At 37.4% G+C, this 288,358-nt stretch overlaps 2 protein-coding genes and 1 pseudogene across 7 annotated transcripts; 2 read left to right on the top strand and 1 right to left on the bottom strand.

Moving 5' to 3' along the window:
- Positions 1 to 49,436: 49,436 nt before the first annotated feature.
- Positions 49,437 to 144,054, top strand: VPS54 (VPS54 subunit of GARP complex). Of its 3 annotated transcripts, none has more exons than XM_059943224.1 (23): positions 49,437 to 49,861; positions 73,540 to 73,695; positions 74,953 to 75,194; positions 83,736 to 83,814; positions 86,201 to 86,235; positions 88,297 to 88,428; positions 91,616 to 92,001; positions 99,227 to 99,353; positions 100,332 to 100,439; positions 102,775 to 102,830; positions 106,210 to 106,306; positions 112,673 to 113,013; positions 118,550 to 118,679; positions 119,297 to 119,478; positions 120,066 to 120,178; positions 122,681 to 122,744; positions 125,241 to 125,346; positions 126,245 to 126,332; positions 126,915 to 127,036; positions 127,148 to 127,228; positions 136,573 to 136,680; positions 138,613 to 138,707; positions 142,644 to 144,054. In XM_059943224.1, the coding sequence occupies exons 2-23, from the start codon at positions 73,560 to 73,562 to the stop codon at positions 142,747 to 142,749; spliced, it is 2,934 nt and encodes a 977-aa protein (XP_059799207.1). In that variant the 5' UTR covers positions 49,437 to 49,861; positions 73,540 to 73,559; the 3' UTR covers positions 142,750 to 144,054. The 3 variants fall into 3 exon arrangements, 2 of the variants coding, with proteins under 2 accessions (XP_059799207.1, XP_059799208.1); XM_059943225.1 differs by having other exon boundaries at positions 74,989 to 75,194; XR_009506544.1 differs by lacking the exons at positions 126,915 to 127,036; positions 127,148 to 127,228; positions 136,573 to 136,680; positions 138,613 to 138,707; positions 142,644 to 144,054 and adding an exon at positions 125,605 to 125,705 and having other exon boundaries at positions 126,245 to 126,324.
- A 607-nt stretch (positions 144,055 to 144,661) lies between these two features.
- Positions 144,662 to 201,570, bottom strand: UGP2 (UDP-glucose pyrophosphorylase 2). 4 transcript variants are annotated; one of them, XM_059943229.1, is made up of 10 exons: positions 201,481 to 201,570; positions 185,218 to 185,345; positions 184,263 to 184,370; positions 153,917 to 154,102; positions 152,469 to 152,602; positions 151,454 to 151,751; positions 150,117 to 150,314; positions 149,324 to 149,566; positions 146,273 to 146,377; positions 144,662 to 145,114 (listed from the first exon to the last, which is right to left on the bottom strand). In XM_059943229.1, the coding sequence occupies exons 2-10, from the start codon at positions 185,329 to 185,331 to the stop codon at positions 145,007 to 145,009; spliced, it is 1,494 nt and encodes a 497-aa protein (XP_059799212.1). In that variant the 5' UTR covers positions 185,332 to 185,345; positions 201,481 to 201,570; the 3' UTR covers positions 144,662 to 145,006. The 4 variants fall into 4 exon arrangements, with proteins under 4 accessions (XP_059799212.1, XP_059799211.1, XP_059799210.1 ...); XM_059943228.1 differs by having other exon boundaries at positions 201,467 to 201,545; XM_059943227.1 differs by lacking the exon at positions 201,481 to 201,570 and adding an exon at positions 201,335 to 201,460.
- Positions 201,571 to 253,545: 51,975 nt separating this feature from the next.
- On the top strand, positions 253,546 to 253,921 carry LOC132377037 (14 kDa phosphohistidine phosphatase-like; annotated as a pseudogene).
- The last annotated feature ends 34,437 nt before the right edge of the window (positions 253,922 to 288,358 follow it).

Genomic DNA, 288,358 nt, shown 5'->3' on the forward strand with positions numbered 1-288,358 from the left:
TCTCCAGCTCCTCGCCAATACCTTGTCATCTTTTGTTTTTGATAATAGCAACCTGACAGGTGTGAAGTGATATCTTTTTGCGGTTTTGATTTGCATTTCCCTGATGATTAGTGGCATTGAGCATTTTTTCCTATACTTGTTGGCCATCTGTATGTCGTCTTTAGAGAAATGGCTATTCAAGTGCTTAGTCCGTTTTTTAATCAGGTTATTAGTTTATTTTACTATTGAGTTGCAAGAGTTTCTTATATACATGGTTTGCAAATATTTTCTCCTATTCCATAGGTTGCTTTTTCATTCTTTTGTTTCCTTTGCTGTGTAGAAGCTTCTTAGTGTGTCCCACTTGTGTATTTTTGTTTTTGTTGCCTGTGCTTTTGGTGTCATATCTGCTGCTTCCCCATTTTAATGATGGAACACATTGAAAGAATTCTTCCCCAGGTTGATAAAGGGCTGTCGTGGTGCCTGGCACATGTAGATGCTCAAAAACTATTTGTTATATAATTATAGAAAACTGTTAGAACTCTGAACCGTTAAGCTATCCAAACAGTCTGAGTAGAAGCATTAACAAAAACAGTCAAAAGAATGAAGGTTACAGAAGCTGTTTATTTAATCAGAAAATGTGTTTTCATTGGTCGAAAAGACAAAAATGGAAAAGGTGGAGGTATGGCAAAAGTGACAATTACTAGAAGGTTGACAGGGCAACAAGGAGAAAACCCATGGGTGGTGTCAGAAGAGAACAAAAAGGATTATCCTGGAGAAGAGAGAAGAAATATCAATTATAGCCCAAAAGTATGTCATCCAGAAATTCAAGTTTTTGAGCCTTTTATTGGTTGAGGAAGACACAGAAGACAGCCAAGATTGAAAGGGAAAGTTAAGATCTACCCACCTTAGAATTTCCTAAAGTTTTACTATATCATATTACTGTATAACTATTAATAAAAATATAGAATATAAACTAGAAGGGATCTTGGCAATTAAGCTACAGGTGAGAAACCAAGGCCTTGTTAGGTAGTAGCTACCGATTGATAAATCCGGTACTAGAACCTCGGTCCCCTGTGTCCCCTAACACTCTTGATTATCATGAACTTGAGTCACCAAGATTCAGTTCAATGGCCATGTTTTGTTTGTTGAAGCAGAGATAAGTACATGCACTTTAATCGTTTTTATTTTTAAATTCAAAGTGTCAGCAGAGTTAAAACATCAACTCTCATTGTCATATAAACAATGGCTCCCAAACGTAGGGGATGGTCTGTTTCAGAATTCTTTTCATTAAAAGGTTATCTAGTTTGGAAATGAAAGATAAGAGTAAAAGAAAATCAAGAGTTGTTCAGTAGTGTCACTTACAGCCATTTGGCCTCTACGTGAATCATTCAGCCAACAAGAGCGCTCACTCACTGACAGGGCACTTATTTTACTTTTCTATTTATTGTGAAGTTAGCACAGTTGTTTTGCATACCGCACCTCTGCAGGAATGCAACACATTCAGGTACCCTTCACTTTCAGTTGGCGTCTTTTTCAGTTGACCTTTGGAAAATAAGTTATTTGAAGTGGTGATTGTAATGTCTCATTAAAATGTTAAAATTACTGTATTGTCAAGCAACTCAGAATTTTTCTTGGTCCACAATGTAATTGAATAATAATAGCAACCTAAACCCTAAGTACCCATAAAGTTGTCTAAATCTTGAATCTTGAGGGGCAGATCTTTAGGTGGAGAGAGAGGAGTTAAATTGGGCTAGGTGTACAGACACAAGAAAAAGAACTTCCACAAGAAAGGCTGTCAGAGACCTGTAGGTGGTAGGAGCTCCCAAAGAAGGGATGGGCTCTGGTGACAGCTGAGAGGGGTAATGGGAGGAATTCCCCACTGTGGGTCTTGGTAACATGTTAGGATCCCTAAGGCAGTTACTTCCAAAGTTGAGTTTGCACAGGGATTGGGGGCGGGAAGTTAGAGAACTTGTGGCCCCCAACAGAGAAAGCATAGTAATTATCCTAATGTCCAGGTGTGGAAATTATGGGCAGGAATCATTACATCCAGAGACAGGCAGTTTCTTGGATTCCCCCTTCACCACCACTGCCTCTCTCTCAAGCAATTTCTCTCTCTCTTTCCCTCTCTCCTTCCTCTCCCTCCCCACACCCCAAACACCTGCTCCCAATTTTGGAATAAGTATAGCTCCTCATGATGACTTTTTGAAAGAAATAGTGTTCACTTGAGTGTGTAAATTCTGACAAGTTTGTTAGTGTAATTTCTATATTAGTCACACTGAATGAATGCAAATGTTAGTTGTATTTTTGATTGATTTTTTTCAGAGCACTCAACGGTGGCAAGAAGCCCTGAGTCAGGTGTACTATGCACAGTTGGTATTTAGTTGTAGAGGTAACATAATATAACTATGACGTGATACTTGTGAGGTGATGAAATGAAAGTCAAAGATACTACTCTTGGGATGTGGCCTTTCGCAGAGAAGCACTAAAAGAACGTTTACTGCTTTGGTACGTGTTACAGGATTTTTAAAGTTTGAAAGTTAACAATCAAGAGTTTGTTTGAAGATGCTTTTATGGTTTCATTATTGCTACTGACTTCAAATATGGCCATATTTATTTACCGAAGTGTTTTAATTCCTTTTTAAATACAAAAGAGCCATTGAAAATATCTGGGTGGAATTTCACAAAAACAAGGAATTCTTCAGACAAGGCACGAGTCCAAGCCTTAATCCAGTCTGGCCTCGGATACCAGTCCTCAGATGTTCCATTATCAGAGTCGGTAACAAAGGGCAGTTATTCATTGTGAATAAACTAGAGCCTAAGTGAGTGAGGAGAGTGAGAAAATATTAAGCTATACAGTCCCTTTGGAGAGGATCTAATTATACTAAAGCCAGCATTTCCTGTAATTTTGTAACATACTTTTATGTTTAACTCCTTGGCTCTATCTGTGGTCATGAATCTTATTACCTGATATCTATCTGTGGTCATGAATCTTGTTACCTGATATCCTATGGGAAGAGAAAATCCAACCCTTTGACATCAGTTAATTAATACTCGTTCTACCTCATCTTAGTTCCTAAGGACTTTGGTGCTGGTCCTATGTGTGGAACTAGACTTGTAAGAGCAGATGGTCCCAGACTAATAAATTTATGGTCTCTTCAGTTGGGGAGCTCAGTAGCTTCTTTGATATACAACAAAGTCAGAAAGAATTTTAAATGAATTATAAAGCTATCTTCAGTCTAAGGACCTTCTTAATCATTTAGTGGCTAAAGGAAAGGATATTCCAAATTATTCATAGCCAAAACATCCCTGAAAGGGTATAGTTTGGGGGACAGTTCAGAGCAGTGACCCAACATGTCAAATTCCCTAACAACAAATTCCAAGGAACTTGTCTCTATGAGCCTGTGTTGGAATTTAATTATATGTTGACCTGTGACACCAGTTTGAACATCTTTTTGATCTGCGAATATGCTTGGTTGTAATGGGAATTCAAATAGAAAGTCGATCTTAACCTTTTGATGCTTTCCTTCATTATGAATTACACCTGCTTACCAGTGACATATTCTACAAAATGGGAGAGACGTGAGTGAAAGAATTGATATAACATGTAGTAGTTTAAATTTTTAGCCTGAGACTATTACATTAATTTAACTTTTGTCATGTTCATTGCTCGTTATGGCTGACACTTTGAGCTACCAACTAACCTTCTGGGTTCCCAAATACCCCTGGTCTGATTTGTAAGTACACTTATAACCATAAGACCCAGCATTCACTAGAGAAGATTTACACACAACAGGAAGCTCACATCTCATTGAGTTGAGAACATTTCCAGAAAATCTGTTTTGTGGCTTTCTTTTTTTTTTAAGTTTCTCTTTTATGTGGAAAGGTGATAGAAGTCTTTATTTATTTGGAGAACTTGGTTTAAGTAAACAAAATGGAATCTTATGCAGTGACAACTTCATCTTCCTGATTGGCAAGAACGCACTGACTTTAAGACCCTCTTTCATTTGCTTCCATTTGCTTCCATTTTCATGGTTCATTTCCAGCCAACACAGCATTTCTGAAATGCCAGCATTTGCTTTGTGTTTTCTGGCATTGTATCTAAGCAAACTAAACTTAGATGGGTGCCAACAAGGTAATGCCATGCTTTTGTGAAATTCCAGAAGATCAGTTCTTTAAGTGAAATTGGAGATAGTGGAGTTGGTTTGCTGTTTGATCCAAAATTTGATCTCCTTTCTGGACCAATTGTTTTCTCATGGAGAAAAACTATTCTATGACCAGCAAACAGGTACCAGGGGCTAATATATACTGGAATGAATGGATAAGAAAGAGTAAGTAGTGCAATGCATCATGATCAATGTGATTAGAAAAGTAGCTCAGAGCAAAATTCTTTTTGGTGTCTTAAATGAGTGATGTGATTTGGACCTGTATGGCTGGGACAGAAACTATTTATCTGATTTCATTCTGCTGCTTTTTTTTTTTTTTTTAATTTATTTTTGGCTGTGTTGGGTCTTCGTTTCTATGCGAGGGCTTTCTCTAGTTGCGGCGAGCGGGGGCCACTCTTCATCGCAGTGCGCGGGCCTCTCACTGTCACGGCCTCTCTTGTTGCGGAGCACAAGCTCCAGACGCTCAGGCTCAGTAGCTGTGGCTCACGGGCCTAGTTGCTCCGCGGCATGTGGGATCCTCCCAGACCAGGGCTCGAACCTGTGTCCCCTGCATTGGCAGGCAGATTCTCAACCACTGCGCCACCAGGGAAGCCCTCATTCTGCTTCTTAAAAGCTACAGGGCTTTTGGCAATAGAGTACAGGCTGCCCTCTTGAAGGGAAGTCTGTGCAAGAGAATAAAATACTTGTAGGAGACAAAGTTCGATCCTTCATAAAACTTGAAGAGAGTGTGAAAAATAAGAGGATGTCTTGTATAGAGTCAGCCTTCAGTTAAATATTCATTGAATATTTGAGCAGAACTGGACCCTTCATCCTTCATGAAGGATGAAGAGTTATTTTTAATTTTCTAGCAACCTTGAGATCACAAGATAGGAGAGAAGAACTTCATTCTTGAGTGGAGAGGAAAGTAATGAGAATCTTTGCTGACAGTTGTGATATACCTTTCTCTCCTTGTTCTGTGGGAGTCATGGGGAAACCTCAAAGAAGAAAGCCTGTTGACAACTTAAATTGGAAAGCAAGAGCTGATTTTAATTGGTCTTTTTCTCCACATGAACATCACAATTTACAGTGCTCTATTAAATTCAGTGGGTTTTTGTTTTTCAACATTAAATAAGATGTCTAGAGAGGGATTCTTTCATTTCCCCCACCCTGAGAGCAGTTGTTTCATTGAATACCTTCTAATTACCTGACTAGTCAGACGTGTTTATCCACTGGGAAGGGAAGCATGTATTGAATACCTACTTTGGGTTCATTTAGTCAACAAAAATATATTGAGCATCTAGTAAGTGAGAGGCACTGAATAAAGAATAAAACAGACATGGTCCCTACCCTCACAATGCTGAAAATCTAGTCAAAGGGAACGAGTAAGTAAGCAATTACAATATGTGTAAGTGCTATGACAGAAATAAAGATCGTTTAAGGGCACATAGGAGGGGCACTGAACCAGACTTGGGAGGTCAGAGAAGCCTGACTTGAAGGAAGAGGACGGGGGAAGGTGGCAGTGGAGGCAGTGGGAAGAGGATTCCTAGCGAGGGATGAGCTTGTGCAGAGGCTCAGCACCAGTAGAGAGCAGTGCATATTTGAGGAACTGAAACTGAATGTGGCTAAGTGGAAAGTACAAAAAAGGGGAGGAAAAGATACAGGAGGGAGACACATCAGACAGGGCTTTTGTAAGAAAAGCCAAGGTGTCCTTGAGCTCTATCCTGATAGCCATAGGGAGACGGGGAATGACGAGATCAGATCTGCACTTTTGAAAGATCACTCTCTCTCACTGCTGTGGAGAACAGGTATGCAAGACTGGATGCAGAGAGACAAAAAGTTGCAGAATAGCCCAAGTGAGAGATGATTGGGAACTGCATACAGGAAGTAGTGGTGGGAATGGAGAGAGGCAGATGGATCTTAAACATTTAATGTATTTAAAAGTAGACTTGGCAGGACTTTATGACTGACCAGATGAAAGAGGAGCCGTGACTCTGGCTTGGGCAACTTGATAGATGGTAGTTCATTCCCTGTATGGTATAACAGAAGAGCAGGTTTATAGGGAAGGGAGGAGGATGAATGTAGTTTGAGATCACTATAAACTATCCATGATGCTGTTCTGTTGGCAGTTGAATGTATGATTCTGAAACCCAAAATAAGATCCACCTTGGAGATACGGATTTGGAGAGTATCAGCCTGAGGTCCTATGAGTAAGACCTCCCAGGAAGCTGTGACCCAACCAGATGGAACATTAACATTAAGGGGTAGGGTGGAAGAAGAGAAACCCATAGCAAAGACTGAGAAAGAGATGTCAGAGGGAAAAAGACAGAAAACCAGAAGAGATCGATGACGTGGAAGTCAAGAGAAGAGAACCCATTAAGGAGGGCTGGTCTACAGTGTCAAATTACTGAGGAGCAAAGTAAGTCAAGGGTTGAGCAATATTCTTTGGATTTAGCTACAAGGAAGGTGTCTGTGACCTTGACAACTGCATTTTCAAGGAGTGAGAAAAGTAGAAGCCAAGCTTCAGAGGTTTGAGGATGATGAAGTGGAGACCTGGAAAAGTCAAATAGTTTGATTATGGAGGGGAGGAGATGGAGAGGGAGAAGCAAAGGAGAGAAGGGAGGGAAGGGAGTAAATAGGGAATAGAGGAGAGGCAAGAAGGAGAGAGGAGGAGAAGGGAGAAAACTGGACAGAGATGCAAGGTTGAAGGAAAGATTTTTGTGTGTTTGCAGATTAGAGCTACTTAAGGATGTTTAAAGGCTGAAAGGAAGGAGCCTTTGGAGGAGGGGAGGAAGATAATGGATAGAGCATAGGATGGAGGAGATTGGATCCATAACACATGGGAAGAATTAGCCTGAGACAAGCTAATTTCATTGTAACTGGAGGAAAGGGAAAAAAACAACTGTGTGGATATAAGCAATGTTGGAGGTGGGCAACTGAGGGGGGAAGTTCTTATCTAATGGTTTCTTGTATCTTCCCTCTGAAATAAGCAGAGAGGGAAATAGGAGAAGAAAGAATGAAAATTTGAGGAGCATGAAGGAGGTTTGAAGTGGCTACGGGAGAGAATTGGAGACACTGCTGGGCAGCACTGAGGACCCAGGTGATGGTGGAGAATATACCAGATATTGGCAGTGATCTGCTTAGTCATGTGATTTGACTGACCATCAGCATTTGAACCCCCAGTGTTGATGTGGGGAGGCAGTTAGATTGGTCCAATATTGTTACATAGTTATGTTTGGTTGCAAGTGACAGAAAAAAAAAAAAAAAACATGAAAGAAGTCGATTGCCCTCTTACATAAAAATCCAGGCAGACTAATAAGGCTAGAATAGAGCACCAGTGTGTCAGGAATCAAAATTCTTTGAGTGCCTTACTTTGCCATCAGGGTTTGGCTTCCATGTCATGGTCTAACATGGTTACTCCAGCTCCATCCATTTTGTTTGCATTTTGGTCAGCAGGAAGAAGGCAGGACCAGCAGAAGGGCATATGCCACTTCTACCTAAATCCATTGACCATAGCTTGGTCCTTTGACATATCTAGCTGCAAGGAGGCTGAAAATTTTAGTCTTTATTATGGATGGCCATGTGACCAGTTACATTTTAAATTTAAAAATTTGAGCCCAGACCTTGGGAGATACTAAGAATCACTGCCACAAGAGGGTTTACCTGGGTAGGTACAACAGAATGGGGCTAGGAAATAAATGATATTGTCAAGAGGGATTTAAGTAGACAGAAGGGAGCCAATAAAGGTGAAGAAGGAGCTGAGTGATCTGGTCATTTTTGTTCAGGTATCTCTTCACCCTAGTGTGGCTTATGTATTGTCACACTTCAGAGGAAAGTAAACCCTCAACTTCAGGGTGATGTGCCCTGATTGTCTCAGCCAGTATGTCTTGGTGGGGCACTATTGGCATTTGAGGCAGGCCAATTCTTCCTTGTACAGGACTGTCCTGTACATTGCAAGACATTCGAAGCTCCTAGCTCCCACCCAGTAAATGCCAGTGATACCCCCAGTCATAACAACATGTTTCAATAATCTGAGGGAGGTGTTACTGCTCACAGTTGAGAACCATTGGTCTAAATTAATCATGGTAATCCCCTCTCCCTTGCCACGGTGATTGGCTCAAGGGTGGACAATTCAGACCTTAGTGAAGTAGCACATGGCTGTCTCCTAGTCACCATGATTGGTTCATGCTATTCCAACTAATGGAAGGTTAAGATTTTTGTTTGATGCTTATAGACTCACTCCCTCTCAGTCCCTCTGTACATAATGAGGAAGTATGTGGGCCCAATTGCTGCTGACATCCAGCCTATAAACACTAGGGGAGTCAGTCCCAGAATAAAGCAATGCTGAGGGTTGGTGGAGTGGAGAGACAGAAAGAAACAGAGACCATAGTAATTCTGAACTGCAGCCAACCCAAGGCCCTTGCCACTGCTGAATTTTCAGCCCCTTGAGTCAATAAATGCCCTTAATGTTCAAACCAGTTAGACTTGAGCTGCCTGGTACTTGCAAATGAAAATACATGTAATGAAAGAAGGAAGTAGAGGAAGATTGGGTCAAGGGAGTAAAAGTATAGGGAAGGATGTAAATGAGAGTAAAGGATGTGATAGATGAATGGAGGGGCTTAGGCCTTGGGTAGAAACCAAGGAAAACAGGGAGAAGAGGTACGCTGAGTTTGGCTGGATGTAAGATTTTATCAAAATTAATCTCTCTTCTCTTGGACTGGGGATTGAGGGTAATCAGAACAGTTCTAGCATTGTGCTAGGTTGACCCAATGAGGCTTATATTAACTCTAATGTATAGAAGAAGAAACTCAAGACTCACCCGAGGACCTAAAGCTAGTAGCCAGCAGAGGCAAGTCCTAGTGAGTTTGACCCCAGTACTCAAGTCCTTTCCGCTAATTCCCCACTGCTACTTGATGCCAAAGAGGTGGAAACAACCAGATCTACCCCTCATTAATCCTTTCCACACCTCAATCCAGGACGACAGGTAAGACTGACTGGGTCAATAGGACTGTTTTCCCCTGGATAATGGACGGTCTACCCACAGGATGTACTGTGTTTGGGGTACAAAGCACAGATGGGTCATGGGCAAGCTGGAGTGGCAAGAGAGCTTACAAAACCAACACCAGCACAAATGAAAGGAATAAACCCAGGGTGCGCCAAGAAGGAGAAATGGCTCAGAGGTTCCTGGTGAGATGAAAAGTATTGAATGTTAATTGTCAAGCATCGAATATGAGATTCTGTGCATCTGCATTTTTTTTCATTTCAGAAACTTTTATTTTTTTCCCATTTTACTTTATTTTTTGAATAGTTAATGCTTACACATGGTACAAATACAAAAGTTACAAAAGGTATACTGTGAAAAATAAGTCTTTCTCTCTCCTCTGTCCTCGAGCTGCCGTCCCTGGGGACGCAACCAGTGTTGACAGAATCAAGCCCTGCCCTCTCCCTCGCCCCTCCCCCACTCCATCATAGGCTGAGGTACATAAGCTGAGTTCTCTTCATTCAGTAAAGATACAGACCTTCCTCATGTAGCAGCCTTGAAATGGACACACTAAATAAATCAGATTTACAAAAATATATATGGTAACTTTATTGTCTATAACAACTTCTTGCTAAAAAGCCCCCATTGCTGATGTAGGTGGAAAACACTTGATCTTGCAAATAAAAGATATCTCCTTTAGGTTTAAACCAGTCTCCCTCGGAAAATCACTCAGTCTTTCGGGGTTTCTCCCTCATCACAGGGTTCTTCTCTCCCTGTTCCCTCTCCAAAAATATTGCCCAGGTGAAAGGCACGCTACAGGGGAGGTGCAGGGGAAGTCTGCCAACCGCCAGGACTTCCTGACCGTGAGGCCATGGTGAGGAAATTGTTTTCTCTGGCCTTTGGGCTACACTGATACCAGCCACTGACAGCCACGGTCCCCACCACGGCCCTCAGTGGTAAAGGCCGCACACCTTGTACCTTCTTGGCCCAAGGCCAGGCCTCCTGCAGCCCGTTCATCCTGTCAGCCTTCGTCATTCTCCCACGGGCTCTGCTGCAGACCACGCACAGGCCCGGGAACTGGGAGCATTTCTCAAGGCCCCTCATTGCCCAACCCTAGCATTTCCACTTGTCTGTAGTTGGCCTAGTTCCAAAGGGAAAAGCAGGGTACACACCCCTCCTGCCGTAGGGCCCCTGCACCCCTCATCTGGGGCAACCCTGTGCTCACACCCTCTGACTCTCACAACTTCCTGCCTGCTGCTTCAACGTTTATCTTCCTTTCCAGCCATGGGAAAACGGCTCTGACATCACATCCTGTGTTCTTCCTGGCACTGTCTGTGACCTGCTCAGGGGCAGCCCTCCAAGCTCTGCCTCATCCGTGTATACAAATACATTTTTTTTTCTTTCAACAAAGTCTGGCTTTTACGAATCAAAGGCAGTTCATTTCAAACTATTGTCTTGCTATGAATTTTTTTTCAATCCTATTTTGAAACTCAAAGTATATGATGACTTACCCATTCTTGGCTGGGTTTTTTCCTCCCCATGACTCAAAGCATGTCATTGACTCATTGGGTGGAGGATCCATGGAGACAGGGTTTACCGGGAAGGCAAACACGCTGGTTGAATATCTCACAATGTTATCTCCATGACATCAGCATAAGGTTTCCAGTGCTGCGGGGAAGCCAGTGTCAGTGTGGTAAATGTTACTAAGTTTTCAGTTGTGACTTGGGTAAACCCACCTGATGCAAAAACTTCATGGTCCTCAAAGTGAACATAAAACTGATTCTACCATTATCCACCCAATTAGGCAGTGCAAGCCTGAGTCATTCTGGATTCCTCTCTTTTCTTCACACTCCATATATAACCCATCTGCTATTCAGAACCACCAAAGGGAATGGGAGACTTTTTCTAATTGTCACAAAAGCGCTGTGTGGGCCAGCCGTGGCCTTGCTACTGAAACCCTCAGCCTGGCTGCCAGCATCTGTCATTGGACTTCTGCCATTGTCTCCTCCGTGGTCTCCCGCTTCTATGTCCGACCTCCTACAGTCTATTCTCCACAAAGCGGCCAGACTTTTCTTTTTAAAATATAAATTAGATCCTATCACTTCCCAGCTTCCCTGCTTTAAATCCTCCAATAGCTTCCTATCACTCTGACCTGACTCCGCCTCCCTCTTCAGCCTCATCTTCCCAGCCTTCCCTCTTACTCTACTAGAGCCACACTGACCACCTTTCTGCTCTCAAATACACCAGGCTCATTTTGACCCCAGGTCCTTTGCACTTACTGTTTCTTTGCTAGCAGAGCTCTTCCCTAGATTGTCACACTACTGCCTCCTTCTCAGCCTTCAGATCTCAACTCAGATGTCACCACGCAGCCACATTCCACCCCAGGTACCGTCGACCATATTACCCTATTTTGTCTTCTTCATAGCCCTTAGTTCCTGAAATTATATTATTTGTTTGTTTAAATGTTTGTTACCTATCTCCCCCTCACCTTGGACAGGGACTTGGTTTGCCTTCTTCAGCACTGTATTTTTGCATTAAACAGTGCCTGGCTCATAATAAACAGTAAATACGTGTGGACCAAAACCAACTAAGTTCATTCAGAGGGGAAAAGGAGAAAGACAATATTTTTAAACTTGACAAGCACTCATGGATACCTTTTTATTAGTTTACAATTTAGAAGAAATCATTTCTACTAGTTTCTTTGTAAGGGAATCATAAGATTAATGTGGCTTTCTAGAGAGAAACTTGGCTGCAAGACAGAACTAGCATCTACATTTATGCCACAGAAAAGCAGCTTTTTCAAATAATCAAGTCAGATCAAGGTCTAAATTGTTAGCCTAATTTTGCCAGGTACAAAATTTGAATGATTGCATGTGTGTTGCTGTGTGCTTAACCTGCTACAGATCACCTGCAATTTTAAGGTTCCCTGATTGCTAAAAGTTGTTTACTTGATTTCTTTCATTTAAGTGTAGCTGAAGCGGCAGGGCTGATCAGAGGCAAGACGTAAAAAGAGAGGCAACGTTAGTGATTTTTCAGGCACACTATAAAACAATTACCCTCAATCTTTAGGTATTTCTTGTACTTTCAAAACTAAACGCTAAGCTCTCCTTGACTTGGGCTAAATTTTTTTTGAATAACTGATACCCTGGAAAGTCCTGAACAGTTGCACAAACACTGAATCAGGGACTTTAAAACTCAGCCCTGTGTGACATGTTTAAGATGTAGGAAAATTGGGCCTCATCTTGCTCAGAATAGATGAGGTCAAACATACTTCCCCATTCCTGGTGTCTCAGAGTCTGAAATTTCTGTCATTAGAGCTTCATTTTTTATCCTGGAGTTCTCTTTTAAAATGCATATTTTCCTGGAAATATATTAGACTAATTCATGAAGATATTGAAACTAATTAGGTCCATTTTTCCTTTCGGTGGGAGAGATTACCAGCAAGAGAGCCCTGAACAAGAAGGAAAGAGATGAATTGGGAGAGACTAGAAGCCCCAGCTCTGGCTTTTCTGAACCTAGACTTGGCCCAGTACAGTACAGTAGTTGTTGAAGTACTTTGGATAATAACATTGTGGGGCAAATGATTTTAAGAGTGAGTATTGTGATGTGTTACTTAATCTAAGAAAATGGATTTTTTAAACTTCAAGTGTTGCTATGCAATACGAATTTTGATGATTTTTTTCCAGATAGGGTCCCAACAGGAAACAGATGGTACACTTAAATTAGGATAAGTTGAGAAGAGCTTCTTTTCAAAGAGACTATTTGTAAGGAGGTTGTTGGGGGTGTAATGAAAACCCAAGGGACAGTCTGGGAACTAGGGGTTAAAAGAAACAGAGTGGTTGACACCCTGGGACCCTAAGGGAGTGATTATCAGCATCTGGAAAGGGAGTGTTATTTGGAGCAGACCACAGTAAGAGGAGCAGTGACCTTGACCCAAGCCAACCAAAGGCCGTCTCACTAGGAAAAAGCCAAGGGATGAATACCTTGACCTTCTCTGGTCTTCTGCAAGGGCTCCCCATTGGCCAAAGCCAACTGGCAGCCAAAGAGAAAGAGAACACATTCATACAGGGTCAGCCTCCTGGGCAGAGAGAAAGGTAGAAAACGGCAGAGAGTGGATCTCAGGAACATTGTAATGATATTTCCATTCACTTGACAAGAAGGCTTGAGGAAGAGCCATCCAATATCCCTCCCCCTTCCCACTGCAAGCTTTCAGAGTGAAGATGTCTTGGGCTTGCGGAGAGGAAAAGGTGTGTTCTTAACATCAGCTTTGGAGCTTTGATTAGTATCTTACACTTATCTAATTTCTGTATCAAGACTGTTTATAACTGAAGTTGAAAGTCTATGATGCCAGAGTGGCCAGAAAATTTAAGGGCCTGCCACAATTTTCAGCCTAGAGCAGAGAAAGATGACCTCTCTTCCCCCTCACCATCTGACTTTATATATATGTAATGGAACAGTGGGGGCAAAAATAAATATATAAGGTTGCTTTTCGATTAGGTCAGAGAATTGTGCTTATTCAACATACCACTTATGTAATCTTTACTAACTTTCCCACATTACAAGTAATGAAACTAAATTCCAGAGAGCTTGATTCACATGCCCTGTTTTAGGAAGCCATTTCACACCCAAATCTAAACTAGAAGTATGAATTGAGACATCTATATGATATGCAGCTATAGGCTTACACAAGCAATTAGCACTGGGGCAAATTTCAAACAAGGCCAAAGACATTGACTAGCTATCTTTGCTCTGTCCCTTGGCTGCACACATTACCTTTAGGTAGCTCAGTATATGGTGAGTGGGGAAGTCTCACTGGACAACCTAGGCTTCCGTGGTACAATGATTTGTACATCTGCTCTGCTCTACATCAAAGGTTTAGACCTTTGATTTGTGATTTAGAAACTCAATTTCATCTGTTCACCCAAGAATAATCAGGTCCTGATGAACTGATATATTTACCAGCCTCACAACAGATTTTCTGGTAAAACAAAATGTCCATTGAATTACCCTGAGAAATGTTACTATCAAAAAGACAAGATTGGTGTCAGCTGGTCAACAGTCTATGGCTGAATTGTTTAGAGAAAGAATACAGACAAATCAGACATTCACATTCATTCTCAAGAAAATAACTCCAAGTATAAATCTCACTGACAGTGGGCCAAAGACATAAACATCACATGTAAATGACAACACATAACATTAATAAATTGCTTTACTGATGATATGCCCTGCATTTTTGCAAATTCCTAGATGTTGTTGATGTGTATGTACCACAGTGTGGTGAGTTGGCATTGTAAAGCTTTGACTAGCCAGAACTTAATTAGAACCTTAAATTTAAAAGAATTTCTTTTGATGCATGTTCCAGTTACCAGTTTATTTCTTCTCAGCTCAAATCCACCCTTTACTACCCTGCTTTGTGATGCTGGAGTTGGACCCTGTAAATATTTCTCCTTTGCAGCTGGCATGATGCCTTGTCAGTAAAGAGCACTGGAGGACCACTGCAGGAGGAAAGTGCTTCTCTTCTTTGTTCTGATGTGGTTTTCCTTCTCCTGCAGTGCGTGGCAGCCAGTGGGTACCAGAATCCCAACCACGCTCAACCACCCAGCATGTCTCACAGGTGCTCCGCGAGGTGATTTCTTCCCCATCCTGACTTGCAGCACCTCAGTGAATTTCTCTGCCACCCAATGGGTGACAGCTACAGCCTCTTTGGTGAGATCAGAATCTCAGCCTTGAGGGGAGAAAGGGCTCTTCCAAATTTGTCCCTTCCTTGGGTGCTTGGCCTTAGTCCTATGGCAAGCATTCTCAGTGGGGGTAAAAACTGGTTCTTGGGGTGGTGTGTGTGAAATAATCTTAAGTATTACAATGGTTTATGGCCCTGCAAAAGGCCACAGCACATAAACAGATACACAATATATCTGCAGTGTTAAAATTCCATGGAGGGGAGCATTAAGGGGGGAAAATGTCTAAAAAATCTCCTTAGGGAAGCAATAATGAAAAAAGAAGTTCAGTAACACTGCCTTAGAAAGTACTGCTCCCCATATAGACTATTCCTGTATTCTTTAGAGTTCTGTTTACTCCTTAGTAGTTAATCCCACTTTTAGTTAATATACTTTATATTAAACTTCCCCTGTTCAGATTACTGTGTGGTATAGGGACCACTGCAATGGAATTATACAGTAAGGGAGATAGACTGGGCTCAACTCCAAATAGAGCATGGGTAAGTGAGCGGGGGTGGAGGGGTCAGTGAATGGAAAATTATTAAGAGGAAAATCAGCAGTAAGGGGCATTCTGGCTAAATCAAACTAACAAGATTTTTGCTGAAGATAGACCTGGGTGATCAGACATCACCTGGGGGATGGTAGAGGATGAGGAACCTGATCAGATATCAAGGGTGATCAGATATCGAGGGTGGAGGGTTCTGGTTAAACTGACTTAGTGGGGTTCTTGCTAAAGCTGGATTTCACAAGGAAGTGCAGAGAAGAGACGAGCCTAGGAGAAGGTTCAGGAGCCTGACTAAAGTTTGGTGAAGTAAAGAATCTTTGTTAAAACATTGACAAATGAACTATGTATGAAAGAGAAACAGACTCACAGACATAGAGAACAGACTTGTGGTTGCCAAGGGGGAGGGGAGATGGGGGAGGGAAGGATTGGGAGTTTGGGATTAGTAGATGCAAACTATTATATATAGACTAGATAAACAACAAGGTCCTAGTGTATAGCACAGGGAACTATGTTTAATATCCTGTGATAAACCATAATGGAAAAGAATATGAAAAAGAATACGTATATGAATAACTGAGTCACTTTGCTATACAGCAGAAATTAATACAACATTATAAATCAACTATACTTCAATAAAATAAAAAAGATCTGGACTGAGTTAAAAAAAAAAAAAAAAAACATTGACAAAGAGTAAGAATAGCCATTTCTCACAAGTGGAAACCCAAATGGCTAAGAAGGGTTGAAGAGAAGTTCAATGTCACCAGTAAACACAGAAATGCATATTAAGACTTTTAAAGATACCACCTACACACAGATTTGTAAAAATTAGAAAGCTGGACAATGATTTGGCAGTCTTGGCAAAGATGTGAGAAAACAAGGACCCTCGTGTGCTGCTGATGGGATGGTAAATAGATACAGGTATTCTAGAGAGCACTTTGGCAGTATTTAATTGTGTGTGTGTGTGTGTGTGCTTGCACACATTCACATGCACACATGCAACCTATGACTCGGGAATTCCTCTCCACACAGGTTCATAAGGAGAAGTGTATAAAGATGTTTATCACAGGGTTGTTTGCAGTACAAGGGAGTTAGAGGCAGTCCAGGTGTCCTATCACTAGGGGGATGGACATATTAAAGGTATCTGACACATGCTATGGAACTTTATGTAGCAGTTCAAAGAAATTAGCTACATGTGCATAAAGGAACATGGAAAGAACTTAAAAACAGCACTGCATTAAAAAAAAATCAATAAACAGAAATGAGCCATTGAACAATACAGAATTAAAACACGTACATTCATAAAACAATATTATATTAAAAACTTGGGGGTCCGTGCATATCCAAGCACATATTAAATATATCAGAGTGCCTGCCGATGCTGGAGATGAAAGGGCAAAATAATAAAATAGAAAAAGAAGATGATAAAATGAAACAAGAAAAGACCTTGCATGGATGATCATGTACCATCATGAACTGAGGAGGGTGATTAACTCAAGTCTTTGCACTTGAAGTCCAAAAGAAAAAAAAAAAAGGAAAGATGTAAACCCTATCTTGCTTGAAGTTTTTTCATTCCACAAATGAGATGTGATGCCTGCCTTTTGAGATAATCCATGTGAAGCGCTGTGTGAGTAGCTCATCCATTTAACCACACTTGAGCAAAGCACACAGCAGTGGAAAGCCAGAGGATGGGAATAAAATAGAGTGGAGGATACACCTGTAAACTGAACTCTGTAAACCAAAGCCTAAATGCAGCCTTCCTTATGAAACCAGAAGTGCGGTGTGGAACCAAGAATGAACATATCGTTCTGTGGTATCAGATCAGTGACCCTAGCCTTGTTACTTCCACAAGCAAAAAGAAAAATTATTTGAAATAATATCTTACTATGAAAATCAGAATAGAGGAGACAAACAGGTAGCTCCAAGACATCTGCAAAGACAATTTAGTTGGCAGAGGTGGATTGTTTGGCATCCATCAGGCAGTATAAAATGCATGGTATTCGTATGTGTATGTACATAATTTTTTTAAGTGAATTGATCTCAGGATTCTGTTTTTTTCAAAATGCCTTCAAACAGGAAACACAAAAGAGCCTGGTCTAATTCCAGGACTCTTCCTTTTTAAGGCTGCCAGGTCTATCCTCTTGCAGGGAATGAGAGCGGACAAGGCTGAATATTTCTCTGTGTTTCTGAAAAGGGCTTGGCTCACCGAGTCCTTGCAGCTGCGTACACCACCTGTGGAATGAATCTGTTGCCCTTTTTCAGTTCATTCTTTCTTATCTCCAACTGCCTGCTTAGGCAGATGATTGCTGGGAATTCACATGTCTTTTGTTTTTCCTTAGCTTTAAACCTATAGCCACCTAACTTAAATTACACTCTAAAGTTAGCAGTAATGCTTTTAAATGGAAGCCTCAGAGGTGGGGAAGTGAGGGAATAAGGAGTGAATTCTTGATTCTCTGCTGCTACATTATCACTTGATCCTCTAAATTATCTTTTATACTTAAAAATTTTTTTATTAGGCCATTAAAGTGAATGATTCTATAAACTGTATTCAATCAGAATTCTTAGATATTTGAAAACGTTTTTGGCTACCATTTCATTTGGCTATTATTTCACAGTAGACTCACACTACAGGTTTAAAAGTACGTAAAGATATCCTTTAGCAGCATACCAAATTTCATTAAAGAAAATTAAAATGCATACACACTTAAAAGAATACCACTTTTTTTTTGACATCTTTATTGGAGTATAATTGCTTTACAATGATGTGTTAGTTAAAAGTAGGTAAAGACATGCTTTTAAAGTAAAACTATCACAAAGTCTGAATTTTATAGGAGAAAAGAACCGTAGCACTTACGGGCCAGTTCTCAACCTCTTTTTTCCCCTTTGCCTTCCCTGCAGTTATAGCACTCCTACATAATGAGCCTCACCTGGGAAGGACAGACATCTATGCTGTAGTTTGAAAAGATCCCTTTTTTCTTTCCTCACACCACGTTTATTAGTTTTCAAAGACCATATGGTGCTAATTGATGAAAGAAGTAACAGCGTGAATCACAGACTGTTTTATGGACCAGTCCCTACTTCATCTTGAACGGGATGACATAAAGCAGGCATCCATGGGGCCAGTGACATAAAACAACCCCGAGTCCCCATCTGCAGAGAGGCAGTGAGTACCCAAACACTGTTTATTGCCGTTTTTAACCTTATAATTAAATTCCATGCTTCCTCGGCTATTGGTTAAAGTATTATTTAGCATTCAATTTAAAGTTTTTTATTGGCTAGTATTAAAGTGTTTGCTGTATTATCAAAAGCTTAAAATATTGTTAACCAGTTAACCAGTTTCATGATGTAGTATCTGGATTTGATTTTGTTAAACGTTACTACACATATTCATGTAGAAAAGTTACAAAATAGAGCCAACATTTTGAAGAAAAAGGAGAAAAGGGCAAAAAGAGGAAATATTTTTCATAATTGTACCAACCTAGAGAAAACAGCATTTTCCCATATATACTTCCAGCCTTAAATAAGAATATTTTTGTCTTAAACAAGAATATCTTACTTCAAAATTTTCACCCAAATAGACTTGATTTCTACAAAGGTGAGCTGCTGAGAAACCAACTTCCTTTGTGCAAACAGCCGATTCTGCTTTGGCGGGGGGAGGAAATGGCTCACATCCTGACAAACAGGGCATCATTGTTACTCTATCAGAGCTGGCACAAAGCCTTCTTCAGCCAGAAAGACAAGTATGTGACAGAGAATCCAAGAGTTGGCCCAGTTTAAGGGGAAAGTGGCTTAAAAGCAGATTTTATTCACATACAGAGTGTGCTAGGCATTTCCCACGTCTTCTCCCTAATTATTACAACCCAGAAAAACATGGGTTTGAGTTCCAGCTGTTCCTTACAAGCCAGGTAACCACAGATAAGTTAGAAGTCACCAGTTTTTTGCAAAGACCAATGAGTTATTACAACAGAGCCCTTAGTGCCTGGCCGGCAGTAAGGTTTCCACAGATGTAGGCTGCAGTGTTGTTATGGTCGTGGATTGCCTTCAGAATTATATGAAATACTCTATTTGAAACTCCTGCCGCACTGAGGAATTATGATTACGATACTTAGTATTACAAGGAGGGCTTGTTCTTAACCTCATGCTTTTCACTTGGCAGCACTCCCCAGTTTTTTCCTCTAGTCCAGCGCTGACCAGTAGGACTTTCTGTGACCATGGAAGTGGTCAATAATCTGTGCTATCCAATATGGTAGCCATTAGCTAGAGATGGCTATTGAGCTCTTGAAATGTGGTTAGTGCAGCTGAGGAATTGAATTTTTGCTTTAATTTTAATTAATTTAAATAGTCACAGCTAGTTCCTTGATGTCTGAGCGTTCCTACCCCCATCTCATCACAGTAATTACCTTTAGTCACGAAGCTAACCCATTTGTAAGTGCTTTAGTAAATGTCTCCTCATTCACACTGTTTTGAATAACATCATTTTACATAAAACCTTTTCAAATTGAAATATAGTTGACATAGTTCCTTCCTGATAAATGATAAAATACAATCATACCATTAAGAAAGTAGAAACGAACTGGATATATATCCAGCATCAAGCCTCTCAGCCAAGTCGGCTATCCATTAAGCACTTTGCAAACTTGAAGGAGAAGAACTTAATAACCATTTCAAAAAAACATTTGGCGGTTTAGATGTTTCTTTACAGATCTGGAATGAAAAGGGGATACTTCTGTTATCAAACGCCCTTCCTCACCGTATAGAGCAGAGTCTTCTTGATCTGCTCTGATTCTACGCTTTTAGGTCAGTTCTTTACCTCCCTGTGGCCTCTTGCTCAGAGCCCCTTTCTGAGCCTCAGGCTGATGCCTTCACCCACACCTGTTGTTGTGGAGTCTGAACTTGACCAGGCTCCCCAAGGGCAGCCACTGAGTAACTCAGAGTCAGTGACTAAGCGGCCGGGTCCCGGAAGTGAGCCCACATCCCTTTTTCTGGGTTCCAGGGTTCCTGCTCCTCTTCCCTCTGTTATAAAGCCAATCTTAACTTCAGGCCCTAGATAAATCACCTTACACTTATATCAAAGAAAAGCTATAAAACCAAAAACAATTTTGCCTTAGGTAAGACTAACTCTTCCTTCTCTCCCAGGGAAAGGCTGCCACCTGCTGTAATACATTAGCACTGGGCTTTTCCAAGGTCACTGAACAACCACTTGCACGTACAAAATAATGCAAAACCCCACCTGCCTTCACCTCTGTGTGTCAGGAGTGTAAATAGGAGGACAAACCAGGAGGCATTCCTCTTAATTCCTTGACATAGGGCAAAGAAGCAAACCTATTCGTATGAATGGTGCCCAGAAGGAATTGGCATCACTCTAACTCTGAATATGAGAGCATCCTTTCTTCACCATTCAGCAACACTTTTTCAAATTAGCTCATAGTAACCTTCATAAAATCTCTGCTGTTAAGAGGCTTATCACTTACTCAGTCCTTCCAGTTCTGTGTATGTTTATTCTTCACAGCCCTGGCAAGTCTTTGGTAGGTGAAAGGATGAGAGAAGAGTAAAAATTGATAGTTTGCAGGACTGCATCCCTGAGCCTTGCACTCTCTCTGCAAAAAAAATCCCCAAACTCCCTTTCCCCCACTCCCACCCCAACGCCATTCATCACCCACTAGCTGTGGTAGTCTACCTAAACACACACACACACACACACACACACCCCTCCCACTCCCCTCCCTAAATTATGCCTTTGTACCTGAGAACTTACCAAACTTAGAGAATTACATAGGGATTCCAACACTGAGTAAACTCAAATATAAACAAGATGATATTTACAACTAAAAACCCAATATCCATAAAGTTTGCAATATGAGAAAAATAGAACCCCAAACCAATAACTTTTAAGTAAAAATAGCTGAAAGAAGAATACCTTTATGCCTGGGTTTAGCTTTGTAGAATCCATGTCATTGATAACACTGATACAGATGTAAAATGTCTGCATAACATTTGCCAGCCTCTTCAGGAAACTTGTTATTTTGCTCACTGTAAATCAGGAGAGCTCTAGATTACCTCCTCGACATCTCCTGCCTGCATTTACAGACAGGAAGAAGCAGGCTATGGAGGCAGGAAAGGACAGAAATGTTTTTGTTGGTGTAAGAGAAGGCTTTTTAAAAGTTGCATCGATAGTCAAAGAAATGAACCTTTATAGTATCTGATGCTGCTACAAGTGTGTGTGTGTGTGTGTGTGTGTGTGTGTGTGTGTGTGTGTGTCAGTGTGTGTGTGGTTTTTTAATAAGTTTTTTATGGCAACATTTTATTTACGGTAATATTATAACAATACACCTCCCTAGCTTTTATTTCAGTTTTTTGCTTCTACAGTTTTTTAATCCTCTTTTAAATTCCTTTTACACACAATTTTGTAATCTACACAGCATTTTTAATGTCTTGAACTATTCCTTTGAGTTGTTATATCAAAATGTACATAATTATTCCCCAGTTGTTGAAGATTTAGTTTCCAAGTTTTTCGTTTTAGTTAATACTGAAATAAATATCTTTGCAGAAAGTGCTTTTTTCCTTCTTTTAAGTTAATTCACCATCTATTACAGGGAGGGGCATATAGTAAATGCTCAGCAAATATTTGTTGTATAAGTAAATTATTTGTAATATGTTATCAGGAATGAGAATATGAGATCAAATATCAAAACAATGCTGGTGTAAACAAACTTAATGTCTCTTGGTATAGATTAAGTAGATTTCCAAAAGAATTTTTACTTAGTTTCAGTGTCATCAGATAAGTTGATCAGCACATCATTTTCATCAATCCATCTTTTAAAATCTTGTTAATTAACAAGAGGTCAAGGCATGACAATAATACTGCTGAAATCAAAGGATATGGAGAGTCTGAATCAATATGGAGCGTGTGAGTAACGTTTTTAATTGTTTTTAAAGTCTATGCTTAATATAGTTTAATTCTTTAAGTCCTCATTCTAACTTGCAAAGCAGAGCATGTAATGGGATCAGTTAACCTACCAGATTTTAACATCTTAGGCAGTTTGGGTTTATTGGCTTTAACCCAAAGGACCAAAGTGGAACAGAATTTGTTATAAGGTAAAGTATGAGCTACAGGGGAAGGACAAGAGGCCATGGATCTTGGCTACTCAGACTGTGGTTCCCAGACTAGCTGCATCAGTATCACCTGGGATGTTAGAAATGCAGAAGATGTTAGTAATGCATCACTTGTTAGAAATGCAGAAGCCCAGACCTACTGAATCCAAGTCAGCATTTTAACAAGAGCTCCAGGTGATTGTTACGCACGTGAAGTGGAGAAGCAGTACTCTTTTTTTTTTTTTTAACATCTTTATTGGGGTATAATTGCTTTACAATGGTGTGTTAGTTTCTGCTTTATAACAAAGTGCATCAGCTATACATATACATATACCCCCATATCTCCTCCCTCTTGCGTTTCCCTCCCACCCTCCCTATCCCACCCCTCTAGGTGGTCACAAAGCACCGAGCTGATCTCCTTTGGCTATGATCTCCCTGGGCTATGCGGCTGCTTCCCACTAGCTATCTATTTTACATTTGGTAGTATATATAAGTCCATGCCACTCTCTCACTTCTTCCCAGCTTACCCTTCCCATTCCCCGTGTCCTCAAGTCCATTCTCTATGTCTGTGTCTTTATTCCTGTCCTGCCCCTAGGTTCTTCATAACCTTTTTTTTTTTTAGATTCCATGTATGTGTTAGCATACGGTATTTGTATTTCTCTTTCTGACTTACTTCACTCTGTATGACAGACTCTAGGTCCACCCACCTCACTACAAATAACTCAATTTCGTTTCTTTTTATGGCTGAGTAATATTCCATTGTATACATGTGCCACATCTTCTTTATCCATTCATCTGTCGATGGACACTTAGGTTGCTTTCATGTCCTGGCTATTGTAAATAGAGCTGCAATGAACATTGTGGTGCATGTCTCTTTTTGAATTATGGTTTTCTCAGGGCATATGCCCAGTAGTGGGATTACTGGGTCGTATGGTAGTTCTATTTTTAGTTTTTTAAGGAACCTCCATACTGTTCTTCATAGTGGCTGTATCAGTTTACATTCCCACCACCAGTGCAAGAGGGTTCCCTTTTCCCCACACCCTCTCCAGCATTTATTGTTTGTAGATTTTTTGATGATGGCCTTTCTGACCGGTGTGAGGTGATACCTCATTGTAGTTTTGATTTGCATTTCTCTAATGATTAGTGAGGTTGAGCATTCTTTCATGTGTTTGTTGGCAATCTGTATATCTTCTTTGGAGAAATGTCTGTTTAGGTCCTCTGCCCATTTTTGGATTGGGTTGTTTGTTTTTTTGATATTGAGCTGCATGAGCTGCTTGTAAATCTTGGAGATTAATCCTTTGTCAGTTGCTTCATTTGCAAATATTTTCTCCCATTCTGAGGGTTGTCTTTTGGTCTTGTTTATGGTTTCCTTTGCTGTGCAAATGCTTTTAAGTTTCATTAGGTCCCATTTGTTTATTTTTGTTTTTATTTCCATTTCTCTAGGAGGTGGGTCAAAAAGGATCTTGCTGTGATTTATGTCATAGAGTGTTCTGCCTTTGTTTTCCTCTAAGAGTTTTATAGTGTCTGGTCTTACATTTAGGTCTTTAATCCATCTGGAGTTTATTTTTGTGTATGGCGTCAGGTAGTGTTCTAATTTCATCCTTTTACATGTAGCTGTCCAGTTTTCCCAGCACCACTTATTGAAGATGCTGTCTTGGAGAAGCAGTACTCTTGACAGTGAAAATTGCTGCTGCCAGTTGTCTCTGGGCTTTAGCAGAAAGGAGACCCACCATGAATATTAAGAACATGAACCTAAAGACAGCAAAGAGCCGCTGTAATTTTAGGTTGGGTGCTCCTTTTGAAAACGTTCTCAATAGTATAGCCTGGCTTTTAAAAAAGTCAAATGTATTATGGAGAGCTTGAAATATAAGCTTATTTAGTATCTCACAGTAATTCAGACCCATTTATTTTTCAAGTACAGATTTATTTGTCATACTAGCAGAAAAGGAATTATCTGATTTCTAAAATCCTGTAGAGATGATTTTCAACACTCTTTGCTAAAATTCCTCCTGCCACCAATTAAAATAACTTGCTCTCTATGAGATTTGAGTTCCTTGTAAGCAAGAAACTTGGTTTACTTATATCAGAGATTGTCAGAGTTAGCTCTTTGGTTGACTTGTATCCACCCATCTCTTGGGTGACTTAAAAAATCCAAAGATTTGGGCCTTAATTCAGTCCTCTGAATCAGAATCTGTGGGTTTGGAGCTTAAGAATCTGCATCTACAAGTTGATTCTAATGCACAACAAAGTTGGAGAAACACTATCTTTCAAGTTTTAGCAGAAAGCTGAACACCTGAGCAGTGGTTCTTAACTTTAGATGAACAATGGAACCACCTGGAAAACCTTAAAGAGACACTGATGTCTGGGTCCCACTCCCAGAGATTTTTATTTAATTGGCCTGAGGTATATAGCCTGGGCATGGAGAACCACTGACAAGGTGCTTTTATAAACACTTATCTCACTGTAATCATCATCTACTTTGTGTGGAAAGAGAAGCGGCCTGGAGGTTAGAATATACATAGAGTCATGATCAGTGACAAAGCGTTGGCCAACTGGTCAGGGCCTGGAAGAAGAAAGATTGGGAGATCAGGGAGGAAGAAGTCTGGGGTGGGATGGCCATATAGGAGTGGGGATAAAGTGGATATGAAGATTGCATGTGAACACCCACCAAGAACATCTACCACAGAAGAGGCACTAAACACCAGGAGACAAAATGACTCAGCTGGCTGATTCACTCAGCCTCCATCATCAGCTCCTATGCTGATCTAATAGACATATAAACAGAGCAGCCATGGTGGCAGGGCGGGGACTATTGTAATGGCCCCAAAACTTGGCTCTCTGTGGGGTGAGTTGAGTCACTGGTTGAAACTGCATCACAGTCCAACTCCTCCCTCTGTCCAGTCCTGCTGACTCCCTTTCCCTTCTGTAGGTGTTGATCCCAATAAACTCCTTGTTTGATCATCTCCTTCTCAGAGTCTACTTCCCAGGGAACTCAGCTTGTAACGACTGACAATGCCAAGTGTTGATGACCACGTGGAACAGTTGTAATTCTCATACACTGCTTGTGGGACTGTAACTTGGTACAAACATTTTAGAAAACTGAAAGTATCTACTAAAACTGAACATAAGCATACCCTATCATCCAATGATGGTACTCTGAGGTATACACACAAGAGAAATGCAGACATATGTGCAGCAAGACTTGTATAAGAATGATCATAGGGGCTTCCCTGGTGGCGCAGTGGTTGAGAATCTGCCTGCCAGTGCAGGGGACACGGGTTCGAGCCCTGGTCTGGGAAGATCCCACATGCCGCGGAGCAACTAGGCCCATGAGCCACAATTACTGAGCCTGCACGTCTGGCGCCTGTGCTCCGCAACAAGAGAGGCCGCGATAATGAGAGGCCCCCGCAGCGCGATGAAGAGTGGCCCCCACTTGCCGCAACTAGAGAAAGCCCTCGCACAGAAAAGAAGACCCAACACAGCCAAAAATAAATAAATAAATAAAAATTTAAAAAAAAATGATCGTAGCAGCACTTTTTGCAATAGCCAATAATTGGAAATACCCCAAATATCCATTAATATAATGAATGGTTAAAAACCTATGAAATTTTCACACAATGAAATACTATTTTAAACTGAATGAGTTGAAAAAACAGCAGAGCGAGAAGGTCTCTCCGACCTTCCCCTACTCACCCCCCTTCCTACCCTTCTCCTCTGAAACAGGTCATAAAACTCTCATGTGAGAGGTGCCCTCACTATAGCTGGAGTAAAGGTGCATCCTAATTTTGGAAGACAAAGGAACACCAAGAAGCATCCTAACAAACAGGCCTTGTGAATTTCCCCGAGTTTACTACATTATCTCATACTCCTTAACCTAGCCTCTTCCTCCATCACTCTCCACTCTTCATCAAACCTAGTGTAAAATACACAGCTCTGTTTCTTTGTGTCTTCACTTCCATATAAAGGCTCCTATGTCAAGTAAAATTTATATTAAATTCGTATGCTCTTCTCCTGTTAACCTGTCTCTGTCAGTTTAATTGTCAGACCCATCCAGGGACCCTAAGAGGGTCAAAGAAAACATTTTTCTTCCCTACAGTAATAACCTGGAGAAGACAGAAAGGGGGCTTCTGGAGTATTGGTAGTGTTCTCTTTCTTGATATGAGGTATAGTTACATGAGTGTTTTCATTTTATGAAAGTTAATTGAGCCATACATTTTAATGTCTATATGTTATACATCAGTTAAAACTCCTTACCTGTTAGGGAAACCTACTAAATTATTCATGAGTGAAATAATACAGTATCCGAGATTTTATTTTAGAAGACTTCAGAAAAGTAATTAGGCATAGGATAAGTGAAACAAAATATAGAATGTTAATAATTTTTAAGCTGTGTGATAGATACCAGAAAGTTCGTTATTCTGTTCTCTCTACTTTTGTGTATTTCAATGGTTTTATAATAAAAAGTTATAAAAAATGAGCAAAATTTTAATCTTAGGGTAGAGAAGGACATAAAACCCAAAAGTCATATATGAGAAAAATGACGATGGCTTCAACATCCATTCCAGCCCCCTTCCTCCCTGCCTTGCACTGTAAAGGCTGTATAGTGAAATGCTGGCATTGTGAGCCCCCTGCCTCTGAACCTGTCTATGTGACCTAATGTTGGTTACTGAGATGTAGGCAGAAATTATACATTTTAGCTACATACATAAGCAGTACAAATCAAAATAACAATGAGGTATCATCTATTTTTCACCTATTAGATTGATAAAGATCAAAAAGTTTGGTACCAAGTGTTGACAGTTCAAGGACAAAGTTGTTCTCCTACACTACTGGTGGAAATATAAGTTCATATAAAATCTTGGAAATATCTATCAAAATTCTTCTGAAAGCAAAAGCAACATTTGAGTGGTAAGAGGGGATAAAAAGGAAACAAGTATAAGAGTCTACGTAGAGTCAAAGTTGATTCATTAGTTGACTGACTAAGTATGGAGGAAAGGGTCCAAAATTACCAGGGTCTTAAATAGAAGTAGGAAAGTCAGGAAGAGGTACTTGCTTGGGAAAGCAGATCGGTAATTCCGTTTGAGATATGTTTTCTGTTACTTCACAGTTAAGGCAATTTTTGCAGTCTGTCTAGCTCTAGGTCTAGATGTTAAGACATATACTCATATAGAAGATTAGCAATTTCATCAAGTCGCAATCCAGGAATTTAACAGGAAGCAAACTGACAGAATGCCACTTAGCCTCAACTGTAAGTAGGACCCATTAAAGAAAATGTATTTCAAATAATGGTTAGAAACTTTTTCCCCCCCTATCCAACTGGCAAAGATTTGAAAAAAAATAATATAGATTGGCAAAGAGGTAGGGAAATGGATACTAGTTATACATGCTGGTGGCGATAAAACTGATAACTTCTAGAAGACAATTTTACAGTATATAGCAAAAACCTAAAAAGTGTAAGGCCTTTTGAAACATCAACTCCAATTCTATATGAAGAGTGTATGCAAATATTTTTACTTAATTTTTGTGTTTTTTTCATCAAAATAATATGTGCACATGGTTCTAAAAAAATAAATTATTCTAGAAGACTTACGTGGGGATACAGTTGGACCTCTGCTCCATCTCTTATCCATACTGCTCTTGAGAGGCTGCCACTTTCAATTTCTAACTGTTTTATCTATTATTTACCTCTTTGTGTTTAAGTACTTTGCTCATTCAGCTATTTCTCGATTTATCAATTTAAGACATTGTCTATTGACATCCTGTTATGGTGGTTGAGGATTTAGCCCTTTAACTCCACCTCCACCTCCACTTCCCTTCCCCACCTCCTCCCACTATGGATTTATCATAATCTTTAAATGTCACATGGCAAGACTTTTTGGCAAAAATGTCACAAGGCAAAAATGTTTTAAGCCAGTAGTCAGAACTTACTTAATTACAACTATATATAAAGATTTTCACGTCTCAAAAGGCTAGAAATATTTTTTTTCCAAGCCTCCAAACACAGAACCATCAATCTATCAATTCCACATTTTTTCTCAAAAAAAAAAAAACTCTGTCTTCTTGATCTAATCAGGACTGAATGAGCCCTAGGTTTTGAGGCATGGTTGTCATTCTAGCATTCTAGGACTTCTCTCACCATCCTCTGGGTTAGCTCTCCCGTTTCCTGGGCACCTTGTCATCTTTCTTGGTTGACTCTCTTATATTTCTGAAACAGTAATTTCCCTAGAAAGGATACATAAGACATAAATTTTTGAGATCTTGAATCTCTGAAAATGTCTTTATTCTACCCTCACACTGTCTTGGTTGGATATAAAATTCTTAGCTAAACATAATTTCACTTCAGAATGTTGAAGATAATATTCCATTGTCTTCTAGAATTGAGTGATACTATTGAGAAGGCTGAAGTTATTGTTTCTTCTTCCTTTTGATACAATCATCTTTCCCCTCTTTAGAAGGTCTTATGATCTTTATGCTCAGTGTACTAATATTTTATCATCATATCCTTGTTACAGGACTTTTTTCAATCATTGGGCTGGGTATTTCACCTGGCGATTATGTTCTTTACATCAGATACAGTTTCTAGGATTTCGTTTATAATTTTTTCTTCTTCATTTTTGTCCTGTGCTCTCTGGAACTCTAACTAGCTAAACAATGGGATTTCTGTTTGATTTTTAAAGTCTCTTATATTTTTCCCCTACTTTCTGTCTCCTCGTCTTCTTTGTCTTCAATATTCTCCTCTTGATCTTCTTTGGGACTTTTTATTTCAGTGATCATATTTTTAGTTTTCAAATACTTTTTTTTGGCTGTGCTGCACGGCTCGTGGGATCTTAGTTCCCTGACCAGGGATTGAACCCAGGTCCTTGGCAGTGAAAGCACAGAGTCCCAACCAGTGGACCACCAGGGAATTCCCTCAAGTACTTTTTTTTAAAAAAGGTGTTTTTTGTTTTTTGGGTTTTTTTCTGCATCCTGCATCATCTTTGTTTCCTCCAAGTTCCTTTTTTCTTTGTTACCTCTGATGTTGTGGACTTGTTTTTAAATTTTTATTTTATATTGGAGTATAGTTGATTTACAATGTTGTGTTAGCTTCAGGTGTACAGCAAAGTGATTTAGTTATACATATACATATTTTTATTCTTTTTCAGATTCTTTTCCTGTATAGGTTATTACAGAATATTGAGTAGAGTTCCCTGTGCTATACAGTAGGTCCTTGTTGATTATCTGTTTTATGTATAGTAGTGTGTATATGTTAATCCCAGCCTCCCCCCACCTTTCCCCTTTGGTAACCATAAGTTTGTTTTCCAAGTCTGGGTCAGTTTCTGTTTTGTAAATAAGTTCATTTGTATCATTTTTTAGATTCTACATATAAGTGATACCATATAATATTTGTCTTTCTCTGTCTGACTTACTTAGTATGATAATCTCTAGGTCCATCCATGTTGCTGCAAATGGCATTATTTCATTCTTTTTTATGGCTGAGTAATATTCCAAGGCTTTTCTTAATTGTCGGATGACTCTTAGGTCTCTGTTCTTTTTCGAAGTGACAGAAATCAACTAAAAAAGTAAATTGAAAGCACTTGCTGGGGTGACGGGAACAGTTCAAATGATGGGCTTCTCTTAGGGTGATCAGTTGATACAACAGCCTTCTTATTGGCCAGTTACCTAAAGCCAGTATGTGAAAATATCTTTTTCTCTAAGTCTATTTAGTTTCTCCATTGAAGAATCCTCCATTCTTCTATCTTAAGCATTTTGTGAACAAGGCATAGAAAGGACCTGAGTTACATTTGACTTACTACTACTTGCTGACCTTGTTTATATATTTAGGCTGGTGCAACCAAGGAAATTCAGGGTAAACCCACATTAAAAAAATAGATGGGAAGTACATATACCAATATTTAAAAATAGTTATCACCTATTGTGGATTCATGGATGATTTTAATTTTCTTCTTTTTCTACAAAATTATGTGATTTTAAAAAATTATTTAAGTAAAGGCAAGCCATATGAAATAAACAACCCAATTTTTTAATGGAAAAAGAAGATTTCAACAGATATTTAACTAAAGAGGATGGATAGCAAGTAAGTACATGAAAAGATGCACAACACCTTTGGTTATTAGTGAAATACAAATTAAAACTACAATGAGATACCACTACACACTCATTAGAATGGTTTCTAAAAACAAAACTTATAATACCAAGTGCTGGTTAGGGTGCAGAGCAATTCTCATATATTGTTGATGGGGATGCAAAATTCTGCAGAAACTTTGGAAAACAGTTTGGCAGTTTTCATGAAGTTACACACTTACCACGTGACCAAATAATCCCACTCCTAGGTGTCTACCCAAGAGAAAAGTATATAGTTCACACAAAGACTTGTGTATGAATATTTATAATAGATGTATTCATAATAGCCAAAACCTGGAAATAACCCAAATATCCTTCAACTGTAATACCTCTGTACCATGGAATACAACTCAGCAATTAAAAGAATTAAATTATTGATATGCCAACAATATGGATGAATCTCAATTGCATTATGCTAAGTGAGAGATGCCAGACTCAAGAGGCTATATATTATCTGATTCCATTTATATGACATTCTGGAAAAGGCAAAACTTTAGGGACAGAGAACAGGTCAGTGGTTGTCAAGGGTTTGTGGTGAGGGGATGGACTAACAAGGGGACAGCATCAGGGAACTTTTTGAGTGATGGCACTGTCCTGTGTCTTAATTATGTGACTATGCGTTTGTCAAAACTTATAATGCTATGCATCAAAAAAGTGACTTTTATTGTACATAAATATTTTTTTAAATAAAAAACTATCTCCATGTGTTAAAATTACAGCAGAATACTTAGGAGGAGCTAAGTATTTCAAAAGGATCCTATACATGGTTCCCCTAAATAGCAAAACCCCTCTGGCATTAAAATATAATTAAATTTATAAAGTTAATTCACATAAAGATTCTAAAACACATGTACCATATGTTGTCTTAATGCTGATAATCCTTAGCCCATGAAGTCATAAGAACTGCATCTTTAGCCTTTGAAAAGATGAGACATTGGTCAAAGAGAATCTGGATAAGACAGTTACATCAGTGCAACTCCATCTCTACTATTCCATTCACTAAACACAAATTTATAATTATTTACAGATATTTGTTGGTTGCTTTCTATACATAAGAAAGAAGTGATAATGTAGAGAATACAGAGATAAATCATGAATCTTATGCTTAAGGTCTAGTGTAGGAAACAAGCCCCATTATATGTATCCATATTATAAGGCAGAAAATGACTAGTGCCTCACAAGAGATGTGGAGGAGGGATAAAGAGAAGAGGCTTGCTTTTTCTTAGTAGTGAGCTCAGAAATCACTTTCTGGAATAAACTGCATTTTTAAAAGTTTATTCGAAGAAGAGGTAGAATTTGGATATGCAGAGTTGGGGGTGGAGCAGGTAGGAAGAGGTGCAAGGAAAGTAATCCAAGAAATGGAGAAAAACAAAACAAAAAGAAACTCAAAGAAATTTTTTTTTCAAATAATGGGGAAGTAGCTGTGAACACGCCAGTTCTCCTCCTCCTCCTCAGCATCACCATCATCTGAAGATCTGATGTATTGGCCACTTGGCTCACCATGCTAATTTGCCTCCAACCTTACAATGGCTATTGTTGTGTTCTTCCAGCAGCATCTTCAGGGTTAGCCCACCAAGTTCTTGGGTTCTAATCACCTGAAATTTGACATTGTTGACTTTGTCATCAAATGCTAATATGTGTCATTACTCAGCTAAAAATATATCATATTTCAGCCTTTTTCTCCATGCCCCCCTTTGCCATTATAAATACTACGCCTTTAAAAATGTCTCCAGAAATCTTAGTTGCTTCTCTAGTATTTCCATTAATATTAAACTTTATTTTAATTGTTCTTGTCCATGTATTGTTCAACCAGATTTAAAGGAGGAACAAATCAAGTTTCATGTGCCCTCTTTAATTGCAATTTTCAGTACCTCAATCCTGTTCCTTTACACTCTTTTCTCTTTTGCAGGCTAAGTAATCACTTTGAGTCAGTTGCTGCAGTAAAACTTGAAACCTGATCATTGGAGCCTGCAATTTAGCAGAAAACAAGGCACTCCAGAATCTTCTGCTCCAGCTGTACGTTGAGGATTCTGGTTTCTTTTTGAAAATGGCTTCCATTTCTAGTTAGTTTAGTTGCTGTAATTCTTCCCTTCAACAACTTTGAAAAGCTGTTGTTTTTTAAGGAATTACACTTGCCCACAACTCCTAGGCAGCTCACTGTAGTCTTAAGATATAACACTGCTTAACCACAATTTGTGGGAAATGACATGTGCTGGTTAAATGAATTTTCTGGTAAACGCTTCTATCTTTTTTTTTTAATAAGTTTATTTTTTTATTTTTGGCTGCGTTGGGTCTTTGTTGCTGCACATGGGCTTTTCTCTAGTTGTGGCGAGCGGTGGCTACTCTTCGCTGTGGTGTGCGGGCTTCTCATTGGGTGGCTTCTTGTTGCAGAACACGGGCTCCAGGCGCACAGGCTTCAGTAGTTGTGGCACTTGGGCTCAGTAGTTGTGGCTCACGGGCTTAGTTGCTCCACGGCATGTGGGATCTTCCCGGACCAGGGCTCAAACCTGTGTCCCCTGCATTGGCAGGCGGATTCTTAACCATTGTGCCACCAGGGAAGCCCCAACCCTTCTATCTTTCTATCACGTTGCATGATTCAGAAGTTTGAGTTGCTTCACTTCTGGAAATGATGTTGTTATTGAGAGGAGGGCACATGCTGCTAGTGGTTGTTTTGAGTGCACCTGATAATATTGTGCTGTTCTTGTCATTTGTTTCTTTCTCCTAAGGGCAAATCCTCTCTCTTTCTCTCTCCCTCTTCCACGCGTGTGTGTGTGTGTGTGTGTGTGTGTGTCATTGGAGGTGCCAATTACTGCTAGTTAATTGGGTTCTGGTTAACTTCAGGTTTTACTGTTAACAGACCAAATTACCTCAGCTCTAGAAACACCTAGAATAAACTCCCTTATTTTTTCCTCTCATGGTCACTAGGCCTTCTAAACTAAAAAAAAAAAGAAAAGATGTATTATTCACAAAGCCATGTCACCAAACTATTTGTGAAACCACGTTGTTGACAGCTAAAAAAACCCCTTCTATACTTCAATTTGCCAACTTAAGAGCTGGTGGTTCTGAATGCAGAAGATCCCTCTGAGTCCCAAGAGAGCACAGACTATGGAATATGAGGAGGATATGAGATATGAGGCAGATTTAACAATGATTTGCACAGTCATAAGCCCTAGACAGGGAGGGAGATGGGTGGCATACCCAAAAGTCACCATTGCCACCATTTATTCATCCAGCATTTTTAAAGTCTACCATGTGCAAGTCACTGTACGAGGGGCCATAGAGGGACAGGCCATGGAGCAATAGTCTAATATGGAAACTAAGAGGTCTGCTAATAGCTTGAACAGGACACTAGTGTGTCATAAATGCCATGTCCATGGCTCAGGAAATAAAGGATATGACAATTGAGAAGAGGAGGATGTCACTTCTGGCTAAATGATAAGGGAACATTTCATCAAAGAGATGACATCTGAGCTGATCCTTGAAGAAGGGATAAGATTAGTAGGCAGAGTTGGCAGAGCCTAGCAAAAACAGAGGCAGGAAAACCCAAGTCTGTTCAGGGGCTGTGAGGAAAGATACGTGAAGGTGAATGACAGAAAGGCTTAGAAAGGCAGATAGGATGCAATTATGGACAACTTTTACAAGCTAGAGTTTGAATCTTATTCCAAATAAATGAACATTTTTGACCAAGACAGTAGCCAAGAGCCCAGACTTCGGCATCAGATAGATCCAAGCCCAAATCCTGACTCCACTTACCTGTGTGTGATTTTGGGCAAGTCACCTACCTTACCTCTCCAAGCCTCAGGCTAATAATCTCTATCTCACAGGCTGTTACCAGAATTAAATGCAAGTGGGATATGAAGCACTCATTCATTCGGAAAATATTTATTGACCCTCCATCGTGTATGTCCCAGACAGTGAGCTTTGTACTGGTGATACAGCGATATAGGCCAAAGCCTGTCCTCAAGGAAAACATGAGGCAGTGGGTAAGACAGATAAGAAAACAGGAAATTACAGTACAGTGTAAGCAAGCAGTCAGAGGGGCTGAGTAACTCAGATCAGGGAAGGAGATGGTAAAGAAAGCTTACCAGAGAAGGTATCCCCTGAGGCACCTGAAAGGAGCCTCTGAAGGTGAGTGGAAATAGAACTTATTTCCCAAGGTCTGATTATTTTTTATTAACCATTGTAGTTTCTAGCAGACACAGATATTTAAAACTCTAAACTGATTTTTGTTGTTAATTTTTGTTTGGTTGATTGTTTTCGGCTTGTCTCAAAGCCATAGAAACAGGGAGTACCTTACTTCTCAGCTAATGAAAGGGAAGAAAAGAGTCTATTTGCAATCATGTTAGTAGTGGAAGAAGCAAGCAAAACAAATCCCTGAAACATGTGTGGTAAATGAAAGAGATTAAAGGGAAGTTGACCTAATATGAATTGGCAAATCTGGTTTTTCACTTGCAGGAGACCCGTGGTACACGTTTCCTGGGTTTTCAGCCCACATTTATTTCCTTTTCTGAAATGGGGCCCCAGTTTTGTTTTTTGTTTTGTTTTGTTTCGTTTTTCTTTATTTGGAGAACCACATCTTTCCTCATTCTTATTTTATGTGTTCTGGTGAAGTGGACTCTATTTCACTCTGGTTTTAGGGTTGGCTGTGATTCAGGCCTCCCAGTTAAGAACCTCACACTGGCCTCAGTGACTGGGATCAGAGCATCACTCAATCAGGGCCAGAGAGAGGCAACCTGGAACTTTGCTGAGCCTGTAAGACTCAGCAGAGAAGCCTACCTTGGCTTCTGGTTTGAACATGGGAAGTTGTAGACAAGGAGCTGCTGGGAGCTATCTTCCTACCTCTTCCCACCACTTGAAGCCTGAGATCGAAGCCACCAACACAGAGGAGAGCAGGGATCCTCACAGAAGAATATAAAGTCCATGAGAGCAGGAAGCTTGGCACTGTTTTAAAATCTTTTTATTGATACATCATTCACATACAGAAAAAAAACACACAAAACTAATTTGAGTAAAAAATTATTACAAAGTGAATACACATATTTAACTACCACCCAGATCAAGAAATAGAACATTACCCGCCTCATACTCCTCCCAGTCACTACCCCCTCTCTCCTCTTGACTATTAACACCATAGTTTTGAGTTTTCCAACTTTGTGTAAATAGAAGTATAGTATTCATTCTCATATAGTATTCAGAAGCCAGTGTGTCTGGCTTCTGTCACTCAACATTATTATAAATGCCTTTGATGAACATATACATGCATTTTTATCAGATATATTCCTAAGAATAGAATTGCTAGATCATAGAGTGTACATGAGTGTACATATGTTCAACTTTAGAAGATGTTGATTACAAATTACATTCCAAAATGATCGTACTATAAAAAAGTTTTTTAAATTAAAAGAACTAAGTGATCGCATGAAATCACCCTGTTATGTACCTGTTCCTCCACATCCTCGGCAACATTTGGTATTTTCAGTCTTTTAAGCGTGGATGTGTAGTATAGTATATCATATTACATTTTCCTCATGACTAATGAGTTTAAATACATTTTCATGTGGCCATTTGGATATCCTTTTCCGTGAAGTGCCTGTTCAACTGCCTGGCCCATTTTTCTATTGAGTTACCTGTCTTTTATTTTTTGATTTGTAAGAGGTTTAAGAATTTTTTATCTTTAGTTGCTACCGTAATACCATGCCGTATTACATTGTGGTTTTATAGTAAACCTTGGTAACTGGTAGAGTATGTCCTCCTATCTTGCTCCTCTTGTAAAGAGTGTTTTGGCTATTCTTGGCCCTTTGCATTTCCATATACATTTTAGAGTCAGGTTGCTATTTTCCACAAAGACATCTGTTAGGATTTTCATTGGGATTGCATTGAATCTATAAATTAATTTGGAGAGATTGACATATTTACAACATTGAAATTCGAATCCATGAACAATGCACATATTTCCATTTATTTAGGTTATCTTCAATTTCCCTCCATAAGTTCTACAGTTTTCTGTGTAGGTAAGTCTTGCATTCTTTAATTAGATTTATTCCTAGGTATTTGATACTTCCGTGCAATTATAAATGGTAACAATTTAATTTTTTTTTCTGTTTGTTGCTGGTATATAGAAAAATAATTGAATTTTGCATGTTGACCTTCTATATTGGTTTTCCATAGTTGCATAACAAATTATCACAAACCTAGCATCTTAAAAAATAAAGTTATTCTCTCACTGTTTTCATGAGTCAGTAGTCTGGATATGAGTTAGCTAGGTCATCTGCTCAAAGTCTCACTAGGCTGAAATCAAGGTGTCAGCCATGCCTACGATCTCACCTCAGGCTGAGAGTCCTCTTCCAAGCTCACTGATTATTGCTGAAATTCAGTTCCTTGCGGTTGTAGGACTGAGGTTCCTCTTTTATGCTGGCTGTCATTTAGCAGCCACTCTTAGTTCCTAGAGGCCACTGCAGTTTCCTGTCATGTAGTCCTCTCTGGAGTATGGCATTCTATTTCTTCAAGGCCTGCAGGATACCATTTCTCTTGTTTCAAATATGTCTGATTTCTGACATCTTTGACGTCTAAACTCTTTTAAAAGGGCTCACCTGATTAGGTAGGGCCACTCGGATGATCTTCCTTTTGATTACCTCAAGTTCAACTGGTCTTAATTACATCTTCAAAATTTCTTCACCTTTGCCATACACGATAAACTAATCATGTGAGTGAAATCTCATTCACGGGTCCACCCACACTTTAGGGGAGGGAATGTCATAGGGTATGTACACCAGGGGACCAGAATCTTGAGGGACAACTTAGAATTCTACCTCCCACACCTGTGTCCAGCAACCTTACTGGCTAATTAATTCAAGTAATATATCTGTAGATTCATTGAGATTTCCTAAATACACAGTTACATTACCTAAATATAATAACAGTTTTATTTATTCCCAATTGTTATACTGTTAAAACTTCTTTTTCTTAACTTATTGCACTGGCTAGAACCTCCAGTAAAATGCTGAAAAGAAGTAGTGAAAGTGGGTTTGTTTTTTGTATCATTGTATCTCCAGTGTTTAAAATAGACATAGTAGCTTTTCTTTTTTTAAAAATTTATTTATTTATTTATTTGGCTGCACCAGGTCTTAGTTGCAGCAGGCAGGATCTTTAGTTGTGGCATGCGGGATCTAGTTCCCTGACCAGGGATCGAACCCAGGCCCCCTGCATTGGGAGCATGGAGTCTTAGCCACTGGACCACCAGGGAAGTCCAACATAGTAGCTTTTCAATGAATATTTTCAAATGAATAAATGAATGACAGTAAAGCTGAGAGATGGGGAAAATTTGTTCCTGCTTGATCATTTGAGCATCTAAATATCACCATGTCCTAAGTCATCCCCAACCATGGACTTTTTAATTACATAAGGTGATAAATTATCCCCTCCCCACCCCACCCCCACCCCAATTTTTAGCTTAAGCCAAGATTTTTTTTGTCAAGTTCAATCAAAAGTTTTAAGTGATATTAGATCTCCTGACCCACAGAATAACATGAGTGAAAAATATTTGGGAGAAACTTAATTATTATGCCCAATGGACTTACTTTTTTTTTTGAAGAGAACTTCTGAGAATTCAAACATGTTCAAATATGTACCATATTAAGAAAATCCTCCCTTACATTCACCTACCACTCCATCGGTCCCTCCCCCTACCCCACTTTTTTTTTTTTATAACTAAGCTTTTAGAAACAGTTTACTCATTCTTTGTTCTTTTCATATCATGGTCCTCAACTCATGATAATCTGCTTCTAATTCTACCAACTCCCAAACTTTTCTTGGTAGGATCAGTAGTGACCTTCAGGCTGCTAAATCTAATGGACAACACATCTTATTTGCCATAGTTGACCACTCCCATCTTCTTCCAAAAAAATTACTTCCTTGTCTTCTGTGACCCCATGGTCTCCTGGCTTTTCTATTATTTCTCTGGTTCCTCTTTCTAGTCTCCCCCGGTTGCTTTTCCTCCTCTTGGGACCTAGTCCATTAACCAGAGGGATATACTAAACCACCTGGAATCAAAGCAGTACTCACTAACCCACATCAACGAGCCAGTTTAATCATAAAGACAAAGCCATTTATATAAATGTTTTGTTTGTTCATTGATTTGATATATGTTGATGTATGCTTGTTGTATGGATCTGTGGCCAGTCGTAGGCCCTCTTCCCTTCTTTTCTCTTCCCTTCCTTTCCCTCCTCTTCTCTTCTAATCTCTCTCTACTCTCTCAGGAATCTCATACACATCCATCCTTTCAATTATTTAATGCATGTTGACAACTTCTGAATTTATATCTTCATTCAGGTCTCTCTTAGTTCCAGACCCATATATCCAACTGCCTCCTTAGTATTTCCAGATAGCTAGTACATAGATATCCAAAATTGGACATGTCTATTACTGAACTTATGGTGCCAAATCTTTTCCTCCTCCAGTGTTTCCTACCTCATTAAATAGTCCCACCATCCTCCTAGTTGCTCTTGTCAGGAACCTAGGAATCATCAACCTAGGAATCATCCTTTACATCTACCTATTTCTTAGTCCCTTTGTCCAACCAGTCACCAAGTACTGTCAATTCTGTCTGCAAGGATACTTCTCAATCTGTCTACTGCTCTTTGTCTTTACCACTACCACCTTAGCCCAGCACCTGGACCACTCAGACACTGTGTTAGTTAGCTCCAGCTGCTATAACAAAATACCATAGACTGGGTCGCTTAAACAACAGACAAATATTTCTAGCAGTTATGAGATCTGGGAAGTCCAAGATCAAGGTGCTGGCAGATTCAGTTCCTGGTGAGAGCCCTCTTCCTGGCTTGCAGATAGCCACCTTCTCACTGTCTCACTGTCACAGCGATATCTCTCACTCTTCCTCTTCTAATAAGGACACTAATCCCATCATAGGGGCTTCACTCTCATGACCTCATTCAAACCTAATTACCCCCCAAAGTTCCCACCTCCAAATACCATCACCTTGGGGATGAAGGCTTCAACATATGAATTTGGGTGTGGGGGGCACAAACATTCAGTCCATAACAGACACCTTTCTAGCTGCTAGTGCCATACATTTTCTTGGTTATCTCCACTAACTTATTCTCCACAGAGTGGTCAAACTGATCTTTTAAAAACATGCTTCTGTCATCTCTTTCCCCAAAGCCCTGTAAAAACTTATAATAAAGTCCAAACTTTACCATGACCTATAACTCCCTGAATGGTCTGGCTTAGGCCTTCTTCAGCCTTTTCTCTCTTCCCTCTGCTTACCTAGCTCCTTCATGTCTCAGAGTTTCTTTCTGCTGGCTGTTTGCACTGCCTGGGACTCTTCACCACCACTATTCCCCTTCCCTGGCCAATTCCTATTCATTTCTCAGTTTAAATGCTGCTTCCATGGGCAAGGATTCCCTGTTCACCTGCATTAAGTTACACTCACCTTTACAAGCTCTGATAGCTTCTTTTACTTTTCCATGACACGTATCCCAACTGTTGTTGAACATTTCCTATAATATTTGTTGAATGTCTCTTTTCTGTACTCCCTCTCCAAACCACCCCCAGATTGTGAGTGCTATGAGAGCATGAGCTGAATCAATCTTGCTTACTGCTAGCATCTAGGACCCAGAAACATCTTTGATAAATATCCACTGAGTGTGAATGGATGTTTGGATGTCTACTGGAGAATGAGGATGACGGCAGGGGGTTAGGGAATGCTGGTGTAGGAACACTTTCCCTACCTCTTCATTCTAATAAGAGATTTAGAATCAGAATATTTCTTCCACCATTAAGAGGAGTCATGATTTTGACAAAAAATTAACCTCATTCTGGGGACAAGTAGTGAGTAACTGAGGTAGCCTCTAACATACTGGGGCAAAAGGCAGGCAGCTCAGGCAGGCAGTAAAGAATCAGACAGCCAGAGAGGAGAGCCATTTCCCTCTGGATGCCATTAACTAGAGGGATATGCTGACCACCTGGAATCAAAGCAGCACTCCCTGGCACGCATCAGTGAGCCAGTTTAATCATAAAGACAAAGCCATTTATACAGGCTTTTTGTTTGCTCACTGGTTTGATATACGCTTGTTGTAGGGATCTGTGGAAAAAAAACTGTCACTAGTCTGACCTTCAATTTGTAATAGACACAAAAATACTTAACATTTTGTAAATGTGTCCTGTATGCTTTCTTTACCATTTCTTTTGCTGGGCATATTGAGCTGTAAAATAAAGTTAGGGTAAACTTAGAAGAATGGAAATAGGCTTTTGCATATTTATAAAGGAGGAACACACGAAAATAAGCTATACATTTTCTAAAATACTGCATTCTTGCAACCAAATATGGGAACTGTCTCTTGGATTTGTGAACTGGTAAAGAATACCTGAAATAATAAATTAATCTAATTGATTATTTACTAAGTTATTAAATACTTATTACCAAGCAAAATCTTCCCTACAAGATTTTTTTTTCTTACGAGTATTGAGAACCTTCAAATTCCATACTTTTTGAGAAAGCCTTAACTTTTCTTTGGAGAAGAAGGGGAATCTGATATTTTTTTGATTCAAATAATAAGTAATTCCACTTAACATAATTCTCTTTTTCAGTAATTTTTTGGTGTAGCATTCCCACAATATAGTGTGGGACAAACAGCATGGGGCCGGAAACCCTTAAACCTGGCTTCTGATTAGAAATCGGCTGCCACCGCTAAAATGTTATCTGTCTCAGCCCTTTGGACCTCCATTTCCTCATGTGCAAATGAAAAGCCTCTTCCATTCTTAAAGTCTTTGATTTCAAAGATGTTTTCTTTCTTTTGAGTTTTTCATTATTTTTATTTTATATAGATCCTTAAAAGTTAATAAATAAAAGTATGAAAGGGGAAAATACTGTTTTAAATCTAAGGCTAGATTTTCGGAAATAAGACTTCTAGATTGAAATCAAATTCTGACTGAGAACTTGTTTTTATTAATGCTCAGGAATTCACAGAAGTAAAGAGAATAAGGCAAGAAAACACAGATATTTTACTTCCTGGTAGAATCGGAATCAAAATGACCAGACAGTGGCATGAGAATTAAATGGCCTTTCTAATGCATTTTGGTATCCAACGAAAGTCCATTATATAATTGCAATCCATTGTTATACTAATCTTTTACTCTGGATTATGTTGTGAAATTGTCCTGTTTTCATGATACCACTGTTTTTGTTGTTGTTGTCTCTGTTTATTTTGTTTCTAAAATATTTCCTGTTTGATTTTTTTCTCTATTTAAAAATATTACATAGCGGTATAAGAATTTATATTCCTGCTGCTTAGGGGGTTCTTTCTGTGTGATGGCTGGTGTTGAGTCACATACGCAGTTGATGTAGAGGGTGGTTCTTGAGGAAAATCCCTTGAGAGGCCAACCATGGCTTCTGTTTCTCTGAAAATGTATGGTTTCTAAATTGCCCATAATTTTCCTAGAAAAGTTTAAATGAAATTTCTCCTTAACCTAGAGAAGTTTTAAATGAAAAAAAAATTTTTTCTAATAGACGTTTAACCATTGTCTTGTCATTATAGAATTGCATACTTAAAAAATAATTCCATATAGTTATTACTTAAAATACTCCAATTGTAAAATAAGCCAAGACTATCATTATGTAATAAATTAATAGTGACTTGCAAACATCTTGAGCCCTATAACATATCAGTGGCAAGTCTTGAAAAAACATTAGACTAATTGGTTACTCATTCTGCTTAATGTGTAGAAGAAAGTTGTTTATAAGCACTAGTTTGTCTTTGTCTTTCATTCATTATTTCAACAAGTATTTACTGAGCTCTCAGCTCACACCAGGCATTGTTCCAGGTACTGGCTGGGTAAAGTGGTAAACAAAACAGACAAAACTCTCTGTCCTCATGGAGCTTACATTCCTGTGGGGGAAAGACAGATAATAAGTAAAACATATGGGGGCTTAGATGATAATAAAGTCTACAGAGAAAAATAAAGTGGAAAAACACATAGGACATGGTGTTGCAATGAGAAATACGGGTGTCATGGAATGTCTCACTGAGAAGGTAAGATCTGAATAAGACCTGAAGAAGGTGAAGGAGTTAGCCATTAGGATATGTGGGGGAAAAGCATTCCAGGCAGAGGGAAGAGCAAGTGTAAATACTCTGAGGCAGGAGCATGCCTTGGATTTAGGAACAGTGAGGAGCCCAATATGACTAGAGCAGTGAGAAATGGGGGGACTAGGAGGAGATAAAGATAGAGAGGTAAGAGTGCGATGAGATCAACTAGGGCCTTGCCAGGACTTTATCTTTTACTGTGAATGAGATAGAGCCACTGGAGTGTTCTAACCAGAGGAATGACATGACATGACCTGACTTAAGTTTCATCAAGATCAAGCTGATTATTGTGTTGAGAATAAGCTGGTGGGGGACAAAGGCTAGGAGACTTTGGCAGTAATCCAGGCAAGTAGGATCATTGCACTATACAACTCCAAGAAGCATCATTCACCCTGCAGTGTCTGAGAATGGTGCTTCCCGTAATGAGCAGTGTATAGCCCAACAGCTGTACTTAGCAGCCCTGTAGGCAAGATGGCTTGGACCAGGGTGGATGAAATGTGAGTGGTGAGAAGTGTTTAGTCAAGATATACTTTGAAGGTAGAACTAATAGGATTTTCTGACATGGTAGATGTGGAATATGAAAGAGTCAAGTATGATTTCAAGGTCATCAATTAATTTCATGAATTATTACTATTCATTATACCAAATACCGTTTACTAAGCGGGAGTAATTCATATTTATTTTTTAATTCAACAAGCATTTATTGAAAGTCTACTATGTAGTACATTGTTCCAGATTCTGTAGGATATTTTAAAAAGTACAATAGCAGCAACAACAGAAAATCCTGTCCTGGAAATACTTATAACTTAGTTTGTTAGACAAAGCCTCCATAGATAAAAGAACCAATACTGTAAAAAGTGACATAAGAAAAAATATGATAATGGGACCGATTAAATGGTATAACTACTTCTCTAGGGAAATGGTCCAATTTGAAAATAATTTTACATTTGTCAGGATATGCCCGTACTTCTGATTGCTGTACTCTCCTAATCTATTCAACAATTTACTCACTATTTTCCAATAGTAACAGGACTCACGTGTTTCCTGTTCCAAATGCAACTAGAAATGCTATATGGTTGACTCCTGCGCCAGGAGGAACTATATAAAAGACTTCATGTCTGAGGTAGGAATTACCTGTTTCATGTGCCCTTCTCTTGCTGATGTCTTAGGTTGCATTACTCATAGTTTGGTTGAGAATTCACAATTTTACCTTGGCCCCTAGTTCCTACTTGTCCAACTTCTGACTTGCAAATTTTCATACTTCTGACCATTTATCTTACTTGCAGCCCTTTGGTTTACGAGAACTTTTGAGATTTTGTGACTTCTCATGCCTCACTTCACCCACCTGATTCATAGCCATGTCTTGCTGCTTCCTGTTCTATGGTTTTCATTAACACACCTTTCCTAATAATAATGAGATAGTAAAGATTATAGTAATGAGTATGATATCTAACATTTTAAAGTAGTGACTATGAGCTAGGCACTAAGTGATGCTATTTAAGTATACTTTAAATGTAATCCTTATAGAAGGTCTGTGAAGTGGGTGCTATCATTATTCCTATAAGGAACTGAGCTTTAGAGAGCTGAACATGCCTGAGGTTACTCAGCTAGTAAGTGGCAGGTCTAGGATGCAAACCCAGAGTCCATGAAGACTACTATGCAATAACATGTCTTTTGTACCATATGCATATTAAACATGATTCTGAGGGAGGAAAAAAAGTCAATCCCAACAAACTTCTCTAAACTCTCAGAGCCTCTATGTTTAATAATTATCCTTCTAATGTTATGGGTTTATCAGTTTTTAATTTTCCTAGTTGAAGTTAGAGATAACATTTGCAATACAGTCCTATTTTTAAAGGTATTGATATTAGAGTTGGGTTTGCGTGGCCCTAGACACAGGTACACACACATGCGTACTCTGCACGCAGGCTACCAAAGTAGCCATTGAAAGTAGAAATGACAGTGGGGACTTCTAGGAGACCAAGATCAAAATAAAAAAGAGAGGAGGGAAAAGGAAGAAAACTAACAAATGTTTATTGAGCCTTTCATGTTATAAGTTACTTTGCTAAAATGCTCATTTAATCCTTACAACAACTTTATTATTACCGTCACTTTACATTGGAGAAAAATAAACTGTGAAGAGGATATTACTCCTATTTGGCAGATGAAGAAACAAAGGATTAGAAATTGAGATCAAAATCACATAGTTAAAGTGTCAAAGCAGGTTGAAAAACCCAAAATTAGCTGAATTCCAAAACCTGTGGAATTAATCATTGCAGGTGGTAGACAGACTCTAGGGTAGCCCCCATGATTCCTACTTCCTGGTGTTCAAAACTTTGTATAACTCCTTCTTCTTAAGTGTGAGCAAAATTTGTGACGTGCTTCTAAACCATAGAACATGGTGAAGATAGAATATCATTCTATATTGCTAGGTGACTCACTTTAGAGTTTAGAGACACGCCTTGCTGGTTTGATGAAGTAAGCAGCCATAGTGAGAAAACCTATATGGCAAGGAACTGCAGGAGGCCTCTAGGAGCTGAGGGCAGCCCCCAGACAGCAAGAAGCTAGGGTTCTCAGTCCTACAATCACAGAAAAGGAATTCTGCTAACAACATGAATGACCTTGGAAGCAAATTCTTCCCCAGTCAAGCCTCCAAATGAGAACACAGCATGACTGATGTTTTTTTTTTTTTTTTAAATTATTTATTTATTTATTTATGGCTGTGTTGGGTCTTCGTTTCTGTGCGAGGGCTTTGTCTAGTTGCGGCAAGCGGAGGCCACTCTTCATCGCCGTGCGCGGGCCTCTCACTATCGCGGCCTCTCTTGTTGCGTAGCACAGACTCCAAACGCGCAGGCTCAGTAGTTGTGGCGCGCGGGCCTAGTTGCTCCGCGGCATGTGGGATCTTCCCAGACCAGGGCTCGAACCCTTGTCCCCTGCATTGGCAGGCGGATTCTCAACCACTGTGCCACCAGGGAAGCCCATGACTGATGTTTTGATTGCAGCCTTATGAGATCCTGAGCAGAACACCAAGCTAAACTGTGCCCAGACTCCTGACTCACAGAACTATAACATCATAAATATGTGTTATTTTAAACTACTAAGTTTTGATAATTTGTACACAGCAATAGAAAACTAATACACCCTGCTACCTTGGTTTTCCCTATCTTGGAGCACAGTAAATTATTAGTAAATGGTAGTTGCTATTATGGTAATCAAATGAAAATGTGGAATATCAGTGTCAAAGAGAAATGTAACAGGGCAATTTAACAGAGTTAAATAATTGTTTCCAAAGTAATCAAGCAGCTGATTTAGAAGATGCAAACAGTGATGGATGGGGGGTGGGGAGGTGGTGGTAGTGGGATGAATTGGGAGATTGGGATTGACATATATACACTAATATGTATAAAATAGATAACTAATAAGAACCTGCTGTATAAAAAATAAATAAAGTTAAAAAAACAATGATGGGGCTTCCCTGGTGGTGCAGCGGTTGAGAATCTGCCTGCCAATGCAGGGGACACGGGTTCGAGCCCTGGTCTGGGAAGATCCCACATGCCGCGGAGCAAGTAGGCCCGTGAGCCACAACTACTGAGCCTGCGCGTCTGGAGCTTGTGCTCCGCAACAAGAGAGGCCGCGACAGTGAGAGGCCCGCGCACCGCGATGAAGAGTGGCCCCCGCTTGCCACAAATAGAGAAAGCCCTCGCACAGAAACACAGCCAAAAAAAAAAAAAAAAAACAATGATGGAATATTGAAAACTTATATATTACTCCCAACAATTACTGAGTGTATTATTATCACGTGAAATATTATAACATTTCTAGTGTTGTTTATCCACACATTTAGTTTTAATGTCTTACACCATATGCAGAGTAAATTGGAAAGTTTTCCAATGGTCCCACATTAGATATGAAGAAATATTAAAACATAGTTTCAGGTTTTATCATATTGTTATAAATTGTGATTTTAAAACGCTGTAACGTCTTACAATAGCTTAAATATGATGGATTAAGTAATTCAGGGCATTGGATCAAAAAACCAAACCCTGATGAAACTACTACCAGCTTAATACTTTCAGTGCATGAGTACATGTGGACTTTGCTTACCAATGGTAATTCATAGAAAGCACACAATGTAACTATACATATGTAGCTATAGAGTAGGTTAGAGAACTTGACTGGGTTTCCATCTGATAGATTTAAGCTTTGCTACTGTGGAAAAAAGAGGGGCTAGTGCTCATGTCCAACTAAACTGCAAAATGATTTTTCTGATTGTTCCTTTGACCAGTGTCCCCTTTCCCTTCTGTACTTATATTGGCATGTGAATGTATAGTTTCTGTCAAACAAGTCATTAAAAATGGTGTTCACTGATTGATAAACACGTTAACCTCACGACTGCCCCATACACAAATATGTGCTGAACATACAGCAAACATAACGTAGGCCTTTCATAGGTGTTGCAGCATTAGAAAATTTGCCCATTGTCCATCTAGTGAGAATATATTACCCTGATGACTATCACCATTCATAATTCTCAACAGGTTTAATAAAGATTATGCTAGATACACCGTTAGTAATAGGGTAGCTAAATATTGTCTTCATATTTGCTTTTTTTTGAGGGCAATGATTATTTCTATCCATTTTTTCCTTAATTTTCTGTGATCTGTGCTTCCTGGAAATTAACACTAATAATATATCTCTGCATATTTATTTTCGGTTTGTCGTTTTTTTTTAAATTTTTTAATTTAATTTTATTTATTTTTTTATACAGCAGGTTCTTATTAGTCATCAGTTTTATACACATCAGTGTATACATGTCAATCCCAATCACCCAATTCATCACACCACCATTGGCTTTTCTTTTTAATACTGAAATGATTCAAGGGATAACAAGTGAACATATTAATTAATTTGAAATTTATCTACTTCTAAATTAAATTACTTGTCCAGTTAAGTTTTTTGTTTTGTTTTATTTTTGGCAAACCTGATCATTAGCATTTACTTTTACATTTAGATTCATGATTATGAACTGTTCTGTGGAAAAGTAAAAATCAAATCATGCTGGATCCCTGAAAGAACTAAGTGCAATACTCAGTGTGTACTTTCTTCCTATGGTATGTTATCTACAGATGGATAATGAGGAAAGCAAACCAGTCTGTCTTCTTCTAGTGTCTGGGAGATACTTCATGGCTATTGTCTAACCCAAGTGCCAACTACAGCAACTTGGAATCTCTTTGAAACAAGGTGGGGTATAAATGCAAATATTTTTTAAAAGGCCAAACTGCCAGGTTTAAGGCAGCTTTTGAACTATTGTTGATTTCCTGATGTGGTTCCAAAATATAGGAACCTGCTGTATTTCTTAGTATAATCTGTGAACTGATTCTAGATTTAAAGTGAATTATTTTCCTTTCTGGCCTTTGATGAAATTTGGTGAGTCTTTCCTTGATATGTTCATAATGTAAACTCATCTGGTTTTATATGAGATTGGGGATTTAGGAGGATTTCTAATTTTCAAGTTAAATTTAGTTCATATTGGAGATTGATAGTCTCATTCTCCTTATTACAAAACTGTAGAGAATTGAATTTGAAAAACATACTGTAAGAATTTCCTCTCAGCTATTTTTGTTGCTTCCTTCTCTTTTGTCCTTCCCTTCCCCCAACTTGAGCTCCTTAGTGTGTGAATTATTATTTCACAAAGAGTTATGTTTGCAGTTTTCGAAGTGACTTCTTAGAAGTGAAATTTGGAACATTTTTTTTTTCAATCCCTAAAGGTAAGACTTATATTTTCACTTTTGATTTGTTAAAACACACCAAGTGACTTATAAATGCCTGAAACTTTGATATTTTTAGGCAAAGAAATAATTTCAAAATTGAAAGAAATCTTCCTAAAATTAAGACATAAGCACTCAAATGGCCCTTTCCTCTCTTTTAAAAAATATCCTAAGACATTCCCTTTCTTGTGGATTGTATTTTATTGGATTAAGATCACCAGCCCCCTGAAACCCGGCTAAATTGGATTACTGTTGAGAATCACAGGGAGGAGGTATTAATAATATACACACACTTCAAGCATCTCAGTCAAATAGCAGGAATAACTGATTTCAGTGCCAGAGAAGTTTGATAGGTGCCTGGGAGGAAGACCTGGAACTAGGGGAAAAATTAGGAGAAGAACTTGGTGAGGGAAGGCCTCGAGAGAGAGACAATGCACTGTTTCCAGCGTCCAGGGGATTGTTGGGGAGGGGGTGACCTTAAACCTTTCAAAGGACACTTAACTGGGAAATTCTGAGCAGCCTTCACTTTGGAGGGGGTGAAAGGAGAGGTGGAATGTTGTGGAGGTATCTCCTTTAATAGGCGCTGGGTGGTTGAGGGATGTTTGGAGTCAGTTGGTCTGGAGGGTGGGCGAAGGCCACCCTGAGGGGTCGCGGACCGTCCCTGGGAAGGCGGCAGGCGGCACCTGGCTGCCGCCGAGAGCGCCTCGGGGTGGGGGAAGGGTCGTGGGGAAAAGTCGAGTTCAGCGTGGGTTTCTCTCTTTGCCTGGAGGACTATTAGAAGAGATTAGAGGAGGCGCCAAGCCGCCGCGCGGGGTATTCCCCGCTCCGGGGGAACGCCGGCGGCGCCAGCGCCGGCCCCGGCCCTCTCCTGAGGCGGCGAGAGCTACTCCCGGTCCGGGCCGCGGCCTCCCGCCCCGGCGGAGCCGCGCGGTGGATTGTGGGCTGGGGGCTGCGGCGGCCTCACTGCGGCCTCGGACACTGTCTCCCCGGACCTAGCCGGGCCGAGGCAGGCGGGCAGGCGGGCAGGCGGGCGGGCAGGCGGGCGGGCGGGGTGAGGGGAAGCAGTGGAGCAGGGAGCAGAAGCGCTAGGGTAGTGGTCGCGGCGCGGCGGCGGCGGCGGCGGCTCCTCTGGAGGCCGGGGATGTGGGAGAGGCGGTGGCAGGAGCGGCGGAGGCGGCGCTGCGGACCCGGGGGAAACTGCTGGCTGACAGGACACCCGGGAGAGACGTGAGGGAGCCGCCGCTGCCGCCTCTCACCCCCGAGCGGAGCTGGGCTCGAGAGGGCGGCCCTGTGCTCCCCCAGCCGACTAGCCAGCCGGCGCGGGGCGGGGGCGGGAAGCCGGGCTCGGGCCCAGCCAGGCTCCGGGCGGCGGCGGCCGCGGAGCAGCAGCCTCGGCGCGACGTGGAGGGTTGGAGGCGGCGGCGATGCACTAGGCCTCGCTCTGGGGCTGCTGCCCGGGACCCGCAGGTAGGTGTCGGGCCGGCCGCACGCGGCCCCCAGCGCTTCGCGGCCCACCCTCACCCCGACCTCCTGTAGAGGGAGGACCGAGACCCCACCCCCTCTGTCTCCTCCCCTGCCGGAGCCGGCGGAGTTTCGGTCACAACTGACCAGCGCCGAAGCTTCCATTCTTCCCGGCCACCACCACCTCCTCTTCCTTCTTACTCTCCCTCCGGGATCGGGGCCGGCAGCTGTGCTCTTCGCCTCCAGCCCGCGGCCGCGACGCCGCTCTCACCCCTCTCTCCCCTCTCGGGGATCCGGGCTGTGGAACCTCCACCACCCGCCTTAGACGCTGCCCCCAAACTTTCCCTTTCTTTTTCTAGCCGGGCCCTTACCCCTTTTTGATCCTACTGGAATAATTTAAATTAAAAAACTCATTTTCTCCTCCTGGCGAAAGCCAGCCCAGAAAATAATTCGATGTTTTGCAGTTTGGCAATTTAGGTCGCAATCATTTGTTCAATTAATTAATTTTTCTTCAGTTATGTGTCTTTCCATCTCTGCACTGGTACAAAGGCAGGCCTTCCCTGCCCTCCTGTCGTTGACAAGGGAACTTTTGCCTGCCCATTATAATTAACCACTTGGTCTGTCCGTGTACTGAGTTCGGGATGGTATTTTTAGAATTTTGGTTGACCCGGGATGCAATATTTTTTAAAGTTCCCCTTTCACCAGCTTTATTTTGGTCTTTATTGGGGCTCTCCTTACTTTCGAAGAATTATATTGGAATGTTTTTGTGTTTTGCTTTTAATTGGTTCTATATCTGATTTGTCAAACCCCAGGGCAATCTTAAGAGTAAATGCTTACAAGGCAAGTGATGTCATGATAGTATACTGAGATATGTGTTATTGTGGTAACTTAAACTGCAGATTTTGATGGACAGTCAGGTTGACTTTTATATCTGATGAAGTGTTCTAGTTGGAAAAGTACCTTCAGAGCCTTAATGACTTCTAAGCAGTTATGATAGAACAGATGGAATGATGGGATTTGTTTGTTTGACTGTATTTGTATTGCAGAGTCTGATTTCCTAGAAATAGGTATTACTTGATTGTTCATAGTGGTCATCATTGCTTATGATAGGTTTTGGTAAAAATGATCAATGTGTGCAAATTTTGGGCGATTGATAGTTGTGGTTTGAGGGATTAGATGTTTGCGATTTTATTGTGATTTGGCTGTTTTAAAATTATGCTCTGTTAATTTCAGAATTATTGCACTATCAGGACAGACATTACAATCTGAGGATCACTTTTAAAAGAAATAAATGTTTTATGGTTTTCTTTATAAAGAATGCATTACAAAACTATAAAGACTTCACATTTTCTTGTTGATGATATTAATATATTTTGGTCTTGGAGAGGTATTGTTACTCTAACACTGGGCTTTCTGAAGTGTTTTCCGTTGCTTTTAAATTATCCAAAGTTTACTAAGAAAAGATGATTAAATTTGCATATGTTTGTTTTCTGGAAAAGTTAAAGTTTATTTTTGAATAGGTATTAAGTTTTTATGTCAGAATTAAAATCAAATCTTACATAACTCTTGAAATGGCAAACTGCAGAATTTGCTCTTAATCACATTCCTTTCCTATCAGTAAAAGTTGATTAAAATTATTTTCCTGCTTTTAGCTTTTTACATACTTTATTGAGTAAAAGTACACTTATTTAAAGTGCTAAATTCCTCCATTTTTACTATATTTACATAGTTGTGTAACCATCACCATAATCTAGTTTTAGAATATTTTCATCACCCCAAAAAGAAACTCCCCACCCCAGCCCCAGACCGAGGCAACCACTAATATACTTTCCCTCTCAATGAGTGAATGGTGGTTCACTCATAAATAGTATCAGCTCCCTGAAAAGTTTTTCTTTTAAGATTAATTTCCGTGTTTAAAATAGTTTTAGACAGGAAATAATCAACTGATCACTGGTATTAATAAGTGATGTTTTAAACAGTTGATATACTGTTTGGTTGTATTCTTCATGGATTACTATAGAGTGGAGAAAGAAAAAAGTTAGGATGAATGACTTAAGTGATCTCAGGAGGCGGTTTAGTCAGCTGGGAGTCAGTAAGTAAAAGTTGAAGGAGTATTTTTGCCATTGGATATTAGGGCTGGAAAAGATCTAAAAGGTCATCAGCTTACTTCCTGATTGCTTCGCAAATAGATGGCAGGAACCAGATGAGGAAATCTGAAGAGTGGAAGGTTGAATCTCTAGAATGCATGGCTCAAGAACCACAATGTGACAGTGTAAGGCAAGAAATGGAGATTTGCAAGTTAGAACTGTTTAGATCCTATGTATATATAAGTATGTGTGTATATATGTATGTAAGTATTTGACATTTTACTAGCAGAGTAGGGAGAGAACTGGACATTCCCCAACTTTGGGATGGAGGGGAAGAGGTGACAGTAGATGCGATTCATGTTACAAAATCCTCTAAAATGCTTTAACCTAAAGGAGGATGGCATATATATTATTTAGCTATTTTCTTGTACTATTACCATCTTATTTTTAAAACTCCAAATTTTAAAAACAAAATTAATTTTTAAAAATTATACAGGGCTGGTTGGAGGCCTCCTTTTTCAAAGACCCAGGACCCTAACATCTAAACCAGTGGTACTCAAATAGGGGCAGTTTTGCCCTCTAAGGAACGTTTGGCAGTGTCTGAAGACATTTTTCATTGTCACAACTGAGGGTAGGGTGCTATTGCTAAATATCCTAGGATGCACAGGACATGTCCTACTCCACCCTACCCCACACACACAACAAAGAATTATCTGACCCTACATATCAGTAATGTTCTAATCCTGTGGTTTGTGTGATTCTGGTAAGGGCCTGAGCAAATGTTCTTGACTCCCACCAGATTGGAAAATATTTTCAGTGGGCATTGTTTGGTGGGTTAGATTAAACTTTAGGTCCTCTAGCAATTCTCTCTCTTTGCAGGGGGAGGCGGTTGAGGGAAAATTAAAAGGAAATCTGTGACATAATGCAGATATTCTTTAGTCTGTTTAGTTGTCTTCAAATCTGAAGTAAAAAAATTTTTTCCTGAAAATGACAGCCTTACTTTACTGCAGATTTGAACTATTATGTTTTGAATTGTTCGTTACTGGTGCATAGGTTTTTGAAATTGGAAATAGATAAATAGTATTTTCTCTATCTAGATTTCTTTTCCTGGTAGCTTCAACTGCGAAGAAAGGAGAGAAGTAAGCTGAAGTGTTTTAATTAATTAATAGTGTATGTTGTGATGCAGAAAAATTCAAAGCTTGTACATGAATCTCATCTTTTTTTTTTTCTTATGGGCCCCTTTTGACTCTAATTTCTTTATAACAAGCTTAATGTGGTGATGAAAGAAGAAAAGATTGAAAAGTTGGAATCACTTTTGCTATTTACCAGCCTTATGACTTTAGATAAATTACTCAATCTTTCTGAGCCTCAGTTTTCTCATCTATAAAGTAGGAATAGTGATAATTCCTGTATTATAAAGTTATTGTGAGAATTAAATGAGGTAATGTGTGTTAAGATGCTATGTCAACTGTAAAATACTATATGAGTTAGTTAATGTACCTGAAACTAATATAATGTTATATGTCAATTATACCTCAATTAATAAAAAAAGAGTTACTTGCTTCAGAAGAATCAAATTAGATGGTGCCAAAGCAGGAATATAGAAAGCTAGGCAGAGAATAGTAACTGCTGACAGCCTCTCTAGGGAGAAGAGAGAAGTTCTAAGAATATATTGCTAACAAACTAGTAAAAGAACTAGTATTATCACCAAAATCTGGAGCTCTTCCAACTAGGGGCAGACTGACTTCCTTCAGTAGCACCTGAGGGTATCATTATTACAACACAGTATAAAACTGATTATTAAAATGGTGAAATTAAGTTATAAAGAAAAGGTTACCTTGTTTTCAAAATATGCTGTTTGAAAAGTCATAAAAATGTATAATTTAAGAATTAAAAATTTCATAAGTGCCTTATACAAAAAGTTTTAGCCTTATCAAGAGTAAGCTATAGTTATGTGGATCAGTTACCTTGCTGGGACTAATTCCTTCTGTCTTCATTTACTATTCATGCCTTTCTTCATATTTTAAGGGTTGTATATGAATATTGTGGTAATTCATCATATTTTATGATGTTTTTCTCATGAGGAGTGAATAAAGTAAAATTTTGAAATCATAATAGTTATGTCAAGAAAGTTTGTGCCCTTGTTTGTTTTGTTTTGTTTTTATTTTGTTTTGTTTTTCAATTTGGCTAAATAAAATCCTAAACTATAGCAGTGTCAGTTGGAATGGAGAGCAAGGGATGGATTTGTGATGAATTTTAAAGGTAGAATCCATAGGACAGTTCAAGTTGGTATAGACATTGAAGAATGTGGAGAGGTCAGAGAGTTAAGTTGGCTCTAGTGTTTCTAGCTTGGTAAACTACATAGATGGTGTTGTTAACTGAGCTAGAGAAGGAATACGTTTTTGGCAGGTAGGGGAGGGTGGATAAAGATGGTAGATAATGAATTTAAGTTTTGGATATATTGAATTTTAGGTATCTCTGAGACTTGTAGGTGAAGATGCCCAGTAGGCAGTTACAAATTTGGGTATGGAATACTGAAAAGAGGTTAGAAGTGGAGAAAGACCTTGAATCTATCCAGTTTTCTCCGTCTCCTCTACCATTATCTGAGTTCAGGCTACTGTCATCTCTCACCTACATTATTACAAGTTTCCTATTTGGTCTCTTCTAGTATTAGTCTTCTCCAATCCGTTCTCAGTGCTATAATCAGTGATTTTTCTTAAGGGCAAATTTGATTATATCATTCCTCAGCTTCAATTATTTCTGTGACTTTCCTCATGATGAAACCCACATTTCTTATTCCTTTAACAGATTTATAAATTCATTTAAGTTCTTTTCCCAACTTATCTCTCTAGCCTAGTGACTCTCCACAACTCCCTGTTCCCCTAAAATAGACAGATTGAATTATTTGTGGTTTCTGGCAATAGGCTCTCTCTTCCCTCCAAGCCTTTGCACTACTGTTCACTATTCCTGAAAGGTTCTCCTTATCACACCCTTTCTCCCCTTCATCTATCTGACTCATTTCTACTTATGTTCAGTTCTTAGTAAGCCTTCATTGGTTCATTATTATTATTATTGAAAAATTTTAAACCCACAGAAAAGTCAAAAGAATAGTAGAACGAACACACACACACACACACACACACACCATACACACACGCAGACACCACACACACACCCCTTTGCCAAACCTGAAAACAGGATGTAGATTTTTTTTTTTTTGGATGTAGATATTATGATGCTTCATTCCTAATACTTAAGCATGCATCTCCCAGTTACAGGGACATTCTCTCACGTAACCACAATACCATTATGATACCTAAGAATGTCAACAATTACTCGATAACATTATTCAACATATAGTCCATACTTAAATTTTCCCATTTGTCCCAAAATTATAGCTTTTTTTCTCCCTTTAATGCAAGATTCAGTCAAGATTCATGCATTGCATTTGGCTTGTATGTCTCTTATTCTCCCCCAATCTGGACTAGTCCCACTGTCTCCCTTTCTTCTTGGGTTTATCTTTTGAAAAGTAGAGGCATTTGTCCTCAGGTATCTTCCATATTCTGAATTAGTCTGTTTCTTTATGATTCGATTCTGGTAGAATATTTCTGGCAAGAATACCACACAGATGATATATATACCTACCACTTTATCACATCAGGAGACAGATAATGTCAGGCTGTCCCCTGTTGGTGATCCCATCTTGATCACTTGGTAAAGGTGAGAACTGACAGATCTCTACTATTTAATACATAATTGATAGTGTGATACTTCATTGCCATGTAAATATCCTGTTCCTAACAGTCTTTTAAACTAATGGTTTTAGCATCCATTAATGATCCTTGCTTGAATCAGTCATTGCATTGGAAGGTTACAAAGGGTGATTTTTCTAATTCTTTCATTCCATCTACATTTATTACCTTCATTGATTTTTGAGAGCATTGAGGTCAGGTTAGATGAAGACTGAATATAAGCAATTGAATTTAGAAATCAGATCATTCCTCACCTTTTCCAGAGCCAAGTGAGTGGTGAAGATGGAAGATGGATTACTAAGGTGGTAGACCAGAGAGAAAATAGAGGTTTGCCAGTGAAGGGGAGGCAAGAAGAAGTAGCTTGAATAGATAGAGTTGAAGGAAAGAACTTTAATTTAGTACTTGAACATTTTTTTGATGGATTGATGAGATTGGCAATAGGAGAGTCAGAGAATAATTAATAGAACAAGGTCTCAGATGAAGTGCAGAAAGATGAGATCAAGAACAGCAGGTTGACTTTTGACAACGCTCGATCAGTCACAGCCCCTTCTCCATACACTGCACAAATCTTTTTTTGCATTTCAATTGCATTTTTGTGTTTCTTGAAATAATAAAGCATAACATGCTGGAAAAAAAAAAAAAAAAAGAACAGCAGGTTGGGGGATTAACTCTGGAAAAGAGTAGACACCTATACTGTACCTCAGAAAGTTAGGAGTTGTGTATAGGTGAGAATTAGGTACATTTGGATATGGATGGAAGAAGTCATATCTGAGGACTTTTATTGCTATGTAGTAGACATTTACTTTTTGAGCATGAAATTGATGGAGGTAAGCTAGGGGACATGAGAGTAATGAAAATTTGTTATGAATACTGTGGGGATTGGGAAATAGAAGTGCTTGAGGATAAATAAGTGAAAGGACTGCTGAGCAGAGCCTCATCTGAGATTGGAACTCATAAATGTATAATCTGCATGTTTTACATAAATTTTCTCTGGCAGTGTTCTGCAGCCAGGAACAAAGCAAAGGCAGATTGTATTGAAGATGGATGAGGGAGGAGAGAATTGAACATGCAAGGGAGACTGTTGAAGTAATTGACCATGAGATCCAAGCTAAGTGGAGAAGCTTGTGAGGCAGAACTGGTCTAAGAGACCCAAACAGTGGGGAGAGGAGGTATAGAGGTAATATCAAGCAGTAATTAATTAAAATGCTAATTTATTGTTGGTTTGGGTTTATAGTACTAATAAACTTTATAGTTATTTACTTTATACCTCAGACTAACATTTAATATTTTCATTCTTGAACCGCTTAGTGACTCACTGCAGGTGAGTTTCTAGCTATTTTGCTTTATTTTCTCTAAAAAGAAAATTTCTTGAAAGCATCATCTTTATTATTACTTAACATTTATAGAGTACATACTTGTTTAGATTATTTGAAGACCCTTCCCTTCAAGGATCTAGATACAAAATGTATTTTATTTACAAAGATAGACTTAACACTAGATTGTTTTTACTGTAGAAAGAAGCAAGGCAGGGATAACCCAAAACAGTGGATAAATCCTAGTGTCATTTTTGTCCTTCTTAGGAAAACATTAATATATAATTTTCTCTTAGCAACTATTTTCAAGGTAGGGTCGATTATACAGTTTTTCTTTTTTTTTTTTTTTTTAATTAATTAATTAATTAATTTATTTTTATGGCTGTGTTGGGTCTTCGTTTCTGCGCAAGGGCCTTCTCTAGTTTTGGTAAGGGGGGGCCACTCTTCATCGCGGTGCGTGGGCCTCTCACTATCGCGGCCTCTCTTGTTGCGGAACACAGGCTCCAGACGCGCAGGCTCAGTAATTGTGGCTCACGGGCCCAGCTGCTCCGCGGCATGTGAGATCCTCCCAGACCAGGGCTCGAACCCGTGTCCCCTGCATTGGCAGGCAGACTCTCAACCACTGCACCACCAGGGGAGCCCCCAGATTTTCTTTTAAGTTTACTCTTTTTGTAGACATGTTAATAAGTATCTACTGGTTTACATATTTAAGACTTTTGTATCCTCCAGTAACTTTGAATGAGTGATTTTAGGATTTATTTGTTAATCTTTGGTCAAGACACCAAGAACAGAATACCAGTATTCTCATCTGATTCACTTTGACAAAAATTTCACTAGTAATACAGTAATATCAGTGCCCTAAATGAGTATAATAAAGCATCCAAGTTATATTTTGACTTCATTCAATTTTTTACATGCTAGAGACAGATTTTTTTCACAGTACAGTTTTATCATTCAGTTCCAGGCCTGTGAACACTTCATTAATTTCAGCGGCTGCTATAGTATGTTATTTTAGTGTATTAAGTCTCTGATGAGTGCTGGGGAAAAAAGACATTGTTTTTATTTTTAATAACATCTAGATTTTTAAAATATATTTATGTTGTTTTTTGAGGATATTTCTGATTTTATTCCTGATAAGAATGTCACCCGTGAAATAGTACTTATAGCCATTTAAAAATATGTAAATTTAATATTACAAATATTTATACTTTTTATCCTTCTGGCCAAATTTCTCTCTTACTGTTCCTTCTTGTCACTAAATCAAAAGTAAATAAGGAACTTCAGGAAACACCTGTATTCAGAGTTTCCTACAAGGCCCAGGGTCTCATACATGTCAAATGGGAATGTAAGGAAAAAGCAAATTAGATTCGCACAACTTTGTTCTTATTTTCTGTGTTCCTTTAGCTTCAACTTGATTTCCCCCAATTTAGAAATACTGATATATGCAAGAAAAAAAAAACCACACTGTAATGTCCAACCAAAGATCGATGTGATGGAAGTTAGTAGAGATTATTTTTTAATCATAGTAATTTAAAATATCTCAAATATGTCATATTTTAAGAAGCACTTGCTTGACATAAATCATAGCCAGATCTTTTTTGATCCACCTCCTAGAGTAATGGAAATAAAAACAAAAATAAACAAATGGGACCTAATGAAACTTCAAAGCTTTTGCACAGCAAAGGAAACCATAAACAAGACGAAAAGACAACCCTCAGAATGGGAGAAAATATTTCCAAACGAATCAATGGACAAAGGATTAATCTCCAAAATATATAAACAGCTCATGCAGCTCAATATTAAAAAAACAAACAACCCAATCCAAAAATGGGCAGAAGACCTAAATAGACATTTCTCCAAAGAAGACATACAGACGGCCACGAAGCACATGAAAAGCTGCTCAACATCACTAATTATTAGAGAAATGCAAATCAAAACTACAATGAGGTATCACCTCACACCAGTTAGAATGGGCATCATCAGAAAATCTACAAACAACAAATGCTGGAGAGGGTGTGGAGAAAAGAGAATCCTCTTGCACTGTTGGTGGGAATGTAAATTGATACAGCCACTATGGAGAACAGTATGGAGGGTCCTTAAAAAACTAAAAATAGAATTACCATATGATCCAACAATCCCACTACTGGGCATATACCCAGAGAAAACCGTAATTCAAAAAGACACATGCACCCCAATGTTCATTGCAGCACTATTTACAATAGCCAGGTCATGGAAGCAACCTAAATGCCCATTGACAGATGAATGGATAAAGAAGTTGTGGTATATATATACAATGGAATATTACTCAGCCATAAAAAGGAACGAAATTGGGTCATTTGTTGAGACTGGATGGATCTAGAGACTGTCATACAGAGTGAAGTAAGTCAGAAAGGAAAAACAAATATCGTATATTAACGCATATATGTGGAACCTAGAAAAATGGTACAGATGAACCGGTTTGCAGGACAGAAATTGAGACAGATGTAGAGAACAAATGTATGGACACCAAGTGGGGAAAGCGGTGGGGGGTGGGGGGGGGTGGTGTGATGAATTGGGAGGTTGAGATTGACATGTATACACTGATGTGTATAAAATGATAACTAATAAGAACCTGCTGTATAAAAAAAAAAAATTATTCAAGTCATCCAGTGATGGAATGACCCAGTTGATTGTATGACTGACTTGACCAATAACAGAGTGATGTGAGTAACAAAGAGATCTGTAAGTCATTTTATTTATAGGAAATTTTTAAATTCTAAGAACTATTCTGAAGACTGATCATGAAGTTATCTTGCTTACTTGGTGAATTTAGATCTATTTTTAACAAATCACAAACCTGTATAGTGTTAGTACACATTCTGAGGGCTTTAAAAAGATCTTTCTTATGTGATTATTGAGGTGATTTTTCCCTTTACTTATTGAATGTTTGTATGTGCATCTGTATGTTGTATGTGCATCTGTATGTGAGCATGCACATGTGTTGGGAAATATAAGTAAAAAAAAAAAAAAGCACTTGCCACATTTTTGGAATTTTAAGAGCCAATTTCTGGTAAATGGTATAGTTAAGCTTCTTTCATACAGCTAAGACACAAATAATAAACTTCTCCACTATATAAGATTTATCATCTGACAGAATCTAGTTTAATCGTAATTTTTAAAGTACTTAAAATGTTAAAAAATTGTATATCATATACATTATTGCTTCCAATTATCTTAATACTGAAGCTAAAATTTAAACCTAAAGATTTGGGCTTTCAAGAAATACTAACAAATTAATGCTATCATATAAATAAGTACTTGTCTTCTCATCTTGATGGCCCATAGTAGCGTATTTATCCCTCATTGCAGTTCAGGAATTATCCTTTTGTTAACAAAAATAGTAAATTATACTGATGAAAAGTGTCTTTTTCCTTGAGTAATAATTTTCTAGCAGTCCCAGTCTTATAAAATTATTTGAACCTAAAACTGCCCTAAAAAATAGTCTTTAAGAAATGATCACAATCAGATGTTAATTATTGCTATCATTTATTTTTATTTTTTTATTATAATCTTATTTATTTATTTTTATATTTATTTTTGGCTGTGTTGGGTCTTCGTTTCTGTGCGAGGGCTTTCTCTAGTTGCCGCAAGCGGGGGCCACTCTTCATCGCGGTGCGCGGGCCTCTTCACTATCGCGGCCTCTCTTGTTGCGGAGCACAGGCTCCAGATGCGCAGGCTCAGTAGTTGTGGCTCACGGGCCTAGTTGCTCCGCGGCATGTGGGATCTTCCCAGACCAGGGCTCGAACCCGTGTCCCCTGCATTAGCAGGCAGATTCTCAACCACTGCGCCACCAGGGAAGCCCAGCTATCATTTATTTTTAATACAAGATGGACATAGGGGACTTCCCTGGCGGTTCAGTGATTAAGACTTCATCTTTCAACACAGGGGGTGCAGGTTTGATCCCTGGTTGGGGAGCTAAGATCCCACATGCCTCACGGCCAAAAAACCAAAACATAAAACGGAAGCAATATTGTAACAAATTCAATAAAGGCTTTAAAAGAAATGGTCCACATCAAAAAAAATCTTAAAAAAAACCCCAACAAGATGGACTTGTTCTTCTAAATAATTGTCATTGGATCAGTAATTGATCTGATAAGGAGAAAAAGAAGACAGAAAAGTAGAGCACTGGGTGCCTGAAATGGATGGGAGGCAGTAATGAAAAACATAGGTTTTTGGGGTTTTTTTTCTCTCTTCGGAGAGGCAGTGTGGTTTGGTGACAGAAGCATGGAATTTTGAATCAGAAGATCTGAATGCAAGTCGCATCTTCACAACTAAGTAGCTAAATGGTTTGAAGCCAAGTTACTCTTGAACCTATTTCTCTATCCACATTGTAGGGATCAATGATTCATTCATTCACAGATTCACTCAGAAATGTTTTTCTTGCTAGGTTGTCAGGAAGACCAACAAAATAATCTGAATAAAGCAAGCAATTATGAACCGTGTAGCGTTTAGTCAAATATTAGTAATGATGTAATTCATCTTATTATTGTCTTTCTGTTGCTTCCCTCTCCTCTGCCATCCTTCCTTATTTCATAGATAACGTATTTTCATTGCACTCTTGATCTTAGGACTTCAGAGAATTTTCAGAACTAGTGGTAGGAGTGAGGCAATCCAGGTTCACCTAAGTCCCAGCTGATCTGCCTGCCCATCATGGATAAGGGCATTAGGCAGAAGAGTAGGATGGAAGGCAACGTTTCTGGATCAGCTTGTTCATTTTCTTACTGCTGCCTGACAAAGTCCTGTTTTTCTCAAGGTGGGGCATAGCCCAATGTGCCTCATAGTCTCTGGGTATGATTCTGTATCTTTTTTTCTGCTTCCTCCTCTCCACCCCATCCCATTCCCATGAGTTTCTAACTCTTCTTTCTCTCTCATCTCCTTTCTCCACCACTTTTTCTTGTTTCTTTTAATCTCACCCTTCAGTTGATTTCTTGCTGTTTGCCTATAAATGTGCTCCAGTCTCCCATGGCCTAAATAATTCTTGCTCAACTCTAATCGCTTTTCTTTCATCACCAAAAATATGTTGATATTGTTACATTTGTTACTTCATCACTTACTTAACCTCTTGTGGTATGGCTTCTGCCCCAAACACTGTCCTAAGACTGTTCTAATCCAGTATCCTTTCTGAAGTTAATAACCTTCTTGACCTCTCTGTCTGCAGAATGTTGACACTACTTTTCACACTTTCTTCCTGGACACTTCTCCTTTGGCTTCTGTAGGATGGTTTTTCTGATTGCTTTCTTCCTTACCTCTTACATGTATTTGCCCCACCCCTTGCTCTGAGCTCTCATTGGCCCTCTTTTTCTGCACTTTCTTCCTTTGTAATATTACTTTCCTGCGACTAGAATTATTTACCCTATTATTTCTGTAATGTAATTGAACTAGGAACGGTGATGCAAAATTCAGGGAAGCAGGATTCTGTTTACTACAAGAGAGAATTTTTTTCCTAAAACAATTATAGTTGTTTTGTAGTAATAATCTGCTTTTGAAGTAGTCAGTTCTCTATTACTGAATGTTTTCAAGTGGAGGCAGAAAGACCCCTTGTAGAAGGGATTCATATATTAGGTAGAAAGTTGAGCCAGATGATCTCTGAAAGTCCCATCCAACTCAGAGATTGTAATTTTTATCTCATCCACTCTACTCCCATGGATTGAATTTTGACCTTTATTCAAATGTCTTCCAAAGCATTATTTCTAGCTTCTCTGCCTCATCATCCCTCTTCTCTCTCACAAACACAGTTTTTATCAAAAATTGCTTCTGTTTTAGGCTACTATTTATTCTAGCTTCATCATCATTTTCCACTACTCTTTTTTCTTTCCTTTTACTGGCATGGCTTTGAGGACCACTGTTCTATGCTTTGACTACTTTTCTGACAGTAAATTATATATGCCCATATTGGTTTGCTTCCCCCCACCCAACCCAAACTAGGGGCACTCAAGCAAGGGACACCAATAGAGGAGGCTTGGAAGCCTAAAGTTTAAATTTATTTTAAAACTTTGTACGGCACAGTCCAAATGTTAAGGCTTAAGATGTTTATAATGATAAATAGTAGTAGTTGCAATTATTTATTGAATGTCTACTATGTGCCAAGTACATAGATTATGTAAATTATATTTCATTTAAATGTTACTACATTCCTATGAGGAAGACACTGTTGCTGTCCCATTTTATAAACAAGGAAACTGAGAGGAATGTAAGAAAGTTGTCAGAGGTCACACAACTAATAAATGACAGAGATCTAACTCACTTTATGGCCAGTTTTCTTAACCAATATATTATACTGTGTTACAGGAAAGGTAGAAATCTAGAATCAAATATTAGAAAGTTAGGTAATGTTATACAAACAAGGTAGCATATTTTCGACTTAGGTTTTTAGATTGTTTTGAATACACATGAACTTACATGAGACATTGTTAGTGGCTTGTGTGTGCTTACCTCTTTTTCCATGAGAGTCATTCATTCATTCATCCAACATTCATCTGTGCTGGGTGTGGTATAGGAAGATGAATGAAACAAATATAATTTTATGATGTAGAGAGAGAGACAGGAAATAAGCAGGTAAATAAATAGTTATAATTTGAGAAAGTACTATGAAGTACACAAACCATAATGCTACTAGTAGAGAATAACAGGGATATGTGTGTTGGATGGGGTATAGAGTAAGGGGAGGATGTGCTTAGATACTGTGGTCAGGAAAAGCCTATTATATAACCACCGTTAACATTTTGTCGTATACCTTTTCATATATTATATATAGCTATATAAAGTTTTTATATCAAAATGAGATTGTACTATATATTCTGTTTTGTAATCTCATAATTGAGTCTCTTGAAACAATAGCCATTGTGTGTTAATTTCCTTACCTATTTCACTCTAACCTCTGCATTCTGCTTCCACCCCCTGTATTGGACTTGATATTGCTTCCCAATGTGATGTGGTCACTTCCTAATTTCCAAATCTAAAGGAGGTTTTTTCCTTAGTGTTTTATTTGCCAATTCTGAGCTCATTTTTCTTCCCTGGTTTTTCTCCCACCTTCTTGGATGTTCCTTCTCGTCTTTATCACAAGCTTTTCTTTATATCTTTCTTTCATTTCTTTCTTCAGAAATGTTGGAGTCCTCCTAGGTTCTATACTTGGCCCTCCTCACTAATACTCTCCTAGAGTGATCTATTCAACACTCATGTCTTAAGTCTATAATGACTCACTACAGTCTTGTGGATTAAGTCTAAACTCCCTTGTAAGATTCCACCCAGCTTAAGGAATATTCATTTTTTATCTAAAGAAAAAAGAAATGAACCTTTACTAATATTTATTATGAGGATTGATACCAGCATCTTCAATCAGTCTGTATGTTTATTTATCAGATAGTCAAATTACAGATAAATGAGTAAGCTCAAGGGCTTAAGAGTGGTATCCTTCACTTAGTTCATCCTTGTGATGTAATAGCCTTACATGAATAGTTAATTGGGTTTACAAATTATGCTATCTAGTTTTAACTAAACCAACTCTTATAAAATGTTTAATTAACCTAAAATGATTCCTGAAGAGAAATCACATCTTGGATGAATACTAACAATGGAACCACAAATAAACAAAGCACAGAGTTGGATTCTCCTACTCTTAGTACAAGCTCTTCCATACATAAAAGTACTCAAAATAGCCGTCAAACTTAAGACTATGTTATGTATGTTTTGTGTTTTTTTTAATAAGAAAAAGCATTCCAAATTTGCTGATCTTTTCAGAAATGGCATGTGACTGACAGTAATATTTAACCAGATAGTGAAACACACAGACACAAAACACAAAACACAGAGAGACAGACAGACAGACGCACACATTAAATCTGTTTCCACAGGGTGTTTTTGTTTGTTTTTATTTTAAAATAATGAATAAAAAAATGTATAATAGTAGTTGATCTTCTAGAAACACTCAAGCTATGGTAAATCTGTTTTGAAAACAGATGTTTAGAAATATTCTATCATTATGTTATTTTGTTAAATGATGAACTCTTTAAAAACCCAGACTGGAGTTTTCTACCCTGTTTTAAAAATCTCAAAATAGAGAGTTTAGGAAGTGTGATTAGTGATTTCTTCCATTTGTTTCTACATACATTTGTGAGTATCTTTTTAAATTTTCTATAACAGGCATTAAAAGCCAGGTATAAAAATAAATTGAACTTAGAGCCAAACCTTTGAATCACCATTTCATAAAGTTTAAATCAAGATTTTTAATAATAATGAGGTATAGTGAAATCACATCGCTATCGATTAAACATAGAGTAAAAAGATACTTTTTGCCATTAATTAATAAACTAGATTATTTTTAAAAGCCTTTTCTCTCTATCTTTAAAAAAGTTCCATTTAGCACAATTTTATATTACCTGCATTAATACAGTTGTACCCTATATAATTTGTAAATGATGATTGCTTAAAATTTTTTTAACTGTTGGGATACAGGATCAAAAAAGTTTGTAAATTGCTGATATAGATCGTAAGTATTCCAACTTCAAAGGAAAGCTAGTTTTCTGAGGATTATAGTCATTAGAAAGATTCATAGTGGAGGTAGGTATAAGGCTGAAACTGAACTTTTGCAGTTTAATAATAGCATCGTTCCTGATTAATAAAGTGTCATAGTTAATCTTATGTGTCAACTTGGCTAGACTAAGGGATGCCCACTATTGATGGTAAAACATTATTTCTAAGTGTGTCTTTGAGGGTGTTTCTGGATGAAATTAGCATTTAATTCAGTAGACTGAGTAAAGAGATGTGCCCTTGCCAGTGTGAGCAGGCATCATCATCATCTAATCCTTTGAAGACCTGAATAAAACAAAAAAAGCAAAGGAAGGGTGAATTTGTTCTCTCCTCTTGAGCTGGGACATTCGAATTATCTGGCCCTCATACATCAGAGCTCTTGGTTCTAGGCATTTGGACTCCGGGTCTTAATACCAGCAGCCGCCTGTAGTTCAGGCCTTTGGCCTCGAACTGAATTATACCATTGGCTTTCCTGGTTCTCCAGCTTGCAGAAGGCAGATTGTGGGACTTCTTGGCCTCCACAACTGGGTGGTGAGCCAATTCCTTGAATAACTCTCTTATAAATATCCTATTGGGTCTGTTTCTCTGGAGAACCCTGACTAATACATATAAAGTAATAAGTTTTCATAGGAAAACATTTGGAAAGTTCCAAAAAAGCACAAACAAATAAAAATTTCTTATAATTTTGTCATTTGGCGGTAACCATTGTTAATATTGTGGTATATGTCCGTGCAATATTTTTTTTGGAAATATGTATGCTTATTTTAAATTAGAAAATTGGGATCATACGGACATACTACTTTGAAAACTGTTTCCACTTAACAATAGATGTTAAACATTTTTGTGTTATTAAATATTTTGCAATCGTATTTCAAAAAATTTTTAATTGTGGTAAAAAATATGTATAAGATAATATTTATCATCTTAACCATTTTTAAGTATAATCCATTCAACAACTCCCTGTTTTCCCTCCCCTGGCCCCTGACAACCACATTCTACTTTCGGTCTCAGTGAATTTCACTGCTTATGTTCCTCATGTAAGTGGAATCATACAGTATTTGTCTTTTTGTGATTGGCTTATTTCACTTAGCATAACGTTGTCAAGGTTCATCCATGCTATAGCAAATGTCAGAATTTTCTTCTTTTTTTAAGGCTGAATATAATACTCCATTGTGCATATATACCACATTTGTTTATCCATTCATCCGTTAGTGAACACTTGGGTTGCTTCTACCTCTTGGCTATTATGAATAATGTTGCTATTACATGGATGTACAAATGACTCCTCAAGACCCTGCTTTCGGTTCTTTTGGGTATATACACAGAAGTGGAATGGCTGCATCATATGGTAGTTCTAGTTTTACTTTTTTGAGGAATTGCCATGCTGTTTTCTGAAATGGCTGCACCATTTTACTTCCCACCAACAGTGCATAAGGCTTCTAGTACCTCCACATCCTTGCCAACACTTGTTGTTGTTGTTGATGATGTTTGGTTGGTTGGTTTTGTTTTTTGTTTTTTTGGATAGTAACCATCCTAGTGGATGTGAAGTCTGCAATCCTATTTTTAATGACAGTGTAATCCATTTGCTATACTATAGCTTATTAAATAACCAATTCCTTCTTATTTAGGAGTTTGCTTCAGCTTTTTCACTCTTAAAAATAATGCTGAGGTTATTTTTGTTCATATTTTGGAGTGTTTGTATATTTGTTTTCTTAATATATGTAATCTAGAAATGAAATTTGAAATGACCTTTGAAGGAAGAAGGGGCATTGGATAGGTAGAAGGATGGTATGAATATTCTAGGAAGGACACAGCCTTAACAAAGCCAAGGAAGCCTTGATAGTGTGATGGATTAGAGGGACAATTAGACCACCCTATCCAGAATAGAGATTATCCATGGGTAATAGGAAATCAGGCTAGAAAGGAAGGTAAACATCAGATTGTGGAAATCCTTGAGTACCAGCTTGTAAAACTTGGCACTTGTTTGGAAAGTAATGAATAACTTTCCAAATGAAAGCAAAGGTTTTTGAGCTGAAGTATGACAGAATGAAAACATTCTATAAGGTTAATCCTAAAGCAATGTGCAGAATGGTCTAAACTGAAAGCAGAGAGACCAGTTAGAGGACCACATTATGATAGAAGGTCGATAGAGGGCAGGCAAGTTTAGGTTTTATAAAGTAGGGTATCACTTGTGAAGAATAGAAGGGAAGTAAAATGATTATTTAGTATATCTGTGTTAACCACTTTGGTAGAGGGTGAAAAAATAGACTTTTGCTATTACTTTACCTGTAATAGGCAATTTCATAGGTAGTTCAGAGTTGGCTGTAAATGATTTTGTAATATCATTGTTCTCTGTAAGCAGCTAACATTATGGTGTAGAAGAAAGGGAAGAGATTTCTACACAGTATCTGGGTAATGCCTGTGGTAAATGTCCATCTCAGCTGCCTTCTCATTCAGCTTCTGAGGAATTAGTTTCTATATATGGTATTCTTCTGCAGCATTAAAACTTGATTGAAATTTATTGATTTTCTTTCCTCCATATTTGAAGTTGTACAAGAATGCCATCTTCAGGCAGATTAACAGTTACAAATTTAATATTTTTCCGTCTCTCTGATATTTATATTTTGCATTATTTATCTATTTAATGTTTGAAAAATATAGTTTCTTTCCCCCAACTTTTTATTGTGAAGACTACAAAACATACAGAAAAGTGAAAGAATAGAACATGTTAGAGTCATATGTACTTGACTTAGATAAACCATTTTTAACATTTTGCTGTATTTGTTTATCTGTGTGTATTTTTTGCCGAATCATTTGAAAGTAAGTTGTAGGTGGCATCATGTTTCATTCCTGAATACTTTATTGTTCATGTCCTGAGTATAAGGACATTTTCCCATAATCTCAATACCATCAATCCACTTAAGAAAATTAATAATAATTCCAAAATCTCATATAACATCCAATCCATATTCAAAATTTCCCAATTGTTCCAAGAGTGTATTAGAGGTATTTTTTTCTTTTTTAACCAGCATCCTGTCAAGGCTTGCGTATTGCCTTTAGTTGTTGTCTCTTTATTTATTTTAATATAGAATACTTCCCCAGCTTTTAAAAATGACATTCATCTAAGTTCCAGGCCAGTTTTCTTGTAGAGTGTCTCATTCTCAGTTTGTTTGTTTCCCCATGTTGTGGTTTAAATCTCACTATCCTATTCCCCTCTGTTTTCTTAGACTGGAAGGTAGGTCTAGAGCAAAGGTACTTAACCTTCAGTTCACATACTCTATAGGGTCTGTGAATAGAATACAGGGAGTCTGCACTTTGGATGGGGAAAAAATTACATCTTTATTTTAATTCAGTGGTTCTCAACTGAGGTGATTTTTGTCCTCTCTCCTCTCTTCCCCCACATAGGGACATTTGGCTTTGTCTGAAGACATTTTTGGTTATCACAGCTGGGTGCGAGGCTGCTATTGGCATCAAGTGGATAGAGGCTAAGGATGCATCTAAGGGTCCTACAATGTACAGGGGGAGAATTATCTAGATCAGAATGTCAATGTCAGTGGTGCCATGGTTGAGCAGCCATACCTTAACTGAATTTTAGCATTTCCTTTAATTGTGAATGTAAGAAACCTTTCACAGTGGTATTAGCACTACCTATAACTTTGTCACCAAGAGAAATTTCAGATGTTTTCATATCATATTAAATTTATCTCAAAATATTTATGCTCATTTATTGCTTAGAAATTAGGATAAATTTGCATAATCAAGAAGCAAAAATATTACTGTATTAAAATTTAAGAAGATAGTTTGACAGCTATATTTCATATAATTGTCCATTGTAATCTTATGTATTTTATGCATTATAAACATTATTCTGGCAAAGGTTCTGTCGACTTTACCAGACTGCCAAAGGAATCCACAGGACAAAAGGCTTAACCCTTGGTCTAGAGGCTTGATTAGATTGGGTTAAACATTTTTGGTGAGAGTGCTTCATAGGCGATGATGTTTATTTCATACTGTTATTTCATGAATCACATAATATCAAGTTGTCTTATTATTCTGAATGATGCCAAGTTTGATGACTTAGTTAATTAAGGTGGTGACAGCCAGATCTTTCCATTTTAGAGATACCTTTTCCCCTTTGCTTTGCAAAGTAGTCTGTGAGGTAATACTTTGGCACTAGGTGAATTTTCTGTTTCTGAACAGCCTTTCACCTAATAGCTTTAGCATACATTGATGATTTTTTCCTAAATTGATTTTTACATTGGGGGTTACAAAATGGTGATTTTCTATATCAGTCTTTTCTTCACATTTACTGGCATTCTTCTATAAATAAGAGATTTCCTTTCCTCTCTCCCACTCCACCCCCTTTTCCTCATCCCCCTCCCCCCAAGTAACACTATAGATTCATTATTTTGTATTTGTTCAATATGTTACACTCAGGGTTTTTTTTTTTTTTTTTTTTTTTGAGCACTCAACTTGTCCTAAATGTGGTCAGTGGGAGCCCCTTTAACTTGGTTCTCGGCCCTTTTGATAGATCCTACTGGTCTTAGGGCATTTCCTTGCTTTCTGACACTAGTGTTCTCATGATCAAATTGTTCTTTCTGTGCTTCAGGTTTGGAGTCAACTATTTCTTTAAAGAACCATTGTTTCTTTGTGGGGAATGGTGTTTAGAAACCAGGGTCTGAGCACTTGGTATGCTCATTGCTTCTGGAGTGACAGTGCTTCTAGGCCTTTTAAATAGAAGCTCTTAACTAAACTTTTAGCATAAAAAGATATTTTGAGCTACAAGAAAGAAAATCAAATGTTTCTGATTTACACATCCTTGCAGTTTTTTTCTTTTGGAACGAATTAGTCTGTTTATTCCTTTCTTCATCAGCCCAGACCCATGCTTCTATCTACTCACTCAAGGATTATTGGTAGTTGTCTAACTAATGTTTCTCTCTTCTGATCTGTTCTACATACTACCCATTTCATTCATCTATAGAATATTTATAATATATTTTCTGTGTGCCAGGAACTGTGTTAGGCATGTAGAATACACAGGAAAATGGAAACATCAAGAAGTTCACAGTCTAATAGGAAAGACCTATATGAAAACCAAAATTTCAGTATGATTGGTGCAAAAATAGAAATAAACAGCGACTAAGTGTAAGAAACCAAAGAAGACTTCAAGAGAAAATATTTGAGTATGGTAATGATATAATTATGAGACGATTACCATGTGAAGAAGGGTGGATCTATTTATAGATTCTCATTATTGGTGACCACTGGTCAAATGCCCAGTTTGTATCTAGATGGTAGTTACAAGTGGAAGTGTTAAAAATCAGGGGTTGCCTACATTTAGTGCTGAGAGCTTTCCTTTTTCCTGTATTCTGTTTTTGTTTTTTGTTTTTCTCTGGGTAGACAAACTATTCTTCACTTACACTAAAACTTTCTTATGAAAGATTATTTCTTTGCTGAAATTGTTTGGTTTAGAGGCCATGTAGATTTGCTTATTTGTTTGTACATCCATGCTTTGTGAATAAATCTGCCATGTTTTATTACCAATGATTGCACTTACCAAGTATCTGCATCATACGTGTTATGTGGTTATTAATACAACGTTTGGTTCTTACTGTGGGGAGATCATCTTAATAAACACAGGATGGTGAGAGGATTTGAGAGTCAGATGGATAGAAATTGGGGCTCACCCGTGTAGGCAGTACCCTAATTGTACATAATCCCTTTATAGCTAGAGATTGTCCCTCTTTTCATAAGAATTAGGAGGGGTGTAGGAAAAAAAACAGAAAACTTGTGCATCTTTCCCAATTCAGAATCTTTAAGGAGTAAATAAGCCATTTTAATTTCCCCACCCAGATATAGAAGTAACTTATAGGAGTCTAGAAATGTTTTTCCACAAGTCCCCATCTCCCCAAGTATTTCTAGATTCCTAAGATGTCAATTAGGCTTTCTTTTTGCTGGTAAAACAACATGATGGTAAATAGAATACATTGAAATTGTAGTGTGCTATTGTCGGAATCAATGTTTAATTTACCTGATATCAAGCAGTGGGTGTTCGACATGAACACATTTTCCATATATTTGTAGCCTACTTCTTTAAGTGTCAAAATGTGTTTATTTTAGCCATTTTATTTGATGAAATTAACAAAAAAGTTAAACAGACTTAATGTCACATGTAGAATTGTCTTTACCAGGCACTGAATGTACAGGCTTCTGTGTTATCAATGTTTCCTATTCTTAGGAAACATTCTTAAATGTTTCTTCTTAAATATGCAAATGCTTTTATACAGAAACAACTGTACACTTAATATATATGGATATAAATGCAATGGGCCGGTGATGGCTTTCAAACCAATACCCTGATTAATTTTCCTGGATATTTTCATCATAGTACTCTTTTCCCCCAAACCTCTACTGGCTCCTGTAGTTCGACCATACTGTCTTTGTGTGTGTGTGTGTGTGTGTGTGTGTGTGTGTGTAAATATGATTTATTTGTCAGTACTTTTGTCAGCAAACATTTCACTCCAGCCAAGTCAGTTTTCGCATAGTCTTATGATTATTCCATGTCCCTTAACCTTTGTTCATGCTGTTTTTTGCTTTCTGTTCCGGAACTTTGAGGAAGTTATTTATCTTTGTTCTTTACTTAGCAGCTTGTTTCTTATGGTCTCAGTGAATGGTGTAATTGGATGTGTTTCCTTTGTGTTAGAAGGACTGAGACAGGTATACAAGAAGTCTGGGAAATGTAATTTTTAGCTTTCCATCAAACTATAGAGGAGTTAGAGGGGATGACTTTTTTGTCACCGGTCCTAGCCTTATATCTCTCCTTTTATTTCTTACTCTTACTTTTCTGTTCACCAGGTTTCCTAAATTGGCTTTTTAAAAAACTTGTTAAACCACATGTATCTTTGTAAACCACCTAATCCTTTTGGGCCTTGTTATACTTATCTCTAGTATCAGGGAACTTAGACTAGGTGATCTCTAAGTTCCTTTTCAGCTATAAGCTTCTGTCTATGTTCATTTATTTATTCCTTCATTAAAAAGTATTTATTGAATGTCTGCTGTTTGGTTGATATGATCAGCAATATGAGTTTCTACCCTCCGATAGTAAAATAATACATGTTCTTCATTATCCAGGTTATGTACTGCTTCATTTGTAAAGTGCTACCTGACATTGTAGCCTTTATTATGTTGTCTTGGCCCCACAAATTCTTTTCTTACTTGTTAAAAAGTGTAGACATAGATTAACTTGTGTTTTGTTTAGGGTTTTGATTTTTTTGATTACCTAATGTAATTGCAAGTACCTTGAAGAATGATACTTCTTTTATAAACATTTAATATAGTGACAGTCACATAGTAATTGTAAACATAATGATAACTAGTGTTCATTTATGAACACTAACTTTGAGGCAGGCATTGTTTTAAATGCTTTACATACATCCATTCCTTTAATTCTTACAAAATGTTTGTGAGATGGGATCTTTTTTCATCTCCATTTTTACACATGAAGTAAAACACACAAAGATTAAGTAAATTTCCTCAAGGTTATATTGCTGGTAAATGAAGCTGGGGTATGAGCCCAGACAGTCAGATTTCAAAAACCCATGCACTTAACCCATTTTGCTATAATGTGTAATTATTATATACTTGCTGAATGAATAGAATGTTTTCATTTTTAATATATATTGGTTACAGTTTTGGTATCTATTTTCACTTTGGATAAAAGACTAAATAAGGATATTTCACTTTGAGGAGAATACTTTTTAAACAAGGACAAATAACTTTCTTAGCAAACTAAATATAGTGAATGACTCCCACAATTAATAGTGAGTATTCAAATTATGTACTTACACCTTGAGGGATTTTAAATAATGTGTCTGTTTTTGAAAGAAAATTTGTGACATGCATAGTACTTACAGATGAGTTTTGATTTGTGTTAAGTGTCTTGATGATTATTTGTTGCTCATTTTCAGTTGAGTGGTGATTTTATGCAATGGCTTCAAGCCACAGTTCTTCACCAGTGCCTCAAGGAAGCAGCAGTGATGTTTTCTTTAAAAAAGAGGTAGACCCGGCAAAACACATTCGACCTGTGCAGTCACTGCCAGATGTGTGTCCCAAGGAGCCCACAGGTAATGCCTTTTTTTTTTTTTTTTGAGGAATTTTATTGAGGATTTGTTTTATCTTTAAATTAAGTCAGATATCATATACTTAACTCAAAAGAGTAAATTTTACGATGTGAAAACTAAAGACATAATTTGGAAATAAGTTGATTAAGAAATTGGAATATAGTTCTTTTCATACATTTCCATAAATGAAGTCACTTATATAAACTGAAAAAAAAAGTTTTGAAAATGAGGGTACAGATTGAAAGCTCTTCAGTTAAACATAGTACAGTCAGTCCTCATTATTTGCCGATTCTATATTTGCAAATTTGCTTAATTCCTAAAATTTAGTTGTAACCCCTAAATCAATACTTGTGGCACATATGTTAGCTTTCATGCTGTAAACACATGTCCCTTTTGTGGTCTATTTAGTGCCACATTTTTTTTGTATTTTTGTTGATGATTTTGCTGTTCAAAATGGTTTCCAAATGTTGTAATGAAGTGCTTTAAGCACAGGAAGGCTATTGTGTCTTATGAGGAAAATACATATGTTGCATAAACTTCATTCAGGTGTGAGTTATAGTGGTGTTAGCCATGAGTTCAATGTTAATGAATGAACAATATATGTTAAATAATATGTTAAATAAGATATCTTTAAACAGAAACACACACAAAACAAGATTATATATTGATTGGATGATGAAAGTTCCAGAGATTTGCAGGAACATAACCCTGTATTTCCCATAGGAGCAAAGGTTCAGTATTTGCTTATTAAATGTTCCAGTGACTTTATAGAACAAAACTGTGAATAACGAGAACCGACTGTATATTTTTCTCTCCTCTATGGTTAATGTCACAGCAGCATTTTGGTTATCTAATTATAAGCTGAAAAAAAGGATATTGGAACCAGGTGTGTCTGCCATAAAACAATAGAAAAAAGGCCTACCTGTGGAAAAAACCTGGAGTATTAAAGGATAGAAGACATACAATAGAAGGTAGAAGAGTTTTGATGTTGAAAAAAGATAAATTGTACATTAAGGAAAGAAATTAATGAAAGATTTTTTCCCCCTACCCTTCAACTACAGCCCTCAAATTCTGCATATCCTTTATCTTGTACATGTTTTTCCTCCCCTTGGCAGTTGATGCTGAAAGCTGAAGGTTAAGGCATTTGCTATAGAAGGGAGAGTTTAGTTGCTTTGTATAATCTAAGCATTTTTATTTTTCTAGAATGTGCTTTCAAACATAAAACTTACTTTACAGAGTTCTCTTGTTTACTTTTTGCAGGTGATTCAAATAGTTTATGTGTTGCCCCATCTCTAGTTACAGATCAACATAGATGGACTATATATCATTCCAAAGTAAATCTCCCAGCAGCATTAAATGATCCTAGATTAGCAAAAAGAGAATCTGACTTCTTCACAAAAACATGGGGATTGGACTTTGTGGACACTGAAGTCATACCTTCATTCTACCTCCCACAGATCAGCAAGGAACATTTTACAGTATATCAACAGGAAATCTCTCAGGTAATATCTGATCTTGAAATTAGTTATAGTCAGGTCAAAAGTAAAAGAAATACTTCTAGTTTGATTTATTATAGATTTCTGACCAATAATCTTTGATGAGCCTATGGTATTCTTTTCTTTTCATATACGTTCTATTGTCCTGGGTTGTATTTAATTCTTCGCTTAGATATATGTAAATATATTTCTCTTACAGTAGTGATTTTTCAGAATTATACATTCCTAATAGTTCTAAGAATCAATGTGAAACTCACCAATAAGAAACAAACAACCCAATTAAAAATTGGGCACAGGACTTGCATAGACATTTCTCTGAAGAAGATATACAAATGACCAATAAGCACGTGAAAAGATGGTCAACGTTACTAATGTTTCATTTTTTATTTTGTAATTACAAAAAAAGTTAAGTAGTTAATGTACAATAGTATGTTAGTTTCAGGTGTACTATATAATGATTTGACATTTGCATATGTTATGAAATGATCACCACAGTAAGTCAAGTAACTGTCTGTCCCCGTACAAAATTATTACAATATTATTGACAATATTCCTTATGCTGTATATTACATCCCCATGACTTATTTATATTATAACTGGAGGCTTGTGCCTCTTAATCCCCTTCACCTATTTTGTCAACCCCCCAACTCCCCTTCTCTCTGACAACCATTTGTTTATTCTCTGTATCTGTGAGTCTGTTTTCCTTTTGCTTTGTTTGTTTGTTTGTTTTGTTTTATAGATTCCACATGTAAGTTGGAGCATACAGTATTTGTCTTTGTCTGACTTATTTCACTTAGCATAATATCTTCTAGATCCATCGATGTTGCAGATAGCAAGATTTCATTTCTTTTTTATGGCTGAGTCATATTCCATTGTGTATATATACCACATCTTATTTAGCCATTCATCTATTGATGGACACTTAGGTTGCTTCCTTACCTTGGCTGTTGTAAATAATGCTGCAGTGAATATTGGTGTGCATATATCTTTTAGAATTAGTGTTTTTCTTCAGGTAAATACCTAGAAGTGGAATTGCTGGATTCTATGGCAGTTCTATTTTTACTTTTTTGACGAACCTCCATACTGCTTTCCATAGTGGCTGTACCAATTTATCTCAGCAACAGTTCACCAGGGTTCCCTTTTCTCCACATCCTGACCAAGACTTTTAATTTGCTATTTGTTGTCTTTTTAGTAGCAGCCATTCTGACAGGTGTGAGGTGGTATCTCAACTGTGATTTTAATTTGCATTTCCCTGATAATTAGTGATCATCTTTCCATGTGTCTGTTGACCATCTGTATGTCTTCTTTGGAAAAATGTCTATTCAGGTCCTCTGCCCATTTTTGAATTGAGTTGTTTGTTTTTTTGATGTTGAGTTGTATGAGTTCTTTGTGTATTTTGGATATTAACCCTTTATTGGTTATATTATCTGCAAATATCTTCTCCTGTTTAGTAGGCTGACTTTTGGTTTTATTGATAGTTTCTTTGCTGTGCAAAAGCTTTCTAGTTTGATGTAATCCCATTTGTTTATTTTTGCTTTTGTTTCCCTTGCCTGAGGAGACAGATCCAAAAAAAAAAAAATTTGCTAAGATCGATGTCAAAGAGGTTACTGCCTATATTTCTTCTAGGAGTTTTATGGCCTCAGGTCTTACATTTAAGTCTCCAATCCATTTTGAGTTTATTTTTGTATATGGTATGAGAAAATAGTCCAGTCAGATTCTTTTGCATGTAGTTGTCCATTTTTCCCAGCACCACTTATTGAAGGGGCCCCTTTCCCTGTTGTATATTTTTGCCTCCGTTGTCATAGATTATTTGACCATGTAAGCATGGGTTTATTTCTGGGCTCTCTATTCTGTTTCATTCATCTATGTGTCTGTTTTTGTGCCGGTACCATTTCTGTTTTGATTACTATAGTTTTATAGTATAGTTTGAAATCAGGGAGCATGATACTTCCAGCTTTTTCTTTCTCAAGATTGTTTTGGCTATTTGGGGTCTTCTGTGTTTCCATACAAATTTTAGAATTATTTGCTCTAGTTCTGTGAAAAATGCCATTGGTATTTTGATAGGGATGGCACTGAATCTGTAGATCACCTTGGGTAGTATGGTCACTTTAACTATTAATTCTCCCAATCCATGAGTACAGTATATCTTTCCATTTGTTTGTGTCATCTTCAGTTTCTTTCATCAGTGCCTTATAGTTGCCCAAGTACAAGGCTTTTACCTCCTTGGTTAGATTGATTCCTAGGTATTTTATTCTTTTTGATGCAGTTGTAAATGGGATTGTTTTCTTCATTTCTCTTTCTGATGGTTCATTGTTAGTGTACAGAAACACAATAGACTTCTGTTTATTAATTTTGTATCCTGTAATTTTACTGAAGTCATTTACTAGTTCTGATAGTTTCTTGGTAGCTTCTTTAGGATTTTCTATATATAGTATCATGTATTCTGCCAATAGTGACAGTTTTACTTTTTCTTTTCCAGTTTGGATTTCTTTTATTTCTATTACTTGTCTGATTGCTGTGGCTAGGACTTCCAATATTATGTGGAATAAAAGTGGCAAGAATGGACATCCTTGTCTTGTTCCTGATCTTAAGGAAATGCTTTCAGCTTTTCACTGTTGAGTATGATGTTGGCTGTAGATTTGTCATATATGGCTTTATTATGTTGAGGTATTTTCCCATTATATCAGCTTTGTTGGTAGTTTTTCTCATAAATGTATGTTGAATTTTTTCAAAGCTTTTTCTGCATCTATTGAGATGATCATATGATTTTTATTCTTCAGTTTGTTAATGTGGTCTATCATATTGATTGATTTGCGGATATTGATCCATCCTTGCACCCTTGGGTTAAATCCCACTTGATCATATTTTATGATCCTTTTAATGTATTATTGAATTAGGTTTGTTAATATTTTGTTGAGGATTCATGCATCTATGTTCATCAGGAGTACTGGCCTGTAATTTTCTTTTTTGTCGTGTCTTTGATTTTGATATCAAGGTAATGCTGGCTTTGTAGAATGAGTTTGGTAGCATCCCTTTTGGAGTAGTTTGAGAAGGATAGGTGTTAACTCTTCTTTAGATGTTTGACAGAATTCACCTGTGAAGCCATCTGGTCCTGGACTTCTGTATGTTGGGAGTTTTTTTTTTTTTTTTAATTATTTGATTTCATTACTGGTAATCAGTCTTTTCATATTTTCTGTTTCCTCCTGTTTCAGTTTTGAGAGATTGTATGTTTCTAGAAATTTATCCATTTCTTCTGGGTTGTCCATTTTATTGGTGTATAATTGTTCGTAGTAATCTTTTATCCTTTGTATCTGTGGTGTCAGTTGAAACTTCTCTTTCATCTCCGATTTTATTTATTTGGGTCCTCTTTTTCTTGATGAGTCTGGCTACAGGTTTATCAATTTTATTTATCTTTTGAAATAACCAGCTCTTAGTTTCATTGATCTTTTCAATTGCTTTTTAAGTCTCTGTTTTATTTATTTCCACTCTGATCTTTATTATTTCTTGCCTTCTACTAAGTTTGGGTTTTGCTTTTTCTTCTTTTTCTAGTTACTTTAGGTAGAAGTTTAGATTATTTATTTGTGATTTTTCTGTTTACTGAGGTAGGCTTGTATTGCTATAAACTTCCCTCTTAGAATTGCTTTTACTGCATCTCATAGATCTTGGATTGTTATGTTTATGTTTTTATTTGTTTCTAGGTATTTCTTAAATTTCCTCTTTCATTTCTTCAGTGACCCATTGGTTGTTTAGTAGCATGTTGTTTGGACTCCACATGTTTGTGTTTTTGAATTTTTTCTTCTTGGAGTTGATTTCTAGTCACATAGCCTTGTGGTTGGAAAAGATGCTTGATATGATTTCAATCTTCTTAAATTTATTGAGACTTTTTTAAAATAAATTTATCTATTTAATTATTTTTGGCTGCATTGGGTCTTTGTTGCTGCGTGTGGGCTTTGTCTGGTTGTGATGAGTGGAGGCTACGCTTTGTTGTGGTGCAGTGGCTTCTCCTTCTGCTGAGCATGGGTTCTAGGCACGCAGGCTTCAGTAGTTGTGGCATGTGAGCTCAGTATTTGTGGCTCATGGGCTCTAGAGCACAGGCTCAGTAGTTGTGGCACACGGGCTTAGTTGCTCCATGGCATGTGGGAATCTTCCTGAGCCAGGGCTTGAAGCCGTGTCCCCTGCATTGGCAGGCAGATTCTTAACCACTGCGCCACCAGGGAAGTCCCTTTTGAGACTTATTTTGTGGCCTAGCATATGATCTGTCCTGGAGAGTGTTCCATGTGCATTTAAAAGAATGCGTGTTTTGCTGCTTTTGGATGAAATGTTCTTTACATATCTGTTAGTTCCATCTGGTCTAATGTGACATTTAAGACCATTGATTGTCTATCTGAATGACCTATCCAACCATGTAAGTGGGGTGTTAAAGTCCCCTGCTTTTATTGTATAACTTTCAGTTTTTCTCATTAATATTTGCTTTATGTATTTAGGTGCTCCTATGTTGGGTGCATATGTATTTACAAATGTTATATCTTCTTCTTGGGCTGATCCCTTGATCATTATGTAATGTCCTTCTTTGTCTCTTGTTACAGTCTTTGTGTTAAAGTCACTTTGTCTGATATAAGCATTGCTACCCAGCTTTTTTTCCTTTTTTTTTTTTTTTTTTGGTTTCCATTTGCATGGAAAACCTTTTTCCATCCCTCACTTTCAGTCTGCGTGTGGCTAGGTCTGAAGTGAGTCTCTTGTAGGCAACATATATATGGGTTTTGTTTTTATATCCATTCAGCCACTCTATGTCTTTGGATTGGAGGATTTAGTCCATTTACTTTTAAAGTAATTATTGATAGGTATGTACTTATTGCCATTTTGTTAATCGTTTTCTGGTTGTTTTTGTAGTTTTTTTTTTTCCTCCTCTTCTTTTGCTCTCTTCCCTTTTGATTTGATGACTATCTTTAGTGTTATGTTTGTTTGGGTTTTTTTAGTTTTTTTTTTTGACATGGACCATTTTTTTTTAAAGTCTCTATTGAATTTGCCACAACACCGCCTCCATTCTGTGCCTTGGCCCTACAGGCATGTGGGATTCCAGCCCCCCGACCAGGGATTGAACCTGCATCCCCCCCACTTCTTTGGAAGGTGAAGTCCCAACCACTGGACCACCAGGGAAGTCCCTAGTGTTATGTTTGGATTCCTTTCTCTTTTTTGTATGTGTATGTATTGCAGGGTTTTGGTTATCTTTGATTAGTTAGTGTGTATGTATTTGTAGTTTTTGGTTACCATGAGTTTTAAATATCACACACACACACACACACACACACACACTGATTATTTTAAGTTGATCCTCTCTTAAGTTTGAACGTATTCTAACCACCCTACATTTTTACGCCCCACCCCCACGTTTAATGCTTTTGACGTCATATTTTACATATTATTGTTTTTGTGTAACTGTTAACTACTTATTGTGGATATAGATGATTTTACTACTGTTGTCTTTCAAGCTTCCTACTAGCTTTATAAGTGGTTGATCTACTACCTTTACTATATATTTGCCTTTACCATTGAGTTTTTTTAATACTTTTCTTTTTTTAATTTAAATTTTTAATTGAAGTATAGTTGATTTACAATATTATGTCAATTTCTGCTGTTCAGCAAGGCAGTTCAGTTATACATATGTGTGTGTGTGTGTGTGTACATATACATTCTTTTAAAAATATTCTTTTCCATTATGGTTTATCATAGGATATACTTTTCATATTTCTAGTTGTGGCCTTTTCTTTTCAACTTAGAGAAGTCCCTTTAACATTTCTTGTAAAGCCAGTTTAGTGGTGCAGGACTCTTAGCTTTTAGCTTTTGCTTGTCTGTTAAACTCTTTATCTCTCCTTCAGGTTTGTGATAACCTTGCTGGGTTGAGTATTCTTGGCTGTAGGTTATTTCCTTTCATTATTTTGAGTGTATCCTGCCAATCCCTTCCGGCATGTAAAATTTCTGCTGAAAAGTCAGCTGATAGTCTTATGGGAGTTCCCTCATACACACTTAGTTGCTTTTCTCTTGCTGCTTTTAAGATTCTGTATTTATAATCTTTTTTTTTTTTTTCCATTTTCATTTTAATGTGTCTTGATGTGGACCTCTTTGGGTCATCTTGCTTGGGACTCTCTGTGCTTCCTGGACGTGGATATATGTTTCTTTCCCCAGGTTAGGGAAGTTTCCAGCTATTATTTTTTCAAACAAGCTGTCTGCCATTTTTTTCTCTCTCTTCTCCTTCTGGGACCCCTATAATGTGAATGTTAGTATGCTTAATGTTGTCCCAGAGGTCTCAAACTACTTTTTTTTATTCTTTTTTCTTTTTTCTGTTCAGCTTCTGTGATTCCCACTACTTCCTCTTCGAGACTGCTGAAGAGATCTGTATCATCTAATCTACTGTTGATTCCTTCTAGTTTCAGTTATTGTATTCTTCAGCTCTGTTTGGTTCTTTATATTTTCTAACTCTTTGTTGAAATTTTCACAGTTTTCATTCATTCTCCTCCTGAGTTTGGTGAGTATCTTTATTATTACCTTGACTTTTTAGTGGAGGTGATTGCTTATCTCCACTTGGTTTAGTTCTTTTTTTGAGGTTGTGTCTTGTTCCTTTGTTTGGAACATATACCTCCGTCTCCTCATTTTGCCCAATTCTCTGTGTTTATTTCTGTGTGTTAGGTCAGTTACATTTCCTGATCGTGGAGAAGTGGTCTTAAGTAGGATATGTCCTGTGGGGCACAGCAACATGCTCCCCTATGGTTAACAGAGCTATATCCTATAGGGGTAACCCCTATGTGGGGCTGCATGTGCCCTTCTTTGTGGGGAGGCCAACTACTGTGGGCGCACTGGTAGGCATGGCTGGCCTCCGTCCTGATTGGCTTTGAGGCTGTGCCTCATGCAGTGGCCATGGGCCTTCTGGAGGGTGGGGCTGGGTCCCCATGTGGCTATCTGTTCAGCCTCGGATGGGTTCAGGGCTGGTGCTGGCCTGCTGGTGGGCAGGGCTGGGTTCCCAGTGCTAATAGACTAGAGGGAGGATTCCAAAATGGTGCTCACCAGCACTGGTGTTATTACAGTGCAACAAGCTCCCAAAATGGCTGCTCCCATCATCTCTATTCCCTGGAGAGGTCCCAGTTGCCTCCTGCCTCTTTCAGAGGCTCTCCAACATTGTCCAGTGGGTCTGCCCCAAGCTCCTTTCAAACAACTGCCTCTGGCTTGGACTCAGAGCATGTGAGATTTTGCATGCCCCCTTTCAGAGCAGAGACTCTGTTTCCTATAGCTCTCCAGCTCTCCTGAACATAAGATCCACTAGTTTGCAAAGTCACACATGCTGGAGGCTCATCTTCCCAACACAGGACCCTGGACTGGGGAGCCTGATGTGGGGCTCAGACCCCTTGCTCCTTGGGGAGGACCTCTATAATTGTGATATTTCTCCCATTTGTGGGTCCCTGACCCAGGCGAGTGGGTCATACCTCTACCCCTCCTACCTGTCTTGCTGTAGTTCCTTCTCTATGTCTTTAGTTGTGAAAAATCTTTTCTGCTATTCTTCAGGTTCTCATTGATAGTTGCTCTGTAAATAGTTATAATTTTGGTGTGTCTGTGGGAGGAGGTGAGTTCAAGGTCTTCCTACTCCACTATCTTGGCCACCTCCACTAATGGTAAATTTTATGTTGTGTATATTTCACCACAAAAAATGGACAAGGGATCTGAACAGGCATTTCACCAAAGAAGCGATACAGATGGCTAGTAAGCATATGAAAAATTGCCCGACATCATATGTCTATAGGGAATTGCAAATTAAAACGAGGTGCCACTACACATCCTTTAGAATGGTGAAAATCCAAAATGCTGTCAAGACCAAATGCTGGCAAGGATGTGGCTAATAGGAACTCGTATTCATTGTGCATAGGAATGCAGAATAGTACAGCCACTTTGGAAGACAGTCCTGTAGTTTCTGATAGAACTGCTATCAGAATTCTTCAGGGCTAATACTATTAGCCCAGGGTTTTTTCCTTACCACACTGCACTTTCCCATATGTCCTGTGTATGGTATCTGAAAAGATAACAGTGTTGTTAGTGGTCATCTAATCTGAACTCAGAGTGGGGTTTCTTTCTGTCTTTCCTTTTTTCTTTTTGGACTCAGAGGAAGTATTAACTACTAATCTGTCTTTCGATCTTGGGTATATAGGTTTAAAATTTTCTTGCTTATTTTAAAAAACTTATTTTCTTAATTGATTTCTGTTATAAAAATAAGGATTTTTTATTTGTTTTCCCACTTCATTCTAAGTTTATGGAGATTTTACTATAATTGTATAAAATGGGATGAGTATAAGTACATAGACATTCACACGTCTCAGTGGTATTTGGTTTATTAAGCATACTTGTTACTTGTATTTAAGTTCAAGAGGCTAGTGATTTCATATTAGAAAAATTTAGAACTTATTTGGTATACTCTGATATTCTGTTTTGTTAAATATTTTAATGCTTTGAATACTCATATTGCCACACAGCATTGATCACATTATTTATTTGTCTTTTTGTTAGAGAGAGAAGATTCATGAGAGATGCAAGAAAATTTGTCCTCCTAAAGATACCTTTGACAGGACTCTCTTACATACTCATGGTATGAATATGTGCTATTTGTAGCATAGCATAAATATTAATGAACAAAATCTTAATTTGGGGACCTTGTTGACTGTCATATCTAATTTTTATTTCTAGTGAGATGTCTATAGCCTGCAATCATAATCTTTTCTAAAAGCTTTAAAGAGAAAAATCATGGATCTGATGGTAGTGTTATCCTTCAATTCAACAAATACTTATTTAATATTCAGATGCTTTGTACTTTGCTTGTTGCCTAAAAATAAATGAATAAGAAATAGTCCCTGTCCTCAAGAAGCTGATGGTTTCCTGAGCAAGGTTAAACAAACCAACACTGTGTATCAGGCAGTAAGTTCAGCATGGTAATATTGTAAAGAGTTCCTAACTTAGCCTTATAAAAACTAGAGTTGATGAGGATTGTCTGTGTTTTAAACTAACTATCAAGAAATATTTATGTGCAAAAAGACATTCCAGGAAAGGGGACAGTTTATGCAAAGCTGTAGAGTCAAGAGAGAAATTAGCATGTTCTGGGACCTGCAAGAGTTTAGTATGCTGGCTCCACTGGGAGCAAGAAATGAGGCTGCAGAAGTAGGTAGGAGTCAGATCATGAAGAGCCTTGTATATCATGCTAAGACATTTTTCTTTTCTAAAAGCAGTATAGAGTTACAAAATATTTTAAACCAGACATGATCAGAGTTATGATTATATATTTCACTGTGAAAGCAGTTGTGGGTAGCAAGTTTATAGATGATGGTAAAACTGGAGGCAAGAATACAGTAGAAGCCTATTGCAGTAATACAAGCGAGAAATTATGTGTTCCTAATAGCAGTTATACTGAGGATGGAGAGGAAATTAGGTCTTTAAGAGATGCCTCAGAAATGGAGGCACAGGTTTTGGTGGTCAGTCATTTGTTAGTAATGGAGCAAGATGATTCAAGGATGATTCCCACATTTCTTGCTTGGGCAGCTGGCTAGGTGAGAGAGGTAGTATTGGAGAAGGAAGTTTGGAGGAGATAGAGGCTGGTTTAATTGAAGTTTTGCATAGAAGGAGAAGTCTGGTATGCAACCCAGAGCTCAGGAAAGAGATCTAGGCTGGAGATACAAGTATGATAGACATTATCATAGACAGTGTGCTAGACAACAGCATGGTAGTTGAATCCAAGGACACAGGTGGGATCGCCTGGGAGGATGTGAGTAGTAAGGAGAAAAGAACTGATGATGGAACACTAGGAGGCTGTCACATTTAAGAGGGAGTAGAAAATGTACCTGTGAAGGAGACTAAAAAGAAGTAGAGAGATAGGAGAGTCAACCAAGAGAGAGTTCCACCTTAGAGATGGAAGGTAGTTAGAATTTCAAAGAAGTGCGAATAATTAGTCTGCAGTGTCAGAATACTTCAGGGATAGATCAGGTTTGCACTCTGAGAAATCTCTGTGGATTTGGCAATTTGGGAGATCTTAGGGAGAACATTTAGACTGGAGTAGTAGTTACAGAAACTTCAATACTATGTATTAAGGAGTGAGTACAAGAGTAAGAAGTGGAGACTGCCAATATGGATGTGACTTGAAGATTTGAAATGTAAGGTATTGACTAGAGGGAACAGAATCCCTCTAGTCTGCTTCTATTAGCAGTTGTGCTAGAATGTTTTTGCATGGCCTGGATTAGATGAGGCAAGAGAGATATTTGCATAATCCTGAGAGTGAGTGCTTCCTTAAATTCTGCACCTGAGGTTCTCCCTTGCCTCAGCCTACTCTAGGCCCTGGGGTTTATCTTTCTTCTTCTTCTTCTTTAATGGAAGAGAACTGAGCGTGTTTGTATGCAGAGAGGAAAGAGCTATTAAAATGTTAAAGATATGGAGAGGCAGGGTAATTGATGCGATCTCAGAGAAGAGGCAGGGGAGGATGGAGTCCGAGTACAGAAAGCTTAGTTTTGGAAAGGAGGGTACCTTGTTTGAAATCTGATTGGTGAGACAAAGATAAAGGAGGTTCATTTGCAAGAAGTTTGTAGAGGATACAAACTAAGATGTCTAAGAAGAAAAATAATATGGCATTAAAAAATTTTTTGATCATAGGAAATACTGGATGGGATGGTAGATCTTTTGAACAATAAAAATAGCATTTCTATAAGATAACACCAAGCTTTCTGTGTCCATTTAAAAAAGACTTGAATACATTTAGTTGTTTTATCGCTACTATACAATTGATTAAAATTATTTGAAACATACGTTTTATTCACTGCTTTGCCTACTCCTAGGTATACAGAAGGTGTTTGATATTTGTTGAAGAAAGAAACTTAAATGGTTATTTAATTGTGACCTAGTATAGTATTGAATCTGTCAAAATATATTTTATGGAAATAAAATGAAAACAAGTTTTAAAAAATCATATTTTCCCTTTTCCTTTTTTAAAATAGATAAATCCAGGACAGATCTGGAGCAAGTACCTAAGGTAACAAAACCTGAAAAATGAGAATACAGCTTTTTAATATTTGATCTTTAATTTTGCCTTGTAAGAAGCTTTCACTGGGCTGTTTTCTGATGCTTTGACCGCTTTGCGTCTTCTGGGACTTTCTCACTTTTCTTCTCTCTCTTTTGCATGATCAGTCTCTTCTTTATCACCAAAACCTACAAATATGTTTAAATCTTTTCACTTTAAAATATAATTTTATTGATCTTATTACCCCTCCAAGTTATTAGGGATATTTTCTTTGTATGAAAAATTTTGTAGAGATGTGTAATAGATGAGTGTTTTTTTGTTTTTCTTTTTTTTCTGGGGAAGGAGTCCATTGCATTCATCATATTCTCAAAGAAGTCTGTGATGGTTGCTCTTTAGGGTGAGAAGAGACAGAAGGATGAAAGACAGAAACAAAAAGGAAAGGGCAGTCATTTTTAAAGTTCTTTGATTCCTACAAAATAAAATTCAAACTGTGTCATTTAAGGCCCTTAATTATTCACTTCCATCATAGGCACACTCTTAACTTTTGCCTACTAATCTTTACACATTCTTTACTTCAGCCAGACTTTTTCGCTGACTCCGTGCTTTACTTGCAGTGTTCCTTTAGCCTGGAAGACTTTTCTCTTATGTCCCCATATCTAATCCTTTACAGTCTTTTGCTTAAATGACAACTTTACATGAATACATTTCCTCCAAATGAAGATCATTGGCCCCTTTGCCAAACTGCCATAGCATTTTATCTAGACCCCTGCCTTCCCTTTTAAGGCATTTGTCACTCTTTCCCTTATAAAATATTTATGTATATATTTTATCACATCCCTTGGGCTAAAGATCCTTGAGATTAGGACCTCTGGAATAATTTAGCTTTGTTTCCACCTTAGTGCCTAGCATAAGAGTAAAATCATAGATAGTCAACATTTATTGAGTTAATCAATACTTTCAGTTATACTAGAGGGACTAGAAAATATACTCATGTCCCTAGTTAGATTTCCCTATCACATTCATACTAATTTTTGGATATGGGTCATATGAATCAGTGAATGTAATAAAATATAACATAGAAATTAATTGATTAAACCACATTTCAGGCCTTATGCTATGTGCTGGAATAGAAAGATTAATAATCTATAAATCCAGTCTTATAGGAACATATGGTCTGGGGGAGATATACATATTAAGTAAAAATATTTATGAAGTATGAGATAAATAAGTATACGTGGTATACTTGTGTTTAGAGATGGGGTTAAATAAATTTTGTGAAGTATGAGATAAATAAAACTCTTAATGCCATTCTAAGAGAGTTTGGTCTGTCAGTCATGGGAATTCATTGAGAGATTTAAAAAGAGAAGTTAATTCAGTTATAATTGCATTTTAAAGATACATAGAGGATAGATTAGGGAAGGACATCAGTAAGTAGCCATTTACTATAATCCAGAGATAATGAGGAGCTGTAGAAATACTGTGGAGATAGAGTAGAGAGGAGAGTCAAGTGATAATAAGGAAATATTAAGGGTAGTACTTGGTGCCCAGATGGATGTGGTATACAAGGGAAAGGAGCAGTCTCTTCATAAAATTGAATTGTTTTGGTTTTAAAATTCAGTGTATGTCTAATCTAAAAAAGTTTGAAAGAATTTTGAGCAAGAGAAAATAGAAATATAAGTATAGAGATACTGATATTTGACATTTTTAAAAAACCACTATCAGTGGGAAATAATACAGAAATTTTAGGGTAAGTATGATATCTCCCTTTCATATGTGCCCAGTGGGACTGCATTCGTGAGTTTGACCAAGTAGTGATGGAATGACCATCTCTATTGGTAAAGGCAAAAAAACATTTTTCTATCTTTCATGAGCATTTTTAGCTGGATGAAACATTATTTATATATTTTTCTTCTACAGATTTTTGTATAAATAACTCAACTTGTTATCACTTGCTTTTTCTGTATATGCCTGACATTCAAGTTAATTATTGTTTAATGGTCTTATGATGTTAGAAGGGATAATGGATGTAAAGAAAATGTTTATCTAATTGAGGGAAATGCATTTTTTTAATAGATTTTTATGAAACCAGATTTTGCCTTGGACGATTCCTTAACTTTTAATTCAGTTTTACCATGGTCTCATTTTAATACTGCTGGTGGAAAAGGAAATCGTGATGCAGCTTCCTCAAAGTTGCTACAAGAAAAGGTAGTTTCTTTTTTACTTTTCCCATGTAGAAAACTATTTTAATTAAGTGGTACTGTTGGTGTGAGTTCAGAGTTAGTTATTTAGTAGGCACTAATTCCTTTAATTTCATCTTTATTGTTACTGATAATTAGAACCCTTCAGATCTTAACTGATAAAGTAATAGCACTTTGTTTCAATGCAATACAAGTTGTGCTGTTGAAAAAGGAAAAGGTTATTGTTTGAGTGCTTCTTATCTGAAACAGCAGTTGATAGCAATCTCAATTGAAAGGATGTATTAGATAACACAATTAATTGTTTTACATTTATTCCAAACAGTATATTGGCTAATTTTATATTCTTTATGATTTAAAGCACAGAAAATTAACTTTTCCTGAGGTACTATTTTTCTTCGTTTATACATAGTAATGATGATTATTTTGAAGCAAAAATATCATAGTTAAAAAATGCAGTGTACCTTTAGCTTTGCAAAGCTTTGCAAAGCTTTGCAAAGCTTTGCAAAGCGTAGCCTTTTGCGTGTTATTAGTCAGCAGTTTTTCAAAATTTTACAATGTTCTATATTTCAGAAGTCAATATCTTGAAAGTCATTTAAAATGTAAAACTTTAAACATAACTCACAGATCAAGAATCTTTTAAAACTGAAACAGGAAGTAAAGACCTTTGATCTCTGTTCTTTCTTAGCACTCAGTTTAGAGCTTTTCTAAAACTGACTGTGGTTCCTAAACTGAGATGAAAGCATTTCATTTTAGTCTGGTGACAGCTCTTGGCAGTCTGAAAGCTTGCCTCAGGTAGACTATTCAATAAGTTGGGTCCAGTCCTTCTCAGCAACTGAAGAAGGGCTACTTAGGGTGGAGAGGAGAAGAAATGTCGGGAAAGAATTGTGAGTATTCCGTTTCTCACAGTTGAAAATGAAAATGAATTCACTTTTATTTTTTTTGGCAACATTTTCATCTATAAAGGTTTTCCTTGAGTAAGAATAAATTCACAAATCTTATGAAAACAATGGATATATAGACACAGGCTCACTCCCAGACTACTTTTTCACATTCCAAGTATATCCCCTGGTAGAATAATACCTTAAAAGAGAAAAACAACAAAAGCCAATAAAAATTTCATCAATCTATACAGATACTTTTAGGAATACTTTAAAAATTGTTCCCTTTATAGAATTTTAATAGGAAATGAATTATGAAAATATTATGCTTTTGAAAAGAATAGATCAAGGAGTATTGATAAATTGCAGAAATCTTTGAAATTCAAATGAAACAATTTTCTCATGCTAAATGTTTAAAGTGACTAAAGTAATGGAAATTTTTTTTTTTTTGGTAAGTTGCAGAATCAGCTTTATTACATTTACATTTTGTCTCCTCATTCTGCTCTGTTCTTAGAAAAGGAATGGAAGACAGGATTCCAAGACAGGATTCAAACTCACTGTATGATTGACAGCACCCGTTTTATCTTGCTAGCTTTAAAGAGGGGATGCTACAACCAGGATTAGAGAAATTTTTGTCCTATTGTAGTACTGCTACCCAAAGTGCTGGTCTGCGATGAGATAACGAGTTTGCTCTAGAACGTAAATCATTTCACTGCTTCCTTCATTAAGAAAGTCTTTCTATGAAAAAGCAATACCATGGGCTTAGTGATGTAGTTGATTTAATTTCCAGCAGAGTTCCTCATTTCATCATGGACCTGTTAAACAGTTCACAAACTGGCAGCAGCATATAAACTGCATTCTGAGTACCGCTGTCCTACAGGAGTTACTTTTTCTCCATTTTCTGAAGATTGAGTCTACTTTAGCTTGTGATGTACCTAAGTACCTTCACCCCCATATTGCTTTTTAGGTAAATAAATGAACAGCTGTTGAAGGTAAAAAGAACAACAGCAAAAGAGTATAAATGCAACAGATTTAAACTACAGAAGAATGTCTTGTTTGTAATCTATTATATATTATAATAGATTATTGAAGGAGACGTATTGAAGATATGCATGATCCTGCATGGTTTTAATGAGACAGGATTGGTGACCAAATAATCCTCTAATTTTATGAGTCCTAAATGTTGAAAGCCCATTAACCCTTTAACACTACAAATTCTCCTGAGATGTTCAGAGATAATTCTTAAAGTTTGAGCTATAGGTTGAAGAATCTAGAAGTAAAAAAGTGGGGGAGAAATGGAAAAATAATATAGCCAAAAAAGGCATATGCAGTTATGAAGGAAGAAAAGACAACTCAAGTTTTAGAAGTCCATATTTGAAATTAGAAAGCATTCTTAATACATGTTACTCCAGGAATTAATTTTGGTAGTATTACAAATAAGATATATATGAACTAATTGTTTCAGTCAACTGTTTAAGAGGAAACCACATTGGAAATAAACTGAGTTTTACAAATTGATAAAAGAATAATTATTGAAATGTGAAATTAACAGCCTAAAAAAAAAGATCCAGGTGAATTCTAGTATTCTCTGTAATTTGTGGCTGGATCACCAATCTGTCTTTCATGAATTCTCTAACGTTTTGAGGCAGCATGGTACAGTAGAAAGAACTTCAGTTTTTGAGTTAGACAAACCTGGGTTCAAATTTCAGTTTTCCTACTTACTAATCATATGACTTTATTCAAGTTATTTAATGTTTCTGAGCCTCATTGTCCTCATCTGTAAAATAAAATAATAATAATACCTGTATTCCAAGATTGTTAAAATTAGAAGATGGTGTATATAAAATACCAGTGCCTGGTACATAGAAAGTCAGTAAATGGTAACTATAATCGTCTTTCAGTCAGATAAATGATACATGATATTGGTGATGGCAATGATGTGTGGAGGTTAAGGAAATCAATCATTCTCTCTCAGATCTTGGAACTTCTAAAACTAGATTATAATCTGAGATGACTGTGGGCTACTTTTACTTTCTAGAAAGTAGTTGGTGTTTGGAGGGCAGTAATGGCAGGAGCAGAGGAAGAAGGTAAATCACCTTCTATGCTTTTGTCTTACATTTATTAACTTTGGGCTCTACCTTTCATCTCCCTTCTATTTTGTATGCCTAGTATCAAGCATCACATTATCAAACAGTTCACACAATGGGATTTAAAATACATGTAGAAATATTGTATCATTTTCAGAAAGTATTTGGATAGTTAAGGTATACTTATAATATGCTGTGATTTTTTTTTTTCTTTTCCTTTCCTCTTAAGCTGAGCCATTATCTGGATATTGTGGAAGTAAACATTGCTCACCAGATCTCTCTACGTTCAGAAGCATTTTTTCATGCAATGACCTCTCAACACGAATTGCAGGACTACCTCAAGAAAACTTCCCAGGCTGTAAAAATGCTTCGAGATAAAATTGCACAGATTGATAAAGTAATGTGTGAAGGATCACTACACATTTTAAGACTGGCACTTACCAGAAATAATTGTGTTAAAGTATACAATAAACTGAAATTAATGGCCACTGTACACCAGACTCAGCCTACAGTACAGGTGTTGTTATCTACTTCTGAATTTGTCGGAGCATTGGACTTAATAGCAACAACGCAAGAGGTTCTACAGCAGGAACTTCAGGGCATTCACAGCTTCCGGTATGTCCATTAAGTAAGCCATTAGAAATAATGTTAGAAATTTCTAAAGGATAAATTTTAGTGTGTAATATTAGCTGAAAATAAATGAATGTGTTTAGAGTTACAAGGGTATTTTTTTCTTCCAGATTGATCTGGTTAATAATGTTATCATTCTGATATTTTAGTCTTACTAAAACAAACAAAAATCATAAGGACCAATATTTACAGAGACATTTGGATAAAGAAGTAAAATTAAATTTTCTAGTAGATGAAATCAACGAAGGGCCAGTCATAGCTTTGAAAATTATATTTTGAAAATGTTGAAGTAGTTTTGTGTCAAGATAATAGATAAAGGTGGAAAAAGGAATACCAGTATAGCTGAAATTAAGTTCATTTTAAAAGCCATTGAATAAGTTTTAAATTAGGTAATTATTAAAATTCATTTCTCATTTGCAGTCTATCACATTGCAAAAAATTCCACACGATGATGGAAAAGACCCAATTTCTTCTAAGTTTTTATTTTGAAAATACCTTTAAGATTAGGGTTTTAGTTATTTTATGTGAGATCATGTCATATGTTTAATTTACAGATTACACCAATTGTAAGCCGTCAAAATTTCATTCAGTTAAGCAGGCTTTCAGTGTCCTTGTTGAAGTTCCTATCTGCTGGGAAACCTTATACTACTGAGTGACTACAAAGAAGTTTTATGGAAGACATGCTCTGTAACTTAATATATTCTGGAAAGGTTATCTTCAATATAAGTTTATTTTAATTGAATTATAAGTTCTTATTGACTAAGGATATGTAATTGGAATATTTATTTAGAAAGCACTTTTAAAAAGTTGGCCCAATTTTAATTATGCAAATGAATGATTGATTCATTTATTCAAGAAATGGTTATTGATTACATGACAGACACCAGGCAGAATACTGGGAATATAGCCATGAACAAAGCAGAGATGCTCTCTGCTCTGTTTCTACAATTTATTTGGTAGGAGGGAGACAAATTACTGCGTAGTTATTATACAGTACAGTACAGCATGATGATGAATGCACAGATTGCTGTGGAGCCTAACCTTACGGGAAGAACCTTATCCAGACTTAGATGCTTACAGAAAATGTTTGGATCACAAACCTCTTTGAGAATCTATTGAAAGCTGTGGATGGACCTTCTTTCCATAAAAATATACCTGTACATAAAATTTTGCAATCAGTTTTGGGTGGTTTGTAGTCCTTTGAAGCCTACTTTGGATTTCTCAGCGTGGGAACCCAGGGTGACTAAATGATTTTTAGTTTCCCCTTTACCTCTGAAATTTTAAATATTTCTCTTTTTTGAATGTGTGTATGGCATATATTTTTAAAATAATATTAATTTTGTCAGTATTTTAGCAAAATGGACTTCTGTAATGACAGAAGCTGTGTTTTTTCTTGTCACCACTATATAATACGAACTTGATGAATATTGAGAGCTGATTCTGCAAAGTAGAGTGCTTTATCCTCTGAATAGAGTAATAGAAACAAAGATTAAATGCTTGCCTGCTAAACACAAATTCTGAAACTGTTCTCATTTTTACTCCAAAAGTCATGCAGTTTATTTCATTTCATTTTCCTGACTCATAAGTTTATGCCCAATAATACTGATGAAAAGTTTAGTTCTCCAAAGCTATCTGGAAAATATTTAAGAACAGGGTTGGATATTTATTCCCAGTAGATTATGATTTATCAGAAGGCACAATGAAAATTTTATAATCTTGTAATTATCTTGAGCTCAAGAAAGAGTTTACCTTTATTTTCATCCTCACTTTTTTTGTTTGTACCTTAACTCAAAAGACAAAATATTTTTCATAAAAAAGTGTATATGGTTTTTTAAAAGACTTTCAAATATTCTGATTATCTATGTTTTACTCAAATATCTACTATTATTTTTTTAGAACCTGCACATTTGTAAAGAGTGTTTATTCTTCATATAAAATATAATATATATGAAAATATATTTGAACCTTGATACCTTGCAGGTTTCATATAGAAAAGATTCAGTTACCTTGAAATTCAGGGATATAATGTTGTTATTTGCTGTTTCTTACTGTAAAGGTTTATGTAGAAACTTCAGTTTTCACCACTGTTATTTTTTTTTCTTTATTACTTACTACCACCGTTACTCTACTACTACCACCACTACAAAACCTAAGAACATTTTTTGAATACTTTGGTATTCTGTACCAGTGCTAAGAATATTGCATATATTATTTGATCCCCCTCCCCACTCCAAAAAAACCCCTCTATGAGATAGATAGTTTTATCCCATTTTAATAGATAAGGAAACTGGAGCATTGAAAATCTTAGATAACTTGCTCCAAGTCATACAGGAAGTTATAAAACAGTAGAGTCAAGATTCAACCCAGATCTCATCGGACCCAAGAGTTATGTATACTTTTTAATATATTTGATTGAGGTTTTGTAGGACCTCAAATAGATCACTCTGAACGTCAGTACTAATTTTCTAGTGCAATAGATGTTAAACTGTGGGCAACTGAGTTAGAGGTTTGCTGAGCTAGGAATCTACCATAGTAATAGATTTTAGGTTAAAAATTAATGAAACTAGTTTTTCTAGTGGTACGCTTCCTTCTTCTTCTTTTTGAAAGAAAATGTGGAAAACATTCAGAGTTAATTATAGGTTCCAGCTTATTATGATTTCATTGATCAGAGGCCACCTTGGGATTCCACTTAAGGGATTTTTATTATTGGAAGTATTAAAAGGTATTTAACATCTTCTTTGCTCCTATATAATCTCCCATAATTTAGATCTTGAAAACATTATGATATGAAAACATCCACATTGTGTGCTCTGAGGTGAAGCCAAAACAACAGATTTTCTGCTATTTGATGAAACTAGTATTACTGTAGGGTTTATTGATATGTAAGTTTCTGTGATAAAAGCAACACAAAGGTCATTGTAGTGAACCCACAGCTTAGTAGAAGATCTGAATTCATGTACAAATTGAGGCATATTAAAGTAGAAAGTATTAGAATTGCTCCAATTTGTTTAGCTGGATATATGAGCCTATGTACTTTTTCAGAAAGTGATTTTTAGTTATTTGTCTGTCATTTCAGCAGATTTCTTTCACCACTGTAAAGTATTATATGTGATTATTAGGATACATACTTTTAAAATGAACTGTTAGCAGATTTATCTATTAAATATTTTTGGTAAGGTTAATAATAATATACAGGCCAGTATAATTGCATCTATTGTTAAAGTAGTCAAAAATATTTTAAAAACAGAGCAAGGATGAATAGGTAAATCCTATAAAACACTAATTCTAGAAATTTTATTTAGGGATTTGCTTAGACAAATCTTTTTATATATGTTATCATATACCTGTGAGTACATAATAAATACTATTTGATGTTAGTATTGAGATTCATATCTGCTCTTCTTTATTATATTTGTCACACTTTAAAATTACTTAAGATGCGTAAAAATGAAGCTACTCAGTTATTTTTGACAATATCTGAGGTTAAATAGAACCTCACATTTAAGTTATTAGGCTGAAATGATAGAGTTTTATTACTCTGATGCCCAAACATCAGTAGATACAGTCCTATGGACTTCCTACCATAATTCTTTGTTGGGATTTGCTGAAGACTATTTGTACCTGAAGGTAACACAGACTTGGGTATTAACCTCTAGTCTGCATTTAAAAGGAATTTTTGATCTTTATAAAAATCAATTAACTGAGAACAAAGCAATGTTAAACTTATGTGTGGATTCATATCCTACCCTATTACTGCTTTTTAAAACTTACTGAAAACTGAAACATACAAAAAAAATAGAGGAAATATTATGAAGAGAGTTATATGAAGTTGGATAAATTGCATATCACCTGTGAGTTATCAACTCATAGCCAACTTGGTTTTCTCTATATGCCTCCCCCTACTCCTGGATTATTTTGAAACAAATCCAAAACATCATTTCATTTCATCCATAAGTATTTCATTATGTATCTCTGAAAGATAAGGATCTTTAAAAACATAACTCGAATATCATTCATAGTTTCAAGTAGCTAGTCAGTGCTCAGATTTTCCTATTTCTCTCAAAATTCTTTTCACAGTGTATTTGTTGAAACAGGATCCAAATAACAACAACTGTATATTACAATTGGTTGATATATTTCAAATGTCTTTTGAGATATAGTTCTCCATTCTTCTCATTTTCTCCCTTTCAAAATATTCATTGAAGAAATTGAGTTGTCTTTGTAGTGCTTCTCACAGTCTGGATTTTGCCAACTGCATCCCCATGTTTAGTGTGTTTTCCTTTTGCTTGTATTTTTTATAAACTGGTAGTTAGATTTAAAGCCTTGATCAGAATTAAGTTTTTCTTCTTGGTAAGAGTACCTAATAGGTGTATTTCAGCCAAGAGGCATATATCTGGTTGTCTCTCTTTTCATGAAATTAGCAGCCATTTGGTGATCATTGCCTAGATTTATCATCTCATTATGGGTTGAAAATCATGATATTCTAATTCTAAACTTCCTTATTCATTTATTAATGGAATATTTCTATAAAGCCATATTTCTCCATAACAATTATTTGATAATTTTGAAGGACAGTTCTTACAAGGATAGGCAAGATAAAGTCTAGGTTCTTTTCCTTTATTTAGCAGTTTTTAAAATAATGAATTGAAAAATGTAGCATCTTCCAAATGTTTTATAAGCACATGGATTTATATATATTTGAAGTATTAAGTTTTTTTTTTAATCGATGTTCATATTGTCCTATCTTTTGTAGGAACCTCCTCAAGTCCTTTTGATTCTATGAGTAGTCATTAATGGTTTTCTTCATGTTATGACAGGATATTCATATTATACATTTTCTGCTCCATATTTGTAAACTGCCATTTCTCTAAGGAGCCCTAGTTTCTTTTAGTAGGAAATGGTATTTAGAAATTACAATCTAGGTTTCAGAGGTGTTCCTTGCTACTGATTGGTCATGATCTCTAGGCCTTTTTAGTGGGCAGAGCTAGAAAATAATTTTCCCTCTTTTTCTTAAGGTATATACCTTGTGGTATGAATGGATAAATTACTGTGTTTTAAAGTCACTTGAAATAATTCCTCTTTGTGTAGATTTGCCTGTACTTTGATACATAGTTAAGTTCATTTGTTTCATTTGCTTTTGATATTCAAGGATTGCTGTTTTTAAATGTAATATTGTTTTACAACTATGTTAAGTAGTTACATCGTTCCAAAGTCAAATCTATAAAACAAAAGATATTCAGAGAAATTTAACTTCTATCTTGGTTCTCTTCCTCTGTACCTACTCCTATAAGTCATTTAAAAAAGTTTTAGTTTATGTTTATTTATCCATCTGTCTGTCCCTCATCTTAGATAAGCATTAGCATACTGTACATACTTTTCTCCACCTTGCGGTTTTTACCTTACAGTATATACCCTGTAGATCATGCTACAGTATGCATTCTCAATGGGGGATATCACCCAACGGGGGGAAAAGTTTGTTCTTGAAGGGTGAAAAAAATTCTTGGATTTTACAATGGTTTGTGGCCCTCCAAAGGCCACGGTACAGTATATCTGTGATATTAAAACTTCATGGGGAGTGATTAGGAATAAAAATGTCTGAAAAGACTTTGTAGGGGAGTAGTAGTTGAGAAACTGCTCTGTAGCAGTATATAGTATATTAATTGGTATTCCTCGATTCTTTTAAAAGTGTATAGGGTCTGTTATGATATATTTAACTAGTCTTCTATTGGTCAGCATTTGGGTTGTTTCCATTCCTTTGCAATTACCAACAGTGCTGCAATGAATGTATGTTCTTTTGTCATTTACCAGTGTATCTTTGAGATGGATTCTGAGAAGTGAGATTCCTAGGTCAAAGGCTAATTGCCTATGTAATTTCGCAAGACACTGCCAAATTCCTTTTATGGCAGTGTTTCAGTTTGTAAGAGTGGATATGTTATAAATTAGTTTATTGTGAGATGTTGTCACCATTTATGAGAACCTTATTAGACTTCTAATTAGCTGTGAGAAATATAATTTTCATATTGCAAAAAGCAAATTTATGTTATTTCACTTATCAGATTTTTTCTAAAAGTATCACTGCACTACTTACCATATTGTTGTTGTTCATAAGGAAGAACAACGGATCTGTCTAAAAGGTCACATGCTTTAATTTTTTTCAATGTGCTATATCTGGTCATAGTAAAGACAGTTGCTAACATTAAGGGCTTGTTTTTCAAGTAAATGTAGCATAAACTTTTAAAATGTTTTTATAATTAATTATAAATGTTTACACTTAAGATAAATTTCACTTAATTTTTGAAATGCCTTGGACCAACTAGATTACCTAGGTTTCTTCAACCCATTGTTTTTATGAAACTATTAGATTGTGTGGCAAAAATCCCTTTGGATATGACGGTATTCATCCTTAGTGCCCTTCAGAGCAGGGATTAACTACCTGGGACCATTCTTGTCACTTGGACAGTACTTGCTTTTTCTAAGGAAAAGTTTCCAAATCTCTTTAGTAATACTTGCCCTCACCACCCCCACAACTCTGCCAAAGTTAGAGTCCTGCTCACTTTCACCCTAGCCAGGATCTGCAGGTGCTGAAGAGGTGGACTAAAAAGAAACATCATGCTTCATGAGAAGAAGTTCCATGGATAGATTATAGCTCAGATAGCTCAGTGACTTTAGATCTTCACTCGTGTGTTCTAATGACTTTAATGGCCTGAGGGATATTGCACAGTAACTCAAACTGATCCTGACAGAGGTTGAGCTGAGTCAGTCTCTGCTATAGTCCTTCAGATATTTATAGGTACCCAGAACAGGGCCTGGTGCATGCTAAGCGCTTGTATTTATTGCATACATGAATGGCTGGGGAGCTACTGACATTTATATTCAGTAAGTGGTTAATGAGGAAAGGACTTAGAATATCTGAATATTTTGTCTGTGAAAAGCAGACTAAAAAGCAGTCATGAAGTTTTCTAGAACCAAGTTTCCTATAGTATATTTAACTGTTTGGAGGTTAAAGATATACAGAGAAAAATAGAATTTGGGAGATGACGTGAAACTGTCACAGTTATTTTTGTTAAGTTAAAAGACTCCATTTTACTAAAACATCACCTTGTTGCACAAGTACTGTCAGCTAGAAAAGTTTTGCTGACGGGTTCCCTTGATCGTGGAGTAAATCTGGGTTTTTAATAAATGTAGGTAACATTTCCCTTTTCCTTTGTAGGCATTTGGGATCACAGCTTTGTGAATTAGAAAAACTGATAGATAAAATGATGATTGCAGAATTTTCTACTTATTCTCACAGTGACTTAAATAGACCATTGGAAGATGACTGTCAAATTTTAGAAGAGGTATGTCTTTTGAACTATAGAATGAAATTGATGTCATTGCTTAGTGTTATTTCCTAACAGCCTTAGTTTAGAACACATTCTCCTCAAGTTATAGTGAGCAAAATTATCTTCAATATCAAGCCTGTGATACCTATGAAATCTTTCACTAACTGTGTGACTCTAGGAAGCACATAATTGTTTATTATCCTGTGAAATTAGAGAATAAATAATTTTATAGCTTAATTAGAAATGGGAGTTAAAATGAAGTCTTTATATGGCTTACTACCCAAGTTCCAAATATAGATATAGGATGTAGATATAGGATGAATTAACTTATATCCATGTATATGCATGTATTGGAGTGTGTCTTTTATAAAAAGTGATCATTATTATATGGTAACTTATCAGTCAGTCAACATTCACTGAGCACCTATTATGAACATGTTTTATGCATATGCATATACAAATATATCATATTTGGTAACTTATCTTGTAACTTCTCAATGCTGATTATTGCCAAGAACTTGTAAAGAATCCAAAAAGCCCTGATAGCAGCCTAAGTAGTTAAAGAGATTTTTGTAAATGTTAGCAGTTAATGCTCCACATATAATCCAGGTCATCATTCCAGTCTTCTAGACCACTAATTAGAAAGCACCAGGCTCATAGAGTATTTATTGGTCATCAGGGTTTGAGAAGAATACTTTCTAGCTACTTACTGAAAGTAGACCAAAATATACTCATATTGTTTTGTCCCCAAACCAGCTTCATTTGATCCACTATAGTAGGTTAGGATTTACCTGTTTTAGAATAATGACTCCAAAAATCTGATGACAAGATTGCTATGGAAAGGGGTTTTTAAGGCTTTTAGAAAATACCATAAGGAGGATAGAGATTTGAGGGTCAAACAATAAAACCCTTGACGTTGATTATTTTTACCTCTAAGTGAGATTATTTTGTATTTGAATTTTGACATTGTATACCCTTCTTTTATTTTCACAGGAAAGACTAGTATCTCTTGTATTTGGACTTTTAAAACAAAGAAAACTTAACTTTTTAGAAATATATAGTGAAGAAATGATTATTACAGCAAAGAATATCATTAAACAGGTAATTATACTTTTTTATTTGGTACATTTTGGTCTAGAATCTTTGTGAAGTTTATTTTTACATGATCCTGTAATAATACATGCAGTATCATAGTAATATTTTCTCATTTATTAAAAAATTTTAAATATAGAAAAATAGAAGAAAGAAAAACATAGCCGTACCAGTCAAAAAGATTATCACTTTAAGAATATTTCTAAGCATAAGTTGTTACTGGTGTTTTTCATTGGTGCTCTCATACTGTATATATAATTTTGAATTGTATATATATTTCCGTTTGAATCATAACATAAGTATTTGCTCATAAGCCTTCAGAAATATCACTTTTAATGGTTGTATAAAATTCCATCAACATTATGTTAGTTAAACCTGTTTAACCTTTCCTCTGTGTTAAATATTTAGGTCATTTTCATTTCGGTACTATAAAGAGCACTGTGACAAACATCTTTGGTATGCTTTGGTATAAAGTCTTGTTTGTTTGGTTTCTCATATTTAAGACTATTTTTCTTATAACTGTTTCCTGAAGTGGAACCATTGGTCAGAGAGTGAAAAGTATTTTTAAATTGTTTGATACATAGAGCTGAATTGCTTTTTTTCTAAAAAGATTTTACCAATAGTATATACTTTCACCAGTGTTTCTTCTTACTCTGATCTCTAAGAAATTATAATTGTAAACTAAAATCTATTTTTTTTTTAGTCTTCCCTGATTTTTTTCCCAAGCTAATTGGTATTTATTACAAGACAATTGGCATAAAGTGATAAAGTGGAATTGTCAGACATTTTACATCTGCATTACTTTTAGAAATTAAAAGAAAAAGCTTACCACCTACAATGCTATCAAAGTTTCAGTGTTTGTCATCTACTCATTAGAAAGTAGATATATACATTTTAAGGTTATTTCAGTTTTAAAGATGTGAAATTCAAGTTGCTGCTATATTTCATGAGATACAATTTTTTTCCATAAGCAGTTTTTTTTTTTTTACATCTTTATTGGAGGACAATTGCTTTACAATGTTGTGTTAGTTTCCGCTGTACAACAAAGTAAATCAGCTATATGTATACACTTCCCTGATTTTTGTTTTGACTTTTTCTATTCAGATAAATCTCATTCTCTGAACTTTAGTTTTTCTGTATATGAAAAAGAACAATTTTGAATGAATTTCTTAGGCTTAATTGATCATCATCATTAGGTTGAATGTACATTTCATAGTTTTTAATGTTTAAATAAAACAAGCAAGAAAAAGGTTACAATCACCCCATCTTTTACCTCTTTCAAACACTGACTAAAACACCATATTTTAAAATTATCACTACCACTTCCAAAAATTGTTGATAACTAGCACTAAATATACATGTATATTATAGCTTAGCTATTCTACTTCTAGGTAGTTTACCCAACAGAAATTCATACCTAGGCTCACCAAAGACAGCACAAGCATTCCATGGCAGCATATTTGTAATAAAAAAACCGGAAAAACTGAAATTTTATCATCAGTAAAAAAGATAAATAGAATTATAGCATATTTACATCATTGAATACTATACAGCAATGAGAATGAATAAACTACATGGAACAACATGGATATTCACATACATAAGGTGGAGCCAAAGAAACCAGACACGGAAGAGTACACACTGTATGATTCCACTTACGTAAAATTCAAACACGGGCAAAATTAATCTGTGGTGTTAGAAATCAGGATAGTAATGTCTTTTGGGAGGAAGTAGTGACCAGGAGGGGAGCAGGAGGGGCTTACTGGTAATATTCAATTTCATAATCTGAGTTCTGGTTAAATAGGTGCACTCCATTTGTAAAAAAAATATTGAGCTATAAACATAATTTGTACAGTTTTCTGTATGTATATTATACTTTTAAACAGTTTTTAAAAACTGCTGTTTTAATTCCTAGACTTCTAAAGTCTGAGCATTTATTTTTTAAAACCTTAAACTGTTGCACGTGTTGCAAGGAAGTGTGACCTCCAAAATGAATTTCTTTTGGAATTTTAGTATGGGGCTTATACCATGTCCTAAGTATTATAGTTCTATGGGGGTTTTGCGTGTGTGTGTGTATGTGTTTGTGTGTGTTGTGTGTGTATTTGTGTGTGAACAGTTTTAAATAGTAGGAAATTGTGATTAATACAGTTCAAGCATACCCTGGAATAATTATTTAATAGGGTAAAGGTAATGCTGCAGTTTTTTAAACACCTTGAGGTGTAAGAGACAGGAGAAGTTTGGTCAAATAATTATAGTCATTGAGGCCCTTATTAATATACAAATTAACATGTAGTACTTACAGTTCTAAAGACGTTAATCAAATTTTTTTTCTTAAATTTTGCAGTGTGTGATTAATAAAGTTTCACAAATAGAAGACATAGACACAGATGTTGTTTTGAAGTAAGTATAAATATTAAGTTGGGGTTACCAGTCAGGGAAAAGATAACGCATTAGAATAATCTAAGGAGGATTTAGTTCAGGAATTATTTGCTAAAGTGTGGGCAGAGTGTAGGAAAATCACAAGTGATAGTGTAGTACCTTTAAGGGACAAAGAAAGGGAGCAGTTAATGGAATTCAGAAGGAGAAGAAGATGTAAGTAGCTGAAAAAAAAAAGTCTTGTAGTAGTTTGAAGTGGTCTTCAGTGGAGGGAGGCAGTCATCCTGAGGTAACCCCTCAGGGATGGAGACGGACTATTAACACCTTTCCTCCTTTCAGTCTTTTGTAAGGGCTCCTCACTGGCCAAGCCCAGCAGGTCAGCCTCCCAGGGCAGAGAGAGGGTGGAGAGGATACAACGTCATATGGAGGGTGGAAATTGAAGAGGAATAGCACTGTTAAATTTAAATTATTTAGCTATATAATTAAAACCCAGTTAGCTTTGAGAAGTTTGAGTACATGATTTTGAATTGTCCATGTCTGTAATTTTTTGTTTTCCCCTTGAAATAACTATTCTTATTTTAAGGAGAATAGTGATAAATATTTTATGACTATGAATTTCTTGTTCATATAGGTATCTAAACTTTATTAACTGGTCTAAGATACGAATAGTAATATGGACAACTGTAAAACTTCTCTGGGCCAAACTCATAGAATGAGGATTGTGGAGTTTTAATTTCCACACTATTACCTAGTGAAAGCTCAGTTTCAGAATTAGTTGAAGCAATCCTAATAAGGCAGGGATCACTAGTAGTTGGAAAAATTAAGTTACTGGACCTTTGCTAAAAGCCCTATATACATGGAGAGTCAGTTATTTTTAATATTTTTCTTCCCTAGGGAATTTTCTCAACTTAGAGAACATCCTATATCGCAAGTGTATAGGAGTATCTTTTGAGAATAAAGTCCTAGGTGTAGCAGCATTAATTAAAAATTTGGAGTAATAAGTCATTGTAGTACTCTAAAATATCTTTATGGAATTCTATTTTTTATTAATTTTTAATCTTAAAGTTGATTGATGTCAGTTATAAAAATATTGGCTGTACTATTATGTATTGTAATATTTAGTATATATATAATATATATGTAGCTAATATAATATTGGCTAATACTTACATAGCACTGTGCATTGTTCTGAGTACTTCGTATTAACTCAGTTTATATTTACAGCTACCATATAAGGTAGGTTCTACCCATTTAAAATGAGAAAATTAGATCATGGAGGAGTTAAGTCATTTGTCGAGAGTCACACAACTAGTAAGTGGCAGGGCTGGAACTTGAACCAAGGCATTGTGGCTTAAGAGCCCATGCTCTTAGCCACCATGCCACATGATCCTTCATATATGGAAGAGTACTTTTTAGTTTGTAGTTAGAACAGTAGGTTATTAAGTTTATTAGGGGAGATGTTATGTTTCTATTTTTATTTTTATTTTTTTTAACATTTTTATTGGAGTATAATTGCTTTATAATGGTGTGTTAGTTTCTGCTTTATAACAAAGTGAATCAGTTATACATATACATATATCCCCGTATCTCTTCCCTCTTGCATCTCCCTCCCTCCCACCCTCCCTCTCCCACCCTTCTAGCTGGTCACAAAGCACCGAGCTGATCTCCCTGTGCTATGCAACTGCTTCCCACTAGCTATCTATTTTACATTTGGTAGTGTATATATGTCCATGCCACTCTCTCACTTTGTCCCAGCTTACCCTTCCCCCTCCCCGTGTCCTCAAGTCCATTCTCTAGTAGGTCTGCGTCTTTATTCCTGTCTTGCCCCTTGGTTCTTCATGACCATTTTTTTTTTTTTTAGATTCCATATATATGTGTTAGCATACGGTATTTGTTTTTCTCTTTCTGACTTCACTCTGTATGACAGACTCTAGGTCCATTCACCTCACTACAAATAACTCAACTTCGTTTCTTTTTATGGCTAAGTAATATTCCATTGTATATATGTGCCACATCTTCTTTATCCATTCATCTGTCGATGGACACTTAGATTGCCTCCATGTCCTGGCTATTGTAAATAGAGCTGCAAGGAACATTGTGGTACATGACTCTTTTTGAATTATGGTTTTCTCAGGGTATATGCCCAGTAGTGGGATTGCTGGGTCATATGGTAGTTCTATTTTTAGATTTTTAAGGAACCTCCATACTGTTCTCCATAGTGGCTGTATCAATTTACATTCCCACCAACAGTGTATGAGGGTTCCCTTTTCTCCACACCCTGTCCAGCATTTATTGTTTGTAGATTTTTTCCTTCTTTTTTTTTTTCTTAATCAGTCATCAAATTTTATACACATCACTGTATACACGTCAATCCCAATCGCCCAATTCAGCACACCACCATCCCCACCCCACCGCAGTTTTCCCCCCTCGGTGTCCATACGTTTGTTTGTAGATTTTTTGATGATGGCCATTCTGACCGGTGTGAGATGGTATCACATTGTAGTTTTGATTTGCATTTCTCTAATTAATGAGGTTGAGCATTCTTTCATGTATTTGTTGGCAATCTGTATATCTTCTTTGGAGAAATGTCTCTTTAGGTCTTCTGCCCATTTTTGGATTGGGTTGTTTGTTTTTTTGATATTGAGCTGCATGAGCTGCTTGTAAATTTTGGAGATTAATCCTTTGTCAGTTGCTTCATTTGCCGATACTTTCTCCCATTCTGAGGGTTGTCTTTTCATCTTGTTTATGGTTTCCTTTGCTGTGCAAAAGCTTTTAAGTTTCATTAGGTCCCATTTGTTTATTTTTGTTTTTATTTCCATTTCTCTAGGAGGTGGGTCAAAAAGGATCTTGCTGTGATTTATGTCATAGAGTGTTCTTCCTATGTTTTCCTCTAAGAGTTTGATAGTGTCTGGCCTTACATTTAGGTCTTTAATCCATTTTGAGTTTATTTTTGTGTATGGTGTTAGGGAGTGTTCTAATTTCATTCTTTTACATGTAGCTGCCAGTTTTCCCAGCACCACTTATTGAAGAGGCTCGTTTATTAAGGGAGATGTTATGTTTCTATTTTTATTCCAGAATATATCTTTTCCATATTTAACCAAAATTAGTTTATTTTTCTATGCTTTTTCATCAAATGGTCACGAAGCATGTTCACATGGAATTACTACATGATAAGATTCATAAGTCAGTGTACTTGACTAGTCTTAGAGATGTTTAAACAAGGAGAGGTTGCTTAGTAATTGACATCTTCATCTCAATTTTACAGTTTTAGCTAGGTATCTAGATTAAATTGCGTTTTATTATTCTCTTGTTGCTAGTATTTAGTGTAGTTTCCTCCAATTTGTAGATAATACCATGTTGGCCTGAAGACAGTCATTATTTTTGTTTGAATTTTTTTTTCTAGGCTTGCAGATCAGATGAGAATGTTGAATTTTCTTCAGTGGTTTGATCTGCTAAAGGATATTTTCTCTAAGTTTACAATTTTCCTACAGAGAGTTAAGGTAAGCTTATGTGATTATCAGTTTGTCCAGAATATCCCTAAAGTTAAGTCATCTTTCTAGATATGAAAATTAGAATAAAACAAAATTTCTTTGTTTCTGAAATTTTTCTAAAGGGTTTTAAATTAGATTTGAAGTGATTCAGAGTATTTCGGTACCTTTTTATAATTTTGGACGATATGTTTTATTTTAAAAGAAATATGATGTTTACTTGGCATTAAATATTATACAATAATATTTCCTTTTGTGATTTTGTGATGCTTGAATCTCTGTAGATTATCTAGAATTACAATATTGTGAAACACTCAAAAATCTATCCCAAACCACTTAATTTTTCTAGGAATTTAATGTTGATATAATGGTATTTTTTAACATATGGTTCATATTTAAATTGCTCTACTAATGTTCTTTATTGCAGAGTTTTTTTTCATTTTTCAATCCAGAATCCATTCATGTATCATGCATTGCATTTAATTACTTTGTCCTTTTGGTCAAACAACTTAATTTTAATCCAGTCATTATAAGGAAAAGAACACATGCCACACAGCATTTTTCAGAAGAAAAAACGTCACAGACTCTAATACATGTTGGTTGGGATTACCAACATGTCATAACTGTGTTTTAATGAGACAGTCATTAGGAATTACTGTTATAACAGGCTGTTTGTGAAATGTGATATTCTTTGAATTATCAGGTGTCAATATTGTATTTCTGTCCTAGTTAACATCCCTGGCATCTCCTGAGTTTCATGTTAAAAATGATCTGGGAGACTTTGGTACTTATCTATGATATGACTTCCTTATTGACTTTGACATGCTCTAAGTCACATACATAAGCTTTCCAGTCAGAGTGAGAAAAGTTTTATAAAATGTGATTCACTATACTTAATTCAGACTCCTACCAAATGTTGATCCTATCCATTGATAGAGATAGATAGCAAACCTTTATCTGTGGATTGCACAGTAACGAGGCCTTGTTTTCACTTTTTCTTATTTTCCTACCATGACCTTATCACACACATTTCTGGATATATAGAACTCCTACATTGCATAGTTAGAACTGGCCAACTTTTTGCCAGTAATTTTTAAGTAGCTATCTTACTTTTAGGTTCTATATCAGTTAAACTAAGCCAAATTATTATTTGATGTATGTACAATATGGGAACAGTGATTTGTCCTAATTGTAGCTTCTTATTTTCACATTTAGGCCACTTAAACTAATACTGTTGTAAAACATCTTTGAAGATGATGTTTAATCTTTAAATATAGTACTTTTTTCTTTGAAAAAGTTTGTGGTTCCTTGAGGGCATGATTTCGCTGAAAAATAATGTTAATTACAGCTGTTCATTTTTAATGAAGAATTTTTAAATAACTACAAGTTGGAAAGAACCATGATGTCTAACAATAGAGGAATGGTAAAATAAGTTATGCCTGGTATATTCACTATCATGGAATATCATGCAGGCAAGGATTTTTAATGATTGCAGAAGATGCATACATTATAACATTAAGTTAAAAAGCAAGACAGAGACCTACTTAAATATATAGTCTGCTCTTAGCTGTGTTAGAAAGATTTTTTTAACCTCTTCATCTCCATAGACCAAAGAGACAGCTTGTCTTTTTAGTGGTTATCTTTAGGTGCTAGTATTATGTATAGTTTAAATTTGTGATTCATTCTTTTCTGTTTTTCTTAAGTTTTCTACAAAAAGAGGTATTACATTTTTTTAATTGAACTATAGTTGATTTATAATGTTGTGTTAGTTTCTGATATACAGCAAAGTGATTCAGTTATACATATATATATTCTTTTTCATATTCTTTTCCATTATAGTTTATTACAGGACATTGAATATAGTTCCCTGTGCTATACAGTAGGACCGCTGTTTATCTATTTTATATATAGTAGTTTGTATTTGCTAACCCCAAAATCCTAATTTATCCCCCCCCCCCCACCACTGCACCACCACCACCCCCTCAGCTCTTTCCCTTTTGGTAACCATAAGTTTGTTTTCTATGTCTGTGAGTCTATTTCTGTTTTGTAAATAAGTTCATTTGTATCAGTTTTTTTAGATTTCTATATATAAGTGATATCATGTGGTATGTGGTATTTGTCTTTCTCTTTCTGGCTTACTTCACTTAGTATGATAATCTCTAGGTCCCTCCATGTTGCTGCAAATGACATTATTTCATTCTTTCTTATGGCTGAGTAATATTCCATTGTATATGTGTACCACATCTTCTTTATCCATTCATCTGTCGATGGACATTTAGGTTGCTTTCATGTCTTGGCTATTGTAAATAGTACTCCTATGAACATTGGGTTGCATGTATCTCTTCGAATTAGAGTTTTCTCCGGATATATGCCCAGGAGTGAGACTGCTGGATTATATGGTAACTCTATTTTTAGTTTTTTAAGGAACTTCCATATTGTTCTCCATAGTGGCTGCACCAATTTACATTCCCACCAACAGTGTAGGAGGGTACCTTTTTCTCCACACTCTCTCCAGCATTTACTATTTGTAGACTTTTTGATGATGGCCATCCTGACTGGTGTAAAGTGATACCTCATTGTGGTTTTGGTTTGTATTTCTCTAATAATTAGTGATATTGAGCATTTTTTCTGGTGCCTGTTGGCCATCTGTATGTCTTCTTTGGAGAAACGTCTATTTAGATCTTCTGCCCATTTTTTAATTGGGTTGTTTGGGTTTTTTTGATATTGACCTGTGTGAGCTGTTTGTATATTTTGGAAATTAATCCCTTGTCAGTTGCATCATTTGTAAATATTTTCTCCCAGTCCATAGGTTGTCTTTTCATTTTGTTTATGGTTTCCTTTGCTGTGCAAAAACTTTTAAGTTTAATTAGGTCCCATTTGTTTAGTTTTGTTTTTATTTCCATTACTCTAGGAGACAGGTCCCCAAAAATATTGCTGTGATTTACAACATGTCAAAGACTGTTCTGCCTATGTTTTCCTCTAGGAGTTTTACAGTATCTGGTCTTACATTTAGTTCTTTAATCCATTTTGAGGTTTTTTTTAATATGGTGTTAGAGAGTGTTCTCATTTCATTCTTTTACATGTAGCTATCCAGTTTTCCCAGCACCACTTGTTGAAGAGACTGTCTTTACTCCATTGTATATTCTTGCTGTATTTTGCCCTTTGTTGTAGATTAATTGACCATTTGTGCATGGGTTTATTTCTGGGCATTAATTGTATTTTGTATTTTTATTAGAATTCTTGTTTATTGTTTATATCCCATAGTTTAAGATGATTTGTATAGCTAAAAAAGAAAATAATCCTTAAATGCAAGCTTACATTCTTTTTTTAAGAAATTTTTAACTCTTAAGTTTTCAATTTGTTACGTGGACAAATAATTCTGGACTATCATTTTAAAGACTTATCAATATGGTTACCAGATTATTTCATTCATTATTCTCAAGACTGAAAAAGTTTATTTTAGCGGTTCTGGTCTTTAAACATGAACTTGACTGTAACTGCTGCAATACGAAAGTTCAGAAAATAAATCACGTATCTACTGTTGAATCTACTATATATTGTAAAATCTTCTGGCATTCTTAAACAAGAATGGCTCTGGTCTTGGAAAAAAATAATCAGCAAACCTTTAAAACTGTAGGTATGGTGAAAACAGTGAAGAAGAACCCCTAAGAGAACACCTGATACACTGTATATGGAAAGTTTATTGTATTAGCTAAGATGTTGTCAGTTACAAGGGACAAAGTATTCAAATGAAGCTAATTTAAACAATAAAAGAAATGTATTGGCTTGGGGAATTTAAAATAGTCCAAAACGAGGATAGGCTTCAGTTATGACATGGTCATGGTTTTCTCGCTTAGTTTCTCTGTTTTAATTCACTTCTACCTCCTCTTTGTTGGCTTCACCTTCAAAGTAACCAACCTAATTATAGCAAAATGGCTATATATAACAGTTTTAGGTCCTCCACATTTGTATACTCTACTTCCTAGAACAAGATTTTTTCTTCTTCAATTATCAAAGTCCTTGGTTTTAATCCACTGGGCTGATTTAGGTTACTGTGGTCAGGACAGTGCTATGCACTGCTTGCTTTGGGTCTGGATTTTCTTCTCACTTCTGAACTAATCCTGTGGCAAGGAGGTTGGGAGTATACTGTGTGGGATACGCAGGACTAACACCTGAAGCTGGAAGGTGGACTGAGTTTTGCATAGCTGTATTCCTATGGGGGAGGTATAGAATAGTTGTTGGGGACAGAAAGACCATGTCCAAAGACCATGACCATTTTTTATTGAAAAAATTTTTAAGAAAGAAAATCATCAAGAGATAAGAAGAAAGTCAAAATGAAGATGGGGGAGATAGCACATCAAGATTAAGACGAGACAGTAGTGAGGATTAAAAGCAGCAATGGAGGAGTGTAACAAGGAGCAAGTTTGTGACAATAGAGGAGTTACTGATCAATGGAGAAAGAAAATATGCAGTATCCACAGACACTCGAAGGCTCAGAATCTCTCTCGTATACTGTATGGAATATTGTATCACTTAGAGTGCATTTAGTTCCAAATAACAGGAAATACAGAGTGTTTTAAACAATTAAGGGGTTTTATTAGTTCATATAACTGAAAAATATCCATAGGTAGGTCAGCCTTTAGGTGCTTGATAGAGAGGTTGATGATGTTATCAAGCCTTGGTTTTCTTTCTCTGTGTTTCTCTCAGTCTGTCTTCTGTGTATCTTCTTTAGCTTTAAGCTCAAGTGGTTCCATTAGCTGATTGGACTAGCTTAGACCCTTATCCTATATTTGGAGACTTAAAGTTGGAGTCTGCTTGCCTAGAACCATGTAGATCCTAAAAAAGAAATCAAGAGTTTTGAGAAAGGGGCAACAAATTACAAGAATGCAACCATGAATGTTAAAGAAGGAATGCAGCCCCTGTTTCTTAGTAGTCCATGAAGACACTGACTTACATAAATTTACTCTTAATTCATCTAGCTTTCAGTATTTATTAAGTACCTCCTATGTGCCCAGTACTTATATTCTAGGCAGTAGGATATAATATCTCATGGAGCTAACATTGTAGTGGAAAGAGACCTAGAATTAAAAAAATAAAAAGATAGTGGTAACTGTTATTTAAAGAAAACTGGTTAATGGGATAGGGTTGCTGGAAGGAGTCATAGGAGGCTTCTTTTTTTGTTGTTTTTGATTCAGTTTTATTTATTTATTTATTTATTTTATTTTTTTTGCCGTGCGGCATGAGGGATCTTAGTTTCCCTACCAGGGATCGAACCCGTGCCCCCTGCATCGGGAGCACGGAGTCTTAACCACTGGACCACCAGGGACGTCCCGGAGGCTTCTTGAGGAAGTAACAGTTGTGCAGGAACCTGAGCGGTGAGAAGGAAACATGTATGCAAACATCAAGGTGAAGAACATTCCAGGCAGAGGAAACAACAAAGGAACTGAGATGGGAACAGTGGAATTTAGAAGAATAGGAAGAGAACCAGAATGTCTGGAGAGCAGTGAATGAGTGAGAAAAAGGTGTAAGATGAGGAGAGAGAGATGGATTTAAGGGTAGGTACGGTAAGGAATACGGATTGTTTTTTCCTTTTAAGAAAGCACAGCAGGACTTCCCTGGTGGTGCAGTGGTTAAGAATCCGCCTGCCAGTGTAGGGGACATGGGTTTGATCCCTGGTCTGGGAAGATCCCACATGTTGCGGAGCAACTAACCCCGTGCTCCACAACTACTGAGCCTGCGCTCTAGAGCCCACGAGCCACAACTACTGAGCCCGCATGCCACAACTACTGAAGCCCGTGCACCTAGAGCCCGTGCTCCTCAACAAGAGAAGCCACTGCAGTGAGAAGCCCGTGCACCGCAACAAAGAGTAGCCCCCGCTCGCCGCAACTAGAGAAAGCCCGTGCACAGCAACGAAGACCCAACACAGCCAAATTAATTAATTAATTAAAAAAAAAAAACAGTGAATATTTGTTGAATGGATGATTGGATACTGGTTGCTCTGTTCCAAACACCCCCCTTTAAAAAAAACAAAAAAGAAAAGAAAGCACATCAATCAACGAACATGATCCTCTGACAGGCAAGTTATGTTTACTGTAACCTATTTAAGAAGTTAGAGAAATATGCAGTATATTTTAGGGAGATTTCCATTTACAAAATTAATTTGTAAATGGAGCCCTATGTCTAAGCTTTAGGGAACCCATCTCTCTTGAGCAATTCTTTTTCACAAGTCACCTTTACTGTGTAATAAAAGAAATTCTGATATGCATGACCTTGACTCATTTGTAAGATGTTCAAAAGTACATACACAGAGTTCACTTTTGGAACCTTTAGGTACAAAATATTTTAAATCCTTTAAAAATGTATCCTGTTTTCTTGTAGGCAACGTTAAATATCATTCACAGTGTTGTTCTCTCAGTTCTTGACAAAAACCAAAGGACTAGAGAATTGGAGGAGATTCCGCAGCAGAAGAATGCCGCAAAAGACAATTCACTGGACACGGAGGTGGCTTATTTAATCCATGAAGGCATGTTTATAAGCGATGCATTCAGTGAGAGTGAATTAACACCTATAGCAATTGACACTACCTCTCAAAGAAATGCATCTCCAAATAGTGAGCCCTGCAGCAGTGATTCGGTATCCGAACCAGAATGTGCTACTGATTCTTCATCCAGCAAAGAGCAGACATCATCATCTGTTACTCCAGGAGCTGTGGATATTATGTGAGTATGGTGACTGCTGCCAAGTTAACAAGATTTTGAGTCATCTTATTAATGGTTCCAATAAGATTGATTATTCAGTTTATTGAAAAACCGTGTACACTTTGGTCTTTTGGAATTTAATTTAACAACATTAAATTAATTTTCTGAAACATGTATCTTTTTGAAAATATATGCAAGGTAAGGAGGTGAGCATTGGAAGTAATTGAGAATTGTAGAATTTTAAGGCTGGGAAGGAACCATTTAATTAAATGCCCTCAATTTGGAGAGTTCAGATGACTTACTTAAAGTCATTAGTGGCAGGTCAGTATTTCCTTGGTTATGTTTCTTTCTTTTACTATGTCGCCTTTGTATTTTGTATATAGTGAAAATCTGTTTGATTTACAATTTTCAGTTTTTCAGACATGAATTTCCAAGTGGGTCGCACTATCTTTTTAAATATTACTTTTTTAAACTTATTTTGAAATAATTTCAAATTTACAGAAAAGTTGTCAGCATTGTACAAAAAACTCTCATATATCCTTCACCTTGCTTCCCCAGTTAATGGTTTACCACATTGCCCTCTTTCTCCCTTCCTCTCTCTTTCTCGCTCTCTTTTCGTCTCTCCTTTCTTTGTCTCTCATGTTAAAATTTTTTCTCAGTCATTTAACAATAGGTTGCAGACTTGATGTTCCAAATACTTCAGTGTATATTTCCTGAATACAATAACACTCTCTTAGATAACTACAGTATACCAATTAAAATCAAGAAAACATTGCTGCATTATTACCATCTAATGCACAGACCCCATTCAGAGTTCACCAGTTGTCCCAATAATGTTCTGAATAGGAAGAACAAAAATAAAACAGCCAATAAAATCTTTCTGGTCCAAGAGCATTGTTTGTATTCTGTTATTATTAAGAATAATAAGAACTCAGTACTTTTGTTCATTTTGATGTAAGTCAGCTTATAGCCCAGGAGGTTATAAAGGTTGCAGTTATAGTGTAAAGTCAGCTATAATACCTCCCCCTCCCCACCATAAGTCAATCAATCAAACCCTGAACTACATATTAATAAAATTTTTTCTTCTCTGTTCTGGCTTATATTTTCACATTTATTAGTTAGGGTTCAGTCTAAAACTGCTGTTAAAAGAGATGTAAAAACATCTGTAGCTTAAACAATATAGAATTTTGTTTCTCTCCTGTAACAATTCAGAGGCAGGAGGTCCAGAGCTGAGAAGGTAGCTCTACCATCTCATTGTGTAGCTTCCCTCTGTGCCTTAGGTTTTATCATCTCATTTCAATCTGTAGCAGCAGGAAGGAGAGAATAAAGGCTGGTACTCTCCTTACTTTTTTGTTTTGTTTTAATCTTTTAATTGGAATGTGATGCACATATAGGGAAATGGACCAGTTATAAGTGTTCAGCTCAATTTATTATAACAAAATGAACACCCTGGTGTAATCACCAAGGTTAAGAGATAGAACATTACCAGCTCTCTAGAAGCCCCCCCTTGCCACTATGCTTTCACTTTCCCCCCCAAAAAACCATTAAAACTATTGGTTTTTCCAGGTTTTAAACTTTATATAAATGGAACCATAAATGGAATCATGTTCTTTAGTCTCTGATTTCTTTCATTCCACATTATATTTGTGATATTTTTCTAAGTTGTTGCATGCAGCAGTAGTTTATTTGTGCATAAATATTCCACTTCTGACTACACCACAATGTATTTACATTCTGTTGTTGATGAAATTTGGATTATTTTCAGTTTGATTGTTGTGAACATTCTTGTAGATGTCTTCAGTGTACATGACATAAGTATTTCTGTCGACTATATACCTAGGAATGAATAAGTATTGTGAATAGTCAATTTAACTAATGCCAAACAATTTCCCAAAGGATTGTACTCCTTTACAATCCTATCAGCTGTGTGGAAGCGTTCCTATCACTCCACATCTTCATTCACTCTTGGTATTGTCAGTGTTTTACATGTTAGACATTTTGGTGGATATGTCCCAGGTATAGTAGTTTAAATTTTTATTTCCCTGATGATTGGTAAGAGGGCATTTTTCATATATTTATTGGCTGTTTGGATATCCTCTTCTGTGAAGGCCCTATTCAAATCCTTTGCCCACTTCTCTATTGGTTTGCCTTTTATTTCTTATTGATTTATGGGTGTTCTTTATGTAGTCCCAACACAGCCCTTTGTCAGTTGTCCATACTGCAGATATCTTTCTTCTCCCACTCTCTGGTTGACTTTTCACTCTCTTATTGGGGTCTTTGGTGAACAAAAGTTCTTAATTTTAATATCTTATGATTCAATCTTTCCTTTTATGGTTTGTGCTTTTTTGTGTGTCCTATTTAAGAAATCTTTCCCTACCCTAAGACTTTGATGATATTCTCTTATGTTTTTTTCTGGAAGCTTTGTTGCTGTCCCTTTCACATTTAGATCCACAGTCCATCTGGAATTGATTTTTGTGTATAGTGTGAGGTTGTTGTCTTTTTCCTCATGTGGATATCTTTTTGACTTCACACCATTTATTGAAAAGACTGTCTTACCCGTTGCTCTATAGTGCCACTCTTGTCTTAAATTATATATTCATATATGTATGAGTCTGTTTCTAGATTCTGTTTTGTTCACTTGTCTGCTTTGCACCAGTACCATTAAGTAAAATTGTATTAGTTATGATCGCTTTTTAATTAGTCTTAATATCTGGTAATTTCTCCTACCTTTTATTCTTCTTCCAATATGCCTTATTTATGTTGTAAATCCATATACATTTTAGATTTGTTAGTTCCCTGTTGCTTTCACGTAAATTTGTTCATGTTTTATCCTTTCTTTCTTTTAAAGAGTACAATTCAGAATTTGCAGTCCCACATCCTAGTGGCTAGAATATTATCGCATGTCTGTATCTAGCTGTAAGAGAGGCTTGAGAGATAGTCTATAGCTTGTTGGCTATTCGATAGCTAAAACTATTATGGCAGAAGTGAGAAACGATATTAAAAGATAGCTAGAAATCTGCTGTACTATTTGAGATTCCTTTAAATCAAATGCAGCCTCATAGTTTTCATCCCTCCCCTCCCACCTCCATTGTGGCTCACTATACACTTTGGAGCTTCTCTGGCTTTCCACAGTGGCATGCTCCCATAGCATGATAACAGAGGTTCTGTAGGTGGTTTCTTCTGTGTTTCATAGGCACATAAATGTCTGGGAACTACCCACCCCCAAGGGACAATGGATTGATTGAGTATATTTATACACGTGACCCTAACTAGTTCTTTCTTGTATCAAGTGTTTTTGCAGTATGTAATTGTGTCATGGATACAGTACATGCAGAAATGATGTCTGATTTTTTATCTATGTTGTAGATTTTCCATATTTTCTTACATTATCAAAATAATCTACAACTTTGTAAGTTTATTCCAGTGCAGACATGGGCACAAAAGAGTAAATAATTTCCCATGCAGGAAATGGGAAAGGAAAAATAATGGAAAGGATTAGAAAGTTTTGTAGGTTTTTAAATTTTTTTAATTTAAATTAAATTGTGGTTAAAATAAAAACATATAAAGTTTACCATCTTAGCCATTTCTAAGTGCACAGTCCAGTAGTGGTAAATATATTCACACTGTTGTACAACCAATCTCCAGATCTTTTTGTTCTTGCAAATCTGAAATCCTATGCACATTAAGCAACAACTCCCCATTTCCTTCCCTACCAATCCCCTGGCAACCACTCTTCTACTTTCTGTCTCCATGAGTTTAACTACTCTAGGTACTTCATATAAGTGGAATCATACAGTATTTGTCCTTTTGTTTAGCATATTGTCTTTAAGGTTCATCTATGTTGTAGCATGTGTCAGAAGTTCCTTCTTTTTTTAGACTCAGTAATATTCCATTGTATGTATATACCACATTTTATCCATTTATCTGTCAGTGGACTCTTGGATTGCTTCCATCTCTTGGCTGTTATGAATAGTGTTACTGTGAACACGGGTGTGCAAATATATCTCTTTGAGATCCTGCTTTCAGTTCTTTTGTGTACATAGCCAGAAGTAGAATTACTGGATCATGTTTGTGAGGTTTTGTTTTTTGTTTTTTGCTTTTCCCTATTAACGTGAAAGAGATCCATTAGACTTAAATTTTTAAAAATCTTTTTAAAAAGCAAAATTACAAACAAATAAATGATTTTTTTAGAAAACCAAACTTCCCAGCTTTTAGGATTGTCACCCTATTTTCTTAAAGACTTAAGTTGGGTTTTTTTTGCTATTTCCTGTTTATATCTTTGTGAATTGGTGGCATATTGGCAAGAGTTCCAAATTCTTAGTCATTCCCTTATGTAGGGGCAAATTTTAGAAATCCTTCAGAAAATCGAATTTACAATTGAAATAAAATTTTAACTTTGAAATTTAAGCAAACAGTTTTGTGGGTGCTGGTATTGAAATAGCACTTGGACTGTTTATATAGAAGGAAATGTTGCAGTAGAGGAAGTTTATCAGATTAGAAATAGAATTAGACTAATTCTGGGTTCTAGTCCCACCCTCTTAACCTTGTGACCTTGGGTAGATCACTTAAACTTTCAAGATTCAGTATCCTCATCTGTAAAGTAGAAATTTATCTATCTGCCTCAGAGTGTGAGAACCAAGCAAGATACTGTATCTGAGAGTATTTAAAAAATATTTATCCCTCCATTATTTTAAAGCACTAGTAAGTAAATTTAATGATATAATTTTAAAGGATAACAGGTAATAACTTTCTTTAATACCTTAACCCAGTGAGAGTAGTGGTTTGCCTCAAATTAATATACATCAGATCCTCTTTGAAATATCTTTGAAAGTTATTTTAATTCAACTGAAACGGAGAAAAATTATGCTAAGGTACTTCACTTGGTTCGTGATAACACTAAACTTACTTGTTGGCACAGAATCAGTGGTCTTTATACATGCCCTGGGGAAAAATGTATAAAAAACAGGAAGTCTTACATTTCTTCCTCAAAACTGGAATAAATGCATTACATATTATAAATACTCCTATTTAATTGTAAGTTTCTTGAGAACAGTATTCCCTCCAGTGCATAGTAGTTAATTTAAACACAGTAAATACTCAGGAAATATTAGTTCAGTTGATCTGACTATTAATAGTCATTCATAATTATAAGTAAAAAGAGGACCTGTTTGTTCCTTCTTTCCATTCCTTTCCTCTTCCTTCCACTATGTCATCCTAGGCACCTGTGCACAACCTGCCACAGCTACGCCCTTGTACCTAACGAGAATTTCTTTTGCTGTAGTTTTTGCAGAATTTCCAGTCAGAGTCTGAACTAAGTATTAAAAATACTACAGCAGAGAGAGAAAATTATTCTTATATAAGATTAGGGTAAAATATATTTGTGTTATCTGAGCTTCTTTATGTGATGCTCTACCACAAAAATAAAAGTATATGATACATCACAGAATTTTCCCTCAAATGTAAATTTTACAGCTTTTTGTTTTTTATTGGTATGTCATCTATGGCGAACAGTGTGTTCACAACTTTCCTTGACTTAATCTCTCTCTGTCATTTTCAGGGTCAATGAAGACATGAAATTAACTGACTTAGAGCTGGGAAAGCTGGCAAATAATGTCCAGGAGTTATTATATAGTGCCTCAGATATATGCCATGATCGAGCCGTCAAATTTCTCATGTCAAGAGCAAAGGTTAGTTGTTTTGATAAACTTTAGATATTTTATACATAGTAACATTATTTTAAAGATCTGGAATATATCCTCGCTTGTGTCCCTATTCCACATAATGCATATTTTTAACACTTAATAAGGTACTGGTGTGGTCTATTAAGGAGGTGTTGAAATGCAAAATAATCCAAATAAAAGAAATAGAAAAAGTTAAGCATGCTTTTCAAATAAATGATTAAAAGACTTATTTTGAAATATAATACCTTAATAATTAATTTGAAATTAATCTGCTGTTTTTATACATATATATGTGTATACCTAGCCAAACAATTTATTAAGAAAATTAGTTGTACTCCAATAGTATGAAAATTGTATAGTATGACCTGAATTTATTTGAGCTACTGTATTACAAAGGGATCAGAATAAAATTTAGACATCTTCAACTTTTTATGCTTGATTTCTGGGACTAAAGTATTGGGAAATTTCATTTAAAATTGTTTTAAAATAATTTTTAGGAATTAATACAACTATTATAAAAACAATTAATTAATATTAATATTTGTTTAAGTTGGTTTTATAGCTCATCCATATTTGGTGTTAGTACTAACTCTCATGATTTTTGTGTTATCTTTAAAATTTAGGATGGTTTTCTTGAGAAACTAAATTCCACAGAATTCATAACACTTTCCAGATTAATGGAAACGTTCATTTTAGAAACTGAACAGATCTGTGGAAGAAAAAGCATGTCATTACTTGGAGCACTTCAGAGCCAAGCTAATAAATTTGTAAACAGGTTTCATGAAGAGAGAAAAACCAAACTCAGGTATTATTACCATGTCCATTCTGTTCTTCATTTTTTTTCCCTTTTCTTTACAAAACACAATTATATTTAAAAGAGGAAACTTCATTAATTGGCCAGTTAAAACCCCTGACAGATTTTTTTCTTTTTAATTAAAGACAGATTGTGGAATTAAAATCACATTTCTTGGCTTTTGAAAGTGGAGTTAGAATGTTTAGTTCCATTAAAGTACTTACCAGGAAGATCCTAATAGATTGACTTTTCCTTTCCCACTCAAAGTGAAGTTAATTATGTTTTACCACTCTTCCTGACTAGGCTAAGAGACATAAAAAGAGAAATATTTTCTGAAACTATTCATACTGTTTATGAATGATTTCAGTTTATTAAGGTGTTCAGCACTTTTTAAAGTCTTACGTACTAACAACAGGTAATGGCCATGATTATTTAAAAACTCAATACCTTGTATTGCATGGGCTCTACTTGAATTTAACTAAGATATATGTAGTCTTAAATATATAACAAAAGTCTTATGTACTCACCCAGCTCTTCCTTTTCTTTTCACCCAAGGAGATTATTAAAGTTTATCTTCCTTTCTTTTTACTTTTGAATAGCCTCCTCTTAGACAATGAGCGCTGGAAACAAGCTGATGTTCCCGCAGAATTTCAGGATCTTGTTGATTCTATAGCAGATGGAAAGATTGCTTTACCTGAAAAAAAATCAGGGGGTATGTGTACTCTTTCACACACTCTCTTTCAATTTTATATTGTTTGTTCATTTTGTAGGAGTGCTTAATATTTCTTTAATTGATAGTGCCTCTTGGGAAGCTTAGAACTAATACTGCCAGCTTAGTAAGTAGTTGATTGGAAAAGTATGTGGTAATTTATAATAATAATTTCAGATATTTATTGAGTATTAACCATATCCAGACACTGGACCAAGTGCTTTACATGCATTACTCCAGTTTACCCTCACAACAACCTATAATAAAGATACTATTTATACCTTGTTTAATAGTGAGGAGGCATGAGGCTTCCAGGGATTAAGGAATTTGGTACAAATAAAGATCTGGGATTTGAAACCAACTTTATATAATTTCATAGCTATGTTCTTAACCACTGTACCATATTGTTTAGAGACATGTATTCTTTTATTGGACACTAGTATGCTTCTACTATGTGTCAGATGTTGAGACATAGGTAAGAGGTATAATTTTACTTTAAAAGGTCTAAGTCTGATGAAAAATATATTTATTATCAATCACAAGTAATGTAGTAGTGATATGATAGAGAAAACCAAAATATAAAGAACTGTAGAATAAGAAAACTATGAAGGAGACTACAAAGGAAGGGCAGAGAGGTAGGACAATCCAGAAAAACACAGAAGTTACAAAATGAGAGTTTCAAGAAGAAAATTGTCATTTGTATCAAATGTCAATTGGGTTTCTTATGAAAGACATGCAGTGGCTAGAGATATTTTTGTGTATCAGTTAAAGTGGAGTTATCATGTGTTAATAATATAAATTTATGTACAGCTCATCCTGTAATACCAGATTTGAAATTATGAAGTTCTTGAATAATTTTTAAAGTGTTTTTTTTGTTGTTGTTGTTTTTAATAAATTTTTATTTATTTATTTATTTATTTTTGGCTGTGTTGGGTCTTCGTTGCTGAGCACGGGCTTTCTCTAGTTGGGGCGAGCGGGCATTTCTCTTCGTTGCGGTGTGCAGGCATCTCATTGTGGTGGCTTCTCTTGTTGCAGAGCACGGGCTCTAGGCACGCGGGCTTCAGTAGTTGTGGCTCGTGGGCTCTATAGAGCAGGCTCAGTAGCTGTGGCGCACGGGCTTAGTTGCTCCGCGTCATGTGGGATCTTCCTGGACCAGTGCTCCAACCCGTGTCCCCTGCAATGGCAGGTGGATTCTTAACCAATGTACCATCAGGGTAGTCCATATACCCTGCTTCTGTCTTTTGTTTTCCTCTGAGAAAGAAGAAAGGATATGCTATTAGAAATCCATTAACATTTTACTAGTTCATGCAGAGTTAAGGATCCTTGGTTATTATTCATGCACCCATCATCTATTTATTGAGTTACTAGCTACTTAGCTAGGCATTGGGGAGATGAAGTTTAATGGATAGCAGTTAATATTAATTTGGTGCTTACCTGATGCTAGACAGTTTTTTCTAAGCACTTTACATTGTTATCTCATTTACAGATCCATGAGCTAGACAGTGTTAGTATTCCCATTTAACAAATATGGAAACTGAGGCACAAAGAGGTTAAGCAACATGCCTAAGGTTACCTGGCTTGGAAGTGGTACAGCTGGGATCCAACTGCAGGCAGACTGACTTTAGGGCCCTTCCTCTTAACTACTGTGCTAAGCCATTTCTCTGCAGTATTGAGAATTGGTTAAGACACAACCCCTGTCCTCAAAAAACTTAATCTGACATACAGAGTGAATTGTGATTAGAAATTATATCACACTGAATTTCTTTCCTTGAGAGAGATGAGGAAGTAGATATTTAATGTCTTAGAACAAAAGGATTTGAAGCTTAGGGAAGCATGATGACTTACTTGCGCATGGTAATCTGTTTAATTTGGCTGATTCAGGACAGTAATCCAGTCCACTGTTCTTTTCACCTCAGTATGCTGAATTTTGTTTTTTAATGATAAGAAATACCACATGCTGAAAATAAAGTAACTTTTGGATTAAAATCTTGAAAAGTAATACATAATCTCTCCATTGAATTTAGGAATTAAGTTGTACTCTAAGGGTTATAATAAAGAAAAGATAACCAGTTGAAATGCTAGTTCTGCCTTTCCCAACTAATAACATTCTTTTTCCTTTACTTCTTATCGATCATCTGCCATGTGCCAGACCTAGAGGATAGCCAGTTCGTAAGCATTATCTCTTTCAGTAACAACACTGAAAGGTAGATATTGTTGTCCATGTCTAATGGATACAGATACTGAGACTCAAAATAAGTAATTGGCCTAGTCTTGCATCCAGTAATTGGCAGTACTGGAATTCAAATCCAGATTTCTCTGATTCCAAATGCAGTATACTTTATTTACTTTGTGCTGAATTGTTTCCCAAGAAGTAGATTTATTTGCAGAAATGAGATAGTTTCAGGCCCTGAATAGGAACTTTTTCAGTTTTTTCCAGTTTAAATTTTTTATCCAATATTTTGTTTCATCTTATACCCATGTCTCTTTATTCGCTTTACTCTCTAGCTACAGAAGAAAGGAAACCAGCTGAAGTTCTCATTGTCGAGGGACAACAGTATGCTGTTGTTGGGTGAGTGACACGTTTTTCTTCATTAGTTGAATCAAGTATTTAAAACATAGGTCTTTTAGTTACCCCTTGATGTGAATTGGAAATTTTGGATTAACAATTGTAAATCTTACAAAGAATTTTGAAGAAATTTTATGGATTCCTTTTTATTTTTCTATATCTTGTAGTATTCTTTATCCATTAGGACTACACTGGCTTAACAAAAAAAGGGGTTGGTTGATTTTTCTCATGTAACAAGAACCTAGAGGTACATAATCCAAGGGTGCTATAGTGGCTCCATGATGTTATAAGTGTCTCAAGCTCTTTCTGTCTTTTTTTCTTGCAACTTTTTTAGTGTGTAGTATACAGCATAGTAGTTGAAATTGTGAGCTCTGGAGTCAGACTGCTTAGGTTTGAGTCCCAGCAGCTCTGTTACTTTGTGGCCTTGGGCAAGTTACTCTGTACGCCTCAGTTTCCTTATTTATAAAACAAAATGTGGATAATAGTACTATACTTAGAATTATTGTGAAATTAAACAGGTAATTCATGTAAAGAATCTAGTACAGTTCTAGTACCTAACAAGAAGTTGATAGTTGTTGGTAGTTATTTCCATTATCATCATTTGTCATTAGGTCTTTTACCAAAAACAGTATTTCAAATTCAAGTTAACTAAGAAAAATATAAATTCCAGTGTTGTTTGTCTAGTACTATATGCCTTTTATTAAATGGGTAGTTAAGATAATATCTTCACATACTTTAATTTTAATAACACTTCATAGTTTAGATATTTTCATATATATGATCTCATTTGATCTCTACAACCATGTTGAACAATAGACATTTCAGGGATTATTGTTCCCTTTCTACAGTTAAGAGAATTGGAGCTTAGAAGTTTAAGTAGTTAATATAAAATTACCCAAATGGAGCCAGAATTAGAATAAAAATCTAGCTCCCAATATCTACACCAGAATTCTTTTTCACTTTTCTTCTTTGTTTCTTGTCACTAAGTAAGTCTTTTCTGAAACAGCCATCCCTTCCAGGAAGAATGAATGATCCTCTCTGTAACTCTCTGTGCCTCTCTCATGGCACTTTCTGGTTAGTCTCTGAATTCCTCAAAGATGGGGATCATATCTTACCATTTTAATTTTTCTTAGCACCTAATAAGCACTCAAATAGTGTGTATAGAATTTATGCTTTTTCTCAACCTGTATATTATCCAAAACTCTGAAGTGCACCCATTGTAAGCTAAAGCTTCCATTCCTTTCTTCTCTGGAGTTCTTTTCCATTTCTGGTGGGACAGAGCTTTTTTCAACCTCCCTATAATCTTAGTCCTTCAATCTAATCATGATTTCTTTCCTTAATTACCCATTGCAGTTGGCCCTCTATATCCATGGGTTCCACATCCAACCAACCAGGATGCAGAACCCATGGACATAGAGGGAAAACGTTACTACGCCATTTTATATAAAGGACTTGAGCATGCATGGTTTTTGGTATCCACACGATGTCCTGGAACCAATCCCCTGTGGATACCGAGGAAGGACTGTGTCTTGTTACTCTTCCCTTGCTTGATGGAAATGGTCCCCTCTAGCTATCTGGCTTTCTTGCTCTTTAGGCAAAGAGGCTTCTGCCAAAAAACTGAACTCCCTGGCTAAAGGTGGAGTATTATATCTTCAGAGAGAAAATTACAAAAGATAAGCAATGGACTCCTGCCCAGTAAAGCAGATTCTAGGACTATGCATGGAGAGTAATATGTGGTCTGACAATTAAGCTGTTATAAAGGCTAGATACTCTCCTTCTTGAATCACTGCTCTCTTCAGACTTCATAAAACATTAGTTTACATGGATCACTCATTTCTGAGGATCTCATTGAATTTAGATGTGCTGTAATGAATGGCTCTTTCTCCCTTAGTTTCAACCTTATTTAACCTCTCAGTAGTGCCTCTTTTCAGCTTATGACATGTCCTGATAATGAGCTGATAACTTTCTCATCTTTGGAGAAGCTTTTGTGATTTACAAATAAACTTCTTAGAAGATATATTGTTCTTAGAAGCCACAGTTTCTCTTTCATCTCACTAAGAAAATCTAGACTAGGTTCTCTTCATTAATTCAACATTTATGAGGACCTACTACCTAATCAGAAACACTGGTTAAGCTTTTTTCAGTGTTTCTAAATTGGCCAAGGAATGGGATACCTGCCTTATGGAAGAGACTTACCTTAGTGTGAATGTCACACAGAGAGTGATGTGCTCACAACACAAAATTTAAGGAGGTACCCTTTCTCAGTGTCATGCAAGTGATTACCTTGCAATTGCACAACCCTGAAATTGAGTGCCTCCTTAATTTTACACTCTAGGGATTTTCTGTTGCCTTACCCTAGTGCCTACGCCTACTCTGTTGCACTTATAGGTAAAACACATAATTTAACAGTTGCCAAGATCAGTATTGATTTTTATATGCCAAATCAGTTTGATTTTTCTTGTTTTGAGTGTCTACTGGGTCATCTTTCTTTTTTTGTAGAACCGTATTGCTGTTGATAAGAATTATCCTTGAATATTGCCAGTGTGTGGATAATATCCCATCTGTTACTACTGACATGCTCACTCGTCTATCAGATTTATTGAAGGTGTGTATGATTTCACTCCTATGGAAAAAATAGTTGGAAGAGGTAATTCATTAGGGCGTGAGTAATCTTCCAACTCTAAGACATTTCAAGGTTAAGCTATCTTTAAGACATTAATTTTGTGACATTTGATTGTGGTTGAACACAACATGTTATTTGAAGGAGGCCACCTGCTTCCTTCTCACTCCACATTTGGTGATTCCTCATTACACCCATAGAGTTGTTAATGATATCGGAGACAGGAGATGATTTGTTCGTTAGGTGCTGAACATGACTGAGGCCACTTAGGTCAAAAAACCTGGACTGGTTTCAAATGTGCATGGAAGGAATTCACTGAACTTTACAAAATTCATCTCACTAAGGTTAGAGATTTTTCTTAAATCATTATTTCAGAACCATTGATGTAAAATGAAACTGTGGTGATAGTGTTATTCAGCCATTTCATATTAACAGATATTTTAAACTGCTAGCCTAGAGAAAAGGCTTTATTTTTTTCAAATACCTAATCTATCAATTAATTCTGTCCCAAAATTAAGTTGTCATATTTTAGTCCAGAAAGATTTTGTTACCCTTTCAAAAGTAGGACTATCCAATTAGAATGACTGAAACAACTAGTTTTGTGAATGCCAATTAAATATTAATTTCTGAACAACTGATTTTTAGAATTTCTCAACTTTTTCCCTACCAGACTGTAAATATTATCATTTGGGAACACCCCTTGCCTTTGTTTTGTTTTGTTTTGTCATTACATAAACAGATCCTAATTGCTCCTACTAGAAAAACTCATTTGGTCCTTAAATGAGAGGAAAGAGGAATGTATTTTTAGAATTAACACATTGCCAGCATATAAAGAATAGTTTTTAATAAATTGTTGGTTTGTTTTTTTTTCTTCCTTTGTTAGTACTTCAATTCAAGAAGTTGCCAGTTAGTTCTTGGAGCTGGTGCACTGCAAGTTGTTGGACTAAAAACAATAACTACAAAAAATTTGGGTATGGATTTTTGTATTTAATTCACATGCTGAGGCATTACAGTGATGTCACTATACTTATGTTTTATTATACCTGATGTTTTTATGCCTCTAACTAAAGCCTCTAAAAGTAGCAATGTCACTTTCTTATGTATTGCCATAACTGAAAAATAACTTCTGGGGAAATGTTATGAGGAATTTTCACTCCAATAAATATAAGTTACTAGAAAGTTGCACTATTGTAAAAAAAATGTTAAAATGTAATATGTATGAAGTACGTATGTATATATGGGGTGAAAGGTATCTGAATGTCAGAAGAGAATCGGTTGTCCCATTAGCTTCCTCATGCCAGTACTACTCACAACTTGAGTCCATTGGAAAAGCAGCATAATTCATTACATCATTCAGTACCAAATGATTTTCTTAAACAAAAAATATGAAATATGTTGCTTTCTGTTACTGTGTTCTTCATTTATGTAATAAACTGGGGTCTGTATAAAATTAATTGATATTTTTTACATAATTTGATAGGTAATTAAATACCTTAAATACCAGCTAATACCTTTTTTTTTCTCCACGATATGTCTACCTCCCGGATCTTCAGCTCTTTCTTCACGCTGTTTGCAGTTAATCGTGCACTACATTCCTGTGATCAGGGCTCATTTTGAAGCTCGACTGCAGCCTAAGCAGTATAGTATGCTTAGGCATTTTGATCATATCACTAAGGTACCTTTCCATGTATTTTCTACTGGAGTTTCATAAATTTAACTCCTTAATTGTTAAGTATTTTAGATGTGTCCGAGGGACTTTAAAATACAACGTTATTTCTCATTACAGGACTACCATGACCACATAGCTGAAATATCAGCTAAGCTTGTAGCGATAATGGATGGCTTATTTGACAAGCTGTTATCTAAGGTAATAATTTACGGAAATTATTAGGCTTTGTTTGAAAGCGTTGTGACTTTTCACAGTTGTCTAACAAATCAAAATTGTTCCGAGTTTAGGGAAAAACTCAAATGTTCAGATCACCCAAATAGTTGATATTCATTTCCTAAGGGACTTGGGGGTAGGGGTGGGGGAAGATGATTTCAACGATGATAGAAACCCTATGTAGAAGTAATTTTATATTAGCTGCATTGAAAATTATGTATCTTCAAAGCATATTTTAGTCTGAAAGCCTTCCAGAGACAGAATTGAGAAAATAAACATTAAATTATTTGTGGTAAAGTGTGTTATTTTATTTTCCAGGCTAAGAAGGTAGAGCCTGAGGTGCTCTCTTATTTCCGTCATAGATATTCAATTTCAGTACTTGTTTCTTATTTGCTTCCCATTCCACATAAGTCATTAAAAGGAGCACTGTTTTCCAAAAAATTCTTAATTGCACTCGGAGGGTATCTTCAGAAAAATGTCACTTAATCAGCCCTAGTCACTTTTGCCCTATCCCTCACTCTTTCCTTTCCCTCAATTATTCAGTACATGTCTTAGAGAGAAAGCAGAAATCTCATACCTTGAAAGTTTGAAGGTTTATTTAGTTTATACTTTTGCCCCAGAGTATTTTTAGAGTAATCTTATAAAGCAAGACCCTTTGATATGCTTTTCCTTCTACTTGGATCCTTCAGATTCTGAGATGGCAAGAGCAGTAGGCACATAAAAATTATAAAAAGGCAAGATAAAGTGGTGCCCATTCACACCCAAATCTTTGAAGTTGACAGTGAGAAGGAGTGATTGGAAAATAAGATTGCATTTGTTTAATGTTAAGTTCTCAAACATTTTGGTCATAGGACCCTCTTTACATTCTTAAAAATAATTGAGGACCCCAAAGAGATTTTTTTATGCAAATATACTTATCAGTAAGTACCATATTAGAAATTAAAACTAAAAAAAAATTTAAAACACAAGAATACATAAACACACGTTTGATTAGCCTTCAGAATGACATCACAGGTCATCTAAAAATCCCCACCATTCAATCATGAGAGACCGAAAGTGAATAATACTAATCTTAGTATTATTATGAAAATGGTTTTTACCTCACATATTCCCTGAAAGAGCCTCTGACTCCCAGGTGTCCCCAGACCACACTTTGAGAACCTCTGACGTAGTTAGTATATAGTATAGATGTTTTATGCTTCTCTTTTAAGAAGCTTAAGGAATTTATAGTTATGTGCAAACATACCTATGTTATGTTATGCCTTCTAAGTTTCTAGTTTTGTATGGAGAAAAATGATTGGTTAGAAATTCTCTGTTTTCTTCATGGTTGCCAAGTACAAGCTAAATGCAAAAGCAGTTCTATTCCACCAGTTTCCTTTTTGATACATGACATTCTTCTGTGTACCAGAAGTCAATGAATAATGCACTGTGACTACCCTCAAGAAGTTTATCATCTAACAAGGCAGAGGACTTAACACCTAATAATGTGTAGAGTAAGGTAAATGTTAAATAGTGAAGCTAGTAATAAGCTGGGGAATAGAATGAAGCAAAACCAAAAAAGTGCTGGTACTCTTAAAACCTTGACTTTTTTCTATCATGTTGGTCATCCAAAGTCTATGAACAAGAATTGGGACTATGGCTAGACTTTTTCCTGTGACAATTCATTGCATTCTTTTTTCTCTCTTTCTTTCTTTTTGGTAAAGAAAAATAAAGAAAATTATTTAGTGAGCTTCCCATATATTTATCACCTATATTTAACAGTCATTAACATTTTTCTTTTTTTGCTAAAATATTTTGTAGTTAATTTGAGGCACTATAATATTTCATCCCTAAATACTTGGGTATATATTTCTAAAAACTAGGGAGGGATACTTTTTAATATAATCACTACTATATCACACCTAACAAAATTACACATTGCATCTGGTTATTATATCTCTTAACTCTTTTATAAATTTCAAACACCTCCCTCCCCATTTTTTATGTCATTTTTTTAATGTCAAGAGTGTGCCTAGACATTTGCAACTTAGTGTTTTCTCTGCTACCTTCCTCACTGATGACTTCTCCTGTTACCCTGACATGTTACATTTTCCCTGTATTATCAAGTCTCTCTTTACCACTCCCTGCCCTACTTGCTTCCATGGGTTGCCCAGGAGTTTGGCTCACTGATGACTTCTCCTGTTACCCTGACATGTTACATTTTCCCTGTATTATCAAGTCTCTCTTTACCACTCCCTGCCCTACTTGCTTCCATGGGTTGCCCAGGAGTTTGGCCCTGTTTTTAATTCACACTAAAATAGCAGACAGTGTTTGATTTGAGTTAGTCTCTCAATTTTTAGCTTTTCACTTTCTTATCAGGAATTTTAATTTGGGGAAAGGAGAATAACACAGTAATAAAATATAGGCTGATTCTAAGAAGCTAATAAACAAGGGTACCTTTCCTTGGGTAGAATGAAACATTAACATCTAATTGTACTACTGGCTAGACTAATATCCCAGCCACCATTCATTCATTCATTGAGTTAAATCGTGTTAGGTTAACAGTGATACACAAGAGTGAAGAAGGCTTTGATCTTGTCCTCATATAGTAAAATATCTAGTAGGATAATTATATCAATAACTATAACAGGAGGTAGATTAAAGTATCGTAAGTAAGGAATTGATTCAGTGCTATTGGAGCTTTTAATGTTTTGAAAGAGATGGTTGTCAGCTGGGGAGGGAGATCTGGGAAAGCTTTATGGATGAGGCATGCATATAAGTTTTGCTTTTAAAGATAGATACAATTAGAGCAAATGAAGTTGAAGCGAAGAGATACTCTGAGGTAACAGCATGAACAGACATGTTGGTAGGAATCCTAAGAAGGAAGTTTAGTGTTGGGTTTTGGAGTCAGGTAGACCTAAGTTCAAATTCCATGTTTGTCACACATTAGTCACTGAAGAACCTTGGGCAAATTATTAATCTCCTTAAGCCTCAGTTCCTATCTCTAAATGAGGATAATAATAAAGCCTTGTAAACTTGTAGTGAAGATTTATGAGATAATATATGTGGAGCACTTTTCTTTTATCATGTATCTGACTATAGCCAGTTCCAATAAATGTTGACTGCTAATGCTTTTGCTGTTGTTATTAATAATAACAAAGGTAAGTAATTCCATTTAGCTAATGTATTAGGGTGGGTAAACCCAGGAGTGGGAGATATGTTGGAAAGATAGTGGAGAGCTTTGACTACCAATGGAAAGCTAAGCAATTTAAGTCAAGTTTATGGAGGTATAATTTACATTCAGTAAAATTCATCCTTTCTAAGTATATAATATGATGGATTTTAACATGTATATGTAGTAGAACTACCACAATCAAGATATAGAACAATTCTATCACTGTTGGCATTTTTGCAGTTAATCCTTTCCTGACATCCCCAAACCATGACAACCACTGATCTGATTTTCTTCCATATAGTTTTGCCTTTTCCAGAATGTCCTATAAATGGAATTATACAGAATGTAACCTCTTGTCCCAAGTTCCTTTCATTTAGCATAACGCTTTTGAAATTCATGGATGTTATAGCAGGTGTTAATGGCTTGTTCATTTTTATTATAGGGTGATATCGATTGTATGGATGTACTACTATTTGTTTATCCATTCATCAATTGATAGATGTTTGGGTTTTCTCCAGTTTCTGGCTGTTATGAATAATGCCACTATATACATTCAGGGCACATCTTTGTGTGGACATGTGTTTTCATTTCTTTTGTGTAAATACCTTGGAATATATTGATGGTGGCATAGAAATGTAAAACTTTATAAAAAACTGCCGAATTATTTTCCAAAGTGACTATACAATTTTATATTCTACTTGTGATGTACAAGAGTTCTAGGTACTCTTTATCTTCACCAGCACCTTCTATTGTCTCTCTGTTTTTTAATGTTAGTCTTCTAGTAGGTCTGTATTAAGTGATATCTCATTGTGGTTTTAATTTATATAATGACCAATAGGTTGAGTATCTTTTCATGTGTTAGTTTGCCATCCATACTTTTTCTCTGGCAAAATGTTCAAAATTTTTTTGCTCATTTTTAAAAATTGGGTTATCTTCTTATTGAGTTTTAAGAGTTCTTTATATATCCTAGATACAAGTCCTTTATCAAGTAAGTATTTTCTCCCAGTCTATGGCTTACCTTTTCATTTTCTTAAGTGTCTTAAAAAGAGCAGTTTTTAACTTTGGTGAACTCCAGTTTATCAGTTTTTTCTTTTATTATTCATGCTTCTTGTGTCTTATCCCAATAACTTTTTGTCACCCAAGTTACAAAGATAATTTCCAGTGTTTTCTTCTAGAAGCGCTATTGTTTTAGGTTTTATATGTAAGTCCATGATCCATTTTTAGTTGATTTTTTCATATAGTGTGAAGTATGAGTCAATGTTCATTTTTTTGGATAGTTCCAACACCTTTTGTTGAAAAGACTGTCCTTTCTCTATTGATACCTTTGTTGAAAAATCAGTCGACTATTTTTGTGTGGCTCTATTTTTGGACTCTCTATTCTGTTTTATTGATTTATATGTCTGTCTTTACACTAGTAACACACTGTCTTAACTACTGTAGCATTATTATAAGTCTTGAAATTAGGTAATGTGAGTCCTTGGAGGTGGAGCCTTCCTCAGTGTTTTCACTCCTCCTCCAATTGTACCCAGCCTCTGCTTTGATTGGTGTAGGATCCTGGGCTTAAGATGTTTTTCTCCCTTTCCTCAGAACCAGGCATGTTTTGTTTCTACCCCTCACACAGTGGCCTTGGGGACGAAAGAGTCCCTTCTCAGTGACTTAAGGCTTTTGCCCTGTATACAAGGAGGGTTTGGGGGAGTGGGTGGTATTTGTTCCTTTTCCCTGGTGGCAGCCAGTCACCTCCTGCTTGCCTGTGTTACTGAGAGTGACTCTCTATGGTCTCCTGCCCTGACCCCAGTGTTGCTTGTGAGCACCTGCTAGAGACCCATGGAGAGCTTGTGAGTGGAAACTTCCCTTGTAGCTAGGGTTCTCTCTTATTGTGAACATATGCTAGTCTATTTGGCCTTTGGGAAATTATTAAAATGTTAGTTGTTTTCTTATTTGCTTCTAGGGTGGTCACCTCTTCTTCCTATGCTTTGCTGAAAGTGATTCCTGTGTCCCGTCCCTCCTCAGGGGGCCTTGTTACTCTTTGGAATTTGTTCCCTTGGTTCCTGTAACCTCTATTCTCTGATAGGTTCAAGAAATGTTATGGTCTTATAAATTATTCCCATTTTTTTCTTGTGGTTAGGGTAGTAATGACATTCTCTTGCAGCTTTCTAAATTTTAAACAGAAACAGAACCCAAAAGTTTTTAAACTAATGAATCACTTGATTAGAATTGTATTGGGTTGACCAAAAAGTTCATTTGGGTTTTTCCGTAACATCATATGGGAAAACCCGAACGACCTTTTTGGCCAACCCAATACTTTAGAAGGGTTAATCAGATAGTATGTGGAATGGATTTGAGGTGTTGTGGCATGTCCTCTATTTGGAATACTTTCACTTAATTTTTTTCCTTTGAAGCCTCAGCAGCCTGAGTGTGCTCCTAGAAAGCCATCTCTGCTGTCACCTAAATGTTCTTCACCCCTGTTCCTGTAGAATGTAGTGTCCACTTTCTGGAACACCAACGAACTTTTCGACAGCCAGCTCCCCAAAGGGACTATCTCTGTTTCATCTTTGAACACTTCAGCTGACACGTTTGTTCAAGCACGCACATACACTCTTGCACATACACATATGTACATACCTATGTGCATTTACACACACATATGTACATACATACATATACACATCCAGGAAAATATTTATTCAGAGCTTACTATGTGCCAGGAAGTTTTATTAAGTGTTTGTTGAAGTAATATCTGGATTTGTTAAAATGCTGTATTTTTTCAGATGAGAAGTACTGAGGCCTCACCTAGGGTGGGGTTTCTCAACTAAGACAATTTTGTCCCCAGAGGACATTCAGAAATGTTGGGAACATTTTTGGTTGTCACAACTTAGAGTGGGATGATACTGGCAACTAGTGAGTAGAGACCAGGGATGCCGCTGAACATCCTACAATACACAGGACAACCCTCACAGCAAAAAATTATCTAGCCCAAAATGTCAGTAGTATAGAGGTTGAGAAATTCTGACCTAGAGTACTAACTAATGTGTAAAATAATATGAAAGTATATTTGATGGGACTTAGTCACTGATTCAATACAAGGAAACAAGGAAAAGAAGGAATAAAAACTGAGTTGGAGATTTCAGGGCTGTGTGATCAGGAGGATTATAATACCAGTAAAAGTAATTGAAACAGGTAAGAGGAGCAGGTTTGGGAAAGCTCATGGTAAATTCAGTTATGGATTGGAACATGTAACAAATGTGTGACTTAATAAAATGGTTCAGAACTAGAGATATATTAGAAGTTATGAGACTGAACGATGTTGATGAGAGAAAAATGAGGAAGATAAGGGGGTATTAATGTTAAAGTAGCTTTGCACTTAGGAGACAGGAGATAGAAGAAGGGGAAGGTTAGGAGGGGAGGAACCGGGAAAGCATTGTACTGCACCAGGATAGTGTTTCAAGTGTGAAATTCTGTGAAATACTGCAGAGCAGTGAGGAAGGGAAACTAGAAAAGTTACTAAATTTGGAAATTAGGACCTCCTTAGTGATTTTTCCAGAGAGAAGTTTCAGAAGATTGTTAATGGCAGAGGGAAGGTAGTTTGGGTGGTGGCAAGAACAAAACTTTAAGGGTTGAGAATAAAGAAGTACAGTATCAAGTTTAAGTGACTGAAGAAACGTGTGGTGAAGGTCAGATGGAAAGGATAGTATCTTGAGGGAAAGCAATGATGAAGGAAGGTTTTGGGGGTATGCTAGTTTCATGGGGCTGCCATAACAGATTCCCACAGACTGAGTGGCTTATAACACAAACATTTATTCTCTTGTAGTTCTGGAGGATAGAAGTGTCCCTAGACCATGCTCCCTCTGAAGGCTCTAATAAAGAATCCTTCCCTGCCTCTTTCTAGCTTCAGGTGCTTGCTATCAGTTGTTGGCATTCCTTGGCTTGTAGATGCATCACTTCAATCTCTGCCTCTGTCTTCACGTGGTCATCTTCCCTCTGTGTTTCTCTGTGTCTAAATTTCCCTCTTCTTTCTTTTATAAAAACACCAGTCAGTGGATTTAGGACCCACTCTAATCCACTATGACCTTATGAGGCTCTAAGTGAACATGAATTTGGGGAAGCAATTATTCAACCCAGGACAGGGGGATAGTTAAGATAAGGCGATATTACCACAGTGAGATATTACTTCATACCCACTAGGATGCTAAAATAAAAAAGACAATAACAAGTGTTGGTGAGGATATGGAGAAATTGGAACCCTTATATGCTGCTGGGTGGGATTGTAAAGTGGTACAGCCACTGTGGAAAACATTTTGGCATTTCCTCAAAAGGTTGAACATGGAGTTACCATATGATCCAGTAATTCCACTTCTGGGTATATACCCAAGAGAATTGATAACATTTGTCTACACAGAAATCTGTACATGAATGTTCATGGCATTATTATTCATAATAGCCCAAAAGTAGAAATAACCCAAATGTCCATTAATTGCTGATTGGATAAACTATGGTATATTCATGCAATGGAATATCATGCAGCCATAAAAAAGATGAGGTACTGATACATGCTGCAACATGGATGAACCTTGAAAGCATGCTAAGTGAAAGAAGCCAGTCACAAAAAGCCACAGATTGTATGATTCCATTTCTAGAGATTAGTAGTTGCCAGGTGCTGAGGGGAGGGGGGAACGGGGCATGCCTGCTAATGGGTATGGGGTTTCTTCTTGGGGTGATGAAAATGTTTGGAAATTAGTGGTGATGGTTGTATAACTAAGAGTTTACTAAAAAAAAGTTAATTGTACACTTTAAAGGGGTGAATTTTATGGTATGTGAATTATATCTTAAAACTTATTAATAAAAAAGATAAGGGGATGTTTGATATATCTCTAGGCTGAAGAGAGACAAACCCTTGAGTGGTCATGACTTTGCTTGGTCCAGTCACACGGTGACTTCCACATCGTTCTGCTGCAGCAGTATATTGGAACTCATCATTTTAATAAACTATATAAGATTAGTGCATCTAAAATATAATTATTTAGCCCAAATTTGTCTTATAAATGAAAATGATATATAATTTAAGCTGTGAATTCTAAAATGTGGGCCAAAAGATGATTATCTAAATCATATCAGTATACTGTTCCAGATGTAAGAATAGTAAGTGAATTTACCTAATTTTAAATTTTCAGTACAGATCATTGAAAAAGTCTTCTCTTTTTTATTATTATTATTTTAAATTTATTTTATTTATTATTTTTGGCTGCATTGGGTCTTCATTGCTACGCTCAGGCTTTCTCTAGTTGTGGCGAGCAGGGGCTACTCTTTGTTGCGGTGCACGGGCTTCTCATTGTGGTGGCTCCTCTTGTTGTGGAGCATGGGCTCTAGGCGTGCGGGCTTCAGTAGTTATGGTGCGGGCTTCAGTAGTTGTGGCTTGTGGGCTCTAGAGTGCAGGCTCAGTAGTTGTGGCGCACAGGCTTAGTTGCTCCACGGCATGTGGGATCTTCCTGGACCAGGGCTTGAACCTGTGTCCCCTGCATTGGCAGGCGGATTCTTAACCACTGTGCCACCAGGGAAGCCTGAAAAAGTCTTCTCTTAACCTTAGGGTAAATATGATTACTATATTGGCCCACCTGCAAAGAAAAAGAACATTTTAATTCTACCAGTTATATTGATTTCAGATATGATCATGTTGAACGCATTCTTAAAATCATGTTTAAAAAATAATCTGTTAATTTGGAGGGCCTACTTTAATGATTCATTATCGTATTTTGAGCCAGAATAGTAGCTAACATTTTTTGAGTATTTACTTGGTATCAAGCACTAGTTTGAGTTCTTATGAGCCATCTTTTAAAATCCTCACAGCACGCCCTTTGAGATATAGAGAAATATCTCACCCAATATAGAGAAGTAACTCACCCCATCTCACATAGCTAAGAATTTTAAGAGTTGGGATTTGAACCCAAGCAGTCCATCTTAAGAAGGGAAGCCGCCTATGTTCTTAGCCACTAAATTATGCTGGCTCTCTCAAAATAGATTAGGATTTTTAATGAAAAGTTTTTGAGATTTGCATGAGTAGCACAGATCACAGTTGAAGAGTTAGATGTATAGGGGTAGAAAATACATGTTTTAGGGAACAGTGGGGACAATATGCAATCCAGAGGACATGAATATAATTCTCATTATTTTTCCCTGCCAGTATGAAGTGAAAGCTCCCGTTCCTTCTGCCTGTTTCAGGAATATTTGTAAGCAAATGGCAAAAATGCATGAAGCTATATTTGATCTCCTTCCAGAAGAACAAACACAAGTGAGTAGTAATTCCTAAAACTATTATATATAACATAAAATGCATGCAGAATTGGAGTGTTTTTATTATGTACTTTTGGCACAGTTAAGCTTAGTTCGTATTCCAGTATGATTATTATTATTTTTTCCAGTTGTTATATTGACTTGATTTCAGAGTGCTCCTTGCCCTGACAGGCCAGAGCAATAGTAGCTTTGCTAGTGTAGTGTAGTCAGCCATTCTAAAAAGCAGATTTTCATTTGTCCATTGGGTCATCAGAGGTCCCAGATTCTACTGGCATCATTTATTACATTATTAGTTTGAAAATCAGGATTAGCATTTATCAATGAATAGTAGAATATGTTACTCACTGTGATTATAATCCAAATTGGATAGGGGAGGAATTAGTGATAGACTTAATAATGAGATGACATATAAAGTAACTCAATCAGTATGCCTTAACATTAATATTTGTTAGATCAGCATAAATGATGTGTAGTAGGCACAGATCAGGAAAAATAGCAAAATGGGTAGTCTTTGGCACCTCTTACTTTTGAAGTATCCACCCTCTGTCTCTACTGTCTTCCCTACACTATTATCAGAGTTCTCTTCACTTTTCGGTGACATTCCTACCCGTGACTTCCCTCAATTCCCTCGCCTAGTACTTTAAATGTTCCAGTACTTCTTTTTTTCCAGTCTTCTTTACCCACCTTAGTTTGTTCCCTTTATACCAGGTGATCTCATTCAAGTCTAATTGTAGAATGATATAATGTTCTAATTAGTGCAAGCCTAGTTGTTACATGACTAATGATCTTAGCTTTCACTGGGATTTCTGCTATTTAGACAAGTTTCTTATCAATATTTCAGTTTGTCCCTAATTGGTTGAGTGCTTGGAAATGGTATTTGGGAGCAGAGAGTAGCTTTTTCAGTGTCTCTTCCCTGCTCTTGCACCTGCTGGTCTCCTTTCCCATGCCACCTCAGACTTCCATCCTATAATAGCTATTACCATTTTTTCATGCTTCCCTAGGTTTTCATTAATCATACCATCTTTATGATTAAATATCATCCAGCGCCTTTGGGGCTGTCTGAGGACTGAGGAGGAGCCTTGAGATATGGAGCACCCACTAGGGTCTCTTCTTCCTTTCTCGGTCTTCCTAGCCAAGCCATCCTTTTCATTCCACATGTAAGATCCCCCACCTCTGACATTCTGACCTTCTGGACTTGCCATTTGAGTTCTAATTCTAGAACAAGGCTTAGGCAGGTCCAGAAGCTGGGTATGTAGGTATTTCATGTATTTTTATCTGCATCATCATTTAAAGGGAACTCTTGTCAAGCTGGGCACAAATTACAGATTTTATGTCATTATTGTCACTTGAGTACCAGTAATTCCATAAAACTTTTCCATAGATGACTTTATATATTTTTTCCCATGGGAAATATATTTCACAAAATTGTTTCCATAGATTAATTGTATATAATTTCAGGTCAGGCATTTTCCAAAGAAGTATTGCATTAAAAATCTGCATATGAAGCAATAAAATACTTCCAAGTAATTGGGAAGGATAACGGTAGCCTTGCCTTTACCATTGTGACTTTTTTCTCTATCAAGTTCCTAGTTAATATTGATACATTGCAGAATTCTCCATCTCTTTTTATTCTTTTTACCTGTATGGTTGATCCCATTTACACATGCCAGAGGATTTCTACTAAGGGGCAAAAGGCAGTGATAAGCCATATCACTAAAAGAAGTACTACTGAAAAGAGCAAAAAGAGCTTTTATCCAACTAAGGAGAAAAACTATACTGAAATAGCAATTAAATACTTTCAGAGGAGCATTTTAAAAGTATATGCCAAAGCAAAAGGTTTTTTAAGTTTTTCTGCAAATAATAGTGATTACTTACTTACGTCTTCTATGTCAATAGAGCTTTAAGAAACTGAGTTTTATTTCTTTTCCAGATGTTATTTTTAAGAATTAATGCAAGTTACAAACTCCACTTGAAAAAGCAATTATCTCACTTAAATGTGATAAATGATGGAGGACCTCAAAATGGGTATGTTTTCAACATGTTTTTACCCCATACTCCCATATTGAACTGTTTGATTGGTTTTTATTCATTATGCTGTCCTTTTCCACTATAATCTTGCCAGGGCCCCAGACTGTAAAATCAGCAAACTTTTGCCTTTTTTTCCCTCTGTGGAGGTGATGTATATCTATATCTATCTGTGATAAAGTGTTTTATAGATGGTGAATTAGCTAACTAACCTTATATGTCCATTTTGAGGCAGTGTACATTAGTAGCACCTCCTTAAGTCACCCAGTAGTCTTCACCTATCCAGACAGAACTCAAAGTCCTACTTTGTATGACCGTGAGAAAGTCACTTAACTTCTGTGCCTTATTTATAAAATGAGAACCATAAAATCTGCCTTAATTCCTTCACAGGTTTACAAAAAATAAGTGTATACATATTTTATTGTAAGCCATTGAACAAATTGTATGTATTATTGGCGAAATAGATTTAGAATCAGAAAACTTGGGTTAAGTTCTGCCACTTACTAGCTCTATAACTGGGCCAATCACTTACCCTGCGTCTTAATATTTTTAGATTTAAAAATAGGGATGATAAAAAGTTCTGTCACAGAATTTTTGTTAAGAGCAATGTAGATAAAGATATGGGTTTAAAGATTATACAAAGTGCAAAGCACTGACCATGTAGGTACACCTTTATATGGTTTCTGTAGTGTGTTACCTGTTCCATGGATTAAGAATAGAATATTTTGTTCCCTTTTAAAGGAGTTTCAGGCTTAAGTTTCAAACTTATAGGAACAAATGTAAAAAACATCTTTTGGAGTCAGAAGTTGGCCCTACCCTTAAAAAGAAAAGAAGTACAGCTGACCCTTGAGCAAGAGGGGGATGGGGTGGGGGTTGGAGGTGCCGACCCTCCAGCAGTTGACAATCTGAGTATAACTTAGGGAGCTGGCCCTCCATATACAGGGCTCCTCTGTATCAACAATTCCACATCCACAGATTCAACCAGCTGCAGATCATGTAATGCTCTAGTATTTACTGTTTTAAAAAATCTGCGTATAAGTGGACCCACGCAGTTCAAACCTGTGTTGTTGGAGAGTACAATGAATTGATTTTGCACAAAACTATTTGGAAGCTTCAAACTGCTGAATTTGTCAGCCAGGCTGAATTTAAGAGTTTTATGCAAAAATCTGATTCTCTCTTTTGATTATTACCTGGTTCTTCTTTTTTTTTAAAAAGAATTATTTATTTTCAAAAATTTCAAAGCCACAGAAAAGTTCAAAGACAGTATAGCAAATATCAAATATCTCTCAGAAACTATTCATACAAAGCTAATTAAAGGCCCATTCCACTCACACTTTTCTACTTTTATTCACATAACCAAATCTCGCCGGTTGGTTTTTCTCAGACCAGTAGTTCTGAAGCATCCAAGTTAATTCAGCACCTATTATTTTCTTTGTTAATAAAGCTATTTGGGGGTTGGTACCACCTTAGAGATCTTCGTTGCCACATACTTTTAAAGACACTAATACTGGGTAAGTCAAACTATGTCTTTGAGTGATCACTTGAAAGATATTTTCCCTGAAAATTTATAGAGTCTAGCCAAAGACATAATAAACTACCTGCTTAAAAGGAATTTTTGTTCCTGAAATGGCTCTAAAGTTTTACCTTTTTTTTTCGAGGTGAAATTCACATAACATAAAATTAACCATTTTATAGTTAACCATTCAGTGGTCCTTAGTGCCTTCGCAGCTGCCACCTGGGTGCAACTGCCAGCTCTGTCTAGTTCCAAACATTTTACTACCCAAGAGGAAATCCCAGACCCATTAAGCAGTTGCTCCCTATTCCTTCTTCTCCCCAGTCCTGCACTTTTTCTTTTTAATGTGATTTTCTTTTTTCTCTATTTTAAGACATTTTAAAAATACAGAGACATATGGAGAATAATATTTGTATTCCTGTTACTTAGAATTGATCATTTTTAACATGTGTCATTTTCACTTGAAAAAAAAATGTTCATCATTTTTTTAAAAAATGGCATTCCAAATGGAGCTTAAGTACCCCTTGACCCCATCTCCAGTCCTTTTCTCTTTCCCCCAACCCTTAGGCAATGTTTCTAGTAAATCTGGTCTATATCCTTTAAGTCCTTCTCATTTATTGTCTCTTTATCTAAAAAAAAAGATGTGGAGCTGTTTTATGAATTTACTTTACTTACATGGTATATTGTACATATGCTGCTTGCTTTTTTCTACTCGACATTGTTTATGTTGATATATATAAATTGTCCATTTTTGATTGCTTTATTGTATTCTCCCACATGAATCAACCATATTTAATGTTTCCATTTCACCTGGTGATCGATTTTAGGTCATTACAATCATGCCACAGTGAAGATCTTTCCTTATGCATGTGTAATGGTGTGATCATTTCTTTAGGGTATGTACATAGAAGTAGATCACATGTACATTTTCACTCTACTAGGTTTTGCCAGAATGTTCTCCAAAGTGGCTATACCAAGTTTATATTCCCACCTTTATTCCACATCTTGCCAACATTTGCTGTTAGATTTTTTTTAATTGTTGCCAGTCTAATGGGATACAGTGGTATTTTGTTTTGATTTGCATTTCCTAATGTTTGTCATCTTTTCACCTATTTGTCATTCAGGTGTTCTCATCTGTGACTTTTCCTCTTCATATTCTTCACCCATTTTTTATCTTGGGTATTATCTTTTTCTTGCTGATTTTAGATTTTTGCATATGCCCTCAAACTGATCCTTCATTGGTTATATATATTGCAAATATCTGCTTTTCTTTTACGTTCTTTTATCAAACAAATATTTTCAACTTTGATGTGAAACATATATTTTCTAGGTACTATCTTGTATAGACTGTAAATAGTTGTTTATTAAACATAACTTGATATTTTAAAATAGAGATTTCTGTTAATTTCATTTAATTTTTCATGTGGGAACCTTGCCTTAAGACTTTGTTCTTTTTTGAGCCATTGCTGTCAGTTTCAGTGTACTAACTTAGACTCTTTTTATGGATTTTAAAGCACCTTGACCCAGATGAGTTTCAAACAAAAATATGGTCCTTACTGAATTCTGCCATGTGACAAAAGTGAAACATTAAGTACATAAGTACGAGTGTATTTATAAATTAGACTCATACATATATTAAGGGTGCTTAAAATACCTTTGCCCCCTCGTAGTCCAGCAATCCAGAACTTACATGCTCTTTAAAGTATCAAAGCTGCATTTCCTCTTCTTTTACAAACTGCTAAATCAAGATCTCCTATTTGTTTCTCCATGGGCCACATCTGTCAACGTACACGTCTAATCAGACCAGTCCCTATTTTTTCTGTGTGGAGCTTTGATACTTGTTTATCTGAGCATTCTTTCCAGGAGTGTTTTTTCAAGGATAGGCATTAATGTGACAGCTAAATACTTAAAAGTATAATTCTTACTTTTTGTCAAGTATTGTTACATTGATTGTCAATAGCAAGTTTTGTATCCAGTAGTACTTAACACATGAGTCCCAGCCTCAGCCTTCATTTAACTTCTTAGGATGGCATTCAGGAAACTTTCTTTTCCTTGAGTTCACTAGTCATATACATGTATACTCTATTCTAGTGACAACTGATCAAAAAAAAAAAGTTTAACTTGTTATTTTTCTCTATTTCATACTGTTTTAAGATAAATTTATTTTATTGGGCAGAATTAATTATGAAACTGAGTCCAACCTGCATTGGTTTATTCCTTTCCAAAACACTGTTGAGAGAGAGAACATTAAATGATCTAACTATATGATAGTAGGAATCATGCTCAGAGAAATACATTGACATTTGGTCCAAATTTTAAATCATAGTCTAGCAGCTAGGATAGGACTCAGATTACTCTGTGAGCATTGCTACTTTATTATTTGAAAACATGAGATTAAAAATAATTTTCTTTCCAATGTTTAGGTTGGTCACAGCAGATGTAGCTTTTTACACTGGAAATCTTCAAGCCTTAAAAGGCCTTAAAGATTTGGACCTAAATATGGCCGAGATCTGGGAACAGAAAAGGTGATGACATACTGGAAAACTGGGTAGTTCATCTTACCATGGGATGTGTATGTTTGTGACGAAAATATGGATGCCTGTGATTCAAGAACTGAACCTGGAACCCAAAGTGAACTGGGGTTGGGGAAGGGGAAAAGGAAAGTATCAGTGTTGGGAAACTGGGATTCAGTGGGATCTACAAGGAATGCCATTTGTGTGCTTCCTTCGGTGAGGAGTAACTGATCAGGTGTCTATAATATTTTTCATTCTCTCTGGAAACAGACTCAGGTTTCTTTGGACCAAATCCAAAAGAACACATAGCTGTAACACAGCTGTAGTTGACTAGAATGCTCTGTATACTTTATATTAAAAAATGCTTTGCATTTCTTCCAGTGCAATGAAATTCATATGGTGTCCCACCTTATTTAATGATGGTACAATTTAAAATATTAAAATCTTACTCAACCTCTGTAGAAAGTTTTCTCTATGAAAGTAAAGCTGTTTGAAAAATTATTTTTTTACAGATCTTTCTATAAAAATAAACATCTTTTGATTGCTTGGATTTAGGAATTCAGTTTTTGTTTCAGTGACCAATGTCAAGTTTCAGGCTTTGTGTGTCACATATTTAATCTGTCATCACCACTGTATGTCAACTGCGTAAAGCCTTCCAGAATAGTCTAAATACTTGAAAGACTGATCGTAAGTAATAATTAAAGAGTAAGATTTTGGTGTTCATTTATGCAACTACTAATTTAAATACTTTTCAGATGTGGTGTATGAAAGCCTGCAGTTTAACAGCTGTATTTTTATAAAAGTATCTATGAAGGGTTGGGGTGGTTTTTTTTCCTTTTTATTTCTAGCAGAGGTAAGAATACATTTTCATATATTCTGCCTACTTATCTAAATGTTAAAGTGAGAACTCCTCATAACATTGAAGTATGTCCCCTGCCTTGGGTTCTTATTTGTAAGTAACTTTCAATGTATATATGAACAAAGACCAGGGAGAAATAGAACTGTTAAAATACAGGCTGCTGTGTTGGGGCCAGAAATATAAGGTGATGAGTAAGTTATTTAAAGACTTTTATAACACCTACTTTCAAAATTAGAATCAGCAGCACTCTATAAATGAAAGTGCCTGTGCCTCACTTCACACCAGGACTCTTGCCTAACCCTGTCAGAGTGCCTAACCTTGTGGTGATTATGTACAATGAAATAGTCTTATTTTGTGCTCTTCGGTTTCCTAAGAGGAATTCTTTCCTTTATCGTTATTACAGAGGTATGTCATTGGTTCTTAAACTGTCTGTCTAAAATAAAGCTGTAAAGAATTACCAGACTTTAAAAGACAACTTTTTTTTTTTTTTATAGTATACAGTAAACTTATTAAACAGGCAGCTTACTCAAAAACAAGTACGGAAGAATTGGAAAATGATTCTTAGAGAAAAGCTGAAATTCAAACTACCAGCAGACCTGATTTGGGTTATTCAAGAACATTTTTCAGTAACAACAAGCAAGCTTCAACAAATGAAGCTTCAAAGAAAGGGAACTTTTTATAAAGTTATACCCCACCCCGCTATACTAGAGAACAAGGATGTGAAAGAAATGCCCTACCTCTACCCACCCCACCCCCTTCAGCTGGGAAAAGAAACACCACTTTGTTTCAATAAATGGAGAGTCTATGGAGAGCACGGCAGGCATCCCAGCTTTAGAACTGGATGAAAGATATTAAATACCTTCAAGTTTAATTCCTGTGGAAATAATGATGTGGTTAAGATTCTTAGACATGCAAAAACTGGATTTGTTAGGTAACTGGCTAGTGAGTACTTCAATGTTCCAAGAGCAAGTCTTCCAACTGACAGAGTAACTGTTTAGCAAGAGTAAACCATTTTTCTTCACCATTTCATAAAGTTGTTAGCATTGAAAAGTATAAGTGTACACATGGATTGCTTCACAGCTTTATTTTTAAAACCACAAGCAGTTCAAAGTGACCATCATTGAGGCCTCTGTTAAAAGATTTTCCAGCAGAGCTACCCCAGTTTTAAGATTAAACAATATTGCACTTTAAGATGAATTTAACTTTCAGGATCTTCTTCAAAAAGAAAAGTATTGCTTCCACCTGTGCTTTTCACAGACTAAAAGCATACTGCAGAAAACTCAACTTAAAAATTAACACTGCAGGGTACAGTAACATAGTAAAGTACCTGCCTATTTTATAATCCTAGAGAACATTTCATTGTAAGAAACTGTTTAACCCATAATTAGTATAAAGTGTGCACAGTATTTTTCATTCAGTGGTCCAAGATACGAAGGTTCCCAGATACAATCTTGTTCTCTAATACTGCTCCAGGTGGGATGTCAATTCGGTCACCATGATTTGCGATGATGATAACCGTTCCCTAAGTGACAGGAAAAACAAAAAACAAGAGTATATACTTGCAAGTGCAGCTGAAAATGCAACTGATTTTCTTACAATTATCAAGTTTATGTAGAACTTCACTTACAATAGAGTAAGTGCATTTATAAACAATATTACACATGAAAAACAAATAACACTAAATTAAGGAAAACTGTAATGTGTCCTGTCACAATACTGGCGGTAGCTGTGGTACCATCTCTGATAAGGAGGCAAGGAATCTAGCAGTGGGAAGCAGGCCAGCGCCACAGAATAGCGGGCCCTTTCCAAGAACTACTTGGAAGGCCACCAGCATTATCTACCTTCGTAAACTGAAAGGTGCTTGGTTTATATTTACATACAGGTGTGGGTTTGTTGTTGTTTTTTTTTTTTAAGAACAGTTTAATGATTTATATTTCATGTCTTAAGTAAAATTGTTTAGATGAAGCAGTATCAGCAATAATTATATATATATTGTTTTGTTTTGTTTTTTTCCAAGATCTGTAAGTAGCTTTAATAGGAAGAACACATGAAATCTAGGTATGTATGGAATTTTTAAAAAATATTTGATTAGGAAAAAACTGTTGAATCTTTGGTTCTGAGCTTTAATACTCATACCCATAGTCCTTCCTATTTCTTATGCTAGGCTGGAATGATACTCATCAAAGTACCCAAGCACTACAGTAATGTGAATGAACATCTTCATACTGATAACAACAGATTACTTTAACAAGAATAGATTATAATCAGTATAAACAGTATAAATAAAGCTGTCATTTTTTCGACTTTCATTCAGATTCAAATAGTCATCTTTAGTTAACTAATGCTAATTTATCAGTGATTCTATTTTAAATATTGTCATATTTCAATAAAATAGTACCAATTCAATTATTTAATAGTGTTTGCTTTCCACTTGAATGCTATATTCCACAAAATGCCTACACACAACAATTATATTTTAACCATGTTGTATATTTATGGAAAACAGTATTAATACTAAATATTGTAATAAGCTATTTCATTTTTAAAATGCATATCTTATAAACAATCTGGTACAAACTAAGAAGTAAGTATTCCTTAAAATAAAGGTAAATTTAGGACTAGAAAATGAAACCTGTCTTGTAAAGCTTTAAGAACTGTAATTTTCATCATAATGACACACCTTTAATGAAACATTCTTGCCAAATGTTACATCTCCTGAAACTGTGAGGTGATCCAATTCAAGCATATCTGGTATACTTTCAAATCTCCTTAGATAATCCTGAACCTGAAGGAAAAATGTAAACATAAAAATTGTTTCAAAAATGGGTTAACAGAAAAACAGGGATTAAATTAACAAGACAGTTTGCTTGAACTGTAAAAACATTCTATTTATGGCCAAGCTCAGGCCTTCTATGGGAGGAACCCTGTTTATTAAGCACTCACTGTGTGTGCAGTGAGAATTTATATATCCTGTGCAGGAGAGACCAGGAGATATGATGAACATTGCCCCTACAATCAAGCAATTTACACTACAGCTGAGTAGATCAGACATTTAAAAAAACAGTAATAAGTAAAAAGATAACCAACCAACATGCTAAGAGCCAGATGAGTGGTTCACATAATCTGGAGTTAGTTGGAAAAAAGAGAGAGATCATCATGGTTCGAAGCAAGCTAGACTGGAGCTGGGTTTTATGCGAAGGGTAGGATTGAGAAGAAGGAATATAGTTCAGGAAGAGCAACAGCACAAATTATCATTATAAATGATCACTATCTTTGCCTCTTATTTCCTTAGATTTACTGGCACTAGAAATAGTCCTATATGGCCTTGTTTCCTATTTTGCTGAGAAAAACAGAAGCAACAGGAGAACTTCCACTGGCTTCTACCACCACCACCCACCTGCCCTCTAGCCCATTACTCTGTCCCTCCTAGTACTGGGGTTGGACCATTTCTATTCCAACTTAAGGCTAACTCTTCTTATGGCTACTGCCCGAGGATAGTGTCCAGCAATTCCTTCTCCCTCTTCAATGTTCCTTCCCTCTTGAGTGTATCAACCCCCATCAATGTATAAGACATGCTATAAATTCTCCCAACTTAAAAAAAAAAACCTCTAAAACCTTATATCCCTTTCTACCTATAGGTCCATTTTTGTTTTTCTTTAAAGCAAAACTCTTGAATAAGTTTTCTATACTCGTATCTCCAATTTCTCTTCTATTCTCTTAAATCCATTCCAGTCAGGCTCCAAAACCTCTCAACTGTTATATCTAACGGTAAGTTCTCATTCATCTTACTTGAATCGGCAGCAGCACTTGACTACAGATGATTAGTCCCTCTTTTCTTGAAACATTTTCTTCATTTGGCTTTCAGGCCACACACATTCATGGTTTTCTGCCCAGTTCTTCATCTGCAACACCTCAGTCATCTTTGCTGCTTCCTCCACCTCGTCCCCATCCTCTAAGCCTTACAGTTCCGCAAGGCTCAGTTCTTGGACTCCCCGCCCCCCTTTCACTCCCTAGGTGATCCTTATCTCATGGCTTTAATTACCAGCTATAAAGTGACAACCCTCAAATTTACCTCTTTTCTAGATGTCTCCTCCACACTCATACATTCAGCTTCTCCATTTGAAGGTCCAAGTACAGTATCTCCAAAATTTAACTCCCCATTCTGCTCCCCCTAAACCTACTCTACCCAAGCCTTCCTGTGTCTCAGTAAATGGCAATTCCACGTTTCCAGTTGCACAGGCCAAAAAACCTTAGAGCCATCCTTACCGTTCTCTCTCTCTCACCCTCCTACCTAGTCCAACAGCAAGTTGTAGGTACAACTTTCAAAATATAATGTCAACATTTTCCACTATTTGCCCTGCAACCACCCCTGGTCCAAGCCAGGATTCCAGCAACAGCCTATTCCCTGGTTTCCCTGATTCTACCCTTGCCCACCAGATTGGTCAACTTGACCCCTCAGCTCACACTCTCCAATGGCTTCTCATCCCCCAGAAGAAAAAAAAAAAAAAAGCCACGCTCCCAATATTCAATTACAAGGTTCTACACAATCTGGCCTGTTATCTCTCTGACCAACTATCTCCCACCCCCATCCCTCATTGCTCACTGTGCTCTAGTGTTCGTAAGACATGTTCTTCCTCAGAGCAAGTAGCCATTGCCCACTCAGCCCCTGTTCTCAAACTGAGGCAGCTAAAGTTCTTATCTCCTGCAGGGTATGGAAGAGGCTAGAAAGAGTGGGAAGGGAAGATGAGGTTAGGTGGAAAATGCAATCTTAACCTCAGGATGTGGGCAGATGGTGGGTCCTTGTAGCACCAGGATTTTCCCAGCCCAACCAGGCAGATGAGGGAGGCACGAAAGACCAGGGAGACTTCTAAAATGCCTGATGCTATCTTGGAAATTCTAGCCCAGCCATAGGACCCAGAATCATAGCCCCGAATATATAAGGGCAGTACACACATCCACACCAGGTGACACTAAACCACAACCAGGACTAGAATAGACTTGGATAGCATAGCAGGACTCTACACGCTAGCCACAAAAGCTCACCCTGTCACTTCATTAACCTCACAGCATTTTATGTGATTAAGTTTTTTGGATTCCACTTACCATGTTAGGATCGGTTTTACTATACTTGCTATTCCTCCTGCCTAGAATGCTTTTTGCCCCAGATACCTGCATGGTGTACTCAATTTCTCAGTGAGGCCCTATGGCCACCCAATGTAAAATGACACCACCACTGCCACACCCACACATTCCCTACTCCTGCTTTATTTAGCATTTTCCATCACTTGGCATACTATACATTTGACTTGCTTATTATCATCCTTCCCCACTAGAATATCCAGGAAGGCAAACACTTTAGTCTGTTTCATTTACTGCTAAATACCTGGCACCTAGAACACTGCCTTACACATGGTAGAGGCTCAATACATTTTGTTAAACTAGAATTAACATTCTCTCACTGATGAAAGCAGTAATGGTCTTAGACAAGACATAAGATAAAATGTCTTAAAATGTAAACATTCTTTTCTACTCAATAGCAGCCGGTTAAAAAATGAGTTACATTTTCACCTTCTATGATTGATTCCCTTTGAAAGACAATAGAGATGGAGGAATATAATAGATCAGCAGCAAAGACTGTAATTAGACTCCAATTCACATATGTATCATATCTTTATAATTACACATTTAAGAAATACAAATTTACATGTATATCATCTTTATAATTACGTACCTTTGTAAAAGAACTGCCTAATTTAACTAAGGGCACTGTAGGAAATTCCCGCTTTTCACTCATTGTCAGAGATCCTGCATTAAGGCTATAGAGGTTTGACATCACAAGCAAGAGATCTGATGTAGTTTTGACAGGCAGAAAACGGCTCCTAGGAACATTAATACCTAGAGAGTTCTCAAAACTTTTAATGGCAGCCCCTACTGCAGTTTCCAACTGAATGACATTCAGGCCTCCATCCAAAGTCTGTAAGAAAGGGAGCAGGAGAGAGAAACAGAGGTTTCAGCAACTTAGTTCCACATGGGCTAGTTAATACTTGGGGAGTTGGTTTCAGAGATCCATTGAAGGAAACAGAATTTTGAGAACTGACATTTCTCAAGCACCTACCGTATGCCAGGTGCTTATATATATGTGATCTTTTTCAGCTTCATAACTCTTCTCAGTAACATTTCCATTTTATGAGAAAGAACCAAAGGTTCAGAAAACCCACACAGATGCCTGTGACCAAAAGACCTATCAGTACCAGAGCAACAGGACTGAGGTGGGCCCTTTACTTTTGGGCCCAGTGCTCTTGCCACTACCACAGCCCAGGGTCAAGTAAGGGCACCATGGCTCGCCTGGCACACTAAAGGGATGGGTGTCGACTCTGAAAGACAGGGCCAGGAACTGAAGAAACTAACTAGGCGAAAAGCAGTGACCCATGGAATAGATGAGCCAGAGGGAGTGGGCAGTGGGTCTGTGTGTAGCAGGCTGTGATCGGAACCAGGGAGCCTGATGGCCTGCAACTTTGGCTTACCTTTGGATTTACAATGATTTCCATGTCAATAGCATTCTGCTCCTGCAGTCTTTTAACTGCTGCAAGAGAGATCCATAGGTTGTTTGTATTAAATATTTTGAATTTTGATACAGATTTGAACTCATCAACATGTGCTTTTGGCACTTGAGCAATTTCCACCAGTCTCAATTTGCCTTCATACTGAGTGAGTGTCCCACCCTAGAAAGGCAGAGAAGAGTGAGTGCCTCCACATCTCTCCCAATTACAGCCATACTACATTGTTTACAGTCTACGAACGATATAGAAAAGACACTCATGACAAAATCCCCCAGAAATAAAAAGCATTGGCAGTGATTCGATCTGTGATACAAAGCAACACATGTATTAAAGTAGAACCAAAGAAAATAATTCAGGTGGTCTGTCATCTTATACTGTATACACGCCCTCTTGTCAATAATAAAAGCCCTGGGAGTACATCAGAGTCTTCCTCACTTTCCAAAGATCTCCTACAAGAACAGACATTCCTCTTATTCTCAAACCACCGTCCATTACCAAACAACCAATCCTACCACCTCACAACCCTGCTCTGACTACCTCTAGGATAAGGGGAGTAAAGTCAAGACAGGCACAAGTGGAGGAGAAGGGACCTCTGAGTGGTCTTAGCCTAGAGGCCATGGCAGTGTGGGAAGAGGGAAGGGACGTCTACTCATGTGTGAGGGGGTCATTTGCAAGAGGCATAGAACCCAGCCCTGGGACCAACCATATTAGTATTCACACACTGCCCACTTTTCTTACTCCCTGAGGGTAAGGAGAAAACCTTGTGTACCATTCCATCAAAGGCCAAATGTCATCACCACTAAACATGCAAAGTGAAAAAAACAAATTTTTGCTTTGTATCAAACTGCTTTTTTTTAACAACAACAGATATTACAGTGATAAAAAATATACAGAGAGAAATACATACTGTAGAAATAGAAATAGTAAATTTTCATTAAAGGAATAATTAAATAAAAAACAAGTTTAAGCACCAAACTAGAAGAATATTAATGGTTTGAACAAAGTTACTCAAAGTGTTTTCACATATGTTTCAGATTATCCTGTAAATATATGTGGAATTGTTTTCAGTTAAAATTGCCCATACAGATTATTCACAAAATAAAGATGATTTTACTACTATTAAACCTGGATTTATATACACACAGTTATATCAGATGGAACTTAGGGTACTCCAGAGTACTATCCCACTCTAGCTTACAATGATGTTATCAAGTTTCTAAACACAGAAACTTTCCAATAAAAAGTTTGAACTATGAAATGTGAAGATGTGAATCCCCAAACTGCTTCCTCTCAGTATTTACCTTTACATCTGCACGTGTTTTATTTGTGACTTCCATGACAAATTCACAAGGTTTTCCATTGGGTGGGTTCATTAGATGATTAAGAATATAAAGATCCACTGTGGCACCCAGATTATCTATGTTGGACACAAAAATATACTCTTTGCCTTCTCCTATAAAGGTATCGAGCAAACCAGAGTTGTAGAAACTGGCGTAAATATCTCCATGACCCGGAGGGTACCAGGCTTCTGTATTTTCCCCTGAGAACGATACATTCTTTGCTACAGGTAGTAAAGATTCTTTATTAATCCTCGGGTACCTTAAAAAGAAAAAGTTCTTTTTCAGTATCAACTCTTTAGAGCATTCCAGACCTTCAAGTAAAATAATGCATTTAAAGTTAAATAAAACTTCCCTCCCTTTCAGTCTATCAGTAGTAATTTAATCATAAGTGAATCCATTTAAGAAAATCTCTCATTATCTGTGTTGACCAAAAAAATCAGCTTCCTAGATAGTAATATTAGCTGCAAAAAAAAAAGTATTCCATGGTCATGCAGATGGGAGGACACCCCATATTTTTAAGACATTAATATGTTTTATGACTTCTTAAGAGAGGAGAGACATATTAAGTAAATTTTCTCAAACTTATTTGGTGGTGGGATTGTTCTTTTCCCTGAAAACCTATTTGGGAAATGGTGTTCATTCTTACCAATAGATATATTCAGAAAATCAATAGCAGGTTAGTACTTTCCCAGAAAATCAACAGCAGGTTAGTGCTCAGGGATGTCTGCTTCCTACCACTGGTGAGAACCAGAATCTCAGGCAGATTCTCTTTTAAGAAGTCCAAGTTACATAACCACAGAGTGATTGCAACTATCACATATCTATTAACAAATGTTCAGCCTTTAAGGGCATTAAACACTTGCAGACAGTCTCTGGCACTTGTACATCTTGAGGCTGCTCTGTTTAAACAAAACAAAGAAGTCCTTCTTTCCCAGGAATAACATCCCCCCAGAGTTAATTTTTTTACTCCTTGTACCTGCTTTGATTAAAAGTGTAGATTTTCACACGACAGTGATTATACTTCTGTAGTATTTTTTTTGTATCTTCATCCGTGTTAAAAGAGTTCATTAGAACAAGAGGAACGTCTGTATTGTAGGTTTTGTTCAAATGCTAGGGAAGAAAACGACAATCAGACTACCCAGACTTACTTTTCTTTTGCTTCAAAGTGTAAAATTAACTCTCTGGTTAATCACAAGATGTCCAAAACATCATCTATAAGTAGTAAAATATACAGATTTGCAATAAAAATAACTATTTAGCATAAGACATTTTGCTAATCAATTCACCATGTACTTGCTCATTAAGTCACAACCCTATGAGACAGAAACTACTGTCTGCATTTTATGGATGGCTAAACTGAGGCCCAGAGAGGTGGCAGGTCAGTGGCAGAACAAGGACACCGCCCCCCTCAACCCCGCAGTCTGACTCTGCAGCTGTGTGCCCAGCCACAATGCCCTATGGCCTTGCTGGATGGGCAAACACAGACTAAGCATTTACTCTGTGTCCAAAGCACTGTGGAGATGAAAGTACAAATGTTACAAAGACAGGTCTCCCTATTCTCAGGATTCATGTTAAGAATTGTAATTTTACCCCAACTGAAATCTGTTCCATCTCTAGGAAGAGCTAAGAGGCAACAGAGTGAGAAGAAAATAGGATATTAGAAGTCAGACTGTCCTGTGTTCAGAGTTTGATTCTGCACTTACTAACTAGCTAGGGAACCTTGGGCAAGTAAATCAACCTCTCTGTGTCTTCGTTTCCTCATCTGTAAAATGGGGATGATAATAGTGCTTATCTCACAGAGTTGTGGAGAGGAACAAATGAGTCAATTCATGTAAAGAGCTCAGAATAACACTTGGTGTACGGTAAGTGCTGGATAAATGTTAGCCACTGCTACTGCTATTATTATTGTGGTTGATGGCACCGTATGAGACACTAGGGATAAAGAGATGGAAAAGATAGGGCCACTGCCCCTGCAGAGCTTATGGTCTATGATTAATGACTTTAGGGACTATGATCAAGAGAGAAGCCAACAACGGTCCTTAGCATCCACGGTGCCCAACCAGATACATGAAATTCTCCCCAGCCTCCCAAAAGGGGTTAATAAAGCCAGATCATCCCAGCTGTAATGAAGGCTACTAGACAGAAAGGGGGGAGAGAGGTGGGGAGATCAAAGGAGAATCCGAAGAGATCCAGAGACTTCAGCACCACAAATGCTATTTAAAGATCAAAAGCTTTTACATCACCCTAAGGCTTTGCTCTTAGAACACCAAACCTTTTTTATACACTAATAAAGAGACTAAAGATAGCAAGCTCCTTGACTAGTTCAAATCCACATCTGTTATTTTATAAGGTAACATTTACAATACCCTAAAAACTAAAAATGATTTTGTTAGCTCATGAGAAAGGCTAACAGCTACTACTCACTTCGATTTGCTGAACGGTCAGATCCAGAAAGGTATTCTCATTCCTCACACCAATCAGACTCTTAGGGCCTTTGCAGCCCATGCTGGTTCCCAAACCACCATTGAGTTTCACCACCACCAGCTTGTTCAGCACAGAAGATATGTTATCAGGTAAGCCCCTGGCCTTTATCTTCTCATAGGGTTGAATCTGAAATTTAAAAAAAATTATAGAATAATTCAAACAGCTTTATAAAAGGTTAAAACCAAATCAATACCAAGGTTATTTCCATGCTTCCCTAAAGAGGTCTGCTTTCTCTGTGGAAAGTTTCAACTACATTTCCTTTAATGTCTAGGGCCCTTCTGGTTCAAAATCAAGTTCTCATTGGCAACTTCCCTTGCACACAGAAGTAGTTCAGCGGTTCATTTACAGTACAATGGAGTACAAGAGGGGGAAAAGTTACAGTCTACAAATATCTGTCTGGCTGGTGAGAACACCCAAGTCTCTTGGACTACCTTCAAAAACTCAGAATTCTCAATTTGCATCAACATAGCAAATAGGGTGCACAAAACTCATCAAATCTGTGACTATTTCTGGTACACTATGAATCTACTTCAGTTCTGGAGAAGTATATATACGATCACACAGTTCTTAGTAATATATTCATGCTATTCCTGGAGACAGTGCCAAATACTCAAAACAAGCTAACAGTACCTGCTCTATTATGGTTCACAAGGGTGTGATTATTGCAATCTGAAAGTCTTTTTTTTTTTTTTTTTTTAACAAAAGCAAGTTTGCCTGAAAGAAAATGAGCTGTGTAAACAGTAAAACAAGTTCGAAATGAGCACAGAACCTTCATCTTCAATTTATCCCTCACAGGGAAGGAACAATGACACAGTGGAAGCTCAAATTCTTCTGTTTAAAGAAGGGGCACAAGCAAGTCTAAACATCTTATAACAAGAACGAAAGCTTTTAAAAAGATCACAGTATATTTTCTATCCATTTACAGAAGAACATTTGTTGTTATTTTTCTTTAATGAAATAGGTCATCAAATGTACTCTTTGGTTACATGATGGTGGAGGATAGATAACACTTGAGGGGACTGAAAAAATAAAACCCTATCATACACTTTGCTGTTTTCATGTCCTACTACATGTAGGTGTGTGTGATGGTGTGTGTGTATGATGAATAAAGTCTATGACTGGAAAAGGAGTTGATGGGCTCACATTTCAGTGATTAGGCCGTGAAGGCAAAAATCCCTGTATACTTGGTCAAAAATACATACATGTCAAATGTGGATTCCTGGCCATACACTTCAAGTATCTATTACTGAGAATTTCTTAGGCACATTATATCTACTCAAAAGAGTTATTAGCAAATGGGACCAAGCCAATTATTTTCCAATTATCTTTTTTTTTTTAATTTATTTATTTATATTTATTTTTGGCTGTGTTGGGTCTTCGTTTCTGTGCGAGGGCTTTCTCTAGTTGCGGCAAGCAGGGGCCACTCTTCATCGCGGTGCGCGGGCCTCTCACTGTCGCGGCCTCTCTTGCTGCGGAGCACAAGCTCCAGACGCGCAGGCTCAGTAGTTGTGGTGCACGGGCTTAGTTGCTCCGCGGCATGCGTGATCTTCCCAGACCAGGGCTCGAACCCGTGTCCCCTGCATTGGCAGGCAGATTCTCAACCACTGCGCCACCAGGGAAGCCCTCCGATTATCTTTTAAAAGCCAAGAATTTCCATTTCCATTTAGCAGTTACTTTTTTTTTTAAATTTTATTTATTTATTTATTGGCTGTGTTGGGTCTTCGTTGCTGCGTGTGGGCTTTCTCTAGTTGCGGCGAGTGGGGGCTACTCTTCGTTGCGGTGCACGGGCTTCTCATCGCGGTGGCTTCTCTTGTTGTGGAGCATGGGCTCTAGGCACACAGGCTTCAGTAGTTGCAGCACGTGGGCTCAGTAGTTGCGGTGCACGGGGCTCAGTAGCTGTGGCTCATGGACTCTAGAGCATAGGCTCAGTAGTTGTGGCGCACGGGCTTAGTTGCTCCGCTGCATGTGGGATCCTCCTGGACCAGGGTTCGAACCCGTGTGCCCTGCATTGGCAGGCGGCTTCTTAACCACTGCACCACCAGGCAAGTCCCTAGCAGTTGCTTCTGACTTCCCAGAAAAGAGTTTGATATTTACAGAAGCCTCACAAGGGTGTGAAAATCAATTTAACTGAAAACCCCTAGTACATGTATTCATTTTAGGTAAAACTGTTTTAGTACGGAAATATTTTTACCTATTTAATGTTTCTTTGAATACACTTTTAAAAAAAATAGAATACATAGAAGCAAATTATTTTTTCTACATATGGTGAGACAGGCCTGTTTTCCAATTTCACCTAAAAATACTTTCATTGTGAAATATCACACATACAAAAAGTTTATAAAATATACATATATGGTAGAAAGAATAACCTAAATTTAAAAAGAATACTGCCATAGCGTAAAAGCCTGCATGCATCTGTCCCTGATCATATTCCTCTTCCACCCCTAGTGGTAACAACCACCTTGATTTTGACTCCCTGTAGTTTTACCACCTATGTATGCATTCATAATGATAACAATATTTTACTTAATTTTGTCTCTAAACTTTTAAATAAGTTGAATCATACTATAAAGTATCCTCTTGTGACTTGCTTCTTTAATTCAATGTTATGTTTTAAGAATTATTCACATTAATGCATGCAGCTGTAATACATTCACTTTTCACTGCCATGTATTCAGTTTACGTAACCATTGAGAGACAAAATTGTCATTATTCACAGATGATATGATTTTACATGTAGAAAAATCCAAAGACCTCACAAAATAAATTGTTAGGATAATGTGAGCATAGCAACATTGAAGATACATGGTCAGTATTAAAAAAAAACAACAAATAACACTGCTTTTAGGGACTTCCCTGGTGGAGCAGTTGTTAAGAATCTGCCTGCCAATGCAGGGGACATGGGTTCGAGCCCTGGTCCAGGAAGATCCCACATGCCACGGAGCAACTAAGCCTGTGCGCCACAACTACTGAGCCTGAGCTCTAGAGCCAGTGAGCCACAACTGCTGAGCCCATGTGCCACAACTACTGAAGCCCGTGCGCCTAGAGCCTGTGCTCTGCAACAAGAGAAGCCACTGCAATGAGAAGCCCGCGCACTGCTACAAAGAGTAGCCCCCGGGGGCTTCCCTGGTGCCGCAGTGGTTGAGAATCTGCCTGCCAATGCAGGGGACACGGGTTCGAGCCCTGGTCTGGGAAGATCCCACATGCCGCGGAGCAACTGGGCCCGTGAGCCACAATTACTGAGCCTGCGCGTCTGGAGCCTGTGCTCCGCAACAAGATAGGCCGCGATAGTGAGAGGCCTGCGCACCGCGATGAGGAGTGGCCCCCGCTTGCCACAACCAGAGAAAGCCCTCGCACAGAAACGAAGACCCAACACAGCCATAAATAAATAAATAAATAAATATTTAAAAAAAAAAAAAAAGAGTAGCCCCCGCTCGCCGCAACTAAAGAAAGCCCGCGCACAGTAACAAAGATACAACGCAGCCAAAAATTTAAAAAAAAAAAGCCACTGGTTTTGGAGCCCTTGTGCACTGTTGGTGGGAATGTAAAATGGTGTACCTGTTAAGGAAAAAAATATGGTGGTTCCTAAGAAATTAAAAATAGAGTTATCATATGATCCAGCAATTCCACTTCTGGGTATATCGCCGAAGAATTGAAGGCAGACTCTCAAGAGATATTTGTATACTCACCTTCTTAGCAGCAGTAGTCACGATAGCCAAAAATGGAAGCAACTCAAATGTCCATCAACAGATGAATGGATTACAAAAAATGTGGTATATACACACATGGAATATTTTTCAGCCTTAAAAAGGAAGGAAGTTCTGATACATACTACAACATGGATGAACCTTGAAGACATTATATTAAGTGAAATAAGCCAGACACAAAAAGACAAATACTTGTATGATTCTACTTACATGAGGCACCTATAACAGTCAGATTCATAGAGACAGAAAGTAGCAGGGTGGTTACCAGGAAAGGGGAGTTGCTGTTTATTGGGTTGAGAGTTTTAGCTTTGCAAGATCAAAGAGTTAACGGAGGTTGGTTGCACAACAATATGAATGTACTTAACAATACTGAATTGTATGCTTTAAAATGTTTAAAGGTGGTAAAAAATTAACTGCTTCTATATGTAAAAAAATTAGAAAATAAAATTGATTTAAAAGGTATCTTTTATAATAAAACCATCAAAAATAGCAAATAGCAAATATCTAGCAGTAAATCTAACAAAAGATACGTAAGATTATTCACGGAACACATTTTTGAGAAAAAGTAAAAGACTTAACTAAATTCAGGGATTTATCATGTTCGTAATTAGAAGACTTGCTAATGTAAAGATGTTAATTCTCCCCAAACTGATCAATGCAATCCTAATAAAAATCTCAAGAGTTTTTTGTGTGGTAACTGACAAGCCAATTTAATGTATGTATGAAAACACAAAGGGCCAGGAAGAGCCAAGACACTCTCAAAGAAAACCTTAAGTCGGAGAACCAGCTTTATAACATTCTTTTTTTTAAAACTGTAGTAAATATGCACAGCATAAAATTTGCCATCTTAACCATTTTTAAGTGTACGGTTGAGTAGTATTGAGTACATTCACATTATTGTGCAGCCAATCTCCAGAACTCTTTCATCTTGCAAAACTGGAGCTATACTCATTAGAAAACAACTCCCCACTCCCTCCTGTCCCCAGCCCCTGGCGATCACCCTTCTACTTTCTGTCTCCATGAGTTTGACTACTCTGGGTGCCTCAGACAAGTAGAATCATACAATATTTGTCTTTTTGTGACTGACTTATTTCACTTAGCACAATGTCCTCAAGGTTTATTTAGCATTCTTTTTTTAAAGTGGCTTATATGTTTGAGGAGATTCCAAATTAATGCAGGTTTTTCCAGAAACATGTTTTTATTTAACAAAGTTGATGTGTGTGTATGCAACAGATCTGAGAGAAGGCAGGATTGATATGAAGAACTGGAATACAGGTACAGGTTGGCAAATTCTATGGCAAATTGAGCCTATATATATAACTTATTTATTCCATTTGCAGGTATTAAAACTGGAATAGAATACATGTTCTGAAGTCTTAGTTTAGTAAATCAGAAAATGGATTCTCTTTATTTGAATTTAATGAACATAACAATACTCTCTTAACTTTGAATTAAAAGAATGAAAAGAACATTACAGGTGTAACCACAGTTCTAAAAGTATAAATCTAAGAAAACGCTGATCTTTCGGATCCATGTGAAAACAGGACAGAATGGCAGGGCTTGGGGTTTCAGACACTGCTCAACACCCGAGTTGTGATTTTACTAGTATCTCTGAGGGATGGGCAGCCTGTCATTTCAAGGCAAAAACTTTACAAAAATGTAAACAATGTAAAAAGAAATTTAAGTATGTAGTCAAAAGATCAATAGGATGGCATTTTTTTCACTGTCATTCTCCAGACAGTGCTAAATGCAGCTGAGGAACTGAAGTTTTATTTAATATTAAATGTAAATCAACACACATGGCTAGTGGCATGTGCAGTTCTAGATGGTCTGTTAAAAAAAAAAAAAAATCAACTGAGGGATGAGAGTCATGTTTCAATTTGTTTTAATAAAACTCTGCCAAAATCCTTCTTTGTTCAATACAATCTTTTTTTTTTACTTTAATGACGCTGACATCACATCACAAGACATTCAACCAAACACATAAACACAACATTTGAGTATATTAGATATCTTTAGGAAGAATATAATTTCCTTTTTGAGCCAACAAATGTTTACACAAATTTAAATAATAATATCAGGCAGAATAATGTAAACTGGATTATATCTTAATTCTACTCTTTGAAGAACTGTTTGGTATACTAACACTCACAGCATTAAACAAAGTGAGATTTAGGAACCATTTTTAGAAAAAGTACTAATAGGGATTTTTCACCTCCTGTGCAGATGAATTAAAAACCAAATGTCAACCTTGTTGCCTTAAAGTTTCACCAGGAGAAAAAAACCCTCCAAAGTCATGTATGTTCATGATAAAACATCTTTGATCCACATACCATAAAGAATATAAAGTATTTAGAGAAAAAATATGTTTTGCTCTCACTAATCAATCTTCAAAGCATGCATTTTACTAGAATGCTTTTAAGAAGACAATTCCTGGACTTCCCTGGCGGTGCAGTGGTTGAGAGTCTGCCTGCCAATGCAGGGGACATGGGTTCGAGCCCTGGTCTGGGAAGATCCCACGTGCCGCGGAGCAGCTGGGCCCGTGAGCCACAATTACTGAGCCTGCGCGTCTGGAGCCTGTGCTCCGCAAAGGGAGAGGCCGCGATAGTGAGAGGCCCCCGCACCGCGATGAGGAGTGGTCCCCGCTTGCCACAACTAGAGAAAGCCCTCGCACAGAAACGAAGACCCAACACAGCCATAAATAAATAAATAAACAAATACTTAAAAAAAAAAAAAAAAAAAAGACAATTCCTTATGACTGAGTCTACGGAGGCTAAACAAATTTTTTCTTGTATCCCCAAAATTTATTCTATAATGGTGATAAATAAAAGATCTCAGCCTCATAATGATTTTAACACTAGGCCATTTGGCCTTCAGCCAAAAGGTATATTAAGGATACTTTTAGTTTTAATTCAAATCTTCCCAAGACTGGTATCTTAAGAACTTGAGTTTAAATTTAAAATGTACTTCTGAATTACTTTTCAAATATTTGGAGTGAAATAAAACAAGCTGATCCAAGCATAACACTAAATTCCAAAACCGAGCTAATGAAGACTTTTGGGTACAGGCCCAGGCAACTCACAAGTAGAAAGACTTGTTTACCATTCAGGTTAGGGCCCAGAATTCTCTGTGAAGTGCCATATTTAGAACTTTGTACCCCAAGTTAAGTGGGCAGGGAGTCACCCTACAAATGTCAAGGAACCATGGTTCTTTAGGTGGTGCTTTCAGTAACACCTACTTGTCTTGCTAATTCTTAAAAGCAGCTAATTAAATACCAGTACCACTGAGGAACTGACTGTTAACAAGAAAAGGACTATGGAGAGAAAGGGAAGAAGTCACAAGGTGTGAAGTAACAAGGTACAGCCAGGGGAAAGATGTCCAGAGTCATCAAGTTAGTGTTGCTGTTCGAAGCCTCCACTTTTACTTAGGTTTCGACTTATACCCACAACACTCCCATACGCAGGCACAGACACACAGAAAGGCACCGACTGTGTGAGTCCAGGAAGCCAGGACACTTTTGGTTTACAGCTTATTACAGGTTAAATTAGGTGGTAAGCTCAGCTTTCCATCACACAAATCACCCGACACGCCAACACAAGTTCTCTCTGTTGGTGATGCTACAGAGAACGCTACACACCCTCCACCAGGGACCTCACCAAGCGATCCCACAGAGCTCGGTTTATTTCCACAAGCCAAGGGGACCTGTGTTAGAAGGTTGCTTGGCAACAGCTGAAGTTATGCTGGACACACCTAGTCAACGAAACATTATGAGACTTGTGCTCCACTTTCTCCTTCTCAGCTCCCCCAGGAGAATGCACAAAGACATCCACTCAGGCAAAGACGGAAGGTGCTGGGAGACAACAGGGAGTACCATGCACTGCCGGATGTGGCCTTGATGTTACTCTGATTGAATCACTTTAGTCAGTCACTAGTGCTATCTTTGTGCTTTCAATCCTAATCACCCTGTTTCTCTTTCATGTCTCTATTCAGACATGAATAGAATTCAGTATTCTAAGAAGACCTCTGCTGCACGTAAATATACAGCAGGGCAACCCCTACAGGTGAGGTGGGGCAAACCGCGTGAGACTCCCTCAAAATGCGCAGCGGAGACGAGGCCACTCGTGTTCTCTTCTCACTGGGAGAAAAGAATGGGTCAAACACCCAACTTCCTCTGGGGAATGAACAAAAGAAAGTAGTTGGCAATCTATGAAAGAACATACTTTAAACAACATTCTTCCCTCTAGGATGTCAATCTAGTTTTTCTGTAGAAATCGAAAGATTTTTAAAAAGATTGTTTAAAAACTGTCTAACGTGATCTGTATCTTGCCAAGTCTGCTCACAACTTACTTTCCAGTTATCAGAAAAGCTGAATTCATCACACTGTCATGGAGACATGTTCCCATTAGCAACAGTCTAACCTGGTTCTTGGTAGCATATTCGTGCTATTCCTGGAGACGGTGCCAGACAAGCTAACAGTGCTGCCCTGTTATATGGTTCACAAGGGTGTGATTATTGCAATCCGAAATTTTTTTTTTCAACAGAAGCAAGTTTGCCTGAAAGAAAAGAGCTGTGTAACAGTAAAAAAGAGTTTGAAATGACGCTCCATATGTACAGGAAGTGTTCCAAGAACATCAGCTTATTCACCAAACCCTCACTGCACAGCCTTTGTGTACCAAGGCCTGTGCTAGGTACTTTCTCACATTGTCTCTTCACTTCACATTTCTAAATGTAATGACCAAAATCTGGGTCATTTGAAAGCTCCTAGCAATTAATTTAATGACAGAAAAATCATACCTAATCCAGAGATTTGTTTTCTCATTCAGGAAAAGCTGGCAAATCATGTACATTATCACACGCTCCACCAACACCCTTGCCAACAACCCCTCGGCCACCAAGATACGCTCAACTGCTATTCATAGAGCAACTAAAGCCATCCTCTATGGGAATGCCCTCGACCTTCTGACACCAGATCAGATCCTCGGGACCTCCCTGCATCTCCACCTTTGCTGCTTCCCCTTCCTTCTCGTCACAGGAAGACCTGTCCCCCACCCTAAGGCAATCTCTCTGCCAGTGCCCATCTCAAGATCCCCGTTTCATCAATCTCCCAGTCCCAGCATCAACCTCTCCCTCTCTATTCCTTTCCATCAGCATGAACAAATTCAAATATTTGACATCTAAAAAACAAAGAAAACAGCAATGCATACACTCACTCACCCCTTTCCATACTCACATCCCTTTTTTCTCCATCTTCTTAAAGGCAAAGCTTCTTGAAAAAGTTGCTGTACTCACCTCTACTTCCTCACCTCCCTTTCACTCGCTCACCTGCTGCAATCTGGTTTTCTCCATAGTTCAATGAACTGCTCTTACCAAGGTCATCAACATCCTTCTAATTGCTAAATCCTATCCATAACATCAGTACTTCTCTAACTGTGCTCTCAGCTGCATTTGACACAATTGACCACTCCCTAGATCTTGAAATGCTCTATTCTCCTTGACTTCTGAAACACCGCATTCTATTTTCCTCATCTTTCTTCCTGTTCCTTTTCAAGCCCCTTCTTAGTAGACCTCCTCTTTCCAGCAATCTGTTCCTGTCTCTATGGCACCAAGACACACCCAACTGCCAAGCCAAGAGCTTGCTCACATCTGATCAATGACCAAGTCCTGTCAGCCTCAGGAAACTGTCTCTGTTGTCACAGTCGGCATCCCACTCACCTCTCATCTATGTTACTGCAGTGGTCTCTATGGTCTCCTAACCTCCCTCCAATCCACCCTCTACCTTGCAGGTGGTGATCTTCTAGAAAATAAAATTTGAAGATGTTTCTCTCCTGATTACGTCATTCACAAAGCAAAGCAATGACATGGCATGGCAGAGATCATTAGCTGCCTAGCCCAATATCATTTTTTCCCTTCCATTTCAGAACCCTGTTTGTCAGCTGGGCACACCACCATCCCCCAAAAAAGACCACATTTCCAGCTTCCCTTGCAGGTATCTGTGCCAAAGTGCTGGTCACTGTGATTAACTGGAAGTGAGTTGAAAGATTTCCAGAAAGTCTCTGTGAAAGGGCAGGGGTTGTGCCCTTCTTCCCCCTTCCTGCTGTTTGGAACGAAGACACGATGACTAGAGTTCATTCAGGTGGCCACCGGGGACCATAAGGAGATATGCTGAGAATAGTAGAGTGGCAAAACGGAGAAGCGCAGGTTCCTGATAACCACCAGGTTGCCATACTAGCTCTGGATTGTGTCTCTCTACACTTACTCTATTATTTTGAGTTTCACTATTAAATGGAGCTGAATTGAATCCCAAACAGAAGACATGGTATACAAGGTCCGTAATGATTTGGCCCTTTTTTCCTTCTGCTCTCTGTTCTCCTACTCTCCCTACACACTGTTCTCCAGGGACATGCAGCGTTGGGCTCTCTCATGTGCCACATCTCTTGCTTGTAAGTCTCTGCACTTTCCCCCTCATGCAAACTCACTTCACCAAATGCCTTTTCTTCATCCTCCACATTTCAGTTCAGAGCAATGATTCTCAGGCTTTATGAGCTATCAGTCACTTGTGAAAATCAGACGTTAATGGACTCTCTTTCAGGAAAGTGCAATGCCATCCCCCCAAAAAACAAAACTTCACTACTGTGGAAATTTCATTCACAGAATATAAAAATAATCTTTATAAGAGACGCTGTTTATTTCCCAGTGAAAGTTAATATGCAAATAAAGCAAAAAATAAACTAACTCTCCAAACTGAATTTCAATAAGGCTTCTGTTTGGCTTGAATTAGAAGTTGACACTGTAGATGGACTTTGAGATGCCTGCCATCTTTAACTGCCATTCAATTTTGACTTTCCTATTTGATGATCCTGAGTACTAAAAACCTCAACTCCCTCCAAGGCAAGCTCTCACAGCTTGCTCTGTCAGTTGAATGCAGGCTTGTGCTAGGAACACCAGAATTCTCCAAAACTTCGAGAACTCAATGGCTCATACATTTTCTGTATCTTTAAAAGTCAGTAAGGTCATCTTCAGCGAAGTCTGCCTTACTTATGCAGGATTGCACCATCTTTGATGCAACGCTCACAGATGCAGAAGAGGATGAATTACAGTGTATGTGGTGCTTACTCTCCTCTGCAGTAGCAGGACCAGAAGTGCTGGCTGGCATCACAGATACTACTGTGCACACAGCACCAAGACTTTTCTTCCAGCACAAGTTTTGTTTGGCTTGGAAACTTTATCATTTTAAAAATATTTCCAGAAGAGGTTCATAAATAATAATTCCTCTTTGAGGGCACCAGCAGGCATATAATGGATGAAAACCAGTACTTTGGCTGTCCTGAGAAATGTCTGAAATTGCAAGGACATGCTAAAGGGAAATGATGTAGCTGCTGTTTCCTCCATAACCTGATTCAAATCATTTTAATAAACTACGTCAATTCCAGCATGAATTTTATCATTTGATAAAAAGATTGCTCCAGAACTGAAGGAGGCAGGATAGTAAAGTAGCTGAGAGCACAGGCTTTAAGCCAGGCTGCCTGGGTTTGGATCCTAGATTCCACTGCTTATTATGGCAAATTATTTTTCTGTTCAAAGTCTTTTTCATCTACTTCATTGATCTGTTATGAGGATAAATGAGACACTATGTGTGAAGTGCTAAGCAAAATGTGTGGCCCACAGTAAGAAGACAGGTGCTGGCTGTGCTATCACTACATCACTGATCCAGACACACTCTCCACCCCACCCCACACTTTAACATTTCTGAAACCAGGATGCATCATACAACCAACGGGATCTGAAAATTAATTGGTTGCACTTTTTTTTTCTTAGTTGTACATAAAAGGTACAACTTATAATAGATGGCACAAATTTGATAAAATACGGCAAAAAAATCTGATAAAACTGTATTTCTCTCTCTGCTCCAAGTCACAAACCAGCTCAGTGATCTCCCAGGTATGGGTTCCACCCCGTCTCTCTCCAGTTATGTGTAGCTTGAGGATAGTTGAAGACAGAGGTCAACAAACTATAGCCTGTGGGATAGTCAGATCTGCCACCTGTTTTCACAGAGTGTTACTGGAACACAGCCGCTCTCGTTAATTTACATATCATCTATGGCTGCTTTTATGCTACCACGGCTGAGGTTAGCGATCATGACAGAGACTACACAGCCTACAAAGCCTAAAATATTCATCATCTGACCCTTTACAGGAAAGGTCTGCCAAACCCTGGTTTAAGACGGTCTTCTGTGGTGAGAAAAACCCACGTTTTGATAATATCTCTGCCTTTCCAAACTTTGCTCGTCCTAACCTGGCTCCATGCTACCTGATGACTTCTCAGCATGGCCAGAGAGCAGGCGCTCCCTCAGGCCGTGTCAGCTTGTGGTTCCGCTGGCAACAATGCTGCCACAGAACAATCCCCCAGGCTTTTGTATCCCCGCATATTCATCCAAGAAAGCAAAACCAAGGATGTGTAGTTGGTAGCAGAACTCAGCAATTTTCAAAACAACAGAAGGAAAACCTAAGATTAAAAAGTCTTTTATCTACTCATATGAGGTACCTAGAGTAGTCAAATTCATAGCGACAGAAAGCAGAATGGTGGTTGCCACGAGCTTGGGGGAGAGGGAAATGGGAGTTGTTGTTTAATGGGTATAGAGTTTTGGTTTTGCAAGATGAAAAAGTTCTGGAGATTGGTTGCACAACAATGGGAATATATTTAACCCTACTGAAGTGTACACTTAAAAATGGTCAAGATGGTAGATTTTATGTTATGTGTATTTTACCACAATTAAAAGAATTTTTTAAAAAGTTAGTCTTTTGTGTGGGTGTATATGTGCAGGTACACATATACACCCTGTCAAGGTGTCAGAGAACCACAGAGCAAAATCGCTTTTTGTGACACTCATACGACCAGGAGGGAGTCTGACGAAGCCCCCACTTCTTGCTTCAGGTACTACCAGCTTCTATCAGTAATTATTACACTGTCTCCAAATTGTCTGTTCAGTGCTCCATATCTCCAGGAAGGCAGTAACTGCCATATGGTACTCCCCCTACCATATCTATCACCTTTAATTATGTGTCATGCTCATTAGCGGCACTCACATATTTGTTGAGTAAATAAGTGAATAAATGAATGGAACAAACAGCTGTTAATAAATGAAATCCATTCACTGGAACTTATTTCTTGTCTTATTAAATACTAAGTTTCAAACAAAAGTGGTGTCATCACTAATTAGAAACCTGATTACAAACACCATTATTTTAATTTTTAAAAAAAGTACTGAATTAGCAAACATTATATACAATTCTGATAAAGAAAACCTAAATCTAAGACTTTGCGCTGCATAAAAAATCATTTTTACAGGCCATATTAGTGTAGTAATTATAAAATGATCCCTCTGTGATAGGAAACAAACAGAACGATCACATACTAAACATTATAAGCTAAGCCTGGAAAAGTACATTTCCTAAGAAAGTTCTTTTGTCTTCTCTCACTTAAGAAATTATAAGAACACAAGACAAACTATCAAATCAAGTACATATTTTAATTTTGCCAGCTACTGATATTAACTCCCACATCTTTGTTTTTTTTTAAATTAATTTTAATTATTCTAAATTATATGTCAACTAGACCTTACAGACAGGAAAACAGGGTAAGTTTTCCAGTGGTAGAGGAAATCAACTGTCCTATTCATACACTGAGTCCACACATGTCCAAAAGCAAAAATTTGTAAGAGGGAGTAAGTAAACAGGTCCTTTCAAAGAAAAAGTCAGAAATCTTGGCAACAACACTGCTTTCTAAACAATTACACTCGTCAGCACCAACCCAATAACTCATGCACAATATCCTTCACTACAATCTGCTACCTCAGTTACTAAAGTCGACCTTAATAAAAATCTCAGAAAGAACTATTACCAGGAGCTAGAATCATAAAAATCACTTATTTTCATCTTAAGTCTCATATTGCCCTCTCAGGGCAGCCAAACTTGAATACTGTGCCTTTTTGTTACATAAAGGTAAGGATCATAGCAATTCAAAGTCCAACAACCAATTATTACAAATAAAAGGATGGTTCCATATTAAATTAATACAAACAACTAACATAACGCAAATAAGCCAAAGAAAAAATTCAACCTAATAATCAAATAAAAATTTTAAAATATTTTTCATCTCAACTGGCAAGTATTTTTTAAAACAATAATACTCAATGCTTTAATAAATGTAGCAAGACTACAATAAAATAGACTGTAGGTCTCTACTCAATGCTAATTCAGAGAGGCCTTTCCTTTCTCTGCCTACCCTCTCTAGAATATTACCTCTACTCCCTCATTCCCTATATCCTTACCTTTGTTTTCTTCATGTCACTTATCACTACTTGAAATTACATTACATATCTTTTATTGTCCATGCCTCCACTAGATTATAAACTAAAAACTAGATGAGGGTAAGGCTTTATCAGTATGGTTCTCTACTAATATACAGTTGGCACTCAAAATATAGCTGTTGATCCAATAAATTAATGTGAATAGGAGTGCAAACTGGTATACTTTCTGGAAAGCAATTTGAAATGTCTAATAAGAAACTTTAAAAACTTTATATCCTCCGAACACACCATTTCTGAATATTTCTTAGAAATAATTCTGAGATGCAAGGATTTATATATAAGTATATTCATTACAGGGTTTTCATAATAGGAAAAAAGTAAGAGTCAACCTACATGCCCAACTACAGGAGACTTTCCAGAAGTAACACACACTGATACACTTGTACAAACTCCCAACTCTCACACTTCTATCAACTGTTTTTATTACTATATTTCCTTCAAGTGATGAGTTAGATTCATTATCTTATTTCCTACCATCAAAAAATTAAGAAAAAACATCCCAACTTATGCCACGCCCAATGATAGATGATCAAAGAATCTTATAATGATCATTCACCAACCTTCCTACAATTTCACCTAAGCTTTAACAGTCCAATGCCAAGAACGCTCTGCAAAACTTCCCCTGCTCACTAAACCTTACACCCCACAATGAACACACAAATCCTTTAAATACCTAAATGTCCACACAAAATGAGAATGGGTGCCCAATTCTTTTAATAGCTATGATAGTCCTCTGAAACAAGGCCAAGCCTTCACATCTATCTTGAGTTTAGTAGATAAAAAATCTATAAACATGGACGGAGTTGCTGGTTAAAGACAATCTACATATACCACCCTGGGGCTTTCACTACATGGATCTTCAATAAAACTCATAAAACAGAATAGTACAGCTAATCATTTTCGTAACGGAGAACATTATGTTGTTTATCCCCACTGGCCTTACAGCTACTAAGGAGCACAGACTTCCTGTAATCCAGAAAGTTAAAGAATTTTCTAAAATTTATCTCTGCAATCAGGAAAAATCATTAGAGATAGATGAGCTGTATCTATTACAACAAAAATTGCAAACTACCAACACATTTGATACAAGGGAATTACAGGGATGTAAATTATGGCTCACCTACTTGATGGAATATTTTGCAAAAAATAAGACACATAGAAAGATTTAAAGTATTCATGATCATAAATGAAATAGATATCAAATTAAATATACTGATAACAAATACATATTCATAACCAAAGACAAGGAATATTTAAATAAGAAAAGTTACAGAACTTAAAAAAAAATACCATCTGTAACCTTAATACAATTCTGTTGTTTTTACTGTGTCCAGGATAGCACCTGACATCTAAGAGGTACTTAGTAAATATTTGTTGAATGTATAACAACAATAGTAAACATTTACTGAGTCTTTATCAGAGTGCCTGGCACATAGTAAGTGCTTTACATGCATTCTCAATAATACTCATTAAAATCTTACTTTTATTATGTCTACTTTTAATGAGTGAGGAGACTGGGCTTAAAGCAGTTAAATAACCTGCTGAATGTTACGTGGCTAAGAAGTAATGAAGCTGGGATTTAAAACTCTGGAGTCTGTATTCTTGACCTCACTGCTATTACAGGTAAACTGGAAAAAAAAAAAAAAACTGTTAAGAACACTGAAGGCAGAATGAATTCAGTATACATAGGGAGGTGGTTTTGTAATGGTGGAATATATTAATGATTGACACTGAGCATGCGGTAATTTCTCACATACCTGTTGAGTAAGTATATGATTAAGAATATTATAGCTCAATATCATGAGATTAGAGATTTTAAACTATAAAAAATTGCTCAATATACATCATTAACGTATAGAAGCTAAGCTGCAAGGAAGTCAGCTAGCCCTGATAAAGGGTGTTGAAAAAAGAAAAACAAAACAGGAAAAATTAAAAGTAGCCATTTCTTCAGTGGGAACCAAGAACTATAAGAAACCGGAATTTCCTATGTAATTCAGAGTGAGAGAGCCACTCCTCACTTACCTCCTAAAAACACATTCCAACCAGCCTGCTATATAAAGCCTGCTATATAACCTCTCATCTCCTATATTTTCCAGCATCTTCTTAGTTCAGCCAAATGGATCCCTCCAAATCGACAATGAACTGCAGACATGGTCCCTACTTACCTTGTCTAGACTCAGTTCTAATGTCACCTCTTCATCCCTAACTTGCTTAGAACTTTCCAACTCCCCAACTGCTCTTTCCCTGCTACACTTGCTACATGTACCAGAAACCCACTTATCTAAAACGTTCTAGATAGGTAGATAGTAGATTTAAAAAACAAGTTCAAACACAGAACAATGAAAGAGTTTTAGATACCTAAACTATTTCAACTTTTTACAAGTAATAGTACAATCGTTCACAGAGATCTTTTCCTTTGGTATGGTATGGATCTGCTGGCCAGAGCTCTGTCAACTTATGTAAACCACACCAATAAGATACCATCTGTGATTTCCAGTTTCGTTTCTTCAAAGTGGACCAAGATCTTAGTCAACTGTGAAACAATGCGCATGCAGAAGATTCATACTTATCTCGCCCTCACCTAATTTAACAATACCTTGTTTCTTTTTGGCTACTCATCTTTATCCAACTTTCTCAAAGCGTTCAACTCAATTTTCATGGAAATAAATTTTTTAAGCCCATTTCATTCATAAAATTTAATTTCATTATGTCATTACAAAACTATAACTAGTATGAACAGGTTTGGGAACAAACACTATTAAGTTTTGGTGAACAAACCACTCCACTTAGTAAGAGAAGAACTTAGGATGATTAAGAGTAGACCCAAGCATTCAAAGAAAACAGAGAACACCAGTTAATCGCTCTAGGAGGGAAGTGTGTTAGTGAACTGTTTCTGAAACTACCTTCATAGCTATTATCCCATTGTACTATAAATGTAACTTTGTGTAAACAGCTCCCCACTAAACCAAAAATTCAAAATTGGTTTGCTATTGCATGCCTGTGTTGTTGATTCCTTTAGCCCTCCAGGCAGCTACACAGACCCTGAGGCAGCCAAAGCCCTCCTCCCAGCTTTAAACAGCCTCCTGTATTTACCCCATTCATTTTCTGTGTATGTCATTACATGGGAAAGGTTGGGAAGCATTGCACTAAGTTGTAAGGTGTTTAAGAGAAGTGATTGTCTTTATTTTTGCATTCCCAATAATTAAAATAGTGGATATTTGATAAATTTGTAGAGTAAAAGTAATGAGTAAAGGAGATCCTTGTCTTCAGCCAAGGAGAGAGATGTGACTGCTGAGGTGAACCTGGGCCAGCACAGCAGCGATGGGAAATGAGTCTTTTAAAATAATCTTATTTCTTTACACATTTATGTTTTCTCTCTTCTACCGGAATGAAGCTCCACTGAGTGTTAGTCCCTTGTCTATCTTGTTCACTTGTATTCCGATGCCTAGATAAATGCTTACCCCACAGTACCCATTTAATAAATATTTGTTAAATGTGTTGCTGTTAGAACTTCAAAGTCAAGTGAGGATATCTGAAGCTCTAAGGGAAGGAGTGGAGCCTACTCAACAGTTCTACTCAAGGAAAGGTGGAGAAATGATGGAAAAGCCACGCTTTAAAGACTTTCAAGTTCCTTTCAAACATGGATGGCAACTGGTGATTGCTCTATAAGATACCAGAGTGGTTAAGGGCCTGGGCTCAGGCAGATCTGGGCCTAAATTCTGGTTCTGCCACTTACTTAATAGTTAAGTAAACCACTCAGTCTCAGAGCTTTCAATTGTGAAACAGAGATAACAGCGAGCTCCTAGAGTCATCTGAGGATCACGTAAGGAAATGCATGTGAAAAGCTGAGAACGTGCTTGGCACATCAGCGCAGAATAAATGTCTGCTGTTATTGCTCTTATTACTGTTGCTGATAAGCACATAAAGTAGGCCCCATTCTGTGCACCAGAGATGAAAATAGGGCTGTACTCCTTGAAGAGCTCCATTATTGTTACTAAAGGATATGAAAGAAACAGGTCTTTGGAGCCTGCCACCTGGTTCATACCAGGGCTCTTCCTTTTAGACGACTTACTAACTCTGAACTTCAGTTTCCTCTTTTTAAAATGAGCATAATAATAGCACCTATCTTCTAGGTCTGTTGTGAATACTAAATGAGGTCACAAAGGATTCAGTACATCTGACATAAGCACCCCAACATTGAAAATAAGCATTAACTACAGAATACAGAGCTGCGCATACACAGGTTTTTATGAAATTTTTAAATGAAAAATCTTTAATGCTTTGCTTCATTAAAAAACAAAAAATTTGGAATAGTGTTTGTTTCATGCTCTTTTGAAATAACAGAAAACTTTCCAATCTCCCAAGGGCTTTAGGACTATATACAATGAAGACACTTGTCTTTCACAAGCCTTTCTATAAAAAGAAATCTTTGTTTAATGGCTTACTTCTGCCTTTTTCCATATTTAGTCTAGTCATAGGTACCCCTCTGGCATTTCTATGTTTCTTCTCAGCTATCTTTTATTTATTTTTCTGAGCATGGAAAAAACATTCCATAAGCATTTTTAGCAATTATTTTGTGCTTCCTTTGACTCAGCAGGAAGTTTAAAAATGAATACGGGTAACAAAAATTAGTTTAGATAGCTTGATAATGTTTCTAGTTAAAAACACAGTGAATCTCTGCAACTTTTCTAAAAATCGAACTATTCTAAAATTTAAAGCTTATTTAAACACATGTCGTAACTTGTTAACTTATTCAATTCTCATGTGTTTACCTACCTATAGCATTTTGTTTCTTACCCTTAATATTTTTGCCTCTCAAAGTCCCATACTTACTGCCCTCCCATTGAAACTTGTAGTAACTTCCGGGACTTTCTGGGTGGTCCAGTGGTAAAGAATCTGCCTTCCAATGCAGGGGACGCGGGTTCGACCCCTGGTCAGGGAACTAAGATCCCACATGCCGTGGGGCAACTAAGCCCTTGCGCCACAACTACTGAGCTTGTGCGCCTCAAGGAGAGAGCCTGTGTGCCACAAACTACAGAGCCCACAAGCCCTGGAGCCCACGTGCCGCAACCTACAGAGCCCACGCGCTCTGGAGCCTGCACATCACAACTAGAGAGAGAAAACCGGCACGCCACAACTAGAGAGAAGCCTGCGCACCGCAACGAAGAGCCCGCATGCCTCAACAAAGATCCTGCAACTGAGACCAAATGCAGCCAAAAAAAAATAATAATAATAAAGAAAAAAATTGTAGCGACTTCCAAAATGCTGAAGAGATTTAAAATCATAATAGTCTTATTACAACTGTATACTTTAAACCTGATAAACTAGAGAAGAGATGACAGTAAGAGAACTGACAGAAAACCTAAATGACAAAAAGAAGAAACAGAGTGATTACAGATGGCAAATGATCCTACAAGGTAGGAGGTAACTGAAGAGAAGTGCCAACTGCTCCCTAACCCTTACTATAATTGAGATTTTTTTTTTATAGATACTCTAGGAAGTTCAAAGACTTTTAGATATTTTTTTAACTGTTAAAGTAATATATACAGATGGTAAAAAAAATTCAAATACTACAAACAGGTATATGTTCATCACCCTTTTATAGAAGTGAGCTAAAATCATAAAATTAGTCAACCTTGTGAGACATTTGGCCCATATCCTTATCAGCTAGGGTGGTAGTTTTCAAAGAACATTCCACTTCAGTGTGGATTAGAAAGGACAAAGGAAGATGACCAGAGAGTTGTAAAGGAATTCTAACAGAAGATATGGGAAGTCCAAAAGCCAATCTGCTTATGTGACTAGGACTAGCTCTTCACTAAAATAACCATACATTTCCCCTATAAGTCAACCCTCCTGTTAGTCTAACTGTGGACAAAAGATGCTTCAAAATAACTGTGACAATCCTAAATTTCCTAAAAAATAACACTGAAGCCTCTAACATCAAATCCTATTTATGCTGCATACTAGCTTTAAACTCTAAGGTACTAAATAGCAGTGTGATTAAAGTGATTAAAGCAGTGTACATTGTTAGTTTAATTATATAATTCACACTGTTGGAGCAGCCCTGGAGAAATGAAGGTGGGGCAGGGGGAAAGGCCAGAGGCTATTAAAAAAAAGTTTTACAGCAGATTAAAGAGCAGGTGGAGGAAAACAAAGGTTAAAAGAAAGGCCAGATATAAAACTGATATAAAACTGAGGAGGAGATATGGGGATATATGTATACATATAGCTGATTCACTTTATTATACAGCAGAAACTAACATAACATTGTAAAGCAATTATACTCCAATAAAGATGTTAAAAAAAAAAAACAAAACTGAGGGTGGAGGCTAGGCTGACCTCTTCTTTGGAGAACTCTGAATGAAGGAAAAGGCAATACTTTAGAAAGATACGTATTTGCTTAGCTTGTGTGTTTAAGGAAAGAAGTAAAGTGGGAATCAAGCCCTACAAGGGTTTAAGAGGAAGCACGTTTTAAAGCTGCACAAGGGAACTGTTGGGGATAATGGAAAAGTTCTATATCTTGATTATGATGGTAGTTACACGGCTGTATGCGTTTCTGAACTCAGAAAACTTACATTAAAAAGAATAAATTTTACTGTATGTAAATTATACCTTAATCAACCTAACATTAAAAAAAAAGCCATTAACAGCTAAAATGCTGATTAACCTTATAAAGTTTATCACAAGTGAAGAAACAAAAACGAGAATAAGCATCTTTTTTTACCTTGAACTTATTTTTTTTAATTGAAGTATAGTTGATTTACAATGTTGTGTTGGTTTCAGGTATACAGCAAAGTGACTCAATCGTGTATATATATATATACACACACACACACACACACACATATATATACACGCATGCACTTTTTCAGATTCTTTTCCATTAAAGGTTATTACAAGGTATTGAATATAGTTCCCTGCGATATTACAGCAGGACTTTGTTTTTACCTATTTTACATATAGTAGTGTGTATCTGTTAATCCCAAACTCCTAATTTATCCCTCCCTCCCATCTTTTCCCCTTTGGTAACCATGTTTGTTTTCTATGTCTGTGAATCTATTTCTGTTTCGTAAATAAGTGCCTTTGTATTTTTTTAAATCCCACATATAAGTGATATCATATGATATCTGCCTTTCTCTGACTTACTTCGCTTAGTATGATAATCTCTAGGTCCATTCATGTTGCTGCAAATGGCATTATTTAATTCTTTTTTATGGCTGAGTAATATTCCAGTGCGCACGTGCACATGTGTGTGTGTGTGTGTGTATAAACACCGCATCTTCTGTATCCATTCCTCTGTCGATGGACACTTAGGCTGTTTCCATGTCTTGGCTATTGTGAATAGTGCTGCTATGAACGTTGGGGTGCATGTTATTTTTTCAAATTATAGTTTTCTCTGGATATATGTCCAGGAATGGGACTGCTGGATCATATGGTAACTCTATTTTTAGTTTTTTAAGGAAACTCCATGCTGTTTTCCACAGCAGCTGCACCGAATTACATTCCCACCAACAGTGTAGGAGGGTTCCCTTTCTTTACACCCTCTCCAGCATTTATTATTTGTAGACTTTTTGATGATGGTCATTCTGACCAGAGTGAGGTTATACCTCAATGTAGTTTTGATTTACATTTCTCTAATAATTAGCAATGTTGAGCATCTTTTCATGTACCTGTTGGTTATCTGTATGTCTTCTTTGGAGAAATGTCTCTTTAGGTCTTCTGCTCATTTTTTGATTGGGTTGTTTTTTTGATATAGAGCCATTTGAGCTGTTTGTATATTTTGGAGATTAATCCCTTGTCAGTCACACTGTTTGCAACTATTTTCTCCCATTCTGTAGGTTGTCTTTTTGTTTTGTTGATGGTTTCCTTTGCTGTGCAAAAGCTCTTAAGTTTAACTAGGTCCCATTTGTTTATTTTTGCTTTTAAGAATAGCATCTTTTAACTATTTGGGTTGATGTTTTACACTGTTGAAAAATCTAAGCAAACTGTTTGAGGCATATAATGAAGCATGGTTTTTAAATTCTGTTCCCATCTTCCACCATTAGTGTCTCTCTTAAATGGAAACTGTAGTTTCTGACATTCCTCCCGTGTAACCCAGTGGCTGAGGTTTTCAGCCAGCAACAGGAGCTGCAATGTCAGGCAAAGAGACTCAGCATCTGGCTCTCTCAGGGCCTTTCTTCTGGCTCTAGACATGGAGAAGCAGACACATCTACCATACGTTCCACAACCAGAGAACAAGCTAAATGCTATAAACCTGTTTATTTCTAGACTCCTATTATGTTCAAAGCTTTTTTCTCTTTGATTTTCCTCCCTTCCTCAGAGAAGTCTTGTCTCAAGGTTACCCCAAGAGTCTATCTTAATGCCAGAAAGTCTTTCCTGAGCCCTCATGCCAGTTAGATGCTTCCACAGCATCCACCCTATGGATTGCTTCTCACACTATTTCATAGGTAGCTGTTTCTGGATCCATTTCCTCTAAAACTCAAGGCCAAAATGCTGAAGAAGGACCAAGACTTATTTTTTTGTAGTCCCAGCATGCACCTAGTTCCTGACAGAGAGGAAGCACCCAATAAACGTTTCTTGAATGATATTCTAAAACAGTACTTCTGTCCACTCTGAAAAAATGTACATTTATACAGTTTTACCTATAAATTCAAAAAATCTATCTAGGGCCTACAATCCCTGCAGAGACTTCCTGGGTTCAGATGCCTAGTGTAAACTTACTCCAGTTTCATCTTGGCTATACAATGGGATAAGCAGAGGGTCAGTTGTCCACATCTGATCTAGAATAAGGAAAAGGAATTAGTAAAATGTCCCCAAGGAATTACAGGGCAGAAAGGATTAGAGGTAGGTATGGGCCACCCATTCTTTTTTTAAAAAAAAATTCTCCCAGTACCAATCTTGCAGGTTCAGGGTTGTCCTGTATTAAATAAAAATAATGGAAATTCCCTCACAGTTGTACCACAGATGAAGATGTGGGATAGGAGAACTTCACAGATGTATTTTTCTCATCTGATTATAAGACACAAAATGCCTACATAAAATATACACTTGGAGAGTATAATAATAAATTGATCTATATTAGGCCTTGCAACACATGAGCCAAGGTCCAAAAAGGTTCTCTGTATGATGGGGGTTGGGGAGAGGGGAATGGTAATGTTCAGAGGAGTGGTACTACTACCTATATCCATGCTATAATTTTCCCAAGGAACTCGATTCTGTGGGATTGGACCATCCCCAACTCTAGACACAGGGGGAGTGGTTAGAGACCCTGGTCTAACACTATTACCTAGAGTCTCTCAGAGTCAACCATGGGATTGATGTTAAAGTGGCCACATATTTATTATTACTATTTCTAAAGTAAAATAATAAATAAGTAACCAGAACAGAAGTAAGACTCATAGGCCTGTGGTCAGCCCCCTTAGTCACATCCCCTTCCTGAAATAAGTTTTCTGTATATAAAGGCATGTGAAGGAACGTAGTCCTGGAGAAAATTAAAGACTGTTCAATTCATCATGGAATCAAAAGGTAGGGAATGAGTTTTAGCAATATTTGCTAAATTAGTATTAGTATTTTTGATTAGATTAGTAATTCTATATATTACCATTTTAAAATTTTACTTAGGGGCTTCCCTGGTGGCGCAGTGGTTAGGAATCCGCCTGCCAATGCAGGGTACACGGGTTCGTGCCCCGGTCCGGGAAGATCCCACATGCCACAGAGCGGCTAGGCCCGTGAGCCACAACTACTGAGCCTGCGTGTCTGGAGCCTGCGCTCCGCAACGGGAGAGGCCGCGACAGTGAAAGGCCCGTGCACCGCGATGAAGAGTGGCCCCCGCTCGCCGCAACTGGAGAAAGCCCTCGCACAGAAACGAGGACCCAACGCAGCCAAAAATAAATAATTTATTTAAAACAAAAAAAAAATTTTACTTCAAGGAAAAGATGAGGCTCTCTGGTATCCACCCATGTCCCCAGGACCATTTCCTTAAATGCTACTACCTATTTCCTTTTTGTGGAATACTTTTACATTCAGGATCTAATGTTATCTTTTTTTTTTTTTAATTTAATTTTATTTTTTATACAGCAGGTCCTTATTAGTTATCCATTTTATACATATTAGGGTATATATGTCAATCCCAATCTCCCAATTCATCCCACCACCACCATCACCCCCCACCCTGCTTCCCCCACGGGTGTCCATACATTTATTCTCTACATCTGTGTCTCTATTTCTGCCTTGCAAACCAGTTCATCTGTACCATTTTTCTAGATTCCACATTGTTTTTCTCTTTCTGACTTACTTCACTGTGTATGACAGTCTCTAGGTCCATCCATATCTCTACAAATGACCCAATTTCATTCCTTTTATGGCTGAGTAATATTCCATTGTATATATGTACCACATCTTCTTTACAGGATCTAATACTATCTCTACACACACGCAAAACAAGTCTCTAATGGCTTTGCCATTAGCTGCTGACTACAGTTGGGAAATCTTCACCATGCTCAAAGCAAACCATCCTGTGTCATATCACAGTAGATCCTTGGCCAAATTGTCTCCAGTAAGTCTTTCAAAAAAGATGTGCAAACATTAGCTGCACAATATATTATGATTCACCTTCCAAAAGACAAATTTTAAAAATCTGTATTTTCACTCTGTACACGTACACTGTAACTTTCTCAGAATGCTTTATTATTATATTTAAACACGTTTTAATGTTTTTGCACTGATAAGACTAAGAGTAAGAAAAGCTCTCAGTTATTTTGTGGAGCAAAACAAAAAAAATCTGTTGAAGCTAAATACCACATTGATGATATTTTTCATGCCAATTCTCTGTCTCAATCAAACAAACAAAAAGAGCTGACCCTATATAACTCCTCCCCATTCACAAATACACCCTCACCCTTTTGAGGACTTTAAAACAAGAACAATGACAATCATAAATCAACCAGGGACTTTGTGTTCCTATCTAAATGAAAAAGCCTTCTTTAGAGAATATTTTTCATATAAATGATAATGTACTTTATTGTCACCAGAGGTCATGGCCAGCCAGGTGATAACAGGTTTTAAGTTAGGGCTCAAAAGAACCCATCAGTCCCAGTACCTTCTTGAGTAGGCTCTGTATCTTCCCATCTCTTTTATCTATTTCCCATCCCTCTCCATCCTCAACACTTAAGCTCAAACATTAAGCTTGGTGAGGAACAAGACACTCTTACGGCCTCTCTAGAAAGCAACTAAATGGTCCAATGAAGCTGTACATGCTGACTGGTCCCTCCTTGCTAGTCGAAAACATTAACCTTAATACATTTTTTTAAAAACTTTCCTTAAGTAACTAAATATCAAGATAACTAAATGAATGTAATAATCAAGATTAACACTCACAAAATGGGGGCAGAGCATTATCTATGGCATAACTCCATAAATTGCGTTCTTCTTCTAAGCATAATTCAATAAAATATGGGCTCAATAGGCTTTTCAAAAAAAAAACATGTATGTCAGAGAACAGACTGGTGGTTGCCAAAGGGGAGGAGGAAGTGAAATGAGTGACAGGGATCCAGAAGCACAAACTTTCAGTTATAAAATAAGTAAGTCATGGGGATGTAAAGTAAAACATGGAGAGTACAGTCAATAACATTGTATTAACTCTGTATGGTGACAGATGGTAACTAGACTTACAGTGGTGATCATTTAGCAATGCATACAGATGTTAAATTAAATCACTATGTTATACATCTGAAAGTAATAAAATGTTGCATGTTAATTATACCTCAATAAAAAATATATATATATGTGCTCACTGACAGAGCTAAAATGAAGTATTCAACACAGTAGGCAAGAATGAGTAAGTAAAACTTGACAACATAAAATTTCAATGTCTCTCTATAAGTATATCCTCCAATCTAGTATTTACGAAAAAATAGTTTTACCTAAAATGTAATCATCTGAATTGAAAAAGGCATTTGAGGTCAGTTTTCTGGGGACCAAAGAAGTAAACTACTGAAGATCTTCTAAAAATAAATACACTAAAATGGGGTCAACAAGCTTTTTCCATAAAGGTCCAGAAAGGAAGTATTTTGGGTTTTGTAAGCCGTATGGTCTTCATCACAACTATTCAACTCTGTCATTGTAGTATCACAGCATTGTAACAGCTATAGACAATATGTAAATGAGTAAGTGTGGTTGTGTTCTGATAAAACTTTATTTACAAAACAATGTGGCCAACTCCTACACAAAAATATAGATCCTCTGTTATAACAACGTTTATATGCAAGGATGACATGAGAAATGTCACTCTAAATGGCTATTCTCCGACAATAATTTCTTTTTAGTTAAGAGGGTACAGTATCACCTGCATTTAGAAAATAAAAACCTGGGCTTCCCTGGTGGCGCAGTGGTTGAGAATCTGCCTGCCAATGCAGGGGACACGGGTTCGAGCCCTGGTCTGGGAAGATCCCACATGCCGCGGAGCAACTGGGCCTGTGAGCCACAACTACTGAGCCTGCGCGTCTGGAGCCTGTGCTCCACAACAAGAGAGGCCCGCGCACCGCGATGAAGAGTGGCCCCCCGCTTGCTGCAACTAGAGAAAGCCCTCGCACAGAAACAAAGACCCAACACAGCCAAAAAAAGAAAAAATCAATCAATAAATAAAAAATTAAAAAGGAGTATATTTACAAAAAAATAAAAAATAAAATAAAAAATAAAAACCTATGTCCAGGGCTTCCCTGGTGGCGCAGTGGTTGAGAATCTGCCTGCCAATGCAGGAGACACGGGTTCGAGCCCTGGTCTGGGAGGATCCCACATGCCGCGGAGCAACTAGGCCCGTGAGCCACAATTACTGAGCCTGCGCGTCTGGAGCCTGTGCTCCGCAACAAGAGAGGCCGCGATAGTGAGAGGCCCGTGCACCGCGATGAAGAGTGGCCCCCACTTGCCGCAACTGGAAAAAGCCCTCGCACAGAAACGAAGACCCAACACAGCAATCAATCAATCAATAAATGAATAAATAAATAAATAAGCTTTAAAAAAAAAAAAAAAAACCTATGTCCAGGCTTCCCTGGTGGCGCAGTGGTTAAGAATCCGCCTGCCAATGCAGGAGACACGGGTTCGAGCCCTGGTCTGGGAAGATCCCACATGCCGCAGAGCAACTAAGCCCATGTGCCACAACTACTGAGCCTGCGCTCTAGAGCCCTTGAGCCACAACTACTGAGCCGCATGCCACAACTACTGAAGCCTGCGCACCTAGAGCCCATGCTCCACAACAAGAGAAGCCACCGCAATGACAAACCCACGCACTGCAACGAAGAGTAGCCCCCAGTTGCCACAACTAGAGAAAGCCAGCACGCAGCAATGAAGACCCAACGCAGCCAAAATTAAATAAATAAATTTTAAAAAATGCTTAAAAAAACGAACAAAACCTATGTTCATTAAATAATGTTATGTTTTGAAAGGAAAACTGACCTCTATATAACCTCTATGACCAGAGAGTAAAAAGCCTGGGGGTCAGGGGGAGAGGGAGGGAGCCGGAGGAGTGTAGGCGAAGCAAGGTGAATGAATGTTAACCTATAATTTGTATGCTCAGAACTACTTGCCAAAGCTAATAGTTAACATAGAGTATATACGACACATTTGTGCCCTCAAGAAGCTCATAACATAGTTAAAAGAGCAAACTTATTTTTTCCCTCTGCATTTCAAAACCCTCAACATTAAGGGCACATCGGATTATAAGAACATTTTTTAAAAGATACTCACAACCTAGGCTTTAAAATAAAGACATAGGGCTTCCCTGGTGGCGCAGTGGTTGCGATGAAGAGTGGCCCCCACTTGCCGCAACTAGAGAAAGCCCTCGCAAAGAAACGAAGACCCAACACAGCCATAAATAAAAATAATAATAATAATAATAAAATAAAATAAAGACATATTTTTAATGGAGACTTACATTTTTATAAACAGAAAGAGAAAAGACTTCATAAAATCATATTACATCCAGAATTCTATATTCTATTTCTTTCTTTTTTTTTTTTCTATATCAATTCAGCATTCCTATCAGTAACTACAGCTCACTGCAGGGGCATAGCCTCCTGAAAGGACTTGTCAAGACCTTGTTTGGAATGGTGGCGCTGAAATGGAAAAATCCCTAGGTGGTTCTGATCCCTCTACTTGCTTCCTCCCCCCCACTCCAATCCCCACGCCAAGAAACCCTACTATGTATCATAATCTGCTCTCAAAATACACAAAGGCAGATTTCTCCATTGGCAAAGCAGAATCCTGAATCATAAAATATACTGAAAGTAATAAATTTTTGTGCCTTCCTTCAAGGTAGGCTCTATCATCAAAAGGTTAAGTTTGTGTAATGAGAAAAAAATTCCCAAGTCTGCAAGAATTAAGAAGAAAACCACACCTTTATCCCCAGGTCTGTCATTAATCAGAAAAGTAAAGTCATTTCAACTAGGAATAAATTCCTAGCAAAAATATTAAGTATTTAAAGTGGGAAAATACATAATGCATAAATTTATTATAATTTTAGGCCTACTCCCAAACATTCTTTTTTTAATCTGACTGAATTTACAACTAGTTCCTTTTTAAAATTATATACCTATCCAGAAGATTGCTCTAAATTAATTTTTCAGGAGAAAATCTGATTAATTCTACCACTTAAAAGCAGAAAAATAAATCACAGTACATCACTAGAGTGAAGGAAATCAAAGACTAAAATAGAAGACCCTAAAGAAAAAAAAAAAATATATATATATATGCACACTGTAATTGGCAATCACTACAGACAAGAGGAATTTTAAGTTCAACATCAAAAATGAGAGACTCCTCAAGGTGAATGCTTAGGTGGGATTTATTTTTTCTTTGTTGTTTTCTTTTTTTACCATGAGCATGTAATTTATAATTTTTAAAAGTTTTATAACTGAAAGACAATTTTCACATATAGGAAAAAAAGTACTCTTCACCAGGAACTACATTTAAGATTTTCTCATTAGAAGAAATACGAGGGACTCCATTAGCTTAAGCCACCAGATATGGTATACAAATGAATGCATGCAGTTATGTCCCAATAGAACTTTACAAACACAAGCAGTGGTGCAGCCCTCAGACAGTAGTTTGCCAAACTCCTGCTTAAAACAGCCCTGTTTTTAAACCAGTATTAGATTATTTAAGATTACAGATACATAAGAGATAAACTATCTACATACAATTATTCCACTCCATCAAGCCTTTTCTACCTTCAGTGAAAAATGCCACAAGCAGTAGTGGTCAAAACTGCTGACAGGAAAGGAAAGAAAGGTCACTGTGTTAACCAAACCTGTCCCTGAAACAATCACTTAACTTAGATCAATCATTCAACTCAGGATACGTGGTCTCCTGGCCTCAAAGACTAGTAAGAAGACAACACATGCATACAAACAACTGCTACTAATTAGGCTGGCTTACTACCACAGCATGATAGAAATAACCACGAACATCTGCAAAATGTTTCATGGTTTAACATGTTTCCATATGTTTCTTAAGAGAGTCTCATAACCCTGTGAAGTACAGAAAGCACTTGGTATCATTCTCATTTTACACAAAGCTCAAAAGCAGTAGAGCTAGGATTTGAACCTCCGATACTACCACATTACACCTCTTCAGTGCAGCTTTCTGCTAGGAGCTGACAACAGAGGTGGAGGCATTTAGACTGAGCCTCAAAGAATGAGCAGGATTTTGAGAGGTGAAGAGCCCGTAGCATTCCAAGGAAACAACATACACAGAAGTCTAGAAGCAGGGAAATACTATGCATGTGAAGGGAATGCTGGGTTGGTTCAAGAAAGGCAGGCAAGGGAAATACAGCTAGAAAGATGGGTTGAAAGCATAGGGAGAGCTTTAAGTAGCTGACAATGACTGTACATGACCCTATAGGCAATGAGAAATCAGATGGTTTGGAGATAGAAGGAAGAAAACATAATGAAGCTCTTACCATGTGTTTGAACAAAAGAACTGCCTCATATTCAAGGATGTTAAGTTATGAGGTAGTGTCATAGGGAGATTAGACTTTCATAAGTGCTCTGCAGGACTGGATAGATGGGTCCAAAAGAAAGGAAAGCAGTAGCAGGCTATCTCTGTAGTTTCAATGTCTGAATTGATGGTTCCTACAGGTACCCTATAGTATCCCACCCCCAAAAGTTAAACCAGTGTCTGAAATTACCTTAAATTTTCCTACATTTTATCCAGAACTTACCGAATCTTCTGGAGGTCTCTGGATTTTTCCCCAATCCACAGAAGGTCCCTTTTCTTGCAAAAATCTATGAAATAGCTTCCGAAATCCATCAAGGTCTTTTTTAGTGTGCTATGAGAATAGAAGTTGTTGTTATAACTAGCAGAATGCTTAATATTTAATAAAAACAGACATATATTGTACATTTAAAATACCTTTCAGTGAAATTCTTATACCTTTAAAACATGGAGTACAGCAGAGACTTTTTTTACACCCCAATTTAAAACTAAAGAGGAAAAAAAGCTAATAGGAACCACACTTAAAGGAATACAAGTAATCTCCCCATCTCCCACCCGTATCATGTAATCTGAACACCATTTGGCCTGTGGGAATTCCATCTGGTTCCCTACATTTACTCACCAATGTATTTCTCTACTTCTTTTAAGTGACAATTAATCTTCACCAAAAGAACAAGAAGGAGCAAAAAACAGCTAACCTCAAAACATTAAGTATAAATTGAAATTTGAAAATGAAAAGGATAATCTATTGATTTATAAGTAGAAAAGTAAACACCTGCCTATTCTGGGAAACCTCTATCATAGCTGTCAGAGTAGCACAGTTCTGTTAGAACTGGCTCTTTGGAAAAGGCATGCAGGATATAAGGTTGATCAATTAACTTCTCACAATTTTAACTGAACAATGGTATCCATTTTTCCATCCAATGATACCAAAACACAGATCACATAAATTGTAATTTTGTTCTGACTCTTTCAAACTTTAGAAACTTACCAGAATTTAAAAAATAAAAAAGACAATGGTTTTATAATGGGCAAATATTGAAAATCCTTAATTACTGAGCAATCCTAATTTTTTGAATATATCACTACATCTTGTGCTTATTTCAGGCTAGATGATCAGTAGCAGCAATAGCAACTCAGTATGTAGATGGATGAAAGCAAAAACAGTATAGGGTCCTTACTTCAAACTCATGTGGTGGTGCTGTGGTGAGTATCTTTTCTAGTTCCTTCTTCACAGATAATTCTAGTTCTTGTCGAATGACTTCTTGGAACTGAGAAGCGCCATCTTGAGACATTGCTTTGCTGAGATCTTAAAACAAAAATATAAAAACCACAGACTGAGAACTCAGACAACCATTCAAAACAGCTGGTAAACCACAACCAATTTATTTCTGGTGTGCCAGCAAATGAAAAGGGCTCAATCTTCTGGTCCCATCAACCTCCAGAAGGATTTTAGCATTGTCAACTAGTTATGACTCAATAATCATATGCACTCAAATTTGACTGTTTGGTACATCTATATGCTTTACAGGTGTATCTAAAATACTAAACACTTTTGGAGAGATGAAGCAGGTGGAAGTAAAAGGATTAATCTTCATTTGAGCATATAGTTCCATCTCCGCTGATGTTTCCGTCCTAGCTGTAAAAGCTGGAAAAAAATGAGAACACCTGGAATAACATTAATAAGGGCATATTTTATAGAACCTGTCCTTATGGAACTGCTGCCTCATAAGAGAACTGAAGGGTTTGGTAATTGAAGCCAAACTAACTCCTTCCTCCTCCAGGACAGATGAAAAATTTAAGGAATCCTTTCCATTTTAGAAGGGGAGCCACTCTAGTTCATATTCCTCCCTAAAGAAGAACCCCTTGAGAGATACTGGCTATTCCAAAGTGCCTCTACTTTCCTGGCATCAAAATTTTCATTTTAAAAGGAAAAGGGCACAGGGCTGCCTCCCTGTTTCTGGTTCCTAATTTCAGCCAAACTTTTCAATGCTCATGTGTGTTGGACAAGCCTATCAGGACTTCTGGCATAGCTGGGCACCTCTGTGACAGATGGATCTCACTAAAGGTGACAGAAATGCCCGTTAGATGAAAACAAACAAAGAAAAACGCAGAAAAAGAAAACATCCCAGGCCCAAGTACCTTAGGAGAAAAATGCCAACAAGGTTGTTTCATATACTTCATTATCTAGACAGAAATTATCCTGTCTACTTCTTATAAAATAAGGAACAATCGGATTATTGTTCACCCCTCCTTATCCTCAATACCTAACTCAATCTTATTTTATAAATGTATTTTTGAAGCTTATGTTCAAACATTTCTTTTGATAGCTAGTTAGTTCTACAAATGTTGGTTAATTTAGCAAAACCATATTTCAATATAGCTAAAAACACTCCCACATACCATAAATTCCTTCATTTATTATCTGGGCAGAAGGAAGCATATAGACAGAATTAAAGGCAACATAATCAATATTTTAAAGATAGTTTTGAGAGCAGAAATTAGTAAATTACTATTAAAAATTAGTAAATATGTAATTCCTGAGGTAATTTAATGTAGACAGCCTTTCCCAAACACCGAAAAATGTTAACAAATTAGATATTTATCATAGCTCTTCAAAACAAAAAAGTACATACACAATTTCCAACACATTAAAATAAAAAAAAATACAAGGGAATTTGGTGAAAGCACACAATCCAATCCTAAAATAGTGTTTTCTAACTGTGCTTTTCTTAAAGGCTTAAGTTTATGGACTCCAGTAAAACTACCAAAATGACCCACACTGTAGTTCATAAATAACTTCTTTGTGAGCTAAGAAACATCATAAGAAACACACACCTGTATGTTCCATAAACATAAAGATATGTTTCAACTAGTAAGTAGCAATTTGATTATAATATGTAAAAAATGATGATAATGGATGAACACGTTAGCATAACTTTTTTTTTTTTTTGCACATAAAGGGTTTACTTTAAATGTTTTAAGGATAGGAGTTACATAATTATAAAAATTACAGAATTAACAGACATATTGTTTATACTTATAAATGCAGAGAACAGGTAACTGTCTACACATTTTATGAAATAAAATTAAAATTAAAAATGAATTCAAGCTTGAAAGTTGAGGTCATTTACCTAATTTTAAAATGCAAACACGAAGACCTCTGAACTATATACATTCATTCAAACTGCACTAATGATGGAAAACACAAAAAGCACAGCATTCCCAAGGAACCACAGACATTTCGACCATAATTATTTTCTGTTATAATAATTGTTCCTATTTTGTCTTTGGAGAGCTTTTATTTTTTTTTTAAGACAATCACCTTAAGAATGTTTTTAGGCAGTACAATCTGTGACAATCAAAAAACAGTCTTCTAATGGGTCCACAGCATTCAGAGGTTCAAGCCCAATGCACTTCGGGGTTTGGCACTACTATCATTACTATGACAGGGAATTAAAAACTCCTACAGAACATTTTAAACTAGAGTTAATGTGACATCAACCATACATGTCATCCTTTGACTGACTTAGTTGTAATTTAAAGTTTGTCACACGTTAAGTCCCCCACCAACTCCCATATTAATGTTTAAGAATTGATTTGGAAGAAAAATCTACTAAATATAAAACCTCTAAAGAACACATATATCATTTGATTCTGTGTCACAGACTGATTAAAATAGATCAAAAGTAACTATACAACAATTTTAAAAGTAAGTTTTTTGTTAGACTCAAAAACATCTACAAGACTTGCTGTTTTGTTGTTGAAGTCAGATCCTGAAGGCCAGCATGCACAGTCACATTCCTACAAATAGTGATGGAAACATTTAACTTACTTTATATTCTGGGCAAATAACAAATGTGAGATAAAATTAAATGTAACTACAAAGTTTAAAAATAACTGCAGTAGCTGTTTGAGACATGAGAACAGCCCAGGGGAAAAAAAAAAACAACAACAAAACACCAAATTTTAGAGACTCCCTCTGCAGAACAACAACCTATCAATGTATGTGATTTAAGGTCAAAACACACAGAACCCATATTACTATTCTCCCTTCCAAGCCTAGCAAAGAAAGGTTAGTTGAAAGACTCACATTTAATACTACATGGTATCTTTGCCAGCTGCAGCAGGTCCAATCTTCAGACACAGATTCAAAAAAACTCAGACACAGATTCAAAAAACCCAGACACAGATTAAAACTCGAGTTGTGACAGGGACTTCCTTGGTGGTGCAGTGGTTAAGAATCCGCCTGCCAATGCAGGGGACTCGGGTTCCAGCCCTGGTCCGGGGAGATCCCACATGCCGCGGAGCAACTAAGCCCATGTGCCACAACTACTGAGCCTGTGCTCTAGAGCCCGCGAGCCACAACTACTGAGCCCTCACGCCTAGAGCCCGTGCTGCGCAACAAGAGAAGCCACCGCAATGAGAAGCCCGCTCACCTCAACAAAGAGTAGCTCCCTCTCGCAGCAACTAGAGAAAACCCGCGCAGCAACGAAGACCCAACGCAGCCAAAAATAAATAAATAAATTTAAAAAAAAAACAAAACTCGAGTTGTGACAAATATCCCTAACTTTGATTGGTTTGATGTAGCACCAAATGCAAATGAAGAACAATTTGTATTCCTTCTACCCCTTTACAAATCTGAACAGCTTTTACAACAAAGAACGTTATAAGCCTATTACCTCTTCCACCTCATTCCACTGCTGTTTCCTTCCCCTTCCCCTGGGCAAAGTGCTACTATGAAGTTCTGATTTTAAGTGATTAAAGAATAAGTAAGGGCTTTTAAGGAATAAAGAATTTTCAATCTTCAGCACCTGGCACAGACTAGGAAGCATGGAGCTAGAAACCATTTCCCTTTGCAGTGACCTCTTTTATCCATCCTGAATTTTTTAAGAAAGGTCTGGAATTTCTGGTAGGAAAAGAAGTATAGAACTCAGAAGCTTTCTTGGACTTAACATTCTCAGGTTACACTTCTGGCAATGGCAGCTGTGTTTCTAGTGGAAGGTCAATTAAAGAATCCACTGAATAATGCAAGCTTTCTAACCTCCTAAGATGTTTTGTACCACCTCACTTCCTAGCAATAGAGAATTGATCCCCCTCCACTTTAGACAGAGAGAGCGTTTTAGGAATCAAACATTTCATTACCTCAGTCATAAATCAAAACATTTTTAGACACGAGACAGAGCATTTAATCTACCCTCAACATTTTACAGATGAGGAAACTGAGGGTGAAAAGTTAAATGATCTACTCAAGGTCACAGAGCAGGCTAATGCTGGAAGCAAAGCCAATTTATTCTGAGCCCAATTCCACCACAGTGAGGTAGAAACATCCTGCTCATTTTTTCCCTCCTAGTCTGGCTCTCTTTAATCTTTGGCACAAAATCCCCAAATAACACTCTCCTCTGAAAGCATGTCTATCAGAATGTCTTCTTATGCCCAGTGAACAGACAGGAAACTCCCTACCACATGAAACTGGGTTTACTATAATTGTCTTAGTCGACTTAATGACAATTTAGTAAATTGGGGATAGAACAAGCAGTAGCTTTTTTAAAGCTTATTCCGTACCTCAATTTCCTAATTCTTTCCTGTTTACGAGAACTAAGATTTCAACATCATCAACTTTCCCCTCTCCAACTGGAGCCAAAAAAGGGGGGAGGGGAAGAGAAGAGGAGGCGGAAAGGAACAGAATTGAGAAGTAGGAGACATTCAATCTAGCAAGTGATTGTTTTCGTTTCTTAATTCAGGTATTTCATTTTATCCATTTCAGCAACTAAGAAGTATACATAATACCCTTCCCTGACATCCTGATACTGGCAAACAAAACAACTTCACATTCCAAGGCAGAAAGCTAGCTTCACAAGGAGCAGGCCAGAGATAACACCTACAGCAACTAAGAAGGTGAGGAGCCCTCTCTCCCAGGCCACCTCCCACCACTCGTTAGATCTGATTATTCCCAACCTTCCTTGGAAACCCACAATGAAAGGTACCCAAAGTCACAGAATTGGCACGCTCACTTAATCTTAAACCAGGAAATGACTTGTGAGCCAAATAAGTATGAAACTCTAAGAACGTAGTGGCAACTGGAAATAACCATGAATAAAGCCGAGGACATATGCTGACTAGACTTATGACTTATTAAAGCTAACCAGCCTCTCCCGGACTCTTACTGCAGTCCTTTAAACTCAGTTGTTTGCGAATATTCCTCTAGAAAAGCTCTTATTCTTTGGATTCAGCTACCCAGTATTATCCTACATCTTCTCCTACCTCTCTAACCATGCCTCAGTTTCCATAACTGGCTCCTTCTTTCTTCTCTTACTCCCTGGGTTTCCTAAGATTCTGTCCTCAGACCATTTTCCCCCTCAATTATTCCCTTATCGATCTCCTTACTGATAACTCCCAAATACATGCCTCTCATCCTGATCTTTTTTTCCTGAGCTCCAGGCTCACATTCCCTACTGCCTTCTAGACCTTTTGCACCTGGATACCCAGCTGGGTACCTCAAGCTCAACATGTCCAAAACAAAACTCATCATCTAAACTAAATTCATCTCCCTGCCTCCACCCCTCCCGCCCCGGCACCCCATGGCATTAACATTCTCCTAGTCACTCCGAGGTGACCTAGAAATCTCAGTCACAGTTGGCTCTTCCCTCCTTTCCCCTCACATTACATCCAATCCAATACCAAACTTCCTAACTGAATTGCCACCATTCCATTCATTGCTTTCCATTCCCACTACTGCTACTTTAATTTCACTCTCCTGGTCATGATGACAACAGCTTTCTAACTACTCTACCCATCTGTCACTCTAATCTGGTGGTACCAGGCAGAATGAATTCATTCCCTTAAACTGCAACTCTAATCATGTCACTTCTCCATTTGATGGGATTTTCATTTGATGGGAAAGAAATGCAAATTCCTTAGCCAGGCATACCTTAAAAGCCAAGCTGAAGTACTTTTCTGAGTAGCCAAAGCTAAAGAAAGTGCTTAAGCAGAGTGCCTAAAGGCTCCAAGTTCCTGTCTCAATAGTACTTCTAAAACTTTAATATGCATACAGATCACCTGGAGGGCTTGTTAAAACACAGGATTCCTGGGCAAGCTCCCAGAGATTCTGCCTCTGGGTCTGGAGTGAGGAGAATATGCATTTCAAATAAATGAGTGCAGCCAGTATTGCCTTGAGTAGCTCTGATATAGACTCTACTCCATTTATTTGAACATGTTTGTATCAGCCATGCACAGCAATCATCTTCCTACCCCATTGCTATTCTGGTCATCTATTCTCTGCCCCAAGGCCTACAGAAATGGCACCAGGCCCAGACTGGTCTAAAGCCTTCCCAGGGATTGGTTTAAATGTGAACCATAAAATGATTCTGGCCAGTAAGCAACAAAGATATAGTTTGCAAAGGACGTTGGATAAAGGCGTCCCTCACTGAAAAAAGAGACACCTGAGAAAACATAGTACCTTTTCCATCCCTGGCCACAATGAGTATGCGTCCACCCCTCACCTTCAGTTTCTTCTGCAATTTAGTGACTTTGAAGAAAGCTGACCCAAGAACGAGACAAATATACTTAAGAGAAGGAAGAAAAGACTGATGCAGTCTTTGCATGGAATCAACCAACCCTGGAACATCATACTTCAAGATTCATGTGATGTAAGTCCCTCATTTTTTAAGCCAACTGAGTTGGTATTTTTCTGCTCTATGAAATTAAAACCATCCTATTATAAGACTGTTCCAAAACACATATCTCAAGTGTAATTCAAAAATTTTAGAGAAGGGTAGGCAGAAATGAGGAGAGAAAAATAGAAATTAAAGGCCCAGTTGTGAATTCCAAAGTCATGAGAATCATCCCAACACCCGGGAAACTCCCTGATCCCTCAGCCCCCAAGAGCTCAAACTCTGTGACTTGAATAGCATCTGCTATTGGAGGTGGCATTCCTAGCGTTCTAGGTGGTGGCTTCTGAACGTTCAAAGAGGCCTTCCTTTCTACCACAACTCGGCTACGTGGAGGTTTTAATCTGCGCTGTATCAGACACATATCAAATACCCCCAAAACTTTAATTCTTTGCTGAGATGTCTGTCTGTATCACCTTAAGGGCACAAGCCATATAGTGTTATTCAACTTTTTTTCCTACACCTACCTCAACACCTGGCACAGTACAGGCACCTGATAATGTATACTGGAGATCAAGACTTAACTCCTCATATTAGTGGTTTGAACAGCCAGTAATATATTATTTGTGTGTTCAATTTAAATGTAATCTCTTCCTAGAAATCTTTCTAAACTAAGCACGGTTGCCCATTACATGCTCATATGGTAGATCCTTGAACCTCCCCTTTATGACATCATACTTTCTAAAATTTATTCAATGTATATCTTACCCAACAATATCCAAGAATATATTGTATCTATTTTGTTCACCACTGTATACCCAATGTATTCATAAAACAGAACTTGAAACATAGTAGATACTCAAGTAATGTTTATTAAATTAATGAGTAAGAGCCTATTATGATACTGCAATGTACTGGGTATAAAGAAGGTAGAGTCCTGTCCAGTGGAGGTAGTACCCGGTAAGGCCAAAGAGAAAGTGTTCAAGAGCTATGATTTCCAGTCATGGAGAAGCAGGGCTAAGAAAAGTATGGGCTGTGTATTGAGTACCTGAAGTACCTAAGGCTTCTCAAGCAGAGGCTGATTTAACAGTCAAGTATCAGGGATGTGGCCAAAGAAATTCCAAACTTGTAGGCAGTTTAGACAAAATGACCTCTAAATTTCCTTTCAATCTTTATTACTGTGTATAAATGTCACCATAATGTTTTCACTAACTTTAGTGATTAAACAAAATTGGGCAATTTATATATTCAAATTTAGCTTCATTTAGGAAAAACACAGAAAAATAAAGTCCGTGTCATTCAATCATAAAGAAAAATTGATTAGTTGGTCTTGTACAATTTTATATGATCTTTCAGTATTAAAGTTAATATTATTTTAGCTTATAAACTATAGTATGACTATTTACATTTACATAGATTTTTAAATGACTCAGCCATGTACATCCTAACACTTGCATGGGTCACAGCCATATGAATGTTTAATAAATGATTTTTGATTAACAAAAATTAAAAGGTACCAGGCTTTTGAGAACTGTTCCAGCACCGAACATGCGGAGCTACTTGATAATCAAGATTTTTGCTAATCATGCATTGCTTGCTTAAAAAATTTTTTTAACTGTTAGAATTTATACATAAACCAGACTTCTCATTAATAATTAAGATTAATCTTGCTCTCATACAACAGAGTAGCTCTTAAAACAAAAACAACAACAACAAAAACCCAAAAAACAGAAAATATCACTTCTGGAAAACAGAACATTCAGGAGAGATGTGCCAACTAGTTAAATAATATCACTCTGCAACAAGTTTAATGGATGGTAAGGGGCCTATCACACCCATTTCCCATTTGTTGAGAGGAGAGAAAAGGGATACAACATAAAATCACCATCAAGGACCAAAAAATGATTTGACAGGCCTGCTGTGTAATTTGATACATGTGCATTTAGATAAAATTTTTAACCTTGGAAAGGCTTTAAGGTCAGTGAGTCTAATTCCCTTATCTTGGAGATGAAACAGAGCCTAGAGATGCTGACTTGCCTAAGGTCACAGTGGCAGCCACGCAAGAATCCCAACCCTGCTGCATGGCGCCCTGCCTCTCCTTCCTGGAGGAAGTTCTCCCTTTCTCTGTTACAGTGCATTATGTGGTTTACCACCTCCAGGCTGTATGCCACCAAATCTGAATGAAAACTGCAAAAACCCTAATACGTCTGTCTATCAAGGGAAGTTACTGCGTGAAGTGAAAACTACATATCAGAATAAGCATTCTCTTGTGCGTTTCAACTTTTCCTTCTATATTGTTTATTTCCTGGGCAATGAAAAATCGAAGAAAGCTTTTATGTACTCTATAAATATTTTATTACCAGGCCTAAGCATTTTACCATCGGCGTTAATGAATCCGCAACAGTGCAGAACTGTGTTATTTGGTTTTCCTACACTCTTTAGAAGCTTTAAAATTTTAGGCAGGGTTATAACATAAATGAAAAATCACATCAGTCTTTGCCAGGGCAGCAACCAGAGAAAAACACAAACTTCAATTACCTTTGCAGCCAAAGAGCAAGTGGAACTACTGGTAAAGGGAGTGTCCCCTAGAATAGATATCAAATTATAAAAAAATACTAACAATTAAAAAGTAGACTAAGCATAACTTGACTATTTCATGTACATGAATATAACGAATAGTGGGGGTTTTTTAAAGATACAAGTAAAAATCAGAGAAACAGGGAACTTTCTTGATTTACATAAAAAAACTAACAAATATCTAGCAATGGTTTGGAAAACAAAACATTTTGTTGTTTATATAAGTTAACTAAGACAACATAGCCAATTTCTCCATGGCTCTCAAAAACAATTCTTAATTGTCAAAATGGTTTGGGGGCACAATGGATTTCATTTGGCGATGACTGAGAAAAGTAAACAATGGGACTGTTGGCAGAGGTAGAATTTGAATCCTAGACAATTACTTTGCAACGAACGGATGGAGATGCTTGCTTACCAGTTAAGAGAACTGGAAAACAGCTTTCAAATGGAGTACTATCCCCTTTCTCACACATAAACCCAACCAAAAAACACATAAAGTTTAATTTTCTTTCAATAACTTAGCAAGCCAACTTGCAAAGAATTTAGTAAGTTATTAATAGAACGATGCATGCCTGGTAGTAGAATTTTAGAGACCTAAGACATATGGTTTCAATTAATAGTCACTGTGCCTGGGACAATCCATCAAATTACTCAAGACCAAAATGTCCACAATTCAAACACTATTACACCAAGTTCAAAACATGATAGTTTAGAAAAGAAACTGTAGGCTGTGTAAAAAGGACATCAGTCTAGAAAACCAAGCTTCTAAAGAGATGCCAAGCAATCAAAAGGGTGGTAAGTGAATCATATTTCCACATTCACTAAATCCCAAACCTTCAGAGGATCTCCCCCACAATTTTATTCTAATATTGCTGGGATTTTCTCCACTGGCATAAATTCTGGATATCAGAATGAATCATATTACATAAAGTTAATACAGTCAACTCTTAATTATTCATTTTTACAGATAATCCAGTTAGTTTAACTTTTAAATATTTGTTTATATTAACTTTTCAGTAATGGATATATCTGACTTTTTGGGAACTCCTAATACCTGCACTTCCACAAAAAGTACCAAATTCAACATGGTGGAAACTGGAAAATTACAATATATTATTCTTTGACCCAGAGTATTTTCATTATTAGGCCCACTAATTTTCCTCACACAAATTAAGTATCCCATTCTTTTAACTAAAGTCACTACAATTCATAAAGTTACAATTTTCTATGAAGAAAAATAAATACACAGAGAATGTGAAGTGAATGTGAACTGATATTACAAGAAAACACCTACTGTCCAAAATTAACATCAATTTCCTTTTAATTTTTCAATTTATCTTAGAATATTAAAATGGCACTTCCAAGAAGTGTACCAATTAATATTTCTTATTTCTCTAATGTCTAATTTCTTTTTTCCCTGAGTGGGCTTTCACAAATGAAAATCATCCATTTTACTAGAAGAAAGACCCAGTTATCAAGAACAAAGACAATTTAACCAAAGAGATTACAAGATCCATGTTGGAAACAAAGTCTTCATCAGCTCAACTCTTTGAATTTCTTTTAATTTTCCATTTATAACTGTGACTCTGAATTTAACTAAATCCCTGTCTCTCTAGCAACATAGTGAATCCTAAGCTACATCTTTAAAAAATGAGAAGTGTGCCTTAGTCATTGCTTTGCCACCTCTAGTCCTGCCTCAAATCCATGCCACAAGCTTCCTGGGCTGAAAACATCCTAGTCATCTAAATAATCAGCAACAGGCTGAATTTAGTCTTAGGATTTGAGAAGAACCAGGCCTAGGCCTGACCTCTACAACCAGGCCCCAGAATGCTTCTCACCCCTGTATTCATCTGAGACCCCTCCCGTTACACTTAGTTCAGCTAATCTTCCCTGGCTACGTTCCACTGACCAAACAAGAATCACCAAAAAAAGTCACTAAAAGAGAATTCCAACAAATGGAAAATGTGAAGTACTTTTTAAGTGACACAGAGGTACTCAAACGGCTTCCCTTGAAATATAAGAAAGTACTTCAATTTAAGAATATTAAGGGACATTTTTATATAATTTAAGTAGACAAACAGTTTTTTAAAAAGTTCCTCCAGGGACTTTCCTGGCGGTCCAGTGGTTAAGGCTCCACGCTTCCACTGCAGGGGGGCGTGGGTTCGATCCCTGGTTGGGGAACTAAGATCCTGCATGCCATGTAGCCAAAAATAATTTTCTTAATAAATAAATAAATAAATAAAAATTTAAAGTTCTTCTAAATTACAGTATAAGTACATAACACTGCCTTAGCTGGCTAGATGACAGTAGGTCCAGTGCCATTTATAAGTTTCAAATCATGTAGGGAGATTGCCCCATAGCTCTCAGAACTTTTGAAAAGCCAAATTCCAAATGGCACTGACTAACATACCTGGCAAAAGTCACAGCTGTGATGACCCAGCAGGGTCACAGGAGGAGGTGTCACCTCCAACTGTGACAAGGGGCCCTTTCTCATTTAAGTAGTAGTCACATTTATTTAGAAAAACTGGGGGCCCTGCAACAACCCCTGGGATGGAGAAAACTAGCAAATGGAGATGTAATTTCACAGGCAGACAGAAGGTGACCTGAGGGCAGAATACACCAGCTAGGGAATTAAGCCAGAGATCCAGTAAAGAGTCCTCCTATGAGAAGGAATTCTAAGTGCCTGAGAAACACAGACTTGGGAGATGCCCAAAGCACGCTGAACCTTCTTTTGGCCAAGGAATACATACTGGGAATTCTCCTGCCTATTGACATTAAGTATTTTTATTAATTGAACGTTTCTACCTAATAACTTATAGTCAAAGTGCTTGAGAATGGACATGCCTAGCTTTCCTGTAAAGCAGGGGTCCCCAACCCTGTTAGGAACCGGGTGCACAGCAGGAGGTGAGCGGCAGGCTAGGGAGCAAAGCTTCATCTGCTGCTCCCCATTGCTCGCATTACCCCCTAACCATCACCCGCATTACCACCTGAACCTTCCCCACGCCCCCATCCGTGGAAAAACTGTTTTCCACAAAACCTGTCCCTGGTGCCAAAAAGGTTGGGGACCGCTGCTATAAAGCACATTGCCTAGACTGGAGGGAAGAGATTCAAGCCGAGAATAGCAACCCCAGGTTCCAGGACATTCAAACACGTGTACACAACACACAGGTATCATACCCAGATCTGAATTTCAAGTGCCAACCATAAGGGATACAGGAGAAATCCCAATACAGTACATTGCGTATTGTAAGAGCTCATAATTTCAGTTGTTGATTGGACTGAAACAAAAACTGTCCCCAATTATGTATTCACATCACTGTTGAAGCTTTCCCCTCCAACCCCATACTTTAAAAAAATATATATATCAACTCCCAAGTTGCTGGAGGCCTGAACACCAAACCTGGAATAGGAAAATAAAGAACTGCCATAGGTGCATTGTTTCTGTTTGTGACATGTGGTTATACTTATAGTGGCAATGCTATCCAAAAAGCTACCATCATTTTAAGAAAGGAAAGTAAAATTTACTGGCCATCTAAATGCATTCACGTAATTAATCTCATTTCAGCTTCTCAAAAACCCGTTGGCATAAGTACTAATACCCAATGTTTATATAAGTAGAAACGGAAGTTCAGAAAAGTTGTCTATGATCACCTGTTAGTAACAGGATTCAAACCTAGGTCCATCCCTTTTATCTTTCTCAACATTTACGTCAGAGGTGTTAATAAACTACAGCCAAAAATGTAGGCTAAACTACTAAAAAGTACATGGAAAGTCTGCATTTCTCATTTGTCATCCATGACAGATTCTTTCAGAGCACCCACCACTTGAAGACACTGTATTTCCCCCAGGGATATAATATTATCTTTGCCCACAGGGAACTGACAGTCTAGTTGGAGAAAGAAGCCATTGTTCCTGATAAGTTCTTTAACATAAGAGGCAATAAAAGGTACTGGAAAGGACAAGGGTTTAAGACACATTTATATATGAATTTCAGTGCTTACTAGCTGTGAACTTTGGATAAGATACTTAAATTTTCTCACCTGTAAGGTCACGATTAAAATCTACTACCTCTCAGGGCTCTTGTGAAGCTTAAATGAGACAACATATGAAAACAGTTTAGAAGCCTAATTTGTTCAATCTTTTCCTTATGAAGTGGCACAAGCTAAGTGTCAATGAGTGGAAATATCAATAAATGCTACAGCAAAGATCAAACAATTTGATCTTTGCTACCAAAAAAAATTCAAAAACAAAAATCCCAACGCTTACACTTAAAAACTGATCTGTGGAGACAGCAGAATCATTACCCAATAAAGTTTATCACTGATCAATGCAGTAAAGTTAATTAAACATACAGAGAGTTTACACTTGAAGTACAAATTTAAACAATGATAAACAGGAGCAAAATCATGTTAAAAAAATTTTTGGAAGGGAGAAGTGTCATCTTTTTGTGCAAAATTGCCAATTTAAAAAGAAAACTACCACTTAGAGCAAACTGGATGGCAATTAAATGCAATGTTGGATTGAATCATGGAAAAGTAGTCTAGGTCTGTAGTTTAGTTAATAGTAATGTACTTGTGATAATTTTTTAGTTTTGACATATGTGCAACTTTTCTATAAATCTCAAGATAAAAAGCTGATTTTTTTAAAAAAGTGGATGACAAGGGAAAGGAATAACAACATACACAGGTATTGCCACTTTATTTAGAATCTCCTGAAAACAATTAGCCATTAACAAACAGCAAAGGATGTGACATTAGTCAACACGCACCACCTCTGTAGGCTGCGCTAAAGCATAACAACGAGGAACACCTGGAGTTTAATAATATTCTTAACTTTTAAAGTGACTTGTCCACTTTTCTCTAGCATATTATTGCAATACTGGCTTGCTGGTAATTAAATATTGTTGTTGTTACAAAATCCAGCAAACTTCTGACAGTTACCTCTACTTTCTATTCTTGACTAAGACATTTATTCAACCTGAACAGAAGCATCTCTTACCACATACAAGGCATAGCATGAATTTAAAAGTCTAATGACAAGTGACATTTCTGAGCTTAGTGCTAAAGGCAGACATAAGTGTCCCATCTGTTTTCATAATAATGCAGGCAAATTCTCTTACTTGATTATACAAAACTCAAAGAAGAGTTAATAAAGTGATGTAAAACCTACTAGGGCATTTTTATGCGCAGGGCCAAACGATGGCCATTACTGACACAATTTTTTTAAGTACATTACATTTATTGAGAGCCACATTAAGTGGTTGTGAACTTTACTAGCTGTGTGTTCAGCAAGATGGCCGAAGCTTTCACACTCTGGGGTCTGCAAGAAAAGGGTTTACTTGCATACCAGAAGGCAAATCTTATGCTACAAATTGATGACATAGGTCTAAGGTAGCACCAATTTCAATGTGTACACGTTACACACACACATACACACAATGTTACTGCTTAACTCAGTTGAGAGGCATTCCCTAAACCTTTTTTAACACACATGTAGAATTTAGAGAACAATTTCCTAATTTGAAAGAAACCTTAATAATATTTACAGATTTCAAAGAAGGGAAAAAAATAAACACAGCAATGCAGCAAAGTCATTTCTCCTACTGAAATGACCTCCAGCTTCTACGAGCTATTCCCGGTTTCGCAATAAATGAATCTGAGACTCAGACCACGTACACACAGACGGAGAAGCTGAGAACGCTAAAGCTTCCCCAACAGTCCTGGCTAAACCCACCTGCCTTTCCTCAGCCCTCTCAGTTCCCCTTCCCGTCCGCACCCAGAGTTACCTTGACTTCGACCCGGAAAAGAGAACAGGGATTAATCAGCAGCCAAAATCCTGTTTTATCATCATTTACAGCCCCTATCCCAGGGAGCCAGAGTGCTACTAACCTGACTTCAGGGAGGCAGAACTAAATGCAGCAGAGTACAGGGGTATAAATTATACGTATCTGAAACGCCAACCCAGCAGCTCAAGACAGCTCAAATGTCAATTTAACGAAAAGGGTTTCGCAAATAGTACCTCAAATGAACATTTCCACTTCCAAACCACCCACCAACCTCTCGACTGCCAGTACCCAAATTCGGTACTGCTAAAGCAACCCGGGAGAAAAAAGAAGCGTGTCTTACCTTGTACAAATCTCGACATTTTAGGGATTTATTAAAATACTCTGGCCTATATATATATATATGTATATATATATATATATTCAAAAGCCTAGAGGAGTCACGCTATGGGCAGGTCTCTCTTCCACCCCCGCTTTAACAACCGACGAGTTCCTTCTCCTCTTCCTATGTTTTGCCACTTAAGGGAGTATTTATTCAAAGCGGCTAAAACTGCCTCAAAAAAAAAGAAAAAAAAACCACCCAGGAAAACCTTCCGCACTTTCAAAAGACAGAAACTTGGTGCGACCGAGTCTGCTCGGAACTCCAGGCTACACTGCACCCTTGACACAAATGAGGGCCAGCTGGAGGCTCCCGGAAAAGGTACTATCACACGAACTTTAATTTCATCAATGAAAGAGGCGGATCTAGAGCGGCTACTTCACTGCCCTCCGGAGCAGCACGGTCGCAGGCACAGGCGGGCCGCACCCCCGATTCCCCCTCCCCTCTCTGCCGTCCGGCCTCCGGACAGTTCCCCGGGAAACTCGGGCCAACGGCGGTCCCCGCCCTGCAGGGATCGGGACGCGGGGGAGGTAGGCAGAGGGGGGGGCGATTCAACCATTTCTACCCGCCCATCAACGTCCCGGGACTAAGAGGCGCTCGGCGCGCGGGCGGGCGGGGGCCTCCAGACCAACGCCTCCCTGCTGCGAGCGGCTGCAACCCTGCAGCGGCTTTTTCCCGGGAGGGGCCGAAGGCTACACGCCCCTCCCCCGCAGCGGACACTGGGAGGCCACCCGTGAGGGGAAAGCCGACTCCGAGGGACAGGAGGCCGGGAGGGCCCGCCCCAACCCTCACACATTCTAGTTCCTCCTGGCCGAACCCCAAGTTGGGCCTCCGGGGCCAAAGCTGGTCAGGCAGAGGGGCTCCACACGCCTCAGAGAGGGAAACACACTCGCCCAAGGGGTGGTGGGAAGCCCGCCCCGGCCCCTCCCCAAACCGCCACAGAGACCCACCTTCCTCCTCTTCCTTTAGCAGCTGGGAAATTGGGGGCGTTTATGGCGCGCCTGGAAGAAGGCTCGCAGGCTGAGAGAATGTCACCTCTGAGGCAACCTTCTCTCTCCCCCTCTCCCCTCACACATGCACACCTTGAACCCCTCACCAGTGGTCGCAGCCCAGCTTCTGACCTCCTTCGTCCACCGGGCTGCGGGCTCCCGCAACCCAAAGCCCCCACTTTCTCCCAAACACCTCCCCTCCCCCGCCATTTGGAGCAGCCCCCCTCACGGCGGAAATGTCCCCGCTGCGCAGACAGACAGGAGCAGCCGCCAGTCAGGAGCCGAGGCGGATTCAGGGCCTGGCCAATGAGACGCGCGGGGGTGGCAGGGGGCGGGGCGTATGCGGCCAGAGGCAGCCGGGCGGAGGTGGGCTCTGTGCCCGAGCACTAGCACGAGCTCGAGCCCGGATCCCGGGCGCGTTGGGGTTGCGCCTCCAGCGGCTGGGCCAGGGATGTTTCACCAGTAGAACTCACAGCCTTCCACAGATACTTCAGCAAGGGAGACAACCTGAAGCACGAGTGGTTATTTTTGTAGTGCTTAAAAATATTTCCGCTTACCAGAGACTGAAGCTAGATATCTATCGGGCGAGTAGAGCCGGAGCACCCCGCGCAACTACCCCGAGAGAGCCCAGGCCCTTCTCGGTAGACACAAACTCTACCCACACATCTGGTCTTGGAAGGGTGAAGATGGCGTTAAAGAGTAAGAGTAAGCAGTTGGATGTGTGGGACTTAACTAACAGGAGGAGGAATTTAGGGCATCGAAGAAAACGCCAAGCGAAGGCTCTCACACCAGAACCACCACCCCGGTTCCTATTCCTGTAGAGATTTCCGCAGTGTTAGGCGTTTACTTTTCTGATAAAAGGGGAAATGGCTTAAGTTACCCCTCAAGAGGTGCTTTCCTTTTAATAGATTTTTGAAGCCCTCAAAGAAAGAGGATGTTAAAAGAACGTTTGCAGTGAGTCGGGGACTACAAGAGGGCCAGCGCAGCGCCCGCTAAATCGCACCTGATGTTGCCAACCCCACCTACCTGTATGACCCAGTGCGCCTGTTATTGGGTGTATCTCAGACTTTACAATTCATGACTAAAGCCGCCTGCATCAGGACAAATGAATTGTCAGCGCTCTGTTTAGGTGTCTCCAGTAAACCATGTCATTCTAGAAGAGTTTGAGGCCTTGGACAACACTAATCAACCAAGGTAAAGTGACAATTTTTAAATGGCTCATTCTGTAAACAAATTATTTTTTTAGGGCTGCGTATTCGTATGGAAATGTTATTGAAGTAACACAGAAAAGGCCAGTGATTCATTTGTCCTGCTGGAGAATGATAACCCTTGGTACTATATTTCTTATGTGAAATCCAAAAAGATCACACCCAAAAACCGCTCAGCGATAAAACTGATTTCCCCAAAGAAGTGTGTAAAATCCAAATGTCTACATTTTAATAGCATTTGGAGACTGAAGATCTTGATCAGATTCTCCACATTCTTTGTGTACAGTAGAGAAATTGTTCCAGCACTGAATAAGCAGTATTTATCCATCCATCAGCGTTAACACCAAAATAAAATGCTACCAAAAGATTTGAGCCCCATAGGGTTGCTTAGCCTACAAATGATAAAGCTGAAGAGTAGTGAAGAGTCTTTATACAAGGTTTAAGAAGGATGATCAGTTATTTCCTACCTACACAAAAGATTAAGGGAGAGGAAGTAAGTTTTAATTGCAGCAAGAGTATTTGGTAAAACCTAAGAATGACATCTTGATTTATGAGCGATTATATATTGAGATATAGTACCAAAGGATGTGTACATTTGCTGCCTCAAGAAATCTCCAAAAAGTAACTACCTGTCTTCAGGGGTTAGGTCTATATCAATTCAGAGGCTGGCTCTTAGAGAAGTAGCACTCTAGAAGCTATATTCTCAAATATTATTTCAAGTAGTGCCCTGTAAAATGGAATTTCTTTACCCAGTGGTTTACATTTAAATCCTGAACCCCCAAACATTTTGTAAAAGAACCTCCCACTACCTCAGAGCCACTAGAAACAATCTCACTTGGCAGATCACGTGGGATTAAGGAGGAAAGATCATGGCCGTGGAGAAGTTTCAAGTGTGCTTAAAAGGCTGTTGTCTATTTCTGAAATATATTTATACATTTTAATATCTGAAAAATCACTTTGTGTGTGTGTGTGTGTGTGTGTGTGTGTGTGCGATCCCTTTTTTTCATAATACACTACTATGGAATTTTCCTTCAAGGTGCATGAAGTTGCTATCTGTAGCATTAGAAATTTGTAATGTGGATAGATAGATTTACAGATGAAATCTTTGCAGAAACTTGGGGGGCGGGTAGAATCTAAAGGAAGATGAAATGGGGGCCTTGGAAGGAATGTGTGTACAGTTATGAGTTGGAATGAGATGGATTGTAAACTAAAAAGAAGCCTGAAAGCCAGTTTTTCGCTGGTACTATATATTACCATCCAAGGATGATATACATTCTGCCTATAATTTTCTCATTCCTTCTTTATACTTCCCAATAGAAACATGAGAAAATTCAGTTTAATTTACCCAGTTCCATGTCCTGGGATGTATAACAACCTTGCCATATCTTTTTCTTTAGATGGGAACATTCTATCAACACAAGGAAACAATGGCTACTGCCCTATTTCTAAGCATCCTTTTTGGTGCCTTTTTAGATTTAATGCTTGGCACAGTGTCTGGTACATAGCAAGCACTCAATAAGTGTATTCTGAATGACCAGTTTAGTGCCACTAAATCTTTTTAACTTGCAGTGTTGTGTCCTGTTCGCTACTCTTTGAGAGCTGTAAATAAGATTAAATTTATAGTTTATATCTAGAGGTAAAGAATTTTTAAGTTTCAGTTATTTTCACCTAGAATGTGAACTTGGGCCAAGTATAAGAGTAATAGCAGTAAATGCAACGCCCTGATGACTTTACAGTAAGCTTTGCTGACTACCCACCATGAGCATTATCCAATACGGGGTGGTTTAGAAATTACTAAAGTATGAAATAAGTGTACAGATCAGCAATGTGTGTGGTCTTTTAATTTTTTTCTTGTCTATTGTACCCCCTTTTCCCCACACACAAGAAAATAAAGCAGTGCAGTTTTGGAGAACATGTCAGAGACATAAAAATTTCTGTCATGCACTAAGTGTTTAGCCGAGAGACCAGGCAACAACTATACACTAAACTGTTGCCCACGCTCAATATTGGCTCCCATCTGTATCCATCTAAATCCTAGACCACCCACTGAAAGAAGAAAAAGGGGCTACTATTAGTCAGAAGTTGCCAGTTACTGACTAGACCTAACAATAGGGCATTTTACTTGAGTCAAAAGGTAACCAAACAGGGTTAACTGGAAAAAGATATCAAGTAATATCTGTGAGACAGACTACTAAATGAATGAGTAGTCTAAAAAATGAATGATGTTTCCAAATACTTGAGAAAGACTTCATTCTTTCCTGTTGCCAACACCCTGTTAATGAATCAGGAAGTTTTCTGAAACAAGTTGTGAATTTCAATTATTTCAATTATATCCTTCCATTTATTCACAGTATGATTTTTTTTAATTACATTTGAAGGTTATTTAAGTTTATATCAAAACAGTAGCAATTATTTCAAATAAGATGTTTTAAAAAACAGGGTTGTCTCACATTACAGATAATTATCTAATGAGTTGATAAACCAATCTTCTGAGTAGTCTTAAAAGTCATTAGGCTCACAAAATTGCAGTTTAACCACATGTGTTATCTTGTTCATGCTTATCAATAATTTCCCTTTGGGTTCTCCTTTGAAAGTTGCATAGAAGGCAGGTCTTTACTATGTTGTCTCCTGTTACTCTTGTTCTGCACTTGCCCGGAGGAGAATGTTGTTGACAAATGGTGATGCCCATAAATTGTTGTGTGTCAGTCATGTGCCAAACTGCATCTACAGAGCCCCCCTTGATTACAGAGGCAGAGTGAGTAGGCCTAGGAATAACCATAAAGAAACAGTCTGTATTCCCTCAGAGTTTCTAATAAACATAGATCGTTATGTAATCATAGTTTGGAAAAACAAAAAACTCACTATGAAATAATACATCTCTTGCTAAACTCATAAGATAGAATAAATATTATACTGCTTTTCTAAGGTGACATATGCATAGATGATGAAGTTACTTATTCTTAGTGACTTTGAAATCCTCATAGAGAAGAGCTGTTAAATAGAAAAATATTCAGTTTAATCCTATTTTTTTCTTCCTCTTTCAACCATATTAAAGATTCCCTGTTGTGCATTCCATCAAACATCTTTTGATGGTTTTCCAAACATCTCTGCTTGGGTCTAGCTTATTAAATTTCCTGCCAGTGCCACCACTGAGAAGGAAGGAATAAAGAACTTCTGTTCCCTTAGTCTCAGGAAATTTATTTTAAGCATTTCACACCCACCACCCTAACTAAATATTAAAGAGAAGATCCTCAAGATTATTCTTTGGATGAAGCCTAAATAACTGGGTAATTATAACATTCTTGACTTCAGCCCAGAGAAATCCATTTGGACTTCCAGAACTGTAAGAGAATAAATATATGTTGTTATAAACCACCAGGTTTGTGGTAATTTGTTTCAGCAGCCATAGGAAACTAATAGAGTCACCATTCATGAGGAACATTGCACAAATAGGTGATAAAAATTATTTTAAACTATTTCTTTTGCAACCATTCAAAAATGTATAATGGTTGATATTCTATTCAAAGAATCTAACAGCTCTTTTTATTGACAAACAATGATGAAACATGACATGATAAGGCAAATGGATTTTGAATCCAGCTGAACTTTTTTCTACCAAGTATTTTAAAATAATGATGAAGCTTTAATTTGTAAAACACATGTGCATTGTTGGATCAATCAGACCAAAACTACGTTGGATGCCATTAAAAGAGCACATCAGCTGCAAACAATCAGAAGTATCTGATGTCTGTGAAGTCAGAGTTTCAGAACCATCAGAGCTGCACCATCCAGGAGCTCCATGCTGGCTGCGGTGTGCTGAGCACAGCCAAGGACGTATTCTACCATCTGGACATCTACTTCAGCAGCCAACTGCCGAGCATACTACTATGCTTGGATAAGAGGCCTGTGGAACTACTGGACATTATTCATCATCCATTCCACCTGTAGAGACTGTTCATCTTGGGCCATCCTCTGATAAAGCCTGCAAGAAGCTGGAGGCAACCAGCCCAGGGAGTCCCAACTGCCTGCCCCAGGCCTGAAAGGCTTAATATCATGCTTCACAGCTGTAAGCCATTCGAACCATAGAATTAGAAAATTCTGGTCTATATTACCGCCCCACCACTGCTGGGCAGCACACCAAGAAAATGAGAATTTGGAGCAGAGAGCAGTGCAGGGAGGAAGAGAGAGGCTATTCTCAATTATCAATGACTTTTGAAAAGAATTTTACAGAGAAAACGTTAGAGGTTGACAAACCTACTGAAGTTCTGGCTTTGCATGGATCTGTTCAGTAACAAATTAAAAACTAAGATTATTCAAATAATAGAAATAAATTTATTGAGGACTACTGTCTGAATTTTGAGCATCACAGACAGATTCAGAGACTTTAAGTTGTTTGATAATGTAAGCCTTTCTAACACAGACCAGCATGGGATGGAGACCAGATAAAGGCACAAATGGAGTAACAGGATAAGGAAAGAAAGAAGGATCCAGATAGACCAAAACTTTCCTTAAACTATGTTAACTTGAGGATTTTACCATTTTCCTAGTGAGAAGGAATAAAACAATACTAATTATTTGAAATTTTTGTATGTATGTGTGTGTGCATATATATGTATATGTACACCTATATACATATATATGTGGGTATACATTACATATGTCCATGTTTATTTATAATTTATATCCTTTCTTATTCCAAAAAGAATTTGAGGCCAAGACATGTATATTCTTGATTAAGTTCATTGCTTAGTAAATTGCATAATGTATAATTCATTCTTTAGTGGAAATTCAGTTTCGTCATTCTCATCTAATCCTTTTTGTTGTCTGTAGATAGTCATGTTAAAGAACCGCTTTAGGCATTATTTTTTATTTTTTTATTTTTTTTTAATTTTTAAATTTTTAAAATTCTTTACATCTTTATTGGAGTATAATTGCTTTACAATGGTGTGTTAGTTTCTGCTTTATAACAAAGTGCATCAGCTATACGTATACATATATCCCCACATCTCCTCCCTCTTGTGTCTCCCTCCCTACCCCACCCCTCTAGTTGGTCACAAAGCACCGAGCTGATCTCCCTGTGCTATGTGGCTGCTTCCCACTAGCTATCTATTTTACATTTGGTAGTGTATATCTGTCCATAGGCATTATTTTTTAAATGGCTTTTTCTCAATATAGTGAACCCAAATGATAACAGTCTAGATTCTAGGGTCCAGAGAGATTTAGGAAGTAAGCAGAATTCCTTGTTGTATAGGTAGGTATACTAGATTAGGTATGTTATACATTACAGTTGAGCCTTGAACAACATGGTGGTGGCAGGGGAAGGGGCGCTCACCCCACCTGCGCAGTGGAAAATCTGACTACTGCTATTTCTGCCCCAAAAACAAAGGAGTAGGAAGCTGAAACAATTTAGATAGAATCAGGACTGAAACCCTAGTTCTTAAGATTCTACCTATTGTGATCTCTAATTGAACACAAACTCTCCCCCACACTTAATTAATTTAAAGATCTGTAGAATGAAAATAAAGGTGCTATATTTATTGAAAAAAATCTCTGTACAAATGGGCCCCTCCAATTCAAACCCCTGTTCAAGGATCAACTGTACATCATCAGTCTCTAAAGCTGTAAATACTGAAGTCCCTTCAGAAGAATCACTACAAAATATGTACCATCATCCAAGGGTTTTTCTGTTTGTTTTAATTTATTGGTGTTTTTTTTTCTGTATCAGGTTCTCATAACAGTATTGGTTTCTAGGGAGGCAGAAAAGTATATTGGAAAAAGCAGACTTTAGAAAACAGCCTGTTTTTTTATTTTGAATTCTGCCACTTAGAACCTGAAAACCCTGGATAAATTACTTGGTTAACTTTATGAGCCTTAGTTTCCTCACTTAAAGATGAGAATAACAACTAATATCCTGTCTTGCCTCCTACAGAGTTATCATAAAGATCATCTCACTCAGTGTTGGCAGGGTATGAGTGATGATGATGATTTCAACTGATGGCTTCCTGTATTGCCTTGCCATAACATTAATCTCAGTGTTATTACTTGATTGTAATTACTTATTAAACATCTATTTTTGCTCCACCGACTGTAAGCTCTTTGAGGGCAAGGACCGTATCTATCTTGCATCCCCAGAGCATATCACAGTGTTTGGCACATAATAGGCAATCAAAAGAAACTAGTTGAATGAATTATCAAGTGAGATATTTATGAATGAACTTTAAAAGCTGTAGAGTGCTATATTGGTCTATATTAGAGTTTTCCCATTATTTCTTCAGGAAACATGTTTGGGCTGGCAAAGACTCGACTTATAAATTTACTTTTAGAACACTAAGGCATTTCAAAACAAGTTTGTTGTGATAGAGTGTTTGCAAAGATGGCCACAATTCTTCCCATCCCTGTGCCCTGATCCTTTGCAACGTCACTTTGTCACTCCTCCCATTAAGAGGTGAGTCTTTTCCCCCGACACCTTAAATCTGTGTTGGTCTGGTGACTTTCTTTGATCGATAGAATGAGGCAGAAGTGATGTTGTGTGATGTCCAAGCCTTAGCCTTAAGAAGCTTTTCAGCCTTTAGTCTCCCCTGTTGGAATGCTGCCTTGAGACCACCATATGAAGAAGCCCGTTCTAACTTACTAGAAAATGACAGCCCACCTGAAGTAGAAACGAATTTTTCCAGTTGAGATCCCCTAGACCACCAGCATTAACTGCCAGACATGCCTTGGAGCCCAATGAGTCAAACTGGCCATATGAGTGGCCCAGATAAAACCAGTAGAAGAATTGCCCCGCTAAGCTATATATCCAATACATGTATTGTTACACAGTACAATATAACTGATAGACCCATAAATGTAGTGTGAAGGAAAAATCAAACCATGCTCATTTACTCTTTGTTTAGCCTCAGAACTGCCCTTAATCTTTTCACACTGGGACTGTGTTTTTCAGCCCACTCATTTGTCACCTCTAAACTCTATTCTACAAATCCTGAGAAGAGATTTCCTTTGATCACTTTTCTTGTGAAATCAGTGTCCCTACGCTTAGAGATCTGCCTTACAGCTAGAGCTTTTGAGATTCTTTAAGTGGAAAAAGATAGGTTTGGGTTTTAAAATGTATTTTTAAACATAATTTTAAATATATTGCTTTGAAGATTCATAGTGTATACAAGGGTATTTCTTGCAGTGTCTTAATAGTAAAAATGAAGATACAACTCAAATGGAGTAGTTAAATTATAATAGATATGTTTAAAATCAATATAAAAGGATACTGTCAGTCATTAAAAGATGTGGTTGTACTGATATATATATTGATGTGAAAAAAATTCCTTTTATCTTAAGTGAGGGAAAAAATCCAATTTCATATCCCAATTAAATCTCATTTCCCCTGCACCCATTATTTTTGCTCAGTCTTTACTTGAGACTCCAGGAACCTGCAGTGGAGGGGGAAGCATGGTCTGCATTTTCATTCATCTTTCCTCTCCTTCTGGTGGTAGTTCCCCAGGAGTTGGGAGACTGGAGGAAAAATGGGGAAGAGTGATAAATATCTCTTTAGTTCACTGGGTTTGCAGTTATAGTTCTTTGTTGGTTTTTACTGCTTTACTTCTATATGGCAGAGATGCAAATGCCAGCTTTCTAATGTGGCATTTATATGATTTGTGGGGACAGGAGGGTGCTTGCAAAGCCTTCCAGCCATGCAGTTCCCCGACCTGGGAGATCTGGTGCAAACTTGACTTCTTTCACCCTACCTCAGCTCTTACAACTGGTAATACAACCCACAGACTCTTGCTACAAGGATCCCCTTACCCAAAGATTGCTCACTTAGATGCAACTTTAGCAAAATGACTTAAACCCTGCTACCTTCCAAGGAGTCTATTGGCTAATGAGAATATCCTACTTCCTTGCCACACCGAATAGTCTGATAACATACTTCTCCTCTGCTTCCTACTTTCCACCTTGCCATCTCTTTCGTTTCTCCTTTCTCCACTTAAAGTAGTACTGGGCAGATCAACAAGAAGGCTACCTAAAAAATATCCAACAGTTGAGGTTGATGTTGGTCTTCCCTTCTTATGAGAAGTGATTTTCGGTCTTCATACCTCACCTAGTTTGGGAGGTAGGAAACCCACTTCCCTGCTCCCCATGGAAAAGGTGCTGTACTCTGGCCTACAATGATGCTGACAATTTCTGTTTTCAGCATCCTTCCTCAATCTTCTAGTCATAGACACTGGGGATAGGTGGGGAAGGGCTGGGGTTGGAAGAGGCAAAGCTCCAATTATTGAAGCTTTCTCTTTAAAATGAAAGATACTTAACACCTCTTTGTGCTCAGCTTGACATATCACCAACTCCGGGGCAATGCCATAAATCCCACTCAAATCCTATAATGTTTGAAAAAAAGGTTTCAGGAAACAGAAAAATTCAAGGGGTGGAAATCATTAAATAGTAAAATAAAATGTGAAGGAAAATGAGTTTTCAGATGAAATGTGTTTATGAAAAACAGAACTGGATGACTTAAACCATTTTATTTTTCACATTCATATGAAATTTCAGAGCCCAGTTTCATTCATTTATTCATTCAACAAATATTCATTGAACACCTACATGAACCAGGCACTAGTAGGTCGTGGGTTTATGATAGTGAAGTTGATAGAGAAGTTCCTGACCTAAGTGGGGGTGACAGACTATAAACAAGTAAATAAAATAATAATTAGTTAATTTACTGCGGGTTGAATGAAAAGCTATGAAGGAAATAAACTGTGCTGTGATCCAGAATACGAGGGAGCATTAATATAGTAAGGTGGTCAAGAAATGCCCTCTGAGAGGTGGCATTTACACTGCTGCCTGTGGGGGCTCAAATCCAACCCACACGGCGCTCTCCAGAAGGGTACCTTTTCCTAATTCACTTAGAAGCCATGTGTGGGTTAACATGGAGGCTCTGAACATTTAAGCCAAAACCTGAAGGATAAAAAGGAGTCAGCCATATAAAGACCTGAGGAGAAATACACCAGATAGATAGAATAGCAATTATAGAGGCTCTGAGATAGAAAGAGCACTGTGTGTTCTAGGAGATGACAGGAAGCTGGAGGGAGGAAATAAGTGAGTGAAGAGTGGCAAGAGGCAAGAGATGAGTCTGTAGAATTAGGGAGGAATCAGACCTGCAGGGCTGGCTGTATAGGTTTTGGATTTTATCCTATCCTTCATTTAAAGCAGGGAACTGACATGATCTGATTTACATTTTTTATAGAGTATAGAGCTATATTTTGAAGGTAGAAATAACAGGAATTGGTGATGAACTGGATGAAGGGAGAATCGGATGAGGAGGGAGGAGGCATGAGGAGTGAATTAAAAAGGAAGAGTCAAGGGCGGCAGTTCATCATATCACCAGTCACTGAGATGGTCAAGGCTGAGGGAATCCAGATTTAGAGAGAAAATTCATTTTGGTCATGTTCAGCTTGAAATGCCTAGGAGACATACAAGAAGATGTCAAGCAGATGTTTAAAGATGTGAATCTGGAGCTCAAAAAGAAGTCTAGCCTACCAATATAAATTTAGGAATTGTCAGCAGATAGTTTTTAAAGCACGAGGACTGATATAGGGAGAAGGCATAGAGAATAGAAAAGAGGGTACAGGAACTCCAACATTTAGACGTCACATAGAAAAAGGAAAAACGTGTGAAGGAGAATGAGCAAGAGTAGCCAATTATTGAAGAAAACCAGCATAGTGTGCGGTATAGAGACCAGGGAGGAGAGTATCAGAAAAGGCCAGTTATGAGAGTTTAATTAAACTGAGCACAGAAGAGAGAGAGTCAGTCAAATAGAAGTTGTCAATTACCTTTACAGGAGTGATAGGGAGGTTGAAATAGATTGAAGTTTGCCATTTATCTTAGCAACACTGATTATAAGAAGGCAGTAGAACTTCAGAGTTCTGAGAGAAAATTAATTCTGAACCTAGAATTCTATAGACAAAGCATTCAAGGATGAGAGCAAATTAGGGAATTTTTCACTTTTTTTGACTTCTTATGTACCTTTTCAGGAAAAAAAAAAGCTTAAGTAAATGTTCTAGCAAAATGAAAAGAGAACTCAAGAAGGAAACATGGAAAGCCAGTAATAGAATCTGCTCTAGGAATGCAATAAAAAGATATTTCAGCACAAATATTTAGACCTTCAAGGTGATCAATAGTAATAATAACGGAAAGTTAGAAGGATATCAGAAGAACATCTTTAAGAAAAAAGTAGATTCATTTTTATGAAATAGCATGATTAAAAAACCTTAATAATCTTAATTATAGGGTGACATATGCTTCTCCTGTCATCAACCAAAAAAAGACAGTTAGAATCTTTAGTAAACACAAAAAAATTGTATAACCCGTGGTCCAAAGATGAAACAAATATGTGTCATTATTATGAGTAATCAATGGACATGTGAAAAAAGAGAATCCATTTGACATTGACACCTAGAACATATTCCTTCAAAAAGCATAGATTTAGTAACATGGTTTACATTTCTCTTTTACAAGTTCATTTATACTATTGATTCAGCAGTGAATAAGATTTACTAAATTGTAATACTGAAAAAAATCACTTTTCAAAATAAATTTAAAGACAAAATGCAAAAGTCAGTTATTCTAACAGTAAATATTGTAAGTATTGACTGTGTAAAAGTACTGGTACAGCTAATGAAGTTGGGAAATGGAGGGAAGTGAAAGGATGCAAATGTATTAACCTTACATAATGGAGGAGTCAAGAGACATTTTCTAAAGTGTGGATGGACACTTTCTAATGGTAGATCAAGAAATAGAGGTTTAAGTATATTTAAAGCAATTAAGTAACAAATAGAACTTAATGTATTATAATAAAAATTGCATAGAAGAGACTAGGGGAAGAAAAATGGAGGCTAATGTAATTAAGCCAAATTCTTATTGTTCTTTTTCAAAGTGTGGAGGCAATTTTAAAAATGTCAGGAATTGAACCAAAATGTGGAAGTATGTGTGTATTATTTTCAAGTGTGGAGGTAACTATCAGAAGTACTAAAAACAGTTTGATGTAGCTACCTTTAGGGCAGTGTTTTTCAAACTGTGAGAGTGAAATCAAGTTAGTGGGTTACAATCTACATTAGAAGGGAGAAGATGAAGAAAAAGTATGATTAAGTAAAATTGGTGAAACTTTTATCAGATGTGTGTGTGTGTGTGTGTGTGTGTATGTAAAATGTATTTCCTACTTGGGTCCTGGTCAAAAAAGTGCTCTAGGAAGTAGAACTAGGTTGTGAACAATAGTTGGGCTGCATTTTTCTCTTTTATTTTTCTACTCATCTGTTTGAATTTTTAACTTATGCATGTATTACTTTTATCATAATAATTTAAAATATGTATCTGTTTTTTAATACATTAAAAATACAAATTTATAAGCTTCCATACCATAATGTGGCATGTTTCCTAACAAAAGCAAATATTAGGCAATTTTCTTAAGAAACAAAATGACAAGCAATCTTACCATCACTTAGCAAGAAAGGAAAAATTAACAGTAAGTTTTAAAGGTTACTCAAGGCTCAAGAGAGGCAAGGCTGGGGCAGGGCCAAGAATTTAAGACTTTAGGAGTCCAGGCAATGGATTAAGTAAGAAGAAGATAAAGCAAGAGAAATCAAACAGTTTAAATATCACTGTCACAATGTAAACCAATGCTAAGAATATCTTGAATCAACAAATAATTTTACCTTATTGTCTCTGTGTGATGTTTCACCTATCAGTGAACACTATAATTGCTTACATTTCTATGGTGACTTTCAACTTTCCTCGGTTTGCCCTTACAGCAAATATGAGACAATTCTTGAGTACCTGCTTGCCCAGATCCTCCCTTTTCTAAAAGCTTCTACTCCATTGGAGTGAGACCTCTGTGGCCATGTGCACTTTGTGACCCACCACCTAGCCATACCTACTTTGACCAAGGAGAGACTACTGACCCAATTTGTACTGGTCAGACTTTCTCTCCTAGGAATTTAGAATTAGAACTCAGAAATGCTGGTCATTTTGTATTGGTCACTTGGGGAAAAAGGGTATCATTCTGGGGCAGCCATATTTGGCCCATAGATACACAGAAAAGAATTCATCTTCCTAAAAAGGAAAGAATAAGTCATAGAGGAAAGGCTATTAATTATTAAGTCAACAAATACTTATGAAGAACCTAGTGTTCTAGGTACTATTCTAGGTACTAGGGATATAGCAGTGAATAAAACCGAGTCTGTGCCCTTGTGGGTATATATTCTTGGGAGAGGGAGGCAGTTGATGAACAAATAAATATTTAAGAAAATGTCAAGTAGTATATAAAAGGTTCTATGAAGAAAAATAAAGGGTAAGGGAAGAAAGTTTGACATTGGGATCAGGGAAGGCCTCTCTGAGGAAGTAATTGAGCAGAGACTTGAACCAGTTGGAGAAGCAAGCCAAAAATATATCTGGAGGAATTGCTTTCCAAGCTGCAGTTCTAAGACATGCAAAAACTTTGAGTTGGGAACATTCTTGGGATGTTCAGGAGACATAGTGGCAACAAGACAGAAAAAAAAAAAAAAATCTACACCTAGATAAAGATAAAGAGGAGATCTTAAAAACATCCAGAGAGAAAAGATAGATTGCCCAATTATTAAATAAATAGGTTAAAGATGGCCTCTGTATATTGGTTCCTATGTTGTTTACTTGTTCACAGCAGGCTAGGACCATTAGATCAAAACCCACCAGCACCAAAGTCAAATTTTTGTACATCCAGTTGTTTTAAGCGTAGCCCAAATAAGCAGATTTCTAGGCCACTTAGATACTACATCTTTGACATATCCCACAAAACTGTACCCAAACTCTTCTAGCTATAGATAAGACTAACCTTGTAGCTATAAAAGACCCCAAACTGGGCTGCCCTTCAGAGATCTCTGACCCAGAGATTCACCACCTTACCACTGAGTGACATATCCTAGACATGTAGCCCCCTCTCTGATTCCCCTCTCCTTGGGAGTTCTATTGCCCTTTTTCTCTTCTGAGTGGTGGCCCCATGCTGCTGTCTCTGGAAGACTCTCTTGCTGTGAGTGACTTTTCCTTTCATGCAGTTCTGTCCAAGTGCCAGCTAATAAACATTATTATGCAATACTGCCATCTCATTGTTCTGTCTTTTCCTTGATCTCTAAAAATCCTTGAACTCACCACACCAATAGAATAAAATTAGATTGAAATTGACTTCTCAGTTGTAACAATATAAGTCAGAAGACAATGGCATAATATATTCCAAGTAACAAGAGCAAATAAATGTCAGCCTAAAATTTTATACCCAGCTAAACTATAACTTGAGAGACCAAAAATTGAGAATCCCTACTAAAGGATATACTTCATAATTAAATAAATCATATCATAAGGAAGGAATGAGAGACCCCTTCTCAAAAGAAAAGAATAGCAGTGGGCAATGGGAGCAGGTAAATATATGGGGAAGATCTAAACGGGTATTATTCATATAAAACAATGATAATAATAATGACTCATCAGGGAGTACAAAAATAAGATGAAGCTAAAATACTAATGGTAATAACATGAACAATGGGTAGAGTGAACACAGGAAAACTATTCTAGGCCCTTGTTTTATTCATGATCAAGGTAGATATATTTATCAATTCCAAACTCTAAATGTTTATATTAAGGATATAACTAAAGAATATATGTAGAATGTACTATTCCAAAATATAATAGAGAGTGAGGTAAATAAATTTTATTTAATGCAGTAGATAGCAGCAAGAGAAAAGAACAGATTTTTTTTTTATTCCACTTCTGCCACTAACTATAAGAGCTTTGGGCAAATCGTTCAAACTTACTAATATCAACTTTCTCTTTTTTTTTTTTTTTAATCAGTCATCAATTTTATACACATCAGTGTATACATGTCAATCCCAATCGCCCAATTCAGCACACCACCATCACCACCCCACCGTGGTTTTACCCCCTTGGTGTCCATACATTTGTTCTCTACATCTGTGTCTCAACTTCTGCCCTGCAAACCGGTTCATCTGTACCATTTTTCTAGGTTCCACATACATGCGTTAATATACAATATTTGTTTTTCTCTTTCTGACTTACTTCACTCTGTATGACAGTCTCTAGATCCATCCACGTCTCAACAAATGACTCAATTTCGTTCCTTTTTATGGCTGAGTAATATTCCATTGTATATATGTACCACAACTTCTTTATCCATTCGTCTGTTGATGGGCATTTAGGTTGCTTCCATGACCTGGCTATTGTAAATAGTGCTGCAATGAACATTGGGGTGCATGTGTCTTTTTGAATTACAGTTTTCTCTGGGTATATGCCCAGTAGTGGGATAGCTGGATCATATGGTAATTCTATTTTTAGTTTTTTAAGGAACCTCCATATTGTTCTCCATAGTGGCTGTATCAATTTACATTCCCGCCTACAGTGCAAGAGGGTTCTCTTTTCTCCACACCCTCTCCAGCATTTGTTGTTTGTAGATTTTCTGATGATGCCCATTCTAACTGGTGTGAGGTGATACCTCATTGTAGTTTTGATTTGCATTTCTCTAATAATTAGTGATGTTGAGCAGCTTTTCATGTGCTTCTTGGCCATCTGTATGTCTTCTTTGGAGAAATGTCTATTTAGGTCTTCTGCCCATTTTTGGATTGGGTTGTTTGTTTCTTTAATATTGAGCTGAATGAGCTGTTTATATATTTTGGAGATTAATCCTTTGTCCGTTGATTCGTTTGCAAATATTTTCCCCCATTCTGAGGGTTGTCTTTTCGTCTTGTTTATGGTTTCCTTTGCTGTGCAAAAGCTTTGAAGTTTCATTAGGTCCCACTTGTTTATTTTTGTTTTTATTTCCATTACTCTAGGAGGTGGATCAAAAAAGATCTTGCTGTGATTTATGTCAGAGAGTGTTCTTCCTATGTTTTCCTCTAAGAGTTTTATAGTGTCCGGTCTTACATTTAGGTCTCGAATCCATTTTGAGTTTATTTTTGTGTATGGTGTTAGGGAGTATTCTAATTTCATTCTTTTACATGTAGCTGTCCAGTTTTCCCAGCACCACTTATTGAAGAGACTGTCTTTTCTCCATTGTATATCTTTGCCTCCTTTGTCATAGATTAGTTGACCATAGGTGCGTGGGTTTATCTCTGGGCTTTCTATCTTGTTCCATTGATCTATGTTTCTGTTTTTGTGCCAGTACCATATTGTCTTGATTACTGTAGCTTTGTAGTATAGTCTGAAGTCAGGGAGTCTGATTCCTCCAGCTCCGTTTTTTTTCCCTCAAGACTTCTTTGGCTATTCAGGGGACTCTAAATGTTTATATTAAGGATATAACTAAAGAATATATGTAGAATGTACTACTCCAAAATACAATAGAGAGTGAGGTAAATAAATTTTATTTAATGCAGTAGATAGCAGCAAGAGAAAAGAACAGATTTTTTAAAGTAAAAAGATGTTTTTTAACTTTTAAAAAGTGTGAAATAAAATGATAAGAAATAAATCCAAATATAGCAGTAAATGGACACAACTCACCAATTGAAAAATAGACATTATCAGATAAGAAAAAAAAAACATACACAAATATACCTGAATTGAATTTACAGGAACTATAATATGAAGACATAGAAATACTTAAGTAAAAGAAGAAGTTCTGCAATAAGAGAAAAAAAGTTAAAGGATTGGAAGGAAATGAATAAAACCATCATTATTTGCAGATGATATGATTTCCTACATAGAAAAATCCAAGGGTCTGCTGACAAATCATTAGACTTAAAGAATTTGTCAAAATGTCTGATACAAGGTTTATATGCGAAATTTAAATGCATTTTATATGCAGTTAGGAAAATAATATTTTAAGAAATAATTTTTATGATAGCAAGAAAAAATTATACAATCCTTTGGATATTAGGCAAGGTCTTATAGAGAAAATTATAAAACTTTAATGAAAACATAAATATAGGGACTTCCCTGGCTGTCCAGTGGTTAAAACTTCACCTTCCAATGCAGGGGCTGCGGGTTCGACCCCTGGTCGGGGAGCTGGGATCCCAAATGCCTTGTGGCCAAAAAACCAAAATATAAAAATAGAAGCAATATTGTAACAAATTCAATAAAGACTTTAAAAATGGTCCACATCAAAAGAAAAAAATCTTAAAAAAAATAACATATATTGAGAAATATAATCACACTGTTGGCTAGAAAGACAATATTGTAAGGAAGACACATCTTTCAAAATTGATCTATCCAAATTAATTTTGATTGAAATCTTAGATGGATTTCTTTAACTTGCCAAGCTTGACAGAATTTATATGGAAAATCCAAGACTCAAAAATAGCCAAGATACTCCTCAAGAAGAACTGGGGAAGATTTGCTGTATCACATATCAAGACTTCATATAAATATAAAATAAAACATATCGACAATGGCCCAGCGATAAACAGTTGACCAGTGGAAGCAGAATAGAGTCAAAAAACTGATCCATACATATACAGTAACTTGATTTATGCCAGATGGGTATTATAGATGACCGAAAAAGGATGAACTTCAATAAATGGCACTAGCCTTTGAACTGCTTACCTTCAATTTTCTTGTTAAATGAGATCATAAATGTCTACATTGTTTAAACTACTGTTAGATTTTTCTGTTACTTGCAGCCCAAAGAATTCCTGATACAGACCCTAGTATCCCTTGGCCAAGGACATGTGAATAAAATGGTCCAATCAAAGTGGATCCTGGGACTTGTTAAGGAACAACAGGGAAGAGACAATGCCTCTTCTACTAAATTTGAATCTGAGTGAATATGTGCCTGAAGTTTCTGGGGACTACCACATGGAACCTGAGAGTGAAGACAACACAGGGGAAGACAGAGTGAAGGATGCAGAGTAACTAAATCTTGGTGACAGAGTTTGAACCTTTTAACTGAGACCCTCCTTCTCCTGTCTACACATGGACTTTTCAATTATGCAAGCCAATAAATTCCTTTTTATTTATTTAAGCCATTTTAAGTTGAATTGCCTGTTTTATGCAACTGAAATGATTTGACTAGAAATGGTAAACTCAGCTCACTTTCTCAAAGAGTTTATCATAGAAACCATGATCATTCTACTGAATTTTTAAAATGTTGCTGGCTAAAGATAGATGTGACTAATAAAGCCAATGTACAGCCAATATATAGATGAGACCACAAGAGCAGTAACTGGTTTGATTGAAACATTTGGGTCATGCTAATATTTATAGCTTTTGAAAATTCGAAGAAAAACAAAAAGACTCTTTCACCATGTTTTATTCAATAAAACCGAAGCTGAGGGGTTGAGAAGGAGCAATGATATAAGGTCAGGAGGGCTTAATTTTGTTAGCCAAGTAATAAGCATGCATGGGATTGTAGAAAATAAATTCTTGCCTCATTCTCTAGGTTTACGGAAAAAATTTTTTACAAATATGCAGTATAAACTGCTTTTAAAATTCTGGTATTTTGTTAACTAGGGAGTCTTGCTAGGATGGCTAACAAAGGAGAGATTGAAGAAAGTCTGAAAGTCATGAGACACAAGAGACCACATTTGCATTTTTAGAAGATTTTTCAAAATAAAAGAGATCTAAAAGTCAGTTAAATACCAAATGGATTCATGACAAAGAAAGTGATCTACAGAAGTAGTTCTCAAAATTAATTTTAGCATTGGAACTTTTTTCCAAATGAAATTTTACAGAGAATTTCAATATGTAAATTAGACAAATGTATTTGTTAGTATAGATTTGTTTTTTAATTTAACTATATAACATTTGCTTATTAAGGAGTAGAGGAAGGATACTACTTTGTTGAACACACTAAAATTTTAAAATCAAGAGTTATGGCATGCAGGATCTTTTTTTAGTTGCGGCATGTGGGATCTTTCTGCAACTAAAAGGTCCCAACTAAGACCCGGTGCAGCTAAATAAATAAATAAATAAATAAATAAATAAATAAATAAATTTAAAGAAGAGTTATGGATGACAGTTTCTGTCTTTTATTATCATTAGCATTTAATTTATTTCTCTATTTATTTTAGCTATGCAGGAGTAAGATAAATATTTGCAAATAGTAATTTCAGGGTACTTTTAAATTAAGCTGACTCAGAAGCCTGAGAAGGGAGTAGTAGATTTTCAAAAATTTTATTTCAAGGTTAAACCATTAAGCGTGTCTATTAGTAGAACTAATTATCTTAAATATAAAGGTTAGAGAAGAAGGAACTAAAAGTTACAAGGATTGCTTAAAATACTTACAATAGGATACAGTATTATGACACCACACTTAACTTACTTGTTAGTCTGTTGTTTTTGTTGTATAATTGGCTACAATATAATTTTGCCTCAACAGAGAATTTGCCAGACTAATGCATCTGAACATTTAACTGGTTTTTAACTGAGCATGATGCATGTGTGTTGTAGATTTGTGCTCATTTGTACAATTTTATGTCAGTAAATGTGCTGACATGTCTTTATTTTTAAAAATTAAAAAAAGAAAAAATGCAGGACCATAATTTTCAATTTAATCTTCATTTATGAGAAGTTTAAGTGAGCATGCAAACATGATGATGAAGAAATCACAAGGACTGTTCACAGATATTTCAGTTCTCTTCCTGGATATTGGTAGGATTGCTCTTCCTGGCCCACTTTGGAGTTGGTTGTGGCCATGTGCCTTGCTTTGGCCAGTGAAATGTGAGCACCAGTAATACATATCAGTTCTGGGCAGATGTTTTAAGTGCCCCTACACAGTTCTCCATGCTTCCTTCCCTCTGCCAACAGTTATCAAAGAAGCACACTAATGAGGAGTCTCCATCAGCCTGGATTCCTGAGTGATGATGAACAGAATCCCCTGCTAACCTGCACTGAATATGTGTAAAGTCACAAACTATGGATAAGCCGAAGCAGCCAGTTAGCAGAAAGGGGAGAGGGGACAGACTTCTAGAGAGTATCTGAGATACCATGAGAGAATGATGAGAGAGAGCAGCCAATCCGTAGAATTTCTTTGGTTCCAGGTGCTTTCCAGGTCCCATGGGTTCTAACACCAAACCCCACATTGTCCTATGGAGCTTGAACAGGACTCCTGATACTTGAACAACAACAAGCTAAATAAAACATGTATTTCCACTTAACAAGGTGTCCCCAAAATGCATATGCTAAATCAAAAGTTACAGGCATTTTAATATATAATGCCAAATGTCACGCACTAGCAAAGAAGAGCGTGCCCCTTTCATAATACAGTAGTCTTCACAATACTGGGTGTGCACTTTAAAAAACAAAACAAAGTGGGGGAAAAAGCTTTGCTAATAGGCAAAAAAAAGTTAAATCTATTAATCAGCATTTCTTTATTAGTGAGGCTGACTTTTTTTCAAATGTTTCTAAGTCATTCCTTTTGTAATTAAAAAAATTAATTTCTCTTGCCAATTCATTTATTAGAATCTTAAAGTTTTCTTATGGGTATATATGTGCTTTCCATACTGCAATACTTATCACAAATATTTGCCCAGTTTGGTTTAGCTTTCAGATTTTTATTATGTTGGTGGTTTATGTCAAGTTTTAACCTTTGTGTAGTCAAACATATATTTTCCTTTACCGAGTGACATATTGCGCAGTACTTTGTTAGCATCTCCTATGACTGTTTATTGTATAAAATTATTATTCTAGCCACTTCTGTGTGCTTTGTAGATTGACATCTTTTATACGTAACTATTAATATCATTTCCCATATTTTTCCTTTTAAAGATCAAACTGATTGATTCACAAACCCCAACTCTTTTTTCGACTTTCTTTAATAAAATATGTAATTGTTCCACTGCATATACCAGCAATCATACCTCCTTTGCCCTCACACAAAGATGGTTCAAATTTTAATCTTATGTTATTTATTAAGCTGCTGAAAATGATTTTACTGACCACCAAAGAAATACACCTATCTTTACCCCTGAACTTCATATCTAATGTGTGTGTGTGTGTGTGTGTGTGTGTGTGTGTTTCTGAAATCCTTTGATATCCTCGATTTTACACTTTTATTTTGAACTTTAGGCCAATGGATAGGGCCTTCAGTTTTAATTCATTTTCAGCAATTGTTCCATTTTGTATAATATAACAGTTAAAAATAGTTTAAGGTTACTGTCAAATCAAACATTTGGAAACAACAGTAGACAGCATTCTGCTTCCTGAGGGCTGTTGTGACCTAATCCTAACATGACTTTTTGTCCAGATAGTTCACTATGGTTCACTCTCTTTCCTGTTGACCCTACAGTTGTTGCCAGAACACAAACCTGATCTAACTCTGCTGCTTACGAAGCTTCCATGGCTCCCAGTCACCTACAGGTAAAATCAAAACTCCTTAGAACAGAAAAAGAACCTTTCACCATCTGGCCCCCCTAAATTTTTACCTTCATTTGCACACCTCTTAAAATGAGCACAGGAGCTGCAGCCACACAGAGGTGCTTGTCAGTCTCAACAAATTATTTCCCACATCAGCGCTTTTGCACTTGTTATCCCGTTTAGAATGTCCTGCACTTCTCTCCCCGCTTCCCAGCCCCAATTCTTAGTATCCTTCAAATGCCAACTCAAACTTCACTTCTGCAGTGACAGCTCCAAGTTCAGACTGTCTGGCAGTCAGTCACCTCCTCCTCTAGGGACTAGACAGTCATATTCAAGTTGGGGAAAGAGACGTGGAAAGAAATAATCAAACACATGGTCAAAAAAGACCATGAACTCTTTAAGGACAAAGACCTCATCATTTATTCACCTCTGTGTCGCCTGCACCTACCAGTCAAATAAGTGTTGAATTGAATTTAACTGAATCATGCGGAATGAGTTTAATAATTGTATTTCACTTTTAAGAATATCAACTATGTGGATTTTCTAGTTATAGTTTCATAATTTGACCTTAAAAAATAAACTACAAAATGGTTGCTAAAATTTTACAAATGTTTGTATTATCAGTTAAATTTATTTATTGCTATTTTTAAAAATTATATAGTGTTGTTTTTTACTTTAATGGGGTCTGTATAATTCATAGAACCTATGTAAATTTCTCAGGGTAATTTGAAAGCATGTAAAGCACAGAAATAATATTGGAATGGATAGCTGAGATACAAATATTAAAGTATAGGAATGTGCCAAAAAGAAACTCCTGCCTGAAAAGAACACATGTTTCTTGCAGAGGGCAAAACCCTGACATCTTTAATAAGGTATTGCAAAATCTGCTCACTCACCCACCCTACTCATGGAAGGCAAAGTCAACGTTCAGACTGAACTTTGTTTAGAAACTTTGGAACCGTGTGTTTAAAGAATGAGAGAGGTTTGTCAAGACTTTCTGCCAAAGCACATCACAAGTTTAACATGTGCTTACTGCCTGCTTTTAAAACCTAGTTTCCATGAGCCAGCCAGCTGCTGGCATTTGGGATACCCTCTAACTAGTTAGGTCTCAAACCCAGCCACATCTTCATTTCCCAAAGGAAGCTCCAGAAACTTTCTGCTGTCTCCTCTGTCTCTCATATAACTTGTTAACTCTGTTTTATAAAATTCCTCAATTTTAACCTTAGAGCCATGATATTAAATTTATAAACATGAAAATACAGATAGTAAAATGTTGGTAATGAAGTTAGTCACCTTCCTGATAAACTGCTCATCCTATATACTCTTATGATGCAGCCATCTTTGCAAACATCCACCTGAAAAAAGTTAAAGTCATAACAATAACAGCTAACACTTATTGAGTGCTCTTAATGTCCTAAGTGCTATGCTTTTTTATCTCCTTTAATTCTCACAGGAGTGAGATGACTTGAACATATGTTCCTGACCCCCTACCCCTTTCTTCCTTTCCTCCCCCTAATTTCTTACTGGAGCAGTAAGCCCTTGTTGGTAATGTGTGTTTCTGAGGACGTCCATAGGAGAGGGTATATACTGGACATATGAGGTCTGTAACTGTGGAAAGCCAACTCCCTTTGGGAAAAATAGTGCTGCACAAATGGACGGAATCATTCTCCTTCCTAGTGTCTGAGTAAAGTGTTTCTCTCCTTTGTATTTGGAGAGCCTGAGAATAAAGTATAGAATACTAGAGTAGTGGTTCTCAAAATGTTGTCCCTGGACTTGTAGTAATGACATCAGCTGGGAACTTATTAGCACTTGTTAGAAATGCAAATTCTCAGGCCTCACTACAGGCCTATGAGACCCAAGAAGCTGTGTTTTAATAAGACCTCCAGGAGATTGTGATACATGTCTTTAAGTTTGAGAACAGGACTATAAGAGCAGACGGCTTAATATCCTCCATCTGCTGGAAACAGCCAGCTGACCTGTAAAGGTGCTGAGGAACTCCTATCCATTATAGGGCATAGGAAATCACAATGCATTTAATAAACTCAGTAATTTGAGGGAGATTTACCCAGACCAACCAGAGGGGGTGACTCCTCGAAGACAGAAGATAACTTTAATGTTAGTAGCAGTCCTGTTAGCTCCCTTAGTAGGAATCAAGGCTTAGAGAGGTTAACTGTTCAAGGTCATACCACTAGTGAGTAACAGAACCAAGATTTGAACCCAGGTCCCTTCCTTACCTTCCGTATATAAATTCTAATTCTGTCTATCTCAACTGTTTCTGTAGGATTCATACTTTTTTAAACTTTGTTTTAAATCATGATATAACATGCATACAATACATACAGAAAAGTAGACCAGCAGCCCCTGTATGGCTCTCTTCCCTCTGGTGGTAACTGCTATCTTGGCTCGTTATAATTTTTTCTTTATTAAACCACGTCTATAAGCATTCTTAAACAACATAGTTCGGCTTTTTCCTGTCTTGAACCTCTTATAAAAAGAATCATACTGTTTATATCCTTATGTGTCCTGCTTCTTTTGCTCAACAACATGTTTGGGACATTCAACCATGTTGTCTTATGTAGCCATAGTTTATTTTCATTGCTATATAGTGTTTCATTGGGTGAATAATATTTTATTCTTCCTGGAATCCATCATTTCTTCATTCCCACTGTCACTCTACTTCAGGCATTCATTAAATGATTCCTTATTATTTAAGTTATCCCAGTGGACCCTAACTATTCTCATTTCCAGGCTCTCCCCAACTGCTGCCAGAGGATTCTTCTAAAAGTCAGCATTGATCATGTACCTCCTATTACAAGAAGTTGTAGGAGGGGAGGAATAAGAAAGGCTGGGAGGCAGGCAGCGACACATTTTTGGTTTTTATTCTAAGGGCAATGCAAAGCCCTATCTGGCTAATAGTTTTGACTTTTTTTTTTTTTTGGCCTCGCCATGTGGCATGTGGGATCATAGTTCCCTGACAAGGTATCGAGCCTGTGCCCCCTTTAGTGGAAGCACAGAGTCCTAACTACTGGACCGTCAGGGAATTCCAGTTTTGACTTTCTAAGCTCAAAGACTCTTAGTCCAGAGTCCCTAGATCATAGCATTAGACCCCTTTGATAACTATGCCTATAGGAGTTCAACCAAATTGGCTAGGCCCTCCATAATCGCTGCCTACAGCCCCTTGGGATCACTTCAGCTGCTGCTAAGTTCACTCAGCCCTGGTTCCATCTGTTGCCAATTCTTTCATTTCTCTGTAACCAAGCGTTACGTTCCGTATGGGAGGCAAACTTTTACCTTTACCCTCTTAGCGTTCTTTTTTGGCTGGCTGAGAATTAAATTGATATAAGACAGATCAACAGGAGAAAAGCATACCAATTTATTTAATACACGTGTTACATAACATGGGAGCCTTTATAAAGAATGAAGACCCAAAGAAATGGCAAAACCTACTTGCTTTTATATTAGTGAACAAAGAGAGGCAAATACGGAAAAATGACTATGTAGGGGGCTAAAGGTAGATAAGAATTATTCTAACAAGGACTGTTTGTATAGAAGTCTCTCAGTCTTAATTTCTAGGTCTTGATAAGAATGTTACATTCCTTCTGGTATAGGAAGAAATTCATATAGTAATTTCATCTCCTGCTTTTTAAAAAAAGAAGGAAAATTCAGAGTGTTTTCCTTCTGTTGTTTTTCAAGTGCCTTTAACTTAAAATAGTTAATATGCCAGAGCTACATATTTTGGGGGTGGCATGCTCTGAACTCCCTCACTTCCTAGCATACCTCACAGGTGAGGCCATATAAATTAATGCATATATGGATAAAATGCAATTTTCTCCGTGCATCCACTGACTTTGGACAGTGCAGTAGTGAACTATGAATTATTCTGACAAATGGCAGATGAAATAAAAATGGACTAATGCACTAAGAATCATAAGATTTAGCTGAAAATCTCACCTAAATGGTTAAAGACATTTCAAGTTTCATAACAAACATTGCTAATTCATACCATTGAGTATAATTAGAATTACAAAATGTTAGGGCCTCCATAGCTATAGACTATAATTTTAGTGCAGGGGTTGGCAAACTTTTTCTTTAAAGGGCACGACGGTAAATATATTCTGCTTTGCAGGCCCTACAGTCTGTCACAACTACTCAACTCTGACTTTGTAGAGTGAAAGTAGCCATAGGTAATGCATAAATGGTTAGGCCTGGCCGCGTTCCAATAAAATTGTATTGGCAGCAGGTCAGATTTGGCTCAGAGATTATAGTTTACCAACCTCTGCCTTAGTGTATAATTTAAGTTCTCGTTATTTGTTTGTTGTTTTGTTTTTTCTCAGTATTTTTCATTGATTTAATTTATATTGAATAAAATGTAGCAGCTCTTAAGTGTACTTTTTAATGAACTTTTGACAAATGTATTCACCTATGTAATTACCATCCTAATCAAGATGCAGAACATTTCTATTCCCCCAGAAACTGCCTTCATGCCCCTTTCCATTCAATCCCCAACCCCACCTGAGAGTTTACCCACACTTCTGATTTCTATTCCCATAGATTAATCTTGCCTGTTCTTGAACTTCATATAAATAAAATTGTATAGTGTCTGTATGTCTGACTGTATGGCTCCTTTCATACAACTAGTTTTGTGAGGTTGGTTCATCATGTTGTTGAGGGTATCAGTAGTTCATTCTTTTTTGTTGCTGAGTAGTATTAAATTGTATGAATATACCACAGTTTGTATGAATATACCTGTTATTAGTTTCCTAGGGCTGTCTTAAGAAATTACCAGAAACTTTGGGGCTAAAACAACAGAAATTTAGGGAATTCCCTGGCGGTCCAGTGGTTAGGACTCTGTGCTTCCACTGAAGGGGGCATGGGTTCCATCCCTGGTCGGGGAACTAAGATCCCACATGCCCCACGGTGTGGCCAAAAAAAAAAAAAATTTTTTTTTTAATATATATGTTTAAAAAAAGCAATGGAAATTTATTCCTCATGTCTCTGAAGGCCACAAGCCCCAAATCAAGGTGTTTTCAGGGCCATGCTCCTGCTCTCTAAAGACTCTAAGGGATAATCCTTCCTTGCTTCTTCCAGCTTCTGGTGGCCCAGGTGTTCTTTGGCTTGTGGCAGCCTAACTCCAACCTCTGCCCCTGTCTTCACATGGCCTTTTCCTCTGTGTCTTTCTTCTCTTCTGTCTCTTATATGGACAGTGTCATTGGATTTAGTGCCTACCCTAATTGAGGATGATCTCATCTCAAGATCCTAAATTATATCTGCAAAGATCCTTTTTTCCAAATAAGGTCACATTCACAGGTTCCAGGTGGACATATCTTTTTGGGAGCCACTATTCAACCCACACAATGTCACATTTTTCTTTATCTAGTTACCTAATAATAGACACTTGAATTCTTTGTTTCTTTGTTTCTTTCTTTCTTTTGGCTATTATGAATAAAGCTGCTATGAATATTCCTATACAAGGCTTTTTGTGGATATGTTTTCAGCTTCACAGTTTTGAATTCCAATTCTAATTATCTTAATATAAGATGTGATTAATTTTAAGTGGTAATTACCCATAGTGACATTTTTAATTCTGGCAGGAACTTCTGTTAGAATTGATCAGCGTCCATATACCTGATCTAAATATGTTGTATAAGTGAAAACATAATACTGCCAAGAGACAAAATATGGAATTCTAATAAGTATATTTATTTTTGTTTCTCAAGATACTATCAAGAAACAAACAAGTTTCAAATCAGGAAACATTGACTTTAACTCCTTAAAATAACAGAAATACCTGATTAAAGATAACTCCTTAAAATAACAGCAATACTTGATTAAAGTAAAAAACAAAAACAAAAACACAGCTTGACTCCATTCTGTCAGTTCTTTGTTTTGTTTTGATACTTTGCATTAGTGCTTAAAGCCATCACCATGGCTAAATTTGATACATTTATCTCATTATGGGCCTAACATGGACCATTCCACTGGAATGGATTTAAATGCAGTTCCTTAACAAACAAAGCCATCCATCTGGGATATTCTACCCTTAGATTCTGGTAGGTCCAACGTTAATAGAACTACTGGGATGTGGTTTGGAGTCTTTCTCCTGTGTGTCTGGCTTCTACTCTACAATGAAAGTGTCTTGGAGGAGAGGAACTCTGTCTTCTTCGCCTGTGTATCCTCCAACTCCAGGCCCAGCTCAGTGCTTTCTTAGCCTTATATAGTGTTTCCTGACTAAATAGTGCCTGTGAATAAAAAATAAGAAGGAAGATGCTGATAACTCTACTCTTCATAGTAGAGTAATTCCAATAATGCAGAGCAGTTCTTGTTGATGAAATTTCTTAGAAATTGTTTTAATAAATGATTCCTTTTTAATCTATTGGAAAGCCTCCCAGATTATTATTTACACTGGTAGTTTCTTATTGACTATTTGCTTCATTTATTCAGCAATACTAGGAACTGGTGATTGGCTACACTATTCATTTATAAAAGCAATTTAGAACACTACTCAGGCCCTGATGAAACTTGACAAGTGTAACCGAGAGAATGTATAGAGTTATTATACTTTTTAGACAACTTAAAAATGGTCCTGTAAAATGGTTTGCGGTTTTAAAGATAGGAACAAAATTATGTAATGTGCTCTGTCATTACCACCCCAGTCTTTTGCGATGTGTGTAAATCAAAAAGCTTACTTAAGTTTTTTGAAAAGTGTAGATACAGCGCCACTATTTTGGAGTATAATTACTTTGAAACTTTTGGGTGGATAAACTTGGAATTTTCACTAATCCTAATTTTCCATTTTTACTTTATTCTGTCCCTTTAATTTTAATTTTAATAGGCCTTTCTCTGAAATCAGAGAAACAAATATACTCTATTGAAATCATGATTTCTTCATTTTGACACAGTTATCCACAGGATGAGGTTTAACAGAAGAGACAGTGAAGACTATGACAACACAGTCAAACATGAGATGGTGTAACTTATGATACATATTTTTAAAAGATATGTAGATGCTACTTTCAAAACCACAATTTCAAAATCAAATTAGGCATTTTGAGGGCATTTCATATGTAGCGTTATTTACCAGATTGTATTATTATCCAGACTTTTAAACCTTCTCTACTTGTTTGGGAATATTTTCAACTACAAATAACAGACTAATAGATCTTAAGCAAGAGGGGCTTATTTGTCTAACATAACAAGAAATCCAGAATAGGTGCTTGCTGACATTGATATAGCAGCTTAATGTAGGGGGTTCAGGTCGGTAGCTCTGTGATTCCTTTTGCCTTCTCTTCATAGTCACAATATGGATGCAAAAGCTCCAAGCATCACAACCATTTTCAAAGGCAGGAAGCAGGGGACACTACTAGAACTCTCTACTTGCCTCTTTTTTTTACTAGAAAAGACATATCTTTCTCAAATCATCTATCCAATAGTTTTATCCTTGCATTTCATTGACCATAATGGTGTCACAAGACTATCTCTAGCTGTAAAGGGGGCTCAGAAAATGACTGTCTGCCTCACCTCTGTAATGAGAGGGAGGCAAGGGAGAAGGGGTTAGGAATGACTTTTCGGTAACCAGTCACATCTTGCATATAGTATGTTTGGTAATGAATTAACAAGTGATCCACAATGTTCAACAGAACTAAAGTTCAGCTATACACCCATTATCTCTCCTATTAAATTTATATTTTCTTTTCCTCATTTGTTCAGAAACATTAGGAGAGGTTGTACTGTTTATCAGCAAACATTTGTTAAGCATGCGGAATACACTAGTACTTGCTCTTTGACTGGGTAGAGAATTAGGAATGGCTAATTCCAAGACTTTCATCCATTTACTCAAGAAATATTTATTGAGTGCCTACTACCTGCTAGACATTATTTTGGAGTTTTGAGATATATCTGTGAACAAAACAAAAAGTTCTGTCCTTGAGGAAGCTTACATACTAACAAAGCATATTGACATTTTAATTGGATCTTAAGAAGTCAATTGGATTTTCATAAATACGCACAACTGGGAAATGCATTTCATTCAGAGGGAACAACATGAGCAAAGACATGGAAATGTGAATATGTGTGTTCTATTTGGGGAGCATCAGATAGCTCCATGAAGCATAGAATACATGGTGAGGGCTGAAAAGGCAGGTTACTGTCAGGTTGTGATGGTATGTCCAGGACAAGGTGAACTTTGCCAGATCAAAACTAGCATCTCTCACAGTTAGTACCAAAGCTTACTGTCTTCACTTAGAGGTTCTACAGACACCTTGAACTTATTGTGTCCCAAATGGTCTCATTATATTCCTCCTGAAACCTGCTCTTTTTCCTCTATTTTCTGACTTGATTCAGACCCTCACCATTTCTCACCTGGGCTATTGCCATTATCTCCTGCCTTAATCTTCCTTTCCACCCTTCTAATTCATCTTTTCAACTACTTTAGAAATGATTTTTCCAAACTTTATATAACCCAGAGTTCATATTAAAGCCACAGATTAGGAAATATCTGTCATTTTGGTGAAGGGGGAGACTGAGGAGGGGGGTTGTTACATTTGTATTAGTTTTCTATTGTATAACAAATTAACACAAATTTTAGAGGCTTAAGACAATACACATTTGTTGTTTCACTGTATCAGAAGTCTGGCACAGTTTAGCTGGGTCTTCTACTTAGGGTCTTACAAGACTACAGAGTGTTGGCAGGGCCGTGTTCTCAACTGAAGGTTTGACTGGGGAAGTATCTACTTTCAGACTTGCTCAGGTTGTGGGCAGAATGCATTTGTTTGTAGTTAAACACCTCAAAGTCCCACTTTGTTCTGGCTGTTGGCTGAAGCCTGTCCTTAGCTCCTAGAGGCCACCCACAGTTCCTTGCCATGTGGACTTTCCCCATCATGGCTACTTACTTCATCAAATCAGCAAGGAGAGTCTCTAGAGTGAGGCATTGCTAGCAAGACAGAACAGTGTGATCATGGGAGTGACAGCCTTTGCTATATTGTATTTATTATAAGCAAGTTACAGGTCCTGCTCACACTCACAGGGCCATGAACACCAGAGATGTGAACACCAAGAGGTAAAGATCATGGGGAGCCACCTTAAGTCTGTCTGTCACAACATTTTCATAGTCTTCTCTATCCTTGCTATCTGCTCACTGGGCACTGTCTCTGGGGATGACCTTGAAGCTTATTTTCTACCAAAACAAACAAAAAACCAACCACTGAAAGTGTTTGTGAGTTAGTATTTTATGGAAATTATAGGGACACTGCCTTTGGCTATTTTGCTGGCTTATCTCACCTCTGCCCATTTCCCTACGGTCAGGAATTCCTTCTCCCTCTGGAAGGCACAGCAGTTCAGCTTTTCTAGCTTTCTACTCACAGATGTGTACAGCCAAATGTCTTCAGGGGCTCAGCAGAACAAATTCAACTCATGCTATTTAGAAGGCAGTAGGAATTAAAATAGAAAATGTTTTTTTTTCCTGTTATATCTAATTATGATTCTATTTCTCCTTTGCTTAAAAAGCCCTTTTATGGTTCTCTATTTCTGCACAATAGGTGTAAGAAATATGGAATACATTTAAATTTCCAAGTATGACAAGTCAGGCCCTCCCTTATTTGGCTCTTGTATGGTTTCTGGCCATTTCCCACTTGTACTCCAGTGCCCATGTTTTAGGGAACTAGCTTATAGGCTGATTCATTACTCAGGAGCTTGACTCACATTGTTGTTTCTCCCTATGATGACACTTCCTCCCCTTCTGTTGCTCCTTCCCCTAAATATCTACTCCAGTGTTATTTCCTCTATGAAGCTTTTCCTGTCTTTCTTTTGTACTGACAGTATCTTGTACAAACTGATAATATTAATGTTTATAACACTTCCATAATTTTTTTTACATGCCTTTTTTTTTTATGAAACTGTAAACCTCTTGAAGAGGTTGTCCTATGGCAAAAGAAATACAGGTCAACACAGCAGGAGAGAAGTGATAGCTGGAGTACATGTTTGAAGGTAATTAACATATAAGATGGTATTTGAAATCATGAGAGTAGATGAGGTCATCCAGAAGAGAATAGAAAAGGACAGATCAAGGAAGTATAGAACCTCTAATTAAAATACTCAATGAAATGTAAACCAACCTTGTATCTGCAGTTTTCCATGGTATTTTGGTTCTATTTTATATATTGCTTTTTTAAAAAATTACTTTGTCTTTTTACTAGATTGATTAGCCCTTTGTTGTAGAGTGGTTTGGAGTCTGACTACAGTCTAAATAAGGTATACTATACATGAAATTTTTTCATTTAAAGAAAAACATATTTCTTATGAAGGAATTAAAATTTTAAAACCTTAAATAAAATATTCTATTTTTCATGATTTGGGCAACTTGAATGATTTTTCAGTATCCTGCCAGTTTCATTTCTGTAAATTCCTATTCTAAATAACATTTCTATTAAAGATCATAACATGTAAGCTCACAGCCTTGTGACCTGAGGTATTTTATTGAAATGATGAGCCCTGAATAAATTAAAGGTCTTAATGTTCAGAACTAAAAGCCTAATTTCTTCAGTTTTTATATAGTCACACTTTGTAATAATTCAACAAGGATATTGAACACCTGTCATATGGATCTGTTACTGCCTGAGTTGATTTGGTTGCTTTCTAACTGGTGGCTTCCACATGCTAATTGTGAACTTCATCAGTCCAGAGTAATATCATTTCCTGAGATTTTATTTTGAAAGTCCTATCATTTAGAATTGAATTGCAAGCAAAACTCATCTTCTTAGTTGTAAAGTTCTTTAATATAGAGCAGTTCTGGGACTTCCCTGGTGGCACAGTGGTTAAGAATCCACCTGCCAATGCAGGGGACACGGGTTCAAGCCCTGGTCCGGGAAGATCCCACATGCCGCGGATCAACTAAGCCCGTGTGCCACAATTACTGAGCCTGTGCTCTAGAGCCCGCGAGCCGCAACTACTGAGCCCGCGCCTGGAGCCCATGCTCCGCAAGAGAAGCCACCGCAATGAGAAGCCCGCGCACCGCAATGAAGAGTAGCCCCCCCTCGCAGCAACTAGAGAAAGCCCACACACAGCAATGAAGACCCAATGCAGCCAAAAAATTTAAAAATATATGTAGAGAGAGAGCAGTTCTATTTCCAGTATTACTTTCTTCAAAATAAGTTTGTTGTTGAATTATTCACAATTTGACATGTAAGGCAAATTGTTATGATAAAACTTTGAGAAGAGGAAAAATATGGTGGTTTAAACTTTATTAATTTTTTTGCTAATATGTTTAACAGAGGTTAGTAAAAGTCTTTTATAGATTATTAAGAGTAGAGTTTGTATTAATAATTTACAGTATATTCTTATTAGACTGTTCTCAAATTATTTTGAAATGAAATGGAAGATTTTATTTAACAGTCTTCCTGTCTGCCCCTCACAAATGCTGGAAAGTGTTAGGCTTTCCCCCACTCCTTCTGTTTCCATGTGGAGGGACTTCCCCAGAGTAACACTCTGGCCTGTTAACCCACCTCGTTAGTGGCTGATGTCCATGAATCCACAGATTATAATTGAGTGGAGTTAATCTATTAAAAAGAACATAAGCACATCAATTTTCAGCCCTGGACCAGACTGAGGCAGTCTCAGGTTCTGTTCAAGGTTTGGTTTGGGGGCAGGAATGAGGGTGGGGTAAGGCAGGATATGTCAGGGGATATTAGCAAGGTCATTTGGCCCCTCAGTCCTAACCCTCATTCTCCAAACAACCTTATCAATAATAAAGGTGACATTTTGACCTCTAACTGCCTAACTCCAACTGTAGTCACTAAGATCCCTTCCAGTTCTGAAATTCAGTGATCCTAAATGGGATTAGGGGGGTGTACTCATTGAACGTATAGGTTCCCAACAGAAAATGAAATTGTCAAAGGTATATCTACTTCTTGATCTAAGTTGTTGGCCTTGACACTTTCCTTTCTGTAAGGGAGAATGAAGCCGCATAAATTTGATAAGACTTGGCTAGCTTTCCTTTTGCTCCTATTTCCAGCCAGAGATACCCTGGCATGGACTTTACATGTGCTCTTGTCACATATGACAAGGAGATAGGCCTGAAGAAGAAGGGGTTAGAAGAGAACGATTCCACCATGACCCTCAAGAATTCTGCCAAGTCATTCTCCAACATTATTTTGCAAAGGTGGGGTCTGGCTACCTTGCAGTTAGAAGGTTAAGGGCACATCCATGAAGTTGTGATATGAGTACCTGGCTTGTTCTCCAGGACATTTCTATGCCTCCAAAACCCTGGAATAGGGCTTGAGAAAGATGCTTCTCCTTAGTGTGCTTGGAAAGACATGGTACCAACCCTCTGGGTATGAAAGGGAGGATTGAGCCGTATAAAATTTTATAGTCAGTCACAATTGCATTACTAAGTGCAGTATCATCTAGGATAAATCTTTCTGAGGGCATTTATTTCATTTCAGTGCCAATTTTTCTTATTCTGTCACATGTAGTTTTCTGGTGATAGAAGAGATATGAAAATAAGAGATTGAAAGAACAATGTGAAATTAAATATAGAAGCATGGTGCTTAATTGTCAGTAACGATAAGTACATATCTAAAACTAAATACTGAAATTATGTGGTTTTGTGTTCAATAATTTAAATTCCCAAAGCCTGTCTGAAAATTCCTTACCTGTACATACTGAATTTAGTATGTGTTGAGTGAAATTGAGGGAGAGCTCAAGCCTGAGCTGTAAACCTCCTCAGTCATATTAAATAGGTGAGCTACTAGGAAATAACTCACTTTTTCCCTCATTGTCTTCTGTAGACTGACTGTTTGTGTCCCATCAAAATTCATATGTTGAAACCTAATCCACAATATGATGGTATTTGGAGATTGGGGCCTTTGACACAGGTGATTATGTCATGAAGGTGGAGACCTTGTGAACAGGATTAGTGCCCTCGTAAAAGAAACCCCAGAGAGCTTCCTCCCCACTTCTGCCTTGTAAGGAAGGACACAGGGAAAACATGGCCATCTATGAACCAGGAAGCAGAATCTCATTAGACACTGAATCTGCCAGTGCCTTGATCTTGGACTTCTCAGCCTCCAGAACAATGAGAAATAAATTTCTGTTGTTTATAAGCTCAGCCTGTGGTATTTTGTTGTAGCAGCCTGAATGAACTAAGATATTATCTGTTTTGTAAAAATAATGAAACATAATAAAAACAAGTGTAATGTTTGAAAAACAATTTCTACATTAAGAGCTATTAAAAAGTACCCAGGGGACTTCCCTGGTGGCACAGTGGTTGGGAGTCTGCCTGCCAATGCAGGGGACATGGGTTCAATCCCTGGTCCAGGAAGATCCCACATGCCATAGAGCAACTGAGCCCGTGCACCACAACTACTGAGCCCACGTGCCACAACTACTGAAGCCCACACGTCTAGAGCCTGTGCTCTGCAACAAGAGAAGCCGCCGCAATGAGAAGCCCACGCACTGCAACGAGGAGTGGCCCCCGCTCGCCACAACTAGAGAAAGCCCTCGCACAGCAACGAAGACCCAACACAACCAAAAATAAATAAATGAATAAATAAATAAATTTATTTTTTAAAAAAAGTACCCAGAAAAATAATTTTAAACATACAGGAAAATAAAGAGGTAGGGGTTACAGCACATGGTAAGTGCTGGCAAATTATGTAACACACTACCCAAAGTTACTTAAGCAAAGAACCAAATTTTTCAACTTTTGGTTTATTCTAGTTTTATATTACTCAACAATATATTATGAAAAGATGATACTTTTCTGGTTTACACTATACCAATTCTGCCAGAAAGATATACCATGCTATTTTTTTTTTTTTGCTATTTTTAAAAGCAAAAATTTGTAAATTTATTGCAGGCAATAAATCTGATGACCAAATTGATTATTTTTTTCAGTATTAAATCAGAAACTCTTTTTCCTTGTATGTTTGAAATTCATAGGTCACACACAGGTTTGTCTGCTCTCAGGGCTGGTGTCTCTGCTAAGGAATGAATGTCAGAGTGAAAATGTTAGAATCTCATGAGACATAATTCCATACAGAAGCTTAGTGATAAGTTTCTAATGACAATAATAAACATCAATAAGTTTTAAAATTTATTTTATTGAAGTATAGTTGATTTACAATGTTGTGTTAATTTCTACTGTACAGCAGTGATTCAGTTATATATATATATATATATATGTTCTTTTTCATATTCTTTTCCATTATGGCTTATCACAGGATATTGAATATAGTTCCCCCATGCTATACAGTGGGACCTTGTTTATCCATTCTCTATATAATAGTTTGCATCTCTAATCCCAAACTCCCAGTCCATCCCTCCCCCATCCCCCATCCCCCTTGGCAACCACAAGTCTGTTCTCTATGTCTGTGTCTGTTTCTGTTTTGTAGATAGGTTCATTTGTGTTATATTTTAGGTTCCACATATAAGTGATATCATATGGTATTTGTCTTTCTCTTTCTGACTTACTTCCCTTAGTATGATAATCTCTAGGTCCATCCATGTTGTTGCAAATGGCATTATTCCATTCTTTTTTATGGCTGAGTAGTAGTCCGTTGTATATATGTACCATATCTTCTTTATCCATTCATCTGTTATGGACATTTAGGTTGTTTCCATGTTTTGGCTATTGTAAATAGTGCTGCAGTGAACATTGGGGTGCATGTGTCTTTTCAAATTATAGTTTTCTCTGGATATATGCGCAGGAGTGGCATTGCTGGATTATATGCCAACTCTATTTTTTTTTTTTTTGAGGAGACTCCATACTGTTTTCCATAGTGGCTGCACCAATTTATGTTCCTACCAACAGCAAACATCAATAATTTTAAAAGTAAATGCTGGTGGGCAGGCACCTTCTTTTCTGACCATTCTTCTCAGGTGTCTGTGTTACTCCCTGTATAGATAGCTTTCAAGGTATGGGCCTTTGAAATGTCAGGGTCTCTAGAAATGCTATAAAGGATCTAACTACAAAGAGAAAACCTTGAGCTTTTTGTGTTATGACTATGTGAAAGGTTTCACCTTCCTGAACAGATATAAGTATGAAATCTGGTGTTTCATTTGGTTAGAGTTTGGGTAAAATGCTCTATGCTCAGAACAATGTCCTAAGCTACTTCCAATAATTGGTTAAGAATGTCCTAAAGAAATCTAAGAATTAGAATTTTTCAGAACTCTTGTTCCTTCTCTTTTAGGTGGAAGAAACAATACATTTCCTTGTTTTTTTAAGCTGTATAGGCTAACGATAATATAGAGAATTTTCTGATATACATTTGCAGGACTAGGTATAATGCAGCAAAATTCTTAAGTGAGAAGTTTTGTATACTGTACGTTTTTAAAAAATCATCCTCTGTAGGAAATGTTCCTCTAAGAAACTCAGTCCAATATTTTCCACAATTCTTTACCTTCAGGCAGAGCTAAAGTTCAGCAAGGCAGTTCTTTGCGACATTAACTTAGGACATCTATAAACCTCATTGTGAGACTAAAATATCACTGAAAATATTATTATATGGAGAAAAATGTGTAAATGGTGTTTGATATTCATTGGGTTAAAAGAAATATTTGGGTAAACTACTTGGGGCTGATGGGTGGATCCTCCTTCCCATAGGGCATGCTGAGAACACTAAACCATCTTTAACGGTGATGATAGGGTATGCAAGTTTGAGATTAAAATTGAATTGTTCAGAACAATAGAGGAGAGGCAGTGTACTTGTTCCTTGTTATTTTTGGTGATTTGAAGATATATCTACAAATTCTTTGATGCTCCTCCCTTGAAGAGGTGGTACTTACCATCTTCCCTCTTTCGTCTCCTTGAGTGTTGGCTGGACTTTGTGACTTGCTTCTTATGAATAGGCTATGGCATAAGTGACAATGTGTGACTTTTGAGACTAGGTAACAAAAGACATTGTGACACTTTCTCTTGGATCACTTGCTCTGGAGGAAGCTAGCTGCCATGTCAAGAGGACATTCAAATAACATTATGGAGCGGCCCACATGATGAGGAACGGAGTCCTCTTTTGAGTGAGCCATCTTGGAAATAGATCCTCCAACCCAGTCAAACCTTTATCTGATGACTGCCCCAACTGACAGCTTAACTACAAAGTCATGAGAGACCCTGAGCTAGAACCACCTAGTTAAGCCTCTCCTCAATTCCTGACCCAAAGAAATTTTCAGATAATAAACATTGTTGTTTTAATCTGCTGAGTAATGTGTTATGTAGCAATCAATAACTAATACACTCTTCTGCCATTAAACACTTAGCCTTACCTCTAGATAAGTGTTGAACATATATTTTTTAGATACTGCTTTGGAAAGATGCCAAATTGTTAGTCCACCTGGAATACACACATATTTCAGCCTGAACTATTCCCCAAATTTCTCTAAATCCGTATCTGCTAAGGGCAGTAATCCTGCCAGCATCCTTCTGAACTTCTGATCATTTTATTTTGCTTATTAATTCAATCAGAAAAAATATAGTTCTCATGACTGTGCTTGATGCTGTGGGAAGATAAAAATATGGGCAAAATATGGTCTCTCTTCATATGTGACACCATGCCAGTAGAGATAGGTCTTGAGAAAGGCTATTTCCATTATGTAAGAACCAGAAATGCAACTGTACTGAACTCATAACTCACTGGGCAAAGTAACATTCTGTCATCCAAATAAAGGGAACATAAGATCTTGTCAGATGTCTTTGAAGTAATTGCCAGACTTCAGTTGGGGTTTCTTAGGATTAAGTTATGTGTATTCAGTTGTATATGCCACTTGGATATACTCTAAGAGCCTAAAATGCTTTATTTAGGAGCAGAGAATATCCACAAATACTCTTTTAGACTTTGGGGTTTCAGGTATTAATAATATATATAATTATTAATTATGGGGACTTAGGTAACTAATTTTTTTCTTTTTAACTGCGATCATAAAAAACAAAGCAAACAAAAACTATATCATCATTATTCCATTATTCCATAAACATTTTAATGCTTTTCTCTCTCCCAAAATGGAGGAAGGACATGAATTCAGAACAGAGGGCATTTCTTTAAACTGAATGAATTTAGCTCACTACATTACCTTATTTTTTTATTTTGCTCTGGGTCAGTGAAAAGTGTGCTGACCAACACTCTCTGACCTGTAACAAAGATTGGCAAACTACTGGCCCAGGGGCCAAATTTAGCCTTAAGGCTTTAACTGGGGCTTGAGCTAATAATGATTTTTACTTTTGTAAATGGTTACAATAAAAAAAGAAAAATGAGACAAAGACTGGTTGTTGTCCACAAGGCCTAAAATATTTACTATCTAACCCTTACAGAAAAAGATGGCAAACCTCTTATCTATATCAGCCCGTAATTAGATTGCTTTAGAAAAGACTCTGATGCTGCTATAAACCATTGAGATTACTATGCAGTGGTTATCACCACTGGGCTAGTGTCAAGGAAAGATTAGACTTGAGGCTACTTTGGTGTATTCCTTAAACTTCCACTATCTCTGAAACCTTGGGCAAGTCACTGAATCTCAGTGAGCCTGTTACCTCATTTATAACTTGATAATGGTTGAGGTCACTTCCCAATCTAAAATTCTACTTCTAAGATACCACCAACCTTCTATGGTTTACCTTCCTTTAAATTCTGTTTCTCCTCTTCTTTTTTTTTAACCTATTTTATTGCAGGTTTTTTTTTTCCAATTTTATTGAGATGTAATTGACATATAGCACTGTTTAAGTTTAAGGTGTATAGCATAATGATTTGACTTATATGCATCATGAAATGATTACACTAGTAAGTTTAGTGAACATCCAACATCTCATATTGATACAAAATTAAAGAAATAGAAAAAAAATATTTTCTTCTTGTGATGAGAACTCTTAGTATATACTCTCTTAACTTTCATATATAACATACAGCAGTGTTAATTATATTTATTATGTTGTACATTTTATCCCTAATACTTGTTTATCTTATAACTGGAAGTTTGTACTTTTCAACTGCCTTCATCCAATCCCCCCTGTCTCTACCCCCCACCTCTGGTAACCACAAATCTGATCTCTTTTTCTATGAGTTGGTTGGTTGGTTGGTTGGTTAGTTTTTGAAGTATAATTGACCTACAACATTATGTTATTTCCTGTCATACAACATACTGATCCACTATTTCTACATGTTACAAAATGATCACCATGATAAGTCTAGATGCCATCTGTCACTACACAAAGATATTACATAATTATTGACTATATTCCCCTCTCTGTACATTTCATATGCATGATATTTATTTTGCAACTGGAAGTTTGTACCTCTTAATCTCTCTCACCTCTTTCTCTGCTCCCCCCAACTCCCTCCCCTCTGATAACCACCTGTTTGTTCGCTGAATCTATGACTCTGTTTCTATTTTATGTTTATTCACTTGTTTTGTTTTTTAGATTTCATGTATAAGTGAAATCATACAGTATTTGTCTTCCTCTGCCTGACTTATTTCACTTAGCATAATACCCTCTAGGTTCATCCATGTTGTTGTAGATGGCAAGATTCCATTCTTTTTTAATGCCTGAGTAATATTCCATTGTATATATATACCACATCTTCTTTATCCATTCATCTATTGTTGGGTATTTAGGTTGCTTCCATATCTTGGCTATTGTAAATAATGCTTCAGTGAACATAGGGGTGCATATATCTTTACAAATTGATGTTTTTGTCTTCTTGGGATAAATTACCCAGGAGTAGATTTGCTGGATCATATGGTGGTTCTATTTTTAATTTTTTGAGAAACCTCCATACTGTTTTCCATAGTGGCTGCACTAATTTCCATTCCCACCAACAGTGCATGAGAGTTCTCTTTCTCCACATCTTTACCAATGCTTGTTATTTGTTGTATTTTGATAATAGCCATTTTGACAAGTGTGAGGTAATATCTCATTGTGGTTTTGATTTGCATTTCCTTGATGATTAGTGATGTTGAGCATCTTTTCATGTGCCTGTTGGCCATCTGTGTGTCTTCTTTGGAAAAATGTCTATATAAGTCCTCTGCCCATTTTTTAATTGGGTTGTTTGTTTTTTTGATGTTGAATTGTATGAGTTCTTTGTGTATTTTTGGATATTAACCACTTATAGGATATAACATTTGCAAATGTTGTCTCTTATTCAGTAAGTGGCCTTCACTATACTGAAGCTTTTTAGTTTGATGTAGTTTTATCTGTTTATTTTTGCTTTTGATTCACTTCTGAGGAGACACATCCAAAAAACAATTACTAATAGTGATGGCAAAGAGATTATTGCCTATGTTTTCTACCAGAACTTTCATCACTTCAGGTCTTACATTTAAGTCTTCAATCCATTTTTAATTTATTTTTGTGCATGGTGTGAGAGAGTAGGCCAGTTTGATTCTTTTGCATGTAGGTATCCAGTTTTCCCAATGCCATTTATTGAATAGACTGTCTTTTTCTCCACTGTATACTCTTTTTTTTTTTTTTTTTTTTTTTACGTTTTGGCCACACCACGCGGCATGTGGGATCTTAGTTCCCTGACCAGGGATCGAACCCACACCTCCTGCAGTGGAAGCGTGGAGTCTTAACTGCCAGACTGCCAGGGAAGTCCCTCCATTGTATATTCTTGCCTCCTTCGTTGTATTAATTGACCATACAAGGATAGGTTCAGTTCTGGGCTGTCTATTCTGTTCCATTGATCTAGGTGTCTGTTTTTGTGCCATTACCATACTGCTTTGATTACTGTAGCTTTGTAGTATAATTTGAAATCAGGTCACATGATACCTCCAGCTTAATCAAGATTATTTTGACTGTTTGAGGTCTTTAGTGTCTCCATACAAATTTTAGAATTATTTGTTTTAGTTCTATGAAAACTGCCACTGTTATCTTGATAAGGATTGCACTGAATCTGTAGGTTGCTTTGGGTAGTATGGTCATTTTAACAATATTAATTCTTTCAATCCATGAGCATGATATATTTTCCATCTGTGTCGTCTTCAGTTTCTTTCATCGGTATCTTACAGTTTTCTGAGTGCAGGTCTTTTACCTCCTTAGGTAGATTTATTCTTAGGTGTTTTATTCTTTTTGATGCAGTTGTAAATGGAATTGCTTTCTTCATTTCTCTTTGTAATAGTTCATTGTTACTGTATAGAAATGCAACAGATTTCTGTATATTAATTTTGTATCCTGCAACTTTACCAAATTCATTAGTGTGTTCTAGTAGTTTTTTGGTGGTGTCTTTAGGATTTTTCTGTATATACTATCATGTCATCTGCAAATAGTGTCAGTTTTATTTCTTCCTTTTCAATTTGGATTCCTTTTATTTCATTTTCTTGTCTGATTGCTGTGGCTAGACTTCCAATATCAAGTCAAATAAAAGTGGAGAGAGTGAGCATCCTTGTCTTGTTCCTGGTCGTAGAGGAAATACTTTTCAGCTTTTCACCAATGAGTATGATGTTAGCTATAGGCTTGTCATATACGGATTTTATTAGATTGAGGTATGTTCCCTCTATACCCACTTAGTTGAGAAATTTTATCATAAATGAATGTTGAATTTTGTCAAAAGGCTTTTCTGCATCTATTGAGATGGTTATATGATTTTTATGCTTCAATTTGTTAAGGTGGTATATTACATTAGTTCATTTGTGGATATGAACATCCTTGCATACCTGGGATAAATCCAGCTTGATTATGATGTATGATCCTTTTACTGTATGGTTGAGTTGGGTTTGTTAATATTTTGTTGAGGATTTTTGCATCCATGTTCATCAGTGATATTGGCCTGTAATTTTCACTTTTTGTGTTATCTTTGTCTGATTTTGGTATCAGGGTGATGCTGGCTTTGTAGAATGAGTTTGGAAGCATTCCTTCCTCTGCAGTTTTTGGGAATATTTTGAAAGGGATGAGTGTTAACTCTTTTCTAAATATTTGGAAGAATTCACCTGTGAGGCCATCTGGTCCTGGACTTTTGTTTGTTGGGAGTTTTTAAAATTACTGACTAAATTGCATTACTGATGATTAGTCTGGTCTTATTTCCTATTTCTTCCTGAGTCTGTTTTGGGAAATTGTATATTTCTATGAATTTGTCCATTTCTTCTAGGGTTGTCCTTTTTATAGGCATATAATTATTCATAGTAATCTCATGATTGTAATTCTGTGGTGTTGGTTGTAACTTCTTCATTTCTGATTTTATTGATTTGAGTGTTCTCTCTTTTTTTCTTAATGAATCTGGCTAAAGGTTTATTGACTTTATCATTTCAAAAAAACAGGTTAGTTTCATTGATCTTTTCCATTTTTTTTAGCCTCTGTTTCATTTATTTTTGCTCTGATCTTTATGATTTCTTTTTCCTTCTACTAACTTTGGGTTTTGTTTGTTCTTCTCTTTCTAATTCCTTTAGGTGAAAGTTTAGGTTGTTTATTTGAGTTTTTTTCCTCTTTCCTGAGGTAGGCTTGTATCACTGTAAACTTCCCTTTGAGAACTGATTTTGCTGTGTCCCATAGAGTTTAGATCATTGTGTTTTTGTTTTCATTTGTTTTCAGGTTATTTTTAAAATTTTTTTTTTTGGTTTCTTCAGTGATTCATTGGTTGTTTAGTAGTGTATTGTTTAGCTTCCATGTGTTTATGGTTTTTGTGTTATTTTCTTGTAGTTGATTTCTAGTCTCAGAGCCTTGTGGTTGGAAAAGATGCTTGATATAATTTCAGTTTTCTTAAATTTATTGGTATTTGTTTTGTGGCCTAGCATGTGATCTATCCTGGAGAATGTTCCATGTGCACTTGAAAGAATGTGTATTCTGCTGCTTTTGGATGGAATGCTCTCTACATGTACATAAGTCCATCTGACCTAATGTGTCATTTAAGGCCAGTGTTTACTTATTATTTTCTCTCTGAATGATCTATCTATTGATGGAAGTGGGGTGTTAAAGTCCCCTACTATTATTGTGTTACTGTCAATTTCTCCCTTTGTGTCTGTTAATATCTGCTTTATATATTTAGGTGATCCTATGTTGGGTGCATATATATTTACCATCGTTATATCTTCTTCTTGGATTGATCCCTTGATCATTGTGCAATGTCTTTCTTTGTCTCTTGCTACAGTCTTTGTTTTAAAGTCTATTTTGTCTGATATACTTATTACTGCTCTGGCTTTCCTTTTTTGTCCATTTGCATGGAATACCTTTCTCCATCCCCCTACTTTTAGTCTGTGTGCATCTGTAGATCTGAAGTGAGTCTCTTGTAGGTTGGGTCTTGTTTTTGTATCCATTCAGCCACTCTGTGTCTTTTGATTGGAGCATTTAGTTCATTTACATTTAAAGTAATTGTTGATATGTAGTTACTTATTGCTATTTTGTTAATTGAGAATTATTTTTGTAGTTCTTTTCTGTTCCTTTCTTCTCTTCCCTTGTGATTTAATGACTAACTTTAGTGTTATGTTTGGATTTCTTTCTCTTTTGTATGTGTGTATCTATTATAGATTTTTGGTTTGTAATTACCATGAGGTTTATATATAGTAATATATATATGATAATTTTATATGCATATATAAAAAATAGTATATATATGATTATTTTAGGTTGCTGATCTCTTAAGTTCAAACATATTTTAACAACCCTGCATTTTTACTCACCACCCCCCACCCACATTTACTGTTTTTGACACCATATTTTACATCTTTTTGTTTTACATACCCTTAACTGCTTATTGTATATATAGATGATTTTACTACTTTTATCTTTTAAACTTTCTACTAGCTTTATAAGTGGTCATGTTACTACCTTTACTGTATAATTACCTTTACCAATGAGATTTTTCCTTTCCTAATTTTCATAATTCTAGTTGTGACTTTTTTTTGTCTTAAAGAAGTCCCTTTAACATTCTTGTACAGCTGGTTTGGTGTTGCTGAACTCTTTTAGCTTTTGCTTGTCCATAAAACTTATGATCTTTCCTTCAAATCTGAATGAAAGCCTTGCTGGGTAGAGTGGTTGTAGGTTTTTCCCTTTCATCACTTTAAACATATTATGCCATTCCCTTCCGGCCTCCTGCAGGGTTTCTGCTAAAAAGTCAGCTGATGGCCTTATGGGAGTTCCTTATATGTAACTTGTTGCTTTTCCCTTGCTACTTTTAAGATTCTCTCTTTATCTTTAATTTTTGCCATTTTAATTACAATGTGCCCTGGCATCTTCCTCTTTGGTTGATCCTGCTTGGGACACTGTGATTCCTGGACCTGGATGTCTGTTTCCTTTCCCAGGTTAGGGAAGTTTTCAGCTATTATGTTTTCAAATATGTTCTCTACCACTTTCTCTCTCTCTTCTTCTTCTGGGTCCTTTATAATGCGAATGTTAGTACACTTGATGTTGTCCTACAGGTATCTTAAACTATGCTCATTTTTTAAAATTGTTTTCTTTTTTCTGTTCAGCTTGAGTGATTTCCATCATTCTGTCTTCCAGCTTGCTGATTTGTTCTTCTGTATTATCTAATGTTGATTCCTTCTATTGTATTTTTTATTTCAGTTATTTTATTCTTCAGCTCTGTTTCATTCTTCTTTATATTTTCTAACTCTTGTTAAAGTTCTTACTGTGTTCATCCATTCTTCTACCAAGATCTTAGAGCATCTTTATGATCATTACCTTGAACTCTATCAGGTAGATTGCCTATCTCCACTTCACTTAGTTCTTCTGGGGTTTTATCTTGTTCTTTTGTTTGGAACATATTTCTCTGTAGCCTCATTTTGCCTAACTCACTGTTTTTATTTCTGTGTTTCTGGTAGGTTGGTTATGTTTCCCAATCTTGGAGAAGTGGTCTTTTGTAGGAGACATTCTATGTGTCCCAGCAGTGCACTGCCCTCTGGTCACCAGAGCTATGTGCCCTAGGGGTGCCCCCAGTGTGGGTTGAGTGAGCCCTTCTGTTGTAGCAGGCTGACTATTATGGGCAGTCTGGTAGGCCTGGATGGCCCCCAGTTCAGTTGGTTTCCAGGCCCTGCCTTGTGTGGAGGCTGCCAGCTGCTGGTGGGCAGGGCAGGGTCCCAAGCCTGCTGGGTGTAGAGCTCCTGGGGATCCCAGGGCTAGTGCTGGCCCTCTAGTGGGCAGAGCCAGGTCCCAGGGTGGCTGACCGTGGGGCTTGCAGTGCCTGATCTAGTGTCAACTTGCTGGGGGCAGGGCCAGTTCCTGACTTTACTGGCTGCAGGTTCTGGGGTGTCCCAAAGGTGGTGCTGGCCTGCTGGTGAGTGGGGCTAGATCCCAGAGCAGCTGGCTGAGGGGCCTAAGCTGTCTAGTGGTCAGCCTGCTGGTGGGCAGGGCTGGGGCCCAGGGAATCCCAGGGCTAGTACTGGCTGAGTGGTGGGTGCAGCTAGTCCTGGGGTCTCTGGCTGCAGGACTCTAGGGGTCCGGGTGTTGGTGTTGGCCCACTAATGGGTGGGCCTGGGGCCCATGGGTCCCAGGGCTGGCACCAGCCTGCTGGTGGGTGAGCTGGGTCCTGACACTGTAGGTTGCAGGGCTGCATTGGTCCTGGAGCTGGTGTTGACCTGCTGGTGGGCAGGGCTGGGGCCCAGGGCATCCCAGGGCTAGTGCCCTCTTACTGGTGGACAGGGTCAGATCCTGGGCCTAGTGCTGGCCCACTGATGGGCAGAGCTGTGTTCTGACATCTCTAGCTGCAGGGCCGCAGGGGTCCTGGAGCTGCTGTTGGCCCACTGGTAGGTGGAACCAGGACCTGAGGTCACTGGCTGCAGTTCCCAGGGGTCCCTGAGATGGTGGGTGAGGCTGATCCTGGATCTAGTACTGGCAATACAGGGCATCTGGGGGCTTAAGGGGTCCTAAGGAAGCCAGCCTGCTGGTGGGTGGGGGCAGGGCAGAGTCCTGAGGCTAATAGGCTAGAGGGAGGATTCGAAAATGGCACTTGCCAGCACCAGTTTCCACGTGGTAGATCCAGCTCCCCAAAATGGCTTCCACCAGTGTCTGTATCCCCAGGGTGAGCTCCGGTTGCCTCCTGCCTCTCTGGGAGCCTCTCCAAGATCAGCAAGTGGGTCTGACCCAGGATCCTTTCAAATTACTGCTTCTGCCCTGGGTCTTGGAGCATGTGAGATTTTGTGTGCACCCTTTAAGAATGGAATTTCTTTTCTACAGCCCTCTGAAAGAAGCCCTGATGGTCTTTCAAAGCCAAATGTTCTAGGGGTTCATCTTCCCAGTGCAGGACCCCTGGGCTGGGGAGCCCAATGTGAGGCTCAGTCCCCTCGTTCTTTGGGGACAACCTCTGCAGTTGTAATTATCTTCCCATTTGTGGGTTGCCTACCCCAGAGTTCTGGGTCTTTATACCACATCTCCACCCTTCCTACTTATCTCAATGTGGTTTCTTCTTTATGTCTTTAATTATAGAAGATCTTTTCTGCTCATCTTCAGGTCTTTCTCATCAATAGTTGCTCTGCAATTTTTATAATTTTGGTGTGCCTTTGGAAGGAGGTGAGATCAGGTGCCATCTTGGACCCAGAATCTTAGTCACAAGAAGGCTATCAGAAGCAATGTGATTACAGGCTTCCTTGGCATATCCAAAAGGAGAGAGATGTTCAGTTTCTCCTCTTAAAATCAACAACTAATAAGATATTGACAAGCTTTCTTAATTAATTTCCTCACAGGCTAAATTTCTTGGACATCTCTGTTCACTTGGACCAAAATGGCTCTTCAGAAATGCAATTGATTTACATAATAGGAAAATTCCAGAAACAGAAAACTATTATTTGCATTGGTAGACTCTAAAGTGTGAAATATTCTTGGTAGGTGTGGTAATTAATCAAAAGTAAGATGTACACATTTGTTCACTTCTAAAACATTTCAGATCATGGATAGATCTTAGATCTAGAACACTGATGACCTTCCAAAATTCAAAATAAGTAATTCTAAGGTTGGTATCATTTCAACTGAAAAATATAACCTTTTAGAGATATTAAGTATAGAATTATTACCCTGTTTGGTCAGAAGAAAGATACCTTAGACTTCAATTCAACATCTAATTATGATAGATGCAGTCTAATTTCAAGCTAAAATAAATATATTTATTCTTGCTTAATTCTCCTAACCATAAATTTCTTCTGGAATAAAAGAAACATTTGAACATTAAAATGGTATTTTTAATATTTATCTTTTTTTTTTTTTTACAAAGAACCTTAACTTTACATGAAAGCATCAAAAACAGCATACTCATCTAAGGTCAAATATGTTATTTACTTATCAATTTGGTTTCTTTAAAAAATTCAGTTGTTAAAGAATTATGGCTTCTTGCAAGTGGTTAATAGGTTATAATATGTAGACAAACTTAGAACAGTTCAGGATAGAATGATTTTAAATAAAATTTAATACCTTATTGTCCTATGACCACTTATTTCTTTGGTAACACTTGCACTTTTTTTTCTGAAAAAGTGTTTGGAATTGACTGGACTAAGAATTTTATAGCTTGCCACATTTTGCCCCAAGGCGAGTTGGCAGGGAGCAGAGACTGGCTGTTAAGTCTCAGTAACCAGAGGAGCCTGGTGTTTCCTTGGCAAAGTAAATGTGGACCTAATTTCTGGCTCTAAGCAGGGAAGAGAAATAGAACAATGACCAATGGTGGCTGTATGAATTTTCCTCTCCTTTAAAACTCCTTTTATAAAAAGTTACAAAAGTTTTCTACATAGGAAGACTAGTGCTAGCTAGTCCCTTCCTTGTGCTAGCTTTCTTTCTTCACTTAGATTTTCTTTTCCCTATATCTTACTTTGTAGGTATAATTATATCTTTTTTCATTGCCTTGGTATTCTATTAGATTATATAAGTGAGGACAGGACCACATTTTTAATATTTTTTTACTACCCCTCTTCCTTTATAATCTCCACATCCTAGGAACTTTATTGATAGTCTTGAGCAACTTTTAAAAAATTATTGATTGCAAATCATTTGGGTAAAGCTTCACCAATTAAGACTGATTATATAATTCAATCTGAATTAATTATGAAATAATTAATACAATTTTATTCCTCTCACGAATATAATATTTATTTATCATGAACATTAATGAGAGAAATCTGCTTTAATGTACACATAAGAATGATCTGCATTGACTTATGACTTGTTGAATTATAAGTAGTTTCTTCTAAAGTGTTTGAGTATAACTCTTCTCTTAATTAGTTTAAATGTGAACACACAACTACTTTACTGAGCTCTTTGAGAACAGGAAGTGAGTACTTATCTCTGTGAACCTATCACTTAACAAGTCCTGGGACATAGTAGTTACTCAATAAATGCTTGTCAAATTAAATTTTATATGTAAATGAGTGACTAGCATTTGTTAAGAAAGAAAATCTTCCTCGTTCCTAGCAGAAATGGCACAGAGACTGTATTAGTTTGCTAGGGCTGCTGTAACAAAGTACCACAAACTGAGTGGCTTAAACAACAGAAATGTATTGTCTCACAGTTCTGTAGGCTAGAAGTCTGAGATCGAGGTATTGGCAGAGTTGGTTCCTTCTGCAGTCTGTGAGGGAAGGATATATTCCTCTCCTTGGCTTGTAGATGACTCTGTTCTCTATGTCTCTTCACATTATTTTCTATCTCTCTGTGTCTGTGTCCAAATATCCTCTTCTTCTAAGTGCTCCGGTCACAGTGGATTAGGACCCACCCTAATGACTTCATTTTAAATTGATTAGCTCTGTAAAGGCCCTATCTCCAAATAAGGCATTCTGAGGGACTAGGGGTTAGAGCTTCAACATATAAATTTTAGGGGGTCACAATTCAATTCATAAGAAACACTGAAAGACTAGGGTCTGAATTAGTATTTGTGTGGCATAACTAAATAAATGTGTTCATGCTCCAAAAACTACACTGGAATATAGTATCTAGGTCAGTGTCCAGTCTCTACCTTCAATAAGGTGCCTCTAGGGAAGTTTGCATTACAAAATATTAATCAGGTGAAAACAGCACTCAAAGGGTGAAACAGAGATATATCAGTGAGGATGCTTTGAACTGTGAGTAAAAGACATCCTCAGTTTAAATAGACTTAAGCCATAAGGATATTTACTATTATACATGACAAGAAATCCTGAGGTAGACAGTCTATAAGACTATTTAATTCAGTGTCTGAAGGACCCTGTTTCTTTCCATTGTTTTCCTTGCCTAAGCATGTCAGCTTTGTACATAGCAAAAAGCTCTGGTAATGGTTACCAGATGGCTGCAGCAGGCCCATACATTGTAACCTGACATGATAAAATAAAGGGCACAGAGGGAAGCTGTGATTTCCTTTTGTATTTTTTTAAAAAGTAGGAAAATATTTACCAGAAGTCTTCTAGCAAACGTTTCCTTATGTTTCATTGCTCAGTACACCCATGTCTAAAACAGTTACCAGCAAGGAGAACAGAAAAATCATGACTGGCCTAGACTAGTCAGGATTTACCTCATGGGAATGGGCATGAGACCAATGTCTCCTGATGCACATGGACATGTAGAAAGGGGTGGGTACCTGAACAAAAGTAGGGCTCTTTCAATAAGAAGGGAAAACGGATATGGAGTAGACAATCAACACTATCACATAAATCAAACTTCATACCTCCTTTTTCCCACATACAATCTAAAAAAATGTCCATACCTACGTGAGACACATTCATTATCTCTCCAGTGGGAGACATCCCAAAGTCTCAGCCAGCAACCACATCCAGCGCCGAGGCCAAGAGCTCTCTGTCAGGTCTGGACATGGCTCCTTGTGAACCCATGGCTTAAAGTTTTCCACCTCAGACATTTTCAATATGAAATAATAGAGAAGGAACAAGATAAATATAATTGAAACTCTTATTTGGAAAGGGGAGAATGGAAATGACATTCAGTGGATATTGGCCCATAGCCCATATCATATCCTATTAGAAAGAAGAGAGGACTGCCCACCCTAGTAGTGATGAGTCCCTTGGTCAGCCAATATGGTAGTCTCTGATTCTGTTTTCTGGGATAACCCACTGCCTTCCATTGCCCTTAGTTCTGTTCTTTTGGGAACATCTTCCTTGTTCATTGTCTTCTATGGCCACATTTGAAACAGGTATTAGGTAGTTTAGCACTTCTTGTTAGTGTGAGTTTGGGGTGCTGGGAGGGTGCCCAAGGAATTGAACTATCACAGAATTGCTCATTGCTGTGGATTGGCCAAGGCTTAGAATTTCTTTGATAGTCAATTCCCTAAGAGACTTAGTGGATCCTGATTTCTTTTGGCTAATTCCACAAATCAGTAAATACGGTCAGAGAGCCCAACTAGACATAGTCTTTGGGTCTGAGCACTTCAGTCTTCTAGCCATAGACATCTCTCTGAGATCTGCCCATTCCCCTAGTTCACATTTTGATGACCTATGTTGCCAGTGTAATTGAAAACAATGAATGTCAATAGAGAAGCCCCTTCTGTAAACCTATATCTGACATAAAACTAGGTGCCTTTGTCCAATGTAAGTTATTTAGCAGGACATCTATAGAAGAAACTTTGACAACTAAGTTTATCTCCTACTACTGCCTCCCACGTCCTTCTCTGTTTTCAGCTTAAGCTTCCGTCTTTGTTATACGTTTTTAGTGAAAACCATAAGAAGTAGTCAACATTTACTGACATTCTCATTCTTACTACCATTTTCCCTAATACTAGACACTACTACAATACTTCAGTTGTTTTCAAATTCAAACAACAGAATACCCCAACTCAGATTATCTTAAACAGTGAGAATATTTGTTATTCAGATAATAAGAAGGCTGAAAATAGTGTTCTATCAGTTAAATGACATTATCAAGGCCTCGGGTTTTTTTCCATTTTTCTGTTTTGTCATTTTAAGCATATCAACTTGTTCTCAGGCTAGCTTCTCCCGTGGCTGCACCAGGTTCATACAACCTATCCTACATAATGTCCAGTGGAAGAAGCTAAGCCCAGGTATTGGGTAGACAACTAAAACGTTCACTATAAATGTCTAGATAGAAGAGTGCTGATGGTTAACGCTAAGAAAGATAGCCAATGGGTACATCAGGTTAGAAGCAAAGGTGGTAGGCAAAAGTGGTAGAGAATTGCATCTTTTAGAATACATTCAGCTGCAAATAACAGAAACCCAACTGAAAGTGGTGGCTTAAACAGTAGGAAAATTTACTGGTTTGGACAACTGGAAGTCCAGAGGTAGACTGGGCTTCAGGTATGGTTAAAACTCAGTTCAACAACATCATCAAGGACCCAGGATAACATCAGTTCTATCCTAAAGTGGTTTCCTCATAGTCATAGGGTGGTAGTAACAATTGAAGCTACATGCTTCTTTGTTTAAAAAAAAAAAGCCATCTCTTCTAATGACTCACTTATAAGTGAGGAAACTTTTCCTAGAAGCCTCCAAACAATCTTCTTGGCATGTCTTATTGGCCTAGGAACAGTCATGTGCCTATTCCTAAACCAGTCTGTTTCTAAAGGAATGCCATGTGCTGATTGGTTTAAGCATTAGGTCCTAGACCAATTATAGGCAAAAAAGGATCAGATTGTATTGATTGAGGCAGACTTATCAGGGCCTGCCTCACATGTCTAGGTCAGTTCCTTAAACCAAGTGGCTGATGCACGGTGTCAGGAGGTGGGATAGATGTTGAAGAGATTACCTCAGTGTCTACTACACAAGTGGAAGCCAACATTAAAGGATACCCCGTGTCGCCTGGGGAAGGGCCGCGGGCCGCAGTGGCGAGCACACTCCGGGAACATGGCAGCGGCGAACCTCACCCAGATCCCTGACGTGGACATCGACTGCGACAGTGACTTCAAGTATGTGCTGATTTGAGTCCATGCGGGGCTGCCCTCCAGGGCCCTGGCCAGGGAGAGCAAAGAGATCATGAGCAGCTACAAGTGGGCGGAGTACCACTCCGACGTCTACGGACAAGGTATCAGGCGAGATGCAGAAGGGCTATGACTGCGAGTGCCTGGGGGGTGGGTGCATCTCCCACCAGAGCCAGGACAAGAAGATCCACGTGTAAGGCTACTCCATGGGTTATGGTCGTGCCCAGCACTCCGTCTCCACTGAGAAGATCAAAGCCAGGTACCTTGACTACGAGGTTACCTGGGCCAATGACGGCTTCTGAGACCCATCCAAGGCTGGCCGCCTCCAGCAGCCCACTGGAACTCTGCCCTCAAGGCCACCTCCCAAGGGTTTGAGCTGCACCCCTTGGCACTTTGCCGCCCTGGCCAAGCCTCAGTGCCCGGGGTTACCTCTCTAGGGAGAATTAAAAGCATTGTCACCTCCACTGGTCCCTGAAAAAAAAAGAAAAAAAAATTAAGGGACAAAAGATAAATGGCAAAGTACAAGCATGAAACAGGGCAATTCAGAGCAGGGTGCTGGCTGGAGCATGCCTTTTCTGTCTGGACAGTTTGACTACATAAGAAATAGAAGCTTCAATAACCAATATCTGACATTTTTATCTAATATTTCATTGTATGTATGATACAGCAGATACCTTTAATTATAATTCAGTTCATTAAATTCTTTTATCATTTCTCAAAAATTAAATTTCCTGTCAGCATCCTAAAAATGGCAATGTGACATATATGTGAGGAAGTACTAAGTATTTTACAAAATTGAGAATTTTAAGATTTTAAAATTTAAATTGTCAATAACATTTATAGAGTTCAGTGTAAACATAGCTCTACACTAATCCCTGGAAGCATTTTACATTAAATAAAATGTTTATTTATTAAGTCATTTTCAGTCAGACCTGTGATTACTAGGGGTGCATGCAGTGTTAAGACCATAGATGTGGAGCATGTGTAGGGATTCTAGAATTTCATTTTAATCATCTTTGAAGATGTATAATTTTTTTTTCAAGAAGTCAAGAAGCTCACAATAAAAGACATTTTATGTTTAAAATTTTTTTTCATTATCCCAGCACCGTTGGGATTATTTTGGCATGACATTTACGTTACAGGATTAAGAAGAGGGGAGCATACTTCTTGAGTAGCACATGGGCTTCTACTATGGTGGTTCTGCCTTTGTTTTCAGTGTTATTTAAATCCAGGATGATGGAAGTGCTTTGGAGTGATTTTTCTAAAACTTAAATCTGATCATGTTCCTCCTCTGCTTCAAACTCATCAGCAGCCACTCACAGCCCTCACGTTGGATCCCAGACTCCTTAGTTCAGCCACAAGGGCCATCAGGAGAGACCCCCTACTTACCTTTCTGTTTCCTTCTCTGACTCATCTCCCTACTCCCAGTCCATATTCCAACTATACTGATGAACTATTCGCAGTTTCCCAAATCACCAAACTCTTCCATGCTTCTGCCAGGAGCACCTTTCATCCTCCTTTCCTCCTAATCAGCTCTCTTCTTTAGGATGCTCATCCAAGATCATCACTTCCAGTTTAGATGATCCTCCTAGGAATACACATGTCTCCCTGGGCTGATGTCTGCCCTTGCACTACCTGCAACGTATTCTGTTGAAGATGTTTATTCTTCTTCCCCATTAGAAGACCAGGTCACCTTCGCCTTTTTACCTCCCTGCAGAGCTTAATAAAATATTTGGCAGTTAATAGGCACTTAATAAGCATTTTTGGGCTGAATGAATTTACTTTTTCTTACATTTGCTCGTAATTAAAATAGCTATCATTTGTTAAAAAGCTTTTACATGCAAGCACTGTAGTAGATGCTTTACATTTTTTATCTCATTTAATTTTCACAGTTGTCATGTGAGTGGGAATCACTATCCTCGTTTTAATGGATGAGGAAATAGGCTTAGAGAAGTTCAGTAATTTATCTAAAATTAAGTAACAGAGCTGGGATCAACCTCAAGTCTGTCAGGTTCCAGAACTCTGCTTTTTTTCTCCATGCAACACATTATGGAGATCCTCCCTAATACCTAAGGATGAGAGGGTGCCAATCTCACAGTTATTCCAAGCAGATATACAGACCGTAAGCAGTGTTCCAAGATAAGCAGGCATCATTCCCATGGCTTAGAGTTATCATCACCTTCAGAAAAGAATACTAATCAGAAGCTGGAAGTATAGGAAATAGGATTCAGATTTTCAGGAATCAAGATCCAGAGATAAATCAGCTCTCCAGACAAGTGGACTGGGTCTCAGTGTAAGGCTCCATCCCAGCAAGGAATTGGAATACTAAGGGGGGAAATTGAAGCCCAGAGATTGAAATGTAGCCAAGTTGACAGGGTTAGGGACTAACATATGGCCACCCAGGGATCACCAGATACCAAGTCTATGACAGCAAGGCTAATTCTCAAGTCTCACTTAAAATATGGTGAATCTTTTAGTGTATTTTCCACCCTAGACCCAGGAATTGAGCAATGATGTGGGAGATATCGGCACAGCCTATCTCCCTGGAGAGTCAGGCAATGAGTCAAGGGAAAAAAATGTGCTGAGCAGTTTCCTAGATGAGAATGTCTGTCAAACAGTTGCTAAATCAGTGTTTAGGAAGAGAAAACTAATTTCTAACTTGATCCTTCCTGAACTTAAAAAAAGAAAGAGTCCTTAATTATAGTCTGTATTGACTTTTTTTTAAAGTTTTTAAAAAAAGTTTTTTGATTTATTTTCTAGCTGCGTTGGGTCTTCGTTGCAGTGTGCAGGCTCCTCATTGCAGTTGCTTCTCTTGCTGCGGAGCATAGGCTCTAGGCGCACAGGCTTCAGTAGTTGTGGCATGCAGGCTCAGTAGTTGTGGCTTGCGGGCTCTAGAGCGCAGGCTCAGTAGTTGTGGCACATGGGCTTAGTTGCTCCGCGGCATGTGGGATCTTCCCGGACCAGGGCTCGAACCTGTGTCCCCTGCATTGGCAGGCAGATTCTTAACCACTGTGCCACCAGGGAAGTCCCGCTTTTCTTGATGGACTACTTTTCCTTTGTTTCTGCATTCCCTCACTTCTCTAATTGTTAACTTCTTGGGCCTCCTCTCTGGAACTTGGGGAAGGCTTAGGAGACTAAGGCTTTTTTTCTACAAATAATAAATGGGGGACACAGAGGGACATTTGTACCCAGGAAGGCCCCACAGGGTTTTTCTTGGTTTCAATACCCACCTTTCTTTGATACTCCTCAATCCTGAGGGGAATGGGGCGGGACATGAAAGGGAATAAAGTTTTGGACAGAGAGGTTAATTATAAACTCATGAGAGGAGCTCAGTTTTAGGTGGATTCAGTTTCAACCTTTGTTGCTAGTCTAGCTCTGACTATTTGCTCAAGTTCTGTTTACAAGTCTCTGTCTGATTTTCTGAGACCTGTTTGTGCTTCAGTTTGGTTAACTGAGTTTCTGCCTTGCTTCCTTGTGGCTGGTATCTGACTTAGTATCCTCAACAGCCAGAGTCCTGTTTTATTATCCATCTCCACTATCAACCCTTTTCAGGGACTGGAGTCTGTCCCTGAACACCAGCCAGGTGGCTAAAGTTACTTGCTGATGAGCATCCCTGATGCAAACTCTCTGCCTGCTAGAACTTCCAAACTGCTTTCCTCTGGGTGCCCTATTTTCTCCCTTTTAGGGTACCCTACTCTGAGTATCAGAACCCAAATGATATCAACTATTTGAATTTATCTATTGCTATAGCCTGTAGATATCATGCTGCTCTATACTTTACCCCAGCACCTTGAGAGAGGACTATCTACTCCCAACCTCTCCTGTAGGCTGTACCTCATCTGGTGGATAGGTCTAATTCTAGGAGCTGGTGACTCAGAGGCGGCTCCATTAGGAAGCAGTTAACTCAAACTGTGTATCTAGAATTTACTTTGTCTTTAGTTAATGGAGCTTCCTAGACTTCTAGCACTTGATGGAAATGAAGCAATCTAGAAATTTTGAGGTTAAACATTATTTTAGAGTGGAAATATTATCAAGTGGGAACATGAATAGAATAGCAATATCAGGTCACGTTATGCATTTTTTGAAGTAATTTTTAAAAAATTTTAAAATTGGGACTCTATGTGGAATTCAGTTGCTTCCAAACATTAATATCTTGGGGCTTGATGTAATCCTATTCACATATGATTCACATTATTCAGTTTAAAGGGAAGGAAAAGTAACCATTTTCATCAAATGAGAAACATAACTCAAAGGAAAAAATTTCCAAACACATGAAAATTAATTTGCATATTCTTTGGAGATAGGAAGAATTTATTTTAATTAATTTCAGCATCCTTCAAGAATGAACACACACGGAAAAATATTCTTTCTTGACTGTGAAACAATATGACAGGCTCCAGCCTCATTTTCTCTGCCTCTGCCATCTTGGCTTCCCACCAGCTGGGTTCAGGTTTTCTAGTGGCAGGTGTGGTCCCATCATATCCCAGAGTGCTCGAGCCTGCAGGCTGGATATTCTAAAGAACCTCAGCATACAAAGGCCTCTCCTTCACTAAGCTCAGTGTCATATCAACACCCTTGGGCCAATAGCTCTTCCTGCATATTCTTTCAACAAACACCTAATATGCCAGGTTCTGAGGCAGGCACTGGGCAGAGGCAGATCCATGTTTTGTGTGATCTGAAGCTTATATAATTTGGAGACCCTCTTTAAGAAAAAGAGCATTAAGTTACAAACCAAAAGCAGGTATGAAAATGAATAGAGAAAGGAGATCATGACAAATTTAAGTTTTTAAAAGCTGATAAATTCCACGAAAATCACATCTATAAAAACAGTATTTTTTAACTTATTGTCTGACAAAACTCTATAATACTTTCCCCCTATTTTTGTCTGCACAATCCTTGATAGTTTCTTCATATAACAATAATTTTTGTGAAAATTATTTCTATAGAAATACATTTTTCTATAGAAATAATGGAGAGACCTCTTGCATGGTTGATCAAAAATTATTTTTTAAATTAAAAGTTTAGAAAAATTTCTTTCAATCTCACTACTTATTATTAGTAATGTCATGTAAGTTTTTAAGATTTAGGAAAACTTCCATCAAGTTTTCTTCATATCTAAGCAGTAAGATTTGAGGAATTTCAACTCTTCTTGTACAGGGGTTAATCTTAATACTGTGAAGTGTCATTGATGTCCTCATTGTAGTGGTGTCTTATGAGTTTTGTTTTTTATTAAAGTATAGTTGATGTACAACATTACATAAGTTACAGGTGTACAATATAGTGATTCACCGTTTTTAAAGTTTATATACTCCATTTATAGTTACTATAAAATATTGTCTATATTCCCCATGTTGTATAATATATCCTTATAGCTTATTTTATGCCTAATATTTTGTACCTGTTAAACCCCTAACCTTATGGTACCCCTTCCCCCTCCCTCTCCCCACTGGTAACCACTAGTTTGTTCTCTATATCTGTGACTCTGCTTCTTTTTTGTTATATTCACTAGCTTGTTGTATTTTTAAATTCCACATATAAGTGATATCATACAGTATTTGTCTTTCTCTGCCTGACTTATTTCACTTAGTATAATGCCCTCCAAGTTCATCCATGTTGCTGCAAATATATATATATATATATATATATATATATATATATATATGTATATATCTATCATATATATATGTATACATATATTCATCTGTTGTTGGACACTTAGGTTGCTTCCATATCTCGGCAGTTGTAAATAATGCTGCTATGAACATTGGATTGCATATATCTTTTCGAATTAGTGTTTTGGGGGTTGTTTTGGATATATACCCAGGGGTGGAATTGCTGGGTCATATGGTAGGTCTATTTTTAGTTTTTAAGAAACCGCCATACTGCTTTCCACAGTGGCTGCACCAAATTACATTCCCACCAACAGTGTACAAGGGTCCCCTTTTCTCCACATCCTCACCAACATTTGTTATTTGTGTGTGTTTTTTTTAAATTTACTTATTTTTATTATTTATTTATTTATTTTTTGGCTGTGTTGGGTCTTCGTTTCTGTGCGAGGGCTTTCTCTAGTTGTGGCAAGCGGGGGCCACTCTTCATTGCGGTGTGCGGGCCTCTCACTATCGCGGCCTCTCTTGTTGCGGAGCACAGGCTGCAGACGCGCAGGCTCAGTAGTTGTGACTCACGGGCCTAGTTGCTCCGCGGCATGTGGGATCTTCCCAGACCACGGCTCGAACCCGTGTCCCCTGCATTAGCAGGCAGATTCTCAACCACTGCGCCACCAGGGAAGCCCTATTTGTGTTCTTTTTGATGATAGTCATTCTGACAGGTGTGAGGTGATATCTCATTGTGGTTTTGATTTGCGTTTCCCTGATGATAGCGTTGTTGAGCATCTTTTCATGTGCCTGTTGGCGATATGCATTTCCTCATTGGAAAAATGTCTATCCAGTTCTTCTGTCCATTTTTTAATTGGGTTGTTTGTTTTTATGATGTTGAGTTATATGAGCTGTTTGTATATGTTGGATATTAACCCCTTATCAGCCATATCACTTGCAAATATTTCCTCCCATCTTATGAGTTTTATAATATCTTTATTGATTCAGTATTTTATATCAAATCAGCAAACAATTTAAATCTTTTGTCAGTGTATTTATGTGCTAATACTTTGAGATACATAAAATACTACATAGCAGTTTGTGGGACTTCCCTGGCAGTCCAGTGGTTAAGACTTCACCTTCCAATGCAAGGGGGTACGGGTTCGATCCCTGGTCAGGGAGCTAATATCCCACATGCCTTGCAGCCAAAAAACCAAAACAAAAACCAGAAGCAATATTGTAACAAATTCAATAGAAACTTTAAAAATGGTCCACATCAAAAAAAAAAAAATACTGCATAGCAGTTTGTAATACTGCTACAGGTTTCTTCCCCATGAACACAGGGATAATGATAAATTCTATTTCGCCTGATTCTCATTAAAATGGGAAAAAGTGTATGGTGTAGACACAGACCTACTAGAGAATGGACTTGAGGACATGGGGAGGGGGAAGGGTAAGCTGGGACAAAGTGAGAGAGTGGCATGTACATATATACACTACCGAACGTAAAACCGATAGCTAGTGGGAAGCAGCCGCATAGCACAGGGAGATCAGCTAGGGTGCTTTGTCACCACCTAGAGGGGTGGGATAGGGAGGGTGGGAGGGAGGGAGATGCAAGAGGGAAGAGATATGGGGATATATGTATATGTATAGCTGATTCACTTTATTATAAAGCAGAAACTAACACACCATTGTAAAGCAATTATACTCCAATAAAGATGTTAAAAAAAAATAATAATAAGTATAAAAGTGACATTGTCAAGTTCATATGTACAGAAGAGAACTTCTATTTTGTTTAACATTGATTAAAATTAAATCCTTCACTTATAATTATACACATCTAGTGACTAGAAAAATTCCCCCAGACTAGCTTCTGTTTTCATATATTTCAATTCTAGTTTCACTTCCACCAGCTGTATACCTCTGTGCTGACCACTATGGGACCTGTTCACATCATGATACAACCTCTGGCCCCTTCACCTTAGGGCCATGACACACCTTAGGGCCATGATGTCATGGATGAATTAGGGATATTCCTGGGGGCCACTCCTACATTGAGATGGCTAGCAAAAACTTAACTGTACTCAGAAGTGACTATAAACCATGTGAACATTCCCATTAAACCCAACCAGATGTATTTCCAACTCACCTTTCCCTTAGTTGAATCTACGTGCAGCTACTCCAGCACTATACCATAAGAGAAAGTATGAGAAGCTCTTGTGGGGGTATTTTTACTTTGGTTGTGATTGCAGGTAGAATACCTTACTTTTGCAAAGTTTCCAAAAGTATTTGACCATGTGAGCATGTTGCTAGAGCCCTCCTAGGCCTGTATAAGTAAAGGGTCCCAAAGCTTAAACTTCATTAGCTTCACAGAGAATTTACTGCTGTCAGTAGAGAAAAGACTGTTAAACAGTCCTGTCCCATTTTTTTTCTGGGGGTAGAGGGATGCATGAGATAATACAGACAAGGATATAAGCTTCCATATTCTGTGATTTGTCCTTGCATCAACCCTAATGGGACACAGTGTCCCAATGCCAACTGCTGGGCTCCTGTATATACCCAGATTGGCACTTCTTTCCCACCACATCCTCTCTCCCCCACCTCCACCCTGTGCTCTTTGTTTTTATTTTGTTATTTTTTTTTGTCTTTGCTTTATTTGTCTATTTGTTGTGGTGGTTCTTGTCTGAAGATCTGTGTTTAGGATCTGAGTGGCCAGAATTTCAGGCACACTCTACAGACAGATGTGTGTGATACTGAAGTCTGGCAATGTCAGGAGCAGAAGGCATATGGCTGGATAGGCAAAGAAAGAAACGAGATTTGAAAATGTGAGGGTAGCCAAGGCAGGTAAAATTTGTATAGACCGTAATTATTATTTTTGAAAACCATTTGCAGAATTAGTATAACAAAAAGTAATAACAAAAAGAAAGCAGGATATTTCTTTTCTTTTTTTAAAAAAATTAGTTGCACAACTGAACTGTGCGGTTTGTTTCTCTTGGTAAAAACAGAAATGTCCTTCCGATAATATTCATGCTGATCATAATGAATAATGACACAAGTAAATAAAATAGGACTATATCTGTATTTAGCATTAGAAAAAAGGGAGTCCTTAAGAGAGCTCTGGGAGAAACCCTGAAGATGTAGTCCAAGTTGTGGCTGCAAGCAGTTTTCACAGGCCTCCCACTACTGCTAAGTCTGTTAAGTACAGAACCATATGTTTCTCTGAAGTGTAAAAGTATAAGTTGGAAATTTTACTGAGAAAATTCTCCTGTTTCCCATGACATGTGTTGATCAGACTTCTTATTGGAAAGTGCATTGGCTAATGTCCTGCGAGTCATACCCGTTAATGATGTATTGCTCATTTTTGCTTTTTGTAATACTTGCCTGTACTGGGAACATCATGGTCCGAAAAATACTACTTGTTTGTTCATGTGTCTGGAAGGGCTGTGTAATTATTCTGGTTATAAAGTGTTGCAACAAACATCTGCACACGTGCTAGATGTTATGAGTTCTATCTAAGGTTAAAAGATAAAGAGCTAATGATATTGGCCCCCAAGTGTACTAATCATATTGACTTAGTATTTTGGTTCCATAGTCTGGAATTACTTATATTTACCATCATTTTAATTGACAGAAGTTGGATCCTGGTCGGTCCTCAAGTTTACCTCCAATTTTAGGTAATGCTGCTCTGATGTATTCTTGTTATAAATATATCTTTTAAAGAAGTATGTTCTGTAACAGCCAATGAAAATAAGTCACACCTTTGATTTTCACAATTTCAGTGCCCTTTATTAAGATGATCTTTTAAAATAAGTCAAAATTACTTTGGTCTAAGATAAAAACAAATCCTCTCCAATCAACACGTTTTTCATCTTTATTTTGTCCAATTGTTTTACCAATAGGAATAGGTAGAAGAACTTCTCATTCTATTTTTCTACTCTACTTGCTTAAACACACTTTGCTAGTGGTGTGAGAATCCAGGTGACCCTGAGCAATATCACAAAGTAGGTAATGTTTGTCTTGGATGCCTGCCTCTGTTCCTGAAGTCACCCTTGCCCTTAGGGCCCCATCTCAGGCACTCTATTCTAAAATTTCCCTTTCAGTTCCTAGTATGTCTTTCTGTAAGATCATGGGTATCATATTTTCTTTCCCTCATTTAAATTTACCTGTTCTGTGTTGATTTTCCTTAAGATCCCAGGATACAGTAGTTTGTGTAATTTCTTAAAAAGTCACTGCAGATGTACTCATAGGAGAGAGCTAGAGTAATCGTGAGTCAAGAAACATAAGAATCTACTAGAAATGATGCCCTTCCTTCATTTATATTGTGTTGATCGTTCACTCATTTGACACACGTATTGAGCACTTATTATGTGCCAGAAATTGTTCTAGGCACTTGAAATACATCAAGTACCAAAAGATAAAATTCCCTGTGCTTGTGTGCTCTCATTTGTACAGTTTTATATCTCTTGAGAGTATGAATCATGCTTTTTCATGTTGTAAGTCATAACATCAGTGCATGCAATTTGGATTTTTTTTCATACTGTTTCCACTGATCATGCTTTATGTCATGTCTGTATTACTTGATGAAACACAATTCAGTGTCTTAGATGCGGTCATTGAAGTGGCTGATCAGTGACAGACTTGTTTCTCACCTTATTGAAAACAAAGTGAGGGGCTGACAGGTTAAAGTTCACCATTTTCATAGAAGAGAGGATGCAGATCAGGGTCTAATGAGGCTGTACTCAACACATATATTTGGCACCAGCCATATCATGAGCAAATCCTAGCCATTAAAATTCCTGGCTTAAATTTTCCTGAAGGTTTGGATTAAAATGCTTACATAGGTGCCTTCTTCAAAACTGTATAGAGCCATCAATCTAAAGACAGTCCAGGGCTTCCCTGGTGGCGCAGTGGTTGAGAATCTGCCTGCCAATGCAGGGGACGCGGGTTCGGGCCCTGGTCTGGGAGGATCCCACGTGCCGCGGAGCAACTGGGCCCGTGAGCCACAACTGCTGAGCCTGTGCGTCTGGAGCCTGTGCTCCGCAACAAGAGAGGCCACGATAGTGAGAGGCCCGCGCACTGCGATGGAGAGTGGCCCCCGCTTGCCGCAACTAGAGAGGGCCCTCGCACAGAAACGAAGACCCAACACAGCCAAAAATAAATAAATTAATTAATTAATTAATAATTTAATAAAAATATAATAATAAAAATAAATAAATAAAGATAGTCAATAATGGGACTGAATTTTTTAATTCAAATATTCATTTTCTGCTTAACTGATTATCACATAGAGAAAAAAATGAAATGGGAACATAAAAATTTAGAATAAGGGATTTGTCTGTGGAAAACATATACCTTTTAAAAAAACATTTAGCTAAAGCCAGGTCAGTGTGATTAATCTTGCTTTCAGAACATGAAGCTGTGCTACCAAATGTGTACTCTGTTTTTCCTAATCAAAATGTATATATTGTTACCATGATAATTCTGTCTTGATGTATTTTTTATATGACTTTGGCTTGCTACACAATCATATAAAACTCAACTCCCCCCCATAAAAAAAAAACCCCAGTGTTAAACAGTTCAAATTTCTCCCTATGACCTAAATTAAAACTTGTAAGGTTCAAATTAGGAGACAGGAAATGAGTCAAAGAAGATACCGTGGTTTTTTTGCGTCAGTTAAGTTGCAGTGTGCTTGCATCTGGAAGATGCCTAACTTTAAGTTTAAAAAAAGAGGAGAACAGAGGAATATGATAAACCTTTCCTAAAATATAACACTCTAAGAAAAAAATTATCTGCAGGAGTGTTACATTAAGAACTTTATAAATATTAAAATAGAAGAGTAAATGTATATAATGTAATATTTATGGATCCTTAATTTAAATGCCAGTTTAGTATCCTTTCAAAATACTGACAAAAATGGCACTCTACCCTTCAATAATGAATGAGCTTAGCTCTCCACACAAGTGAGAGGGAGGCAGTGACTCTGGACTCAAGCCAAGTAGTCAGCCTAGGTGTGTACAAAAAGCAGAGGGGGAGAAAAGGAGGAAGGAGGGGATAATCCCTCTGGTACAAAAAAGAACCTGTGAAGGAAAAGAGAGAAATTCTCTCCTCTGTGTCTAAGAAACACATTTTTGCTAACTTTGAATAGGAAAAATAAGAATGTATTTAAGTATTCTTATGAATGAGAAAAAACCCAACTCAGTGAAATTGAAGAGCAAATCTGATGGAGAAATAGATTTTTAAGAACTATTTTTAAATGTTTAAAGGGGATAGTTTCATTTACTTCACAATAATTAGCACTTATTGAACCTCATATGCTAAGCACAGCCAAAATCTTTTTATATGTTGTCTCCTTTCATCTTTACAACTTTGTGAGGTAGCATAATTATGTTCATGGTCTATATTAAGAAACTGAGGCTTTCAGGGGTTAAGAAACTGATCAAAGCATCAGGATTCACACATAGGTTTGCTTATTTTAAAGCCTATGTCCTAAACACATCAGTTCCTTGTACAATTTCAGTACTGAGATTTAATTCAGGTACCGAAATACAGTTGTATTCATGGTTCATGATTTTCAGTTTATAAGAATACAAGAATCTTAAAATATTTCAGTTTGCTAATAACATTTATGTTGAATAATTGGGTCTAAATTTTGAGTTACTTGTTACTTCACTGTCTTTCCTTATTGCATCAAAATCTTTTTCTGGGCTTCCCTCTAGAAGCTGCATATTTTTTAAAAAGATAGATTTTTTTTCAAAAGTTCAGAGTTTTAAAAAATCATCTTTCAAGAGTCATCTTTCACATGTTTGTCACTTACATTTTCAATCTATACAATTAGTATTATAGAAAGAATCAGAACTTTTTTGAGCCCACATTTTCTTATGCCCAAATTCTGCTATCAAATGCAGGTACATTTCATTATTGTCAAAAGGAATTTCATATACCAACTGACCTAAGACATTATTTAATCTTGAACCAAAGTTTGTCTTTGGAAAACCTCCATCTTTCTTTGAGTGCCTTTCTACTTGCTTTGGAGATATTTTCCTGGGACCTTGCTGCTGACCCCTGGCTGCTCAGAGCACCTTGGTGACAACCCACTCTGCCTTGACGCTTCCTCACTTCAGCCTTGAAGGATGAATTTATATCCAGAAGAGGGCAAGAAAGAGCTTTGTGGGCTAACTACCCAATTTTCTCTGCATTCCCCAGTCATCTTTTTGCTCACGTGCGTGTGCGGGTGCACACACACACACACTCACACATACACACACACACTCACACATACACACACATCATGCCATAGGTTGTGTGTGGATTATTGCTTTGGGTTCATTGCTAAAGTGGATCAGAGTATGCCATCTTAAAAATATGCTACTTTGGTATAAAGATTATTTTGAGCTGAAGATATTTGAGATTCGACAAATGCAGGGGTGGGGGGAATCTTCTTGGAGCTTCCCATATCTTAATACAAGCAGCAATTTCTGGGAAATAAGGCTACCATAAATTCCTCTTCAGGGTGGATCTACTCCCATGAGGGAGAATATGAATTAAACCATCTCCAAGGGAGTTTTGTGGCTCTCTAGGAGCAGGAAAGACCATTCATACTCCTATAGACAAACATCACAAACTCTCTTATCTCCTGTTTTTTTTTCCTAAAAACCCATTTACCTTTCAAAAAAGTAATTTTTTTCCCCTCTCCCCTTCGCCTATTAAGGAAGTATATAAGCCCCAAATTCTAACTACCCCTTTGAGTTCCTCATCGTGGAGAATTCCCATGTGTGTGAGTGTTACACACATAAATAAACTCTGGGTGTTTCCTCCTGTTAATTTGTCTATTGTCAGTTTAATTTGCAGGGCCCAGGGACTAAACAAGAGGGTAGAGGAAGAGTTTTTTCCTCCCCTACAGTGCCCACCTTTAGTCCCAAGAGCTGTGGCTGGGGGAGGGAGGGCAGGATCCTGGGGCCGACTTGGAGTGTCTCCTCAACAGTATATGGGTAATGGCAGTTTCACTTACCAGAACCATAATTCATGTCAGGGACCTGCCACTGGTCCCAAGAAGGTTCCCTAGTTCCCCCAAGTGGAGCAGTTGCTCCCTCCTCCATTCCCCTGTTTTATCTTATACCTACGTCTACTGTTACACTTTCCCCACAGATTGTTTTGTTCCTGTTGTTTATGTGTCTGTCTGCCTCCCAAGAAGGCTATGTTTGTTTCTTGAGGACAGAAACTGTCTTACTGCTGTTTTCCTAGAACCTACCATAGTAATTGTGCAGTGCCTAGAGTGAGCACTCAGTAATAATGCTGAATGAATGAGTGAGTGAAATGACAGACTACCACCAGAGTAGTTTTCAAAAATGAATGAAGTAGGGACTTCCCTGGCAGTCCAGCAAATAAGACCCCGTGCTTCCATTGCAGGGGGTGTGGGTTCAATCCCTGGTCGGGGAACTAAGATCCCTCATGCCCCAGGGTGCGGTCAAAAATTTTTTTTAAAAAAATGAATGAAATAAACAGCAAGAGGGTTTCTACTGCTACAGGGGAAAGTTAAAGGTACCATCCCCTTGGACATTGTGTTATCTTCTCTCCACCACTTGGGCATACCTGGGATTAATTGGCATGGTGATACTTACAGCATGATGCCATTAGTAGTAACACTACCCCTATTAAATGGAAAATCTTGGGTGGGAAGGAAGAGGAGATTGGCCAGCTTTTGCCTAATGAGTAAAGTATCTTGCAGAGTACCTGGCATATAGTAGGCAGTTAAATGTACCTTTCTATCCCTTCCTTCTCTTTGTCTTCCCAAGTCACCCCACATCTGTCCCATTCCAACATTTCCGGGTGCACGTCTTTGGCCTTTGTGACATATGCAGCATGGACAGGCGTGTGTGATGGTGAATATGCCCAGCAAATACCAACTTGGCACTTTAAGCATGGAAATGATGTAGGAAAGAAACAGTGGGCTCTTACCGTGCTCCTCGGGGTGTAGCTTTGAAGTAATAATACAGGGGGCAAATAGCACTAAGTAAGCTGAACAGCTTAAAGAGCAATAAACTTTTTTCAAACTAATTCTGTAACAGATCTGATTCTTCAATTTTTCATTTTTGGCTCAATTCCAGCTGTGAGTAGGGATCCCATCTTTTTCTGAAGTGGTTTTCTTTGTGGAGGAAAAAACGTAAGACGACTACTTGGCCTAGTTTTCAGGTACCACATGTTGTTTGGTTTTTGTTTTTTATTTTGTTCTTTTTTTAGAGCCTAAAAAGCTCCATTATACTGGAGTCTAACTACATATTTATTTTCTTTATCACTTCTATTCTGCCTGCAGTTAGTTACCATAATAAATGTTGTTCTCCAAGCTGTGCATATATTAGCCATAAGTGCTAGGAAACAAAGAAAGATGTGTTGTCCTGAGAAGATTGCTGTTGTTACACAAAGCAGCAGGTGTCTTGAATTAGACCTTGTGGGCTGATTAAAACACTGTGATTCTCCTTCTGAAGTTGCCTTTCATTTGTTACACTTCAGTCCCTACTTCTGATTAGGCCAAGTATGTCCTTGGGAGTTCTATACTTAGAAGGAAAAATGTGTAACAGGAAAAATATCTACTTCTCTATAATTGAGGATAATTATGTTCAGCAGGGTATCCTGGCGAAGAGCAGAATATCCTTCTGTCTGTTCTTTCCAGATTGTATTCTGGCCAATATAGTCTCCCATGACCCACAAGAGAACACTTCCCACTAGCTTTTTTTTAAAATGGTGATTGGAAGTTTCTCACAGGGTAGAGAGACACAATATTCATATATTAAACATAAATGTGTTGAGCCAGGCCTCCTATGAGCCAGGTACTGTACCCAGGATTGGAAAGATCATTGACTGCCAGTCACTCTGACAGAACACATTTTCAACTTATGCAAGACAGAAGCAAAAAACAGCTGTGCATAACTGAAAACCTGAGTGCAGGGCATGGGGCTGGAAATAAGAATAAAAGACAAAGTTCCCTAGATTGTTTGGCACCTAGAAAACAGCTATGGGAGTATTATAGGTAGTTGTGGGAAAGGTTGGGAACAACATGAAGGCAGGAACTCTGTGTTTTTCATCTTTGTATACCTAGAACCCTAACTAAGGAAACAAGTCATTAAGAAAATATGTCAAAGATTAGGACAGTGTCTTGATTCTAAGAACTTGTTCTTGGAATCATTTTGGAAAAAGGAATGAAAGGATAATTCATACATACTGATCTTATTTATCGTGAAACCATACTAAGCTTTAAAGTCCCATGCTCACACAGTGGATTAGAAGTTGAAGCTGAATAAAGTTTTTTCAACAGTGTTTTTTGTCCATCTGAGAAAGTGATTTGAAAGACTCTCTTGTAAAACTGCCTCCTGTTTTTGCACTGAAGAATGGAAAGCATTTACTATTTATTCCTCACAAGGCACTCAATCAACATCAAGGCCCATTCTCTGCCCCAAGGAAATACACGCTTGCAGAGAGATCGTGGTTTATCCTCAGGCAGGAGGTATGAATGCCCCTCCCTGACAGACAGGGGCTGAACAGGCCCACTTAAGCACAGCTGCAGTATGTTGCCTCTGAGGCTCCTGCAAAATCAGAATATGCCAGGACAAGCATATGCCTTATTTCTCAGAAACTTTATTTTGGCTCCTTCCCAACTTAAAAAAATATTATTACCTAAGCACTCTAAGAGCCTACCTTTTACTAAAGGAATGGAAGTGAGATTCTAACATCTATTATTCCCTGAGTCTCCTCCAAAACATGTTTTTTGTTTGTTTGTTTGTTTTCAAAAGTATGTTTTATGATTGGAGGCCACAGCAATTCATCCTACCATAATGTAGTGTTCATTTATACAACAGGTTACACATTTTGGAAAACAGTTCTAGTATTTTCCTAGTTTCTAATGGTCTTCCAAATTCTTGGGAGGATGCCTGCTTGATCCTAGTGATTTATCTATATGTATTTTGTCACTTAGTCCTGAACCTTCTTATGAATTTTACTATTATGTATCCTAATAGTCTCTCTCTACCCCTTATAAGATAGGTTCAATTCAATTAGATTTTACAGACCTTCACTGAGATTTACTGTGTGTCCAACATTGGGATTCAAAGAAGGAAAAGATATATTCCTCTTCCTTAGTGTGATGTTTGTTGAGTGGAAGAGAGAGGAATGTATGTCAGAACCTCCAGGGTAGCGGGAGGGAAGGGAAAATGTGTATAACTTGAAAAAAGTATATTCACTATGACAATATCATTTTTTATTTGGAAAACAAAAATATATTATTTCATAAGATGAACAGAAAGTAAAGCTTGAACAATAATTTGGGACTGGTAGTAATATGCAGAAGGTGCAAAGAGTCTCAGAATTAAGGATGGCTTTGAGGGTTAAAGTCCTGATGTTTATCAGAAGAGAACACAGATTTTTAAAAAGCTGAGAAATGCTGCTCAGGCTGGTTACAGATCCTAAAGCGTACAGAAAATGTAGAATTATTGCACTGTAAGTTTGAAAATAGTGGTACTTAAATACAAAGAGTAACAGGAGCATCATAGGACACAGGGACTAAGGACAGGTAGGGGGAGTTTGGAGGATATCCCAGAAGTAGGGACATTTTAGCTGACTTTTGAAGAATAGGCAGAAATTCAACAAGTGGAGAAGGGAAGATGACCTACAGGCAGAGGAAACACCATGTCCAAAGGCTCAGAGACATGAAGGAGGAGGCATACTCAAAAGGTGTAAGTAGCACAGGATGGACTGGGTAGACTTGAAGGAAGTAGGGTAGAAAGATTGTGAAGGCATTAAACGGCATACTAGGAGTTCACTTTTTATCCTGAAGACCAATGGCTCTCAACCTTAGCTCCTCATCAGAACCATTTGTACAGTTTTTTAAAAAAATCTTATTGAGGTATAATTGCATACAATAAATTGCACTTAGAGTATATAATTTGATAGGTTTTGACATATGTATACATCCATGAAATCATCACCATAGTCAAGATAATGAATGTCTCTATCACCCCCCAAGTTTCTTTATGCCCCTTTGTAATTCCTCCCCTTCACGCCTACTTACTCCCTCCATCTCTAGGCAACCACTCATCTGCCTCTGTCACTATAGGCTAGTTTGTGTTCATTAGAATTTTATATAAATGGAATCATAAAAGGGTACAAAGCACATACCCATTTTTTGTCTGGCTTCTTTTACTCAACATAATTATTTTGAGATTCATTCATAATGTAGTGTGTATCAGTAGGTTAGTTCTTTTATTACTGAGTGATACTCCATTTTATGGAAGTATCATAATTTGTCTATTCATTTACCCATTGATGGACATTTGGGTTATTTCTGGTTTTGGCTTTTACTAATAAAACTGCTGTGAACATTCAACTACAAGTCTTTGTATGGCTATACGCCTTCGATATGGTAAATGTATGTTTAACACTTTAAGAAATTGCCAAACTGTCTTCCAAAATGGCTGTAATATTTTACATTCCCAAAAGCAGTGTATAAGAGTTCCAGTTACTCCACATCCTCACCAATACCTGGTATCGTCAGTTTTTAAATTTTAGACATTCTAATATGGTTTTAATTTGCACTGTTTTGGTTTTTTTTAACATCTTTATTGGAGTATAATTGCTTTACAGTGGTGTGTTAGTTTCTGCTTTATAACAAAGTGAATCAGTTATACATATACATATGTTCGCATATCTCTTCCCTCTTGCGTCTCCCTCCCTCCCACCCTGCCTATCCCACCCCTCTAGGTGGTCACAAAGCACCGAGCTGATCTCCCTGTGCTATGCGGCTGCTTCCCACTAGCTATCTATTTTACATTTGGTAGTGTATATATGTCCATGACACTCTCTCACCCTGTCACATCTCATCCCTCCCCCTCCCCATATCCTCAAGTCCATTCTCTAGTAGGTCTGTGTCTTTATTCCCATCTTGCCACCAGGTTCTTCATGACCTTTTTTTTTTTTCCTTAGATTCCATATATATGTGTTAGCATACTGTATTTGCTTTTCTCTTTCTGACTTACTTCACTCTGTATGACAGACTCTAACTCCATCCACCTCATTACAAATACCTCCATTTCGTTTCTTTTTATGGCTGAGTAATATTCCATTGTATATATGTGCCACATCTTCTTTATCCATTCATCCGGTGATGGACACTTAGGTTGCTTCCATGTCCTGGCTATTGTAAATAGAGCTGCAATGAACATTTTGGTACATGACTCTTTTTGAATTATGGTTTTCTCAGGGTATATGCCCAGTAGTGGGATTGCTGGGTCATATGGTAGTTCTATTTTTAGTTTTTTAAGGAACCTCCATACTGTTCTCCATAGTGGCTGTATCAATTTACATTCCCACCAACAGTGCAAGAGGGTCCCCTTTTCTCCACACCCTCTCCAGCATTTATTGTTTGTAGATTTTTTGATGATGGCCATCTGGCCATCTGACTGGTGTGAGCTGATACCTCATTGTAGTTTTGATTTGCATTTCTCTAATGATTAGTGAGGTTGAGCATTCTTTCATGTGTTTGTTGGCAATCTGTATATCTTCTTTGGAGAAATGTCTGTTTAGGTCTTCTGCCCATTTTTGGATTGGGTTGTTTGTTTTTTTGATATTGAGCTGCATGAGCTGCTTGTATATTTTGGAGATTAATCCTTTGTCAATTGCTTCATTTGCAAATATTTTCTCCCATTCTGAGGGTTGTTTTTTCGTCTTGTTTATGGTTTCCTTTGCTGTGCACAAGCTTTTGAGTTTCATTAGGTCCCATTTGTTTATTTTTGTTTTTATTTCCATTTCTCTAGGAGGTGGGTCAAAAAGGATCTGCTGTGATTTATGTCATAGAGTGTTCTGCCTATGTTTTCCTCTAAGAGTTTGATAGTGTCTGGCCTTACATTTAGGTCTTTAATCCATTTTGAGTTTATTTTTGTGTATGGTGTTAGGGAGTGTTCTAATTTCATTCTTTTACATGTAGTTGTCCAGTTTTCCCAGCACCACTTATTAAAGAGGCTGTCTTTTCTCCACTGTATATTCCTGCCTCCTTTATCAAAAATAAGGTGACCATAGGTGCATGGGGTTATCGCTGGGCTTTCTATCCTGTTCCATTGATCTATATTTCTGTTTTTGTGCCAGTACCATACTGTCTTGATTACTGTAGCTTTGTAGTATAGTCTTAAGTCCGGGAGCCTGATTCCTCCAGCTCTGTTTTTGTTTCTCAAAATTGCTTTGGCTTTTCGGGGTCTTTTGTGCTTCCATACAAATTGTGAAATTTTTTGTTCTAGTTCTGTGAAGAATGCCAGTGGTAGTTTGATAGGGATTGCATTCAATCTGTAGATTGCTTTGGGTAGTCATTTTTACAATGTTGATTCTTCCAATCCAAGAGCATGGTATATCTCTTCATCTGTTTGTATCATCTTTAATTTCTTTCATCAGTGTCTTACAGTTTTCTGCATACAGGTCTTTTGTCTCCTTAGGTAGGTTTATTCCTAGGTATTTTATTCTTTTTGTTGCAGTGGTAAATGGGAGTGTTTCCTTAATTTCTCTTTCAGATTTTTCATCATTAGTGTATAGGAATGCAAGAGATTTCTGTGCATTAATTTTGTATCCTGCTACTTTACCAAATTCATTGATTAGCTCTAGTAGTTTTCTGGTATAGTCTTTAGGATTCTCTATGTATAGTATCATGTTATCTGCAAACAGTGACAGCTTTACTTCTTTTTTTCTGATTTGGATTCCTTTTATTTCTTTTTCTTCTCTGATTGCTGTGGCTAAAACTTCCAAAACTATGTTGAATAATAGTGGTGAGGGTGGGCAACCTTGTCTTCTTCCTTATCTTAGTGGAAATGGTTTCAGTTTTTCACCATTGAGAACAATGTTGGCTATGGGTTTGTCATATATGGCCTTTATTATGTTGAGGTAAGTTCCCTCTATGCCTACTTTCTGGAGGGTTTTTATCATAAATGGGTGTTGAATTTTGTCGAGAGCTTTTTCTATATCTATTGAGATGATCATATGGTTTTTCTCCTTCAATTTGTTAATATGGTGTATCACATTGATTGATTTGTGTATATTGAAGAATCCTTGCATTCCTGGGATAAACCCCACTTGATCATGGTGTATGATCCTTTTAATGTGCTGTTGGATTCTGTTTGCTAGTATCTTGTTGAGGATTTTTGCATCTATGTTCATCAGTGATATTGGCCTGTAGTTTTCTTTCTTTGTGACATCTTTGTCTGGTTTTGGTATCAGGGTGATGGTGGCCTCGTAGAATGAGTTTGGGAGTGTTCCTCCCTCTGCTATATTTTGGAAGAGTTTGAGAAGGATAGGTGTTAGCTCTTCTCTAAATGTTTGAAAGAATTCGCCTGTGAAGCCATCTGGTCCTGGGCTTTTGTTTGTTGGAAGATTTTTAGTCACAGTCTCAATTTCAGTGCTTGTGATTGGTCTGTTCATATTTTCTATTTCTTCCTTGTTCATTCTCAGAAGATTGTGCTTTTCTAAGAATTTGTCCATTTCTTCCAGGTTTCCATTTTATTGGCATATAGTTGCTTGTAGTAATCTCTCATGATCCTTTCTATTTCTGCAGTGTCAGTTGTTACTTCTCCTTTTTCATTTCTAATTCTATTGATTTGAGTCTTCTCCCTTTTTTTCTTGATGAGTCTGGCTAATGGTTTATCAATTTTGTTTATCTTCTCAAAGAACCAGCTTTTAGTTTTATTGACTTTGCTATTGTTTCCTTCATTTCTTTTTCATTTATTTCTGATCTGATCTTTAATGATTTCTTTCCTTCTGCTAACTTTGGGGGTTTTTTGTTCTTCTTTCTCTAATTGCTTTAGGTGTAAGGTTAGGTTGTTTATTTGAGATGTTTCTTGTTTCTTGAGGTAGGACTGTATTGCTATAAACTTCCCTGTTAGAACTGCTTTTGCTGCATCCCATAGGTTTTGGGTCATCGTGTTTTCATTGTCATTTGTTTCTAGGTATGTTTTTATTTCCTTTTTGATTTCTTCAGTGATCTCTTGGTTATTAAGTAGTGTATTGTTTAGCCTCCATGTATTTGTATTTTTTACAGATTTTTTCCTGTAATTGATATCTAGTCTCATAGCGTTGTGGTTGAAAAAGATACTTGATACGATTTCAATTTTCTTAAATTTACCAAGGCTTGATTTGTGACCCAAGATATGGTCTATCCTGGAGAATGTTCCATGAGCACTTGAGAAGAAAGTGTATTCTGTTGTTTTTGGATGGAATGTCCTCTAAATATCAATTAAGTCCATCTTGTTTTTTTTTTTTAATTTTTTTTAATTTTAATTAATTTATTTATTTTTGGCTGCATTGGGTCCTCGTTTCTGTGCGAGGGCTTTCTGTAGTTGTGGCAAGTGGGGGCCACTCTTCATCGCGGTGCGCGGGCCTCTCACTGTTGTGGCCTCTCTTGTTGCAGAGCACGGACTCCAGACGCACAGGCTCAGCAGCTGTGGCTCACGGGCTTAGCTGCTCCTCGGCATGTGGGATCCTCCCAGACTAGGGCTCGAACCCGTGTCCCCCGCATTGGCAGGCAGACTCCCAACCACTGCGCCACCAGGGAAGCCCCATCTTGTTTAATATATCATTTAAAGCTTGTGTTTCCTTACTTATTTTCATTTTGGATGATCTGTCCATTGGTGAAAGTGGGATGTTAAAGTCCCCTGCTATGATTGTGTTACTGTCGATATCCCCTTTTATGGCTGTTAGCATTTGCCTTATGTATTGAGGTGCTCCTATGTTAGGTGCATAAATATTTACGATCGTTATATCTTTTTCTTAGATTGATCCCTTGATCATTATGTAGTGTCCTTCTTTGTCTCTTGTAATAGTCTTTATTTTAAAGTCTATTTTGTATGATATGAGAATTGCTATTCCAGCTTTCTTTTGATTTCCATTTGCATGGAATATCTTTTTCCATCCCCTCACTTTCAGTCTGTATGTGTCCCTAAGTCTGAAGTGGGTCTCTTGTAGACAGCATATATACGGGTCTTGTTTTTGTATCCATTCAGCCAGTCTATGTCTTTTGGTTGGAGCATTTAATCCATTTACATTTAAGGTAATTACCGATACGTATGTTCCTATTACCATTTTCTTAATTGTTTTGAGTTTGTTATTATAGGTCCTTTTCTTCTCTTGTGTTTCCTGCCTAGAGAAGTTCCTTTGGCATTTGTTGTAAAGCTCGTTTTGGTGGTGCTGAATTCTCTTAGCTTTTGCTTGTCTGTAAAGATTTTAATTTCTCCATCGAATCTGAATGAGATCCTTGCTGGGTAGAGTAATCTTTGTTGTAGGTTTTTCCCTTTCATCACTTTAAATATGTCCTGCCCTCCCTTCTGGCTTGCAGAGTTTCTGCTGAAAGAACAGCTGTTAACCTTATGGGGATTCCCTTGTATGTTATTTGTTGTTTTTCCCTTGCTGCTTTTAATATTTTTTCTTTGTATTTAATTTTTGATAGTTTGATTAATATGTGTCTTGCATGTTTCTCCTTGGATTTATCCTGTATGGGACTCTGCACTTCCTGGACTTGATTAACTATTTCCTTTCCCATATTAGGGAAGTTTTCAACTATAATCTCTTCAAATATTTTCTCAGTCCCTTTCTTTTTCTCTTCTCCTTCTGGGACCCCTATAATTCGAATGTTGGTGTGTTTAATGTTGTCCCAGAGGTCTCTGAGACTGTCCTCAATTCTTTTCATTCTTTTTTCTTTATTCTGCTCTTCAGCAGTTATTTCCACTATTTTATCTTCCAGGTCACTTATCCGTTCTTTTGCCTCAGTTATTCTGCTATTGATTCCTTCTAGAGAATTTTTAATTTCATTTATTGTGCTGTTCATCATTGTTTGTTTGCTCTTTAGTTCTTCTAGGTCCTTGTTAAACGTTTCTTGTATTTTCTCCATGCTATTTTCAAGATTTGGATCATCTTTATTATCATTACTCTGAATTCTTTTTCAGGTAGACTGCCTATTTCCTCTTCATTTGTTAGGTCTGGTGGGTTTTTGCCTTGCTCCTTCATCTGCTGTGTGTTTCTCTGTCTTCTCATTTTGCTTAACTTACTGTGTTTGGGGTCTCCTTTTCGCAGGCTGCAGGTTAGTAGTTCCCGTTGTTTTTGGTGTCTGCCCCCAGTGGCTAAGGTTGTTTCAGTGGGTTTTGTAGGCTTCCTGGTGGAGGGGACTAGTGCCTGTGTTCTGGTGGATGAGGCTGGATCTTGTCTTTCTTGTGGGCAGGACCACATCCGGTGGTGTGTTTTGGGGTGTCTGTGACCTTATTATGATTTTAGGCAGCCTCTCTGCTAATGTGTGGGGTTGTGTGCCTGTCTTGCTAGTTGTTTGGCATAGGGTGTCCAGCAGTGTAGCTTGCTGGTCGTTGAGTGGAGCTGGGTCTTAGTGTTGAGATGCAGATCTCGGGGAGAGCTTTCACCATTTGATATTACGTGGAGCCGGGAGGTATCTGGTGGACCAATGTCCTGAACTTGGCTCTCCCACCTCAGAGGCACAGGCCTGACACCTGGCCAGAGCACCAAGACCCTGTCAGCCACATGGCTCAGAAGAAAAGGGAGAAAAAAAGAAAGAAAGAAAAAATAAATAAATAAAATAAGGTTATTAAAGTAAAAAATAATTATTAAAAATAAAAAGTAATAAAAAAAGAAAAAAGAAAGAAAGAACGAAGAGAGCAACAAAACTGAAAAACAAATCCACCAATGATAACAAGCGCTAAAAACTATACAACAACAACAAAAAAAGGACAGACAGACCCCTAGGACAAATGGTAAAAGCAAAGCTATACAGACAAAATCACACAAAGAAGCATGCACATACACACTCACAAAAAGAGAAAAAGGAAAAAAATGTATATATCATTGCTCCCAAAGTCCACCTCCTCAATTTGGGATGGTTCGTTGTCTATTCAGGTATTCCACAGATGCAGGGTACATCAAGTTGATTGTGGGGATTTAATCCGCTGCTCCTGAGGCTGCTGGGAGAAATTTCCCTTTCTCTTCTTTGTTCGCACAGCTCCTGGGCTTCAGCTTTGGATTTGGCCCCTCCTCTGCGTGTAGGTCACCTGAGGGCGTCTGTTCCCCTCCCAGACAAGATGGGGTTAAAGGAGCAGCTGATTCAGGGGCTCTGGCTCATTCAGGCAGTGGGGAGGGAGGGGTACAGATGCGAGGCGAGCCTGTGGCGGCAGAGGCCTGCGTGACGTTGCAACAGCCTGAGGCACGCCGTGTGTTCTCCTGGGGAAGTTGTCCCTGGATCACGGGACCCTGGCAATGGTGGGCTGCACAGGCTCCCGGGAGGGGAGGTGTGGATAGTGACCTGTGCTTGCACACAGGCTTCTTGGTGGCGGCAGCAGCAGCCTTAGCATTTCATTCCCGTCTCTGGTGTCCGAGCTGATAGCTGCGGCTCGCGCCCATCTCTGGAGCTCGTTTAGGCGGCGCTCTGAATCCCCTCCCCTCCCGCACCAGGAAACAATGCTTTCTTGCCTCTTCGGCAGCTCCAGACTTTTTCCTGGACTCCTTCCGGCTAGCTGTGGTGCACCAGCCCCCTTCAGGCTGTATTCACGTAGCCACCCCCAGTCCTCTCCCTGGGATCTGACCTCTGAAGCCTGAGCCTCAGCTCCCAGCCCCCGCCCGTCCTTGCAGGTGAGCAGACAAGCCTCTTGGGCTGGTGAGTGCTGGTCGGCACTGTTCCTCTGTGCGGGAATCTCTCCGCTTTGCCCTCCGCACCCCTGTTGCTGCGCTCTCCTCCGTGGCTCTGAAGCTTCCCCCCTCCCCACCCCGTCTCCGCCAGTGAAGGGGCTTCCTAGTGTGTGGAAACTTCCTCCTTCACAGCTCCTTCCCTGAGGTGCAGGTCCCGTCCCTATTCTTTTGTCTCTGTTTTTTCTTTTTTCTTTTGCCATATCCAGGTATGTGGGGAGTTTCTTGCCTTTTGGGAGGTCTGAGGTCATCTGCCAGTGTTCAGTAGGTGTTCTGTAGCAGTTGTCCACCTGTAGATGTATTTCTGATGTATTCGTGGGGAGGAAGGTGATTTCCACGTCTTACTCTTCCGCCATCTTGAAGGTCTCCTAAACTATGTTCACATTTTAAAAAAATTTTATTGGAGTATAGTTGATTCACAATGTTGTGTTAGTTTCTGCTGTACAGCAAAGTGAATCAGTTATACACATACATATATCCACTCTTTTTTAGATTTTTTTCCCATATAGGTCCTTAAAGGGTATTGAGTAGAATTCCCTGTGCTGTACAATAGGTCCTTATTAGTTATTTATTTTATATATAGTAATGTGTATATGTCAACCCCAATCTCCCAATTTATCGCTCAACAATGCTCACATTTTAATCAAAGTTTCTAACACTAAAACAAAATGATATGATTTTTAAAGTTTTTTCTGTTCATAATAATGTTGAGTTGAATTGTATAATAATATTATGATCACTCTTTTGGCACAGTTTGATTTATCTCAAAAATATTTTTGCATCAGTCCTGTAATTTCTCTAAGCCTTCTTAGTCATCATTCATTTGCCTGTACATGTGAAAAGATCTCTCTTCTTCAATATCTTGTACAAATACCTTTATGAATTATTATTATTTTTTTAAAATTTTATTTATTTATTTATTTATGGCTGTGTTGGGTCTTGGTTTCTGTGCGAGGGCTTTCTCTAGTTGCGGCAAGGGGGGGCCACTCTTCATCGCGGTGCGCGGGCCTCTCACTCTCGCGGCCTCTCTTGTTGCGGAGCACAGGCTCCAGACGCGCAGGCTCAGTAGTTGTGGCTCACGGGCCTAGTTGCTCCGCGACATGTGGGATCTTCCCAGACCAGGGCTCGAACCCGTGTCCCCTGCATTGGCAGGCAGACTCCCAACCACTGCGCCACCAGGGAAGCCCCTATGAATTATTTTATTGAAGTATAATATATACACAGAAATGTACAAAATTCTTTTTTTTTAAAATAAATTTATTTATTTATTTATTTATTTTTGGCTGCCTTGGGTCTTCGTTGCTGCGCGTGGGCTTTCTCTAGTTGCAGTGAGCAGGGGCTACTGTTTGTTGCGGCACATGAGTTTGTCATTCCAGTGGCTTCTCTTGTTGCGAAGCACCGGCTCTAGGTGTGCGGGCTTCAGTAGGTGTTGCACACAGGCTCAGTAGTTGTGGCTCACGGGCTGTAGAGCGCAGGCTCAGTAGTTGTGGCACACAGGCTTAGTTGCTCCACAGCATGTGGGATCATCCTGGACCAGGGCTCGAACCCGTGTCCCCTGCATTGGCAGGCGGATTCTTAACCACTATGCCACCAGGAAAGTCCGAAAAGTACAGAATTCTTAAGTACTCAAAATTCTTGATGAATATTTACTCAATGAATGTATCCATGTCATCTCCACTTACATCAAGAAATAAAGCACTACTAGCACCTAAGAAATCCCCACCTTGTACCCTTCCTAGTTTCTCTTCCTGCTTTCTAAATGGAGTTAGTCCTCTGGCTTTTAACCCAATAAATTAGTTTTGCCTTTTCTGAGTGTCATATAAATGTTACCATACAACATATACTTCTTGCTTCTGGCTTCTTTCATTTAACATAATGCATGTTGTTGCATCTGTCATTGGTTTGTGTCTTTTTGTTGCCACATAGTATTCCATTGTATGAATATATCTCAATTTATTTTTCCATTTTACTGTTGATGGGCATTTGGATTGTTTCTAGTTTCTGAATATTGCAAATAATGCTGCTGTAAACATTGTAAATGTCTTTTGGTGCACACATGTACATATTTTATTGGATACATGTGCAGTGGTGAAATTATATAAAGAAATGCAATGCTAATGGTTTCTCTGAAGATTCTTTTGGATTTTATATATATGTATCATATTATGTTTGAATAATATGACAGTCTTATCATTTTTTCTTTATTCTAATATTTATGCCTATTTTATGTTTTTTCTTGGCTTGCTGCTCTGGCTTCAGAAAAATAATGAATAACAGAGGTGACAGTGAGCATACTTGCCACATTCTCAATCTCGGGGAAAAGCTTTCCATATCTCAAATTAAGTATGATGTTTGCAGTAGGTATTTTGTAACTATCCTTTATCAAGTTAATGAAGTTCCCTTGTATACCTAATTTGTTAAGAGGTTGTTGTTTTATCTTTATATCACGAGTAATTGTTGGATTTTTTAAATTGTTGATGCTTTTTCTGCATAAATTGAATTGACCATATAATGGATATCCTTTATTCCATTAATGTCATGAATTACATTGATTGATTTTGTTGTTGTTGTTCATTGATTGATTTTTAAATATCAATATTAAACCAACATTGCATTCTTTTTTTTTTTTTTTTTTGGCTGCGTTGGGTCTTCTTTGCTGTGCACGGGCTTTCTCTAGTTGCATCGAGTGGGGGCTACTCTTCATTGCGGTGCATGGTCTTCTCATTGTGGTGGCTTCTCTTGTTGCTGAGCACGGGCTCTAGTTGCGTGGGCTTCAGTAGTTGTGACACGCAGGCTTCAGTATTTGTGGCATGCAGGCTCAGTAGTTGTGGCACGTGGGCTTAGTTGCTCCGTGACATATGGGATCCTCCCAGACCAGGGATCAAACCCATGTCCCCTGCATTGGCAGGCAGATTCTTAACGACTGTGCCACTAGGGAAGTCCAACATTGCATTCTTGGAATAAGCTCAACTTGGTTGTGATGTATTATCCTATTGGTTGTGATGTATTATCCTATTATGAATCACTGGATTAAATTTGCTAATACTTTGTTTAGGAATTTTGCATCTGTCATGAAAGAGAACCTGTGATGTTCCTTTCTTGTATCGTCCCCATGAGGTTTTAGCACCAAATTATGTTTGTCTCATTAAATAAGTTGGCCATGCACTCTACAGCCCGCAAGCCACAGCTACTGAGCCCACATGCCACAACTATTGAAGCCCGCACAACCTAGAGCCCACGTGCTGCAGCTATTGAGCCCACACACTGCAACTACTGAAGCCCGCGCACTCTAGGGCCCACATGCCACAACTACTGAGCCTGTGTGTTGCAACTACTGAAGCCCATGCGCCTAGAGCCTGTGCTTCACAACAAGAGAAGCCACCACAATAAGACGCCTGCACACCACAACAAAGAGTAGCCCCCACTCGCCACAACTAGAGAAAGCCCACATGCAGCAATGAAGACCCAATTCAGCCAAAAAAATAAAATAAAAATTAAAAAAAAAATAAGTTGGCAAGTGTCCCTTTTTAGTCTATTCTCTTGAAGATTTAATTAAGATTGGTGTTATTTCTTCTTTAATTGTTTGGTAGAATTCACCAGCAAAGTCATCAGGTCTAGATGGGGTTTTGTATATGGCAGAGGGAGGTTTTAAATTAGAGCTTAAATATTTAAATAAATATAGAACTCTTCATACTTTCTACTTCTTTTTGCATCGATTTTAGTAAGCTATGTTTTGTAAGAATTTGCCAATTCATTAAAATTTCAAACGAATTAATGTAACAGTGTTTGTAATATCTTATTATCTTTTTCATGTCTGTAGGACACATAGTGATATTTCTTTTTCATTTCTTATCATAGAGATTCATGCCTTCTTTTTTACTTTTTTCTTGACCAACCTCATCAGTGGTAAATCAATTTTATTAGTCCAGTGATACTCAGGATCCTTTACACTCTTAAAAATTATTGAGGACCTTAAGGAAGTTTTGCATTATCTATATGTATCAATATTTGTCATATTAGAAATTTAAATTGTGACAATTTAAAGATGTTTATTTATTAATTCATTAAAAACCCATTACATTTTAACAAGTAACATCATTTTATAAAAAGATCTGTTTAAATGAAAATAGCAATATTTTTTAAAACAAAAATTGATTGACAAGAATGACATTGTTTCAGATTTCAAATTTCTTTTAATATCAGATTTAATAGAAGACAGCTGGATTCTCTTATCTACTTTTACTTTCAATCTGTTGCAATACTATATGTCATGTAACCACTGGAAAACTTTACTATATACTTGTGAGATAATGAGGATGAAAATGGAAAATAATATATGATGAGGAGGAGGAGGAGTGGGAGAGTGAGGAGGTAAATAATTTTGACCTTTTTGACCTGTGGACCCCTTGGACTCAGGGACATCCAATAGTCCTGAGACTACATTTCTAGAACCTCTGTATTAGTCTTCATAAAGAACCAACTTTAGTTTTGATTCTCACCGTTATAACTTTGTTTCCTGTTCCATTATAACTTAAGTTCTGCTTTCTATTGTTTCCTTCCTTCTATGAGGTTGAACAAAGTGAAATTGCTGTTTGTAAAGGTAAAAAATTGTTGAATACAGATAATTTCATATGACTCACTCTAACACTTCCTTTAGGTTTAAGTTGGTATCATTTTCCTAACTTCTTAAAATGATTTTCAGACTGTCTTCTTTTCTAATATATACATTTATGGCTACAAATATGACTCTGAGCACAACTTAAGTTGCACCTTAGTTTTAATATGTTGTGTTTTCATAATATGAAACAAAATATTCCTTTTAGTTCAAAATAGTTTCCAACATTTAATGTGGTTTCTTCTTAGATCCATAGGTTATTTCGAAGTGTATTACTTAATTTCCAAATACTTAGCAATTTTCTAATTATTTTTTATTATTGATTTCCTAGCTTAATTCCACTGTAACCAGAGAACATGCTCTACATAGTGTCAATCATTTGCATGTTTTTAGGCTCTATGGCCCAAAATATGATCAGTTATTGTCACCATTCCATGTGCACTAAAAAAAAACTAATTATATTTTTGAATCTGTCAAATATTTTAGCGGATACTTTATCTCCATATAAATTTTACAGCACAATATCATTGCCCTGCTCTTGCAGTCAACAGGGTAGATTCATTCCTCAGAAGTTTCATCATTCTGAGCTTTCTTTTCTCAGTAAGATTGCTCTATTATTACCATTTCTACTGTCTCTCCCATATAATGCTATATGCCCCGGTGTATTCTAATCCCTTACACAGAACTAGTTACCCGTAAGTAACATATTTTACTTTTTCCCCACCAACTTTGAGATATGACTTATAACAAAGACTACACTAATAGCCATTTCATGAAAAATTCATGAAAATTATTAAAGAAATATTTCATAGAAACAGAAACTCACAGTGGTTAGCAAAATCATTCTTCTAAGAACTCTTCTGATGCTGAAAAACCTCTGCAGCTTTTCTGTTAGTAAGTAGTAGGGGCATGGCAAATGCTGTCCCACCAAACAGTTATCCAGCCTATAGGACTGCCAGCAGTCTCCTTTCTCAGAAAGACCATTGTTTCTGAGGACATCACTGACTGTTAGAAAGCACCTTTTTGGGCTGCAATGATATCTGACTCTCTAAAGTTTCTGTCTGTTGGATTAGAAACAATCTAATTCCTCACCCACATGGTAGCCCTTCAAGTCCATGTATCCTTGAAAGTTTTTCTGTAAAGCTCATCATCACTAGTTCCTTCAATCATTCCTTGTGTTATTCAACGTGGCTTATTCCCCTTTGGGAGCATTAAACGGGCAGAACCCCACTAAGAGAGATGCCAGGGCTCACTGTTTACCAACCTGGCTGCACATTAAAATCACCTGAGAAATTTCTCAGAAAATAATGATACCCATATCCCAGGCCCAGAGATTTTGATTCAGTTGGTCTGGAGTAGCCAGGCATCAGTATTTTTTAAACACCCAAGTGATTGAAGACTTGATATTTTAAAGATGTCATTTCTCTCTAAATTGATCTATACATTCAAATGCAACCTCAATCAAAATCTTAGCAGACATTTTTTTTTTTAGAAATAGACAAGTTGATTCCAAAATTCGTATGGAAATGCAGAGAATCTAGAATGGCCAAAACAATTTTGAAAAAAAAAAAGAACAAAGTTGGAGGACTTACACTACATGACTTAAAGACTTAAAGATATTGGTGTCAAAATAGCCAAGTAGTTCAATGGAATAGAATAGAGAATTCAGAAATAGGTCTACACATATATGGTCCATAGATTTTCAACAAAGCAATTCAGTGAAGAAAGTACAGTGTTTTTTTTTGGTTTTTTTAAACAAATTGTGTTGGAACAATGGGATATTTATATGCAAAAACAAATGAACTTCACATCTCTTATCATATAAAAACATTAACTCAAAATGGATCATGGACCAAAATACAAAACCTAAAACTGTGAAACTTTTATAAGTAAAAACAGAAAAAAATCTTGGTGACTTTGGGTTAGGCAAAGATTCCTTAGATGTCACAACCAAAAGGATTATCCCTTTTAAAATTTTGATAAATTATACTTCATCAAATTAAGAACTACTCTTCAAAAGACACTGTGAAGAGAATGAAAAGACAAGCCACAGACCGGGAGAAAATATTTGCAAATCACATATCAGATAAAGGCCTTGTATACAGAATACATAAAGAACTCTTAAAACTCAATAAGAACACACTTACAAAAATATGGACAAAAGATATGAACAGACATTTCACCAAAGAAGATATTCAGATGGGAAATAAGCACATGAAAAGATTCTCAAAATCATTAATCATTAGGGAAATGCAAATTAAAACCACAGCGATATGCCTATATGTCCACTAGAATGTTTAAAATACAAAAGGCTAACCATACCAAAAGCCAGAGAAGATATAGAAAAACTGGGACTCTCATACAGTGCTGGTGGGAATGCAAAATGGTACAGCCATTTTGGAAAACAGTTTGGCAGCTTCTTAAAAAGTTAAGCCATATGCCTACCTAGGAATTTACACTCAAATCCTGGGAATTAACCCAAGATAAATGAAAACATACATCCACACAAAGGCTTGAACATAAATGTTTATAGCAGCTTCATTTGTAGTAACTAAAAATTAGAAACAACCCAAATGTCCATCAACAGGCAAATGGATAAATATATTACATGTATGTACAATGCAATAATACTCAGCAATAAAAAGAATGAACTACTGATACAAACAGCATGAATGAATTTCAAAATAATTATGTTGAGTGAAAAAATCCAGACAGAAAGAATATATACTTTATCATCCCATTTATATAAAATTCTGGAGAACCCAAACTAATCTATAGTGATAGGAAACAGATTACTTGTTGCCTGGGGATGGGGTAGAGATGGGACAGAGGATAGTATTACAAAGACATGCAAGGAAACTTTGGGGGGGTGATCCATATGCTCATTATCTTGATTGTGGTGATGGTTTCACAGGTGTATTCATATGTTAAAACTTATATTGACACTTTAAACATAAGCAGTTTATTGTATGCCATTTATACCTCACTAAAGCTCTTGTTTTTCTTTAACATTCCTACCTTGGAATGCAGAAGTACCACAGAGTAAGAAACAACTCTATATGATCTCACTATCAAAAAGTTAATATTTGGGCATATTTACTTCCAGCCTAATTTCTTTATACTTTAAAAAACATACCCAAAATAAAATTGTATATGCATTTAAAAAAATTTCCAAGATGTGCAGTCAGGGATGAGAATCACTGCTTTAGCTGCTGGTTTCTCACATCTCTAAGAGCAGAGAATGCTAATCTTTTGGGTTAGCTGGGAACTGCTTTGGCAGAACTGTCTGCCCTGTGCTGAGCCTCCACTCATTCATTATAAAGGTATTTACTGACTCCCTGCCACACAGTATGCACTGTGCCAGGTGCTGGGATACTGCTTCAAACAAGAAGGACAACTTTCCTGGCCTCTTAGAGCAAAGGGTGGCTGGAGGTTCTGTCCCCATTCATAGTAGTTCTACCCAAGTATCTGATGGGAAACCTGGCCCTGATATAACTGAAAGATTTATGACTCTTCAGCCTGCTCATTCCTGGTGAAGGAGTGATGCTAGGAGAAGCACAAACATGGCCACACCCTTCCTACCAGAGAGGAGTTAATGTTGTGAGGGGTTTCTCATGCAGATTTATGAACACATCTGCCCCCAGTTTGAGCCAGAAATGTTAACCAGGAAGGACACTGGTCCTGCCAGCACCACATGCCTTAGTTTTGGCTCCTGGTATGAGACTTGATCCGGATTCTGGAATAATCCTGGACTTTCTTGGAAGAGATTGAATCCACATCTTTGGAACAATGTCACATAGACGCCTGAGGCATGTGACAGGCCAAATTAATGACCTAGTGCATTTTGCTGGAGGAGAAACGGAACACCTGACAAACCCTTTTACCAAGCCCTTCAAGGCCCTAGTTCAGGTCACACCCGCAGCCTTACAACAGGGAAGGACTCTCTGCCCTGCCTGGGTCTGGGTGTGTTTGCTAGCAGAACATTCTCCTTCATAAGCTGCATCCTGCGGCTTCTCCCTTCCAGCCCCTGTACTTGGCCCCGCTGGCCTCAAACTCAAGCTCCTCCCACCTCAAAAAACGTTTACACACCCTTCCCAACTCCTTATCCTTCAGGTTTCAGCTGAAACCGCTGTTTCCTCAGAAAAGCCTTCCCTATCCTTCCCAACCATGGTAGTTTCCCTGTTCAATAATTGGGATTTATGTAGTCCTATTTTAAATATCTACCTCCAGACTATAAAATTCTTGTGGAAAGGGACTATATCTGTCTTATTTACCATTATATCATCCTTGTCTAACAAACGCCCAACACTTAGTTCTTCCCAAACGTATTTGTTGAACGGATGAGATGCCTTAGTCTAGTTCAGGACTCCTCCTTTTTAACTAAGCAGCTCTTTCGATTTTCCATTTTTTACTTACCATGTCCCGCACCCTACCGCACCCCAACTTGAGCCCCAGGAGAAATCTGGGCTAGGAGAGGAATCTTGACAAATGTAGTGCTGGAATCAGAGAAACCATGCCCTTCTGGTGACTCAGCCTTTGTTTCTGGCCCAAACTTCTCCTCCAGGCTCTTCCTTTAGGACAGAGTTTCTCTCTGAGAGGCCTCTTGGTCCTTCCCCTAAATACATGAGTCCCTTCCCCAGCACACATTCTCCATCAATGGAGTCAAAGTTGTAAAGAGGCCATTTCTGGAGGCTGTTAGTGTAGTGTTTGTGGCTTTCTTCACTTTCCAACCCATTTATAAACTTTGAATCCACACTCTTCTTTTTAACCACTTACTAAATCTCCTGATTGCCTGGTTGTTGATAATTCAAAATCACTTAAGTCTGAAAACCTTA

The sequence above is a fragment of the Balaenoptera ricei genome, chromosome 13 (assembly GCF_028023285.1).
Source record: "Balaenoptera ricei isolate mBalRic1 chromosome 13, mBalRic1.hap2, whole genome shotgun sequence".
Lineage (NCBI taxonomy): Eukaryota > Metazoa > Chordata > Mammalia > Artiodactyla > Balaenopteridae > Balaenoptera > Balaenoptera ricei.

Bases quoted from the DNA above. Each gene is read 5' to 3' on its own strand.
- UGP2 (XM_059943226.1), bottom strand. The intron at 152,603-153,916 runs GTGAGTAGTAGC...TTTCTTCCCTAG, and splicing joins TGACCGTTCAGCAAATCGAA to CATTTGAACAAAACCTACAA. The intron at 150,315-151,453 runs GTAAATACTGAG...CTGCCTTTCTAG, and splicing joins AAACACGTGCAGATGTAAAG to GGTGGGACACTCACTCAGTA.
- VPS54 (XM_059943224.1), top strand. From the start codon at position 73,560: ATGGCTTCAAGCCACAGTTCTTCACCAGTGCCTCAAGGAAGCAGCAGT. The intron at 100,440-102,774 runs GTAATTATACTT...TAAATTTTGCAG, and splicing joins CAAAGAATATCATTAAACAG to TGTGTGATTAATAAAGTTTC. The intron at 120,179-122,680 runs GTATGTGTACTC...TTTACTCTCTAG, and splicing joins ACCTGAAAAAAAATCAGGGG to CTACAGAAGAAAGGAAACCA.